The 288358-nt window shown below is 44.1% G+C and overlaps 2 protein-coding genes and 1 long non-coding RNA gene across 3 annotated transcripts; 1 reads left to right on the forward strand and 2 right to left on the reverse strand.

The window, feature by feature from the left end:
• Positions 1 to 4225: 4225 nt before the first annotated feature.
• Positions 4226 to 122547, reverse strand: Creb3l2 (cAMP responsive element binding protein 3 like 2). The gene is made up of 12 exons (XM_085683558.2): positions 122057 to 122547; positions 55694 to 55910; positions 37484 to 37659; positions 35860 to 35947; positions 32776 to 32960; positions 30076 to 30222; positions 29164 to 29222; positions 27976 to 28044; positions 13229 to 13328; positions 12830 to 12956; positions 11411 to 11627; positions 4226 to 9599 (listed from the first exon to the last, which is right to left on the reverse strand). Exons 1-12 carry the CDS (start codon positions 122156 to 122158, stop codon positions 9524 to 9526), a joined length of 1563 nt encoding a protein of 520 aa, XP_085539684.1. The 5' UTR covers positions 122159 to 122547; the 3' UTR covers positions 4226 to 9523.
• A 21589-nt stretch (positions 122548 to 144136) lies between these two features.
• LOC146889505 (uncharacterized) lies at positions 144137 to 153345 on the reverse strand. The gene is made up of 2 exons (XR_014999981.2): positions 153038 to 153345; positions 144137 to 144455 (listed from the first exon to the last, which is right to left on the reverse strand). It is a non-coding gene; the product is annotated as an uncharacterized LOC146889505 (long non-coding RNA).
• A 54829-nt stretch (positions 153346 to 208174) lies between these two features.
• Positions 208175 to 234769, forward strand: Akr1d1 (aldo-keto reductase family 1 member D1). Its single transcript, XM_085683966.2, has 9 exons — positions 208175 to 208361; positions 211577 to 211741; positions 214779 to 214895; positions 221476 to 221553; positions 226144 to 226266; positions 226380 to 226489; positions 227323 to 227488; positions 230674 to 230756; positions 233268 to 234769. The coding sequence occupies exons 1-9, from the start codon at positions 208206 to 208208 to the stop codon at positions 233308 to 233310; spliced, it is 1041 nt and encodes a 346-aa protein (XP_085540092.1). The 5' UTR covers positions 208175 to 208205; the 3' UTR covers positions 233311 to 234769.
• Positions 234770 to 288358: the final 53589 nt, after the last annotated feature.

The raw sequence follows: 288358 nt of genomic DNA on the forward strand, positions 1-288358 counted from the left end.
CACGGAAATTGGTTATTCTAAGTGGGTTTATTTGGAAAAGGAACAAGGGGCTGCTATTTTTCAACAAAAACTTACTAGGATGCTACTATTTTAAAGCTGTGTGTAATATCATCACAAAGATGTTTTAAATTTGATTGTCTGGGCAGATTCTTTCATTGCTTCCAGCACACTCTTCCTAGCTCTTTCTTTCTCTACTTGGTTAGCCATCCATGCTCTCCCTAACTGGCCTGGTGCTCTCTCTCTCTCTCTCTCTCTCTCTCTCTCTCTCTCTCTCTCTCTCTCTCTCTTCAACTTGGGTCCTCATTCAGGCACTGGAATCCAAAGGCATAGTAGTTTCTATGTGACACTGCAAACCCTTCTCTACTGTATTTTCTTAGCTTAGCTGTTGCCTCTATTTGCACTTTAAATTACCTGAAATCTGGCTTAGAAACTGTAGTTCAGCCATCAAGTGAATTTAAATGACTGAACCATGCCCCCCGAAAAGGAACCATTATGGGGATTGAGCATCCATCTTCTGTCCCTGAGATTCCTAACTATACAGATAGCTTTACATTTACAATGTGTCTTCTGGGGGCTTTTTTGGAATCTTCCAGGCCTGTGGAAGTCCTTTTATGCCCATCAGGAACTGAACTTGACATCTGTTTTGTAGAAATACTGAAGGGGGTATTAGTGACTGGTAGCACGGATGCCCAGATACTTCTCAGTTAGGAAACATGAAACATTTCGAAACAGACTTCTCAGAGAACAGCACGGCAGCCGCTCTGGCAGCTCTCGTGGTATTCCTCAATGGGTATTTTTATCCCTCCATCTGAAAACAACAGCCTAAAGGGAGGAGGAGAACACATGGCCTCCTCTTGAGGCCAAAACTCTGCTCTGCTTAAACATTGCCAAGTGATCTACAACAGCTGTGCCCATTGGGGGACAACATCAACTTGGTGCCATCTGCCCATCCCACCAAAGGTGAGCGATGGAACGGAACTGGCTTCCCAAGTGCAGCATGGAACGTTCTACAGGAAGTGACTTAGGTGCTCTACCTTCCTTCTTTTCCTCCATCCGACAAAGGTGGAGGAAAATCACCCACTGCACCTCCTTGTCCACCACCAACCCAGTTTCTTTCCCTTTGTTTTCATTCTCCTGACCGCCACCCCAAAGAAACCATCACTTAGCCCAGAGGCCGTGCATCTAGATGGCAGATGAACTATGGAAGTAACAGACAGGAATGAGCCAGCCTGGGTATGCACCACCTCCTGAGTGTCAGGGTTGTGCCCAGCCCTGCTCATACATGTCAGGCCAAAGCTCTACCGACTGAGGTAGGCCCCAGCCTATACTCCTTCAGTTTTACAAACAAAACTCTACAAGCGTCTAAGTCCAGAGTGATATAGTTCAAAACCCACACATGAGTCTAGAGTCAGTGAAAATCCAGGACTCAAACCTCAAATTGATTGTGTGTCCTTACTTCTCTAAATCCCTGTTTTCTCAACTGTAAAAGGGAGTTGATTATGCATCCTTCATGAAGCTTTTGAAGGAATCAAATAATATAACAGATAATAAGTACACACACACACACACCTCCCCTGAACAACTGGCACTCAATAAGGGCTTTCTTTTCCTTCGAGAGTTAATAGTGACCAGTGTTAGAAACTGCAAACATCTAAATCTCACCTAACATTTCTTCTCACTAGATCCCTGTTTCCCTGGCCCTGTCATTCCCTGTGCAGAAGGGTCTGGTCTGGTTTATCCTGGAGCCTGAACATCAGATTAGGTACTAAAACACCTGCTTTTTTCACCCAGGAACCAGCCAGTCTGTTTCTGTAGGTCTTGCCTTTCCTCTCTGAACCAAAACAACCACCAGTGTGAAATGAAATAACAAAATTATGAATCCCAGCCGCCTGAATCATAGCGGGCCACTGTGGGAACCCCATGGGTCTGGATTCAGCCTCTAGTTTGCTATAGAAATGCCCAAGGAATATGTTCTAACAAACTATAAAATGATTCTAGAGAATATAGTCTTTGGAATATGCTTTTAAAATACAGGTTTTATTTATTTATTTATTTATTTGAATACAGGGAAGCTAACAGATCAGAGGCCAGCAACCACAGAAAAGCAAAGATAGCTTGCTTGCCATGGTTCCTAGATAAGGCCGCGTGGGAAAACATGAGAACCGGCCAGCAAGCACGTAAGGAAGGCTAAAACGTGGGCAAAGCCTTTACCGTGCTTTATATAAGGACAACCAAGGTGAGCAGACTTATGACTTTGAATAACTTCAACAAGGTCTGGGGTGAAGGACGTCTGTAATTGTGAGTACCTAGACCTGTGGTACATGGGCCAGGGGGATAGTGCCCTGAGTGTCAGAACCTTGTAGGAGTCCACAAAGGCGGTAGGTGTGGTGTAGGCTACGACTGGGCTGGTTTGTATACGAAAGGTGTGGTGGTTTGAAAGAAAACAACTCCCATAGGGAGGGGCACTATTAGGAGGTGTGGCTTTCAGAGACCCTAACTAAGATAAAAGGTTTGCACTTAGGGGAGGACTTAGCAAGGGACAGCAGAAGCAGCAACTCCAGAGCCAGCAAGATCCTAGGTGTCAAAGCATCATGAGTACAACAAGTGTAGAGGCCTGGTTAAGACCCAGTGTTCAATGTGATTGTCTTTAGAGCTGAATAATATTAAATGCACACACACACACACATATATGCATATATATATACACACATACATAATGGTAAGGAAGGGTAATAAGAGATGATGAGGGAGAACAGCACACAGGTGAAAGGACACATGAGCCCTAAGAGGATAATATAAACTTAATTATTTTTCCAGCTTCAACCCTGTCATGGCTGTTTCTGTTTTGTGTGGTAGATAAGCATATAAAAATGCAATCAGCAGTCGGTGCAAATGTAAACAGAGGCTTCATAGCTTCAGAAAGGCCTTTCGGGCCATGTAGCTCATTGTACAGAGTGTGGGACCGGGTGAGTGAGTGGCTGCGATAACCTAGCTGTGTAATAGTTTTTTCTAAGTTCAATATAATAAAGTGACTTTTATTTTAAAGTAGGGTTCTCAGTCTGCATTACCATTTTATATGATCTAAAGAAGAAGAAGTAAGCAAACAAACAAAAAGACACATCCCATAATGTTCTTAAGGCAGAATGGTACGTGGGGCAGGGCGCTTTTGTAAGAGGACAGTGTGAGGGAAAGACTTCTCTGTAGGAGCAGAAGGAGGTCAAGATGCTCAAGGGAAAGGAGAAGGGAGATTGCTGTCCACCCAAGCAGGAAGCAGGGTTAGGCACGATGCTAGAAGAATGAAAACAAACTTTTCTTTTCCTTTCTCTCCGTGGTCTTAGGCTCTGTGGCAATCAATTTTCAATGTCAACTATGAGAGGAATTAAAGTCACCTTGGAAACACATCTAGGTGTGTCTGTGTGTGTCTTCAAAATGTGAGCTACCCAGTTTCCTGGGCTTGGATTCCTTCCTGGGCCGAATACAAATGAGAATCGAAGGCGGGCACCAGCATCCATCCCTCGCTGCTACCTGAGTACAGATGCAGGGTAACAGCTGCCTCACCTCATGCCCTGTTGACTGTACCCTCAAACTGGGAGCTAAAATAGCCCTTCCTCCCTTGAAATGCGCTTGTGGGGTACTCCTTCTGGGATTCAGCGGAACCTCTGCTCCCTCCACGTAGAGAAAAACCGACTGGATCTCGAGAGTGCAAGGCAGATCATTCTGCTTGGTGCGCTGACCTTTGCCTGCTATTCCGTCAGCAGTTCCGGAGCACAAGCCTGTGGGCCTCCTCCGCAGCTGCTCCTGTGAAGAAGGCCAGTTCCTTTTTGGCTCAAGTCTACAGCGTCAGTCTCAAGCCTCCAGACTGGCGAGAAGCAAATTCCAACCCATAGATTCTGGAAATGTGGTTAGAGGGGAGCCGTAGGAGACAATGAACACAGCAGTCGGACTGCATGAACCTCGGGAGAAAACTGATTCTCTGCCAATGACTGAAGAAAACAATTACATTTTTCAATATTCCTCCGGTGGAGGCTGAAATTTAGCACCGCAGAATGCAAAAATCACCGGTCTGAGCCTCTTTTTGCAGTTTGGCTGGGTAATCAGGAAAAATTGGCCACACCACACACACACACACACATACACACACACACACACACACACACACATGCATGCATGCACATAAGCAAATGTCTTTTAAATCAGGTTACTAGGATTTAAAGACTGAGCAATATTTGACTAAGAAAAATATTTATTTGCAAGAAATGGAAATACAAATGCATTACAATTTCAATTTTTTTTCAAACTAAGTACAAGTATACTACAAAGCTTCATTTTATTTTTTTAATCTTTTGGTATTTTATTAGCTATGATGAAGGATAAGAAGCCATAAAACAGTGCAAAAGGTCAGGTGACAAACTTGCAATGTGCTTGGATTTAAACAATGCTGATTTCAGTGTTTCAAAAGAGAGCAGAAGTCGGTTGCCAAACTAGGTAAGGAAAGCCGGCTGATGACCACATTACCATCTGGGCTCTACCCTTCCGTGTAGGCAGGGTCACCCACAGGGGTGTCCCAGTGCTGGTGTTTGCCGGAGACCCACAGTGTGCTTTATCTGAAAGGGACGGTCTCCACATTGTGCCCAAAGATCCCATGGTCACCCTGCTGATGAGCAACAGACAGAAGCAGAGAAATGGAGCCTGAATCCCTGGGTTCCCTTCACCCAGATGCAAAGCCTGTGTGCTGTGCTCTCAAAAGACAGGATGAGAAGGGCAGACGCCAGACCTGCAGATGGCCTTTCAGAGACAGGCCGAGAGCTGAGCACTGCACAGCGAGGTCACTGCAGGGGACGGCGTTGTTTCTACCCAGAGAGTCAGGCACAGTCTGTGTGTCCTCAGAAATGACTCCACAAACTACCATGCCTCCTACTGCATCTACTTCTCACAGTGCTGGGTCACCCTTGCTTTCTGTTCCAATCAGGTTGAAAGGCTCCAAGCTTACTGACCAAAATACTCAACACCTCGGTAAATACTCAGGCAATAATATCTCCTTCCTTCTAGAAACCAAGACAAAGGAAGGCAGTTCTGAATTTTATGTTGTCACAAACAACAGTTCATGTTTTTCTCCCTGGTGCATATTGCTGACCTGTTGGCCCAGAGCATTAATCTTCAAATGGCCTAGTGCCTTTGCGTCCAGAAAACGTTCTGTGGCGAGGATTTAGAATACCTTTAATCCTGCCTGGCCATGTTTCTGATGTGATTGCACCTCTATCTACATTTTCCTAATGGTTATGACCCCATTTCTTTTCCCCAGACAGGCAAATCTAATAGTGGTCACTTTTAGGGAACCATCTCTGAGCCTCTGGAGAAAGTGCCCATCCCCAACTTCAATCTAATGCTATATGGTAATACGTGACACTTTCCAGGGATAGGAGATTCCTGCCGTCCTGGGTTCAGATACAAGGCACATTGGAGGCGTAAGTACCTAGGACAGCAGAGAGAGAGAGAGAGAGAGAGAGAGAGAGAGAGAGAGAGAGAGAGAGAGAGAGAGACTTAATGGCTACCAACAAACTGGTTTTCCAAGTCCCTCTTATTCTCCAACCTTTCCTAGGTCTCAGAAAGTCTGCTCTTCCTTAGCAAGACTGCAAAGTCTAAGAAGTGAACAAGTGAATGAGTGAACGAATGAATAAATGAAGCTGAACTCTGCATCTGGCTCCTTCCAGCCCCTACTTCACTGCTCTTTCCACGCCTGCCTTTGGGGGTGGGAGTGTAACTTCTCCAATCACCCGCATGCTAACTGCTTCTGTCGGGAGTGCTCACATAAAGTGGCTCTCGCTAAGACCCCACCACTGATGGCTCCACAGGTCCCAACAGACTGCAAGCGAGTGGTGAGCTCATCCGGGTTTCCCAAACACTTGGCTCAGCGGAAACAAATTAGCAACTAAAAGCATCTTCTCCCATGTCCACGCCTCCACGCTGGCCAGGGTCAGGCAGATGTCTGCTGGGCTCATGTACACATGTCACAAGGCACACATGTCCACAGGAGCGGGCTCAGAGACACTTCGATTCTGTTTTGTTGCTTTCCCTGGGCCTGGGCACATGGGACGGAAGGGACATGAAGTGCTGGAAAGAATGTTAACGAGACATCCGTGGTAAAAATGATGACGTGGGCTCTGTACCAGCATGAAGAGGAACCGGCTCAGTCTTCCTGCCGTACTGGACATAGATTCGTAGCCACTATGGGGCACCCAAGTAGAATTGATGATTGAGGGGGGCTATCTGTTAACCTGGCCCGGGCAGCATGGAAATGATGTGGTCCTAAAGCTGTCTTCCCAGTCCACAAACATTATTGCTATGGACCGAAAGGTTATCTAATTTTGCCTGCACTGAGGTCAGAGCCCACCCCGCCCCCACCTTGTGCCAGGAAGGAGCCACTGAGTTCAGCTGTCAGATTTTTATAGAACGCTCTCTTCCTGGGCGCTACACTCCAGAGTCCTGACACTTCAGAGGCTCTCATCCTCAAGGCCAGTGCTGGCTCCTCTCATTTACAAGATCCATTTCCCAGTGTGAAGTTGGGAGCTGTGAAAAGAGCCGAGGGAGAGGGCAACTGGGTTACTTGGGTTGTAACTTGTTGGGTTGTGACTTGTTCTCTAAATCTTTGTAAGACATCTCCATCACTAAAGTGATCTTAAAGTGTGTGTGTGTGTGTGTGTGTGTGTGTGTGTATGTATGTGTCGAAGGGGGTTGTTTATAGGATAGAAAATACAACCAGCAGACTGATTATTCTGGCTCCTCTAACGGTCTAGCAGTCTCGAGCATTTTCGAAATTTCAATTCAAGGTGTTAAGGTCTGCCACTATTCAAAAGCTTCAGAGATATTCATAAGTTATTGACTGGTGTGTGGAACAGCTCAGCTGGTGGGAAAAAAAAACCCGATATTCGAACCTGAAACGTTGAACACAAAGCATGCACGCATCCATTCATTACTTGCAACCCATTCTGTCTTACGCCACTCTGGGTCCCTTGACTGAGTATCCCAGAGGGATCACTGCTTAGTCCCCTCTACTGCAGAGGGCAGAGAGCAGAGGTTTTCCTCAATAGAGTGGCAGTGTTGGCTGCCGAGGGCTCCTTGAAAGGGCTGTTTGAGCCCTCTGGCTAATGTCCCATATCTCTAGTTACAGATTCTATTCTGGAAGGCCAATTTCCCACAGACAAAGGGCCCTCTGTCTGGAGACAGCGACATCCAAGAGTGGGTAGAGAAGGAAATAAAGTTGTCAGAGAACTAGCCACAACGAGTCATTCCCTTCTCCCTCCTCATCCACAAACGGGGTCTCTACCCTGGATCTCCAGGCACATCGCAAACCAAGGCTCAGCTCGGCAGATGTAGAGACATCAGTCTAAACCCCACTTCTGCCCTTCACTGCAAACTCCCCCTTTTCCACCACACAAATGCTACCTCACTCTGGTTTCTGTCTCCCTTCTTAGGCTCTCACAGGCATGGCATTTTTTATGGTTACTATGTATAAACATCTGGTATTGTAAAGAACAGGATGGGCCAGGCCCAGGAAGAGCAAAGGAAGACAGACTATCAAAAGAAAACAGAAGCAGGGCTCTGGCCATCCTCCTCTCTGTACAGTTCCGGTATCTGAGCATAAGGGACAGTGACAGCCCTGTGGGCAACAGGGCTGCCAGGATCACAGTGGCCTTGAGGGGGGCCTCACACATTACAAGGTGAGCTTAGCCATCTGTCAGCTGGGAAGCTACCATGGGAGGGAGGAACGCACAGAGGGAGGACTCCCTATCATGACCTGAGCAGGCCAAATAGGAAGCTGCTCATGGAGCATGGCAGCAAACACTAATGACAGCAAATCCTGTATGTGACATAGAATGCAAGGGACAGAGTGGACATAATCCCTCTCAAATAGCCTCGAACAGTCACACCGATGACACAGGAAAAAATGAGAGAGAGAGACCAAAACTAAAGGCCCTTCAGCTGTTGCTAAAAATAAAATACAAAGTGTAAGCATATTTCTTACATAAAATCTTTTACAAGCTAGGAGGAAAACACTTTAAAAAAGTCTTCTACCTCATACAATAAAAGAGTAATTTCCATTTCTTATTTGTATGAAAGAGAAAAAGATTTTTTTTAACTACAAATTTTACGATTTAATCATATATATAAAAAAAGGAAAGGAGTTTGAGGGTTCGTCGTATCTCTTTGGGTAAGCTGCAAAGGAGCCAAACCTGACTGTAAAAGGTATGACGGTGGGTGCACAGATGTCCCCAACTCTAGCCCCCCCAAGTTAAGGCAGGTGGACAAATGTCACCAACTCCAGGCCCCTCCCCACCCCGTTAAGGCAGGTGGAGAGAGGGCAGAAGCAAAGGAGGGAGGTGAAGGAGGAGAGCAGGCAGGATGCAGGACAAGCTAGCAAGGTTGTCAGCAATGCCCATTGTCAGGGGCAGGGCTTCCCTTCTCTGTCCCAGGAACACACAGAGAGAAAGCAAAGCGAGTGGCCATGGAACCTGGAGCCTGAACAAGAAGACACCGTTCCATCATTCCCCATGGATTCATCCAGCAGGGGACACATGCTTAAGAGGATTTCCCAGCGGCGATTAGTTTATAGGTTTTCAATTTTAAAAAGAAAGGAAAGGGAGAAGATAAGGCATCAGCTAGAAAGACTGGGGGGGGGGGGGGGTTCCAGGTCCTGGGGACTCTCCTGTTCCAAAGGCCAACAGAAGACTTTGCTTGTTGGAAGGGGTCATGGAATTTCTTTACTACGGTCAGCCGGGAGCCTCAGCAAGCTAATAAATACTATTTACAAATAGGGAGGGGAGGCCAGGGAGACAGAGTAACTATCAAGGGGGATGCAGGCTGTGTGTGTAGTGTGTGTCTGGGGGTATCCTACAAGCAACACAGTGGGCAGGGTGGCCTGGGGGGAAGAGCCTGACGCCTTCAGGAATTGCACTTGCGGCCTGAAAATATGCTGGGAGTCCTGTCTGCCTGTGCAGGCATCCAACGAGGGTTCCAGGGCACAGAATGGAAAGAGAAGACTGGAATGGCACTCAGGCACTCCCAGTGGGGACGGGGTCACACTGGAGTCCTGGTGAGCAAGGGAGGTCAGGAGACGGCGCTTCGCCGCTCCAGGGTGTGCTGGTGGCTATCTGTGGCCAGAGTCTGGGGTCTCAGCGGAACATAAGTCATCCAAGTCGTCTTTGACGGGGTCACACCTCACAGGGAAGGATCATGCAGTATCTTCTCGATACCAGTGGAAGCAAGCCTGCCCCTCCCACCCCTACCTCACCCCTAAAATACTTTCTATGGCGGCAGTAAGAGAAAGGGATGGAGAGGTTGCCAGCTCCTTTCCGTGGAGCCATGGGGTCAGGCAAGAAGAAACTCCTAGGCTGGTCTCCCATTTCAAGCCACAAGCACTAGTCCACATCCTCCTCAAGGTCCAGGGGCGAAGGGGAAGCTTATGGGCGAGACAGTTTGGGGGTGCACAGCTGGAGTCAGGAGGAGAGAAGGCTGGAGGCGGCTCCTAGAAGGTGGCGTTCACTCGCCGCTCGAGTTCCACAACTTGGAGTGTTTCATTCCCTTCCAGTTTGCTGCTGACCCTGCGAAGGCATCGCATGGAGAACCAAGTATTAGTCATGGGATTCTAACAGTCTCAGACTTTATATCACAGTTCAGTCACACCTACGTGGGCTGGCCCTGGCAAAGTCTTTTAAACCCCTAGTGTTATTCTTTGCTCCCCCAAATCTCCCACTGGTCACATGCTCACCTCTACATCCCCAGCTTTACCTGGGCCCAGAGGAGACCCGTGGTTCTTAGATGCTGACTTATTTCAAACTGCCTTCAAAGCTGCTACCTGTTTATTAATGGCCTCAATGCCATAAGTTATAAGGAGAGTGGAGAAGGATAAGGGCTGGCACCTGCTCTAGGATTAAGAATCCAGACAAGGATTCTTTTAATGAATCAACTTAAAATAACCCAAAATATATACCGTGAAATAGATACATGATCGAAGTCACCCAGCATTATGATGGGAGCCCAGGAAGGCTTTATGATTTGAAAGACATTGCGGTAGACTGAGAGAGCTGAATGGGGCTTCTACACACTGAGCCAGGAGAGTAGACTGTTACGGGCCATGCTATCCAACAGCCCAGTCTCCCAGGGCTTCCAGTGCTGGCTCCAGGTTCTCTCCATAATGGGGATAAAGTTGAAGCTGTACATCTTGGAATATTTACAAGGTTCGTTACAATAACACATATGGGCGGTGGTGAGTACTAGTGAGTGTTAAATATGTGCACGTCATGTATACACATCAAAGTACCTATGACTGTGAACGCTACCGCACAGAGTTAGGAAAGAAGTGAAGAATCCGAAGTGAAATCTTTGCTATGGACCCTGGAGCAGCCCTGCTTCTGGGCCACCTAGGAGCGCAGATTTGCTAATGCATCAATTTCAGCACACATCACCCCAGGGTACACACGTGCATCCTGTGCTGACCAGAGCCCCAAGGGCCCCCACGTACAACAACAATACCTTGAGATCGCATCAGCCATTATGTTTTCAAAAGGATCCCCGCCCGCCAGATGTGGGAGAGGAACAATGCGTGCAGAATTGGAGCCACAGATGGATGATTTTCAATGGGGAAGAAATACAGTGTTTCAGCCACACTGCCCTCAATATAAGCACGTAACGTACACAGGTGAGCATCCCCCATCCCAAACTGCTCTAAGTATGAAAACTTTCTTACCTAACATAGATAAATTACATGTGTAGACTTGGGTCTCATGGCCAGGACATTTCATTATGTATATGCAAATACTCCAACACCTGGAAACTATTCTAAGTACCTTGCGGTCCCAAGCATTTCACACAAAGGGCGGTCCCTTTGCAGACACAGCTGATTCCTGTGCCCCGACATGTAAATCGCGGATTATACTGATACCCAGCACAACATTCTCTTCCTCTCTAGTTAGAAGGAAACCATAGAATTGGATCGGAGGTGCATTTGCAGAACAAGCTCTCTGATGTCACCAGGCATTTTTTTTTTTTTTTTTTTTTTTTTTTTTTTTTTTTTTTTTTTTTTTGGAGACAGGATCTCATGTAACCCAGGCAAACTAACCATGAACTCACTAAGAAGTTGAGGCTGGCCTTGAATCACTGACTGAGAGGACTCACGCCTCACACACATCCCCTCCTCCTCTGCTCTGGGGCCAGGACTGCCAGCTCTGGGCAGACGGCCTGGATACTGGATTAGCTCAACCTAGACCTTTTCTCTGCTAACAGCCATCAGCAGATTCTCCCTGGTGCCAATGCCTTAAATGGGTCCCGAGAGCTCCGGGAGAGTATGCGCCCTCCCACTGGGGCTGAATCATACTCCATCAGCAGCCACAAGGTCTGCGCCTACGGGACTCACAGGTGCTGCTGAAGCGCCAACAGCACTGATTTCTCCAGGCTGGTCTCATTGGAGATGATGAAGTGGGGGAGCTCCACCTCTGGCAGGGCCTCCAGCCCCGACGCCCTGAGCAGGGAGGAGCCTCTGTCCCAGCCCCCAAGCTCTCCAGTGGAGGCTGGGCTGGACGACTCCTCCAGGGAAGAATGTTCCTCATAGATTAGCAGGTTCCTGGATCTCACTGGAGAAAGAGCAACAGATATTAGCAGAATAGCAAAGGAGGCCCACACACGTGCCCTTTACTCCAAATGCCCAAGGCCAGTGGCAGATGACAACATGTTCCCATCCTCTGGGATGGAGAGGGCCAGCTGGGTTGGGCTTTCTGGAATGGCTTCAGGTTTCAGAGTTTATGCAGCAAAAATTATACCAATTACACAGGCTGGAAGAACAGCATAAAAGCAAACAACTGCAAAACCACCTGCCCCCCTCACTGCCTTCAAGACAAATGTCTCTCATCCCTACCCATAACTGTCTCAGGGAAAAGAGTTGGTGGGAAACGTGGGTCAAACACTTGGAGTTGTCAAAACCCAGACACACAAGGAAGCATCCCCAGAAAGCAGGTCTTAGACTCTGCAGAGACAGCCCAAAGCCAAGCCTGCAAGGCAGAGGCAGACAATCCCTGTTTCATTATGGGGCCGTCACACAGATGACTCTGTAGCCATTTCCTGGACATAGAAACGGTGTGCCCATTAGCTTCCAAAATTTAGAGCTGCTTCCCTCAGAAAAGAAAAGTTCTCAAACAGCCACTGAAATTATCTTAATGGAATGTCATTTTATCGTGCATCTGGCCGGGATACACCTAACTGCTGAAATGCATAGACTTTCTGAGGATGGCAAAACTGTCCCTTCCTCAAACCCTGTGTCTCCTAACTCTGTGTGTGTTGTTACTAACACAGCTGTGCCACTCTGTGTATATCCCTTCCTTGTTATCCCTCTGTTTTCTAAATATTCAAAAGACATCATTTGTCAAGGGGCGGACAGTATGTGCTGCCAACGTGAACGCCAGAGCCTCCGACGTCTCTGAGTCCTGGGCATGAGACAGACAGATCTTTAATTCTGCTGCAAACTCCTACTGCAGAGGCATGTAATTCTGCGCTCAGGGAGTCAGAGGTTCAAGAGTGATCCTGGGATGTCAGAAAAGTTAAATGTCCTCCTTACTCTCCAGCCTCCCAAGAGTCACATCCCCCCACATCCGAACCCAAAGTTGGGGGGATGTGAGTCAGGCTTTCCTGGTGCTACACAAGGGAGTCCAGTGGCCACTCCCAGAACACCCCACCTGCGAACAGAGACGCTCCACTTTTACACATAGGGCTTTCGTACGAGATTCCTTGCAGAAAGCCGGGAAAGCCAACTGCAGGCAAACAGAACAAGCTGCCGACTTACCCACGGAGGCCGTGTATGGCTCCGACAGGCGATGCTGGCTGGGCAGGGCCATCTTGGTGGCTGAAGGATAGGGCCCATAGCCTTGAAAGAAGCTGCCAAACGCAACAGCGAAGCACAGAACAACAACCTGGAGATGAGGACAGAACGTGGGGAGCTATAGACCCCAGACTGTGGGGAGCAGACCCTCAGGGACAAGCCACCCGGGAGCACCGGGAGAGAGAACACCCCTCTGCCAGGGGACAGAGCATACCCTTAGTCCTGTCCCTGCAACGACACGCAGAGGGGAAGCCTCGGAACAGAATGGATGGTCCCTCTCGCTTCATTCATTCTCGGCATTTCCAAGGTAGGGGAATCTGGACATAGGGGGCTGGCCGGAGGGAGTCCCTCCGAGAAACTCACCATGAGGCAGGTGCCAGTCTGCGTGCCGGCTAACTTGCAGGTCCGAGAGACCTTCCCCATCACCAGAGCCTGAAGCTTCTGAAGCTGCTGAAGGAGAGTCCTGCCGAGGAGACAAATGAAAGCCAGGAAGGGGCATGTGAGATAGCAATAGACCTCCTGCCGAAGTCATGGTGGCTCGGCATCTGCATCTGAGCTGGGTCCAGAGGGGCCACTTCCCTGGGGGAAAGAGACTGCCCGAGGACCACACCTGCCGATGCCGTCACTACAGAGCCCCCTGGAGCTTCAGACACAGCCTCGATGACAGCACCACAGCCTGTCCTGTTCTTTAGCTGCTCTGGGGAAGAGAGGAGCCCCCAAATAACCCCGACAGGCAGAAGCCTGTCTGTCAGTTAATGAGGGAAAAAAAGACACTCTGATTGGATGCTCACCATACTTTAAAGTTTCTGTGGCCCCTCTAAGTCCATATGTTTCAAGTGAACCTGTGATATGATGCTAACAGACAGGGGTCTGGGAGAGGTGATCGGACCCCGATAGTGGACAAGATTAGTACCCATATAAGGGGCTGAAAGCAGATGTCTTCACTTTCACTACATGAGAACACAGCGAGGAGCTACCTTCTTTTTATGCACCAGAAGGCAGCCCTCGTCAGACACCAAATCTGCCAGCACCTTGATCTTGGCTGCCTCGGCCTCCGGAACAGTAAGAAATAAATTAAATAAATTTCTGTTGTTTCTAAGCCACTCCATTTATGGTATGAACGGACCAGGGCCGTGGTGACCGCAAGGAGACTCATTTCAGCAGGAAATGCACTGAGCTCTAAAATCCAAACCACGAGAAGGAAAAACAAACAAACAAACAAACAAAAAACAAAGGCCAGCAGAGAACAATCGAAGGAGTGGCCAGAGGTGGTGGCTGCGACTGGAAATGGCCAGTACAGCGCTGAGAAACACGTATCCAGGGCACACCGCAAACAGAGGGACGGAGAAGGAGAGGGGAGAAAGAGAATGGGGGGACGGGGTTTTTATTCCCCAGACAGGACAGCTGTGACAGCCAGGAGGCGAGTACAGCAATGTAAGCTCCGCATGCAATCAAGATGCAGTCGGAGATCTTCCCTGCAAATCCCAAACCAAGAACAGCAAGATGTAGCGGGGCTCTGGCAGGGGTTAGGGTGTCTCCCAGGAACTCAGTGTGACTATCAAGAAGCCCTGGAGCCCCTTCTCACCCTTATCTCCTCTGCCCAAAGCCAGAGGACACGACCAAGTGGAAAGGTTTTATGAGAAAATGAGGTCTCCTGGGTAGCAAAGATTTTCAGAAAAATGCACACCATAATGTCATGTGTCAGGCAAGAGCACTAGAACTTCCTTGAGGGCTTCTCCCCATCATTCGTGGGCAATCCCCACGAATGGCTTTCCAATGCTGGGAGCACTCGCAGGCTTTTCTCAGGTTTGCGGCCCTGGCCAGGATCAAAGGCTCAAACTCTCTTAGTTTAAACAAATCAAGCACAGGCTGGCTTTAAGGGCGGTTTTGCCTTCTGCAGGATAAGTAGTAGTGGGATGGGTCAATGAATTGGAACAGCCTTCAGCGTACATAGTAGAAGCTTTCTGGACGCAAAAGAAGATTCCCCTGTGGGGCCATCTACCTTTTTTTTTTTCTTTGTGGAATAATCTCAAGATAGTGAAATAGCATCTACTACAGAAGACTATTGTACTTAATCATACTTTTCATTTTGGCTATATAAAGGCATGGCCAGATGTGGTTAGACACGACCCGTGTTCATTTATCAAAGTAGGGTATGTTTTAAAAGCACACTGCATGCTGTCAGAGGCTGGGAAATACCGATTTTATACATCTATTTTAAATTCTACTTTAAAAGATTATCCCCAAGAATTCCCGTGCTGTAGAACTTTTCTTCTGTCATTGAATTTATTCTCTCTTCTACCAAAATGTCCTCAGAACACCTCTGCCCTGCCCCAGAGCACAAAGCCCCACCATAGCATCAAATACTGAGGAATTTACTGCCCGGCCACCAGCTGAGTAGAGCTTCTTCTACAGACGAGATTTTGCAAGCCACAGCATGTGAGGGATAGACTGCTATCTGTAATGCGGGCCCCCAGTTCTAGCAAGTCCTAGAACGTATATACGAGCAAGCCCACAGACAGACAGAGTCACATCTTCCAAGGCATCAATTCCTAAGGTCTTGGCTGCCTGCTAAACTACAGCAGGGACTTCATTGTTTCCAGTGTCGGCTGATACTGGGTGTCTTGACTCTGCCTTGAACACTCTTGAACCAGCACGCAAACTCAGCTGTCCCCTGTACAGGGGTAGGTGTCCTCTCGCCATCCAGCCTTCAGCTCGACAGACCCTTCCCAAGCTGGACCAATGCCATCTAATTTGCTCCAAAGTCCTCTGGTGTTTTGGAAGCAAAACTGTCCGGGCTATTTTTTTTTTTCCCCAACAATCCCTGTTTACCATCAAACATTCTACACTTCTCCGTCTCCACCCACCCCATGGTCCTTGCCCAGCTTCCATATTTTTTAAAATTTTATTAACTGATTAATTAATTCATTTCTTCCCAGCCTGGTCACAGCCCCTCTTCCCTCTCCCCAGGCCCTCCCCTCAACCTCCCTCCTAGTACCCCCATCCACCCCCTCTTACCTCCCCCATCCACTCCCTCTTACCTCTCCCCAGAAAACGGCGGTCCTTCCAGGTACAGGCACATCACCCAGCCATGGTACACCAAGCCACAGCAAGACCAAGCACCTCCCCCCACCAAAGCTGGACTACGCAACCCAGTAGGAAGACTGGTCCCAAAGAGGGATAACAGAGTCAGAGACAGCCCCTGCTCCTCTGTTAGGCGTCCCACAAGAAGACCACAACTGCACCCTATGTTCAGAGGGTCTAGGTCAGTGCCCTGCAAGCTCTCCGGTTGCCAGTTCAGTCTTTCCATATTCATGCTGAGAGAAGAGATTTCCCAGGACAGCAGGAATACCCCTTCCTTCCAGTTTCTAGATGAGATTACTGGGGTTAGTGTCCCCTTCCCTAAGACAAATATTCTCCCGCCAGGTCTTCCCCTGACAAAAGACTTCTAGTAAGGCAGATATACCTAAAGGCCCTTGAAGAATAAATGCCACAGGTTCCAAGCCAGACCTCCACTCCAACCCTCCCAGTTACAGGTGCCAAATGCCGGAAGTTCGGGGATATCACCGAAGCCCAGCTGGAGGAAGCTGACTGGAGGGGCTTCACTTGGCGCCCATCGATGTATCCTTTCCAGACTCAGAGACGATCATACACTGAGTCAGCTGGAAAGGAAACAGTCATTTAATGGGTCCCGATTCCTCACAGTTTATAAGCCAGATCTTTAAGATGAGCAAACACGCAGTTTCAAATACACAGTTTTAGTCTGGCGTCCTGGCAGAATGCGACGGCTTGATGACGTGTGGTTTGCTGCTGCTTTTCCTGCTGGGGTTGGCGAAGGTGAAATGAAATGATGACACGTGTGTGTGCACGTGCACACATGTGTGTATGCACAGCACCCCAGAGGCCCTGCCGGTCGGCCCCCCTGAAGCATCCTGTCACTGAAAATCAGAACAACTCATCCACCTTAAGCCTTCACGGAGGTTCCTGTGAGCCAGCCAAGTTTGGGGAAACATGCAGAATCCTACAAAACCACTATTTTCACCCTAAGAAAGTGAACAGTGCTTGAGTTCTAGGGGCTGAGCATGCTGCAGTGAGGAGCAGCTGCCACAGAGGACTGTAACTAGCGAGCCCCTGGGCCGGCGTGCCAACCCAACCACCTGACGCCACAGCCTGCAGACCTTCCAATATGTACAGCAAGTCCCTTACTCAACAACCTAATGTGACTCACAGTCAAATACTTCTTAATTACATTCTCCTAACATCCAGTCACATTAACGTGACAGTAATGTGACTGGAGCGCTGTTTGCACTGTTAGACATAAAATGTCACTATTACAGACGGCCACACACGGGAGAACCATAACAAAACCCAGGTGAAAAGAAAGGGCTATGGTAACAGTCAGTCCAATGGCAGTGAGGTGTGTACCAGCTAACAGTTACTAATGACACAAATACATGTGTGGGATACATGCTTATATGTGAGTATACGTGTATGTGATTGTGGGCTTTTGTGTACCTGTGTGTACCTGTGTGTATGATGTGTGTACATATATATGTACATGTGAATACATGTGAGTACAGGTGTATATGTATACATATTTGTGTGTACACGTGTATGTGTATACATATGCGTGTATGCATAAGTGTACTTGTGTATAATGTGTATATATGTGCTCACATGAGCATATGTATACATGTGTGCATGCATATGTATACATGAGCATGTGTGTCTATGTGAATACAAGTGTGTATATGCGTATGAATATGTGCGTATATATGTATACCTATTCATATGCTGTGCATGTATGTGTATGCCTATTCATATGCGTAAGTATGTGTGTGCACATTTCTGCATATGGATGTCTGTACCTGTGTGTATATATATATGTGTGTATATATGTACATGTGTATGGTGTATGCATATGTGTTAAATGTGTGTATACGTGTGTGTCCTTATATGTGTATACGTGCATGTACATTTGCATATATGTGTATATGTGTGTGCATGTATATATATGTACATGTGCATGTATGTGTGTATGTGCATGTGCATGTATGAGTGTGATAAAAGCAGAAAGGCGACCAGGAGAGGGGAGAGAGAGTAACGAATACAGGTGACTGGACCACGGAAGGCAGACTGAGAACAGAGGAGAAGAGAACAAACAAGAAGCAGGTACAATGAGAAACATTAGAATGCCATGATGGAACCTTACTTTAACACACTCATAAACAGTACAGGAAAATAACCCCTTGTGGAACTGCTATACGTGTGTTCAAGATAATGCAAGTGATGGATGGGGAGCCCTGCACAGGTTTCAGTGTCGGGAAGTCAAACCCAGGGTTTATTTATTTATTTATTTAGATAAATGGAAGCGATGAGACCTCTTCTGTCAGACGCCAAGTGGGTGCATCGCTCTAGTGCTGCTGAGCGGTGCACGGATGGCAGGACAGGGAGGCTGGCTCTGAACGCGGGGGAGCCCGAGTTTAGACCTCACCATGACAACTCGGAGCCTCTAATCAAGTTACTTAAGCTGTGTGCTTCAGCAGCTAAGCAAAACTAGTTTCTGTAACCACATCAGCTCGCAGGATCACAGAAGAACCACTCTGCCTGGGGAATCTGGTTTGCTGAAGCAATGCATCTCTGAAAAGCACTTGTCTCTTCACGGCTGGCAGAAGAGGCAAGCACCCTTCTCTGGAAAGCCTCAAAATAGAAATAACATTCTGAGGTGATGTGGGGCGTTCTATGACGCCACCAGGACAGATGTCACTGCCTACAGCACTCAAAACTTGGATGACAACAGCCAATCAACCAGCCTGAAGGACTTGATGTAAGAAAGGCAGCTATCAGGCGAAAGAGAAATACTGCTTCAGAATGAGAGTTATGAAAAATGGCTAGAAGACCCCAGCAGTCCTCCAAAGTGCCATACACATTTCCCATACTACTGTATTTTGAATCATCACGAAGTAAGGCCAATTATGGCTTAATGAATTCTTGGGCTTCTGGGATCAAAGTCTTAATTTAGAGGGAGAAACACTTAACATACATTTTTTTTTTTTATCTGGGCCAACAGATTTTCCACAACTTGTTAAATTGGAGTGCCCTATGCTTGGCTGACAATGTAGATTCTTGTCCTATGCTGAAACATAACAATAAACTTAGTGGCTCTCTTCATATATATGCTTGGAAAAGAGCATCAAAGGGAGCTACATCCTTGTCCCAAATAAAGCTTCACCCTGTGTCCTACACAGCCCATCAAAAAAAAAAACATTCGAAGTTCACAAGTACAAGATGCAATCTTGCAGATGCAATGTTGCAATCTCCAGAAATCAACATCAATGATCTGGTTTGTTATCTTTATATTTGGCCTAATTTAGCTTCCCGCTATATCCTTTATTTCCAAGATGGAGAGAGAGAGCAATAGAAAGTGTGAAAGATTACAGGTAGTATAGATAAGCCTTTGAACAGTCGAGAAATTCATTTCCCACTCAAGTTAGAAACCAGGAAAAAGAATAAACTGATGGATCCCAGTCACAGAGTAGAGAGTCAACAATACCCTCTCTGTGGACACACCTTCCATTAAATCTCATATCGTACCTTACTAGAAACACGCTGTGTGTGTGTGTGTGTGTGTGTGTGTGTGTGTGTGTGAGAGAGAGAGAGAGAGAGAGAGAGAGAGAGAGAGAGAACATCTGTATGAGCCACTCTCTAGGTGAATCAGCCTCCTTTAGAAGACAATGAAACATCTTTCTTTCCTTCTTTCTTTCCTTCCTTCCTTCCTTCCTTCCTTCCTTCCTTCCTTCCTTTCTTCCTTCCTTCCTTCCTTCCTTCCATTCCTTCCTTCCTTCCTTCCTTCTTCCATTCCTTTCTTCCTTCCTTCCTTTCCATTCTTATGAGTACATAGAGCAATACTTTCCAGATGCCAAATTATAAACCTTTAGTGAGACATGAGATCAGCCAGGTTATAACTGGTGCATCATTTTAATGAAATGAAATCAAACAGAAAATACGGTATTGAAGAGTACCTGACTAATATTAATGAATAAAAGACGCTCATTAGTTACATACAGCACATATACATATATGTTTTGTGTTATGTCTTCTGTAGTTAATATAAAATGTGAAGTGATTTTCAAAGAAAAAGTCTCAGTGTAACCTAACCAGTGTGCAGGCACACGCGCACGCATGTTCACACACACACACCACACACACACACACACACACACACACACACACGATACCAGTGCAGCAAATCTGGGTCTCAGTGGAATAGACAAGCACTCATGTCCCTTTGGAGCAAAACCCACCACATTCCTCCTAGTGTGTCCCCTAGGGAGTCCCAAGGCCCAAATCCCTACCCTGTTGGGTGGCAGAATGCAATATTAACAATTAGAAATTCCATCAAGGTCTTTCAGAAAGAGCGTGAACTATCTCAATACCTTAAAGAGTGACAGCTACAAAAGACAGCGACAGCTAACACTCTGAAACTTTAATTCCCGCTATTTATATTCTTTGGCTTTCTGACAGTCATTTATGGGACTCTGGCCTAAACAAAAAAGAGAAAGTGGTGTATGGGGGGGGGTAAGTATTGTCTCCTTTATCCGAGTGAATCATTTTTTTTAATTTTATTTTTATTTTATGTGTATGGATATTTTGCTTCTATGTATCTCTGTGCATCACACATGTACAATGCCTGTGGAGGCCAGGAGAGGACTTTGGATCTCCCGAAATTGGAGTTATAGACAGTTGTGAGCCATCATGTGGGTGCTGGGAATCAAACCTGTGTCCTCTGGAAGAGCAGCCGTTGTTCTTAACTACTGAATCACCTCTGCAGCCTTCCTCCTGAGGGACTGACTTCTACTTATAGGGCATTTATTTTAAAGTACCAGAACGCATTTCTGAATTACTACATCAGCTACTGCCCTAGGAACACACAAAAGAGAATTTCAGAATATTTACCAGGTCTGTGTAGTTTCTAAACTCACTACTAAGGCACACTAAAATGCTCTTCTGAACTCTCCAGGGGTTCTATGGCAGAGCTCTCCACACCTCTTTGAAGTCTGTGGTATTTCCATATGAAAAGGAAACACACTGCATACAACAGAGGGCATATACCGGAGATATAAAAACTGAATTAAACCAAGATGAAATTCTAGAGAAACGTAATATGGGTAATTTCTCTGTCCTCTGTGGCTCCTCTGTATATGACAGAGGGTGGGCTCAGCCAATAATCTGACCAAAAGAGATGAGATGAACTCGCACAGCAAAGACACAGTATCGTGTAGGGAAGAATACACAAAGACAGTGCAAACTAACACAGATTTGTAGGCTCAACAGACACGCCAGGAGGGCCAGGACCCAGGTAAAACCCAGCAGACTTAACTGGGAAGAGCTGCAGTGGGAACCCTTACACAGGGTCCAAAGATCAAGGAAAGCACACTAAGAGAGGACATGGTAATAGCAAGGTCAAAGAGTGAAACGGGTCCATTTTTCACAGCCCAATACACACCCCAACTCCTGTGCTCTTAGGAAAGGCTTTTTTCCTCATGCCACTAAAAGCTGGCTCCACTCTGCCTATAAAACACTATCAACACCGGCCCCTTGCAGTTTCCTTTCTACTATGTTTGACTTTGGGATTCGTGGACTCCCCAGATGTCTTCACTCCAACATCTTAAACCTGGACCTGGGCGGAGCCTGCTTCCCTTGGTTTCTCAACCCTGGCTCCACCCCACAGCACAGCACAGCACCGCACCGCACAGCACCGCACAGCACCCCACCGCACCGCACAGCACAGCACAGCACCGCACCGCACCGCACAGCACAGCACCGCACAGCACCCCACCGCACCGCACCGCACCGTACCGCACCGCACAAAGGACAGCAAAGCACCGCACCGCACCGCACAAAGCACCGCACCGCACCGCACCGCACAAAGGACCGCACCGCACTGCACAAAGGACCGCACCGCACCGCACCGCACAAAGGACCGCACCGCACCGCACCGCACCGCACCGCACCGCACCGCACCGCACCGCACCGCACCGCACAGCACAACACTCTCTGGTTTCGTGAAGAGACACCAGAAGTGTAACAGTCGATCTTCAGTATCAACTTGACTAGATTTAGACTTGCTTAGGAGACACACCTCGAGGAATATCCGGAAGTCTTTCCAGAGAGGTTTAACTGGGTTTAAAGTGAGAAGACCCACCCTGAATGTAAGCTGTCCCAGCCCATGAGCTGCAGTCCAAGACCGAAGGAAAAGTAGGAAAGGAGGAAGCCGGCAGAGGGCCACCAGGCACAGTGTGATCAACTGCCTCACCCTCCCACCAAGGCTTCCTGTTAGACTGTTGCCTTGGACCATGAGCCGAAATAAACCCTCCTTTCTCACAAAGTTCCTGTCAGATATTTTGTGACAACCAAGGAAGGGACTGTTTCAGGATGGGGGCAGGTGCCACTCTCTGGGCAAGCCAGGACTGAAAGGTCTATCCGCCCTTTCACATGGGCCCATCCCCCCAGGACTGAAAGGTCTATCTGTCCTTTCACACGGGTCCATTCCCAGGTCTGACTAGTGAAGCCGGTAGCCTAGAGGGATGGAGTAATATCTACCACTGGGCAGAAGAGCAGGCTGATTTTCAACTTGCTAAAGAAACAGGGAGTCCTCAAGCCCGTGGCCTCCCTAGCCTTAGCCACTGGGAGGGCAGTGTCCACCCCTGGCCCTTTTCTGGAAGGGAAGTAATACAAATGTGTCACTGGTCACGCTGCCTGCTATGCTGAACACAGCGAAGGCCTCTGTCTTGGACTCTGGAATCTCAGGTCGTCTATAGTAAGGTCAAGTGAAACCCCAGGCCTGACACTTCAGGAGCATTCTCACTCCCTGCGCCTTCTCCCTACCCCTCACACCTGTCTCAGTTCCCAACAAACACACAACCTTCACAAGGAACTATCTCTGGTACTCCATCAGCCTCGGGGGTCCATGGGTCCCTTTGTCTACCCTTCAGAGAACAGACTTTGAGGCAGAAGTGCATGTAGACCCTGAAAATGAGTTAAGAACATCTGGACAGAAAAATTCCAGGATCCTGGGTACCAACACGGAGTGTGAGCTCTGGGGAAGACCGCTCATCCCATGGAGAAGGTATGGCTCTGGAGAAGAGGAAAGAGGCACCCACTAAAGCAGAGGCTCTCTTGGCCAGGTTTGTCCCATGCTGGGTAGGGGGAGAGGGCAGCAGCAATGCGGCACTGGGAGGCACATCAAGATTAGAGTGACAGCCAAGGGGCTGAATTCCGGTCCCCTTGTTACTTCCCGCTACTTTTATGACTTCAGCCTTACTGTGCCTTACAGTGACGGGCAGGGAAACAAGTTCTCCAAGATGCATTTTAAGACCAAGTTCCTAAGAGTCTAAAACCTGAGGCAGGAAGAGAGGGACTGGGGCCCGCAGCCTTTTAGAGGCAGAACAAAGGAAGTGATGAATGGCACAAACTGAGCCACAAACACCTTCTTGTGATGGCCTGGGTGGGATGTGTGCATCACTTAGGCGAAGGGGCCACAGGGATAAAGAACAGGATGCTCTCGGGAGTGAGACAAGGGTGGGTGGGGCCTTCCTGAGAAACCAGCGGTAAGCTCAGAGAAGCAGAGTCTCCAGCAGCCCCAACTGGCACGGCTAAGTGCGAATGTACTTGCTGACGGAGCTTAGGAGGAAGGGGTCCCCTGGGACACTATCTTGCTTCCCTCTTCGCTTCCTTGATGGCATGCAATTAGTGGACCATCTTACTAAAGGCGGTACGAAGGTACATAAGCACCACGTGTCAGTTCTGGGGAGAGAGGAAACAGGGACACTACCCCCATGCCTGGTTGGCCCCCACCCAGGGTCTTGCGCTCAGAAAAGGGAGTCCTTTGCCCTAGACACCAACATGCCAGGAGTCTCTTGCTGAATTTGGTGCACACAGAGCCCAGATTGGCTCAGAACCCCAGCAGTACTTTTCACCTGGGTATCTCCGCTACGAGAGCCATTCTTTCCCTCTAGTGATGAAAAGTTGATCCCTGTGCCATGTCCCATGAAATGGAGCCGCTCTATGTCTCCCACCCGCTTCCCCATCGACATTTGTCTTCTGTTTCTATTTCTGCCCAAAGGACAGTGAGGGGAGAAGTGTCAACAGTAGCACAAACACAGCTGTGTGTGCATCCAGCCCAGGTCTGTGCTCAGTTCAAACACCGTGTGATGTGATGAGGAGTCCAGAAGCCTCCCCTGCCACCTGCTTCTCTGCAGCTGGGGTCAGGGCCTGGGGCAACAGGGTTTACATCATAGTCGTTAGCAAGGGGAGGCCCTTGCAAGACACAGGAGGAGGGCAGAAGAGAAGAGGTGGGGTGGCAGGCCCCAGCAGAGCCCTGCTTCAGCTCTTTTATATATTTGCCTTTTCAGTCAAAATACATGAAATATGGGTCCCGAATATGATGGCCAGAGGAACTTCTGGGTAATATTGTCTGTAGGAATAGTATAAGGAATAAAATCCTAGTCATCACCATTGCATAAAGGTTGTCTACCAGAAGCTAAATTTGAATCAAGAGGAATGGAAGAGAGTAGACAGGGACTCATGAGAAAGCCACACGGAGGTTCTTGGCAGTCAAGAGGCTAGCAAAGTGTGGGGCTAGCTATCCCGAGAGGCTCCCTGCTTGAGAAGTGAGAGAAGCTAGACGGAAGCAGAAAACTACTATGGCATTGCTGATATGCAGAATGATTCATTAAAAAGCCATACTCAGAAACAAGAATGTGATATTGGCTCAGAGGACCGGGGAGCTGGAGAAGGAGGGGAGGTTCGTCAGAGGCTTTGAGGTGGGACAGGTTCTGTGTACAGAGGGTCACTGCCATTGATGGCATGGTGGCATGGGAGTAAGACTTCTGCTAATTCTTAATGTTGACCTAAAGCATCTGCATGACAGAAAAAGAGAGATAACCACATGTGTGTGTCGGGGGGTATAATCTACTGCACTACGGTAACCATTTTACAATGGACACATATGTTGAATGATGATGCTCAAAAATGTACAGCTTTATCTGTCAGTTACAGCCTGGTAAAGTTAAAGACACAGAAAAACAAGCTAAACCCATTCTCTACTTTGGCCAGTGCCAATGCACTAGCCCTGACTGCAATCAATGACAGCCACTGCCAGGGAAGGGCCAAACACCAATGCCCTGAGCCGGAGGTCCAGATGAGGAACTATAGAAACACGTCCACGGAGAATGAATCCAGTGTATGTTGTTCAATGAAAAAATTTTAACAAAGGAACATGTACGATACAAACGCATACATATAAGTTATCCTAAGAAGTCATGATAGATCCAAATCAAAGAATTTTGAGGTTTAAGTACGTATTCTAGATAAGTATATATTGAATATGTGTGTGTGTGTGTGTGTGTGTGTGTGTGTGTGTGTGTGTGTGTAGGCCAGAGGTGTCAACCTCAGGAGGTGTCCCCCACTTGCTGCACACCAAGTGTTGATTAGGCTGACTGGCCAGTGAGCCCCAGCGAGCACTCTAGTCTTGCCAATGCAAGCATGGAGAATTTAGATCGTCAGTGTTCCTTTAAAAGATAGGTGTGGTAGTGTGCTCTAAATACCCCAGCACTGGTGTTTGGAGCAATGCAGAAGGGAGACAGGCAGATCCTGGGGACTCTCTGGACAGCCAGTCTATAGAAATGGCAAGCTCCAGATTCAGTACGAGAGCCTGTCTTAAAAAACAAGGTGGCAAGTGAGAGACAGAGATAGGGATTTCAATAGCCGGTCACATACATGCACATGCATCGGGCCCCACAACACTATTAAATAAAAATACCCCGCTAGTAACTGAAGAAGAAATGGCTGGCGTCTATAAAGCTGTTTCTAGATACCTTCCTCTAGGTAATTACTAGGAACTGCTGATAACCAGAAAAATGAGTGTTTCCATACCTCCCGAGGAAGATAAGAGGACCCTAGGAGGAATTCATACCTAAACTCGAAACCAAAGCAAATCAGTCCACAGTGAACACAGGACTGTCCAAAGGGCACCACAGGCATGCCAGACTTGTAGAGGCCGTGGGATGACTGGCTGGGCTCTGCACTAAGCAAATACAGACTTGGAAGAGAATCTGCATGTTAAAGATAGGAAGACAAGCAAGGAATGCCTAGCCGATTTGAACCTTTTGATGTGTGGATACCTGATTTAAGTCAACACACAAAAATTTAAAAAATGTTCACGCCCGGATGAGCGGGTGCACACCTGCAATCCCAGCACTTAGAAGGTGAAAAGCATGGATACATTTTTAAATGTTCATGACAATCAAGGAATAAACAAACAAAGCAAAGTGTAGCCAGATGGAGAGTGGGGGAGACCTCCCCTCCCAGGGCAGGAGGTTTGTGGGTCCTTGTTTAGCAGGCTCCTTGGTCCCCACACAGCCCTGTTGAGGCTTTGCTGCCCCCGTGTGACCAACAAGAGGCCTAACAGCCGAGCCTGACAGACACAAACTGCAAGAAAAATGTTGATAGATTTCCTCCTGGGCCTTCCCCAGCTCAGGGCCTAATTTGTTCATACTGGGAAACACACGGAGCAAACATAGCACCAAGCGACAGGCAGGAGACAGAAGGCTAAAGGAATGGCTGAGGTGGAGGATCCAGAGGACCAGAAAAGCCTGGGAAGAAGGTGTCCGGGGGAGATGGAGACTCAGAAGATGGGGGTTAGAGACGAGTAGCAATGAAAACAGAGTTTTACAGTATGAGGAAGTCCCACCAGGTTGGGGGTGATGTCACGGGCCGGTGGGGGGGGGGACTGATCCTGCCTCAGGCAGTCTGAGGACACAGGGGTCAGGTAAAGGGCACCTGACCCCCTCTGCGAGTATCAGATAACCAAGAGGGGGGGATCTAGTGGACTCTCTTTGAGACCAGTTCAACTCCTCAGCCTACTGTTAAAACAAAACAAACAAACAAACAAAAACACAGAGACACAGGACACAAACTTCAGATGCAAAGTCGCTGTTGAAAGCTCAAAGTCATTGCTGAAGAGACTGAGCCAGACCCCTTAGCCTTTGAAATTTTGTTATTAGGCATTAATGCTGAACTAATTAATATTTTCTTAGCTGATTCGTATTTTCTTCACTCCCAGTGAATTTTTCCTGGTTTGTTTATTGAACCTACAGTTATCACTAAGGGTAGCGGTACTCTCTGACCAACAAATGACATTTTCAGAACACAGGTAAGCACCATGCATGCCCAGGAACACATATTCTGAATCAAGCACGACATGCCTTATCCCATCCCAGTTCCTGGTGTGAGCCAGAGTTAAACCCAGTGGAATCTTTCTGTATTGAAATCCACAGAGATAAATTGCTGAGTGGTGCTGGGCAAACCACAGCCTTTCTGTGTCCCAGACCTTGTCTGTGTAACAGGGATAATCTCCTACCATCTCACAAGAATGAGTCAACATCTCCGATGTGCCAAAAAAGTAACTGACATAGAAAATGTCAATAGAATTAAGGACGATAAAGCAACTGAGGGCCACGGCTAATTTTTCAAAATGGGACTGAAATGTAAGTCATTAGATTTTGAAAACAGGCTTCCAAAACCATGAGTCTCTTTTTAAACTAATAAAAGTGATGATCGCTGTGTTTAACTGACACTAAATCCCCGTGCCTCCTTGTCCACCTCTGAAACCAAGTGGCATTTTCAGGAGAATCAGACTTAGGGGCTCCATCCTGCTCCAAGCCCTCCTAACATTTCCTTATTCATTTCTGTTCCCTGGCATTCAGGACTGAACCTAGGGCTCCATGCATTCTAGGGCAAGCATTCTAGGACTGAGCTATACTCACGGCCCATTCTCTCTTCGCTTCCTTATAACTGTCCGTGTTTGATCATCCTCCCTACCAGTCCTTCAAAAGGAAGGAACATGCATGTGATATGTGTACACGTGGATTTGTATATACACCTGTGTGGATGGGAGGAGCCCATGAAGCAGAACGGCTAGGTGGCGCCCAGCTCCTTGAACACCCAAGGCACAGCCCCATTTATAGCAGAACCCCCCTTCCCTCCTGCTCACTGGACATACATAGCCCAGGATAAAGGCCCTTCCACCTTCTTCTGGCCACACTCACCTATTGGTGTTCTCCAGCACCTCCACCTTCTTCCGAAGTTCCAAGTTCTCAGTTGAACAAGACTCCACCCTGAGGGGAGAGAACCAAGACACACAGTCACTCTCCAGAGGGCAACTGCTCAGCCAGGAGCCAGGGTTGAGGTGATTGACATCACAGAGAAAGAGGCAGGGTGGTCACTGAGGAAGAGCTGAGACAGTCTGAGTGGAGAAGAGAATGAGAGTTCAGAGGGACAGCATGGCCGGCCAGGGCTCTCCTCAGGGAGGAGCACGGGCCGGACACAGAACCCCCGTTAGGCAGCTCACTCTGGTTCCTCATCTCTTCCTACAGCTCTCATTCATACTGCACGACAGGAAGGAGAGCCACCAGTGAGCTGCACCCCTGACCACGTCTGCTACAAAGCTTAGAGCTTGTGTGAAAGGCAGGACCAGAACCCAGGACAGTGAAGTGTTGGGAGCCCACGTGCCCAGAGAGGCAGAGAAGAGAGAGCTGCAGAAACAATCTTGGTTATAGATGCCTTTAGAACACAGTAAAATAACGGGACCTAAATCAGGTCACAGACACACCGTTTCCCATAGAAACTTCTAGAACCAGGTAGAAGCTAGCCAGTGTCTTAGTGCACATGCGCAAATGAGAAAGACTCAGTTATGCGCCTGCTAGAACCTCCTCCCTATCTCAAAGTCACACCAACTTCCTAGAGATGGTAGAGATGTGGCTCAATTCACACTTCCCTCCGAGCCCTCGGGGCATACCAGGGCCTTCAAAAGAACAAAGGGTGCCTTTATTTATTTTTACCAATAAAAAAAATAAAAAATATATATAAAAAAAAATGTCTGCCCACGGCATGCATTACAGAGTAGAGGAAATTCCAGAGTGTGATTCGTGTCATCCGAGGCCAACAGGACCTGGGGAAACAACACTGCTCCTGTAGGCTGAAGCTGGGCATCTCTGAGGAGTTTCAGGAATGTCAGTATCTAAGGATTGCTCAAGTAGCCTAGCAACAAGTACTCAAGATCAGGGTCAGAAAGCAGTGATTCACACACCAGAGTTCTAAGCAGGTCCTCCCACATGACCACTAGGGGGCAGGCAACCACTGCTGATGCACTGGGGGATCCTGGGCGCCGACCGGCCCCTCACCCTGCTTGGTGACTATTACCTAAAGAGCCGCAACCAGTCAGGGAGCAGACTTACTTTTTCTCCAAGCTGTCCATGTATTCTTTCTTCTTTCTCCTGCTTTCCTGGGCAGAAATCTGTGAGATAAGGAAGGGGTGGGGGATGAATTTCCATTTTTGTAAGGAAAACAGAGTGGATGGAACCCTGGAGGTCCCCTGGACAACTTAGGCGGCCGGCTCCCCTTTAACATGTGGGCTCTCGTCATGTATCCCCAACTCTGTTTCTGGCCCAAACGGATCCTCCCAAACCCGCCAACAAACGCCTGGGTCACAGACTCATCATTGAAATAGCTCAGAAAAAATGATGTCAGCTCTCTAGACCTCGGCTGGCTCAATTATATATAAAACCAGCCAAGTGGGCTTGGATGTGTATAAACTGTCTGCTGGCCCTGTGTGAGAGTACAGGGGTGTGACTCTGGCTCTCTCTCTGCCTTCCTCTCCTGCTCTTTGCCTGGGTCACAGGCCTGGGCCTCACCAGCCGCCTACAGCCGCGGAGGCAGCAGTTGTGTTCAGAGACCAGGTGGCTACTGAAGTTTGCTTTTATCACAGGCCACTATCAAGGAAAACAAACCTTTAAGTAATCCAGCATAAAGCTACAGTTGTTTATAAACTACGTATAGAGCAACTAGAAAAAAAAAACATTATAGACATCATAAAAATTGGAAGACTCGGATTTTTAAAAAAGACACATAAAGGGAGATGCTTGTATCTTTTCCTGCTTCTGAACAGGCTATCTCACGTGGGGTGAGAGTTCACACCCACGCTGGGCAGAAAGGGCTGGAAAGGATAGGCAGATGGTGTCTATGCTCCTGGCCTGGCTCTGGGAAATCCCACTATAACTTTGGGGTGCAGGTGAGGGACTTTGGGGTGCAGGTGAGGGACTTTGGGGTGCAGGTGAGGGCTCAGTTCTTCCTTGTCAGTCACAGCTCACCTTATTCTTGATTTTCCTCCGGATTTTCTTCAGGGCCTTCTCCTCAGATTTTGTCAGGGGCAGCTTGGTAGGAATAGGGTAGCCCTCAGCAATCAGGGTCCTCTTCTCTTCCTCTGTCAGGACCAGCGGGCCAGATCCCTGCAGCTTCTGCGCAGACAAGGGGGGCAGAGAAGGGTCAGACAGGAGTGGCTGAAAACCGACGTCAACATAGAGCGCGGAGAACCCGTCACAATGGCTCCCTAATGGCGGGTGCTTTGAAGTAAAAGACAAGAGAGAGATGTGCCTTTATGGGAGATTTAGTGAATTGTAGTGAGACAGGGTCTCTTACTGAACCAGAAGTTTGATGTTTTCACCCAGGCTGGCTGGCCAGTGAGCACTTGGTATCAATCTGTCCCAACCCCCAGTGCTGATGTCACAGACACAGGCAGCCTTGCCTGGCTGTTTTTATGTGGGTGCTTGTGATTCAAACTCAAGTCCTCCTGCTTGCAGAGCAAGTGCTCTCATCCCGTGAATCACCTCCCCAGCCTGCCAAGTCGGGGGTTTTAACCCAAGAGCCCTAAAACAAAGGGAAGGCTGAAGAGGCCCCCATCCACTGTTTCCTGGGAAACACCCCATATCGAGTACACACAAAGTAACAGCATAGAATGTGCACCCCATATCCCTGGAGGCTTAGGGGTGATGGAAAACTCCCTTGGAGCTCTCAAGACTTGTATTGTTCTCCTGCTGAAGGGCTAATTTTATAACCGGTTCTTTCCACACCAACCACAGTAGCGCTTTCCCTCAGTTTACAGCTAACAGGCCTGAAGCCCCAGAGATACACCAGCAGGCGTCTTTCATGGAAGTTCAGGCTTCCAGGAGTCCTGCGCTACCCATTAGCCATGAAGATGAGAACCACAACTCCTCGCATTTAGCCCAGGACACAATGACGTGTTTATATTAGTCATACAAGCTGACTCACTGGGGCTTAATCTCCATGCTCCCTGTCACTGAGAGCGGGGGTGGGGGGGTGGGGGGGTGGGGAGGAGACTGAAAACAAACCCCATCTCTGAAGTGGCTCAGGATCAAGACTTAAGGCTAAAGCGACACCCGTGAAATCTGGAGAGCAGTTCAGTGCTAAGCCATGAGGTTGACTGGAGGAGCATTCAACTTCTGGAGAGGGAGAACCCGCGTGAGTTCACGGGAGGAGAGGAGCCTTAGAGTAGGAGATGAGAAAGGCTGCATTCTGGAGAAGTGATGCCTTCTGAGCAAGGGGTGGGGGCACATTCTGAGCAAAGCAAAGGGCAGTGCTCTACTTAGAAAAGTAATGGGAGATGCCTCTGCCCAGGGCAGGTGGGCTCATGGGGCCGGGGCGGCAAAGGGCAAGCTGTTTAATGCAAGCGAATGTTTCAGGGCCCCTTAGGGCACCTAATAGGAAACACTGCCCAGCTGCTAGCAAGAATATGGGGGTAGGGGCCTCCCTCACAGAATGTGCAAAACAGGTAAATCTTGGAAGGAGATGCAGGTGCAGAGGCTGAAAATAATTCCAACAACCTAAAGTCAGGCTCAAGTAGAAAAGGCAAAAGGAGGACGTGCGTTGCGTTCTTTTGTTCTCAGGAAAGGTTGACATGATGTCCAGATCTAACTTAGGGGAGAAATGAATCTCAGACTTTAATACTTCATTTATATTTGTTAGTCATATACATTGTGGGCATGCACGAATTTCTCAAAGAACAAAATATTATCTTTAAAATTTGTTCTTCGTGATGGCATAATTTTTAAAGACCTCACAGAAATCAGATTCCCTCTTCAGACCTCTAAAATGTGAATCCTCTACCCCTCCTTTTACGTGTGTGCGAGATGAATAATGACCTGGGATTTTTGTCCCAGGACCCTGGGTTAAGAGCCCCCAACCCCTCAACACACACAGAGATTAAACTATGTTTCTGAGCTTTTGACATCAAAGAACTTAATCTCAGAAAGAGAGACTTTCTTTTCAAATTTCGCCCAAGAACGCTTATCTGAAAGATGAAAGGCATTCCCTAGTGCACGCTAAGTAAGCATCATCTACACGGATGGCAAGTGTTTATGCTGGCACGTTGAGGGCAAAGAACAGAACAGAAGCCTTAGGCTTCTAGCCCTGGGAAATAAATGAATGTGTAAGAACCAGGCCTGTGCACATAAAAACCAGAATTACTGAGATTTGCACGCAAGTCTTCACGTTCTTTAGGGTTCTTACTACCCCACTTTGGTGCTGCATCTTGGACCAGTTTGTCCTCACCTGGAGGCTTGGTCCCTAGTGTGGTGCTATTGAGAAAAGCGGACATGAAGAATACATGTCAGTGCCTTTTTGCAGGAGTGAGTTGGGTCTCGCAGGCCTGGAGTAGTCACGGCGGGGGTGTGCTGCTACACAGGCTCCCTGTCTCCTACTCCATGTGTCCTGCTCCTCTTCTTTCTGCTTTTCTGCTAAGCATGGAGCATCCTCTCCAGAAGCTAAGCAGATACAGGCACCATGCTCTTGGAATTCACCACCTCCAGGAGTGTGCACCCAAACAAACAAAACCAACAAAATAATCTTTCCTAACTTACTCAGTCTTGGTTATTTTGTTTCAGCAACACAGCATGGACAAAGGCTTCTAATCACTAAACAAACATTTCATTACAATGAGAAAAATCGTACTGAGGGGGTTCCTGGCTCGCCAGAAGGGCCACTCAGATACTTACATGGGGAGCTGTGAGGAGAGGAGATGTGGACAAGGCAGAGGGGCCCCGGGGCATGGCTCTGGCGGGGCTGTGGGCCTGAGACAGGCTGAAGGGATGCAGGCGTGGGTTGGGGCTCAGGCTGCCCTCAGAGTCGCTGCTATGGCTACTGGGTGGAGTTGGTGGTAGGTGCAGTTGATCCACGGGGGCTGAAGACGAAGAGAGCACATTTCATTCATCACAGAAAAGAAAGACAACACGAGACCCAGTTAAACACATGTGTGTCTCCACACCAGAAGATTGGGGTAGGCGCACAGGTGGGCACTCTCTCTAGGCTGACCGGCAAACTGCTTTAAGACATGGTGAGCAGGGAGCCAGGCACAGAATGGGATAACCGGCTGTCCTCTTCTTGTATGAAACGGGAGAGAGGTGAATAGAGAGCCACACTTACCAGTCCTAGCACAGAACTACCCTGGGCAGGCATGTGCGTGAGACACTAACAAAAGAATAACTCCAGGGTGGCCTGGGAGGGTGGGTGCCCCTGACACGGTGTTGAAAAGACTGATCAGTGTGCTCCTTTGTAATTTTATTTTTGCAACAGATTTTGAAGCAGGTACTCATGCACCCCAGTCTGGCCTTGAATTCTGGATAGCTGAAGATGACCTTGAACTTCTGCTCCTCTTGCCCCCCCCCCCACCTCTGGAATGTTGAGATTGACAGTGCTCGGCCGTGCTTGGTTTTACGTGGCACTGGGGGTGGAATCAAAGTCGGCTTCATGCAAGCCCTCTATCGACTGAGCTACGCGCCCAGCCCCACTGTATTCTTTTTTATATGGTTCAACACAGGTTGACGCGCAAATCGAGTTAGTAGTATGTGGTTTGTTTAAAACAATCTTTTAATACACCGCCAACCTGAGAGTGCTCGTGGAATCCTTGGAGAAAGACGGCTTTGTTTCTGGAGGAATGTGCCTGGTGGGGGCTGCAGGCAGGAGGCCAGGCATTTTTCATTCAGAAACCTCGCATCTACCATTAGGCAGAGGAAAAAGAAATGGGGGTACAAGGTACCGTCTCCCCTAAAGTCTTTCTGTCAGGGCATATTATCAGGGCTGAGAACACTGTACAGGGCTCAGGTCAGCATCCCAGGGCAGCTGGGAATGAGCTTCTGGATGGAGAACATCACCGGGGCTCCACCGAGGGCTCCCTCCCACTTTTTGTTCTGAACAGGATTTTTCTGTTCTGCCAGCCACTGCGGCTGAGGGAGTTTACATCCGAGGGTCCCTCACCCCAAGGCCCTCCAGGGGGCCCAGCTTCATGCAGCATCTCTGTATCCAGAGAACGCTTGCATGCCCACTGAGTAGCTCAGGGGTAGGCTGAGTCTGCCCCTTCAGCATGTCGTGCGCCTGGCTAGAAAGTGGGCATGTCATAAGTATCAGTCAAGGTTACCAAGGCGTCCAGGAATATACGACACCACGAATCAGATTAATCTACCAGAGACTCCAGCTGAACTCCCAAGGACGCCAAGAATTCTTCCTCCCCCTGGCCTGGCACAGGCGAAGCTATGCTTTTCTCCTTTCTGAGCAGAGCGCAGTCTACAAAGGAGAGAAGCAGGTTGACAGGAAGAGCCTGCCCATCTGGACACAGGTGTCTCAGGATCAGATTTCTAAACATCATTTGAAGCGCTGCTCCTAAGCTGCAGAAGGAGCTGGGGACAGCAAGCTATTCTGCCAAGAAACTTTGATGTCTGCCAGGATATTCAATTTCTTCATCTGTCTTTATCCAGGATAACGAGGGAGGATTGCCCTTTCTCCCCTGGCGACCCTAGATCCTGCCGCCACGATGGGGCTTGAGTTGTGACACTTCCTGAGCCCCGTGCGACACAACAGAGCGAAAAGAACAAGATCCATTTGGTGGTGGTGAGCAGCCATGAAGATGAAAGAAGCTCCCTGAGAGCAGACACTAAGGCTCAAAGGCATGAATGTGTGCCGCTCAAGGCCAAGAAAACAAAGGTGCAATACAGACGCAGATGGAAAATATTAACTTTTCACTTCTTTATACACAGTGAAGGCAGTCACGGCCAACCCTGATTCAGGGGTCTCCAGTCCAGCCCTGGGTCGAGTCCTGAAGGAAGGAAGGTAAATTATACCCCCGTGCTAGCATACAATGTGCGCTCCTTTGCTCACCGGAGCACACGCGCCTTCTCTGCAATTGTGTATGCAGACTGCTTTGTTGACCATGCAATGAGCTGCACATCTAAACATATGCTGGATGCGTAGCTAAGGAAGGTGCAGCATCAACAGACACAGAATTTTAAAAGGAGTGCGCGCCACGCTCTGTGTAAACGAGGTACTGAGAGCTTCCTGTGCCCCCCTGAGGCAGAGGGTCTATATCCAGGATCCCAGCACAACTATATATGAGAATACAGAGGGGGAAGCCAGAAAAAAAAAATGATGTAAAGAATGAGCACAAAGTAAACAATTCCAAGGCGTGGTTAGGTTCTAAATGAGTGACAGGAAGCCCAAAGAGGTGCACCATCAGGACCACAAACATTACTAAGCAAGAAAAGGGGCGGGCTCATCACAGGTGTGACCCAAAGAGGACAGCTAAACCGTGATGGTGCAGACATGTTACGACTTCATTTGCAAAAGGTTAAAACCTAAGTTTTAGTTGCGCCGTGTCCGCGTGGACGGCTGTGCACCCGTGGGGTGCTGGTGGGTTCACACTAGGAGGTGAAAACACAGTGGGTCTCATCAACCTCACTCTTGCCACGGCAGTCGGAAACGGCTCTAAAAGCCCATCTTGGGGAGCACTGAACCCCACTAATGCTCAGGTGGCTGGGGACAAAGAACAGAAAGAGGAATGACTTTATTATGGAAATGTTTAGCTCTCAAAATGTTTCTTTGAAATCAAGATTCTTAAGAACAGGATTACCCCTTACTCCATACAGTCAGTTACTTCTGTAATCCCGGACTGTACCAGGCTCCCTTCCCTTTAGAATGGGCACCTGGGGTGAGGGAGGAAGGGGTGAGGGAGGAAGGGGTGAGGGAGGAAGGGGTGAGGGAGGAAGGGGTGAGGGAGGAAGGGGTGAGGGAGGAAGGGGTGAGGAGCATACCTTCTTTATGAGAGAAGTTTAAGAACTGATCCACTTCATGAGGCTCCAGCTTAATCTTAGGGATAATTGTCTGGCATGAGGAATCCACCTGGGAAAGGAATTTCAGACATGAGTTTGTAACTTAGTAACAGCCTTTACAGAACAGGGGCTATCGGTCAACTGTGTCTTACTACGGGCCAGCGCAGTAAGGCATGGGCTACATCGTACCTTATTCTCACAGCCAGACCCGGGATCTGATAACTCTAGTTAAAATTCAAGGTTCATCATTACTATTATTATTATTATTATTATTATTATTATTATTATTATTATTATTATTATTATTATTGGCGGCAGTGGCAGCAGAGCCATGATAAAGACATTTATGGTAAAATACTCTGGTAAAACTTCAAAGAGTCACAGGCTTCCAGTTTGTCCAGCCTCCTCAATGACTGAAGACAACATCTAACTAGAAAACACCCACCGGGGAGAGGAGAGAGGGAGCAGAAGGACAGGATCCTGACAGCGAGTTACACACATACTTCAGAACCAACCAAGGCCTGAAGAGGTGGCTCGGCAGTCAAGAGTTGCTTGCTGCTCTTGTAGACCTGGGTTCAGTTCCCAGCACCACCCAGGGGCTCACAACCACCTGTAACTCCAGTTCCAGGGGATCCAGTGCCCTCTTCTGACCTTGTTGATTTCATGTACACATGTGGCACATACATCCACAACACACACACACACACACACACACACACACACACACACACACACAACTGAGTAGCAATCTTCTGGAGCAGAGACTAATACAGGTCTCCGGAGCCCACCCAGGATCTAGAGGGGCACTGAGAGAGGAATCCTGGGGTCACTGCAACCCAGACCTCCTTAACGAGGGAGGCCGTGAAGTGTTTTTGGCTCTCCCAAAACGCTACCTTTTCAGGCCCAGACAGACAGCACATCTTGCTGATAGGAGATGTGACTATATGGAGATTTCTGGAGCCACGAGAACCGATGCTCTGAACTTAGAACCGGAAAATAACCAAGTGTGATTCTGGCCCCGTCATCAGACACTGGAAACGCCTGGGGAAGATGTGGCGTACAGTTAAGTTCTACTTTCCATAGCCGGGGCATCAGCGAGGAGGGAACGCCTGCCTTCCTATGATCTCCATGACACGAGTGAATCAGCAGGTGGGAGAGTCCTGGCTTGGGTAAAAACAACATAGCAGGGCTCCAGAAAAAGAAAGGTCTATGTAGACCCAGCATTCACGGTCACTCTGGCGCTGAATGGTGGGAACTGTACCGTATCTCAACCATTCCTCTGCACCGGAGGGAATGAAGGCGATGCCACACACAGCTTCTCTCCTTCTACTGTGTTTTCAGTTTCATAACAGCAATTAGGTAAAAAATGAAATCCTCTCTGCTACTGATTTTTCTGTACAACACCTTCAAAAGTTGCCACAATCAATGTTGCTGACAATAACATATTCTTGATACAACTCGTCCATACAAACTCGCCTGAATGCATGCATCCATACATGACTATGCACCCTCAAAGTACATGCATCTCCTAGGATAAACACTTTATTGCAGACCAAGATTTCTACCCTCCGATATCTATATTTATAAGGAAGAAAACTGGATATACCCCAGCATTCATATCCAGAGGGGACTCTTCTTTCTCAAAGGGAGTAGAAATGGCCGTGATGGTCAGAGTGACGGAGGGGACAAGTCCTGGGGGTTGCTCCTCTGTGATTGGCTCTGTCTTGATGGTGGCTGAAGGAAAGTCTGCAGACAGGTACCACTTCTCACTCTCCACTTCCTCTGTGGGAAAAGGACAACCACGCGTGAGCTCATCTGGGCACGGGGTGTAAGTGAGACTCGTGACCGCCGGCCACTCCCCAACCACCGTTCTAAGAAAGGACTCCTGAGAAAACAGTAAAGGGATGCAAGCGTGTGAGAGGAGAGCTACAAGGATGAGGAAACAGAGAGCAAGGAAAGAATTCTCTTAGCTGTGTATGCCCAGACATGATAAGCCTGAAGAAATGTTGGAAGGGTTGCATGGAAATACAGAAACCGGCTGTGGCGGTTTGAATAAGAATGTCTCCCACAGGCTCCCGTGTCTGAATACTTGATGTCCAGTCGGTGGAACTGCTTGGGGCTGAGGAGGTGTGGTCTTGCTCAAAGAAGTGTGTCACTGGCGTGGATGCTGACGTTCCAAACGCCCATGCATGCCAATCGCAGGGCGCTCTCTGTCTTCCTGCCTACAGCTCAAGGTGTGAGCTGTCAGCTCTCATCACTTCTTGTCACCATCTAATGCCTGCAGCCAGGACTCCTTGCCATGAGGGACTCGAACCCTCTGGAAACATAAGCCCAAGTAAACCCTTTCTTCTATAGGCTCTTGGCCATGCTGTGTCCCCACCTGATAGGAAAGTAGCAGTGCGCTGGGCATAGCAAGAAGGGGTTGAGCACATAGAGAATTAGATGGGAGGGAAGGCTTTTAACCATGTAACATGTCATACTTTTGGGGTTTCAAACCAAGTGAATATGCTATTTAATAATAAATAAGTATAGTCAAAAGAAAGAAAAAAGAGGCTAATGTTTGGCAAGCAAGGCCTCAGGACAGAGGACTTCTCCACAGGTATTTGTCTCTTTCCTTCTTCCCTTCCTCCCTCCCTCCCTCCTTCCCTCTCCCTCCTTCCCTTCCTCCCGCCCTCCCTTCCTTCCTTTCTCTCCCTCCCACCTTCCCTCCCTTCCTTCCTCCCTTCATTTTTTTCAGTTCCCACTCCCTAGTTTTTGTCCTTTTCTATTTTCTCCATCAACATCTCAACTCTAACTAGGCACCCAGAGCCACTGCACAGACCCTTGGGAAAGTTCTAGGTTTGCTTGGCTGAAATGGATGAAATACTCATCTAGGGAAGAGAACAGGGTCTTGGTGAGGTTTTCATGATGATCACCTGGCCTGGGGAGAGGTAACTGCTAAGTAGCAAGATGGAGCCAGTGGGGCTCCTCAGACCCTGGACACGCTGCTCTGGAGCTTACACTGCACCAAACCGCTTCAGAGCAAATTACTCAGCCCGGCCCTGCAGGAATAGAGGGTGGGGTCGGGAAGGAGAGCCAAGAGTCTGGAAATGTGCAGAGAAAAAGGAAAGGCCAGCAGTTCCCGAAGTCCACAGCCCTCAGCAGACACCAGCTTTCCGAAGAAGGGGCACACACAAACCAGATGTGCTCCTCCGCTCTTTGAAAACAAGCCCCGCCTACTCGGTCACCTAGCAGTTCCCACCATGAACATACACTCAGGAATTCGGCTCCAGTTTTCTTATATAAAAAAAGGAGGGGGGGGGGCCGAGGGGTACATGAACAATCACACAGAGAAGCATGGGAACTTGGCGAAAGCAAAAGCTCACAAAGATAAACTTCAACTCCATAAACTACTTCCTTTGAGCACAGAGAAGGTTAGGTTCCCACTCATAAGGTGGCATTCTGCTTTCAGAGCAAGTTCTATAAGCCGCCGAGTGTCTGGTGTGATGGGGGGATTTCCGCCACAGGGTGTGGGCAACATCCTGGACCAGGAGGGACTGGGAGGGAACAAAGGACCTTTTAACGGCTGCTAGAGGGAGGGGACCGCACTGTACTTGACACTCAGTTCTGTTGGCCAGATGGGCACCCTGCTCAGCTTATAGAAACAACTGAACCACAGGCCGAAAGGAGACTAATGACTCTCCTGCAAGGAGGCTCGGTATGAGAAGACCGTCCATAGCTAGGAAGACAGGAGGAAGGCACGCTCAGGACAAAATGAGGGCGGGAGGGAGAGGTAGAGAGAGGGCATGGACCACTTTCTTCAGTCAGCAGTGAGATGCCGAAGCTGCTACTGGTAGAAATCACACTGACAGCTCAAACTGAACACGGTTTGCCACAAGAGGCTACAAGGAACATAGTAAGAAGCAATGTAGCTCTGGGTATAATAAAACGAAGAGGAAGGGACACTCCTGGGAAAATGTCTCCATGCAATGGCCAGCCAATTGTGAGGTGAGGCCACACATACCCTAATGCTGTGATCAAAATGACTGTGACCCAATTTAATTCTTAATAGACACACCAGGCAAAGTTAAAGGAAGAAAGTACACTTGAACTTGAAGACCAAAAGGAAGATAAAACCGGTTCTTCTATTGGAGCAAAACCGTTGTCAACAGATGCATACAGGAAACAGGAAAGGAATTCTTTCCATGTTCTGCATGCTCAGCACCACGGTCCTATCTAAAGCATCATCACTGCTGCCTTGGGAGCAGAGGCTTCGGAGCCAGCCATGGGACCTGACTGCAGAAGGAAGCATCCTCTCTTAAAGACTATAGGAGTCATCCAAGTGAGAAGACTAAGGCTCTGCTCCCCTGAGCTTAGATGAGGAAAAACAACTGGTGCCACCATTATGCGTCCATTCCAGTATTGCAGTTCAGCCCTCTATCTTGAAGATGCTTTGAGTTAACATGAAGCCCAATCTCAATGGCGTCCTTTCTATAGACTGCAAGTCTCCTCGTTGCCACCTGAGTTCAGACTCAGACCACTGCATTCCTCCCAGCATTCTTTCCAGGAAGGAAACAAGTCAACATCTGGATCAACATTTATATACATGCTCAGTACACTCTTATTTCGAAGGACAAAATGCAGGAAACCAACCAATCCACGAAGAAGGAGAAGATGATGAGGTGGATTATGGTCTATCTATACAATAGGATACTTACACGGACATTGACATAGTTACAAAGCCTTTTCAATAATAAAGGAAAGGTCCATAATACACTATGGAAAACCTTGGTATGATGATATGCTACTGATGAAGAAAGGAGACTGTGGTAGTTTGAAAATGAAAATGGCCCCCATAGACTCAGAGGGAGTGGCATTATTGGAGGTGTGGCCTTGTAGGAGGAAGTGTGTCTCTGGGGGATGGGCTTTGAGGTTTCAGAACCTCACACCAGGCCTAGTGTGGCACTCCTTCATGCTGCTTCTTTGGGTCTGGATGCAGAACTCTTCAGTTATTTCTCCAGCACTGTCGGCCTGTAGGGCACGATGCTTCCCACCACGATGATAATGGACTAAACCTCTGAGCTGGAAGCCAACCCCAATTAAATGTTTTCCTTTAGAAGAGTTTCTATGGTCATGGCGTCTCTTCCCAGCAAGAGAACATTGACTAACACATTAGCAAGAAAGAGACAAAAGAAACATGCCTGAACAGCAAACATAGATAACCATTCAGAATATTGTGGCTTTGTTCTTATTCCTTTAACATTTTTTATAATATTTCTACAAGCCTGTATTTGAAACTATTAATATCATTCCCAGTTGCCACACATGGACATGTGTGGAGCCTTGCCTCCTCTTGCTTTGGGGTGGCGATCCCCGGACAGAAGTGGGAGTGGCCGAGAGGGCCCACTGCTGACTCCAGTTGGCTTAACCACTTTGTATAGTTGCTTTTGTTATTTCCGCGATAAAATATTCAGACAAAAGCAACCTGAGAGGAAGGATCTGGGTGGCTACAGTGAGAGGGAAAACCATTAGGGGTGGGGACAGCATGGTGGTTAGGAGTGTGAGGCAGATGGTCACACCGTATCCATGAAGTAGACAGAGAGAATGTTGGTGCCCAGCTAGCTTTTGGCTTTTTAGGTAGCCTAGGACCCCAACTCAATGGGAGTGGTGCTGTCCACATTGAGGGAAGTAATCTGCATGAATTAACCCAATCAAGGCAATTCCTCACAAGTGTGTCCCATGGCTCCTTTCCTAGGTGAATCTTGGTTTAGTCAAGCTATACTGACATAAGCCAACACACCCTCCAACTGTGTCTTTTGCTATATGAGTTTTCAATACCCTCAATACAGCTTTGCCCTGTAACTTAACTTAGCACGCTAGCTTCTTAATACAGCAGAATCTTGGAATGTTTTAGCGAAGGTCGGGTTTATGTTCTTATGGTTTTTACTATCACATAAGATAGTGCCAGGATGTGCCAGGATAATTGATCTCTTGATCCTAGATGAAGCAGCACAGATTCACAGAACAAAGGCATGCCAAGGGGAGCCGAGCCAAGTCATCGACTCTTGGCTAGCCTTAAGATGAGAGCGAACGCAGCTGGAACCAGCAGTGGCTAAACTGAGCCCATGCCCATCAGTCAATCCCCAGCAGTGGAAATGTACAACCTCGGGTATTACACTGATATTTACTCCAAGTACTGAGATTTAGAGCTGGGAATATAGCAGAGCTGATACAGTGCTTACCTAGGACATACAGAGCACCAAGTGTGATCCCCAGTACCACATAAACACTAGTAATCCCAGTGCTCAAATGCAGGACGCAAAGGCAGGAGGATCCAAAGATAAAAGCTCATCCTTGACTACAGATCAAACTGGAGACCACCCTGGAATAGACTACCCCCACATACACACAGAAATTAAAGTACGGGGTTTGAGATGGCCTCTGAGACAGCATAGCGAGCTAGTACAACATGGCTAGAATTACATCAGAATCTACGGCAATAAGATAACAGCATGGATTTTCAGAATAATCCCTCTAAGTCGTCAACTGGAGATGGTGTCAATAAATATTTGTAGGGGCTGGTGAGATGGCTGAGCAGGTCAGAGCACTTGCCTCACAAGCCTACGACCTGAGTTCGATTCCTACAAGCTACAGAAAGCTGGATGGGGAGAACCAACCCCCAAAAGTTGTCCTCTGGCTTGCACATGCATGACTAAGAAAAATAAATAAGCATTTGTAGACTGGCCAATCAGACCCACCAGATGCACCGTAAAAGGACTGAATTTAGATTAAGGAAGTACAGTCAGTACGAAGTCTGATGAGAGCAGCATTACAGTGCGGTTGAAATTCGAGAAGAGAGCTTTGCATTCCCAACCCTGTTGGCCTAAATTTTATCCCCAATGGAATTGAAGATCAAATTAGAGAAAAGGAAATTGCAAATGCCACCTATAAGGTAGAAGGTAAAGAAAAGAGAGAATTGGAAAAGGAGGGAGCTCTGCAACTTGCCCGGGGCCTTAGTTTTGTAGTTGAATTGTATTGGCAAAAAGACCACTAAGGCTTAGAGTTAGCCGCATCCTCAGTATTTGCATAACTGATTGATTAAACAGAAAGAGAGATAACTAAGTACTTGAAATACTACAGTCTGTAACTTTTCTAAATTCTGCACTTCAGACTTTGAGTGAAAAAAGGTGTTTTTTTTTTTTCTGAATTATACTTACATACCCTTTAAGCTTCATCTGAAATGAAAGACATCCTCCCTAATTTTAGTATGTTCTGGATGATAAACACCCTCTGTAGCATCAGATTTTATTTGCGCAGTTCCCCCTAAAGGTTGATTTCCAAGGCTGCATCTCCTCGGCATCAGCCTTGGCTATTAGCAAAGATGAAGAGGCGCCACTGTCTCACGGTAGGGAACATCGGGTGGCCTTGGAGACCCAAGAAGAGAGTCTGCTCAAAGGTAATGAAATGACAGCATCAGGAGTAGAGCCTCAGTCATTTCCATATGCAGCACCGTAACCCTGCACTAGACTTGTGTTTTATAGACATACGCACAGGCAACACACACACAACCACACACACTACAGAACATGGAATAGGAATAAACAAACATTCCTAAGAGAAATTACTTGGTACAAATAGCATCTATATGATAAAAAAAAAAGCCCTACACGTTTCCATTTATCGTCCAAATAGTATATATAAACTGAAGAAAGTAAGTTACATGTCTCCTCTAAACTTTCATTTTATTTGTTTACTCTTTGAACATGTTGAAAGAAATTGACAAATCTCCCCCCCCACACACACACACATAAAAATCTCCTGTGCCTAGAGAGACGGCTCTGTGGCTAAGAGCACTGGCTGTTCTCCCAGAGGACCTCGGGTCCATGCCCAGCACTCACATGACAGACAGCCCACAACTGTCTGTAGCTCCAATTCCAGGAGGACCTTATGTCCTCTTCTGGCCTCCATGGGTACCAGGTACACAAGTGGTGCCCAGATGTGCATGCAGGCAAAATACCCAGACTAATAAGAAAAAAAAAATAATCTCCTTTGAAAATTCCAAGGCTGAGATCTGGAAGGCAAGATGCTGTGGGGTAAGAATTCTGTGAGACATGTCAAAATAAGGAAAAAAACTATGGCTCACTGCATGGAAGTCAGTGGCCTGTCTGCCCATGATGCCCTAAAATGAATTCCTATATAGAATGGTGTAAAGAGGTGTCCATGGTAGGAAAATCGGCAGCATTGCATTTACTATGGGCTGGGTCTTGTTATGAGTGCTTTGGAGATATTAACTTAGTCCTAAGAGTAACCACAGAGGTTAACACAACTATTGTTCCCGTTTTAAAAACAAGGAAACTGCAAGATTAAGTAACTCGCCCAAAAGTGTGCATACAGCTGGTGTGTGGCAGACCTGGAACTCACATAGAAATGAGTCCCATGGCCTGGGCTCACTCTCACGGGCACACAGTACTTTCCAAAGCAACAGTGGTTGAATATAGTTCTATCCTAGAAGGATTACATTTTAAGAAAAAAAAAATTTGAGCCCTCAAGTAGACATAGGAAAAAAATAAAATACTGATTACTCCTATACTACAGATCACCAGTCCATCTTTCTGATATGAAGAAACATTGTTTAAGACCAACTCATAATAGCTAAAACGTGCTGTGCTTAGTCTTTGGCAGACGCCCAGGCTGTACTGCATGGACCTCTGAGACCAATTAGCTACCTCTGTCACTCTGTGTTCTTTCTGTGCCTGTGTCCATGGAAGTTCTCCCCTCAGCGCCTGCCATTCCTATCGCAGCCACTTGGTAAATTATGTATTTAATTATAGAGCAAGCCACAGAAGAACAATAGCAATAATAGTTGATACTTATTTGGTGCTTGCAAAGTGGCAGGCGCTGTTCTAAGTGTTCAATAAATATTAACTCGATGAAGCCCTCCAGCGACGCGGTGGAAGTAAATATTATATTCTCATTTTAAAGACAGGGATGGGGAGACAAAAGAGCAAAGCAACTCGCTCAAGATCACGTCGTTCATAATCTGGGCAGAGCCCAGACTCAAAGCTAGAGTCATACACAACATAATTCTAGAGATCCACACTGTACCTTGTACTTGAATCTTTCAGATTCACCGTTTCTCCTGCAGGATGCTGTGTTTAGAGCGTGAACCACGTAAATACCCATAGAACAAAGGGCTGATCTGAAAAGACTAATTTAGTACACAGATGTGCACAAAACTCCCACATATATTTAATTTTCCTTCATCAATAATAGAGCTGTTATTCCCGAATATTCCAAGTAGTTTTACTTGACAGATGGCTGTCAACTTCGCTGCTGACTATACTATGCTAACTCCACACTAACTATTCTAGACTGCAGGGGTTAAGCAAAGGGATCACTGCTTTGCTGTCCCGAGGGAATCACTGTTATCTTTCCCCGCTGTGCTCCCTAACTGGCCCCATCCAAACACACGCAGGTTCTTTCCTCATCCCAGCCACGGCAGAGGACCCAGTATGACCACATCATCCTTTCCTGTCCCTCTAGGATGACTCACACTGATGCTCTTGACACCAGCTCAGAGCAAATGTGATTAGCAATTTATCTCATCTCTGGGTCTTTTTTTTTTTCTGGGTCCTACTTCCTGGGAACACGTCAACACCGAGATCCTTCTAAGGCTAGAGAGCAGAAACCCAAGTCACCTGTGACTCACCCGTGACCTTTCCTCGCACACACCACCCTGTGTTAATCCTGCTGCCTATTTCGCTAATCCAAAAAAAAAAAAAAAAACAAAAAACAAAAAACCCCACTTTCTTTGCCATTCACGTCAAACACCTTCTCGTCTCTCTGCAGCTATCTCGCTGTGCACCCCTCCCCTGCTCTGCAGCCTCAGCAACGAGAAGTTATTCTCTCCTAGGACTCTCCAACCAACACCCCACCCCTTGCTCCAACCCTGTTTCCCAATCGTCCCACGGAGCTCGACTCCTGAGTCCTTCTCCTTCCGCAGCCTTCTCATTCTCCCCTTAGGACTTCACGCCAGCACCAGTTCCTCACCTCTAGCTCCCCGAGGACTTGCTCTCATCTGTCACTGTGGAAACAGCCCCGTAAATTTAAAGGATCAATACTGAGCCCACCCAGCTAGCTCTAGCTTTTGCAAACCCTAAGAAACCCCAGGGGATTCATCAGCAGGACAACTGGTCACAAGAGATATCCCTGGTCTGTCTAGACTCTATAGACCTGAAACAGTGTGTGTATATGTCTGTGTTGGAAGGACAGGTATGTGCACATGAATGCAGTGCCCATGTGGGCCAGAAGAGGGGGCCTGGTTCCCTGGAGCTGCAATTTGCAAGTGGTTTTGAGTCACCTGATACAAGTGTTAGGAACCGAGGTCTGAGGTCTGGTCCTCTCCAACAGCAGTACAAGCCCTTAGCCACTGAGTCAGCTCCCTGCTATTAGTCTCTTATGCCAGCCCAAACAAAGTTACCTTGGCACAAATGCATTATATACCCCTTCTGATTAGCCTGCTGATATTTTATAGACTTTTAAACCCTATTCTTACACAAGCTTGGAGGACAGGGGCCACAGTTCTCTCTAAATGGCCGGGTCTAGCGTTACTAAGTTTCTTCTTCAGGAAAAACACTAAAATAACAGAACAAAGCAAATGTGTACCTTGTGCTATAGCTTACAGATTCTTCAACTGAAAGTCACATAACTGAACGTGGAGATGTGACAAATTAGGCAACAGTAAAAAGGCTTCCCAATGCACAACAGACAGAAATTAATTTAAAAAAAATCAAACTTATACTGTAGTGGTTTGAACGAAAGTGGTTTCCATAGGCCCAGAGGGAGTGGCATTATTAGGATGTGTGACCTTGTGGAAGTAGAGGTGGCCTTGTTGGGGGAAGTGTGTCACAGGGAGTGGGCTTTGGGTTTTCAGAAACTGAAGTCAAGCTCACTCTTTCTTCCTACTGCCTTTGGATCTGGCTGTAGAACTCTCAGCTACCTCTCTAGAACCATGCTGTGTGCCTCCATGTCTGCCTGTGTGCCACCATGCTTCCCACCATGACGATACTGGAGTGACCCCTGAACTGTGAGCCAGCCCCAAATGAATGTCTTCCTTTAGAAAAGCTGCCATGGTCATGGTGTCTCCTCACAGCAAGAGAATCCTAACTACGATACACACTATACCAGAGGCTCTTCTTGCAGAGTTCACCCAGTGTTGCCCTGAGCGACTTTACTGCAGCTTTGGCTATGGATACACAATGTGTGCGCCTTGCACTGTGCAGGATGCTAGTTACACCATGGCTCACCAGCGGCTGAAGCCCCAAATTCCTCAGCTCAGCTTCAGGACCACTGGCTGTCCCAGGCTGCAGTGTTCTCGGTGTCCATACAAAGTTTCTCGCTCTTGTAGAGACAGAACAGTTTAAATACAGAAAACAAAGGCCTTTAGTATTTTCCAATGTCACTCTTCGGCATGCAAGCAACAAAACAGCGCATCTTTGGAGTCTAGTGTGTTAGCACACTTGAGTTTAATTGTTAGAGTTTCTGACTTGTTTCATTTTTGAAAAAATTGGTTGGCGGCTGGAGAGACGGCTCAGCAGCAAAAAGCACTGGCGGAGTTCAAGTCCCAGTCACCACGTGGTGGCTCCCAACCATCTGTAGTGAGATCTGACGCCCTTTTCTGACTTAAAGGCACACATGCAGATAGAGCACCCAGAGATCAAATAAATAAATCTCTAAAAGTAATGGTTGGATGAATTTGACTTGGGATTAGGATAGAATTTCCAATAATTTCTGAAAAGGCTTAAGTATGCTTTTGCCATTCTGGAGTCCACATTCATGCAAAACAGCATTCTCAGCACTGATATTTTAAAGTCAAAATATTAATCAACTCTGAAGACACTGAAGACACACTATACCTTTTAGCATTTGGCCAATTATTCTTTATATAATGCTTTACATAAAATATATTTTATATAAAAATAACAAGTATTGCCAATTCTCCTTAATTGAATATTTGCTTTTGTCTTTAATAAACGGTAAAATTATATGTATACTAAAGAACTGTCTTAAAATCCATTTATCATTTATGATGGTAAATGTTTGCTTTGCATGACTATTTTATATACCTACACACCGAGGGTCATGCAAAAATTTCTTGAGCAAAAAGTTGCCCTTGAGAGAGAAAAGTTCAAGAAGGCCACTTATCGAGTGGATCGTGTCTTCCTTCCAGTATGCATGTGCTTTGTACCCAGTCTGGCACTATTGGAAGGTGGTGGAGCTAAAGGAGGTGCAGCGTAGCGGGAGGCTTGGGGTCAGAGGGTGTATGTTCTTCTTGGCCTTCTGGTTCCAAGGCGAGCAGTTTTGTCTCACCATGTACTTCCGCTGTGATGTGTTGCTTCACCACAGACCCCTCAGCTACTAAAGACACAATGGAACCTCCAAAGCTGTCACTGGGAACGGCTCTCCTCACAAGGTGAGTGTGCACCAGGTATCTGCTATAGTAACAGAAACTGTTCTCCTCAGAAGGATAATAAACCCACCAGCCCCATTTGATTACAATGGAACACGACCCCATGACAATGATTACAATGATGATGACCCCCTTGGGGGCCATACAAGGTTTGCTCACCCCAGTTTCATAAGCATAGCCAGGAAGTTTTTCTGGGGAATTTCTTTCAGCCTCTTCATTTTTCTCTTTTTTACACTTTACTCTTTTTTTTGTTGGACAAGAAGCACTCTCAGCAAATGGTCATCAGTCTGCACCCTGAGGAGAGGTGGCTGAACGGGGCAGACACTGCGTCCAATGGCCATGAAGGCCAGCCATATTCCCAGGCTTGGCTTCTGTGGTCGGAGCCCCATGAAATCCTGTAGCTTCGGCATTTCAGAGATGTTTCCAGTTATCTCCAAAATGAATGAGCCCTGTGCTGCAGCAGACCAGGGGTTCTTAACTTTTGTCGTCATGGGATCTTTCAAGAAACTAAAGTTATCAAAGCCCACAGCACAGATCAGTGAGTAAGGGCACTTGCAGTTGAGCCCAGTGGACCTGAGCTGGATCCCCAGAACACATGTAGTGGAAGGGGAGACTCCCACCTCAGCATTCGTGGGACATGCACATGTGCACACCCTTACATGGGAACGCGTGTGCGCGCGCGAGCACACACACACACACACACACACACACACACCATATACACATATACCATATACACACATACAATAAATGTAAAATATAAGCTGAAGAAAGCTATAAAGCCTCTTACCAGGAAAGTTAACAAACATAGACAGCCCAAATGTTGGTGCACATTTTAGGGGTCTAGAGCCCACTGGGTAGGGTACAAGCATCCATTTGCTCTGTATGATTGCCCTGGGACTCAGGGGAGGCGTAAGTGGAAGAAGTAAGGAGGAATGGCCAGGGACGTCAGAAGGGGTATGGCAGGAGGAAGAGAGGGAGATGAAGAAAAAGGAGCCTCTTTCTATACTAAGCCTCTCCTTAGCTCTAGGTCCCAGCATGGCTTTCAAGCTTAGAGGCACTTACAGAAGAGCGGTGTTTGCTCTAAGCAAAACCGGATAAGGAGAGCTGCGTCACTGGCTTTCCCAAGAATGAAATTCTCATTATCCACCACTAGAAGTTAGGGCTCCTACCAGTATTTCAGCTATTGGGTAATAAGAGATAAGAAATACTGGATTCGGTGCCAACGGCTGCCCTTAAACACCACACGTCTGCATGTTTCCTAAAGAGAAATCCTAACTTATCCGGGTGCCCACCTGCTCTGAATGCTTGGATCTGGAGGGGTTGACTCCTCCTTTGGAGGAGGATGGTATGGCTCAAGAAAATAAAATAAAATAATATTATTACTATATACTTGCTCACTCTCAAATCTCAGCGGCCCAGCTGTAGCTAAGACCCAGGGGAGGCGATGCCGGATAAGTCTACCCTCATCTCCATTCACCCATGCCCTCGATGGCAAACACCTCAAACAATTCCTATCCCATACTATCGCCACCTACTTATAAACATGAGAGGAAACACCAGAACTTCCCAAAGGTGAACTGCGGATTGTATGCCCTTTGCAAAATCCTTCTGAATGCCCCCTGCCTCTTTTCAGCAAATAGCGGCATAAACCTATCACGGCACAAAAGCTACAAAGGGAACTGGGTGTCCATTGGGGGAACCGACGGTGTGTTCTTTGGTCTTACTCTAGAAAAGGCCTCCTCAACAGGATTTACTGATTGTTTCTCCCCACATTGGGTGTTAGCTGAGGTGCATGTATGATCCCTTACAAAAGTGGAAGGCCAGTAACACCGCGGAAGGAGGGTTGTCATGTATTTCTTGTGTTTCTTTCTTGTGCTTTGAAAGTCTATAGGTGTTAGTCTTCTGCTGTCACTTTAAGAACTAACCACGCCCACCCCAGCCACTTCTGACCCCACCCCCCGCCGCCATCTTCTCTCTCTCTCTCTCTCTCTCTCTCTCTCTCTCTCTCGTGTGTGTGTGTGTGTGTGTGTGTGTGTGTGTGTGTGTTTCGTGTCGTATGTACGTGTGTCTTTGTTCTCTCTATGTTTGTCTATATCTCCCTTTTTTAAAGTAATAAATGTCTAGCTTTATGTATAGCCTTATGTCCATTTACTCTGCCGTCCACCGCATCCAGTCGCCTGACTCTGCTGCTCGCCCGGGGACCCTGACTCCCCGGCCGCATGGCGCTGCCACTTGTAGCTGCTGCTCCGCGAGCTGTCCGGGACATCCCACCATGGTATTATTTTTAAAAAAGAACAATAATAGGGATGAATGGGTCCCCTAGTTAACTCCCTGCCCCCTTTCTAATTCTATTTGGTTCTTTTGTTTTCTGGGAGTCCCCTAAAGAGATGTCTTCACCAGGACTCAGTCCCAAACTACCAATTCCCCATAATGAAACCCCAGACCCCAAGATGGCCGAAATGTCCAGGAAGAATTCAGAGTCCTCCTTTTAACAAGAATAAATGTCTACATAGATGACTCATAAGCAGGTGTGCTAAGGAAGTCTATCTCCTGACAAGACAGCCCCCAAAGTGAGCAGAAGAATAAACTGGAGACGGAAGTCCAAAAACAGAGAAAAAAAAATCAGCAAGGAAATCTATACACTGAAAAGGAACCACGCAGAAGTGAAAGAATCAATTGGTTAAATAAAAACTACATTAAAAGGTGCCGGCACCAGACAAGCCTACACAGAGGAACGAATTTCAGAGACAGAGGATGGAGTAGAGACAATATGCCCAGACACAGACAAGAGAAGGCAACCGATGAACGGAACAGGAAGGAAACCTGAACCCTGGAAATCTGCTTTGTGTACGAGCTTTTCACCGAGGATCCTGAACCCTGGAAATCTGCTTCCTGTACGAGCTTTTCACCGAGGATCCTGAACCCTGGAAATCTGCTTTGTGTACGAGCTTTTCACTGAGGATCCTGAACCCTGGAAATCTGCTTCCTGTACGAGCTTTTCACCGAGGATCCTGAACCCTGGAAATCTGCTTCCTGTACGAGCTTTTCACCGAGGATCTTTTTTCAAAGCGCTGGCGTGTCCTGGCCTTCTGCTCCTCTCCTCTGCCTGAGGTCCTCGAGCAAGCCCCAGGGGCTGACTCCAGGCAGCGAGCCAAGGCCCAGCTGAAATCCTGCTTCATTCAGGCAGTTCTTCCTGACTCCTGAGTGGGTGTGCGCTCTCTCTCTCTCTCTCTCTCTCTCTCTCTCTCTCTCTCTCTCTCTCTCTCTCTCCCTCTCCTGGAAACTCCTACAGTTTAATTTCCTCTTGGAACGCGACTCAAAAATCTGCCTAATATGGTAGCAGGTACATTATGTTTTCATCAGACCCTGAGCTCCTCCTCACAGGCGGGGTCTACATGTCACTGCTGAGTTTCATAAGTATCTACGTGAGAATCCGGGACACGATATGTGTGCAGCCTACATGTGGAAGGGAAGCAAGGTTAGTCTACCGAATGTCATTAGACCACCTCCAGCTCGGGTTCTGAACAAAAAACCACAGGTGTGAGACACACACCTGGAGCTTCCCCGTCCACTAGTCCTTGTTTGCGTCACCTGTCTAATCTCATTCGAATGTCAGTGCTCTCTCCCGTCCTTGTCCTATTTTTCCATGTCACTGATTGGCACCTATAAGATACAGTACTAAAAAATTGCTATGATATTAATTTGAGGATGAGCCACAAAGCATTAACAACACACCTGCTTCTCTTTGGCACCATGTTTGATCTGCAGATGGAAGCTGCAGTCAGCCAGGAGCTTGCACTGGCGGAATCCTGCCTCTGTCGTACGTGCAGAGGCAACGGGTGGAATGGAGCAATCGCCTCCGTGGTATTACCCCACGGGTCAGAGATGGATGCTCCATCTCTCGTATCGTCTTTAACAACGGGCTAAACAAGTCAATGGTATAAACGTTCATGGAACATCTTCAGAGTACCAAGCATAATGCTAATTGCCAGACACAGAACGGAACGTGCCCTCACACAGCTCAAAATACAGAAGGGACCCAACAATCACATGGTCATTAAAATACATGGATAATTAATAATCTCCGTGCAACTAAAAAGTATTATGTTTACAGTTCATTTCTGTCCCCTAAACAATTATAATCTAGAGCTCATACTCTGGATCTAGCTGATGTATTAAAAACAAGCTAGCAAAAATAAAAAAAAAATCCACTAATAAGTACCTACTCAATGGCATAGGCTGCTAAATTGCGAGATCCTCTTTCACGGGACCAGGAAGATGGCTCCGTGGGTAAGGGAACTTTCAGAGAAGCCTGAGGACCTGAGTCCAATTCCTGGAACAGGCATGGCAGGAAGAGAGAACCAACTCCTGCCAAGTTTCCTCTGACCTCCACACATGCATGGTGTGTGCACACTCATGCTCCCCCAAAAACTAAATTAAAGTTAAAAGGAATCCTCGACAAAGTCTGACTGAGTGTCCTGTCCTCACGCAGACCTCAGTTGTAAATAACAACGGTAACAGAGCTAAGATCTTCCTTGCCTGCAGCCAGACACTGGGAGGCAATGAAATCTATTACTGCACTTAATCCTCAAAAGAAAACATGAAAAGCCCTCCTCACCCTTATTTTACACACAGGGAAGCTGGGCTGGAAAAGTTAAAGGACCTTCCCAGAGCCAGTGGGTGGTGATAAAGAATTTGGAACAGGTGTGAAAAACTTACTCTAGGGTTGGCACATGTATAATGATTTTATAATCGGTTGTGTACTGTACACTTCCAATCCTCCCCTCCTGAAAGATTCTGGGAGAGCAATGGACAAATGTCATTTTCTTTATATTTCTTCAGGGTCTTTAATAAAAACATGAGAACCTCCGGGCAAATGAACGGAAAGAGTGTGTAGCCTAGTAACACCAGGTAAAGGAATCCAGACACTGAAAAACGACTTCACCGTGTGGCTGCCAGCACCCAAGATGGTCTCCAGCACCTCCTGCTAGATGCCTTCTTGTGCAGCTCCCTACCACAGCTGTCCTGTGTGGGCAGCTGAGTCTCTTCCCTGGCTGTGTCAGGAAAGGTAGCTGACAGGTGGGGGAAGCCGGCAGCCCCATGCGGAGACCCATAGGGCAACCAACTTACCCTCAGAGGCTGGTCGACTACTGCAGATAGCTGCTTTTAGGGTAGAGTGTCTAACCCTGGAATGTCTTGGCCAGCATCTGTCTCTAATGTCAGGATAAATTATGAACCAAACCCACAGCAGTATCACTTCAGAGGACTTAAGTGCAGAACTCATGAGGGAATAAATGGCTGTTCTAAGACATTAATTTGTGTGTGTGTGGGGGGTATTTGTTACACAGCATAAATGGCTAATGCAAAAGACACTGAAGGTTAACTCCACAAATGAAGAAGGGAGGAAGATAGAGGCTTCAATGGAATTATGAGGCAAAAATAGGCAAAGCAATGGCAAGAACAGGAGGGAGCCTTGCATGAAGGCAAGCACATCCCCACAAAGGATCTCAACAGTCACTTTGTCCGGCCACTCACCCATTTAAAACATACTAAAGTTAACTCGGGGCTTGCATGAATTTAACCTGAAATCCAGACAACTGACTTCCTTTGAGCTGGCCCGCACACAGTGAGGGCGGGGACACAGCCGCTCCCCGTTACCTAGGCTTCATTTTCCATGGTTTTAGTTACCTATGGCCAATCACAGTCTAATGATATCACATGGGAAATTAAGAGAAATATGCAATCCATAAGTTTCAGGTAACTTCTGCGGCAGTATGTTGTTACGGCAATACACCTTTCGCGGTGAGGCTAAGGGAGAACACGGCACCAGCCACAAAAGAGAGGTACAGATCCTGCATCTGACCTGACGACATTTCTGAAATGAACTGCACAAACTGCAGGATGGGGCAGGCACTTGGAGGAGAACACGATTTGCTTAGACACTACTCAACAGACATTTCTCTGAGCTTTTTAAACATTGCATTATACCCCTAAAGCACCCTTATGTCCTCGAATTACCTCAGTTCTCTGCCTTTCTTTCCGGGAGGCATGACATCTCATCCTGCTGGTGCAAGACAGACTCCAGCAGAGGGCTAAATCCCCATGCTCCTAAACTCCCCACAACAGAGGGAAAAATCAGAGCATTAGGGTGAGGCTCCAGCAGGCTAGAGAGAGCCCACCACCAGCTTCACAGCACCCCTCCCTTTCACCGAGCATGGAACCACACTCTTCCCCATGCTGATGTGTGTGACTCTTCCAAGAAAGAATGCATCCTAGGGAGGAATGGGAATTCTTCACACCCACAACATTCTGTGCCCCTAGAGAAAGGTGTGTTACTGGTACAAGTTAATTATTTTAGGGGCTAGTAATGAATTCCTCCGGAGGGGCCTTCCTTATGCATGTGGGTACAGGCACTGGCCTTTTACCACATGGAAGCATGAGGAAATGCATTAGGTGGGGAGCAATCTGTAAAAGCCTCCTGCCACACACACACACACGGTATGAAAGGAAAGGCAGAAGGGGGCTCAGAGCAAAGCCCAAAGAGGTCATTTTAGTGAGTACATCACACGGTGTCACCCTCCTGCGGAAAAATGTATCATATGCTGGAATGAAAGTAGGAACAAGGTCTTTAGAGTTTACTCGACGTACTTTAAATAGCTGGCTGTCCCTCTAAGAAAATTAAACAGTTCAAGTGTGTGTGTGTGTGCATGTGCGTGTGTGCATACACATGTGTGTATTAATGCAAGCACACGTGGAAAACTGGTAAGGTAGAAAATAGAGCAAATAAAGGCTTATAGAGGAATGATCCAGACATCTCAGCACCTCTGGGGTTAGAAAAGCCAGTCCTCCAACAATGACAAGCAGCACCATGGTTTATGGGAATAGGCATGAAATGGATACCGACAAGAGAGTCCAAGAACATTCACCAAGATCCCATACAGGTAGGGTCAGTGGAACATGCTGGGAAACCAAGAAGATGCCCCCCGCCAGAGGTTTCTCTAGATAAGAAAGGTCATAAAAAATTCCTTTGTCAGGAAAATGGTATGATCCTTTAAAACAATTAGCTAGTGTCCCATACTGCTGGTATCATCAGCTGAGAGGCCAGCTCAGTTGCACACAGGTGCCCTGCTGCCCAAGGCCCAAGTCAAAGAGAGCAAGATGATTCAGTAACATTAAGTTCCCTGAGAAGCAGCCGAGCACGGAGAAGTGTATGGTGGACCTCTCGGCATTTGCAGCCTTGGCACCAGGCAGTGGGTGTGTGGCTCATGCGGATGCTAACAATAACAGAGCCCACACCCCGTCTCCTCAACAAGCTAGAGTCAAAGGGGTAAAGGCCCTCAGTGTTTTGCTGCTCTCAGTTTTTACCGTCATTGAAGTCATCGCTGGCAGCCGCATGGGTGAATGGTGACTGAGCCCGGGGCTCCTCGCTCAGGGAGTAGCTGTGCTCAGCCTGGATGAGAGGCGCTGGTGATGTTGGCGATGGCTCCACCTCCATCGACACGCTCTTCTCTGAGAGGAAGGGGTCGTTCAGGAGCTGACCCAGGACGTTCTGGGAAAACTCATCCAAGAGTTCTGAGAAGTGCTGCAAGAAGCAGAGGAGGAAGAATTCAGGTTTTCTTGCTCTTGATTGGACACTCAACACACACACTTCAGGGCAAAGAGACATGTGGTCACTTGCAAAACTCACTTGTCCGTTTCTGTCCATCAAACCAGGGCAGTGGGGGCTGGAGAGACTGCTCAGTTGGCAAAGTTCTGGCTATGCAAGTACTAGGACCCAAGTCTGATCACCAGTACACACATGAAAAGATGGGCACGGTGCTGTCTGTAATGCCAGTGCTGGGAATCAGAGACAAGTGGACTCCAAAGGCTGCTGGCCACTCAGACCTAATTAAGGAGCCCCAGGCCCCTATATGAGACACTGCCTCACAGACATGGTGAGTAGCCCCTGAGGGCACTACAGTTACCCTCCAGCTGTGCATAGTGTTTTCAACTAATCATAAGCTATCATTCCTTGTCATTCTGTGGGTTGTCTGGGCGAGGAACTGACTTCACTGAGGTGCCATGATACAGTCACACTGAACTGCATGCTTGGCCAGGGGCTGGGCTCAGGCAGCTGGACACCTGGGCCATCGGTCAAGGAAGCTGGGTGGGGCTCCCTGACAGAATAGTAGGAATCTTCCATAAGGAACAAAATGAAGGATGAATGACCTCGGGCCCATACATCATTGTCACACAACATCCTTGTCTCCATGGACTCTCTGGTCAAGACAAATGACAAATCCAGCCCAGGCTCACAGGGCAGCACAATGCAACTCTACTTCCTGGGAGAAAAAAAAAATGGCAAAATTCACTTGCAGACGAGTGTGGAGGGATGGTGTGACTCCCCGAGGGTCACTGTTGGAACGATGAGCCACACTCTGCATGAGCAAACATCTTTAAGTAAGCTATCCTCTACTCCACAGAGTGAGACAGAGGATGGTTATAATCAGGTGCCCAACTCAAAAGTAAATAGAGGCAGTGCTATAGTCTGAATCTAGAACACCCCCCCCCAGCCCAAAGTTTCTATGTCAGTTTTGGTCCTTGCCCATGTTGTCACTGGGAGGTAATAGAACCTTTAAGAGGTGGGGCCAAGCAGGGGGTCGTCAGGTCATGGATGAAATGCCCTTACAGAGGACCCTGGGTTCTCCCTTTTCTCTTTTTCACTTTTCAGCCATGGAAGGAGCAGTCCTGTTCTCAACCGCACATCAAGGTATGCTGGTTTGCCCAGAGCGCCAGCATTGACACGAACCAATTAGACAAAGAGATCAATTATGCGAAGTGACTAGTTACACAAAGGAATCTCCACAGCCTTAGCCAAAGAACCCTTCTCTCTTTGTAAGTTGACTGTACCAGGCAGGCGGTACAGGACAGTCTACTCCTTTCTGTTCTCTCTACTAGACTTTTGTTTCTCTTCCATTTAATCTTTTGAATCATGTTCCATCCTCCAGCTCTAATTCTGTTAACTTCTCAGCCCCTGCCAAGCCATGGACATGCACGAGGAGTCATCTATGTAATATCTAGGGGTCACTCTCTCCCCTGCTCCACTGGCCCACACTGAAGGAGAGGAAGCCCCATTAACCCTCCCTCCATCAGAGGGGTGTAACGATGCTACGAGGATCTGCAGAACAACACTTCTCTCAGCACGGTTGGTATGTTGGACTAGATCATTTCAGTTCTGGTGTGGAGGGGGTGCAGGAGCATGTACAGGTGTAGGAGAGGCCTGGGAAAGGTTTCTCTGCCTTTTGTTGGGAATTTAGTACTTCATTGTTGACATACTGGACTAAGCACATTTTGTGGGGGTGGCTGTGGCGGCAGTAGCAGTGTGTGTGTGTATTTGTGTATACTGTGTGTGTATGTGTGTGTATTTGTGGATACTGTGTGTGCATTTGTGTATATTGTGTGTGTGTGTATATGTGTTGTGAATGTATGTGTGTATGTTGGGGATTGGTCTGTATATTATGGCATGTTTAACAGCATCTTGAACCTATACCCACGAGATGTCAGCAACACTCACTTTCCCCTTGGGTGTGAAACCAACAATGTCTCCCCGAACTGCCAAATGTAAAAAACATCTCCATACTGAAGCTATTCTCACCACCTTTAATTCTACACTCACTCCCGTTTTCAGCAGGAAAATGTTTCCACTCACCGCTCTGCTGCCTCCACCACTTTGCCCTCAGATACTGACAAAGTCTTTAGAGGTTTAGATGTGTCCAGGATGAGGAGAAAATTCACAGATACTGCAGCTACCAAATGTCAAACTTTAGGAAGGTTCGGGTCATGAAATAAATAGGAAGACAAAAAGCAACCCAGGCCTATCTAAGGCATGGCCACTTAGGATAGGGTGTCTTCAACATCTCCATAGTCAGAAATTATCTAGAGGACTGAAGATGGAGATTCTGAATCACATGTACGCATGGGGCCCAAAAGCCTTCCTTTGCAACCAGCTGAACCCAGCGAGGAGCAGGGCAGCTGTAGGGCTAAAATTTGAACCAGATTTCCTGTTATACAGTAAGCTAAGGTCAGTGTATGGTTCCCTAAGCAGCCTACACTTCCGGCCTGATGGACTGACGGACGGTGAATATTACGAGGTGTTGGATGGCGTTCCCTTTGAGAACAAAAATCAAGTAACAGAAGGGAAGTAAATAATGCAAACCATAAGATTCAAAAGCGAGAACTGATCAGAGCCTGCCCATTTCCAAATCACAATTCCATCCTGAGCTACAAGGTCGACGCTGGCTGGACAGGCTGGCTCTGCTAAGCCTCTGGAACACTGTTCCATCAGGAGGCAAGGCGAAGCTGCCTAGGCTGGCCTGCTCTGCTGACACCCTGTTTTCATTCTCTGGAGCAGCACTAATGAGTGTTTTCATGAGCATCCTCCCGATAACCAATAATAAACCCCCAGCTCTGCTTGCCCTCCTCAGGCTCCCCCTACTTTGGATGATACAGTAATTATCATGTTATGAAACAATCTAGCCCTAATGACAGGCAGCCCTGAAAATTTAGTTGTTACACCATAACCTCCCCATCTGGAGAAAAGGAGCTAGCTCCCCAGAAGCAAAGACCAACAGTGCCTAGCCACCCACCTTGGAATTAACAGAGGTAACCACTGAGTGGGTTCAGGGACAAAAGAGATGGCGCCTATATAAGTTCCACCAGATGCCACAACTCAGCCCAGCAAAATGGTGCTGGCCAGGTCTACTTGGCAACTTTGGTCTTGGGGACTTGGCAGACAGGTCAACCTCCCACTGCTGGTGAAGCGCTCAGGCCAGTATCAGCCCATCACTGATACCAGCATTATGGTCTAGTGGCCCAAAATCAGAGAAAAGAGTAAAGCGGGCCTCAAGGAGGAAGACCTTCTGGACCCTTCAGATACTTTAGCAACTAACTCAAGGGTTATATAAGTGCAGTTCAATTGCTTCAGAGATAATAGCACCACATTTTACCACCCTGCCTATCAATCTTGGCTAGTTTACTTTCATAGCCTGCTCCAGACTCAATGATCACAGAAATCTTGTGAAGTTGCCTAGCAACCCACAGTCATCTATCACAAGGCCTCGTACTAGGGTCCTCTTATTTCTAATGGATGGGACTTTTCCCACCTTGCGTCTCCCAGGAAAGAGATATTTGAGTCTCACAATCAAGCTGCGTGGAAAGTTCTTGGAAATAGTTTAGGTGGCATGGCAGGCTTGCCTGGATGCTCTCCTACAAGAGAGACACACCTCTGGATCAATGAGAACACTGTGGACTAGGATAACCAAGTACTTTGTCCAGAGTTGTGCTGCTGATGAGGCATGAAACTGAGGTTGCATGCCAAGCCCAAGTGTTTCCACATTCTGTGCCCTTTCTTCTACAGCATGCTCACTGGAATCTGCCTCTAATGCTAAGCAGACAGACTCACAGACGGTCATTCCATCCACGAATGAGCACAACAGTCTTCCACATGAAAACTGTAAAACACACCAAGAGAGTGTTCAGTGGAGAGGTGCCCAATACGGCCTTCTATCATCCACCAGCAAAGAAGGTGGAGGTATTGTCTGGCCCCTAACATGTATTTCTGCAATAGGGTTCAGAGTCATCTGGGTTAAAACCTACCTCACAACATAATGTGGTTCATCCAACTCAGTGAAGCTTCTTTTAAAGAATTAAGAACAGTGTCAAGAGCAATAATAAAGACTCACTAAGGGAAAATTATTTTTTTCTGGTCAAAAGGATGAAATCTCTGGGCTGGGTGGAGACCTAATCTTCTAGCTTGGCAGGTCAATGGCCAGCCTAGGAGATCAGCCCTAGAAGGCAGTCTCACCTAAGTCATGCTAAAGTGATAGAGTAATGGTCCCTTTAAAGAGATAATGTACTTATTATTCCTTCCCAGAATTCTACCCCTGCCTAGCACGGCATCTTACAGGGCTGCAGTCCTGTGGCTTCTGAGATCATCCCAGTTTCTGATTTATTCAGAAAAGCATACTATTTCCTTCTCTTTGTCCTACCTCTGTTCTAAGCACGCTTCCTCTGGCACTTTGGGTTTCTTCACTTTTTCCCAAAAGCTCTCCTTCCAAACTTATGGTTGTTTGTCTACCGTGTAGCTGGCTGAGCTCCATGCCAGCTGAACTCAAACAGCATGGCTTTTTGTCCTTCTCCAAAGTGGCCACACATGTGACTACAACCTAAAAGTTATTGTAGTGGAGACAGGAGGATGGCTGGGCTTGCTGGCCACCAGCCTAGCTCCAGGTTCAGTGAGAAACCCTGTCTCAAGGGAACAAAGCAGAGAATGATAGAGAGGGACCCCCAATGTCCTCTTGCGGCCTCAATGCATGCACAGGTATGTATACCCTCACACACATGTACATACACCCCATACATACACACCCCCCACACAAACACAACGTAGGTGAACTAATGCTAATAGCTACTCCAAGATCTGAAGGCATGAGGGGCGGGAAGAAGAAATGAGATGGAAAGAAACTGAAGGGATTATAACAAGTTCAAATAACTGGTACACAGACTTCCTACTCTCTTCCTCAAAACACTCACCCCCTGAGGCCACTCATCCAGTATGGCTTTATATACAGCTCTCTGGACAAGGCACTGGGCCAGGTGAGGGGGTAGGCAGGAAGAGGGAAAATAACTAGTCTCAAGTACAGATGGATCTGAAGCACGTCCTGTGGCTCACAATCCTGGGTGCTCACAGCCTACCAAGAAGAGAGCAGACTGGGACTCCGCAGCTGTCAACCCACCGCCTATGTGAAGCTCTGTGTGTGTGTGTGTGTGTGTGTGTGTGTGTGTGTGTGTGTGTGTGTGTGTGTGTGTGGTGTGTTTGCTCTGATTCAAGGACCTACTGAACAAACTCATGCACGCGCTAGACCATCCTGCCTGAGACATACCCACAGCCACAACCACAGTCACACAAACCCTACTTACCCAGGCTTGCCCACCCCTAAAGTCTGTCCCAGATAGAAGGGTATTCCATGCACTAAGGCTAAGCCCTGCCAACAGAGATAATAGTAATCACTCACAAATACTGGCAGGCCATGGTTAGTAACCTATTCGGCTAGGGCACTCTATAATTTTCTAAAATGTTGCATGCAACACGAAATGAGGCTATATAAGCTTTCTACCTTGGAGGAGAAGGGAAAGGGCCCTCTCCTGTTGTGGGCTTGCTTGTTTTTGTTGTTGTTGTGTGGGGTTTTTTGTTTGTTTGTTTCTGTTTTGGCCCCTGTAACCTCTACCCTGGGGGCAGTGAAGCAGCTAAAGCAGGTAAAGGGGTTCAGATAGAGGAACCCCAGGGTCAGCCATCAAAAGCCCCCATCTGTACTCGCGAAGTGTCCTAGTCTCTGGGTCTGTGGTCTCAGAGTTAGGACTGCCTTCGCTGTGGGCCCCTGCCTGAAAAGTCTGCACTTGGACAGAAAAAAAGAAGGCTTTGTGCTTCAAAAATCAGAACTCACAGCTAGGAGCCTTACACACAGCACAGCACAGCACGCCCAAGGACGGAGCCACGGAAGTGGGGAATGTGGCAGGGCAAGCTGACAAAAAAGGATTTGGAGGACACGCCTCAAACTGACTTTAGAAACAGAGGCCTCCCTCCAGCAAAACAGTCCTGTGCTGGGATAGGAGGGGCTGTCTGCAGGCGCTGGAGACCACCACCAGGCTGCTCTCCCTGTCCCCTCCCCCAGAGGCCTTAGACCTGAGGGGTTCTGACTCAGGAATCTGTATACACAACCAGAGGGAAGAAGGCAGCATTGTCAAAGCTACAAGCCAAAAAGCAAGAAAAAAAGGCTGATGAGTCAAATCCAGTTACTGCCCAATTTGTTTCTGGCACTAAACTTTAGGTAATTGCAGATGTTTCTAAATTAAAAGAATAAAAGAGGGCCAAGCCTTGGAGCTCTTTTCATTATTAAAGAGGGTTAGGGGGTGAATGTATTGGGGGGGGGTGTTGATTTTACATTGGTAGATGCCATTTGTTTTATTGAAATCTAACTAGCAGTAACAAAAACTGTCTCAAGTCCTACCCTAAGGCATACACACTGAAGAATGTCCTAGCTAGGTGCGCTTTTCTTTGCAGGTAAAACAATGTAACAGAATTAGTCAAAATCAAATTATAAAGGCACCGGTGGATTCTACCTAGGAGAGCAACTCTGACTCCATAGGTGGGTGCAGTCCACAGTTTATACACAGTTACTCTGCAGGAGAGGGACAGGGACACGCCAGGATTAAAGGACAGTTATCTCCTGTACATGCTACTGTCCTGTTGACATATGTCCGCACACATTTCTCCACACCCCCGGAATGCACAACGCTGAGGGAAGTCCAGTGTGCACTGCTGACTCTCCGGTTAAGAGTGTGTCCGCATTCATCGGCTGTAACACACGGGTCACTCCGACCCAGATGGTGATCCTGCATATAGCTGTCTGGGAAATCTTTAGGCTTTCTTGTTCAGTTTTGCTGCAAACCTCAAAATGCCTTTCAAGGTTTCTTGTCACCACTTGTTTATTAACCGAAATGTAAATTTTTATAGATGCTGTTTGTCTGACGTCGTGCACCGGGAGGAGCAGCTTTTAAACGGCGTGACTTCCCACCATTAAAATGAGATACTATGAACTTTTACCAAATGTAGCCCGACCCCTAATGGCCCACAGCAGGCCTTCTTGAGTTTGTTTTATGGAAAATGCACTGTTTCCTTTGAAAATTGCCTATACTTAGTGTACACACACACACACACACACACACACACACACACGGCATGCATGTACTAGCCCATCGATGGGCACCAGGGCTCCAAGGCTTCCATTCAGCTAGCACAAACAAGTTACATCTGCCTTCTGCTTGCATCACTGGCATCTATAGCTGCAAACGACCCCCAAACATGTAACTGAGTAATTTCTGAACCCCAACTAGCCTGGAAGCCTGACAAAGAGCCTTTTGTCCCACTGCCCGGGGTAACCATCCCCCGTGGATGGTAGCAAGAAGTTACAGCAATGTTTCCCCTCCCTGCTCAATGTGTGGTGCTTTTCAGAGTATAGACTGCTTCTGTGCTTGATGTAACTATCTTCACAAGACTAGCACAGGCCAGAGGGTGGAGACTGGAATCCGCAGGAGCAAGGCAGGATTCCTAGTCTCTCTAGCTTGCTTTCCAACACTGTCGTCCACTGCTACATCTCCACCAGAGAGCTAGTAACTCAGATTCCTAGTTGTTGAAAAGAAATGCTTTTAGAATATATATATTGAGACAGGGTTTCTTTGTGTAGCAGTCCTACCTGTCCTGGAACTTGTAGACACTTGTAGACCAGGCTGGCCTCGAACTCACAGAGATCCGCCTACCTCTGCCTCCCAAGTGCTGGGATTAAAGGCATGCATCACCATCACCTGGCTATGCTTTTAAAATTTTATCTTGGGCCCCATCGGCAGAACCATCTCTGTGGTAACAGAGAAAACCCTTAGGATCCTTCTAGAACAGTGACGGAGGTGGGCTCTTTGGTTTGTTTTGAGCCTGTGAGTCCTTCTCTTCTACTTTAGCAGGCAGCTGAATCTGACGGTCAAATGAACGTCATTCGAAACCATGAAAGATAGAGCTGACCACTCAATGCTAAAGCATGAAGTCTGCATTTCTATTCTCTCCAGTCATAAAGGAGAGATATGGAGACTTGAGGTATGTAGAACAACCGTCTTCATGGCCAGTCCCTCGTTTCCTTTCTCTTCTTCCAAGGCAAAGTTCAGATGAGTCACCTCCACTCTCAGACGGGAGTGCGGACAGCCGAGGGTCCCGTGCCTGGTCTGCCCTACACACCACAGCCTGGAAAACGTGCGTTCTTAACTCTACCACTTAGAAAACAGCCTCCAACACAGCTCAGTCTAAACCCAACTTACCCACAGGTAAGTTTAAATGGATTTAAATTTCTGATTTACCATCTTCTCTTCCTGGTTCCTGTTTGTCCCTTGTTGATAGCCCTCCTTGGACGCTTTACATTTTCATGGAGTAAGCAAATATGGAAGGTGTTTTGCTCGATTTCTTCTAAAAATCTTTCCCCTTCCCCACAAAAGCTTTTAGGTTCCTTCTGTTCCTCAACAAAAAGTAGACCCACCTACCCTCAGCTCCTGTCTTCGGTTGCCAACCTTTGGGCTTTGCCCCAACAGTGCAGGGTGTTCCCTCATATCCTTCAGTAAAGACACTGTTAAGATACTCGTTCCCGGTATCTTGAGTCCACTCTGAATGACGAACATCCGCCATTCCTGAAACACTTGTGAGTGATAACACGGACCCAAAATTAGAGACTACTGACAGCGGCAGAAAAGCTGGAAATCAGTAGTAGCCTCATCGGTCCAACTTGAGAAAACCAGAGGCTGAAAACGGTATATGAATCAGAGTCAAGGGTTGACCAAACACAAGGCTCCATAAACGAGGGAGTGAGAAGGTTCCAAAAGTAGCTCCCTGACCCCCGACAGCCGCTGCCACCTGGAATCTTCAGAACAGGATATATACTTTGCTATTTAATCTCACCTTTAAGGGAAGACCTAATGCCAAAGATGTCAGTTATGATGGGGTAAAGAGGTCATGAAGTTTATACACTTCACAGACTCTGGGTCTTATTTATGAGCCAACTATGTCACAGGGCAGGGGTGTTTCAGACGTACAAGGTACCGTCTTGTTTAACCTCCCAGGGAGTGGCTCACTGCCAGAAGCAGCTCCATCACCCTAGATAAGAGCAACAGGAATCCCACAGGTTCTGGCTCTCAGCCATGTAGTCTCTTGATCCATCAGACTTTATGAGCACGCCCCACCTCTCTGGAATGATAGTGACTACCACACAGCAGGGGACCTTGGCCAAGTGAACCCGTGTTTCACTCACTGGATTCACACACACACTCTCAGGTTCTCCATCTGCAAACCATGGGCCCAATAACCATGGACTGAAACCAAAAATGTTCGGAAACAAAGCAAAACCAAACAACCATGTCTGTAATGTACATTAACAGACTTCCTTTCTTGTCATTATTCTCTAAAGAACACAATGGAAATCTATTTACATAGCCTTATTCTGTAAATTATTTAGAAAATTCAAAGTACATGAAATGATGCGTGTAGGTTTATGCAAATATTAAGCCGCTAGGCAAAAGACTTAAATATCTACAGATTTTGTTAATCATAGAAGAAGGAGGGTGCTCTGGTACCAATTCTCCTTTAGATCCTGAGAGATGGCTGGTTTTGGTTTTTCGAGATAAGGTTTCTCTGTGTAACAGCACTGGCTGTCCTGGAACTCGCTCTGCAGACCAGGCTGACCTCGAAGTCACAGAGATCTGCCTGCCTCTGCCTCCCGCATGCTGGGATTGTGCACCACCACCTCCTGGCAATGGCTGTATTTTTAAGTCAGTTCTATTGTTATTAGCATCTGACCTTAAGCAAATCATTTGTACTTTCTATCTCATCTGAAAATCAGAAATGCAATCTGCCTTTCAGAATTGTAATGACAACACATTCAATACATACATATTTTAGGCAAGACATAGTAAAAGGATATTGGCTGAGGAACCCATATGATCATGAGAGCTATGCCCCAATTTCTAGATAGTAATTTCTTATCTCCATCTTGGCTGGCCAGTGAGCCATGGCAAAAACTTAGAACACAATAGCCCTTGGCTGCCTGTTCCTATATTCAGATCCTTTAATGGACTTATGCCAACTGAAATAACAAGCCCTTCCCCACCTCCAAATGCTACTAGAACACAAAGCTGAGTAGTCTGCTCAGGACAGAATATCCCAAAGCAGTGGAGAGTGACGAGCCTCCTGTAAGTCCTGCTAGCCTGCCTTGCCAGCCTGAGGAGAAGCCGCTAACAGTAGCCACACTACCAGAGATGTAAACACTTCAGGTGAAGCTCTAGGGACTCCCTGCCTCCTCTCAAACATGCAGTGTGATGTTTCTCTCGTCCCTTAGGGGAGCCCCTTTCACGTCATGCGAGCTTAGTGAGGTTTGCTGCTTTATTGTTGTCGTTTTTCATTGCACGCGAAAGCTGGGACACGATACCAAGCACTTCTCTCACCTGTCCATAGAGTATCACTATAAAAATGATCAAGTTCACTAATTAATAATATCATCTTTCTCGTAGTGAACTCACACCAGCATCCTGTTTGCCCATCTTACTTAGCAAGGGTTTCGATGTTTAGATCATTAATTTATTTTTGAAAATAACTTAATTATTTAAAAAAGTTATCATGGGTTCAAACTCACTATGTATTCAAAATGACCTTGGACTCCTGCTCTTCCTGCCTCCGCCTCCCAGGAGCTAGAATTATAGATATGCATGCAGGGGCACGTGCATGTACACACATACACACACACACACACACACACGAATTTATGCAGCGATCGAACCCACCATTTTGTGCACGCTAGGTGTCAAACCACGGCTTTGCACATGCTAGACAAGCACTCTATCAACTAAGCCACACAGCTGGCTGCCAGTTCATCAGTTTATGATGGATATATTTTCTTTTCCCTTTCTGCAAGAGGCCCACACCTCCACTCTTAAATCCTCTCTCTCACTCCCTATGATTGCTTCTCCATAAACCAACTTTGAGCACATCCATGGTATTCTTTGATGCTCTTCTAGCCAGAAATCATAATTTTGTTTGTTTTGTTTTGTTTTTATGAGACAAGGCTTCTCTGTAGTTTTAGACCCTGTCCTAGAACTAACTCTTGTAGACCAGGCTGGCCTCCACCTCACTGAGACCTGCCTGCCTCTGCCTCCCGATTGCTGGGATTAAAGGCGTGCGCCGCCACCACCCTGCTCAGAAATCATAATCTTATGCAAACTTCCTACCCATGGTATAATTTTCCCTTTATTTTTACTTTATGTATGGGTGTTTCACCTTCATGTATGTCTATATATTACATACATATCCATGGTGGCCAGAAGAGGGCCTCAGATTCCCCTGGGACTGAAGTTACAGATGGTCCTGAGTTGCCCTGTGGATGCTGGAAATCAAATCGAGGCCCTCTGGAAGAGCAGTCAGTGCTTCTAACTGCTGAACCATCTTTCCAGCCCGCACCCCAGACTTTTATAAGGAAACTGGCCAGTGCTAAGCGGCATTGCCAAATTCCTGTTTTGGTGAAACTGCTGACCAAAAAGACCCAGATGACTTAAAATAATCATTATTAAGCCTGGAAAATATCCTCACTGGGTCACTGGGAACCCATGACAGAGCCTAGCACAAAAGGAGCGAAAGGAGCGAACCACAGAAGCTTGATAGGTGGGATCATGACCACACCCAGTTTCTTTATTCTGATTCTAAGCAGCAGAGGTCACATTGCTGTCTTTCTAAGAAAGAGCATAAAAGGAACCTTGTGATCTTAGCAGGTTGTTATAAGAACAACCAAACTGAAAATACTCTGTTGAGTCTCTGGGAAACATATGTAAACACCACGTGTTAAAACTTGTTGCCAAACTGCGTACTTAAGGAGTGTGCTCGTGTGTGTGTGTGTGTGTGTGTGTGTTTGTACACACACGCGTGCGTGTGATCGTTGTCGCCAAGGCCTTACCTCTCCCTTCCTACACTGAAGACAACATAGGGCGCTGCTTCTGTGTACTGCTCGTGCCTAAACAATGGTGGAAAACTGCTCACTGTGGCATGATCGGAGAGCTCATAAAACATTCTTCTCCCCCAACGGGCAGCTAGTGGCCTTACGGAGCACATGTGGCTTGGATGGGATCGTGATGCAATGCCTTGGTGGCAATGAGGGAGAAAGTTTCGAAAATACTTAGAGATATTAAATAATATTTTAGAAAGACGAAGCTTTACTAATAAGTTCCGAGAAGTCTGCTCTGTCCTGGAAAGAATGCTTCACTGGGAATCTAAGGCTTTTAGTTTTAGACATATTGTCACTACCTGATTCTATAACCCCAGGTGAATCCTTAAACCTTTCTAGGTTTCTTTTCTCAGATTATAAAATAAAGGGTGGGCCTGGTCTCTCATGACCCCCTGACATTCAGAAGGCAGTCGTGATACGGTTGGCCTCAGTTTCCCCCTACACCTAAGGGAATATATAGCCTGAAAACAAGTCTTAAGCCTGAGTCAGTGTTCCATGCTTTGGCCTTTTCTGGGCCTCTTGGCAAAGAATTTGTTCCCCTGAGGACAGCTGAGCTAACAGCTGGACAGTACTGGCCGATTTCCACCCTTCCCACAGCTGGCCTCAGAGACAAACAACCAGAGAGACATTTATCAACAAAACAAAACCATGACTCAACTTTTACAGGCCAAGGACGGATGAAGACTTAAAAGCCCTGTACTGCTTTTCCCTCATCTACAAATCCAAGATCTCCCTAGCCTTGGCTCTGAATAAATGCCTCGGAGGGAAAAAGAGGGGAGGCGGGACAAATTATTCCAGAGCAATCCTGGCCCATGGTTCCATGCCTTCTACACCATTCTTCAGAAGAAACCCAACTTTCTGGAGTTGCTGGAGGTACTCAATCAGGCCGTGCTGTAAATGACTGTCCATGCATCAGGACTAGCCTATACACACTAGGGCTTCAGGGCACAGGATGCTAGTGGAGTCCCCTTTCCCATCATGGTGACAACCAAACATGTCACCATATAGTCCAAACAGTCGAAAAGGTACACTGTCACAACGGAGACCCTGGGCTAGGGGTGTTGCTCGGTTGGCAGAGCGCTTAGCGAGCACACCTCAAGTCCTGGGCTTAATCTCCAGCATCACATGAAACTGGGTACCACACACTCATAACCCTAGCATCCAGGAGGCTGAGGCAGGAGGATCAAACATTCAGGGTCATCCTTCTCTCCACAGAGACTTTGAGGCAAGCCTAGTGTACATGGGACCAAGTCTCAAAAAAATAAAAAATAAAGAGATGAGCTGATGACTGCATGTCCTGCCCTGCCTGGTGCCCCACTAGAATCCGTGTGCCCCATGCCTCGATGCCCTTATCGCTGGCAACGTCAGGCTTTCCACGAAGCTTTAAAGTCAAGGCACTACCACGATCCTTTGCTCACCGTCGTTTAAACGGATTTCTGCCCCTGTAGCCCATTTGGAAGGAAAAATGAAAGACAAAGCCCAGTTCACTGATTGCATACACAGAGCCTGTGTGTGGAACCAAGGTGCGGCTGGACCACCCCGCCGCTTCGTGACGTCGGCCACGCACGGTCAAATTGGGAGACTGTGGCAGCGTTTATACTCCTAGATTCAACAAAGTGGTTTGTTCATTGGGGCTGCTAACTCACAAAAGAGGCATTTAAAACCGCGGCGAGGAGCCTTGGGAACTGAGCAGGGAAAAGCAAATATACAGCAGGACGTCGGCCTTTGCGAGCAGCAGGCACGCTGCACCAATGAGCTTTGGGCAGTGGATCAACACACAGGACCGCAGCCACCAAGACGGGTCTCCTCAGGGAGTTGATCATCCTGCACCACCACCAAGCTCCTGTGAAACAGAAACGGCCCTGAGAAAACTATTGAAATAACTGAAGGCGTGTCTACATAACGGTTTATGATGCTGCGGCGGAAATCCACTTGCTAACACATTTTAAAAAGCTCTAACATAAATACGCATTGAAAAAACCTGGGATTCCCGTAGTTTCTCAATGATAGTCGAGCAGGCTGCTTACAAAATGCCGGGAAGTAGGGATAAACAGGCAGAGAAATGGAAAAGGAAGGGAGAGTACCTAAAGAGGAAACCAGATACGGCGATTTTCCTGGCCTATGTTTCAAGTCTGTGATAGCAGAGGAAAAAACAAAACAAAACAAAACACCTTTTCCACCTTGAAAATAGACTCCATTTAAAAGAATTAAGTGAAACCTGGTTTAAAAGGTCTCAGGAAACAAAGAACAGCGAGGATACCTGACTAGGCAGTGTCTTCTGTTCAGGGGGCAGATACTGGATATTCCATCCCTGCTAAGTAAGTAAATAAAGAGCCCACTGGGGACCATGGATTTAAAATACAGACAGTCTGCACGGCAGTAATACCCCATGCCACCAAACGTCTCTCTACCACTTCCACTGTTAAGTGGCCAGAAAGCTCCCCCTTCGCTTTCTCTCCCATGAGTAGCAATTAGGACTTGAGACCTCTGAGCTGTTCTGGTGAGAGGACAGGCCTGCAGGGAGCTCCAGTCAGAAGGTCTTCACAAAAAGAGACTCCCAGGCCCTGCAACAGACCCTTTCCTTCACAGGTACTCACCAGGCAGGCTCCATGGGGGGCGCCACCAGGGCTCTGTCTACCAAGGACTCTTCCTCTTGAATTCCTCTCTGTCCTGGACTGCTTCCGTTAAGCTTAGATTTCTGAGTTGTATTTAGTGATGGTTCCTTGCTCTGATGAACTATGGCCACCAGCAACAAACAGCTAAAAGCATAGTTCTGATCCTACCATCCAAATACCCACTCACTGCTGCCAGCAAGGGCACCACACAGAGCCTGGTCACTCACTGGATCTCACTTACTGTGGTGAGCCAGATTCCAAGCTGATCTCAAGTCTCTGCTCCCTGTTCTCTGGGTAGTAAGTCTCTACCCTAGAGTGCAGTCCCTGAGTAAGGGTGGGGTATTAAAAGGAGGCTATGGTATGAGGGTTGTTTTATAGATGTAACTGAGGTTCTGATTTGGTTGACTGAGTTCATTAAATGGGAGACCAGCCTGTCTAGCTGTGTTGGTTAGTTTTATGTCATTGTGACACACAAGTTAAAATTATCTGGAAGGAGAGAGATTCAACTAAGAAAATGCCTTCATAAGATCTGGCTATAGGGTTTTCTCTTAATTAGTGATCGATGGGTGAAGACAGCTCATTGTGGATGGTTCTGTTCCTGGGTTTGATAAGAAAGCAGGTTGAGCCACACTGATCAAGCTAAGCAAGTGGCACCCATCCATGGCCTCTGCATCAGTTCCTCCCTCCAGGTTCCTGCCCTGGTCAAGTTCCTGTCCTGGTGCCCTTCAGGGATGGACCACAGTGTGGAAGTGGAAGCAAGCAACTCCTGTCTTCCTCAGCTTGCTTTGGCCATGGCATTTCATCGCAGCAATGGTAACCCTAACTAGGACACTAGGGCTGTCCTAACCAAGAGGTTCTTTTAAAAATGTCTCCAAGTGAGGAGACTTCCCTCCTGCTGATCTGGAAAAGGCAGGCCAACTACCCAAAATTATACACGAAAACCTCAACCCAGCTTCCACCTGGCTAGAGAACCCAAAAGAGACGCGACAGAAAGGTTGAGGCTCCAGGTGCCACCTGATTACAAGGTGGTAGGAACTGAGAAAGGAAGCAGCTAGCCATGCCCAGACACCTGCCAAGGGAACACAAGAGACAATAATGTGGTATTTCAAACTGTTCTTTCCGTGGCCATTTGGAACGATGTTAAAGACAGAACTGTATTACCCCACCGCTTCCTGTGTCAGATCCCTAAAGCCCAGTGTGTTGATATCTTGGAGATGGGTCCTTCAGAAGGTTTTTAGGTTTAGATGATGTCACAGGGAAGGGTCTTCGTGATGGGACCAGTTCTTTCCTAAAAAGAAGCAGCAGAGACGGTTTGGTTGCTAAAGTACCCACTGCACAGGTGTGCGGATGTGAATTCAGTACCCAGAACCAATGTCACAAAAGTTGGGTGTGCTGGTTCTCTCTCTCTCTCTCTCTCTCTCTCTCTCTCTCTCTCTCTCCTCTCTTTTTCCTTCTCCTCTCCTTTTCCTCCTCCTCTCCTTCTCTTCCTTTTCTTTCCCTTCTACTTCCTTTCTTCTCTCTCCTCCTCCTCTCTTCTTCCCTTCCTTCCTTCTTCAATTTGATTTTCTGAATTTCCTTTATTTACAAGGCGGGGGAAGGATAGGCATGTGGAGGGTTGGCTTCAGGAGCTGGGCCTTTCCTTCCAGCATGTGAGTCCCTACAACCGACCGAACTCTGGTTGCCAAGCTTGGTGACAAGTGTGTTTGCCTGCTGGGTCATCCTTCCGGTCCCTTTTCCTCTCTCTTTGAGAACACGATAAAACTCTACAAGCCAAGATCAAGCCTTCAACCAAATCCAACTATACTGGCTTCCTGCCATGTCTTCCCAGGCTATAAACCTGTGAGAAGTCCCCACTCTAAAGCCAGCCTGGCCACGGGGCTTTATTACATACAGCATCTCAGGCAGACTAATAATATACAGAACAACAGAAAACTCAGAGACCCCCTTCTGGCCTTATGTCTGTCCACTCCTGCACCTCTCCTTGGTTCACCCCTAAAATGGTTATGTGAGAAAAAGTGAATTCTGAACAAGCATGTCAACTAGGGGAGGCTGTGTGCATCATAAACACCCTCTAGCCTGGAGTGAGAGGCCCCGTCTCCCCCTTCTGCACTGGTCTCTTCAACCTAATGTCTGCCTCCCACCTGCTGCTTCCCCGTCTGAGAAGTTTGACCACAGTATAAGTCTGGCTGGAACTTCACCTCTAGCTTCCTTGCTGCTCTGCTCTGGCCCATGTCTGGGGGGGATTGGGGATGTGGGTTTGTTTTCCTAACAATCTAAGACAGCAAGAAAGTGATTTCCTTTGAAAGGAAATGTTCACAAGAAAACGGAAGGAAGAAAGAAAGGAAGGAGGAGAGACTTTTGATACTCACAAAGAAAATATATTTACATAAGATATGTTATACTCTAGACTGGTCACAGCCCAGCTTTACTTCCTCAGGATCCCAGAAGACTCATCCCTACCTCTGCTTTCTCCATCCGCCTGTCTCTACAAGTTGACAGGGCACCAGTCTCCCTCCAACCAGTTTGAGCAGGCTCCCTGACTAGCTCCGTAGCCCCCTAGCCCTTCATCCATGCAACTACCCTCCCAGGTCCTTCTCCTCTGGTCCCTGGCTCCATATAGGAACAAGGTCCCAGTGTGACCTGAACAACGCCTCTCCTACACCTAACTCCAGCTACCGTTCCCGACCATGTTTGCTTTACTCACTGTCTTGAGGCCTCCACCGTGTCTCCCTCTGTTCTCCGTCCACTTTGTCTTAAATTCGGAGAAGATACAAAAGAATGCAGGATGTGTTGGGAAGGCTAGACTGAGTCCTGGATATACAAAGAAACCACCTCACAGCTCGGGGCCTACCAGGACACGAAAACATGCGGGCTTATCCATTACAGAGGCTGGTACTACCTTCTGCCAAAACTCCATTTAGGATCCAATCATTTTCCCCAGCTACAGCCCAAGCTTCAGCTCAATGGTAACCAGAGAAACACTATGCGCATGTGTGTGTCTGTGGGGGGGAACCACACAAAAGCTACTCATTGTGACTCTCTAATTCTATAAGACTACAATAGATGTGAGATAGTTTTTGGTGTCCCCACTTGGCTCTCACTAGCAGATACCTGCTGCAACTACCAGAAGGAAGGAAACGGAATGTCAATTCACCTTAACCGAGACGAGGATTAAACCCTAAGAAGCTCCTCTTGGCTGTGTAAGTGTGCTTGGGGTTTTCAGCTAGGGTTTGCTAGTTTGACTCTTTCTGATGACTGGATACGGAGCCTGAACACTAGTGAACGGCTGAAAAGCAGCCTCAGCGCAATAGCCTGCCACCCCGTCCATTGTTTTAGACTGTAAGATCTGACACGTGTGTTGGATGCACGGCAACACCTTTGCTCTGGGTCCTAAACAAAAGCCACTGGTGGGTATCCGAGGGATGATCAGAATGACCGTGGGACGTTGCGTATGCCCACCTAAGTGTGAGCTACAGCAGGGCACACAAACAGAATGGGAGGTGTGGTGGGATCTTCCCACATCCTGGGAAAGTGACCAAAATAGGTCCATGAAGAAGCCCTTCTCGTCATTGTTGAGAAATAAGTCAGCTCACATCAGGGTCCAGGGGTCCTTATGGCCCCAGGTCATCTACAGGTCAAGCCAACATGAACAAATGCCAGTTTCTCGCCTGGAGATATTAGCTATCAAAGATCAGAGAGAACTAGTCACTTGGACGTAGAGTGATGACCCTGTCGTCTTTGCCATTGTGAGGCTGACCTTAGGACGTACTCTGGTAGTCGGGTTTCACCTGTCAACTTCACATACAAGGCTTTAAAGACTTTCATGGGCAGGACTGGAGCTCAGGAACAAAGCATTTGCCTAGCATGCCCATGAACCTGGGGCCAATCCGAAGGACCATAAATAGATTCTTAAAATAAAATATAAACCTTAGGAAAATGTCCTTTGTGTGTAAGGTGCTGCTCCAAACTCCAAAATTAAGCACATAGTACCATGTAATTGCAAAATTATCATAAAAGGGGGAATCTTTATGTCTCTAGTTTAGTACCCCCAAAGACTTGACTATTGGCCAGGATCCTGTGGTTCCAGTCATTCCCGGTACTGCACTTTTCCGCTGGTGAGAAGGGAATCACACCGAAGGAGTAGCTTTCCACACCTTTCACTGGTCTGTCATAGCTAGCGAGCATCCCCGAGCCCCTTACTTAACAGCTAACACATAAAACCTAGCAACTCCTCCTTCAAGATTACAGGAAAAAAAAAATCTACGGGAATCGTCCTCCACGTTCACTCTGGAACATTTGTGTTTAGAAGAAAGAAAGTAAACAGTGCCATTGGGTTGGGTGTTTACTGATGCAGAAGCCAGTGTACATTGGAGATAGGATGAGGTGTGACTGGGAGTGATCCTCTCTTGGAAGAGCAGCTGGAAGGCAAAGGTCACTGTCTAGCTGATGAGCCACCAATGAAGTAGCTGTCCACAAGCACCTTGCCATGGGGGTACAATGAAATGGCTAGATATATTATTTGAATAGATCTTCAGCCCAGACATATGAGCTAGGTAATTATCCTAGTCAGTTTATCAGTGAGAAAATATAAGCCCAGAGAGTCTCTACAATGGACCCGAAGGCACAGTTAGGACAGGGGTGGGGCCGGAAACTCAAAGTCTACTTCCTTGAGTATAAGAACCACTTTCTTTCCGCTATTCTATCCTTCACAATGAAAGGTCCGCACCCACTGCTAATTCATCCTTCAAGGTGAAGATACAGGTGGAACATAATCATCACAAGCACTCAAATTCTTAAATAGTGGAAAAGAGAACCATGCCTGTCTATGGTGCGTGTCTATGAGATGTGGTTTGCCAGCATGTCTAGTCGTACCAGACAACAGTGGTCATGGGAAGAAAGGATCCAGATTCATCTGTGGCTCTCAGGAGAGTGGGAAAAACACCTTGCCATCATTTTAGGTGAAGTCAGGCAATGCCTCCGGTCGGTTCACAGTTGTGTCCTTTTCTGGGCAGTTGTACACAACAGAAACTCACACATGCTGAAGCTCCTACTGAACGGAAGGCCACCCTTCTGAGACATAGGGGGCTGTTTCTCAGCTACCTCAGCCTCTTTAGCGATCTCTTCCCCAGGTTTTCAAGATTCGGCTCCATCAACTGAACCATGTTTACAGTGAACCATTTCCCATACTGTCAGCCCTACACCAGCAGACAGCAGGACAGTGGGACACTCTTCACTGCCCACAGACTCTGTATCTGTGTCTCATTTGCTTGCAAGTTTACTCGCCCCTCCCAAATCAGTGGCAGTGCATGGTCTCCTGTGAGTCTGTGCAAAGCACGGAAACAGTGGTGGCCATGTGCCGCTCGACTTCAGGCGCCGGGTGCCCGGCTCCATCCTCACTCCGGAAGCAGCGTCCTCGTCAGGGTCTGTTTAGTGTCATGTTTACACATCTTTGCACTTCTGAGGAGGTTGCTGTTTGAAGCGGTGCCAGGCACAGCTGTGACTGAAGCCATGTGTCCCTAAAGCAAGGAGACTATGATGGGCCTTTACGGTAAACATCCTCAGGTCAGACAAGTTCCATTCAAGCAAGATACAGAGCTCTTGGCTATAAGCCAGTGTAAATAAGCCAATAGAATACATTGAGGTGTCTCTAAACAGAAGAACACACAATCAAGATTCCGTAGCAACTGATTGATAAAAATGCTAGCATGAGAGGCTTACGGGAATCTCCACATTTTCCCTTATCTGTTAGCTAATCCAGTGACTTCGTGGAACATAACCACTGCAAGAAGCGATAATGAGAAAAAAAATCAACATGTTCTTATCATCATTTATGTGACTGATACCACGCTAGCCTTTCCCCCACCAAAGGCGATTAAATCCATCTGGGAAATGTGGAAATGTCGTGCATGTCCTTGGAGACTGGATTTTGATTTACCCAACCCCACCGCAATGCACAACCTTCCCCACACCCCAGCTACTGCTACTAAGCTCCCCACCCAGGTCCTCAGATTCTCAGCTGCCCATCTCCAAAGCCAGCTCAGGAAGACAGCACCCATGTCTCCACGGGGGTCACAGGCCCTATTTTATCATCCACATTGGCTTTTGCCATTATCTGAAATCACCATTTATCTATTCTGAACTTTCCTATCGGACTCCCATTTTGTAGCCTGTTTGACAGCGACCCTACCCCACCTCCACGGGAAATTCCACACGTAGGAGGTGCTTAGTAAATATTTGCTGACTTTACCAACACTAAGGTTTCCTGGCATCTCTTTCTCCTTTGACCCCAGGTTCAGCCACAGTCATTTATTTCCCTGCTCAGGAGTTTAAGAATCCCTCAATCATTTAAGAAGGACTTTGAAAAGAGATACCTGTTGGTATCTCGACTGCATCATGATTGGTTTCCCGGGAAGTCGCGGGGCTCAGGGTTAGGGAGTGAGTTTGCCCCTCTAAGTCACAGTAATTGCTTTAAAAGAGGATCAGTTCCCAGTGTTGCTCTGCTGAAAACCTGCTTCTCACTGGACTGATTAATGGCCACACCACATAACACATTCCTGCTTCACAACCAACTTGGGGCACCAGCGTCCTTGCTTCACACACCCCCCAGTCTGGCTGAGCTCCGAGTCACTGACGGGTAAAAAATAATGTTGTCTGGGATTTTCTGTTGGTTTTTGCCAATGTTCTTTAGAAAGAGCCAGCAATTCACAACAGAGTCTCCTTGAAAGGAAGGTAATGTGGGGATACAGAGGAAGGGAGGCTTGGGTTATCCATGACAGTCTTAGAATGTTGACTACAGGCACACTGTGGCATCTCCGTCAATGGTCCAAGTTGCAATTCCATGTGCCTTAAGGACAGGAGGTATATACACTGAGCTATTTCTAACACCAATCTTAATAAGAAAGCACCTATGATTTATATAAATATAAATATATATATATATATATATATATATATATATATATATATAAAGTTTTATCCAAGCCTGTTTTCATGATGGTGTCTAGGTAACTCTTGATGCAGACTGGCTCACAAACAGCCAGCAGTTAGATAAGTGAAGGAGAGATCTAGACGGGTAGTCAAACAAAGAGGACCTTTGCTGAGTGGAAAAACATCATCGAGACTTTCACACCAGCCAGGGATATCACACAGACGTGCGACCTAGCAACCTGTCAGGAGGAGAAGAAAGCAGAGGGGGTTTGTGAGCTGCAGGTTTGAAGAATAAACAGAGCTGTCCTGATGAGTCACACACACACAAACACACACACGCACGCACGCACGCACACACGCACACAAACAACCCCACCTTGCTGGGCTTCTTGGGCTTCTGCTGTTTCCAACCTCCACAGCATAACCAGAGTTCTGCCCTTTGACCCTGAGATACGGGGTGGTATCTTTTATGCTCTCATAGACTCGATAAGCAAGTCGACCATGGAAATTGATCCAAAGCGTTGAATGATTCTAGGAGACAAAGTATAGCATTTGGCACGTCGTGACATTTTGTCTCAATTGTGTGCCATTTGTCGTAAAAAGAAAAGATTACGGTACTAAAGATACAGCTGGCAGGTGACAGAGAGATGCCCTTTCCAGCCTGCAGAGAGTCAACGGTTGCCCAGTAGGAAGGAGTGAAGCTGGCAAGAGCTGCAGGCTTGGGGTCACCTCTCAAGTCCCTGCTCTCCCCGTGAGGTCCTCAGCTGTCAGGAAACTCACAGCGATGGGCAGGATGGGCACAGGAGCAGTCAGAAGCATCACTTGGGCTATCATTTTCCCACAGGAAGCTCGAACTTATGCCCAAATATCTGAGGAACACCCATATTATTAAAATGGATCATCTAGAGCACCTATAGCTCAGCAATAGGGAACTCACATAGCATATGGTAGGCTTTGGACTGAATCTCCAGTACCCCAGGGATATGTGTATGTCTCAAAACAGATTTTTCTTCCTTTGTTTTTTTTTTTTCCTTCTTTTTGCCAAGCTCTCCAAGGTCCTCATGGTTGAAAGTTATTCTTAAAGCAGGGAGAAAAGGAATCTGGAATGTTCCCTGCCTTTTTTGGTCATGAGTGAGGAGAGAGACAGGAGGATAGGGAAGCAGGGTGACCCATTGCCCCAGTTTGTCCCCGACTTTCCTGGTATACCCCACAGTCCCAAACACCCAGAGACAGTTGCTACATACAAAGGAAGAGAGAAAAGGCTGCAGATTGCCTCGGCACAGTTACTTGGCACTCCTAGGTCAGCAGAACACAGATGCAGGAAGCCCCACTCCAGCGGGACGCTGCTCTACAATACAGCTGCACCCCACCCCTCTGCTGGGATACAGGAGGCTAAGCAAGATTCTCCGACTTTCCCCATCCTCCTACCATTTAAATGCACCTTTTTGAGATAAGGTCTCACACGTATTCCAGGCTGGCCTCAAACTTCCTAGGCAACCAAGGGCAACCTTGAACTTCTGCTCTTTCTGCCTCCACGTCTCAAATTCTGGGACAGGGTTGTACCACCACACCCAGTTCTGTACCTAGCACTGGGATCAAACCCAGGGTTCATGTATGCTGGGGAGGCGCCGTAATCGACGTGCATGCCTAGCCCCGTTCTAACATACTTGAAAGATAAATAATCAAAGGCTGTGATCAACCAACATTCCCCTGACCTTTCAGAATCTCACTTTTTCTAAGTGGCTAAACACACAGTCGCTAGACACTGTGTAGAAACTCTTGCTCATTTTCCACCCTTGTGGTATAGAACAAGAAGCCATCAAACAGGCATAGGCAAAGCATATGTTCATAGACATTTGTCACAACCAGCACCAGCACCGACTGGTAGAGGTCATGAGATAAGGGCAGTCTCAATGAGGGTGCTGTGATTAACTCTTTAGTACCACCACCTCACCCACTGCCCCATGAGCCCTGACAGACAAACACAGACCAGTTCAAAACCACCCAGAGCCTTAGAACTATGTATGAAGGCCCTTGGCACTTTCGCTCCCAATTGGGATTAAAAGTCCATGAATTTTAATACTTAAAACATAATTTGAAGTTCCCCGATCAGCTTATCCACAGGAAGTAGCGGCAATGCCTTCCCTTCTGGTTTCTTTGGCCTACATGGCAGAAGCCAGAGGCTGAAAGGAGCGCCACGCTTTGGAAAGCCAGGATGTGACGCTGTGGCCCTGAGGCCTACCACCTTCAGAAGTCACATGGCACATGTGGCTGCCCTGCCAAGCGAAGAGAAAGCCTGCCTGGAGTGCCCAGGCTGAGCAACAACACTATTGGGACCAGGTGGATGAGGTACCTAGAAATAGTCTATCGCAGATTCAGACATGGGTCCCACCTGAACCCAAGAGGGCGGCTATTGCAGCGTGTAGTTCATCTTGAGGATTTTAATCAGTCATAAATAAGGTTGTTTAAAAAACAAACATACACACCAAAGGAAAATAAAGAGAGAAAGGAAGGGAGGGAGGGAAGGAGGGAAGGAGGAAGGAAAGGAGAGAAGGAGGGAGGGAGGGAAGGAGGAAGGAAAGGAGAGAAGGAGGGAGAGAGGGAGGTAGGGGGGAAAGTATTTCGGGGAAAAACTAACAAGTAATTCCGCTCAGTTTTTAGCTATGTGACTCTGCTCTCTTAGCTTTACCTTTAGAGAAAAACTGAAGCATTACAGATAAAACTAGAAACTTCTGAAAGAACCAGTTTCAAGAGGATGACTAACGTCCCCTAGGCTATGTGGAGGGCACGGCCAGATTCCAGCCTCCCTTGCTACATGGATAATTTATCCTCTCACGTGCAGGACCTTCAAGTCCCTTGAAATAATCACCAGCTTGATATTTAAAACACTAGCCAAGCCCCAAGAGTGCGGGACTCGGGTTTTCCTGCCATCTTATACTAACAGGTGCCATGTGGAGGGCGCCAGGACAAAGTGGGGTCCCAAAGGTCTCACAAGGACTTCTAAATGGCTGACCAGATCTGCAGGGACTGAGCTAAGAGATGGTGACTGCAAGGAAATGCAGCCTTAGCATCACACAGTTCCGTGTTCGAACCTCTGCTTTCCTTATAAAAAAGGAAGTGTTCAAGTGAGTGACAACTTCTTGGGCAGCATCTGTCTGTCACTCGCCTGTCAATCCAACGACCAATCTGTGTGTGTGTGTGTGTGTGTGTGTGTGTGTGTGTGTGTGTGTATGTGTGTGCATGTGCGTTTGTGTGCATGTGTGTGTGTGCGCGTGCGCACGCAATTTTAGGTATCAGTCCTTAGGCACTATCAGTCATTTTTGCCAGACTAAGTCTCTCACTGGCCTGAAGCTCACCAAGTAGGCTGGGCCGCTGGTCCCCTGTTTCCAGCTCCCCGGGGCTGAGATGACAGCGCACACCAATGCATAGGCTGGACCTATTTCCAGCTTCCTAGGGCTGAGATAACAAGCACACACCAACACACCTGGTTTTAAAAAAACAACAACCAATGTATGTGGGATCTGGGAAGCAAACTCAGGTCCTCCTGCTTGCAAGAGAAGCACTCTGCCAACTGAGCCGCCTCCCTCCCCCTCCAACTGCCACTTTTACCAAGAGAAGCAGGTGTGTCTTGCTGGGGTGTGTCCTCTGGCTTTGTGAGACGAACTAATTCCCCAAAAAACTTTTTAACTCTGAATGGTAACTGAGTTCTCTCTCTTCGCAAAGCTCTTGCTCTGACCTCAGCCCCCTTCACAGAGCTCTTTCTCTGCATGACTCCCATGCACAGAGAGCGCCATGCTGAACAGCCAGGAAGCCATAGCTAAGCTACACCACACAGAAAGGGCTCCAGAGAACAACAATGTTTAGTTTAGTTTGCATTTCATTGTGCAGACGCTAAATCCTTTGACTTGACATGGAGAACAGTGCTTCCTGTAAAATGTTACTGCCCTAGGACAGGTGAAACCGTCCCCATGTTAGGAGGATGTGTCCACCTTTTGATAGGGGGGAAAAAAGAGACAAAAGCTCTGTCTCATGCAGGGAAGGGTGCAATCTGAGTAACAGTAGCGATAAGAGCAGCGGCTGGACATGGGCAGCATTGCATTTCGTCAAATCCGGGCTTCTCTAAGAGTAGTGAGTGTGTGTGTGTGTGTGTGTGTGTGTGTGTGTGTGTGTGTGTGTGTGTAAGAGAGAGAGACAGACAGATATAAAGACAGACATACAGAAAGAAAGAGAAAGAGAGAGAGAGCTTTTCATCTCCATCCCTCCCGACGTGAAGATTTTTCAGAACGTTTTGTCTCTGCTCCTTCCTGCCCCTCCCCTCTACGCCAGTCTGGCCAGCTGGACAGATAAGGAAGTCATTAAAGCTCCCCACCTTGGGCACATCCTGGAATGGATTGGAAAACCCTGGTATGATTTTCCTCGCTTCTCTTCCTGCAGAACTTCGCCAACCTCCACAGCACAGCTTTTCCCCATTCATGACACTGTGCACCCAACGTGCTCCCCAAATTCGCCAATCCGTCTCCTGCTGTGGTCATCACTTCCGCCCAGGTCCCCTCTTTTCTTGGATGGGAACACTGACCGTGTCACCCCCAGCTTTATGATGGGAAAGCCTTAGGTTACAGTGCTAGCCACAGGGAAGGCAAATAAACCCTTGCTAAATTAATGAATGCTGTGACCCCATTGTTTTCCTTGCTCTTCTGTGCCACATCCTGGCCACCCTCTGCGCTGCCTGGTTTTATAACCCCAGAGTCACCTTTCACGCTATAATCTGCACTCGGGCTTGACATCTTGGTGTGGAGGGGAGGGAGCGGGGAGGGCAGTTTCCAATTTAAACAACTGGACCAGTGCCTTAACTTGCAATGAACCTTTAAGCTCAAGGAAGTGTGGACAATTTTTCTCCATTTTAAGAAACTGAAGACTACTTTGGAAACCCTGATAATTCCTAATCCTTTCATTTCAAATTATCCATTTCACAAGTTTCATCAAACAACACAGGAAACTGGGGGCTTACAACAAGGAGGTGACGTGTATCTCTGCCCCCCTGCCAAGGCATTAGTAGAACAATAAATAAAAACACATCAGATGAGTTCACCATGCTTTACCTTTCTGCTTGCAACCTAAGGTTGAAGAAAGGCTATTTGGTTCTGAGGAGGTAACAGTCACACAATGGGGCCTCTTCCCCGCCAAAGTCTGCATACTTGGTACCCTGAAGTCCTGAGGACCCATTAAACTGAGTCAGTCATTTTCTAGATTTTTCCTAAGTCATCACCTTTCCAAACTTCCATGACCACTAAGGAAACAGACATCGCTGCTTGCTCATGTAGTTCCCTGGAGTGGAGCCTTAAAAAAAGCATTAAGTTTGTGAGCCAGGAGGTAACTGAGAACTCCCTGTAAGCATAGAGGACCAAGGAGATGAGAACTTAATGTTTTGTGATGGTTTTATACTCACTGTCAATATTCACACCAGGGCTAGTGCTCTAGGATCTAGCATCGCCTAAAACAAGGCCTTTGGACCCACCTGTGAGGGTTCTCTACAGGAGTTTAGGTTAGCCTCCAGACACACCTGCTATAGTTCTCTAGATTAGGTTACCTTAGCCTCTGGACATGCCTGTGATGGGTTCTCTAGATTAGGTTAACTGAGGCAGGAAGACCCACCATTACTGTGGGTGGCATCATTCCCCAGGCTGGAGTCCTGCACTGAACGAAAAGCCCAGCATCCACTGTTCTCTGCTTCCTGACTGGACCCGATGTGACCCGCCACCTCCTGCTCCCACCACCGGAAACTCCCAACCGTGACAGACGGTATCCCCAGGAACGGTAAACCTAAATAAATACATCTTTATGTTGACTGTTTTCCCCCAGGGATTCTGTCACAGCAATGAGAAACAGAACCAAACAATGATGTAACAAGAGTTAAACCACTAAAATAAAATACATGTTAAAAAGAACTCCTGTCAAGTGTGAGACTGCGAGACTAAACACTAAGGCCCTGGGATGGTCTGAATGAGAAATGTCCCCCACAGCCTTGGGCATTCAAACATCTTTGGTGAGTAGCTGGTGGTGCTGTTTGGGAAGGTTTAAGAAGTGTAGTCTTGATGGAGGAAGTATGTTACTTGGGGGACAGCTTTGAGAGTCCCAGGCCTTACCCTACTTGCAATTTGCTCCCTCCGTCTCTCTCTTTCCTTGGTGCTTGTGGTTCAAGATGCGGTCCCTCTGTTTCCTGATCCTGTTGCCATGCTGGTCCCACCACTGTGGACTCTAAACCCTCTAGAGCTGTCGACTCAACCAAGCTCTTCCATAAACTGCTTTGGTCATGGTGTTTTATCTCAGCAACAGGACAGTAATGAATGAGGATTTTTCTCCTCCCTCCAAAGAACCAGAAAATTAATTCTTAGCTGCTTCAAGCCAATGCAAAGCCAACCTAGAGGCTTAAGATCATCGGGTGGATAGAGCGAGTTTAAAATCGCCCCCCGCCCCCACTCCGCAATCTGGGAACTCGCTCATCTCCCCAACATCTACTGCCTTGACTGTCACTAGTCTAGGAGAGCCAGCGAGGTCAGGAGGAGTCTGTTGACTCATTCCACATCTTCTGTATCAGAGACACTGAATAAGCCGCCCCTGAGCCAGAGAACCTGGGCAGCCTCCAGAGGGGTCACCCAGCCAACCTCTCTACTCATCCTGGCCACCAGGCAAGTACACACAAGTGCGTCTTGTCAGGATGGCTATCCAGGAAAGGTCAGCGGGGATCAGACCCCCCATCCTCCAGCAGCGATAGCACTTAACAAAGGAGATCCCACTAGGATGGGAGAGACATGAAAGTCGGCAAAGTCTTCTCAGTCTTCCGAATGCCTGTTTAGTTAGTGAGCTTTCAGCTGCTATGGCAAAGGTCTGTGATAAGCAAAGAAGGAGATTTACCTGAGGTCACAGTTTCAAAGGGGTCATTCAGTACCTGGATTCTTGGCCCTGCTGCTTATAAGCCAGTGGCAGGGCAGTACACCACGGGGGAAGCCTGAGGCAGAGAAAACCATTCACTTCACAGCAGCTAGGAAAGTGAGCGTGGCTGGGACCTCAACATCCCCTTCAAGGGCATGCTCCTAATTACCTAACCCCCTTATGCTTCCCAATAATGCACGCCGGCAACTAAGCCCTTACCATGTGAGAAGCATTTAAGATCCAAGCCATGAAATCAAGGCATTAAACAAACAGGGCTAAAATACAGTAGAAGATACTCAGAGGCCTTGAGAAAAACAACTAAAACAACCATAGACTCCAAGGGACTCCAACTGACTGCTCACTAAGTCTGCAAAATCCTTGTTGGAGGAAAGAATTAACCCCCCCCCCCAAAAAAAAGGACTAATATTTTGCAGCTGTTCCCCTGGAGAGGGGGAGTGCCCACCCACTGCTCCCTAAATCTGGGATGACCTTTGGAGTTGCTTGGGTCACGAAAACACGGTGGAAGTATCACTGTCTAGCTTCTGAAACTGAGTCTCCAAAGTCCTTGGCATTTCCAGTCTTTCTCTTAGAAGTCCAAGCTGCCCTGAGAACAAGCCAGGGCTAGTCTACCGGGTGATGAGAGGCCAACCTCTCCCGCTCCCTTCTGTCTCCCAAGCTGATAACTTGAGAGGCCAACCTCTCCCGCTCCCTTCTGTCTCCCAAGCTGATAACTTGATAGCCAGCCAACCCTAGAAACACGGCTGCCTGCTCACCAACAGCGGACTCACACCAGGACCCAGCAGAGCCCAGCAGAAGAACAGTGCACCCGAGTGAGCCCATGCCAAAACACTGGTCCAGAATCTTGGGTTAAGTTACTTATGGTTATTCTAAGCTAGAAAGATGGGTCATGATTTGAGATACAGGAGAAAAAGTGAGAGGAGATAACAGCAAAACCAGCCGTACACTAGCCTCAGATTTTCTCCTCCCTCCAAAGAACCAGGAAATTAATTCTTAGCAACTTCAAGTCAACCCCAGAGACTTAAGATCATCTGACAGATAAAGAGAGCTTAAAATCACTGCGTTCAAGGAACTCATTTATAAATAGAAGAAATGTATGTGAATAGCATTCAATTCTTTAAAGACGGGGAACCAAACCAGTGATTTCTCAAACCCCACCCAGTGGGGTAGTGGAAATCAGTCATAAAGCCCAAATTAAATTATCCTGGGTGAACCATGTCCATTGCTGCCCAGCGGGGAAAGCCAGTGCACTCCCTAGGATGCATAAAGTGAGTTTAGTACTGGTTTCTAGGCAGAGCAGAAAACACTGTGATAAAATACACCCCTCAATAACTTCTGGCTTTCACGCTCTTCCCTTGGTTCCTCAGCACTCCACTCCCCCACGTTCCCTTCCCCTGCCTTTTATAGGGGTTCATACTTGACATTCCCATTATAGCCCTCAAACAAAATGCCAGTAAAAGCATTTTATTAGGTACTTTTAACATCTAGTTTAAAAAAAAAAAACGCAGTGCGAATTTACTGCAAATTCTCACAACTACCTCATTAGGTAAATACGATCAGACCCATTTTGTACCGCAGTAAACCGAGACTTGGGTTAGCATGCGGTTGGAATGTGTGGGAGCGAGAATTTAAACCGCCAGATGTCTGATTACACGGTTAATGAATTTTACATTGTGTAATACTGCCCCTAAGGAATAATGAGAGTTGAGTTTATAAGATTGCTCATGAAGATGCAAGCTTAAGACACAGTGACCGCAAATAAATACAAAGCTAGATATGCACGTGTGCACGCATGTACACACAGATAGTTCAGCGTGGATAGAGAAAATGAGAGAAGCGACTGTGCCACCTGCAGCGTGCCCAGCTCTCACACACAGTTCCTGATGACAGCAGCTACCCTCCCTGACCATTTCCATACCTGGCAACTCTCTGCCCTTCTGTAAGGGGGTTGCTGCTCCCAGGAGAACTGAAGCTTTTCGATTGCTTTAAAAGGTGTGATTTGTATGAGCACGCACACACGTGTAGGTCAGTTCTCTCCTTCCTCCTTGTTTCTAACGCAGGGTCTCCTTTGTTTCGCTACTGCATACTCTAGGCTAGCAAGCCTGATTCTGATTCCCTTATCTCTGCCTGCCATCTTGCTGCCAGTGTGCTGGAATTACAGATGCATTCCTAAGTCAGGCCGCCAGGCTTGACCAGCAGGCGCTGACCTATCTTGTCTCTCCTTGACCATTTAAAATTAACCTTGCAATATATAGGTCAAGCCAGATGGGAGCTCAAGTGATCCTCCTGCCTCAGCCTCAAAAGGTAGGACCTATGACCATGCATACCAAACCTAGATGAAGCTTTGGGGGAACTGTTGGTTTGTACACCGTGGTGGATACAGAACCCCAGGCTTCAAGCATTCTAGGTAAGCATTTAACCATTTGGCTGAATGCTCAGCCTCATGATGCCTCTTCTCTTGCCTACTGGCTCCCCACCAGCCTCTAGACCTTGGCCATGACCCACGCGTTTCTACACTCTGTTTCTGGACATTCTCATGCTCCTTCTTTTGTCTTTCCTGGCAGGCAGAAACAATCCTAGCAACCGAGATCAGGGCCCCCTAATCCACCACTGCTCAGTGTCTTACAGCTGACCCTTAACCTTTGCGAGTCATAGGACTCCTAGAAAGCACCCCATCCCCTGTGACCGAATTAACGCCAAAACCCATCAACCCTAGCCCTCCATTTCCCTTCCCGCCACCCCACCTAACATCAAGCCCAAAGCCAGGCACTGCCAGCGGGAGGCCCACCCACCACGAGGGACCTAAGAGATTTGCAGTCGAACAACCTAGCACAAAACTTCGTTCTGTTGCCCTCAAAGCATCACGGAACTTCCTCTGGTAGCCAGGGCCCCGCCTTCAACACTGTTCCAGTCACACATTTGAAAAGGGTTATGAGGGACCAAACCGCCACCCTCACTTAGAACTAACAGCTGCTCTCCAGGCCCTGCTACCTCTTTCCCCTTCTGGAGCTTCCCTTGCTCGTTCTGCTCCAAGGGCATGAGGTCTCTTCAACTCCCCACCCCACACCCACCACACACTCATATATTTATATATCTTAAGAACTTCTTTTTCCAGCCATTGCCTTGGCCACGTCTTTACCATCTTCGATATCTAAGAGGCCTTCCTACCTCTTCCAACTCATGTAAATACATGCCACCACCAAGCCCACCTCCTCCCACCATGCCCTGCTTTGCCATCAAATGAGCCTCTTCCTAAGAAGTTACGTATGTCTGTGTTTGTTTATATCTCTCACTACATGTCAGCAGCCTGGCCAGACCTTCATCCATGTGAATAACTATTGTGAGCCCAGGACACAAACCACAGCACGAATCCGGTCCTCTCCAATTATCTATTCCAGAACTGAACCCCTCCATCACTCCTGGCACACTGACTTTCTCTCTGGTGCCAGCCAACCAGGTTTTGTAACTAGTGAAGTGACGTGAGACATGGAGTCTAGCGGGACATTCTGGCAGCTCTCTCAGCTTTCTGGGTCCCCTAGATTTTCATGAAGAGGCCTCTCTCTTCCTTTCTGTACCCCACTCATTCCAGTACCCTGGTATGTTCCTTGCTGATCCCCAAGCACCTCTGGTTTTCCATGTTGACAAAACCCCACTCCTGCAGCACTAAGCCGGACTCTGCCCTCTCTGGATGAACTCCACCAAACCCCTGCAAACCTTAGCCCCGCTCCCGGGCTATTCACAAAGACCAGTTTAACAATCAGCTCTGTGTGTTTTCCAGTAACTTTTCATCCGTCAGAACTGCACCCACCCTTACAGTTTCCAGGCCCCTCCTCTTTGCCTTGCTGCTCCTTGTACGAACTTCTGACAGCCCAAGTTCCTCTCACAGCTGTCCTCAAACAAGCACCAGTCCCTCTGCCTTCAGGGGCACACTCTGGACTCTAAGATTATTGGAAAATTTTCCAGACTAATCTTTGGTGTCACGACCACCCCTGCCCCTGCCACCTCCTTTGTTTTTGTTCTGATTTTTTTTTCTCTCATATCGAACCAAATTTAAATTTTCTCCTAACTTCATCCTTCATGAACCATATTGACACTAGAATATCTGGATGTGAAATTCATCCAAGGTCCCCACTGGTCCTCCTGAAACCCTTCTTCTTACATTATACACAGTGGGAGCCTGTGACTAGACATTGCTTGATTTATTTTACTAAGTGGTGTGTGTGTGTCTGTCTGTCTGTGTCTGTGTGCGCACATGTGTGGTTAGTCAGAGAACAACCTCAGGAGTTGCTATCAGAGCCACACACCTTATTTTATGAAACACGATCTCTCATTGGCCTCGAACTTGCAGAGTAGGCTGGAATGAAATGGCCAAGAAGCCCCAGAGAGACACCTGTGTCCACCTTCTCAAGCACCGGGTTGACAAATGATATCACTGTGCCTGACTATTTTTTTAAATGTGGATTCTAGGGAATCAGTCTCAGATACATGAAGGCCAGTCCCTTGGTATATTTTTGAGATAATAAAATAGAAACACTTATACCTTTCATTACCCTTTCTTTTTAAACTATTTTTCCTCAGTGGTTAGGGCAGGATTTGGCACGTATGTTCAAAGACAAGGAGAGAAATAAGAATGAACAAGTGATGACATCAGAAGATGACTTCGTCACAAGCTGGTTTCTGGAGAAACACAGCCCCTGGAGCATCACCATGCTAAAGAGAGCCTCACCTTACCCAGCAGCCCCCAGCACAGTCCAGACCAGCCATGTGTCCTGGTGGGGAAATATTCCCCCATGTGTTAACCCTTTCACGCCCTTGGTGCAGAGAATGAAGTACCAAGGCTTGCCAAATGCGAGGATTGTAAGCCACTTCGAAAACCCAGGTTATTCACAAAAAGGCTGGCTTTGTGCCGAGCCACCACCTCATCCCACAGTACCCACCCGACGCCATCCCTGCCCCTAGCAACCCCACACCGAGGGTCAGGAGAGAAGCTGATGTCATAGGAAGGGAAACCCAACACTGAATTTCCAGGAAACACTGCTTACAAAGTCATTGCATTCTCCTCGTTTCTTCCGGTTACAGGGACCTGAAAACCAGCAGTGAACAGAATCCACGTCTGTTACAGAGATTAACCTGCTATGGAAGTGAGTTAGATAAAGAAAGGACTCATACTGGCCCTCTGAAAGCAACCACCCCTAATCTAGGTATCAAAGGGCAAGACAGTGGGCCCACCCCCAACCCCAGCACCACCCCTTCCTCTCAGATAACTGACCTTTTTCCAATGAGCAAATTCAGTCTGCCTTCCTGCTGTCATTCAGACACACAGCACACCCACACCTACACACAAATATACTTACAATCACTGTCAGATAAGAAAACAAAAACTAAAAAAAAAAAAATTAAACAGGACAGAAACTTACGAAACGTTACTAATTTAGACCTTCAATTTCTCCCATAGAATAATTAAATCAAAGCAATGGCAAAGCCATTTTCTTGAGGCTTGGAAACCCCAACTGAGATACTGGATACCACTAGCATTAAAATGTTAAGAGAGTCCATGGGTGATTGGGTCAATGCTACTAGATCTTCTGGAATATTTCCTTGTATCACCTTTCAAAGAACCCTGGTGTCAGGAAGCACTGATGACGCCTCCCAGAGGTGGCATGGGCCACACGCATGACCAAGGAGTAAGCAAAGAAGCCCTCAGTGCCAAAGTAAACATTGCCACCATCTGCTACACTTTGGCACAAACCATAAGCGCTCATCTAAATTGAATTGACCATGGGGGTGCCATTCAGTATTTCACTGTACTTACAGTGGTTTGACGTCTAGAGACAATCAAAACAAAATGCTGTTACTTGTGAGGGCAGAGTCAATAAGGAGATAGATATCCACAGATTCCATCTAATCTGACGCAGGAAATCTTAACCACTGGAGTGCATCAGAATCACCTGGAGCACTCACTAAAACGTGAACACCCCTCGGGTTTCTAATTTACTAGGTCTGTGGAGATTCTGCCATTCCAACAAGTTCTCATTACTGCCTAGGGTCTGGGGAGCACACAGGAAGAACCACTGGTCACCAAAGAGAGAACCCTGATGTTCGCCAACAGGATGAGGGACTCAGGAGAGCAGGGACTGGGAGGGGAGTTACAGGCGACCCTGGCCAAAGGAAAGAGGTACGTGCGTGTGTACACAGCCATGAGATCCTCCCAGAAAGATTAGAAATGGCTGCATCTTATAGTATCTCCTAACAGATAATGCTATATAATCCACTCATTGTATGGTATTTGGATTATATGACCTGCTTAAACACTTCTTTAGCACTATGTTCTGATAAGCTTAGGTGATAATAAGGTGCTCTTGCAGAAAGCAGGTAAAAAAACAAAAGCAAATTCTGCCCACAAAGAAATCTGGAAATGCTAGCCGTTCTGGGCCCTGATACCAATCCTATGTTGACTTTAGCCATGGGTCAGTGTGAAGAGGGAAAGTCTGGAACAATGGCCTCTATTGAAGAGAGGTGAGAGAAAGCTCAACTTTGAGGCTATAAAAAGTTCTATTTGGAGGCTTTACAGAGAATAAGCAATAACATTTTGCCTCAGGCTCATGTCTGGAATAAGGAGTAGTATCAACAGGAATGTATATGAGGCAAAAAGGAATACCCCATCTAGTATGGGAGCTCTCATGAAATCCTCAAGGATGTTTAGTTAGACCTATAGTTCTATAGCTTGCTACTGCCCCGCATCAAGGTAATGTCCCTATTAAATAGAGGTTCCCAAGTGTGGGGAGATAGGCCACGGAAGGAGAGGATAATCGAGCCCTCAAAACTTGTATGTTGAAACTCCAGCCTGCAATGCGAAACAGAGGTCTTGGGAGGCACCTGTGTTTATGTCAGGTCACAAAGCCCAGGGTCCTCGTGATGGATTAGTGCTCTCAAGAGAAGAAACCAGAAAGCAGATGCAGCTTGCTCTCCCTACCCTCTTTCACTTCCCCCTCCCCCTCCCTCTGCCCGTCCTGTTATGGCACGGCAGGAAGAAGTAGCAGGCAAGCCAGAAGGTGGCTCCCACTAGAACCACACCATACTGGCACGCCGACCTTGGACCTTGAGTCTCCAGAACTATTGTTTCAATCGCCTCATCGATGGGGCTTTGCTCCCGCAGCCTACACCGACAGAGGCAGATGCAGATGATTTTAGACCAGCACAGGAGTCTGACTCTGAGTTCATAATAGAGGTGTCATCGACATCTAGAGCCGAAAGTCTAGCATGAGGCCAAGGACGCAGGAAGAGACGCCCCCTCTGAAGTCTAACCGTGGCTATCCTGTCACCAACAGTTCTAAAAAGGAAATCAATGCTGGGCTTTGTTTGAGAGCCAGCCTCCTCCCTCAGCAGCTCCCTGCCTCCCCGGTTCACCCCCCAGTGTGAACCGCAAACAAGAGATGCTCACGAAGAGCTTCATAGCTGGTCACCGTTGCCATTCGCTCTAACCCAATGGGACAGCTGGTTCTGAGTCTTAGGTTGTATTCTTGTTGCCAAGACCCATACTTTCTGACAGGAGTTTTGCTTCCATATCTGCTTCTGAGATCAGCACCCACCTTTCAAATTTCCATTCTATCTGGTAGAGCCCGCACTAAACTCCACCTCAGAAACCAGTCTCACTTTGGTCACCAGCATGAACTGCCAGCCATTCACCTGGGACTTCCCTGGTCCAAACACTGGCCGGTACATCATGTGAGTACCTAATGGTCACCAAGTACTGAGCCTCATCTGAGTGCCAGGAACTTAGCTTTGGGATGTACTGTTTCTAATCTTTAACACAGCACTGCAAGATCGATAGACAACTCTTCTCCTTGTTGGAGAGGAGAGGAGCACTTAGGGTTAAACAACTTTCCCAAGATCCTACAAGGGAGCCACTCAGGAAAGACTTGCTAGCCTGATTATGTTTGTGCGACTTTCAAAAGCCCACACTTTTCCCAACACACCACAGTACCGCTTCTACTCTGTCTTGGCAGATACGTGAGTGAAAAGAGGGGAAGAGAGAGAGCCAAGGGAAAGGAAGGAAAATGAGAAAGGAGAAAGGAAAAACAGGCAGAGAAAACAGAAGACAAGAGAAGAAGAAAGAAGATGTGGCACCCAGTGAAATAATAAGTGTCAAGCAAGGCCACTGTGTGGTCGGAAGGGGCAGAGGACAATACTCTGGAAGCCCAGCAGGACCTGGAGTCTTCCAAGGAGTCAAGGAAAATGGCCCCTGGCTGAAGATGAAGATACCCATAACATCACGTAGGTAAATTTGATCTATGTATTGAGTAAAACCAGGAACACCTATAAAAAACATTCTGGGGACAACTGGAGCAATTTGAACGTGGACATAAAAGGTAACAGAGTAAAAATTTTTGAGCAGTATGACTTTGAGATTGAGATTATTCAAGGAAATGTCTTGGATCTTCAAAGACACTCGCTAAGCATTCTGGGATGATGTCATTATGTCTCAATGAGATTTCAAAGAGTCATTAAGCAAATAAATAAATAAATAAATAAGCAAACAAACAAAACACTGAATAAGTGCCCAACTCCACAACCCCAATTATACATCTGTAACATAATCCCTATACCTAAGGCTCAGGGAAAAATCACAAAAAAAGTAGGCAAAAAAGATTCTAAGAACCAGAAGAACAAGAAGTCTGCTGCCAGCTAGTGTCCTCAAACCGTGACAGAGAAGCTGCACCAATGAACTCTCAACAATATGGCTGCCTAAACAAGACCACCGAATGACAACAGTTGACACGCCAACATGGATGGGGAAGTTCCACAAGGTACCACCCCTAGATGAAGAGCTACAGACAGGTGGTAGCTGGTAAGAGAAGAACCATCCATCAGGAATGAGATCCCACATAGGTCAACCAATCCCACATCGTCAGCCCTGGACAAAAGTACATCCAAGAAATTATAAACACACTCAGTAGACTTTTTACACATGTGTAGCTTATATAACAACAATAAAGAAAGAAGACAATGTCATGAGTTTAGAAGGGTGGACATGGGAGGAATTGGAGATACAAGACAGGGACGGGAATGATATAGGTGTGTTTGAAAATATGAAGTTCTCAAAAAATATTTAATTAATAAAACAGAAAATAAAACCCTATACACATACATGGAAAGTAACACAGAGATAAGCTAACGTGATAAATATTACCAACGGGAGAATTTAATTGAAAAATAAGCATCTTTGTTGCAGCGGGGTTTTGTTTGTTTGCTTCTTTGTTTTCTAAAATTTATATTACTTTTATTTGTTTATGCGGGGGCTAGGGGCAATGTGTGCCATGACGGTGTGGAGACTGGAGGACAAGTTGAAGCAGTCAGCTCTCTCCTCCCACCGTGTGCATCCCAGGCTCAAACTCAAGTTGTTAGGCTTGGCACCAAGAGTCTTTTCCTCCTGGCTCTGTCGCACCGTTTATATGACTTCCCTTTGGTTTCAACTTTCTCAGACTGAAAACTTAAAGAGGGACGGATAGATGACTTAGTGATTACGAGCACTGGCTGCTCTTTTGGAGGAGCTGGGCTTAGTGTCCAGTACCCACATAGTGGCTCACAACTGTCTGCAAGTCCAGTTTGTAGACTGCCATGTGGGTGCCCGGAGCTGGACCTGGTCACTCACTCCTCCCAACAGCGGGGCCATCTCTCCTTCTTCTCTGGCACACCTCTAACATGAGAGCGGGGTGCTGCGTCTCGACCAAAGCTCTGTGCGAATTCTTACAGACTTGGTCTTCTGCTTTACACTCTGAACAAAGCCCTTGTAAAAAAAGAAACCATAAGAGGAGGAAGAAAAAATAAGAGTGCTTCTACAGGTAAGTGGGGAGCCTCTGGAATGAGGGGGATGGCCTAGGGTGAGGCCTAGAGAGCAGGCTTCAGCCCCCTCTCTCTCTGAGTCAGGGCCCTGGCTGGCTGGGAGTGCAGTCCAGACAGAGCACATTCCACAGGGCTGCAGGGTGGGCAAGGGGCCAGTGGGGCCGTTAAACACCACTTGTCTGTAGCCAACAGCATGTGCCTTGTTCTGAGAACAGCTTTCTCCTTCAGCCATACCGCCAGCTTACGGGAGCTCCCTGAACACCACACAGATACACACTTAGCTCCAGTCACTTTAGAACTGTGTGCCCCACTGTGAGATTCTGGGAATACCCACACCTCTAAAAGATGGCAGGCCTCCAACCTCAGCATCATCTGAGTCCCGAAATAAAGTTAGTGGGATCTCTGTGCCCTAAACACAAACTGGAAAGAAAATAATCAAATCTAGACAGAGTTTAGCACTGCTTGCTTATTCTAAGAGTTTGAGTTATGTCAAAAATTGGAGGGCATAGAAGGTGCTATGTGGGATTTAGGGGCTTGTGGGAGGGCAGCCAAGCAGAGCTCATTTCGCGTGACAATGCGCTAGTGTGCGCAGAACTCATGTCTCTCAGCACGGGTCCTGGGTTGCCTTCCCTGTGGCAAACTGCCTTGCCTGAACCCTGGGCTTCTCAGATCGTCTCAGCAAAGCCACCGAGTCAGGCGGTTCTCAGTTTCTGAACTCATTAGTTAGAAACAAAGACATTGGATTTCAAAGGGCAAAATACGGGAAACAGCCGAACATTGTAAGTGGGTATTAATTAAGAAACTACAAGCTTACTTACAAAGGATGGGCACTGCCACTAAAAAGGAAGGACAGGTATTGAAATAGGAAGGCTTCTATTGCTGAACACAAGGATTGCAGCCCAACAGATAGGAGACTATAGATCACAGCCCTGTCAAGACTTTCATAGTGAGCGGTGGGTGATGGTCTATCGGAATAAGTAGCGGCTGGGGAACATGGATAATGGTTTTTTGAGGGATGCGGGGCTTTGCTTTTTAGTTTCCATGGCGAGGTGATACTTTTATTTTATAATAACAATAATGACTGATTTTTTTCTAGCTAAGAAATTGGGAAAAGCATGAATGTAGGATAAGGAGATTTCTTATTTGGAATTCCATGCACATCTGAGCGCAGGAACTAAACACTAAAGTCTCTGTAATATCCATGGGCAAATCCTTGTGCTTTCCTGCCAGCAGGTACCCAGATGGACACCCTGGCAGCAGAGTCTTCCTGCTGGACTTGGGGAACATTCCCAATCCAGTGCAAACAGGAAGAAGGTTCATTCTCTCATTCTCTTACCCTCCCTTCCTCCTCCTCCCTCCCTCTTTCCCTCTGCTCCTCTCTTTCTCTCTCCCTCCCTTCAGAAACTTAAAACAGTGAAGCAGGTATGAAATCCAAAAGTGGCTTCCACCCCTTCAGCTAATTCTGGTCTGAGTGCCACAGACAGACCATTTTCTCATAGCTTTGCCTCAGCCAGAAGACTTGGGTCCACCAAAGAATCCATGAGCTCAAAGTGACTACGGCTTAAAAGTAGTGAACTGTGAGGAACTAGTTTAATACTGAAGCAAGGCACACAGTTTTCTGGACGACCCAGGGGTACCAAGTCTCTTTGAACAACACAACGGAAAGCCAAAGAGCCCTTGGGGAGCTGGAGGAACCAGCGTCACCATAAGTCAGTCTACTGTACTCTTCTGAAGGAGCAAGCAGCCAACAGCGATAGGAGATGCCCCCACATGGAGAACACGCAGGCCTGGCTACACAGGTAAGCGATGTTTCCCAGACTTACTCAGAACATCTGAGATGCAAGTGCCAAGGGCCACACAGGAAAACATGGGAGTGTGGTGAGAGGGGGGCCTTAGCCAGCCCTACAGTACAACCTTAAATCTCTCGCCTTACAAACCCTCATGCATTGTGGCACCAACTCTCAATACTGGGCATGCAACCAAGGACTCCCCTTCTAAGTGGACATTTCAACTCCCCCCAAAGTTTACTATGCAAGTTTTCATCTGATGTCTAGCGATCTAAGAACATCTCATGAAATCGCACTGCGCATTCTGAGGAGTAATTCCTTAAGCCAACGACTATGCATCTCGAACTCTGATGAGAGCATCATTTATGCAAGAAATCTTTCTGAGACCTGGGCACAGGAGTGGGCAACGGCAATGAAAAGGGAAGAGATCCCTGCTCTATTGGAGCTCACATTAACAACAGACAAGATGTCGATCAAATAAGAGTGAGCCAGAGAGACAGCATGCTAGAGCCTCTCTCTTCTTAGACCAGAGCAGCGAGTTCTTGGCTCATGCCTTGAGCTAGACCAGAAGGATGTGAACTGACAAAGGAAAAGGTCAAGGTGTCCAGATAGAGGAACCAGGTGCAAAGGCCCCAGTGCCATAAGGAATAAATATATTTAAAGAGTTTTAAGGGAGGAGAGTAGGAAGGGGCTGGAGAGATGATTGCTCAGCAAGCTAAGAGCACTTGCTGCTCTTAACAGAGGAACTAGGTTGGCTTCTGAACACCCACATGGCAGCTCATGACCACCTATAACTCCAGTTCCAGGGGCTCCAACGCCCTCTTCAGGCCTCTGCAGGCACTGCATGCATATAGTGCACGTACACACAAGCAGGCAAACATTCGTGCACATGAAATACACTTTTTTTTAAACAAATACACTTTTTAAAACTTTTTTTGTTTTAAGCAAAACAAAAAAGAAAGACGCTCATATCTGAGAACAGAGATAACTAAGGTCAAGCCACAGAGAATGCTCTAGGCCTCACTGGGTGTCACGTGTTTATCCTAACAGCCACGTAAATGTCATTGTGGGGTTAGAAGGACGAGAGTGACACAAGCAGAGCTACCATCTGAAAGACTTCTCATAAACCCCAGGGGCACAGGAAGTAGAGAAGACAGAGCACATTCCAAGGGAGCTGCTCACAGGCTACCCCACTAGAGAACTGGGCTCACCTTGTCCTACCAGGGCAGCCAAGGAAAAGACGAAGTACATGGAGGAGCTAGCAGTCAGGAAAGAAGGCTGCAGATGTGTGAGAACAGCTGGATTTAAGGGAATGATGATGTCAAGGGCACGTGACCTCACTGTTCATTCAGGTGGGAGATGGGTCTGGGGCAAAGCCACAGATTTAGGCCTGGAGGGGCGTGGTTGAGGAGCCTGTGGGCAGCCTAGTGCAGGGACCCAATGATCACCTTGCAGAGAGACCCCGGCTAAGGAGTTAATGAGGTATCCATCGTCTATAGGCAGATGATAACCAGAGCAACAAAAGTGACAGTGAGAAGAGTCATGTCACCATGACGACATCCAGCCTGTCTAGAAGGCGGTATGAATTAAAGGAGATAACGGTAACGGTTGAGTTTTATAAACAGTAAAGATTTAAAAAAAAAAAAAAATCAAGAGGAACTAGCAGGGACGCTTCCTCTGTGTTTCTAGACAGAGATGTTGATAAGGCTGCAGGCCAGACTCCCCAAGGCCATTCACTGCACCAGCTCAGCAAGAGTTTAACTTAGAACAGATCTCCAAAACGCTGAGGGAACAGTCTGAGCTCCCTCTGGGCTCTGAGGAGGCTCCAGGAAGGGGGCTGAACGTTCTGCAGCAACAGCAGCAGCAGGGGAGTCCTTTTCCAGAACCCACAAGTGAACCCCATACTTAGGCCTCCGCCAACAGGCTGACTGCAGCTCCTGGGCCCCCACTGACACACTGTAACCTCACATCTGCTACACTCTGGCCTGTCTCCATCTCTTAAAGGGCCTTTGTCACTTGTTCCCCCAGCCTCCTGGGCGAGACAGAGGGCCCTTTGCTTCTGCTCCCTCTAAAAGCAGAAGTCAGGGGAGTCGGAGAGCTGAAAGGAGAGGGTTGGGGTGGCGTGGGTGGGGGATGGGGGATGAAGAGCTGACAAGAGGGAAGGGCATGGGATACCGCTCTCCGTAGGGTACAGCTCCTTCTATAGACCCCCCAACACTCATTCGAAGGAGCAGGAAGAAGGCCATCGAGTGTTACGTAAGACCAGCTTGGAGACCCATCTGCTGGAATTAAAAGTGGCTTCGCTCTCAGAACAGCACCCCAGAGTCCTCTGCGCAGCTGTATAAACGGAGGGCAGTTCACCGAGAGACACCGCGTGGGAGGCTGGGCCAAACAGCCCTCTGTGGTTCCCCTCGCTCAGCGTTCTACTCCCACATGTGAGAACCAGATGTTTCCCAGACATTAGCTCTGTTGAAGGAGTCAGCCTCTTCCAAAGCACCCATTCTCTCACCGAGAATATGAGGACCCATGATGCTCAGAGCTCGGATTGAGCAAGTTTTGGCTTCCACGGGGATAAGGGACCAACCAAGAGTCTCCTCTTACTCACCTCCTCTCTAGGGCTTTCTTGGGTTCCTTCTCCACCCCCATCCCCACAGCAGCCAGGCCTGCTGCTCTAGTACTCCTCAATACGGCTAGTGAAGTCTCTCTCCACCTATCTCAGCTCTCAGCAGGCATCGGCCCCAGATTCCAAGCCCTAAATATCTCATAGCCGGAGTCACCGTTTCATACTTTAGCTCGGGGTCGTCCTCCTGAAAGGCGTACTCTGTTTCCCCCACCACTCTCCCGGGGAAAATGTGAATCCCAGAGAAGCTGAAAAATTTTGTAACAGCTGTATGCCTACTGCCTAAGGCAGTGGTCCTCAGTCTGTGGGTCGAGACCTGTTCACAGGGGTCTCATATCAGATATTGCGCATACCAGATATTTACATTATGATTCATAAATAACAGTAGCAAAATGACAGTTATGAAGAAGCAAGAAAACCAGTTTTATGGCTGGGGGTCACCACAGCATGAGGAACTGTATTAAAAGGTCACAGCATTAGGAAGGTTGAGAACCACTAGCCTACGGGCTAGCAATAACATTTCCGTGTTCTTACCAATCACAAATCTCTATATTCTACGGGAGCCAAGCAGCCGACAGCCTGCAGCCCCGGGCTTCACCACCACAAACAAAGCAGCAAAGGATGCTCAGCTAAGAGTTACAGGGAAACATTTCCCTTTATTCCAGAGATTCAGGTCTACAGACATCCCCTAAGTGTCTACGCCAGGACATGGTCACTGCCTTAGTACCTCACTCCCTCCTTGATAATCCCCCCATTACCTCTCACCCACAGAGGAAGACTGCATGGAAGTGGGGAGGCAGAGCTGCTCAAAATGTTGACAAGGGGGAAGCTGCTTAGGTTTACTAGTCTCCAAGAAGATCCTAACCCAAAATGCTCTGACGTGACGGGAGCTGCCAGTTCCTCTCAGAGACCCTGAACACACAAAGGAAAGGTGACTCTGACAACAGTGGTTGCAGACACACTAGTGAGGTAGGTAATAGCCACGGGGGCTCAGAAAGGATGAGGAGCTATGACTTGGGGGAAGAACGTGACATAACCCATTGGGCATCTGACTGAATCACTGGAAGCAATTTCAGGACGGTCTGGACAATTTCATGTTGAATGAAGGATAGATTATGATTGGCAGACAGGTAGAGATATAGAGAGATAAGAGGAACGTTGGTAGATGATAGAAGAGAGAGGAAAAACAGGAAGGAAGGCAGATAGATAGGACAGACAGACAGACAGATAGGGTAGATAGGGGGAGAGAGACAGATCAGATAGATACGCACATAGATAAATCAACAGGATGGATGGATAGATAGACAAGCAGACAGATAATCATATATAATAACACGCATGTTTTGGTTTGTTTACAGACACATGGAGAAGCAGTTTCCAGGAATGCCTTATAATTTGGACTTAACACCACCTGACAATTGTGGAGGTCCACTTCTCCTCCTCCTCAGAAGTAATCTCAATTCGTCTTCGTACCAACTTTGTGAAATGAAAACCGCTATTATCACTGCCCGTTACAAATGAGACAAATGAGGCCAAAATAAATAAAATTACCTGAAACCACTAAACTCAGCAAACCCAACATTGACATTTTCAATTTCCCTAACTTCAAAACAGTTTACAGAAAGTCTAATGTCAGGCAGAACAGAATGATCACCATAAGAGGACGGCATGACAGACCAATGTGGGCGGGCAAAGCATTTAGTGCAAAGGAAATAAGATGTCCTGGTGTCGTTTCCGGTTCCAGTCTTAGGAGTCTTGCAGTGAGTTGCACGGGTGACTCTTTTTATGAAACACGGCGAGACTGCCGACTGTGGCTGCCGAGCGCTCTGCCCAGGTCGGTTTATGCAGGTAAAACATGTGCCCCATTTCTGCAACTTTTCTGATGCCTCCAACTTACCCCTGGACAGCCTCCAAGACGTCCACTGTATGGCCTTCTCTCGCATTGGTTGGCGAACTATTGAAAGGGACATCTTTTAGGAAACAAAAATCTTTTACACCCCCCAAACCTATGCTTTATTTCAGCTCCCCTGGCATCTCAGGGTTTAAGCATGGTATGGGGAACCATGGAAGCTGAGGGGCTGCCGCTCCTGTGAACTGATCCTAAGCGTGCCTTCCTTCTGAGCTCCTGAGCCACCTTCCCTGTGCCTGCTAGGTTCATGAGGGTTGTCTGCAGGAGGCAGTGAGGGAGGAGGGCCTGACCTGTCACCTGTGCACCTATCATAGCTCTCGGACGGACGCCTTGTCTGTTTTCTCTTGTAAAATTGTGTAGCTTGAGTTCCCTGCTTCCACCTCCCGAGGTCGGTCCACGGCGAACTCTGCCAGGCAGGCTGAGCCACACACACAGCCAGGTGGGGCCATCAGTTCAAACTATCAGAGAGCACAAGCTGAACACAGACCTCCTGCCTGTCTGATTTCAACACAACACTGACCAGATCCGTGCCTCGGCGCATGCTGGGGCTTTCGAGTGGACAGATGTATGGAGTACTGGTCAAGAGGTGCAGGGGGAATCCCAATACAAATGACGAGCTGACCCCGAAGGAGGCATTCTGGGGGCGAGGGGCTCAGTTTGCTGAGCTCCCTCAGTTTCATCTGGCCTCGGGATCTGACGCACTGAAGAATGCCGAGGGTCCAGGCAAAGTCATGCCAAGTGGTCAGACTTTCAGAGGCTCAGCCAACAGTTCCCAAATTTGACAAGCACAGACTCACAGATAAGTGTTTCTCTCATCAGCAAAGAAACTTCTCTTTGTAACAGAAGGATACCATTACAGAAAAAAAACCCACAACTGACCAAAATGCAGAGAACAAGAGATAATGGGGCATCCAGCCCTAACTGATCCATCTACAACACAACTCCTGCACCTGACACTCAGAGAACATGGCAGAAGAGTGGGCAAAAAGATGGCAAAACCCAGAGAAACAAGACGTCAGTTGTGAGACTCCTTCAGTTAAAGAAAAAGAGACCGGAGACTATGAACTTGAGAAAGAGAGAACAGGACAGGTTTAGGGAGGAAAACAAAAGGGGGAATGATATAGTAATACTTTGATCTCAAAAAAATACTATATCCAAGTATCAAAACACAGCGACCAAAATATGGGCAAACTTTGATAAAAATTAATCTGCCTACCTGTATCCCCAGAGTGCACAGTATCTAACTAGCTATGGTATTCGTGTATATTTAATTGCAGCAAATCAATGTGTTTTTTCCTGTTCCAATGTGCTTATTTAGACATTACTTTAGTAATAATTCACATGTGTGGCGGGATTATTAACATTCACAGGTGTGATGTGGAGCCGTTCTGCTCCTCAGACTCGGATTCTGGAAGAGGATCTGGGATCCTGTGTGATGGATGAACTCTCCAAATCCACCGACGTTAATGTCACTCTGTCTTCTAAGCTCCAAGGTCATTGTGACCTGCCTCCAAGAGTGAGCACCATTGCTGTAGACGGTGAGGTAGTCAGAGCACAATTCCATGGTTCCAAAAGGGTTGGATTCAGCCAAGGAGGTGACCAGAGGCCCAATTAAAAAGGTGCCACACAGCAGGGAATCCCCGTAGGCCAAGATAAGTGCAGCTGGATAAAGGGAGAGGGAAGATGGCTGGTGCCCAGGGCTTGCTCCAAGCTTACAGACCTTTATAAAGAGCAGCTGAGTTTCACGTGTCTCCATCCTACAAGTTCAGCTCCAAAAATACCCAGCAGAGATCTCTTAACTTGGGCTGAAAAACTGTTGGGGCTACAGACCCAGTACTTCACCTGAACAGAATGAGGGACAGGGATGGCCAACCACCCATCCTATTCCTCATCCATCTCTAACTCTAAGAGCACTTAGCTCCCCATACATCCAGAGCAAAGGCCATGCAGTTTCCGCACACCAGGGAGAAATCCACCCCAGCAGGTAAAAATACACGCCTTGTGGGTGATACCCTCCAAAACACTGCGGACACCGAGTCCCTCCAGTGAAACAGAAGACTCTAAGAGCAGAAAAACCCCAAGTTCAGGGCTACTAGAAACAGAAGCAAAGAGAGCGTCCAGAGAGGAAGGGAAAGGCAGGTCCAAGAGCAAAACGCACAAAAGAAAAGAGAGATAAAGGAAAAAGCAATGGCCATATGGGAAAAGCAGGTGGGGATGGTGGCAAATGCTCCAGCACACTTCAGGGACCGTGGAGTGTGCTGGGAGCAGTGGTGACTCAGTCCTCAGTCAGGCTCAGAGTCTCTAAACCTACGCGCTTCCAATACGCTCTTGTTTGCCAGGTTTTGAAAGGTTTTTAAGCGACTTGAAGGCAAGCTAACAATTCGAGGTCAAATAAAATTCAAAACGGGTGTAGAAAAGAACTGGCAATGTCAAGAACAAGAACGGGGTTAAACACAAGTGCGAGACTGGAAAATACTCCAGCCTGCACCATGATCGACTCAGAAAAGTCCACCGATGTCCCAAATCAGTGAGTCTGGAATAGCCAGCTAGCCAGGGTAAGTGTACCGGACTAGAGGGGGGAGCAACAGCTGAGCTCAGGGAAGCATGGGTGAGCATGCACCAGAGCCCACCACTGATGGCCAGAAAGGACACTTTCAACATGAGTCTCTTTGAGTCAGAATCCTGAGACAAGGGTGAGATACCTTTAATCAAAATTGTGATGTAACATGGCTGCTTCTTTTACTTTTTTTTTAAAAAAAACATTCTCTCCAAAAAAAGCAAAGTTTTGAGTACAGATGTTCAGTGCATGGCATAGCTTACTGATGTGTGCCTCTCTGGCCCTTGGGTCATAAGCTCTATCCTGTCAATAGCCAGGGTCTAACGGGCACCTAGTGATAGGAAGCAGGGCTTCTGGAAGAAGCTCTGTAGGACAGAGCAGTCACACAGCAGGGCCCGACATGTGTACAGGACACTGGCGGTAGACTCACTGTGCAGTTTAGGAGAGCATTTCACGTTGCTTGGCTCAAACCCACTTTATTCAGAGTTTCACAAGAGATGTCAGTACACAGTACACAGCCAATATCCTAGCAAGTATTTCCAGAGGGTCCCAGTACAATCTGAGCCTCATACCAATTTGAGAGCCCCTGCGTTGTAGTCTCCTGGGTACTCTTAACACCCCTGAGCACTAGAGGCTCAGGCTGCTCTTACAGAGAAAACACACCAGGCTTCCGGCTGTTCAAGGCACTGTTTCCAACCAACAAAGCTGCTTACTCTCAAAAGTGTACACCATACCATATAGGGGAGCTTCACAAACCCCTGTTCCAAGTCAACCCACCCCCCACCCCACCACACCACACACAGCCAACATCTCTGCCTGGATTCCCGGACTTCAAGGCCTTTCTTCCTTCTCCCATTGACCTCCTCAGTGTCTCTCCCACCCAACTATGACCGTAGGTTGTCCTAGCTTGCACTTTTCAAGGGCAGGCCTGAGTCTTACAACGGCTTTTGTGATCATTCCAGAAGGCCGGATTCCAGGCCCTGCCCTCAGAGGCGGCCCCTTAATTATTGTTGGCTAGCTGCTTTTCCTGAGAAAGCATAATCAGGTCTTTTGATTCCTACACACACACACTGCCTGTTCCCTGCTACCCACCTCTCCAGGGGAAGAGAACCTCACAGTCCACACATGTTCCAGCCAGTTAAGAGATAAGGACATAAGTACCCGCCCAGAAGTGTCAAAAGTACCACTGAGGGTCCACCCACCCAGCCACCCACCCACCTTCAGAGGCAAGAGAAGAAAATGAAGTAGTTCCATTATCTGTGGGGTGAAGGGGCTGTGACTGGCTCACAGCTTAGCTCCAGAGAATTGAATACACAAGCATGGTCAAACACCACTCTGATGCAACAGACACTGGCCATGAGATGTCCACCTTTCCCTTCATACTATCCCCCTCCACACACACAAACAAAACAAAAATGGATTTTGTTCCAGGCATGAAGGTACTCGGCTATGAGAAAAGCCTCCTAGCCACTCTTTTGGGTAGAGGTGGCTGGCCAAGGAAAGGTGAATGGGATTCTGCTGAAGGTCTTGGGGGAGCCCTTGGCTCCTGCATGCAGGGCTTCCTGCTTGATGCTTGCACTTCCTTCCACCAGGAGGTTAAGGATGGGCTGACAGCGAAGCAGATGAATTTGTAGTCATAAAAACAAACGTCTCTGGGCTAAAGACAGAAGAATAAACGTATAGGAAAATTCCAGGCCCCATGAACATTGGTCAAAGGAATAAGTAGGTTCTTCACCTGTCTAAGTCTCTGGGCTTTCGAGACAATCACCAGTTGATTGCGATTACAGTTTTAATTGCAACTGGTGTGTTTTTCGTTTTATTTTTCTAAAAGCAAATTGGCTGAAGCGAGTTTCTCAAAAGAGCAAGGAAAGTCTCTCTACCAGGCTACTTCTCTTTCAGTTGGCAAAGACCAAAGGACAAACTTTTCCACAAAAAGTGTCTACATTTCATGAAAGGCCAGAGACATCAGAACGCCTGCAAACATTGTAAAAATGTTTTGCTGTAATGGAGCTCTACAAAGAACAACTGTTGAGTTACCGGTTAAAAGGTGTCAGCCAGCACAGCGAAGGGCTTGCTCTTGCCTAGTCAACCCCATGATCGGCAGTGATGTTTTAGAGAAAATAACAACCGTAACTTCCTGGGTGGGTGGGTGGGGGGGGTGGATGGAAATTTAAACACAGACTTCTAGAAGCTTCTTCCCAAAGCTCTGTTGACCTGACCAAAGTCATACGACACTGGGGAAAGGGTCCATCCGCATGGCGGAGTCCCTGTGAATTTCTGTTGGATAATGGGGGCTGGCAGGTCCAGACGAAAGGAAAGACAGATGCCACCTTGGGGTTCAGATCTCAGGAGGCTCTCTGAGGAAGAGGGTAACTCAACTTCCATGGATATGTATTTATTATTTTTGACAGGAAGTAACCCTGGCAGACCTCAAAGTGTGGTGACTCACTTATCCGCACTTTCCGAGCGTTCAGAGTACACACACATACTACCACTCCTGGCTGTTTTTATGAACTTCTTCAGAAAGCCCAAGACGGAATGCCGTCCAGGCCAAAGGGACTCCATGTAGTTACCGCGTCCTCACTCATGCCTTTCTCAAGGGCAGGGGAGGCTGGGGGGAGGGGGAGTAGTGTCACAAAATGGAGCTGCTGTGAGCTTTGCGAAGCCACGGGTTGTAGCCCTACCTGGGCCACTCGATGACAGGTGCATGGTTCCCTCCCCCGTTCTCCTCATGCTAACAGATTTCTGACTCGACCACAACTGGCGAGAAGCTATTTATATAAGAAAAACACGAAGTGGGTCACCTCAACGTCCAGCAGTGGGCGGCTGGATGCAGAGGCTGGCAGGTATGTGGAATGGCCCGGTCCCTTCTTTTCCCCTCTTGTAACTGCAAAAACAGAAACACCTGCCTCAACCCTCCCCCACCAAAACTCACAGAGAGAATTTCAGTTCCTGGGGAGCAGGTGCCCAAGAAATTAAAGTGTGAATTCAGCCATGCAAATCACCAAAGGGCCTGGGGCCCAAGAGGATTCGGGAGGGAGCCAAACAAACTCCCAGCATCTATGTTCCCTCAAAGTCTGCTCACAACTGAGCCGCAATACACACGCCCTGTTCTGTTTATTGCTCTTTTCCCGGAAGTTCATAATTCAACAAATTTTGATTCCTATGTCTGTCTGAAATCACTGAAATAGGAAACTAGAAAAAAGACACTTGGTCCCTCCTGAGAAGTAAGCAGGTCAGTAGAATGTGCAGCAACACACATTTACTCCAGGTCATCCTTTCTCTCCCATGGCCTCATGAAATAGCCTCAGAAAGACATTCAGGGGCTGTTATACGGCCAGAACCACACTCATTCCAACATCTCCCCATCACTCATCAACCATTTCACTGGACAGCGTCTCCAACGCTGGTCCAAAGCTGGGGACCCCCACAGTGGCTAAACATATGGAGCTATGCATTCATGGTATTTATTTGATTGAAGGAAGTACCTGGCCACCATAATTCTCAGGGATTCCCAACAAGTGTGGCACGGGACACCCCAGCTCCAGTCACGTGGCTGGGAATGCGGAACCAGCAGTAGAAGTTGGAGCCCACACCACATGAGGTGGAACGGCCCTTCTGTGACTAGATTCATCCCAGACTGCAGGGAGTCTATGGATACCATAATTTTCTCTGTGTGTCACGACAGCAGAGCTTAAGCGCCCTCAATAGGCTGCTGATGACAATCAGGGCTATGCAGATGTATAAAAGCCAAAAGCCCACTTCCATTCCCTCCCCCAGGGGCCAAGCCATCCGCAAAAAAAAAAAAAAAAAAAAAAAAAGAAAATCCCACCTCTCTTGGTCCACCTGACCTTCCGGCTGGTCCAGTTTCTTCCCATAAATCAAAGGCAACACCAAAGAACCTCATGTCCCTCATCAAAAGATTTGCTACTGGCAGCTACATGTCCTGCCTGTCATTCTTTCTCACCACACAAGAACAATGTGCACCTCAAGATTGCCAAGGTCACTGAGTGTGTTTATATAGCCCATGACGCCCTGAACCCAAAGGACGGGAGACCCGTTTCCATCTGGGTTTCACCCGGTCTCACCCCCTAGGCGCTGCAACCCCCCTCACCCTCACCCAGCCTTCCAGAGACTCCCAAATGTGGGTCACAGCCAGCAGCAAGAATCCTGGAAAGAAAACTCGCAAACCCAGAACAGAACTAGAAAAACAACTTCAAGTGGCACCTCCCAGGTGAATGTATGGACAGGCCGGCAGCTAAAAGTCAGAGTAGCAAAGACTGGCTTGGGGAGTCTTTAGTTTTATGTAAATATGTAAATAGACTAGAATTTCATATATTCTCTGATAGATTCCAACCCTGTTTGCAAAGGATGGTGACTTAAGTCACCTGGAATGGAGACGGGGAGTCAGAGACTCTTAACTTTTCAAGTGCTCTCTACTGAAATCCACTGATCTGCACGTGGGTGTTTGAGCAAGCCCTTGTCAACATAAAGGAAAAGCAGCATGCGTATGCCAACAGGCCCAAGGCTCTCATAGGCCAATCCAGATGCCTGCTGGTTGTATGGGAGAAATCATGACGACTGATCTTGAGACGCAAAGTTCAAGTGAAGCACTGCCCCGTGCAGCCCCAGCTGATGAAGCCAAGACCTGCAGTGTGACAGTAAGGTAACCCAGGGATGGAGATGTGTAAGCCCAGGCAAGGGTCCCGAAAGGAAAAGGTTCCTGCCCCTCTGCTCAGTTTTGCTATGGACCTGAAACTGCTTTTTAAAAAAGAAAATAGTTAGGGGCCGGAGAGATGGCTCAGAGATTAAGAGCAATTGCTGCTCATGCAGAGGACCTGGATTAGGTTCCCAGCACCCACATGGCAGCTCACAGTTGTCCGTAGCTCCAGTTCCAGGGCATCCAACACCCTCTTCTGGTTTCCTCGGGCACCAGGCACAAATGTGGCATATATTCATACACAGGCAAAGCACCCTACACATACAATCAAATAAATTTTTAAGATAAGGTCACTTTTTTTTTTTTAAGAAAACGTTTCTTTACAGATCTTTCAAGTTTGAAAGACATTTTCTTATTGAAAGAATGTGAAATGGCTGAGGGTGAAGCCCTGTTGGCAGAGTATGCCCTGAGCATGCACATCCCCTAGGTTGGAAAGCCAGCAATATATGAAACGGGCGGGGGGGGGGGGGCACATCCCTGTTATCTGAGATCAGAAACTCAAGGTCATCCTTGGCTATAGGAGAATGTGAAGTCAAGGCTGGAAAGACAACCTAGTGGTTAAGGGCACTTGCTCTTCATGTGACCAGAGTTCTCTTCCCAGTATCCATGTCGAGCAGTGTACAGTGGTGTACAAGTGCCTATGGCTCCAGCTCCAGAGGACCTGGCATTCTCTTCTGGCCACTTCTGGGATACGCATGCACCTGCATATTCTCACACAGACTCAGACACACATGGAACATACAGGTTCCTGTGTATTCTCACATAGAAACACATGTACACATGGAACACACATGCGCCTGTGTATTCTCACACAGAGACACATACACAGATGGAATACACATGCATCTGTGTATTCTCACACAGAGATATACACACATGGAACACACATGCACTTGTGTATTCACACACAGAGACACATGCACCTGTGTATTCTCACACAGACACATACACACATGAAACACACATGTACCTGTGTATTCTCACACAGAGACACATACACATGGAACACACATGCACTTGTGTATTCCCACACAGAGACACATGTTTTTAAAATAAACAACAAAAAAGTGTTCTCAAGACCAGCCTGAACTAGATGAGACCTAGTCACAAAAATAAAATAAACAAAATTTAAGACCCAAAGGCCTCAAGTTAGTTCTCTGTGTCCTAGTTGGGCCTCAGAAACTCTCCCTCCCCCCAGCCACACACACAGGACGGTAGGGTGAATCTCAGTTCCCTGGGGGAGCCCTTCTAGAAGTATTGGGCTGTTCAGAAATAAAAATTCTCTCCACAGCCAGACCTCTCTTCAGACCCTGTGTGTCTGACCCTAACTCCTCATGTCCCTGGGAAGCCGAAGACATGAAAAGAACATCCCTGAACTCAATCAGGCTGAGAGTGAGGGCAGAATCGGGCAGGGGTCGGCAGGGGAGCAGGCATGTGTTCCGCCACGGCCCTCTGTGGCGACAGTGGGATTGCTCATTTTCTTTGAAGCGGTGGTTATTTATTTTAGTTCTTCCTACAGGATAACCATACTACAAAGCCATCTGTCCTCACCTGCCCTGTTATTTCATACAAAACTGGAGCCCATTTGTTTGGGGAAGCTTTTTCCCCCTCTCTATTCTTTTTATCTCTCTCTCTCTCCTTCCTTCCTTCATTTCTCTTTTTTTTATTTTTCTTACTGAAACAGAATCTCATCCATCTGTGATGGAGGAGGGTCATCTGTCTATGTGTTACTTTCATTGGTTAATAAAGAAACCAATGTGGTTGGCATTTGCTTTGAAGTCCTGGTCCTCCTGTCTACCTCCCAAATGCCGGGATTCACAGGTTTAGGCTGCCACACCTGGCTTTCTGTCGATTTCTCTGGAGTGTGAATATTGTTGATGACTCTGTGATACTCTCATCTGAGACATGAGTGGGTATGCGGAGTGCTTTTTCAGGGAAAGAATCAGAAGGAAAGAAGGGAAATGGAATCTTTATGGCCATGTGGCAAACTCCAGCACTTTTATAAAGTTGTGGCCATCCATCGTTTTGTGGACCACAAACCCTGGGATCTACATACTGTGCAAGGGCAAACACACACACACACACACACACACACACACACACACACACACACACACACCACTGTGCTGACTGGAAAGGACATCCAGGGACAAACAGACTCATTGTGGACTGAATGAAAGTAGGACCACAGAGGCACCAAGGATGCTGCTGGTTTTGAAAACTAGCATTAACCCTTTTATAAAACAGAGCAAGCGGTACTGTGTACACACCTGCATTAGCTCCCCCTCCTTCCTGCAGTCTGCGCTCTTTCCAGACAGCTCTTCCCAGATGGAGTCCCACGTGCTGCACAAGGGTTCTGCCACCAGAGAAGACCTGTGGCTGCAGAGACACTGATACAGCCCTGGACAAACCAGCAAATCCATCCCCAGAGGGCACACACAGCCTTCCTCACCCTGACCACTGCCAGCATCTTGCCCCTCTTTGGGATCCTGCGAAGGAAGTCTGCTTGCTTTCTGCCCTCTCTCTGCCAGGTCTCTCTGAGTTCTGTGCATATTCCTGTGCCATGCTGTGCTCCCGTATCCTCCACTCCATTCTCCATCTATTCTTCCACTGCCCCTCACCCAGGGCCTGTCTGAACTACTGTATATGGACCCCTGACTTTACTGCAAAGCACCAGACTCCCAGCACCCCAGTTTAAGTCTCCACTTGGAACCCCTCTCCAGAACTCCAGATCCAATTTTCCAAATGCTTTTTCAGACATCGCTCCTGAATATCCCACAAATACGTCTGTCACCAAGTCTAAAAATGAGCACATTATCTTCCCAGCAAACTTATTTGCTCTCCAAACATTTCCATTCTAGGTCAATGGCAACTTAGTCAGCCAACGCAGGGGATAGGAAGTCTCCCATACCCAACTCTTCCTTCCCCACAGTCACCAAGTCTCCAGATTCTCGTACATACATTGCTTCTCCCTGTGGTTTCAGGCCTCATGATGTCCTGCTCAAGGACGAACACATCAGCCAGCAGATCATTCTGCCTCTATCAACCTTTATCTTTTAACCCCTTTCTAAGCTTCCTTCCTCAAATCCATTTCTACTTCCGCCCTTGCCTCCCATCTTCCCGTCTACAGAAAGAATGTGCAAACCCTTCACCATCTTGGGCTAGCTCCCAACACTTCCCACAGAGCCCCTTTTCTCAAACTACATTTGAAAGCACTTGGGGGTGTGTGTGGGGAGGTGACGGTGCCTATCTGCAATCCTAGTTCCTGGGAAGCAGAGACGGAATGATCTTGAGTTCGCAGCCCCTTTCGGAAACAAACTAATTAGGATTCTCAGATCCAATGCTAGCCCTTTATAACTTTCTACATTGTGTACTCCGATGGCTGGAGAGCTTCAGCGCCCACTGTGGATACTGCATTCTCGGTCACCCCTTTCATTTGTCCTTCCATTCCCCATGCTGTAAAAGTGAGCCTGAGCACAGCTCTACTGCAAAACACATTCCAGTGACAAGTCTTTAACGGCTTGTCACTCAATGACCTCCTTGCCTTCCTTCCTTCCTTCCCACTCTACTGGGAGAGCTACGAGGTCAAGGACAGATGTCAGCCTACCTACCTGCAGGCTTTGAAAAGCAGTTCAGAAGGCAAGAAACAGGGAGAGAGAAGGAAAGAGAGAGAAAGAAGAGAGACACAGAAACAAAGACACAGAGAGAGAGAGACAGACAGACAGACACGGAGATCTTGAGACTGGAGGAAGAACCAGCTGAGAGTGTTATTTCCCCAGGATGTGTGGGCAGGAAGCTAGGAAGGCTCTGATGATGGAACCCTTGCAAGGCTCTGACTGGCTGCCTCGGATTGTCTGCTAACAGGACTGCCCAGCGAGGGAGGCAGTGCCACCACAAATCCCATTTCCTCCGCTTGTCTAAAAACATTGCCCTATCAGTTTGCATCCCGCTAGCTTGCTCTCTCTCAGCCAAAAGGAATTTCCCTTTACACAAAAACTATTCAGACATTTCCAAGACATGAAATGCTACAAACCAGGATTTTCCACTCAGACAACTTGGAAACTGTGGCTCGCTTCTCCCCAGACACTTTTTATTTGCCAAGGAGTCTGAAAGCCTTTTTCTCTTTAATATAAAAAAAAAAAGTCTCCTACCTCCCTGTTTTTTTTCCACTTTTGATTTTTGTCTAGGTTTCACTAAAGCCCAACTTTTAAACCAGAAAGCAGATTTCCCTATTAAACAATATAATTTATCCAGGTGGGGTGGCATTCGTATGTAATGCCAGAACTCAGCAAGATGGAGCAGCAGGATCATGACCCTAAGACCAGCCTAGACTGCAGAGAGACTCTATTTAAAAACAGAAACAAATGCACACAACTATACTCATCAATTAGGTTGTCCAAATGAAATAGTCAATCAATTGAACATTATTATTGTTGTTATTTTATTAGCCCATTTAACTGAAATTTGCTAGTTTTTTTAAATGTATTATTGTTAGTATGCAGAGTAATGGGTTTCATTATGACATGAGGTCGCCTGCTTTTGTTTTTAGATAGGAGACTTTTAGCCTAGAGTAGCGACTCACACCGGTAAATCTAATATTCCTGGCAATGGAGGCAGGAAGATTTCTGGTATTGGCTACACATTAAGTTTGGGACCAACCCAAACCACTATTTTAAAAAGACACATACACAAAAAGAAGAGTAGTAGGTGTCCAAGACATAAGAGGGATTTCGGCTCATTTAATACCAACACGGACTTCTGATTGGGTAAACTGCACAGGGTGTGAAGCAAACTGCTTACGATGACTTCCCACATCAAAATGCTTTAGTCATGAGCTGAGAGCAGCTGACGAAGAATGGCCACGGAGATTTGGGCAGTTCAGAAGAACCCATCCGAACTCCCCAACGACAACAATAATGAAAGTTCTAGCCAGAAAGCTGGTGACACACGTCTTTAATCCCGGCACTTGGAGGCAGAGGCAGATGGATCTCAGTGAGTTCGAGGCCAGCCTGGTCTACAAGGCAAGTTCTAGGACAGCTAGGACTGTTAAACAGAGAAACCCTGCTTGGAAAACAAACAAACAAACAAAATCAAAGTTCTTTTAAAATGCTAGTTAAGTTTAAATAAATTACATCAGAGGAAACCAACCCCGAAGCAGGCTATTTAATATGAACTGATTACAGCCGGCCCTAAGAACAGCCGTGAGACCCACAGGGGTACAAATGACGTCACCTAAGGTCCAATTTTTGCACTGACCTTCCAAATGGTCAAATAACTCTACAGATCACCACCACATCAAGTCCACAAAGGATTTCCCTAGCCAAAGTGTACGAAGAAACCCAGACAAAACACAGGCTGTGTCTGGCTGGTGACATTGAACCGAGAAGCAGCTGTCTCAGGAATGACCCATGAGAATACTGCACGGGTTGACACTTTGGGACGGCTACGTCACCAAACATCCCCGCGATAACGAGGGCACCTGATAACAGGGATCGAAGTAACCCCAGCTCTTCTTAGTCAGAAGAACACATTGTGAAGATTCAAGGGTTACACAGCCTAAGCTGACCTGGGGCTAAGGTGGAGCCAGAAGAATCTGGGGTCATACTCCAAAGATCTCCATCTCTCCATCAACAACCAACAGACTTAAAGAATCGACTACACTAGGAAGTGGGGAGTATACAGAAAGAGAAGCCAAGGACCCAATGGCCATGTTTAAGATAGGGTCAAGAAGCCAGCGACAGAGAGAAAGCGAAGTCCCTCAACCCATCCCCTCAGTGTTGTGGAAACTCACTCAAGTAAAGGCCACTTACAGCCAGGTACGATAGCACACGCCCGTGTTCCCAGTGCTTAAGAAACTGATGCCAAAAGACACAAGTGTGAGGCCAGCCTGAGCTACAGAGTGAGTCAAAGCCAGCCTGGGCTACAAAGCAAGACTCCATCTCAAAGAAAAAAGGAGTTACGAGGTAAAGCCTATGGTCAAGATTGCCAAATATTTCCAGAAGGCCCGGCAGGTAAACACAGAGAAAAGAAGGCTGAACGTGAAGTTAAGGGGAGGCTGTAGAAGCCCACAGTGACGGGAACCAGGAGCGCACAGGGTGAAACTGGAGAAACAGGGACTGAAGCTGATAACTACTTGTGTGAGAAAAAAAGAAAAAGGAAAAGAAAAACCTGACCATAACCAAGACTGACAGAAACATGAGCAAGAAGGAGCAGCTGGCGAGCATGTGTCGAAGGCAGAAACCTGTGTTTATAGCTGAAGATGGAAGCTGGCAAGAGAATTCAGATACACAAGAGAGAATAATTATAAGCCCCCTCTGCTTCCCAAATGACATCAGACTCTCACGGTCGGGACAGCTCATCCTCAAACAGAAGACATCTGACACAGAGGGCAGAGTAAAAATAAATGCATCTATCAGAAGCAAAGAAACAAATCCAACTAACACACCCAAGGTCACCCCAGAGAACCAGTGGCCTAAATCAAAGACCCACCCATGCGACAAAACAGGCCCCACTCCCAACCCCAGTGAAAGCCAGGGCTCTTGGACAACTGTCCCACCCTCATTGTCCATTGTCTTCTCGAAACAAAGAGAAAGATACCAAGTGTCCTGGCTAATTTAATGTCAACTTGATGCAAGCTAGAGTTACCTAAAAGGTAGGAACCTCAAAAAAAAAAAAAAAAACCCTCCATAAAATCTAGCTATAGGGCATTTTCTTAATTAGTGATCAATGGGATTGGGCCCAGGCCATTGTGGGTGGTGCCATCACTGGGCTGATGGTCCTGGGTTCTATAAGAAGGCAGGCTGAGCAAGCTATGAGGAGCAAGCGAGTAAGAAGCAACCCTCCATGGCCTCTGCATCAGTGCCTCCCTCCAGGTTCCTGCCCTGTTTGGGTTCTTGTCCTGACTTCATTTAGTGATGAACAGTGATGTGGAAGTGTAAGCCAAAGAAATCCTCTCTCACCATATTGCTTTGGTCATGGTATTTCACCACAGCAACAGAAGCCCTAAGGCACTAGGCCGCCTCCACAGAGACCTTATCAAACTAAATGTGCATCTCTTTAAAAAAAAAAAAGCCTTCAGATTTAAAATATATATACACATATATTGTTATATCATTATATATTAACAGAAAAGACCAGAATCACCCAGCTTATCCATTTTCCAGGATGGCTGTGTGTCAAGGGATTCTCATAGATTGCTTAGCGTTTCACACCTAACCTCAGCAAAGACAAGAGCATGGAAAAACCAAAGGCACATCTGGCCTCAAGAAGCCTGTCTTCCAGAGGGGGGCAAATTACTATATGACTCCACGTCTCAGGTTCCTCGCATAAAACCCACTCTGTACCCCACGGCTAAAGCATACAGTTCCTTCAGGGAAAAACCAGGTCACCTGGAACTTTGACTGGAAGAGTTAGCGAACATCCAGTGAGCAGGGGGGAATTGGCTCAAGGCTAATGATGACAGGTCTCATCATTTCCTTTCAATTCTTCTAGCAGGAAACATGCATCCCCGTGCAGTGCTGATGCCCTATGGCCACAGGCTCAGCCACAGCAAATAGCCAGCAAGGCCTTAGGGCCATGCCCCAGTCAGCTGCAAGGCCAGGCTATGGCAGGGAGTTCAAGCAACAGACAGATGCACGATGCCTCCTCCATATTTGAATGGCCAACACGCAAGTGGGAAAACAGCTTTGAAAACGGCTTTCACCCTGCTGGGGACCTGGACTGGAACAAGTCATTCTTGCCTTGCATGGTGAGCAAGGTTCCTGGCCCCACTAGCTGCCTCGAGCCCTGGTATTTGGCTCAGACGCTGAGAGTCTGGATAACGTAGCTAATTCTGCACGTCTCAGCCAATGAGCCAGGACACTCCCTCCCTGCACCTCTGACCCCACCCCCATGAACAGGCACTGTATGTATTTCGTATGTATTTCCCTGTCACACTGGAGTTCCTTTCTTGGACACTGGTAGCACACCTAAACAATCCTTAGACTTTGCAAATGGCATAGACTCTAGGATTGTTCTTTTGTTCTCACGACTAATAATTGCCAATTTAAAACCATTTTTATAGGTGCTAGCCCACCTTAGAGAGGCAGCAGGCACACCTTTGTTTGTTAATCAAACATAACTTTTGAAAGACTACTATACCAACAATCACACCTAAGTCTCTAGTATTTCTTTCAGTCCTAAATGACTAATCTAGATTCATCCTTGCAAGCCTACATTCTTTCCTAGCTGTTGGGTTAGATAATACTCGCATGACCCAATCCTTGACAATAAATTAAGACAGCTGCCAAGCTATTAAAATTTTTTTAAGGGCTGCAGAGATGGTTCAGCAGTTAACAGCACTGGCTGCTCTTGCAGAGGACCAGGGTTTGCTTCCCAGCGTTCACATTCAATGGTTCACAAACACCAGCAACTCCTGCTTTAGAGGATTCAATCCCCTCAACCAATGAGGACCCAGATTCCCCATCAGGATTTTGCCAGGGGGCAACAACAGGAGATGATCTGAGTGAGAACATCTGGCCAAAGGCTTCGCTGCCCATTAGAACCATCCCAGACTCTGGGCATGCTGGCAGGAAGGTCAAACCCCTCAGCCTATGAGATGGGCCAACTCCCTAGCAGACAACGTCAGCCAAATGAGAAAACCAGATGCTTCCCAAGGGATACCCTCAGGTTCCCTTAACTCCCTCCCTACCACCAGCTGGGACCAGTCATTTTACTTCAGAAACTGACCAGACGGAAGATCTCAGTAGTGGAACCCCCAACTCATTCTACATCTGTGCAACCCATTTAAGCCAAGCAGAACCTGTGGCCATCTCTGTGAAGATTACTTCCTATCTACTCATTTTTAACTGGACAGAAACAATGCAAAAGCTGACAGAAGCCTTTATTCGCCAGATGGTATAGAAGAGGGGAAGTGACCAAGATGGCAAAGTTTGTTCTGCGCAACCCATGACCAGCCTTCAACCTGGGAATCCCATTCTGTCACGTGTCCCTGCTGGCTGGTGTCTTCACACGGAATCTTCTACAACATATGTGATAAGCTTTAATGCAGTCAGTACAGATATCTCCTTTTGGGAAAATTACCTCTAGTCCAGATTGGGATGAATCTACTTTAGTTTCTTTTCAGAGTCCAGTTTAATTGCCCAGGTGTCTTAAACTGCATTTTTCCCCCCTTTTCTGGTTTTTTTAATAAAGTCTCATGTAGCCCAGGCTGACACGGAACTTGCTAAGTAGTAGTTCATGTTGACCATGAACTTGTGATCCTTTTGAGTCAGCGTCAGATGCTGGGATTATAGTCATTACTAGGACATCCGGCTCCAAGTCTTCATTTTCTAAGTATATCCAGAATGTAAAAATCCAAACAGTGGAGGCTGGCGGAGGTTAACGTACTTCCTGTGCAAGCCTGGCATCTGAGTTCAAAGCTTAGAACTCACAGTGGAAGGAGACAACCAATCCCTGAAAGTTGTTCTTTGACCTCCACACAAGCACACTGGCACATTCGTGCCTGTCATACACACACACACACACACACACACACACACACACACATACACACACACATTAGTACACACATGCCTAAGACATACACACACACACCTATAGACTAGCACACAAGTGCCTAATATACACACATGTACACACAGACATATACATATGCATATACACTGGTACACACAAGCCTAACACACACACATGCACTCCAGTACACATGTGCCTAACACATACACACATGCAGACACATGCACATACACACAAATAATAATTACAACAAATAAAATATTTAAGTTGAACAGTGCCAAATGGTATAGTATGTAGCTAAAACCCCCTTCCTTCTCCTGACTCCAGAACTCCAAATCCTTTCACCAGAAACAATTTTCCATTTTTAAATCATATCCCCAGACACAGACTGTGCACAGATGCATTAAAATTTGAATAGACTCTCACGGGTTCATATAACATTAGAACAGTCCAACATCCAGGCATGCCTGTAAAAACAGGTTTTGCAGACGGGTCTCCAACCCCAGGACAAGTCATCAGTCCTGTTGAGCCGTCACTCTACACACCTTCAGTCCTGACCAGTCTGGAAGCAGACTATAGGCTGAACTAGAATTCCATCTGTCACCTTAATCACACCTTTTTCTCTTCAGTGCTGGCGACAGACCTCCCGAGTCACACCTCCAGCTCAGAAGGCTTTAGACAAGCCTTAGGAGGAAGCCCAAAGCTCTCCTCACTCAGAACCTGCTGGGCAAGCCCACAGCCAGCCTATCCACGGGTTTCAGTATTCAGGTGACTTTAAACCTGTCTGCCCTAGGCCTGGAGGCTTCAGGACAGAGAAGTCTTCAAGGCTAGCTAACCAAGGCAAGCAGTGTCCTTCCTGTTCACAAGGCACATCAGAGAAAGAGAAATCCCAGCCTCGGGCAACTTGGACATTTTCTCCTTTTGAAGCCGAGGATGTGAGAGGTTTGCTAAGACAGAGCCGGGGTGACCACACATGTTCACTAAGTCCCGATTTAAAACAAACCTGATCGCAGGAGACACGGCCAGCCCCAGTTAGACGTGGGCTGCTTTGGGACTCAGCAGTTTCAGTCACCCTGTCATTCTCTCCAACCTTCTAATCAGATGCCTTTCTTTAAGTCAGGAGTTTTGAACCTATAGAATAACGGGCTTTGGAGCCAGGCAGATCTGGATCTGCATCCAGGCTACATTACTAATTAGCTGTAGGGCTCAAACCCCACGACGTGCTCCAAGGCACCAAGCCTTAGTTTTCTTATATATAAAATAAACCTAATTATGTGTGTGTGTGGCGGGGGTGGGTGATGGGCTCAAACAGCAAGATGGCTCAGCAGACCTGAGGACCTTATTTTAATAACTGGAACCATGGTGAAAAATTAACAAAGAAAGGCTTTCTCGCTGGGTCACGACAGAGGGAAAACAGCATCATTTGAGTAACGCATTAAATGTAACGTCTCTTCATGGGACTCCAACATAATTTGAGGGAGCCCTTGCAAAACAAAATTATAGGGCTCCAATTCAAAGATGACTAAGATTTTTAAGATGGTGACAGTGGGGCTGGAGAGAAAGCTCAGCCCAGAATGTGCTTGCCTTGCAAGTCCAAGGACTGGAGTTCCATCCCGAGAACCATTGTTAACAGAAAACAAACAGGCCTGCTGTCTCAGACTTGTGATCCCCGCACTGGGGAGGAAGAGAAGCATAGATCCTGGGGCTCACTGCCCATTCGGCCTAGCCTAGGGGACACGTTCCAGGCCGGTGAGAGACCCTGTCTCAAACAACAAAGGAGGCGGAGGGTGCCTGAGGAATAACACCCAAGACTGTACTCTGGCTTCTACAGGCACAGTGTATACACACGCACACACTCACGCACGCGCATACATATACACATATACACACATGCATGCACGCACACACACGCACATGCATGCATACACACGCGGTCAAAAGATGGTGAAAGGAGACCATCCAACCAAGAGTAAGGCCTGGAAGACTGCACAGGGGCACACGTATAGCATAGGCCCCACTCTTTGAGGCACACACTGTAGCTATCATCAGGTCTTGCTTCGTGCTTTTCACAAAGATGACCTTTCATCTTCTCCCCCCTCCCGTACGCCCGCCCCCGTGTTCTCCTCTCAATACACTCAGCTTCAAAAAGTTCACTGGATCCATTCAAACCTGTGCCCCAGCATCTTGGAGGCAGCCTGAATCACAAGTTAAGCTAAGCCACGGCAGACGATGATGTTACAGACAGTCCATGTCCGAGGTTCCCCGCCTTCTGACAGCTGGCCTGCGCCCAGGCTTCTCCTCCTGCAGAGATAACACTCATCTCCTGCGAACCCCTGCGTGGAGGCTCTACTCACCACTTCCAGCCCATCCTCTGGCCTTCCTCTACCTGAGGGCTCTCTCCTGGAGACATCGGCCTGCTTTTACTTCTTCCATTGCACTGAAGATGGTGAGCACTCTGTATCGCTTACTTCTCTTCAGGCTCACCGCGTGCTGTTTATTTTTCCCAACACATTTGCAAACACATGCAGAAAAAAACTGCAGACGGCTCAGAGCCATGTGCTGTGCCTATATTTGTTCAGTATGCATGCCGGGTGCTTAGAATAGTGTTGGCACATGGAGATTATTCAATAAATAGGAAGGGAACGAACATCTTTGAATGAAAACGTAATAAAAAACAGACTGTCGCGTCATCCACACGGGGAATCGGCCCCTCCGCCATCATGGACAATCTGCACTAACAGCTCGGCATAGCAGAGACATCTGAGTTCAAGAGGTAACCGAGAAAGGTTCCTGCTTTCAAGTCATTCCCAAACCTGCCCTACTTCAGAGGAATTTCACCGCTAATTCATATACACATACTAAGGACTTGCAGCGATTATGAATGACATTTTGTATGTGTGAGCAGTTCACAAGGGAGACACTTGTCTGAAAACCATAGCAGTTATTGAAAAGCAGAGGACTGTCAGAAAAAGGACCCCACATCACTGCCGTGTCACAACGACACAGGAAACCCGAGTTGTTACTATCAGAAGGAATGCAAGGTCTCAAGCTCTGAAACTGTAAAGACGGTAGCTGGAGCCAAGCCAAGCTTTTGTCCTCCAGTTCCTGCCAGTCCCAGGTAGGGACTCATCTCAAAGCCCAGGGTATCTAAAGCCCAGCCTGGCTTCTCTCAGCATCCAGCACTGTGGCTGTCTGCATGCTTGATCCCACCCACTGAAAGGCGGCCTGTAGCTGTGACCTTGCAGCCGCTGGCTGGGGGAGACGTTTTTCACACCGAGAGCTGATGCTGAAAATAAGCTTTCTCTCCCTCATGGTCATGCTGTGCTCATGTCTGGGGAAACAGCTGGAGTCCCCAAAGTTAGGAAACAGCTATGGGGCAGCACATTCAGGCTCTTTTCCCCAGCACATGAAGCTCCTCTGGGCTCCCAACCCAAAGGCTTCTTCGGGACAGACAGTGGGCAAAGGCCAAGATGATCAGGATCACACTCAACATCTGGCTTCTGCCCCAGAGTGAACTACTGCTCCCTCTCAACCCTGCACATGGCTTCTTTTTTTAACCAACCCTTCTCAGCCACCACAAACGCTTTGGTGGGAAGCAGCAGGGAGGCCCCATCCCTTTTCCCAAAATACAGTCAGTCAGCAGCAAAGGCCAAAGAGGTGGAGCCTGAAGGCTGTTTCTGCAAAAGTTTCAAATATCCTGGTACTGACCCCATTAACAGCACCAAGACAGAAAAGCAGCCAAGCCTGTCCTTACCTAGTGTCTCTGTCTGTCTCTCTGTCTCTCTCTCTGTTTCTGTCTCTCTCTCTCTATGTCTCTCTGTCTCTGTCTCTCTCTCATTACAAACTTCCAGAGATCTCAAACAAAGCAGTATACAGGCCCTGGCTACCAGAAACAGGATTCCCTTTTGCAAATTTAATGCCAAAAGGTTGGAAGTGACGTCTTTAAATGAGCCATGCTCTGTGACAGTTGAGTCTCCCAAGAGGTCTCTGCGGGAAGGAACTGGTGAGCTGTCCCACCTCTCCCCTCTCCCCAAAGCCTCTCTGAAATGTGCAGAGGCCTCAGATTTTCCGGACTTCTCAGAGATCTTGCCCCTGAAAAGGGAGGAAGCAGATCTTCGCAGCTGTGTAGTTGAAGCAGCTAAGGAAGGCCTCTGTCCCGTGTAGAGAACGAAGGTTTTTCAACAAGCACATACATTTGAAAGATATAAATAAAGAAGTGAAGGAACAGGAAAGGGGAGAGAAGGTAAACAGATGGTAAGAAAATACTACATTATCTTGTTCAATTATTTTTTTTTAACAAACCTTACCACACACACACACACACACACACACACACACATCAATGTAACTGGGTGGAGGCATTATTCTCAAAACACATCCCCTTCCCAGCATTGCTGTGCCGTTAGCAATAGGAAATATGCTATCGATGGAGAAATAGTATAAACGGCTTTGGAATACAAAGGGGCGGAAGAAAGTTTAAAGGGCTCAGCTGTGCACTTTTCTGTACTCATAGAGGAAAACTCCCATCCCCAGACCTCTTGTTATGGCCATGCAACTTCCCGGACGCTGCCTCCCAGTTCCCAGGTCTCCAGCTGGTGACAACAACCGCCTTTCTCCTCAATCCACCCCCCCCGCCCCGCCCCGCCCCTGGCCTGGCCGCGGGTCCTCACCGTGTGGTACATGAGGGCCTCGGTCTCTCCAGGCTCTGACAGCTCGCTCAGCTTGCGGTCCCATTGCAGGACGCTCTGCTCCCCGCTTTCCAGCACCTCCATGGCGGTGGGAGCCCCGCGGGGCTGGGGATGCTGAGGCAGGAGGGGACCGCTCAGAGCCGCCACGGGCCGGCGAGACGCCTCTCTCCGTGAGTGCTCGAGTGTGCGCGCGTGGAACTTATGCACTGGCGCAAGAACCCGGGAGAGCCCCGCCGAGAGCTCCGCGACCCGTGTCCTCGGAGATCTGTGAATCCCCGGGGAGGACAAGCCTGCTGGGCTCGGGCCGAAGGTGCAGGGGTTAAATCGGGCTGTGCATCCAAAAGGAAGGCAAGAAGGCAGCTCTCATCCCAAGAAAGTCCTCGCGCGACAAGCCCACTCCCCACTACTGCTTCAGACAAACTTTGAGACTCCCCCGGGCTCTAGAGTTCGGCTCCTGGACCCAGAGGCGACCCCACCTCCTTCCAGACTGGTGACCAATCGGACGCCCGTCTTGCTAAGTGTACCGTATCAAAAGTCTCTCTCTTGGCCATGTCCCACCCCCGGAGGCAGAGTCGCGGGAAGTCTCCGCCCAGACCTCGGAATGTGGGCGGAGAGCTTCTTTGACGTCACTGGGGAACTCCTCCTGCCCGAGCGTCGCGGCGGACCAATGGGATGCTTGGCTCTGGGAATGATCGACTGGAACATCGATCAATGAGAGAGGGGGACCTGGAGAAGACAACCAATTAAATAACGACAAGAATACATTTTTATAAGAGAGGGCGTGTGCGCCTACTGTCCTCCCTAAGAGTCTCCACTTCAGTGAGGTTTGTTTCCCGGCATAATTTCCTTAGAGAAACATAGCAAACTGGAGCGCTGCCCACATTTCAAACTAGCTTAGGTTGCCTGAGTCTGTCTGGGTTTTTAAAGAATGCACTACATATATACGAAAATGCGCACGTGACTCTTGCAGATGAATCCGAATAATAACATTTCTAGCTCATGCATTGCTTGCTTTTTACCTGGTTTTGTGCATTTTATTAAACGGTCATCTAACCAGTGACACACTTTTCCAAGTCCTAAATCAGTTTATGATTCATAGGGGTTTGTTGTAATTTTGTTCTGTTTTTGAGGCAGGGTTGCATGTAGCCAAGATTGTCCTCAACCTCACTGTGTAGCTGAGGCTGGCCTTGAACTCCTGATCTTCCTGCCTCACCTCGGGAGAGTTGGGTGGATTGCAGGATTATGGCACTAGTGTCTGGTTCAGGGATCTTTTTTTATTCCCAATAGAAATGTTAGGCCAAAGAGAGACCGACACAGAGACGGACAGGATGAGCAGGTGGATCCTATTTCAGACACGTCAGGGCTTGCCACATGAATGAAGTGGGGCTTAGGGGGAAGGAGTTGTTTTGATGGCTGGAAGATGCACCCCTGGTGGGAAAGAGTATTGAATCCGACCCCATTAGAGAAGAAATAGTGACCTGTTGTGTACAATTTTTGTACACAACATAATTGTTCTTCTTCCCTTTACATGTTTCCGTTTATGGAAACGGCCCTTCGTTGGCTGGAGTTTAGCTATCTTCCATTAACAGAAAATCTTAGAGCTGGACAGTCGTGGATCAGAATAGCTTTGTCCTCTTGAAAGCATGGTTTTGCTGTGTGAGAATAGTTAAAAAGCCTCAGAACTATACATTGTCTTTAAGTAACATTTTGTTTTCATGTAAATGAATCTATTTGTCTAGCCTAGGATCTTTTGAGACTACTTCACTATTTAAATACATACCTTTCTTATATAATATTTTTAGCTTTCCCACAAGCCCTTAGTTTTTCTTTTCTAACCTGCTAACCTCCTTCATGACAGCTCTTCTTTCTTATTGTAAATTTGTAAATCACCCTTTCAGCTTTTAAAGCCCCATTTCTTTCTTTCTTTTTTTATTTTTCAAGACAGGGTTTCTCTATCTAAGAGCTCTGACTGTCCCGAAACTTGCTCTGGACACCAGACTGGTATTGAACTTGTAGATTCACCTGCCTCTGCCTCCCAAGTGCTGGAACTAAAGGTGTGCGCCACCACTGCCCTGCAGCCCTATTTCTTTTTAACATAATATTCATTATGAGCCAGTGAAGTAAGCATTGTGCCTTCTTCTTAACATAAGGGTACAAACATGTTTGTGCCCCCACGTAACTACATTTGACAAAATCTGATCCAAGTAATGTCCCCGTGGTAGGCATTTCCACAGGGGCCTCCAAGTGCCATCACTTTTGGGTAGATTCCTCCTTTCCAGTGTGGGCAAAAAGGAGAAGCCAATAAAAAAAAAAAAAAAAAGAGTCTGCCTCTATCCTCTTGTTCTCTCTCTTAATAGATCGCTCCACAGAAAGACAGCCACCATGTTATAGTCTACCCTGTGGAGAGACCAGTATATCCACGAAACAGAGGGAACGTGTTCAGTTACCAGCCAAGGAACTAAGGCCCCTCAAACATTTGAATCTGCTGTTGGCCACGGAAGAGGTGGACCTTCAGGTGGCTACAGCTTGTGAGGGACCCTGAGTCACAGATTGCAGCTGAGCCACACAGGTTCCTGACCCACATGAGGCTTTAGGCCACTAAGTTTTCCTTTGTAAAGTAGGTAGCACGATCGTCCATCCATACCCTGAGGCCTGAGTAGGTTTAGTTGATCCTGATGTTGCCAGCAGGATCCATGGATGTCTTCGACTTCCTCTCTTTCACGCTTGGCTCTCCCGGTAACTGCACTCAAGACTTCTTTAGTACATTTTCCTGTTTCCTGTCTTGAATACTAAAGTCACACACCACCACCCCCATTTTGAGGATTTGGTAGTGTAGCTGTTTTTCCACTTTCTTGATGTTCTGTGATGTGTTGATGAAGTCCCTGCGTGTAGTGGGTCCCTTCTGGCAGACTCTACCTCTATAGGGCAAGAGAGCCCAAGGTCATTGGCGGAGGGATACCTCCACTACAACTGCACTCGTAGACGGAGCCAATACCCACTCTAACTGAACTTGTTCTCCTCTCTACTATCAGTTGATAAATGACATGCGGGTGCCTAGAAGTCATGCCTTCTTCAAACCAAATCCAGACATATGGTGAGCCAGCAAGATACGTTTCTGACTTCCCCTGATACTCTTTGTCTCCCTGTGCCAACCTCCTGACAAACTTGCTCTCTGTGGCGTCTTCCCTTTCATCTTGGTCATTGTCATTTCTGGAATCGACACTTGGCAACTTCCCACATCATGAAAACAGAATCCACCTATATTGACCTGGTCCCATTCATTGACACACTCTGTGTTGGGGACTGCGGACCACCAGACCCTGAATTTCCTGCAAACAACTTGTTTTCCTCTGCTCTGGGCAGCCTGCAGCTCTGAGCACGAGACCCGGATGGCAGGGGAGAGGGTTCTGATGCGTCTGCAGCTGAAAGATCCTGGGAGCTGGGGTGGGGCCAGAGCCCTATATAAGCTGCCCCTGAGCACAATAAAGGGGGCATTCTTGGCATTCTTGTATCAAGGATGACCCGTGTCTCTGTCTTTCTGTCTGTTTGTCTGTCTGTCCCTGTCTATGTGTGTGTGTTTTTAAACCTTCAGCCTACTTCCCGTAGCGCATAGTGAGGAGAGCGTGGAACGGAACTGGTGTAGTTTTACAACTTTATCTTTGATTAATCAACAAATATTAATCCATTGAATCTTGGATATGATTTTCATATCCAAGATTTTAGTCTTCCAAATGGATTGGTTAAATGTCTGGAAAATCCCAGACAGCGTTTTGTGCCTATCTATCTAAGTATAAAACTCTCCTATTGAAATAAATAGGGTCGTTCAGTCACCTGTTTTGCTAGACTAATACTTAGGGAGGAATAAAGATCATATTCAGTCTGAGCATGAAGACGTGAAACCCCTGAGGGAGAGGATGCATTCCAGCGTGGTGTTTTTCAAGCCTTCCCGAGGTTATAACTGACCTCTGGTCTGAAGACTCAGCCGAAGAGACTGAGTGAATGAAGGTCAGAAAGGCATTCGTTCTCCTTCGTTCTTCTTCAGAACATTTATTTATTCATTGTGCATGTCTGTGGGGTGAGAGGCTACGCACATGCCACGGGGAGCATGTAGAGTTCAGAGGATAATATGCGTCCTGGGGATTCCATTCACGGTACCGGGCTTGGTGGTCGGTGCTTTTTCCCACTGAATCTGCTCTTTGGCCCCTCGGCTGTATTTGTTTTTACATAGTTCAGTCTTAGATCGTGGTGACCTGGAGCCGGCTCAGTGTCCAGCGCCCTACCTTTGTTACGGAGGGAACAAAAATGCACCCCAGTCGGTGTGAAAATGCCGTGCAGAGAACTGCACAGCCCAACCTGGCTTTCTGAGAACGTCTTGTTCCTTCTGGGCCCAGTTTCTCCTAGTTTAGCCAAGCCTGTTTCCTCTCAACACTGTTTTCATGAGTTCTGGCCGAGGACTTGCTTTGCACCGCGGTACCCCTGCTTTCTGTCATCTTTTGAGAATCTCCCTTCTGAGTTAACGCCATTCTTTGGAAGGGGAGTAAATCCTGACTAGCTTTACTCAATTCACCCTCCTCTCATTCTTCCTGGTTTATCATCTTGTTCTAGGTTGTCTTGTTGACAGTCTTGCTAAGTTGCCCACACTAGTTCAGAACCCTTAGACTCAGACGATCCCACTGCCTCAGCCTTCTGAGGATCTGGGTCTATGGGCTCATGCCATATGGTGGCATCTGACAATAGAACACGCTTCCCAGCCTTGAAGAATCCCTATGATCGTGATCACATAATCACAAGTGATCCCCTCCTCCACTTTTTAATTGTTATTCTTTTGTGCACACAGAGTACAGTGGGGACATGGTGTCTGGGAGAAACTACAGCCTCTCCCTAAGAAATCTGAGATACTGGCATAAACCCACACAAGAGCAGAAGGGGAAGATGGAAAGGAGGACTTGGTGCTGGGATAGAGTTGAACATGAGGCTCATGCTTAAGGCTACGGTGGTTTTCTTAAAGAACCAGAAACCATGTCTGTGGGTAGTAAAAAGATTTTAGAAGGAAAAACAAAAAGATGTGCTTAACTTGGAACTCGTATGGTAATGCTGTTAGGGAGCAGGTAGGTGGGAATAAGAACCTGTATTGTTAAAAGGTTAGTTGGGTCTCTCCCTCCAGTTCCTCGGGAAGGGATAAGGAGAGCTGCTGCTCACCTCCAAAGTATGCCTGTGAGCGGGAGAGAGCCAAAGGCATGCCTGCCTCGGCCTTGGTGGAGACGGCTGGTGGGCGCAGAGTAGCAGAGGGTTCTTGGGTGCAGCCACTCAGAGAAGAAAGTCCCTGTTTCTCAGTGGACTGTGGCAGTCCTGAACGCAGGATGCCCTTTAAGAATCTAGCGGAGGGGCTGGAGAGATGGCTCAGAGGTTAAGAGCATGGCCTGCTCTTCCAAAGGTCCTGAGTTCAATTCCCAGCAACCACATGGTGGCTCACAATCACCTGTAATGAGGTCTGGTGCCCTCTTCTGGCCTGCAGGCACATATACATGCAGACAGAATATTGTATACATAATAAATAAATATTTAAAAAAAAAAAAAAAAAAAAAAAAAAAAAAAGAATCTAGCGGAGATCTGTACAGTGACCTCTGCCCACCAGGACCACAGAGACAGACTGGGAGAAAGGAAGAGGGTGAGAAAAGGAAGGGGTGACGGTCCCGGGGCAAGACGCGCTCAGTATATACTATATAGTTATAAGAAAAAATTAATTTAAAAAGAAGGGCTGGGGGAACAGTTCAGTGCCTAAAGTGCTTGCTATACAATCACGGGGACAGGATTCCGGATCCCCAGCCCCCACCCCAGGCAGCCTTGGCCATCCATTTGTAGTCCCAGGACCAGGGGGGCCAATGAGATTCCCAAGGCAGCTTGGCTAGCTGGACTAGCCTAATGAATTAGCTCCAGGTTCGACAAGAGAGGCTGACTCAGGAAATACAGTGGAGAATGATCAAGGTGAATGCCGAATGTTCCTCTCTGATCTCCATACACGCACAGTCCACACGCCTGAACCCCCATGTGACCACACTCATACAAACATACAGACACACAGATGGGTACACACACCGCATACCCAAAGAGAAGAAAGATAGAGTCACATATGCAAATGTGGTGCATACGTATGTACATATAGGAACACACGTGCATTTTCTCTGCACAGCTTACATAAATGAGACTAAATGGCTACCTGTTGTGGGATATTTTGATCACACGCTGACACTCCTGATATTGCCAAAAAAGTTTACTTCGAATCAGAGGGCAGAGCTAGCTACGAGCTGACCAAAATTAGTCATAGAGGTGTTGGAGGACCAAGGACATATATAGAGAGGAAGTATATATACATATATACACAGGAAGTGGTGGAATGGGGTTAGAAAGATTCTCAGTCTTTTTGGATGGAGGGAGGAGAGAAAGGAGGTCACTGATCACTCCTCTATGGCTTTACTCATCAATCAGGTTCTTAGCCCAATATCTGACTCCTGAGTTTTTACTGATAAGCAATAATTATATAAATGTCTCAGCTACCCATGTTGCTGTCAATCACCTTACCCCACCCTATCCCGGGTACACAGTGTTAACAGCCTGGAATTCACCTTCCCGATCTTTCTTGATGAAGTACAATTTACATCCCTGTTGAGAAGCATCTCCTCCACTTCCAAGTTTTCCTTCCAGAAACACCTGTTAAGCAAACGTGGGATGATGGTTTTCTCTTCTGAACTGTCTGCGGAGTGCAGGGCAGTTTCGGTTTAAGTGGCTATGTTTGACACGTTGGGGTACCTGGTGTTCAGAAAATGGAGCTTGCCTATTGAGGGTAGGATCCAGACTGGAATGAGGCATCTGAGCTGATGCACAGGGCCAGGGAAAAGGTAGCTGACTTCAGGGGTGTGCTGTGTTGTGCGCTGCTTTCCCTGGGGACAGTGTAGGTCTCATTCAAAGGACACTGATTACCATGGCACAAGGAACAGAGGCTCCTTGAAGGAATAAAGCACGAGTCATTTCTAAGCAAATGCACGATTTTAGCCGATTTTAGTCCCCTCTGCAACACTGCCACCTTGTGGCGGCAGAAGAGCAGTGCAGCTAGCTAACCCAAATGATAGCTTTGAAATCAAGTCTCTGTTGACTTAACCGCCAACTCCCAGGGAAAGACAACAGAATTTTTCCACCTCAGGCTGTCTTCCAGTTGGTACTCCCCCGTGGGCCATAGCTGTTCTGACGTCCATAGGTTAGATTCGCCAGTTTGTTTGTTTTTTTAACATAACATGAATGGAATTCCTACTGAGTGTTATGTTATATCCATGATATGTGTCCAACACGGAATGAACCACTAGTGTGTGTGTGTAAGATTATCAATACATATAACCAACAAAAGTCATGATTGGTGTTCTTGTTTAGAATCTCATATTTAATAATTTTCATATCGTGGCCTTGCACTAAGCACAACCTGGCTCTTAGTACTCCTCGTGGGGATCATTTTAAACAACAAAAGGCATGAAAGTATTAGAAATGTGGCATTAAATAAATTATGAAAGTAACACATGTCTAGCATGAGAGCCAGGGCAAGAAGATAGATAGCATGTGACTTCTGGCACCTCATTGGAACTGGGTGCAACAGGTGGTTACAACTTTGTGCCCATCCATGCGTGTCCTCGAATCACAGAAGCATCACGGAAGTCAGCTTTACAATCACAAACACATTTAAACACGTGGGTGGAATCTGCGAAGAACAATGACCGTATTCATCCTTTGTTCTTTTCCATTGCTGAGAGGGATCCGGTTCCCTGTATGTATCATTGTTTGTAGGTAGCACTAGGGTTGCTTCACGTTTCCAGCTTCTATACTGATTAAGCTTCCTGCAAGCCTTTTTGTGGTTAGAATGAACACATCTCTAGGATAGGTGGCTGAGGTGTGGAATTGTTATTGCGTGTTCAGCTTTCTTAGAAACATGGACTCCCGACGGGCTGGGGCTTTTAAACCCCTCTCAGCACTCACAGGAGGTTCGCGTGTTCTCCCGCTCCATGAGCACCTGCTATAGGCAGTTGTTCACGTGTTTGATCTGATGAATGTACCACTGGTCTTAATTTGTATTCACCTCATGAGTAACAGTGTTGCACACCTTCCTGTAGATTTGATGACCACTTGGATGCATTCTCTCTCTCCTCTCTCTCTCTCTCTCTCTCTCTCTCTCTCTCTCTCTCTTGAGTATGTGTGTATACGTGGTGTGTGCATGTGGTGCACATGTGTATGGGTGCACTGACCTGTGCCTGCACACATGAAGGCCAGAAGTGAACACTGTCTTCTACTGCTCACCACTTGATATTTTGAGGCAGGGGTTTGCTGTGAACCCAGGGCTCACTGTTTCGGACTGGCTGGACAGCAAACCCATAGGATCCTCCTTCTCTGCCCCCAGGAGCTGGGGTTTCAGTTGTATGCCACTACACCCAGTTTTTAAACAGCTGTTGGGTATTTAACCATCTGTATCATCTCTCCAGCCTCTTGATATATATATATATATATATATATATATATATATATATATAGATATAGATATAGATATAGATATAGATATTTGAAGTATGCTTCCAATTCCTTTGTTTGTTTCGTTGGTTAATTGGTGTTTTATGAGATGCAGTTTCTCTGTATAATAACCTCTATTTCTTTTGTTTTTACTTTTTGGCTTTTTGAGTATCCCGGCCTACAGGATATGAACAGTGGTCCCCAATAAACCCAGGGGAAAGGAATGGAGGGTGCAAGAGATACGAGAAATGACGGCAAGACAATATTTCTGATCAAACCACCATTTATTATTTCCTCAGAAACTGTTACATAGCAAATGGACAAGGGGGAGGAGAGATGTGTCAGGTCTACTGGATTTCAGGCCTGGAGACATCCCTAGCTGATAAATAAATACTGGGGGTCTGTGATCATTGACTAACAAAAGAAAATGCTAATATTCTCTAAAAGCCTGGTGCCTGCAGGTCTCACTAGGCTAATGTCCTAGGTCTGGAATTTGCCTGCAAAAGTGAATATCTTACTTGTGAACTTAAGATGGCTGTAAACAAAATACAGATCTCAAAATACAGGTTTTTGCTTCTCGCAAGACAGGTTCTCTATGTATCTTTGGCTGTCCTGGAATTCACTCTGTAGACCAGGCTGTTTTTGAACTCACAGAGAGTTGCCTGTCTCTGCCTCCCAGGCATTGGAATTAAAGGTGTGTGCTACCAAACCCAACTACTCTCTTTCTTTTTTATTTTAAGGACTTTAACCTTTAGTCTGCATATATTTTTAACACACTGTAAACCATTTAGAGGTTTTCTTCGACTTTGAATCATCTTTTACTGTATCTCTCTCTCTTTTTTTGACTATGTGAGTCTTTAATTTGCTAAGCAATATGGGTAGGATGAAAGTCATGGCTTTGACGGCTAGATCTAGTCCATTCCTTAGCTTTCCAGTCTCATGGCAGAGCCATTTTTATTGCCACAACTCTATGGCATTTCAAGGTCCCCACCAGCAAGAGAGCTGCAGCAGTATGCTCAAAAACCACACTCAAATGATCTGTAGTTGGATTGCCTGCCTGAAAGAGAGTTTGCCCTGGCAGGACAGCCCAGAAAGCCAGCATTTTAAAACTGCACAGCTTTTTTCCTGCTACAGCTGAAAACCGAAAAACATGCGTTCAGCTTTTAATCAACACTATTTAAGTGTTCATAGCAGGACCTCTTTAAAGAGCTGCAAGGTTTTGCAGCTAAAGCTGAGTCAGGAAGCCTCTCTTAAATGAGAGTGCTTGCTTCTAGCAGAGCAGATCCAAGAAATTGCTGCTACCAAGAAGTCATGCTTTACTCTATTCTTTTCTGTCTAGAATTACTTCTCAAGCTCTCTCAGGTTTTATGTGAATGCAGTTGTTCACATGGGCACCATTCTATAACAGGCCCACATGTTAAAAATGGCATCCAATGTGGGACAACAGTCCTGTCCAGGCACTGAAGAAGCAGGATGTGACCTGCCCCACTGAAAAGGTACTGAGCCATGAGGCTAACATATACTAGAATAATGGGCTAATATAAGTTATAAGAACTAATACAAAGCCTGAGCTAATGGGCCAATAAGTTTATCATTAATATAGACTCTCTGTGTGATTTTCTTTGGGACCTAAATGGCTGTGGGAGCTAGACAGGACAGAAACCCCCACAAGCAGGCCCTCATGTTACACAGAAGTATCACAGAGTGGATGTCTCATTGTTGTACAATTTTTGTGCTATCTGTTAAATAAATTTAGTTTTGATTTTAAAAAGATCAAAGTGAATATATAGAGTAGGAGAAAATATCAATATGTCAGGCAAATAACACTTATTCATACTATAACATATTCCTTACAGCTCAGGAAGATAAAGTCAGCCTAATTAAATGGCCACCTTGGCACTTTATAAAAGGCTACCAGTTTAATAACTACAAGAAAAAATGGTAAATATTGGTCGATAAGGGAATGAACAATAATTCTCTAGTGGTCTGTGTAAAATGCTTAAAAGCAGGAAGATCGGACATACAAATCTTAGGTGGAGGTGTGAAGCAGCTGGGATGCACACCTTTGTGGGTAGAAAAGTCACACCATCCCGTTGGAAAGAGTTCCTCAGGCAGTTTCAACATTTCCATTTTAAATTAAGACTGTTGATCACTTTGGGCTGATTTTTGTTCAAGGTGAAAGATATAGATCTAATGAAATCCTTCTTTGGGCAGATGCCCAGTTTTGCCAGCACCATTCATTGAATAAGCTATTCTTTTTTTCCCATGTTTTTGCGACCTTTAAAAGTAGTAGGTAGCCATAGCTTTGTCACTTTATTTCCAGGTCCTTTGCTCTATTCCATTTGTCATGTGTGTGTGTGTGTGTGTGTGTGTGTGTGTGTGTACGTGCGCGCACACGTGCGCTAGCACTAGGCTGTCTTTGTCACTATAGCTCTGTAGTATAATTTGAGATCAGGTACTGTGATAGCTCCAATTGTGTTCTTATTCCTTAGAACTGCTCTTCACCAGTGATTGCAGGCTGGCTAGCCCTCCTCCCACACCCTTGAGAGACGTGTGTTAGGTACTATTGTGCTTTCATGTATTCTTGCTTCTAATACAGCTAATTATACAGACTTAATTGTAAGTAAAGATGCTATCTAACAAGAGCACTTCAGAACCCCTATAGACAGGTAGCTAAACATGAGATAACCACCCATACTCCAGCTGCATTTTGTGGCTGGGCTAGAGCTAACCTCTCTACTATAGGAACATTACAATCTGATTGTGTAAATACAAGAACAAAGAGAGCCTAGTGTAATTAACAGTACTTGAGACTCCTGTAAGATAAGAGGTTGTTAGCACTGACTAACAGCTAGGTGACAGTCAAGTGACAATCAAGGACAGGGCTAGCATCAAAATAGACAGAGGGAGGCTTCAACTCCCCTGTCTGGGGTGAGCAGTGTATGAACATTGCTGACCACCTCTCTCCCTGATTGGGCCAAAATGTCCTGGACACAGCAAATGGACATTCTATTGGCTCAGGCCATGAAAGCCTAGAGAATTAGCCAATCTCAGGCGCGATGACCTTCCACTTTGTCCAGTGTCTATTATTGCTCAATAAAACTCCAAGGCAAAGGAAACTCAACAGCTTTCCTCTCCTAGAAACCTTTCCATTCATGAGAATTTCTGTTTTCTGTGATGCCTCAAATTTCTTCACTTTTTTTCAGTTTTCTGTCATAATTCTTAATAAAGCCTGCTTCGGCCTTGCCTACGTCCACATGAATCCTTGTCACTAATCTTCACTGGCAACACACTTGCAGACAACACACTTGGATCCACTGGCCCATAGTGATTTTTTTTAATGTCCATGAGTCTCTGCCATCCTAGGTCCTTGGTTCATATACAGCTGGGTGGGCTGAAAGATCTTCTCACTCTAATAAACAAACGAACAGAAAAATACCCCCTGTATTATTACTACTAAAATAAAGCAAAATGAGTGAAGAAACTGACTCATTTATAGCCCCCTCATTGAAATTTTGAAACACATGATCGGAATCTCATCCAAAGACATACAGAGTTCTGGAAATGAACAAACCAAACACACACACACACACACACACACACACACACACACACACTGTTGAGATTCCAATGCACAAACAGTTTTTCTCTCCACTTTTAGATCTCCAGTTTCTCATAGCGATGTGTACTTTTCAGTATAATGTCCTTGGATGTCATGCATTCCTAAATATTTTTATTTGGGGGAAAGTTGTACCCTAACAATTAATTTTCTAATTATTTGACTTTTTAATATACTAACTTTATATCCTATAACTTTTTCAAATTTACATATTAGTTTTTATAATTATTTTACAGACTTTCTGGGATTTTCTAAATAAGCAATTCATACCATTTCTAATCAGGAACAACTGAACACCTTTTGAAACTTGTATATTTTTTATTTATTTGTTTATGTGTTTATTTATTTTAGTCGTATTATATTACCCAGCTTTGTGATAGTTAATATGATTGTCAATGTGGTAGGATCTAGAATCATTGAGGGCACAGACCTCTGGTCATGACTGTAAGGAGGTGTCTATATTGGGTTAAGTGAGATGGTGTGGGGGGTTACAATTCCAAAGGCTGGGATCCTGGACAGAATAAAAAGGAGATAACAGACTGAGAGCACCAGTATCCATCAACCTTGGCTTCCTGACTGTAGATGCAGTGTGGCAGCTGCCTCCAGCTCTCGATACCATGCCTTCTCTGTCATGATGGACTACATCAATTCTTAAACTGCCAGCCATGCAGAAGGAGCAGCGGGCTGCTTCCTGCCGCCCGCCTGGCTAGCTTTACTGGAAATAATTACATGGAAACTGTATTCATTTAAATACTGCCTGGCCCATTATCTTTAGCCTCTTATTGACTAACTCTCACATCTTGATTAACCCATTTCTAATAATCTGTGTAGCACCACGAGGTGGTGGCCTACTGGGGAAGATTCAGCATGTCTGACCTGGCGGCTGGTTCCATGGCGTCTGCCTCACTTCCCTTCTTCCCAGCATTCTGTTAGTTTTACTCCACCTATCTAATTCCTGCCCTATCAAAAAGCCAAGGCAGTTTCTTTATTAACCAATGAAAGTAACATATAGACAGATGACCCTCCTACATCACAGCCAGAATAAACCCTTCCTTAAGGTGCTTCTTGCCAGGTGTTTGGTCATAACAGCGAGAGAGGGACCAGGAGTTGCGATATAGTGTTGAGAGAAGCAATGAAAATGTTTATTATTACTATGTGCCTGGTCATAGAGGAAAATAATTTCATCTTTGCCAATAAGTGTGAGGTTAGACAAGGTGCTTATAGGTGTCCCTTATCATTCATAGTCTTACTTTGTGGATCCCTTCTTAAAAATTACAGATGAATGTTGAATTCTGGAAAGTCCTGATCCTGTATCTATTGGAGCCGTCATCTAATTAACATGGTGAATCTTGCCAATTAACATTCAGGTGTTAAATGGACTTTGCATCTGGAAATGAACTTTTCGATTTTAAATTTAATTTTCCAATATTTCACAAACATCTATATTTGTGACTGAGAGTTTATACACTTTCTCAGTAATGTATTGCTCAAGTATATTTTGTGTTGGATTATAAGAAAACATTTTGAACAACCATGCCATCTCTGTTTTCTGAAAATGTTCATGTATTCCTTTTGAATGATGGATTACACCAGGAAAAACATCTGCATTTGGTTTGAGACAGTTCACAATAAGTTTATATGTGTTGTCTTCTATACCTCAAGGAACATATTTATAATAGCACCTTAGTCATGTCATAACACACATTGTCATTCCTTGTGGACAATGTTACTTAAACAATGGAAAAAATTGTTTCTCACATTTATGGATCAAGGTGCCCATATCAAGGCTCTCTAAGATCTTAGCTCCCTAAGATAAATACTATGAAATGTTGGACTTCTCTTATGAATAAGAATAATTTTTTCTCTATTAGAATTATATGTTTTTGTTGTTTTATAATAATTTATAATGTTTATGTTTTAACTAATTCTTTGAAATTTCTAAATGATGCATTTTAATCATGGTCGTCCCCTCCCCTCAGCCTCTCCCAAGTCCTCTCCTTCCTACGCATCCAGTTTCATGTACTCTCATGAATGCTTGCACTCTCTCTAACTTAAATTTTTTTTACCTACTTACTTTTTGAGACAGAATCTTTCTCTGTAGTCTACAGTTCTAGGGTAGCCGGAAACTCACTTTGTAGATCAGGCTGGCCTCAAACACACAGCGCTCTGCCTCCCTCTGCCTCCTAAGTGCTTGTCTTAAACACATGTGCCGCTATACCCTGCTATAAATTCATTTTTATACAAAAGTTTCCTCTTTCTTTAACATAGATCAGTGGTACCTCACTGCTGTCTGTGAAAGTTAACACTATTTCCAAACATCCAGTTAATATTCAAACTCCTGTGATTGTCCCCAACTCTGTTTCAAAATAAAAATAACTCAAGATTTGTGTATCATATTTATCAGTTATGTGTTTTTAAAACCAGAATACACAACCTGTGATTTATCTTTTGATGGTCTTTCTGTAGAGCCTAGGCTAGTTGCCTTATAAAATCATGCGTGTGTGTGTGTGTGTGTGTGTGTGTGTGCGCGCGTGCACAAAATATCCAAGGAAAAGCAACTTAAGGAGAGAGGGTGTACTGGTTGGCTTACATGTTAAGTTGCTTCAACCTAGAATCACTTAAGGAAGAATTCTCAACTGAGGGATGTAGGCCCATATTGCTATATGGTATGGCAGCCAGGCTCTAAAGCCATAGTCAGGTATCTGAAGCAGCCACGTACCCTTCCAGACAGGCTGTCGCTACCCTAACAAAAAAGCTCAGGATATGCTGCTCCTTGCTTTGTAATTATGTTGATCGCCTGAGAAGAGGTGTCAAATCCAAGCTAGTGACAGAGTTGTGGACGTGACAAAATGGGTATTGAAAGGTGTGGTCAAAGAGGTAGACGGAACCAGAGACATTCACCTGGTTACCTAGGAAACAGAATGCTAGTGCATTTACCCCTCAGTTTACGTTTTGGCTGTTTTGAAAATAAACGAGGAATTCTTCAGGATGCGAACTCAGGATTTCATGAGGGATCTCTGAGAACCTCCCTCCCAACAAAGCCATGTGAGTTGTATCTTTATTCCTGCGCCTCCACACCGGTCAAGAGAGATAGTTTATGTTGGGGTCTGGTCCAGAGAAATGATTTATGGTCCAGGCTAGGGTCAGACCCTGACAAAAGGATTATCTAGACTAGTTTGGTCCTTCCATTGGCTTAGAACCTGATACCCAGAGGACTGAGTACTGACTAGGGAAGAAGGAAGGCAAAGCAAACACATAGGCTGCATGGATGCTTCGATCCTCTTTGCTCTTGACTGTGGTCACACTATGACTGCCTGCTCCCAGCTCCTGCTTTACCCTCTCAGTAGTGGACCTGGAGTGCAAGCTTAATAAACCTTTACCCTCAGAGCTGCTCAGAGTGTTTGTCTCAGCAGAGCAGAAGGGTTTGCTTTGACGTCAGTTTCAGAGGTTTCCTCAGGCTGTGGTTACTTGAATCTCAGCTCTGGACGAGATCACTACTCAGATACCATGATTTTTTAGGTCCTCTCAGTATACAGAATTTATGTATAGTTTACCCTCCACTCCTGTGAGTTCCACATCCGTGGACTCAACCAACCTCAGATTGAAAATCTTTTGAAAGGTCTCAGCTACCAACTCCCACAGTCATTTCCTGGCAACCACAGGCAGCAGCAGCCAGGGAAGAAAGTGATCCTCAGACCTTCACTCTCCCTGTCTATTCCAACTCCAAGCCCCACGTCTCATCCCCAGCCCTCCAACAGAACACCTGCTGCAGCCTCTCCTCCCTCTCTACTCCCAGTCACAAGGGACTAGGCATACCCCCAATCTGTCCAATTCCAGGTGCACAATAAAATTTAAGGTGTGACTACCTAGAGACTCTTTTACAAAGTACCTGTGATCATGAGGATGGACTCTCCAGCTAGAAGGCATAGAATCTAGACAAATAGCATGGAGATCAACAGGCCATGAAGTACCTGTGACATCTCACCTCAGGATGGTAATGGTCCAGGATGGAAGAGTCTGGGATAATCTTTCTGGGGAATTTGGGTGAGGTCTGCCTCTATACAAAGGGTAACTGAGGCCTGCCTCACTAGATAGCAAAAAGGTCACCAGGTAATTAGTAACCTCCACTCTCAACTTTCTGGATGGAAGGCAGGTATTTGATTTTTTATCTCTTTCCAGTGAGGAGGCACCCCTGTATGATTAACATTCCTGGTTCTCTCAGTGCTTCTTCCTGAGTACAAGGACCTCTGTGCCCTCAACAGTTCAAGAAGGGAGGGGAGGTAAGAGGAGGGAAACTGTAATCAAATATATTATATGAAAAAGGATTACTTTTAATTTAAAAATAGAAAGGAAGAAAATCTTTTGAAAAATGGAAATTACCTCTGTACCAAACATCTACAGCCATTTTTCCTTGCGATAACTTCTTTTTAAATATACTTCTGTTTGATTTATTGACATTATTGTGTGTGTTAGGGCATGCATGTGCCAAAACACATGTGTGGCAATAGGGGGCGACTTTGAGGAGTTGGGTCTCTCCTTCCACTGTGGATTGCAACAATCAAACTCAGATGTTCAGGCAAACAGAATTTTCACAGCTAGTTCCTGCCAAGTCATCCTGGCCCATCGTTGCCACCCCTTTTTAAATGATACAGCGTTAGTAACTACTTTCATGGTATTACATTGTATTATACAGAATTGTATTAAAATAATAATCTAGAGATGAGTTAAAGTCTACAGCAGGATAGATGTAGGTTCTATGCAAATGTTACATCATTTCATACAAAGAGGTTGAGCATCTAAGGGTTTTGATATCTATGAGGGTCATAGAGCCTATTTCCCACAAATGCAAAGACTGACTATCACATATACATGCATGTATACGTACATACATATAGACAGACAGACATAATTTACCATTTTATTTTATTTTTACTATTTAGTTATCTGTTCGAGTTTTTTTGTTTATTTGTTTTGTTTTGGGTTTTTTGCTTCCTTTTTGTTTGCTTCTTTTTGTTGAGACAGGGTCTCACTGTGTAGCCAAGGTCATGTATTTTTCAGTTGAGTTTATAATGATATGGTTAATTCCAATGCAGAGTGATACAGCATTGCTCAGTAGCTCATTATCACTTTAAGCCTTGGTGTTAAACACCTCTTCTCCCTTTAATACCCTGCCACATCCATGGCTGTCACGCCAGTGTAGCAGAAATGCTGACTGGACGGACTGTTGCCGTAGGATTGGAGCTTGTGCTCCACGGAGTTGTGTCTCAGGCTGTCCCTTGACAATCAGCTGTGGTCATGATGCCACCTGAGTCACCATCTGCACTGACTCAACCTCGCTGCCCTTGGCGCCGATATGTCTGTCTTTTCCTTGTCTTTCTATTCTTTGTGATTCTTGCATCTTACCAACAGATCAGACTATTCCAGAAAGTTGCGGATACAAACAAGACTGCTGAGGACATTTTGAGCTCTGCCCCACCATTCATTAAAGCCTTTAAGGAAGTAGCCAGTTCTGGGAACTGGGGATCATTGTTAGGATAATTCCTTGATGATGTGGAACAAAAGGAGTTACTCTTATTAGGAGAAACCTTAGAAGCCTTCTGCAGGAAAACAGTTGCAACAGTCCCCACTAGGCATTTGCCTGGGGAAAATGTGCAGTTGCAAACAGGAGGCCTATGAAACCTTTCTTGTGGGCAGAAAGGACCTAGGCTGATAACAACATCTGAGCCTGAGAATCAAGAAAGGAGGAGAGTTGAGGTCAATGGTGTGAGACGAGTTTCAGAGAAGTTTGAGTTCATGTCTTTGAAATTTCCTAGCAGAAAATTTTCCCAGGAAGATAGTGGCCTTCCCCTCTCCCACCCAGGATATTCTGAGCACAAGGTCACTTAGCTCAGCCCAGCCAGCCACCTGGTACAGGCTGATAAAGATGGCCTAACTCAAGAACAGTGGCCTCCCTAAAAACAAGAAAAAAAAGCTTATTTAACAAAATATGAGGGTGCAAAAGTCCTTGTACCCATGCCAAAGCATCTTCAAAGATTCTCTTTGTAAACTGTTTTATGCTGTTCTTTTCTATTTTATGATCTGATGATGTATGCCTTTGCCAAGTTCTTTGATTGTAAAAGAATATAAACCTTGCACTAATTAAAGTAAAGCTGCAGCAGCATATTCAACTACATTGAATGTGTCTGTCTGTCATTTCCTCGCCGATTCCTGAATTCTCCTGAGCCTTCGCCCTGCTTCTCCCATGGTCTGAGTGGCTCCCCTGAGCCGGTCCGTGGCAATACCCCTATACTTGCTGTTAAAAAGCCTAATGGAACCTATCTCCCAGTTCAAGACCTCTGGCTCATTAACTCCTCGATGGTCCCTCTTCATCCTGTAGTGCCCAACCCTTACACACTTCTTTCCACTATTCCTCCAGGAACCTCCCACTTCTCAGTTCTAGATCTCAAGGGTGATTTTTTTCTCTATTTCTCTCAACTTTCAATCTCAAAATATCTTTGCCTTCACCTGGACTGACCCTGACACTCACCTCTCCAAACAGCTCACCTGGACTGTCCTTCCCCAGGGATTCGGGGACAGCCCATACCTATTTGATCAGGCCTTAGCTTCTGACCTGCTCTCACTGTCTCTCCTTCTAAGTCTAAACTCATACGGTATGTAGATGATATGTTACTTTGCAGTCCCTCCTTGGAGATCAGCAAAACGGATACCTCCACTCTTAAATTTCCTGTCCAAAAAGGGGCTATAGAATCTCACCTGCTAAAGCCCAACTGTCTTTCTCTCAGGTCATTTACTTGGGATGAACTATTACCCCAACCCAAAAAGCTATAACCCTAGACATAAAAAAACCCAAAAACTAATTCAGTCCCTTGCAATTCCTTCCACAAAAGAAGAGGTTTTATTGCTCCTAGCAATAACTGGCTTCCTGCGTTCCTGGATCCTTTTTCTCTCCTCACTCACCCATTATACAAGGCAGCTCTCAGCTCCCTGCATGAGCCCCTTCTCCATCCCATTACTAAACCCTTCCAGAGACTGCAACAAGCCCTTATCCAGACCCCAGCTCTCAATCACCCACACCTAACTCATCCTTTCTCCCTCTATATAACAGAGAAGGAGGGATATGCTCTTGGGGTCCTAGGACATCATCTGGGACCTTTCTTTGCACCTGTAGCATGCCTGTAAAAGAAGATAGACTTCACCACTCAGGGCTGGGCACTCTGCACATGTGCTTTAGTGGTCACTGAGATTCTGCTAGTGAGTCAAAGAAACAAACCTTTGGGTCACCCACCTCTGTCTTCTTCCATCACAATCTCTCCCATCTCTTAACTTACAAAGGCTTACAAAACCTGACCCCTTTTCTGAGTTCTTTCCCTCCAGGTGGCACTAGTAGAAGATGCCACACTCACTTTCCAATGCTGCCCACCCCTTAATATCACAAATCTCCTACCTCAACCTAACATTAATTATTCCCCATCTCATTCCTACATAGAGACCTTAGAAGATCTACTGCCCCACACCTCATATATACAGGAGGGCAAGCTGTCCTAGGCCACTTAAACATGGTACACAGATGGTAGCTCCTTTTTATGTGAAGGGACTCATAGAGCAGGCTATGCCATAGTGTCAGATACTGGGGTAGTGGAGGCACAGGCACTCCCTGCTCACACTACTAATCAGCAGGCTGAGTTAATAGCCCTTACCCGTGTCTTCCAGTTAGCAAAGGGACAGTCTTTAAATGTTTACACAGACTCCAAATATGCCTTTCATATCCTCCTGTCCCTCGCAGCTATCTGGAAGGAGTGTGGGTTTCTTATGACAAAAGGAGGATCCATAACTAACTCAGGTTACATTAAAGACTTATTAAAAGCCTCCCATCTCCCCCAAAGCTATAGGAATTATTCACTGTCAGTCTCACCACACTGACAGTTCCATTATTTCCAAGGGAAATAACTGGGCTGACCAAGCAGCTAGAACGGCAACATTCTAGAGCCCAAACCTACCTCAATCATCTCAGGGGGTTCATACAGTATAGCGCACATTCTCACAGACATTCCTGACACCCAGCAAATTCTGTCCTACCTACATCAGCTTTTTCATCCTAATAACAAAGCTCTGTTTCATTTTGTCAAGGCTCACCTCCAACTCACCCCTGAAGACTTAGAGTTCTTGAAAGCTATCACTCACTGCCCTTTGTAAAAATCTGTCAAAAGTCAGATCCCAAGACCAAATAGCGTAGCTTCCCTTTGCCCACTGACCATGTCAGGGGCTCCCTTCCAGGAACTGACTGGCACCTTAATTTTATTCATATGCCCACAGTCACATGAGTTAAATATCTCCTAGTTTTGGTGGACATCATGTCTGGGTGGATTGAAGCATTTCCCACCACTAACAAGAGAGCCCAGTTTCCGATGGAATTCCGATGGAATCCTAACCTCTCTTCAGTCGGATAATGCCCAGAGTTTACTTCCCAGAATTCTCAAACTTTGTCTAAGGTTCTTAACATCCCCTTACATTTTCATATTCCATACCACCCTCAGCCTTCAGGGAAGGTAGAATGAACTAACTGTTCCTTAAAAAATGTTCTTGTTAAGATGTCTCAGGAACTTCACCTCCAGTGGGTAAAACTTTTGCCTCTTGCCCTTCTTAGGCTTCAGGCTCTCCCCCAAAGCCCCATTTTTGTCTCGCCTTTTGAACTCATGTATGGGAGGCCAGTTTTAATCCCCGACCTCTCACCTGAAACCTCTCCCCTTCCTGATCACCTGCTTACTCCGCTGTTATCCCATCTTTGCTCCCTATTATGGGATTTTACTGACTACTCATTACTTCAACCATGTGCTAATTCATCCCCGCTGCCAATTAAAATAGGGGATCAGGTACTATTCTCTCCCCCAGACCAACACCCCTCACCCTTTTCCCCTAAATGACAGGGCCCCTTTAAAGTAAGTCTTGTAACTCCCACAGCTGCCAAGCACAAGGGACTCTCTCATTGGATCCACCTGTCTCACCTTAAACCTTTCACTCTTCCAGCTCAAGATACCCTCTCATATACGGTAACTCAAACAGGGCCCTGCTCCCTTAAGTTCCAGAGGGCACCAAGATCAGCCATTCTTTCTCTAGTTCTGGAAAAATAAAAGTTTCATCACCACACTCAACCCTCCTTGTAGGGCGCCAAGGCGCCACAACCCTGCCGTCATTTCCTGCCTCTCAAGCAGCTTCAGCCCCACCCTGAGGCGCTTGGTGCGCCTTCCCAAATGGCGTGATCCAGCCGCCAATCGTGAGCTGACTCATAAGATCAGGAGCGGCCAGAGCCATTCAGACATAGACAAGTCTCAGGCTTTGTTCTGCATGGCTTATAAGCCGTGCGCGCCAGGGTCCTTAGCCATCAACCTCGAGTTGTGCTCTCCCAATAAAGAATGTTCTAAGAAGAATCCTGTTGTGGTCGTCTCTTCTGCTGGCAGACGTGCCACACCTCCTGTGCCAAAAACTCCATATACTCTCCCTCTTCCTCTTTCTCCTATCTGTTTTTACCAACTTCTCCACATCTCCAATGTCATGCTTAAATTTCCTGTTAACCTCTCAACTATTACTACAGGGACCATCATTAAACATAGAGCCAGAGGTACAAGGACTGTGAAAAGCCCAGGTGGTAAGAAACAATAATGAGTTTGGGGACATTCACAGCCCCAAACTCCAAAAACTCACAAAACAGACTTTACCATAACAGGTTTATCACTGACTGCAGCAGTGTCTCCTGGATGTTAAGGTAATACCAAGATGCTAAAGAGAACAAGTGCCTTAGATTTGCTTCAGGTAAAACATTAAGGGGTCTAATAATTCCCCTTGGCAATATTTCTTCCTTCTTTTCCTCCCTCCTCCCCACTGTCTTCCATTCCAACACTATATCATCATAATCATAAACTTTTAATATGTCTAAAATATATTTCTTTTCAAACTTTTTTTCATAAGCTCCAGGGAGCCAATTGGACCTATCTAAACGAACCAGACTCCCCCAGAAAAAGTATCATTTAATTCTTTCCTTATCATTCCTGGTCTTGGGAACCCCTGGGAAATTCCCTCCCCCACCCCCCAAAACCCTTTATCTTCCATCTTGGGACTCTCCTCCCTTAATCACTGGAATCTAAAATTTTTTTCCAGATTTAATTTTCTGCCTTTCCAACATCTTGCAAGGGCCAAGCTGCCAGCCAGCCAGTTCCACAGAGCCTGAAAAATAAAACACAAAAGTCATCAGCCACCCCAGGACGTGGTCAAGCATCTCAACTCTCAAACACCACAAAATCAGCAGGAAGCAGTCATGAGAGATGACACCCCATTTCCACCCATTAAATACCACAAACTCCCCAAACTTTTTTTTAATAATAAACAAAAGGGTGGAATGTAATTATTTCAGTCACATAAAGCTGATACTTCTGGGTTGTAAGGTTCATGCAGGTTCAGACAAGTCCTCAGGCAGAAGTGCCTAATGGCCTCTGGGGATGTTAAAGGGCCCTGTGTGACCCACATATGACTCAGCTAAGCCCTTGCGTGCATGGGTGATCCCTGTCATTTGCATATGATATAGCCACATCAACCCCCATGTGCATGTGCTAGGCAGCTTTTAAAAGCTGGATGCGCCATCTTCCTCTCTCTTTGCACACTGACTTCCGAGGTCTGTGCACGCCCCCTCTAATAAACTCCTAAGTGGGTTTGTTGTGTGTTTCGTATCACCTCACTCGCGCCAGGTAATTTCAGGCCCTCCCTTGGCTCTGCCCATGATAACCCAGAGAATGAACCGTCTCAACAGAGATCTCAGTCTGTGTCAACCAGTGTCTGCCATCGCTCTGTAAAACTTCTAAACGATGGAAGCTGAACAGATTTTTTTCCTGTCTTGGAAACTCTACCACTCTTGGGAGTTTCTTCTATTTTCCTTGAGTTCTCACTTTTCTTTAATTTTTCACTTTTCTGGGATAACTCTTAATAAAGTCTGTTTCTGCTTTGCCTGAACCCATAAACATTTCTTTCATATCATGAAGCAACAAACTGAACCCAGCATCTCAGATCAATTTTTTATGACCTTGGGTGTCTGTAATTCTAGGTCCCTGAGTTACACACACTGGCCCTGTGCCCTGTTACTTTAAGAATCCTGCATCATTACCAAACTAAGAAACGTTGCAGGGCATTCACCAGAAGACTGCTCGGATATGGGTTTAAACCAATAGGAAGTCTTTACCATTGGCCAGCAACTACACTGGGTGTTTGATATCCCAACATAGCATGGGGCCTCCTTTAGGGTTTGCTTTTAAGCACAAAAACCATGTCCTGGGTTGACACACTTCAGTTAACAAGAACAGTTAGCAGAAGTGGAACTACAGAAGCCAAAAAATGAGGTTAGTACATTTAGAGGCTTTGATAGATTAGGCCTTTGTTTTAGTTTTGGCAGTTCAGTGGGTTTTCTACGAACTGAGTTTTACATCCTGAATGGTATACTTCCACCATGGGAGTCAGTTGTGCTAATGTTCGGGGCCCTGCTTCAAAACTGAGCTGATGGGAGGAGGGACTGATTTGTCTGTAGCTCTCGCTGACTTGTAGAGTGTTTAATCTGTATCTTACCTAAAGATACTCAGAAGAAAGTTTGAAGGTCACTTGGAAAACTATTTTGTCTCTGAGATTATGTGACTGTGTGAGGCGGGGAAACGGTTTACAAAGAGGAGAGTCTTTCGTTCCAGACTTTTCTTTGACCTTGATTCCTGACATGGAGCTCCAGAAACCGATACATTTCCAAGTGCCGGGAGCATCTAACACAAGTTCCTAAGTCCCTGGGATTTCCTGAGTGACGGGCCGGCAGCACACTTCCTTCCAGTGAGGTCACTCTCAGTGGGTGGTGATTGACATTGGGTGAATGTCAATCATCAGAAAACCCAAGTGTGTGAAGTTCGGTGTTTTGTGCTGGGTGTGGTGCCGCAAACCCATAAACCCAGCTCTCAGGACGGCGAGTCTGGAGGGTCAGCAGTTTGATGCCAACCTGGGATTCTAGTTCCATGCTGGTCTGGGCTAAGAGACCCTTTCAAAGAAAGCAGGAAGGAAGAAGGGAGAGGTGATGGAGGGAGGGAAGAAAAGAAGAAAGGGAAGGAATGAATTTAATTAGTTTTAATTAATTAAAATCAAAAGATTTGAAGTTTGGACCATTCACCCTCACCTGCCACAGTTTAGAGAGGGGCTAAGCAGTTGGTACCTACAGGATTCCTCTGCAAAATCTCTAGACAATAAAACTCTGAGAGCCTCAACATGTGTCCGTGAACACATCTACAGGTGAGAGATGACCACAGCCACTTCCGCGCATACAGGCACTCCCATGCTTAGGACTCTTCGAGACCCTGCTTCCTGTGTGTCTTTTCACCCAGCTGTTCCGTTACCTCATTTGTAACAAACCCGTACATGTGTTTACCCAAGTCGTTTGAGCCACTCCATCAAATGACAGCAACCAAGGGCGGTCTAAGCCGTAGCCAATCCACACAGAAGTTGTGCGGAAGGCGAAGTCACACCCGTTGTAAGCGGCATCTGAAGTGGTGGCAGCCTCATGCCCATAAACCCTGGGACTGTGGGATCTGGGCACAGCTTAGGCAACGTCAGGTTGAATTGAATTATAGGACTCCTCATAGCTCCTCACAGTGAAATGTGGAATTGCTTGGTGAGGAAAAAAATTACCCTCTGGTGTCAGAGTCAGTGATCCGTGCCAGGGAAGGTGCGGGGAGCTGAGCATGCGCAGGGAGGCCGTCCATCTCCAGCTAGACATAAGGCTATGTTAGTTTTTCCGGTGTTCTCCATTGCAGGGATCCTATTTTTGTTTTCTTTTCTGATCCAATTTTTTTTTTTGAATATGTACTTTTAAGGTGAAAAGAATGGGAAAATACAGACATCTGTTGGCACACCTGAACCGTCCTCTACGGCGTTCCTTTCCATTGCCAGCCACTAGAGGGAGCTGATTCTATTAGTTTCTACCTTGTCCCTCTGGTGCTTTTTCTTGATTTGCATCTTACAGTCAATGGAATACAGCCTAGCCACACCACAATATCCACGGGGACGGGTTCCTGTAACCCTTACCGATATCAAAATCCACGCGTGTTCAAGTCCCTTATATAAAACGATGCAGTGTCTGGTATATAACTGACACCTATCCACCTTATACTTGAAATTATTTTTAGATTGCTCCAACAATCAACCAGAACAGGGAGAATGTTCTTGTTCATTTGTTCTTTTTCTTCATGTGTACACAACACACTTGTGTGTGCATACTTGTGAGTGTGCTAATACACACTTGTGCAGAGACCAGGACAGGCTAGCAAGAGCCTGCCTTTATCATTTTCACCTTATTGCCTCGAGACCAAGCCTCTGCTGAACCCCAAGCTCGCCGGGACAGCTGGACTGACTAGCCAGCAAGCTCTCAGAACCCATCTGTCTCTTTCCCCCATTGTTGCGGTTACCGGCATGTGCAGCCATGCCCAGCTTAGCTATGGGCCCTGCGGATTCATGCTTACAAAGCAAACGCTCTTACCCACTGAGTTATCTCTGGAGGCCCTGTAAATAAATTTTATTGTACATTTTTAGGAGAATGATGAGAAGAATAGAAGTATGTTTGTGTTCTATACACGTATAGCCAACGGAGGCCTAAGTACTCGTTTATCATTGGCTGACTACACAGACATGGCACCCACAGTTATAAAGCACTAAGTCTGTACCTCAGCAAGATAGAGTTTAGATATATCTGCCCTCCATAGGAAGGACATCTTGCTGTGCATTCTTTTCTATGCTGCGTTCTCTCATTTTACATGGGTGAAACTTGTGCACATGATTCTGTAAAGCTGTTGTTCACTCATTTTTCTCTTGGTGTACTATTCCATTGTGTGGATATACCACAGATCGATCACCTAACTTTCTGTCCCTGTATTCTGCGATTTGTGGGGTCTTCTTTCTCATATTTATTAGGTGTTTCTGAGACTACTCTTGTTATGTTTTTTTAATACCCACGTATGGTGAGGGAGAATTGTCTGTATTCTGTCAATCATGTATTTTAATAAAACGCTGATTGGCCAGGCAGGAAGTATAGGCGGGTCAGCCAGACAGGAAGTAGAGGTGGAGCAAAGAGACTGGGAGTATTCTAGGAAGCTCTCTCTGTCAGTTCTGCCCAGACCACCGGAGAGGAAAGATGTAAGCTGCCCCGCTGGAAAAGGTACTGAGCCATGTGCTAACGTAGATAAGGATAATGGGGTAACATAAGTTATAAGAGCTAATAAGTAGCCTGATCTAATGGGCCAATCAGTTTATAACCAAATGTAGACTCTGTTATTTCTTTGGGACTTGCCGGTTGTGGGGTACCGGGTGGGACAGAAACCCCAACAAGCCGGCCCTCATGTTACACACGTAAGAATTTAACTTACTCAGCCACGGAACTGATTGGAAGAAAAGAGTATACTGATCCACGACCGTAAAAAATCTGGGGGGAAATTCCAGTTTCTGGCCCAGCATGTAAAGAACTTAAATGGAATTGCTCGCATCACCAAGAAAATAAAAGCAGAGTAAAGTTAAGATCAGTATCTTTTAGGTGTGCTGGGGAATTGTGGTTCCTGTACTGGAGAAAGGGTTGGATAGACAGAACCACGAACTGATGGAGGAACAGCAGCAGCTGGAATCCTGGTGCAGGCAGACAGCCTGGTACTGATGCAGGAGGGGAGACTAGCCTTTATGGCAATACCGCTCCCTTCCCCCTCCCTTCTCCGCCTCTCACCTCTTTTCCTCCCCTCCCTTCCTCTCCCCTTCTCTCACAAGCCTGATAAGCCCCACAACAAGGGCAGACAAGCAAGAGAAAAGCATTTTCTTTGATCAAAGGCTTCCATGCAGCGAGACCAAGGAGACACGTTCACTGCTCTCCTTAGACCGGGTGACGGTGCAAAGCCATGCAGAGATGAGGCTGGGCATGAGGGGAGTGATGGGCTTCAACAGGCTGCTGCGGGGGAAACTCAGTAAGGCATTCTTTCATCCCGGCCCTAGGACAAGGGAACAACGAAGGTCTTGGACCTGCTATATATACATCGCTGCTCATACAGAAGAGACCAAGTCAGGATAGCGTGGTTTTCTAAGTCAGTCACTGCTGGTTTCTATGACTCACTTTGTCATATCCAGGCCACAAAAACATACTTAAAATATCCTAAAATGGGACTAGACAGATGTCTCCATGGATAATTGCACTGGCTGCTCTTATGTTAAGACGAGGTGCTGGCGCACACCTTTAATCCCAGCAGCACTCTGAAGGCAGAGGCAGGTGGATCTCTGACTTCGAGCCCAGCCTGGTCTACAGAGTGAGTTCCAGGACAGCCTGTCTCAAAAAACAAAAACAACAAAGACTAGGTTCATTTCCCAGCACCACATGGTTGGTGGGTCACATCCACCTGTATGTAACTATAGTTCCTAGATAGCTGACTCTCTCTCTTCTGGGCTTGTGGGCATCAGGCATGTATATGGTATACATACAAACATACATGCTTACATATAAACAAACACTCATACACATAAATAAAAATAAGTAAAACTTTTTTTTTTTTGATGCAGGGTCTCATACTCTTTAGCACTGACTGGCACGGAGCTCAAAGCGTACGTCAGGTGGCCTCAAACTTATAGAGATCCACCTGCCTGTGTGTCCCTAGTGCTGGGATTAAAGGCCTAGGCCACTACACCCAGTGCAAATCTTTTTTAAATTCTTAAATAAATAAAAATTATACAAAGTTCATAAACGGCAATGGGACTAAACCAGAAAACAATGAGAGAAAACTGGAAAACTCCCCAAAATACCTGAAAATAAACACAGGTCAATGAAGTCACAAGAGAGCTGACTATCAACACCAAAACTTGCGTGATAAAAATGGGCAGGGTAACACATGACTGTAGTCTTACATTCAGTAGGCTGAGCCAAAGCTACATACCAACTTCATGGCCAAGGCCAGTCAAGGCTACATACCAAGACCTTGTCTAAATAAATAAATAAATAAATAAATAAATAAATGTGACAGTGTAGTGGTGTTCACTTAGATAGAGGTAGGAGGATCAAGAGTTCAAGGACAGTCTCAGCTACACAAAACAATTCAAGGTTAGTCTGAACTACGTGAGACCCTGTTTCAAGGGGAAAAACAGTTTTCAAAAGTGAGAGATACAGTAAAAACAGAATTTTCAAAGAAATTTTTAACATTAAAACGTATACAAAAAAATTAAGAAAGACACAAACTCAATAATTTAAGATTTGACTTTAAGAAATGAGAAACCAGGGCTGGGGAGATGACTCAGTTGGTAGAGTGTGAACAAAGAACATACCACCACATTATTATGTGTGAGTGAGTGTGCACATGATGGGGGGACAGAGCACACATGTGGGGATCAGAAGACAACTTTGGGGGGGCTACTTCTCCTTTTCCATCTTTCCGTAGGTTCTGGAATCTAGCACAGATCATCAAACTGAAGCAGCAAGTGTCTTTTCCTGCTGGGTCATCTCAAAAGCCTTCTTTCACATTTTTCCTTTCTTTCTTTTATTTTTAAGGACTACTACTATGCAGGACTGAACATGGGGCTCAGCTGGTAAAGGCTATCTCACAACCAAGGCAAGAATCCTACTATATAGCCCAGGTTAGTCTTGAAATTGGTTTTTATGCCTCAGTTTTTAGGATGTTGGGACTGTAGGCATGTACTAACATGCCCAGTTCCACACCAGTAATGAGCAAGACAATTTACTTTAGCACCTAAAATACATGATTTTATATATATATATATATATATATATATATATATATATATATATAATCATGTATTTTATATATATATATAAAAATATATATATATACACACATATGACCTATAAAACTTTGAAATAAAGATCCAGTTGGGGATGTTTTCCATGTACACAGGTGAAAGCTGCACTAACGTCAACACATACATGAAGTCCAATTTCAATTATGAATTTAGTGCAATCCTAATCAAACGTTCATTAAGTTAATTTTGAAAATCAACAAAGGAATTCTAAGGTTTATATGGAAAGGAAAAGAAAGGAAGAAGAAGAAAACAAATAGCCAACACCCACTTGAAGAAGAGTAGGAAAGAAAGATGACAGACACTACCCAGTTTCAGGACTTGCTGTGGGGAGGGACAGCTCATGAAAGAGTGGGTCCATTGGCCAGCACAACAGAGCTAAGCCCCAGAAACAGAAACAGACCCACACAGAACCAACTCAGCCTTGACAAAGAAGTTGAGGCGATTCCGTGTATAAACAGTCATTTTTTTCTAGCATTTATTTATCTTTGTTTTATGTGTATTTATTTTAGGAATGTTTTGTCTGTGTGCATGAATGTGCTCAGAACGGAACCCAGACCTCCACAAGAGCCTAGAGCGCTCTCAGCCTCTCAGTCGGCTTTCCAGCCCAGAGCTAATCTTTCAGCAAATTGTGCTGAAACGGAAAAGCACAACAGCAACAACCTCAACAAGCCTGAGTGGTCAAGTGAAGAAAACTGAAAAGAAGAAACACAGAAGCAAGGAGGATCTAATGTAGACCTGACCCCTTTTATCCCATCTGGGACTGGAAACCTACACAGTTACCCAGGGCTGGTGAAGTCGTGACCTTGGAGGAAAGCCACAACCCTGACTTTACTAAGCCAGCGTAACCCCTAAGCACATTCTAAATGTGTGTCCTTACACACATAGGAAAGTATAGCCCTCACCCTTACTAAGGAAACTTCTCTTCGCAACAGCCAGAGAGCATTACAGAAAATCACAACCAATCGAAATGCAGAGTTGTGGAGCCCAGACCCAGTGGATACATATAAAGAACAGCTCCCTACATTGGAGGCCGAGGAAATGCTGTGGTGTGGAGAAGGAAAGACGATACGAGACAGAGAGTTGGGGGTTTTCTGTGAGACTGTGTCACCCAGTGATAGCAGAAACTACAGCCATGAAGTCTCGCCAGCTGACTGGCCAGACATGAACTGAGCAAGGATGGCCCCATAGACATCCCAGGTGGATGGGGTAGGACTGTGAGGCCTCAGCCCCACACAAAGAACTGCAAACAGCTAAGGAATGCTGAGGGAGGAAGAAACCATCTTCCTCAGAAAAGAGCACACCAATTGGTTAGTCAATACTAAATGGTCATGTCTGAAAATATACATACGATGAACTTACACAGGTTATATATAGGAATATATATACATATATGCATGTAACAGCAATCAATGAAGAAAGAGGGCATGGATTTGAAAGAGCAAGGGAAGGCATATGAGAAGGTTTGAAAGAAGGAAAAGGAAAGGAGGGATGATAAAACTGTAATCTCAAAAAACAAAACAACTTAAAGTAATTTATAATGGGTTATGGACCTAAAAAATTCAAAACCCACATTAAACGTCTAGATTTTAATGTAGCAGTCAAGTTGTATGACCTTAGATTTGACAGTAAATATTTGTAGCACATAAAAAGATTAGTTCATTTAAAAAATAGTTGCAGAGCCTTATTTAAATTTAAAACTCTGCTCTAATAAAGATGTTGTTAAAAGGACGGGAGGAGAGTACAAATTAGGAGAAAATATTGACAAAACCTATTGTTAAGGAGTTGGTGGTCAGCTTACAAAGAGCTCTTCGACAGTCAAAACACAGGAGGAAGAGAAATCAGTACGACACAGAGGCCTCTGCTCCAGCCTCCCGGCCGCATTAGCCTCAAAGCCAACGACAAATGGCAATACGTGTCCACCAGCTGAGGACGGACAATGAGAACTTGATACGTACGCGCAACAGAATACTATTCATCCGTAAAGCTGGAGGACGTCCTCTCATTGGCAAAGGTGTAGCTGGAGCTGGAGATCCTGCTGCTACGGGAGATAAACCAGACGTGAAAAGATAAGCACTATGTGCTCTCATTTCTAGGCAGGATTTTTTTTTTCCAACGCTCTCGTAGACGTTGAAGATAAGATAAAGACTCCCAGAAGTTGGAGAGCGAGCATGCAGGGGAGAGACGAGAAAGTGTTCATCAGCGGGCACGAAATTCCAGTCAGATGCAAGCGCTGGTGTGCTTCCGCGCAGCCCTGCGACTACAGATAACGATTACGCACTGTGTACGTCAAGGAGCTAAAAAAAAGTGTCTGGATGTCTTTGCTACAAACAAATAATAAGCGTTTGAGAACACAGATGTCTTAACCCTATGGGAACACTGCATGAGGTTCACGTGCATCAAAGCATCATGTGACACACCACTGATACAGAGTTTTATGTTTTATTTAATAGTAACTTTATGATGAAGAAGTAAGTGTGTGGATAGACGGCATTAGCAATGGTTCTCAATGTTCAGAACCACGTGAGAGAAACCAATCTGGAAAGCCTCCATGGGGCACAATTTCAACTGTGGCTCTGTGGTGTTTGGGGTTTGGGCTTTGGTTTGGGATTGAGGTGGGGATAGATACAAGAGAAGGTGGGAGTGTGGGGGGAGGGAAGACTCCACCTTCCCAAGTATTAGAGCAGTGGTCCTCAACCTTCTGATGTTGCAACCCGTTAATACAGTTCCTCATGTTGTAGTTACTCCCAACCATAAAATGATTCTGTTGCTACTTTGCAGTGGGATTTCTTTTGTATTTTAATAAATAAAGCTTGCCTAAAGATCAGTGAGTAAGAGGTCAGCTTTACAGACCAGGCAGAGCGACACACACCTTTAATCCCAGTGGCCACATTAGTTTGCCATAAGAACCAGGTGGTGCATGCCTTTAATCCCAGTGATGCATGCCTCTAATCTGAGCCCTAGAGAGGACTGTAAAACGGGAGGAGACAAATCTCACTCTCAGTCTCATTCTGAGATTCCTGGAGGCAGGACTGCATTTTGGACTGAGGTAGAGGACCAAGTGGCTGGCTGTTTTGCTTTTCTGACCTTCAGGTTGAACCCCAATTTCTGTTTCTGAGTTTTTATTAATCATACTTCACTACTTCATAACTGTAATTTTGCTATTGTTATGAATCATAATGTAATTATCTGATAAGCAGGATATCTGATACATGACCCCTGTGGGTCATGGCCCACAGGCTGAGAATCACTGTATTAGACCCATAGATGGTAAATAGAAAACCTTCATATCTCTGGGCTTATTTTTTTCACCATTACTAACTTTTTTTTAATATTGATTTTACTAAGCTATACATTTTTCTCTGCTCCCTTCCCTGCCTCTCCCCTCCCCTTCAACCCTCTCCCATGGCTCCCATGCTTCCAATTTATTCAGGAGATCTTGCTTTTACTATTTCCCATGTAGATTTGATCCATGTATGTCTCTCTTAGGGTCCCCATTGTAGTCTGGGTTCTCTAAGATTGTGATTTGTAGTCTGGTTTTCTTTGCTTTATGTTTAAAAACCACTTAAGGGTGAGTACATGAGATAATTGTCCTTCTGGGTCTGGGTTACCTCACTTAGTATGTTTTCTAGCTCCATCCATTTGTCTGCAAATTTCAAGATGTCATTATTTCTTTCTGCCGTGTAGTACTCCATTGTGTAAATGCACCACATTTTCCTTATCCATTCTTCAGTTGAGGGGCATTTAGGTTGTTTCCAGGTTCTGGCTATGACAAACAATGCTGCTATGAACATAGTTGAGCACATGTCCTTGTGGCACAATTGATCATCTTTTGGATATATTCCCAAAAGTGGTATTGCTGGTGGGAGTGCAAGCTGGTACAGCCTCTTTGGCTATCTGCATGGCGATTTCTCAGAAGACTGGGAAACAACCTTCCTCCGTGCTTATGTTTAAAGAATTATTTGCTTTTCTAATTTGTGAGTCAGATTTCCTATACTTTACGAGTTTGCTACTGTGAACAGAATACACTTTTCCTTGGAACACTGAGGAGACAGCAGTGAGAGGGTCAGCCTACTCTTAGAAACCTGGATGTTTTTAAGTAAAGAAAGGATCAAGAGGCATGTCACCAAGACATCTGTGGTCTTTAATTTGCCACTATGGGTTCTGCCCCCTTACATACCTTTCAAGAGATCATTTTCAGAGCTGGAGAGTTGTCTCAGCTGTTAGAGTGCTTGACCTGGGTTTGATCCCCAGAATCTGTATGGACACTCACAACCATCTGTAACTGCGGTCCCAGGAGAAGCCAAGGCCTTGTTTTGACCTCTGAGGACACCAGGCAGGCATCTGGTACACACAACATACGTGCAAGCAAAAGCACTCATATACATAGAAATATAAAATGAAAATTTTAATTATTGGTCTCTGTGTGGGTGGCAAGTCACATGCCCACAACACGTGTGTTGAGGGCGGGAGAGAGTTTTCAGGAGCTGGTTCTCTCCTTCTACCCTGTTGTGAGGCGAAGCCTCTCACCACATCAGCCATGTTACCTACTCCAGGGTAAGTTGCCCAAGAGCTTCCAGGCAGTTCTCCTGTCTTCCAGGGGTTGGTGGGCCCCAGATGCTCACTGCACACCAGCATTGTTCCCGGGGACTGAACTCCGGCTGTCAGGCTTGCCTAGCAAGCACTGTTATGCTGAGCCATCTTCCTCGCCCCTCTCGGGCATCGTTCAATAGGAAAGGCCACAAGCTGTGGTCACGGTAAAGAAATAGCCCTTCCAAACTGGTCTTGTTCCACTTTCTAGTTATACGTTGGGAATAGTTGGTACATGGGAAAAACTCTTCTGAATTTTTCACAAAAGCAAATTCCCAAGGCTAAAGAAACTTCACGGGAACCAGAGCACTTCATATGACATTGACAGCATGCCACCAGAAGGACAACGCGAGAAGTAGCTGGCCCTGGGGATTTCCCAGTAGTAATGCTCAGGAAAGGACTACATGACAGCAACCGTTGACTCTCATGCTCTCAGAAACAGAGCAGCGTGGTGAGGGAGAAGGGTGTAAGACTTGGGAGCTAAATAGACGGCATTTATTGTCTTTCCAGCGTGGATGCATTGACTGATAGAAGAAGAACCTCAGCTGTCTAAAGTAAACCAAAAGCAGAGTCGTCCTTTCTTTACCTCCCTCTCTCTGCTCTATGGTGGTACGTCTGTCACTATTGCATGAGGTAGGACCATAATGCTTTTGTAGCTTTTGAGATTGTCGGTTCTTTTCTGCCCTTTTCACTCACAGCCCTTCTTAACACCTTCTAGAACTTTCCATCATTTTGGAGACCATTTTAAAGGCACTGGAAAGTTTCATTCCCTGGAAATACTGGTCTGAGTTAGTGATTTTATGTTCAAATCACTTCAAAATGTCTGATGAGATACTTTTAAATTGTCTTAAGTCATAAAGAACTGACTTAGCCAGTCAGATTCACTGACAGGGGTCCAAAGGATGGAAGGAGGAAGACAAGCATGCCTTAGTCCCTATGCTTCAAGACAAGAAAGCCTTGGTCCCTATGCTTCAAGACAAGCACGCCTTGGTTCCTACGCTTCAAGACAAGAAAGCCTTACTTCCTATGCTTCAAGACAAGCATGCCTCAGTCCCTATGCTTCAAGACAAGCACGCCTTGGTCCCTACGCTTCAAGACAAGAAAGCCTTGCTCCGTATGCTTCAAGACAAGCATGCTTTTGCCCCTATGCTTCTTTCTGATTGACAGGAATTATGCTGAACTAAGCAAGGACTTAGTCACCTAGAGCTGGCTTTGTACTTCCTATGGCAGCATTTTTCAGAATGGCAGCACATACATGCTAAATGAATTAGTAGACACTGAACGGACTCTTTTAAAATCAAAAACATTCAGAATGACAACTGGGACATTAAAACCATGGTATTCAGTTAATAACACAGGACTTTTGCAAAGTGTATCCCAATTCTAGAGTTCGTGACTTCGTTATTGTTTTGTTTTGTTTTAAACTATTTAAGACTCTGAGGGTGCAGAATTGTCCAGATCACAAGCCTTCCTCAGAGAGCTCTCTATCCGAGAGAGAGGCATTTACAGAAATATACACAACTGGTCAGATAGAATGATGTATCTTTTTCTTGTACAATATTAGTAGAATTTATAGGAGAAAAGTTTAGAAGGATCATTGTCTATTAAAACACAGCAAGGAGCCAGCATGCTGGAGGCTGATTCTAAGTACTCAGGGACTGCTGGGAGTTCTCAGGCTAGTCTCGGATAAGCAGAAAAACCCTATCTGAAAACAAACAAAACTAGTTAAGTAGAAAAACAAACAGGGTGTGATGGGCACGTCTGGGATCTCAGTTTTTGGAAGGTGAGGCAGGGAGATTACCGTAAATTTGAGACCAGTCAGTCAAGTGATGTTTGAGGCTAAACTGGACTACATACCAAGGTCTTGGCTTAAAGCAAAAACCAAACCCGTTAAAGCAGCGACTTTGCTGTTGGATCACTGAAGTATGTGTGAAATTGGGTTGAGGAGATGACTTAGTGGTTAAGAACCTGTTGCTCATGAAGAAGACCCAGTTCCAGGGTATCCGACACCCTCTTCTGACCTCCTCAGACACCAGTCACACCCACTGTATACATACGCATAAGCCTGCCAAACATGCAAAAGTAAACACATACATTAAAAATAAATCTTTCAAAAATATGTGTATGAAGTTAAAATAGCATAAAAATAAAGAGAATGGCAGGGTTCGAATTAAACTCCTGGAGAGAGTATTTTGTGCACATGTTTTTAAACAACTTTTCAGATATAGAACTTATATCCAATAAAATGCTCATATTGGGAGGACAATTTGATCATTTTTTGTCTAATGTGCACAGTCACATAACTCTTAGCCAACACTTCGCTGGGAGCCATCTTTCCAAAGATTTCTTTGTGTCTCTTCTCAAAGAATTCCAAGTATCTCCTCCAGACCCCAGACAATCACTGACCAATTCTCGCTATAGAAAGGATTTTGTTCCCCTGCAGTTTTAAGGAAGAGACTCTGTTATTTATGTACCCTTGTGTATGTCATTTTTACTGAGAACAGGATTTTAAGATTCCTCTACATCGTCATATATATCAAGAGTTTGCTCCCTTTTCTTAAGCTCAATATTTTCTCCTGTTTTATCCATTTATCTGCCATCAGACTTCTGTACTGTCTCCAACTTGGGACTCATAAAGAATCTGTCATGAGCCTTGGTGTTCAAGTCTTTGTGTGTGTGTGTGTGTGTGTGTGTGTGTGTGTGTGTGTGTGTGTGTGTCTGTGTCTTCACATTTTCATGAGGAGAGGGATCACAGGAAAAAATTAAGAAAACAGACAAGGTTTAAAATATTTATTTACTTTTATTGTATTGCTTATATGCTTATGTATATGTATGTACACCAAGTATGTGCCTGTTGCCACAGAGACCAGAAAAGACTCCAGTGTCCATGAAACTGGACTTATAGGCAATTGCAAGTCCCTTGATGTGGATGCCGAGAACCAACCCAAGGTCCTCTGCAAGAGCAGAGAATGCTATTAAACACAGGAACATCTCTCCAGGTCAAAAAAAAAAATTTAAAAAGACAATCAGCAACACATTCCAGGAAGCCTTTTCTCTCTGAATTATCAGTATTAGCAAGCTCACCTGATGATAGTCACTGATATTAATCAGAAAGTTCTGTTGTTTCCTTGTATACATCTTCACAGGGAGTTCCAAATGACCAAACAACTGAAGGCTTTGGGCACAGCCAGTTGGATGTGCACAGTGGCCAACACCAGATAGATGGCCTGAAGACATCCTCCCATTGGGTACATTGGGGATAATGGTGAGTCTTATGTGAATAGAGAACCAGCCTGAAGTCAAGATCAACACTGATTCATGGGCAGTGCCTAGATAACTGGTTAGGGAGGACACTACTAAGAGTATGACACTCCATCTCTGCCCATGTAAATGCCACTCAGACAACAGAAATGTGTAGTCATTGCTTAGTGGAAAACCAGATTAGCACGACAAGCGTTCTTTGGCATCTTCCCAGTCACTGAGTTCTTGCTCAATGGCTCAAGAAGCAAACCCAGAAGAAATCAAGTACAACAGCGCATTGGTCTAGCACCATTCCTCAGAATCCCATGAGACAACAGCAGACATGACCTACAATCACGCTGGGTCACAGTCGTTTCATTGGTCTTAGACTATTATATGATCCCCTTCCTATCCCATGGGGGACAGTGGGTATGTCCTCAACGAATGAGCTGCAGTGGCACATCTGACTGACCTTGCTCACAGTTCTGCCAGTACATGCATATTTGCAGTGTCTTTTGCATTGCAAAACACAGCCTGCTCTTAGCCAAATACCATATTTACTGGCAACGGAAATACAGTGAGAAGGCTAGTGCCCACCCAAGTTATGTTCTCAACACCAAGCAGTGGCATCTGCCTTAGTAAAATTCTGGAATGAACTTTGGAAGCTATGGATTCAGAGACATAGCCTTGGTCAGATGGCTCTGTCTGGATTTAGGGCAGTGATGTATTGTTATTGCTGCTTTTTTGTTTTTTGTTCTTGTAAATATGAATGATTTAGGAGGACCCCTAATTATGCTTTTGCAGATGGATATCAATAATAGCTCCCTGTGCTGGGGATTGAATCCAGGACTTCACCCATGCTACATAAGCAGTCTACCTACCAATCAAGCTACACCCCAGCCCCTTCTTTAGTTTCTTTGAATCAGAATTTAAAAGGATGTGTTCCACTGCTCTTTCCATTTCTAAGATTCAGTAATTGGGAATATGAGCCCACCCTCTCTTTATCTCTCTCTCTTTCTCTCTCTCTCTCTCTCTCTCTCTCTCTCTCTCTCTCTCTCTCTCACACACACACACACACACACACACACACACACGCAAACACATACACACGCAAGCACACACAGACTTCCATTTCCTATTGTTTCCTTGGGATTTTGATTTTAGCATAATCAAGATTTTCTTCTATATGCACACGTCCCTTTTTAATTTGTTTTTATTTTGAGCTCCCTGATCATTTGGTAATTTGTCCAAATCTAGCGTTTTCTTTTCACGACATCGCTATGCAATTGCTCCATCATGGCTCCTTAAGCAGCCCGTCTTTTCCTCAGCCCCGTGTGCTCTGGCATCTGTTGGCATCTCCTGCTCCTCCGTTGGCATCTGTCTGCCCCGTATGAACTCTGCGACTTTCAGAGGTTTCACGTGGTCGTGTTTATTTGCCTTACTCTTTCAGGCTGGCATTCTTGTTTCTCCATTTCAAGCATTTTCCTAGTTTGTTGTTGCTGTTGTTATTGTTTCTAAGGTGTACTCCTAGACTCTAAGAGCTAGAGACTGGGAAGATGGCTCAGCAGTAGGAGTGCTTATCACTCTTGCAGAGGACCAAGTTTGGTTCCCAGGATCCATATTTCGTAAACACTTGTAACTCCATCTCCAGGGGGTCCGACATGTTCTTCTGGCCTCTAGGGACCCCTGAATACACCTAGTATAAAGTCACACAGACACACACATGTACAATTTAAAATAAAAGTGTGTGAGATTCTGTCTCCTAGAGATGACAGGGAAGTTATATCTGCGATGCCTCAACAGGATGCCTGTCTGAACAAGACCTGAGTGAGTACGACATCAACAGACATGCTAACATGGAAGAGGGAAAGCTCACAAGGATCACCTATAGACAAAGAACTCCAGACAGCTAAGAAATGCAAGAGGAAGAATTAGTCTTTCCTAGGGATCACTCTCTAACTGGTTATTTAATACCAAGTGGTCAGGACATATACACAACACTAAAGAGATTCATCAGGTTTATTTATTTATGCATATTTACATATTTATGCATATATATATGCAACAGTAATGAAGAAAAACAGGCCATGATTTTGAGAGGAAATGAAGAGCATGGGAAGGGTTGGAGGGAAAAAGGCAGAGAGAGGAAATTATGTAATTATGTGTAAGTCGCATTATAAATAATCAAATTCTTTAATATGCTCAAAATTATGCTCACAGCCATGCTAAATACTAATGTAATTAATGATAAAAATAAGTCTACTTAGCTCTTTGTATAAATTTTCAAGTTTAAGTCTAAGCTTTTTCTTTTTTTAAGCCTAACTTTTTGGAACCCATTCCCTATAGTGGAATACCACGCTTAGCCTTGATGAGGGCCGGAAGGAGGTTGGGGGGTGTCAATGACACTTGTTCTGTCTCTACTTGATATGCCAGACTTTGTTGACTCCCCATGGGAGGCCTCACCCTCTCTGAGGAGTGAATGGGGGGTGGTGAGGGAGGTGGAGGGAGGGAGGTGCAGAGGAAGAGGGGGGAGCTTTGGCTGGTATGTAAAATGAATAGAAAGCAAAGCAAAACAAAAACAAAAGAGTTATGGCTAAAGTAATTAGAAATAAAAGGTTTCTATTCAGATATACTCTTAAGAGCTCTGAAAATATGCCATTTAAAATGTTTAAGCTTCCATAGTGGACAATACTGCTCCCATGCCTCACTTGTTGCCAGAGGTTTGCACAAACTGTGGACACATTTGGGTTGGTCACCCGACATGAACTACTCATTCTCCTAAGTTGCTCCTCTACAGAAAACAAATCTCAGACTGGTTCTGGTAACCAAAGACCTAGGCTGCACTGTATGACAGCTAAAGCTTAAATGTTGTGCTGTATGGCAGCTGGGGAGACCACCAGAGCCTGGGGGTAACCTGTCTAGGTAATGGGTCTCTGTCATTTTAATTGATATATAGATCATTTAGATTCTATTTTCAGCTATATTTTGTCCTTTTCAGATCTCTGAGAATTTTGAGTAACTGTCGTTTTAAGAGCAAGGAGCACCCAGTTTCTTTTGCAAGGCTTCAGTGGCCCCCTCAGTTCTCTTTCTATGTAAAAATCAGGTCACAAGCCTCACTTCCCTAAAGCTACTACTAGGTCTAAAACAGTTTGGTTTGCTATGATTCCAATAATAGATAGATGATGGATAGATAGATAGATGATAGAAAGATAGATAGATAGATAGATAGAAAGATAGATAAATGATAGATAGATGATAGATAGATAAATGATAGATGATAGATGATAGATAGATAGATAGATAGATAGATAGATAGATAGATAGATAGATAGATGATAGATTTATCAAAGAGTTTTCAAAGTAATGTTTTACTATTCTTTTATCACAAATAACTTTCTTTGGAATAACTGCTTCAGTAATCAACCACCTAAGTCCCCTGGTAAACAACTGCATAAAAAATTGTGTAAAGCTTATGTAAGCTCTAAATATAGAAAAGCAAAAGCTGTAAGGCGCTAGAAAACTGTTTTAAGGTCTAAAAACAACGTAACTGAAGGTATGTAAATAAAAGCTAGTGGTCTGAGGACATGGAGGCTTGGGTGGTGAGGGTCTGGAAAGGTGTTTTGAGCCATGTGGATATAATTTATGAGGGTGTAAAAAAGATGACTCAATATATATTAAAATGTGGTATATAAAAAGTGGTTCAGATTTCTTTCCCTTACTATGCTATTGTTATATTAAAACTTCAATGGCTCAGAGTCCTAATATTAATCAATAAAGTTCTGATAAGTTATTAATCTAGCTCTGAAAACACTATTATTACATAGTCACAAGCTCGAGATATTAAATTTCCTTTTGGTTGTTTTTTACATAGAGAGCTAAAAATGTTTCTCGTTGTACTAAGACATTTGTCTAATCCATATACACCCAATCTTCCCGAAAAAAATGCCAATGCTTTTAAACGAAAATTATTTTTAAGTTCACAATCTTATGATGACTCAAAGGCATGGGTCTACTACCTTTTCTACAATATGAGTTTCAGTACAGACTACAAACAATAATAATTCTAACTTGTTAACATACCTGAAACTTTTGCTTCTAAAATAAATAAACAAGTGAATAAATAAATAAATGGTTCTTATAAGCTTTAGGAGATTGACTTGCATTCTGCTCTCACAGGCCAAATAGGACTCCAGGTAAGTACTGGCAGCAATCAACAGAACTGTTTCCCCATCTGCCTGTTCTTGCAGGAATGAGTGGGATTTCTTCCTCTTTCTCTGATTTTGGGACACCCCTTACCCATCTCCCATGGCTGTGAACCTGGAAATTCTGAAGTACACCTAAGAAAAAAATTTCCCCCGAAAGGTCCTTAACTTTATTTCCTGTCCTTGATATACATCTGTTCCAGCAGATTTCCAATCAGTTAAAGGCTAAAGACTGCTCCAACTGTGCTTCCAAGTTGCTAGCCTCAAATGGTCTTACAGAATCTGGAGAGTGAATAAAGCAACCTGCTCCTCCCGGACTTGGTCAACACTCCAACCTTTTGGGAACCCAACATTGCCTCAATGTCAGCAGGAAGTAGACATAGACAGTTACATCACCCCTTGTCACTCATTCAATAAACAGGCTGGGATGCTAAGTACAAATCTGGGACATGGCTGAGGATCCTGTGATTGATTCAGGTGGTGAAGGAAGACGCGCCGCCCTCCCTATTTTTGGCTGACTTCTCTGCTCTTAGAACAGGTACTGCTATCTTTATTACCAATACGTGCTGCATTGCTCAGGAACAATTCTGGACTTAGGTCCCAGAGCCACCTCTGCTTCCCCTGCAACTTGGAATTTTGAGGAAGCGAGAAGAATGGTGTTAATGATGCTAAGCTCATGGCGGGAGACAGAGGTGCTTTTGTTCATCAGAAGATTTCTGGTCTCCTAAACTATACAGGAATTGAAAGTGCCTTGCCTGTCTACTTCTTGGCTGATAGCACTCTTGAGTTTGGATGTGTTTCCCTCTCTTGTGGGACATTGGGGGCTGATTCCTCTTAGAGGAACTAAAGATGATAAAGGGATTCATGGTTTTTCTCTTTTGTCTAAGGAGCTGATGAAACCCTCCCAACTCAATTGGCTACTTCTAAAGAGAGACCACCCCAAGGGGTTCTTGATCGCTTGCCTCTGGGCAAATACAACCATCATGGGAGTCTGTTGGTCCTGTTTAGGGGTACCCAAGTTGGTTTCCTTATGTTTTTGTTTTTGTTTTCTGAAGAAGGTATTATTTATTCCCTTAAGGACATCCATGATAAAATTAATGGCTGGTCTATTTCTAGTTCTGCTCTGATTATGCACTATATCTGACTGCCAATAAACAAGAATTTCTTCCATAGAATAAAAAATTTTTAGTAGCAAGACAACCTGTTGCTCATTGCTTTTCACCGGGATGGGCTGTCCCTACACTTTTGGCCAAAGCTTTACCTCATCCTGATCTTCAAAGACATTTGACCAAGTTATTTGTCACCAACTCTACTTTTATCAAAATGCCTCTGCAATCCTCCACAGTTGTAAGTGGTCTTCAGGTTTGTCCCTGTTACTGCTTCTTTTGCTGTCCTGAGAGGTGGAGATTTGGGGTCTTTACATATTATGAGATCGAATTCTACTTACAATAGTTCCTGCATTAATAGTGTTATTACTAGCTGTGTTGATCATTCTCTTACTTCAGGTAACTTCCTGAGGGTTAAACAACCTCCTTTTTTTGTTGCCTGTAAACTTATCGTTGCCTTGGTTTGAGGATCCTAGTCTTTATGCCTTGGAGACTGTTTCCCAAGCTCTTTCATGTCCGAAGTGATTTGTTGCAGCTTTGATTTGGGGTATTACTGAACTAATATCTATTGTAACTTCTATGGCAGTGTCTGCCACTGCTTGGCACAGCGAGCACATACAGTTGATCATGTCAGTCATTTATCCAATGGTATTTCACTGGCACTAGTTACACAGGTATAGATAAAGGGATAGTGGATAGGGTTAATGTTTTAGAAGACACTATATTATACATGGGTACTCAAATTCGGAAAAGTCAGACTCATGGTCTCCTGCCATGCAACATATAAATGGATTTGTGTTACTCCCTTGCCATATAATGGCACTGATTGTGCTTGGAAGCAGATTCAGGCACATATTAAGGGAATTTGGAATAGTTCTGATTTAGATATTAATATTCATGATTTAAATTATCAGATTTCTTCTATTTCACATGCTCACTTACAAATGTCTCCTCCAGAAGAGATTGCTGCCTCCTTCCTTTCTTTGAGCTAGTCTTATGTTTCTGCTGAGGATTTTAGGTCTTTTATTGTTAATCTGGCATTACAGATTATTTTTGATCATGGTTATTCTTTTTCCAATCATCATCAAATATTTGAGTTTTGCATGCTGTGACTCATGACCTCTTTCCACTTTATTATTTTAAAAAATAAAAAAGAGGGAGATGTTAGGAGCCATGCAGCCTAGTCTCGGATCAACATATCCATATATGGGTTTCCTTGGGGCAGGGTATCCATGGAAACGGAGTCTCACTTGACAAGGACCAGTAGTCCAAAGGACAACACAGGAATTTGTGAAATCCATGCAGCTTGCAGGCTCTTTTCTCCCTCGTTATACTGGTGATTCTTCAGCAGGATTTTAGTTTGACGTTGTCACTCACGCATGCAACAGCCGTAATTTTCCCTGGAAATTCTGTTCTTTCCTGAATACTTCCCCCGAAGATTTAACAGGAAGCTAATGCTTCTCAAATTTCTTATCTGGATTTACTAACTACAGCTCCTAATCCTGGGAACTTTTCTGACTCAATAGAGACAGGTACATGTGTGGAAACAGCACATGGAGCAGTAACCATGTCTCACAGTTCTGGAAAGTAGAGTAGGGTTTGCATGCACCAAAAATGGAAAAAGTCTCAGGAGTACACATAGTGCCAACTGTAGAGAGTAGTGCAAGTTCCCTGGACACCAAGCATATAGGATCAGTGATAGAATCTAGTATGATCCAATGGGGAAAATGCAATGCAGAATATGGGATGATAGATCCATCTTTACCATACACAGGAGCTTATATTGGTGGAAGAAGAATGGTATAGCGAGAAGGGGAAAGAGTGCCTTATCAAAGTCTGCCTTTCACAGAGAGATCGAGACATGGGACCCTCTTGTAGAAAAGGGAACGGTGTAAAAGCATATCTTGCAGACATGAAGGAACTGTTTGGGTTTGAATATTGTTGCTGTTAAAGCATTGTACCCATGTCTATTACTTTTTAACTTTGTGACTGCAGGTAGCTGCCAGCTGGCATCAGTGTTGCAAAAACAGGACGTGTCTGGCTCAATATTTAGTTAAGCCCGGAAAAATGATAAACTCTATGTCTAGAATAAGGTTAGGTAAGGGGTGGAAAAGTGTATTTGGGGAAGCATAAAGGGGAACAGTTGGGGGCTTTTATAAAGATTATGATGCATTTTTTAAAAAAGTCAAGAATAGGAACCAATAATAAAGTTGTTCATGTAAGCCTTGTAGAAAAATACCTGAAAATACAAATAAAGATGGCTTGAGCTTTCTGGGGCCACTCGAGTGCGATCCATTTGGTGGTCAGAATTTTTCCTTGTGGCCAACACCCCTCCCTGTCTCAGGACCTGAACCGGAGCCCGAGGCTGGACCCTGGCCGATTTTCATGATCTGAGTTAGTCTGGACCTAAGGCTCTCTCTGTCACTTCCACTGCTACTAAATCCTGTTCCTCAGGCTGACTTATCCTACTCATGACTGCTGCGGGGTTCATGGAGGATTTTGCATTCCCAATAATACTTAATATGTCTCCTAGTCTCTCCCTCTCCCTCCCCGATCCCTCTCCCATGAGAACATCTAGAGAGATCCAGAAGCTCTATTTCCTCTGTTGTCTTTCATTTTCTAGTCTTCTTTCCATAGATTTGAAAACACACAGTGAAGGGAGCACTTTCAGAGCTCATGGATGTCTTGTTACAGAGTTGCCTGAACTTCATTCCCTTGAAACACATTTGCCTTTTCCCCAGCATCTTATTTACCCTGCCACCTTATTGCAGAGCATGACCTCACTTCGCAAATAGCGGTTCAAAGTCAATGTTTCTAATGCAGTGAAAACGTGATTCATACAATATCACAAATGCTAGGGGTTTGTTTAACCTACTGATTAATAAGGGGGAAGTAAGGGCTGAGGCTCCAGCTCCGAGGAATTGATCCAGGAGAGAGCAGGTGAGCTTTAGAGTGAAGGTTCTCATTGCAAGTGTGCATGATTCAGAACTTAGGGTACTGATTGCTCATGATCACACAGAATTATAATGGAGTCCTTAGCTCTCTGCTCTGGGTCCTTCCTTGCCTCACAAACTCAAAGGATGAACTATGGGAGTAAGAATGAGGTTTAAAGGAGCTTGTGTCGTAGAGGGAACGCTTAAAGAATGATTGAAGGTGGGCAGTGGTGGCGCACGTCTTTAATCCCAGCACTTGGAAGGCAGAAACAGCTGGATCTCTGTGAGTTCGAGGCCAGCCTGGTGTACAAGAGGTAGTTCAGGACAGCCAGGGCTGTTACACAGAGAAACCCCATCTCAAAAAAAAAAAAAAGATTTAAAGATTGCAGAAAGAAAGCAGAAGCTATGAGCAGAAGGCAGGCAAAGCCCCGAAAGGTCCCAAGAGAGGGAAGACATGTTAAACTGTTTATCTAGGGGCTCTTCTAGGATTTATGGTTGAAACTAGACAATACTGAGGTGATATTTTTATAGAGACTGGTTAATTTTCTGAGAAGATTACAGATCAAATCAATGTAAGGTTCACCGCTTCTGGCAGGTCCTCTGGCCCAGCCAGGGACATGATAAGATATGTTCACACACAGCTTTTTAGTTATGTTGAACTTGTGCCATGGCCTGCTCTAAGTAGCTCTATGTTGTCTAAAACAGTGGCTTTTCAGGCTGTGCCTTGTCCTAGGAGACTCCATTTTACCAGTAGCTTTTGAGTCCACTCTGAGGAAGAAAGATAACAGCCTCTGGGTGAACCCAGCGACTGTACTACCCATGCAGCATGGGCTGATAATTGACTTATTCCTAGGGAGATAAAGGGAGCCACCCTATAAGTTTATTGGGGGGAGACAATATGCACACGGGTATATTAAAATCATATCAGAGAAACTTATCGGACACCCCAGATGGAAGAAACACCTCCTTTGCCTGGGCCCCATACAGAGATAGACACCGGGAAGCTATGACTTCACACCTACTTAGCATCTGATACCTGGTATGTGTGTCCAGGACCGAGGGCTCCCAGCTTATCTTGGTCAGCCATGCTTGACACAGCCTACCCAGCCCTCTACAATCCCACCTGTTCTCCCATCTGGACCTGGACCTGACCTGTTTCCTGTTCTGGACCCAACCTGGCCTTTTCATCTTGAATGCTGCAGCCTTGTCCTCAAGGCCCTAGTCTGGTGAGTTACCTTATCTCCACAGGCCTTTTCTCAAGCTCAGTCTGAAGCCTCTTGAGCTCTGCTACACCTACTTTCACGTAGACCCATTCTCTCACCTTAAATAGATGAGACGCACCATGCGCTGTCTGCCATGCCTGTTGAAATTTAGTAAATACGATTGGAATGGAAGAACTTGCTCTGCCTCAGCCAAGCCACCCAGGTAGGTGTATTTTATGACCAGTTGCTGTCATTAAACCCACTAAGCCTTGTGAATTGGTTAGTTTTCAGTAAGTTCTGGCCTTCGGGAAAGGTACAGGTACATCTGCCTACGTTCCCAGCAGAAGGAACTCAGGAAAATTAGGGGAGAGGTCAGATGTTGAGACCCCTGCTCTTCTCTGACAGCTGTTGGCCTTGGCCATCTGCTAGCTAATTGCCCTGGCTGATGCTGCTACTGCAGACCTGGAAGGTGTCTTGCTGGATGCTAATCATACTGTGCCCAGTGTAGTTTTATTATGGAGATACCTACCATCACATAGCTGCTGCTGTTCTCTGTCTTTCACTCTGTGTCTATAGGGCAGTCTGGGGTGATCTGTCCACTGAACTGGGTGGAGGACTTTTAGAAGTGTCTTTATTTACTAGCTAGTGTCTTCCAGTTGAATGAATCAGAAGTCAGAATATATAAAAAGAGTACAGTGCTTTGCCTATGTTCTTCAGGGTTGGGATTCAAAGGAGCCAGCCATGCTGCCAACACTGGCTCCACGCTCTGCCCTTTCTCTTTCCTAGTCAGCTAGTATGGTTAGCCCACACCCAGGTGCATGCTCTTTTATTTTTTATTCTAAATGTTTCTCACCTCTTCTTTTAACCCTAACATCCCTTTTGACCCTCACCTCTATCTTTATCGTAGCATTAGAGCACTGGGTTCAATAACAAACAAATGGAAGAAGCGAGGTAGCAGATTTTAGAGTATTTTAAAGAGGTTTACAAAAATCTAAAGATACATCAAAGAAGGCTTTCTCAAAATCTTGGAAAGAAAAAAAAATAACAGATTTTCAAAGTAGTTAGTGCCCCACTGGCAGTACAATTACACTTTGGAGATTATCTTTTCTGCCAGACAAGATCTACAAGTTAGTATGTAAACTCGGTGAGTAATTTTCACCAAATAGTGAGAGGCAATAACAAACTAAATAACCCTTGGACGTGCTTCTGAAACAGAGGCCCTGAGTCCCACCGTGTGTTACTTCATTTCCAGATCTTAGAGAATCCCCAGAACGCTTTGCCGCAACTGTCGGTCTACGTTGCTGCGCCATTTGCACAAATATCGTTGCTCCCATGGCATGGACTTCCTTTCCGCTCTCACTACGCCCAGAAGGATTGTTTGAGTGGGTTGTTTTGTTTATGTCACATCCAAAGCAGAAATACATTTTGGCTCATCCAAACTGCCTGTCTTCCCTCCATGTGCTTTACAAGTCTCTGGTTTCTTTCTAGTTTTGTTTTACTGTGATATGATTTGCTGAGAAACTCAGCTTCACACAGATGCAATTTGATCAGCCACCACAACTGTCTGTGTGTGTGTGTGTATATATATACATATATATAAATATATATGTATATATATATATATATTTTAGATGTATCCACCATTTTTTGGTGTGTGTGCATTGATTAGCACAGTCAATTTAATTAACGTATCTAGTGTCCTGCGTAGTTTTATATTGTTTTTTGGTATGGCCAGAGCACTCAAGGCCTGCTTTTCTTTTGGTACTAATAACCATGACTCTGCATGTTCGGTTATTCATCCTGCATACGTGAAACATGGTTTCTCTGACTGACATCATTGTGTCTTCCCCATCCTTCATACCTGGCCACAGCATTTTATTGTCTGTTTAACTCTTCATAGTCTACAGCTGAGGTCATTGAGGATTTTCCTTTTTGTGCCTGGATCATTTCACTGAGTATGTCTTCCGGGTTTATCTACATCATCATGATGACAAGATTTCCTTCCTTTTAAGGGCTAAAGAATATTCTATGCCTATGCTATGTTATCTTTAACCTTTAGCAGGCATTCGGTTAGATTGGTTCTGTGTCTTAGCTGCTGTGGATAATGCTGCAGTGAACATGGAAGTGCACATGTTTTCTTTGAGATGCAGGATTTACTTCCTTTGTGTTGACGACCCGAAGCGAGACTCAAACACAGGTAGTCCTATTGTAATGCTTTTATTATTTATTTTATTTTTGAGATGTATTATTATACTTTCCCCTTCCCTCTTCTCCCTTCAAACCTTCCCTCAGACCCCTCCTTGCTGTCTTTCAAATTCATGGCTTCTTCTTTCATTATTGTCACATGCATATATGTCCCTAAGTATGACCTGCTCGGTCTGTATAATGTTACTGGTATGTGTGTTTTCAGGGCTGATCATTTGGTGCTGGGTGGCCAGTTGGTGAGAAGATTATTCCTCCTTCTCTGAGTATTCCTTAAATGCCAGTAGAGTGTAGGGTTGTGACCTCATAGTCTTTCTCTGTTTGTTTTAGCAAGTCTATTTTTGTGCCTTTGTTAAGCCATCATGCTAGTGAGACTATGGGTGTGGCTTCTGACATTATTATGAGACACAATCTCACAGCAAATTCCTGACCTCTCTGCCTTTTACAATCTTTCTGCTCCCTCTTCCACAATGTTTTCTGAGCCTTCGATGTGGGCGTTGTTTGGTAGATGTGTCCACTAGGGCCAGGCTCCACAACTCTGCATTTTGATTGGTTGTGGTTTTTTGTAATGGCTTCCATCTGTTGCAAAGAGAAGTTTTCTTATTTTTTCAGCAATGTTCGTACTATTTTCTGCAATTGCCATATTAATTTTCATTTCCAGCAACTAAGTACAAGGAAACCTACACCATCATCTCCAGCACATGCTGTCTTTTGTTGTTCGCATGGATGTTGGTTTTTGTAATGCTAGGATCAATATGAAAACCTCATTCATTCTGGCAAATATTTTAACATGGAACTATACTGTTATCTTCAGTCTAACAGCCATTCTAATTGGTGCGAGCTGATATTAATTTGGGTCTAGATTTACCTCTTCTTGACCATTAATGATGTCAGGCATTTTGAGTATTCCTGTTGGTCAGTGTATTCAGGTTCTTTTTCTATGTCCATGGGTGGGGGCTCAAAGCAGGGCTCTCTATATAATAGCTCTGACTGTCCTGGAACTCATTATGCAGACCAGGCTGGTCTTGGGATCACAAAGATCTACCTGCATTAGCCTCCCTGATGCTGGGATTAAACATGTGCAATATCATGCCTGGCCTTTTGTCCATTTTTTAATTATGTATTTTTAAAAATAGAATATCTTTTATTGTTTCTGAGAATTTCATACATGTTAAAAACATGTCTTGACCATATACAGTCCAGCTCCTTTCCTTTCCCTCCCAGTAGGCACCCTTAACATGTTCGCTTCCCCTCTTCATGTCTCCTCCTGTTGTTGTTGAGACCCACTGAGTCAGATAACTGTTACCTGTTGAAATGCAGTTGATCTTATGCAGGTCATCAAAGATGTAGTAATTTCATGGGTGCAATAGCAATATTGTATCCCAAAGGACTGCATTTCAGGGACTACATTTCACAACAGTCCTTGCTATTTTCCAGTTCTGTTCCCCGAGCCTTCATGGACAAGTGTTGCTCTAGATGTCCCATTGAGGCTGAGCACCCAGTGCTCTTATTCCCAGTACTCTGATTAATTATGAATCTCCACATTAGCAGCGGATCACTCCAGCGAGAAACTTCTCAGGCCAAGCATGACAGCCACATAAACCCAACATATAGACACACATTTGATTATTTTCATATTGTTGAGGTATTGTTTACACGCATTCTCAGTCTTGTTACGGGTTGTTCGTTCATGTTGTTGCTTATTCCCCTGTAGTACAAAAGCCTTATAGCCTAATGCAATCCCATGTGTCCATTGTTGTTGTTACTGCCGATTTCGAATGCGATATTTAAAAAAAATCCTTGCCTAGACCAATATCAAAAAACTTTCTCCATATACTTTTGTCTGGATTTAAGAACTTCAAGTTCTACATCCACCCTTACTCCTTTTTGAATTGATATTTTCATATTACACAATAGTTGGATTTCATTCTTTAACATGCCAACATCTGGGTCTCCCAGTATCATGTCTTGAAGAGACCGTGTTTTCTCCATTGTATATTCTGTGCAATAGAGGGTCAGTCAGTCAGTGAGAAACACACAGATCTGTTTCTTTCTGGTCCTGATCTTCTGCTTCACTGGTTTATATGTCTTTTTTTAATGTCAATGTCGTGCTGATTTTCTCCCATGGCTTTGTGGTCTATTTTGAGATCAGGTAACATGATTCCTTTATCTTTGTGCTTGTTGCTCAAGACTTCTTCAGGTCTTTGGGGTCTTTTGAGATTTCATTTAATTCCTATTTCTAGAAAAAAGAGCTATTGTAATTTTGATAAGGTTTACACTATATCTATTCATCACTGTAGGTAATATGGGCTTTGAATAAGAGCGACTCTCCAAATACTTGGAAACAAAAATATATTCCCATTTTCTGTGCTTTTTACAATTTTTCATATATGTTTCATAATTTAAAAATATTTTTTACAATATAACTACCAATTTTCTTAATTAAGAAATGTTTATTGTTAGTATGCCAAAAAACACAACTAGCATTGGCTTGCTGCTCTGTTCCCAGCAATATTAGTTCTCTGTAGTCTTTAGAGTCTTCCGCAAGATCACTTTGTCTACAAAGGGACAATTTTACTTCTCCTTTTCAATTCAGAGCTATGATGTTTATTTCTCATGTCTAATTTTAGCTCTAGTGAGGGCCTCTAGGACTGTGTTAAAAGGGAGTAGTGAGAGCATGCATGTCCCGTTTGCTTTGCGACAAAGCATCCCTGGCAACATTTCTACATTTTGCATCCTTTTCCTCCTACATCCTCTTAAAAATATTCCTTCAGTTTCTATAATGGTGGGGGGAGTAGAGCCTTGAAATGTGTCAGCCATAGCCAAGTACTCCCCATCTAGGATTTTCTTTGACAATCTGTCAGATCGTCATTTTACTCTTGGCAGGAGCCACTTTAGACAGCAATGTTTGGGTCCTTGTGCATAAATCGGCTTGGGCTTTTCTAATTTTCAGGAAGACGCTGACATCCTACATAAAACGGTTATCCTTTGGATCAGCTGACATCGTGAGATAGTATGATTAGCAGCCTCTATAGTAATCACATGAACAGAATAAGTGCAAGAGAAATTTTCTAAAGACAATGTAACAGTTCCCTCCAGAAAACAGCAGGAATGCCAAACAAGTGAAATAAGACAATAAGTTCTGTTATAGAGCGCATTATGTGATAAGTCACTATAACACAGGCAAACAACTTTTACTATTGTCTCTTAGGCTTTGGTGTAGAGACATTGCTTATAGTAAAAGAGGTTAGTGAGCAGCAAAATGATCAGCCGACAAGTGAGTGGTGTCAGGAAGTTTGCGGACTTATCTAAATGTTCCCAGGGGTCTTGATGTATCCCATCCATACAGGAGCATCTCAAGTAGTGTCAGGAAGTTTGCGGACTTATCTAAATGTTCCCAGGGGTCTTGATGTATCCCATTCACACAGGAGCATCTCGAGTAGTGTCAGGAAGTCTGCGGACTTACCTAAATATTCTCAGGGGTCTTGATGTACCCCCATCTACACAGGGGCATCTCAGCCTTGAGGCATGGCTTCTTTCTCTAGACCATGGTAGGCTCATAGTGAGATCAATTTCAGAGCATTTCATGATTACTAGGATTTGTCTTAGGAGAGGCATTTCTCTGCCCCTATAGCACCATTAGAGAACAGGAGACTTAGAACTAGGAGGGTAGCTCAGTTCATAAAAGCACTTGCCTGGCATGTGCAAAACTCTGGGTCTGTATATACTGGGCATCCCTGGCACTCAGATGTTGGGTGTGGTGGGCACACCTGCTATCCCAGCTCTCTGCAGGTAGAGTTGGGATGGTCAGGAGTTCAAGGTCATCCTCAGCTATATAGGGAGCTTGAGGCAAACCTGGACTAGAGGTCTTATCTTAAAATAACAGCAGCAACAACAATAATAATAAATGCTCATAGGTGATAGGGCACAATTGTTTCTTCATAGTGAAGACTATTTCCCAAATAATGATCAATCAGCAAAAAGAGGATGGTATGATAACCCTGCATACAAAAAGAGTCTCAAAAAATTGTGCATATTATGTTTTTCAGGAAAAGAAATGTTTTTCATTTCTCCCCCAAATTAAATTCTTCCCTATAGTGAAATACAGTCACTTTATTCTGAATGTGCTAATATGTAATAAGATGCTTGCATTTCAGAGATGCATGGTTTATATTTAACGAAGTCACATTGGTGTCTATTGACCACTACAATTTTTCTCAAAACTCCCAGATTGTTCAGTAATTCCATTTTTGTTTGTTTGCTTTGGTTTTTATTTTCATGCAGACTTTAAAACTAGTCTTTATTTATTTTTAGTTATATTTTTATTGTGTGTGTATGCGTTCTTGCATGTGTATTCACATGTGTACATACCACAGCATACATGTGGAAGTCAGAGCCTAACAGGTGGAAGTTAGCTTTCTTTTTCACTTTGTGTGTCCTGAGTATCAAACTTAGTTCCTCGTGCTCGGCCGCACACACCTTTACCTCTTGGGGTTTAGTGTGTTTTAATCTGTAGAGTTTTCCATCTGCAGTCTTTTGATAGAGCTACTGTTATTAAAGAACACCAGAAATATTATTAAAAGAAGTATTTTTAAATGTGTGTGTGTGTGTGTGTGTTTGCACTGTGTGTGTACGCGTGTGTGTGTTTGCACAAGTGCACGCAAGTTTGCTAGTGGTTGACCTCAAATGACTTCCTCAAGTACTCTCCACCTTACCTGAGAGAGAGTCTCCTCGGTCCTGGGGCTCCCTGCTGGCCAGTGAGCTTTAGGGACGTTCCTGATTCTGCCTCCTCAGTGCTGGGATTACCACCATGTACTGTTGTGCCTGACTTTTCTTAAATGGGTTCTGGGGTACAAACGTGGGTCCTCATGCTTGTAGAGAAAGCACTTTACCAGCTGAGAAATCTCTCCAGCTCCAGCAAAGCTGAGGAATTAGTCTGCTTGTGCATGTAGTGCTCTTGCCCTGGCCTCACTCTGGCCACTAAGATCTATATTCTCCACTGAATGAATTCAGACACTGAATGAATTCAGACTGTGTGGTGAAGAAGGCTGGCAAGGTCATGGCAGAACAACACGGGATACTATCAAGGTGTGAGTGGACAATGGCCAAAGGGGTCATTGTAGAGGATTATGGGGGAGTGTGTCAGAGGGATCACTGAAGTAGAAAACAGTCCAGGTCAGAGAGGACATAACGGGACCGTTGTGCTGGTCTGCATGCTTAGGCAGGCATCAGATTATTTTCCAAAGTCTCAGGATATATTTCTTTCCCAAGGCTATTTTTTTTTTCCTTCCAGGTTGATTGACAAGCATTTTATGCCCAGATGATTGACTGGTCCACTGGGGTTTAACTTTATCCCTTATCAGAAAGTACCTTGCTGGATAGTAATCGTCCTGGGAGTTCAGAAAGTCATGCCTCTTCCCAACACCAGAGATACAATTCATATCCCAATCTTTTAACCACAAATCATACAACATAGAAAAGTCAAAAGAAAGAAAGAAACTCTGAACATGCTGTGCCCGGAGAGCTCTGAGCATCATTTCACCTACATACAGCAGCAGAAATAAGTAAGTCACCTACTTCCTAGAATCAGCAGGATGTTGCCATTCATTGGCTTCAACACCAATGTGCCAGCGTTTACCATGCAGCCATGGCAAAACAATGTATGTAACGTAAGTGTGATTTCCAAAATTCAGTCAAAACATTTAGTGAAAGTTAGTATTAGTGTTAATATTCACTTTTAAATATATGACAATTTTATCCAGCTGTGGTGGTTTGAAAGAAAATGGCCCCCAAAGGGAATGGCACTATTAGGAGGTGTGGCCTTGTTAGAGGAAGTGTGTCACTGTGTGGGCAAGCTTTGAGGTCTCTTTTTCTCAAGCTCCCTTCAGTGTGACAGTCAGTTGATTTGCTGTTGCCTGCAAGATGTAGCACTCTCAGTTCCAGTATCATGTCTCCATGCTTCTCTTCGCGGTCATAATGGACTGAACTTCTGGAAGTGTAAGCGAGCCACTCCCAACTAAATATTTTCTTTATAAGAGTCGCAGAGGCCATGGTGTCTTTTCACAGCAATAAAAATCCTAAGAGATTAAGCAGCTCTATTTTCCAATGATACTTTCACCCAACTTGATATTTAAGATGAATTTTTGAAGAATTAGAAATCCAATTAATCTTAATAGCTTTTGGATTAAAATGTCATAACTCCATTTACTAGAAACCCAAAATCTCAATAATAAATTTGATTACTCACTGCGATTAATCATATTTTTAAAGTACCCCCAAAAAGACAGTATGTGCATATTTCCATATGAGAAGAGAACTCAAATGAGACACAGAGCGAACGCAGAAAACAGGCAGATATACTACATAATAAATGAGGCACTCTGAAGGGTGAGAGCATTGGATCCAGGAGGTGGAGGGATCGTGCAAAGATGGGGACAGACCACCAAAGTCTAATAAACCAGAAGCAACCTTATTCCAGAATCCAGGAAAAAAATAATAATAAATTAAAATTAAAAAATCTCCATGGGGTACAAAAAGTTCATCAGCTAGTTGAGTCCACAGCCAGAGGTGGATTTTGTTAGGCTGTTGCAAAGGCTGGTTTCTGAACCCACTTTTTTTTATAGTAGGGGCACCAAGCATTAGGTCTGAACAAAGGAAGTTTTACAATCTCAAGGAAAAACTCAGGTACAGATTGCCTTACTTTACAATCTCCATTAACAGTTTCTCAGTTAAACTAGTGTTTGTACTTATGATTGTCTTCCTTGGTACTCCCAGGAAGCATTAACTGAAGCCCTGTGCTCTCCTGGTGCGGGAGAATTATCTGTATTCTGTCAATCATATTTTAATAAAACGCTGATTGGCCAGGCAGGCAGTATAGGTGGGAAAGCCAGACAGGAAGTAGAGGTGGAGCAAAGAGACTGGGAGTATTCTGAAAGCAGAAGCTCCCTCTGCCACTCCTGCGCAGATCACCGAAGAGGCAGCATGTAACTTGCCAGCTGAAAAAGGTACCAAGCCATATGGCTAATGTAGATAAGGATAATGGGGTAATATGTGTCATGAGAACTAATAAGTAGCCTGACCTAATGGGCCAATCAGCTTTATAACTTATAGGGATCTCTGTGTGATTGATTTTCTTTGGGGTATGCCGGTTGTGGGGTGTCAGGTGAGACAGATACCCCAACAAGCCAGCCCCCTCATGTTACATATGGCGCCCAACGTATTGGACTATGGGTATTTTCCTTTGTTTAAAAAAAAAAAGAGGGAAATGGTGTGGGAGAATTGCTTGTATTCTGTCAATCATATTTTAATAAAACACTAATTGGCCAGGCAGGCAGTATAGGCGGGAAAGCCAGACAGGAAGTAGGGGTGGAGCAAAGAGACTGGGAGTATTCTGGAAGCAGAAGCTCCCTCGGCCACTCCTGCGCAGACCACCAAAGAGGCAGCATGTAACTTGCCCAGCTGAGAAAGGTACAGAGCCATGTGGCTAATGTAGATAAGGATAATGGGGTAACATAAGTTATAAGAGTTAACAAGAAGCCTGACCTAATGGGCCAATCAGTTTATAATCTTTTTTTTAAGTAAATTTTATTAAATTATAAAAATTTCCATTTCCGCCCCTCTTCCCAACACCCTCCCACTCCCCCCACTCCCTCTCCTCCTCCCTCTTCGTCCCTTAGGGCAGTCAGGGTTTCCTGCCCTGTGGGAAGTTCAAGTTCCTCCCCCCTCCCTCCAGGTCCAGGAAGGTGAGTGTCCAAACAGACTTGATCCCCAAAATCCAGTATATGCAGAGGAAACAGGTCCCAGTATCATAGTCAATGGCTTTTCAGAAAGACTTCAGGCCAATCAGTTTATAATCTTATGGAGTCCTGTGTGTGATTTTCCTTGGGAGTTGCTGACTGTGGGGTACTGGGTGGGACAGAATCCCAACAAGCTGGCCCCTCATGTTACACTCTCCCCTTTGATGCTGCCAGTTTCACATAGCAGGGATGATGCGTAACCCAGAAGTCATATATCTATTGCCTAAACGTTGACTCAGCTCACATCTGTAGGCTAGTTCTCAGTTTGCAGAGAGATGTTTTGACCTTGTAAATAGAGCTATGGGTTGTAAAACTGAGTAACCCACTGTTAATAGTCAATCCTTAAGCTACTGAGAAAGCTGCTGACAGTCTGTTCTCATTCTCCTAGGCTTACAGCTTTATATTTCTTTATTTCTACATTCCTATGTCTGGAATCTACATTTTATATTCTTATTCTTGGACCCTTCAAGAGTAGGGAATGACTAATGGGGCCATTGTGTAGGTAAATGCACAGGGCGAGAGTAGACCCCGGCCAGAGGGATGGTTGTGAAGAAGAAACACTCATAGGGGAGAAAGGACACAGCCAAAAGGACTGTTGGGCTGGCCTCCATGTTTAGGCAGGCTTAATAATGTTTTCCAAAATCTCTGGGACAGACACCTTTCCTGGGAGGCATTTTTATGCCCAGATGATTGACGGGTTCATTGGGGTTAATCTTAATTTCTTATCAAAAAGTCTCTTACCAGATAGCAATCTTAAAATCGTCCGAGCTGTTCAAAAAGTCATGTTTTCACCCAGGGTCAGAGAAATAACTCAGATTTTAATCTTTGGATCACAAGTCATGTAACAATGCTGACTGCAAAAGGAGTAAAGAAATAAAAAAATAAAAATAAATGTATAAAAAGAACCATTCCTTATCAAGAGGAAATAGCATTTCTTTAATGGGCCTCAACAAAGTCATGCTATGTGCACCTGCCTCCCTTTTTGTGTTTGTAACTACCCTTTCAGGTGATGAGGGGGGACAGTTGTTATACTTCCCTCTTCCTTCAAATCAATGTGTTGCTAGAGATGGAGGATATAGGACCAGAAGCAGACTGTGATGTGGAAGTCCATCCTCACTGAACTTCCAGCTTACGGATGTCTCACTAGATACCTATCCACAATAACTCAAAATTCATTTTAGTTATCACTATATGGAACATTTAGCTATCAAATGTTCTATATATTTCCCACCCTGTTTTTTTTTCTGCTACTGTGTCATTTTGTTTAAAGGTTATTTCACATACTAAATGGTCCTAACCTCTTCCATCTCAAGCTTTGGCCAGGTGGCCCTATTCTCATCACCGGATTCTGCGGGAGCTCCTTCCGCTCCTTCAGCCAATCGCCACTGAGTTACCAGTCCATTGGGGCGTGGTCTCTCTCTCTCTTTAAAAAAAGCTGCGGCTGTCCTCCACTCCCTCTCTGGCTTCCAGCTCTGCTTCCGGCTCCTAGACTCCTTTCCTGTTCATGCAGAGGGGCTGTTGTCTGGGACGGTAATCTGTAAGTTTTTTCCCCTTTGAATAAATAACCATTCTATTAATCATAATTCCAAACTGGTGTGGGATTGTCTGTGACTTATGCCTTCATCTGGCGCCCCACGTTTGGTTGTAGAACCTCCCTTCCCCCCCACTCAACTGCTTGCTGCCAGCTCAGCTAGTCACGAGCCCTCCCTCAGCTGCGGCCTGTGCCCTGTGTGTGGAGCCAGCAGTTCAATTAAACCCCACGCCTCCCAAGCTCCACAGGCTTGGGACAATCTCTGCCTGCCTGGTTTGCTCTTTTCTGAGTTGTTTTTAAATTCCCCTTGTAAGTGTGGCACTTTAGTGGCGTGAATCAGAACGACTCGGTCACATGGAGGCATATGTGGCTTCCGGGTTACTCTTTTCTACCCCTCGATTCTGGGTTTCTGGTTCCGTGTATGGAATTGATTTAATTACATTTTCTTTGTTGAGCAACTTATATTTCCTAGTTTTTAACAAATACTAAGGCAGACACTGAAACAGGACCCATTTCCATCACCTTTGCAGTGGTTCTAGTCGCGACTTGGCAACAGCGCTGCCTACTAGACAAGAGGTAATATGGCAGTTTTTGTTTCCAATGCCAATTTTACTGTTTTCTTTATTAATACAATGGTTTATGTCATGCAAGGTTTATATGACTATGGGGATACATTAATTTACTTGTTACTAGGTTTCAGTTTTCTTTTCAATATTTTATCATTAAGAAAGATATGATTTTTACGGACTAATAATGAACAACTAGTTGAAAGGATTAAAATTATTGAAAATCAGGGGTTATCTGAACAAGTGGATACTATGATAGACAAAATTGACTCCATATCCAAGGGTACTAGGAAGTTACCCGAAAGGGTTCAGACTGTTGAATTTGACGTTCAGACGTTACCACAAAGTTTTGATAAGGTAACAGATAGACTGTACTTCCAGAATGGGAACCAAAAAACTGATACCTTTGTGAAATTCCTAGAAACACGGGTAGGTCAGGAAATTCAAGATTTAAGGGAGACAATGATAAAAAGATTATAAATGATTGAAGAAATTATTGGAGCTGGTGAACAGAGTAAAAAGGCACAAGGACAGGATACAATGCCACCACCAGCTGTTAGAACTGGCTTACCCAGGGTTCTAACAACATACCCTGTAATTTATTCTGACAAAGGGTCAACTTCTAAAGGCTCAAAGGGAGTTAAAGAAGCTAGATGGACACCAATAGCAATGAATGATTTAAAAGAAATTAAGCAAGCTGTTGTTGATTATGGCTTGCACTCTGCATTTGTTAAGGAAATGATAAGGACTTGGGCTTCTAATGTCAGAGCTACCCACCATGATTTCTTTCAGCTAGTGTCTGCAGTTTTAGATGATGGACCTTCCTTGATGTTTGGAATTTATTTCAGAGAAGAATCCAAACATATGGAACAACAAGGAAGAGTAAAAGGTGTGGAGGTTTCCCAAGATCAAATTCTTGGTGTAGGAGCATATGCTGATCCACAGGTCCAAGCTCTTTATGACAAAGAAGTGCTGTCCTTATGTCACAAAGCAACCTTGAATGCTTTGAATAGAATACAAGATCCAGCAAAAAGGGTCGAATCATATACCAGGGTTAGGCAGGGACAGAGAGAACCCTTTACTGACTTTGTGCAAAGATTAATTAAGGCTCTGGACATAGGGGTAACAGACCCAGAAGCTAGACAAATACTTCTTGAATCTCAAGCTTTTGAAAATGCAAATACCGAATGTAAAAAGATAATTGGGCCTTTAAGATCTAGATCAGCACCTATGGAAGAATGGATATAGCATACAATGAATGTTGAGATGTTTAGCTATAATGATGAATCCTGGGTAGGAGAAGTGATTTCCAAAGCTATGAGGAGACATCAAACTACCAGGTGTTTTAATTGTGGTAAATTAGGACATCTGAAAAGGGATTGCAGGCAAAGAAATTCTAGGAATAATATCTCTTCTGGGAATGACAAAAGTAGGAGACCTCAGCCTTCAGGTATATGTAGGAGATGCGGTAAAGGCCAATATTGGTCCAACGAATGCAGGTCAACAACAGACAGACAAGGCAACTTAATACCATTGGGAAATTCCTTGAGGGGCCTCTCACAGGCCCCCAAGCCAAAAGTGGCCCAGTCATTTCCAGTTACAGTGGAAAATGTGTTTCACCAAGAAAATTGAAAACTCCAATGTCTGCTGTAAAAAGTAATACTGGTCTAAATGATGAATTACATGTGGAGAATGAGTCAAAAAAATTCAGTAGGACAGAGTAAACGTATATTTTGGCAAACTCCTATTAACGATCAAAGACCAAAGCTAAGAGTCTGTATAAATGGCATTTTTATTGAAGGCTTATTAGACACAGGTACGGATGTAAGTATCATTACTCCAGAATCTTGGCATCCGAATTGGCCTCTTTAAGAGGTAGATGTTCAGTTCCTGGGAATTGGAACCCTATCTCGTGTAAAACAAAGCACAAGATGGGTGGAATGCATAGGGCCTGAAGGGCAAATAGGAAGACTAAGGCCATATATAGCCAATATTGCAATAAATTTATGGGACCGTGAACTGCTATAGCAGTGGAATACCCAGATTAACATTCCTGTAGTTCCAGGAACTCACAATTCTGGGAAGAATATAATGAGGTATTATGGAAAAATGTCACCAGTCATTCAAGCTGCACAAGAACATACAGCCAGTAGCAAACCTTTAGAGGTACCAACAGCCCTACCTTTAAATGACTAACTGAGAAGCCAATATGGATCAAGCAGTGGCCTCTAGCTGAAGATAAATTACAGGCTTTGGAACAGCTGGTACAAGAGCAACTAGATGCTAACCATATTGAAGAATCAACCAGCCCTTGGAATTCTCCTTTGTTTGTTGTAAAAAAGAAATCTGGTAAATGGAAAATGGTGACAGATCTAAGAGCTGTCAACAAGGTAATTCAACCTATGGGTCCGCTACAATCTGGAATTCCTTTGCCTTCTCTATTACCAAGAGGATGGCCTCTTATAGTTATTGATTTGAAAGATTGTTTTTTCACTATACCTTTGCAAGAAAAGGATAGAGAAAAATTTGCCTTCACAGTACCTACTTATAATAATTCTCAGCCTACTAGGAGATATCAATGGACTGTCCTTCCACAGGGGATGCTCAATAGTCCCACATTGTGTCAATATTTTGTTAATAAGCCATTGGAAATAATTCGTAAGCAATTTTCCAAGTCCATAATTTATAATTACATGGATGACATTTTATTATCTGATTCAAATAAACATACTTTGGAAAGTATGTTTGAAGAAGTAAAGAAAGTCTTGCCTAGGTGGGGATTACAAATTGCCCCTGAAAAGATTCAAAAAGGAGATTCTATTAATTACCTAGGTTACAGAATAGGGTTAGAGAAAATTCGACCGCAAAAGGCACAAATTAGGAGAGACCGGTTACAGACTCTTAATGACTTCCAAAGATTGTTAGGAGACATTTCCAGTCTATGACCAGCTGTTGGGATAACACCTGATCTAATAGTTCATTTAAACAAAACCTTAGATGGTGATAAAGATTTGAATAGTCCCAGAAAATTGACAGTTGAAGCAGAAAAGGAACTGACAATGATTGAGGAAAAATTACAGGAGGCACATGTGGATAGGGTGAACCCGAATCTTAGTTTCATCCTAGTCATACTGCCTTCCAGAATTTCTCCTACAGGGATTTTAATACAGAGGGGAGATATTTTAGAGTGGATATTTATACCTCATAAACCAAGTAAAAAATTTAAAACTTATGTAGAAAAGGTCTCTGAATTAATTATAAAAGGTAAACTGAGACTTTGTCAACTAGCAGGTATAGACCCAGCAGAAATTATAGTGCCTTTTACTACTGAGGAAATAAGAAAGTTATGGGAAGATAATGAACCATGGCAAAGAGCTTGTGCTAATTTTTTTGGGAGAAATTAATAGCAGCTATCCCAAAAGTGATAGACTTAACCTCATAAAGAGAACTTCTTGTCTTCCTAGAATTGTACGTGATGCTCCAATAACTGGAGCCCGGACATTTTATACCGATGCAAATAAATCAGGGAAATCAGGTTATAAATCGGAAGAATTGAGTAAGGTGGAACAAAGCCCTTATAATTCTGTCCAGAAGGCAGAATTATATGCCATTCTTATGGTGCTAAGGGATTTTAAAGAACCTCTTAATATAGTTACAGATTTACAATATGCAGAAAGAGTTATCTTGCATATTGAAACTGCTGAATTCATACCAGATGACAGAGAGTTGACTTCATTGTTTATCCAGGTACAGGTCATAATTAGGAATAGTCTTTTTCCAATGTACATAACACACATCCGGTCCCATACCGGTCTGCCTGGCCCTCTAGCACATGGTAATGCTGAAATTGACCAATTATTGATTGGAAGCCTTCTGCAGGCCTCAGAATTTTATAAAAAACATCACATCAATAGTAAAGGCTTAAAGAAAGAGTTTTCCATTACATGGCAACAAGCTAAGGACATTATAAAGAGATGTCCTACTTGTTCTTTCTATAATCAAATACCGTTGCCTGCAGAGAGTAACCCAAAGGGTACTCAAAGGAATGAATTCTGGCAGATGGATGTGTTCCATTTTATGGAATTTGGTAAATTAAAATATGTACACCACACCATAGACATGTATTCAGGTTTTCAATGGGCAACTGCCCTGAGCTTGGAAAAGGCTGATTCGGTAATCACACATTTATTGGAAGTTATGGCCATCATGGGTATACCTGCACAAATAAAGACAGACAATAGTCCAGCATATGTATCTAAGAAAATGAAACGCTTCTTTGCTTATTATAATATAAAACACGTAACAGGTATACAAAATAATCCTACAGGTCAGGCAGTTATAGAAAGATCAAATCGTACTATAAAGGATATGCTAAACAAACAGAAAGGGACAAAAGATACCCCCAGAAATAGATTGCATAATGCTTTATTAACCTTGAATTTTCTTAATGCTAATGAGAAAGGAACAACAGCAGCAGAGAGGCATTGGATAATGGAAAAAACTTCTTAACTAAACCAACCTGTTTATTTCAAAGACGTGCTGACCTCTCAATGGAAGCCAGGAGATGTGCTACGTTGGGGAAGGGGTTTTGCTCTTGTTTTCACAGGAGAAGAAAAATTGTGGATACCATCAAAATTAATAAAGGTTTGATTTGAAGAGGAGAAACCTCTTGGACAGGAGAAATGACAGCTCGTCTACAATGATGATATTCATACAGTTGGTAAGAAAAACATATAGAATGGGGGCAGGGTTCTGTTCTTATCTCCACAGGAAAACACTGATCTTTGAAAAAGTCAAGGGACCCTGGATATTTGAATACTGACAGATGGAAAATAATGGCCCAATAGAGACTATCAAGAAAACTGAATAGGTTCTGTAAGTAAAATATACTAAATCATATTTCTAAATTTATAGAGCTGGTTTTGGAGTTGGACTCTGGCTCAGTCCCTCTCTAATTCCAAGCCTGTTGTTTAAAGAAAAACCCAGAGTTTCTGGAGTTTCTGTCTCATATCAAGAGCCATGATATGGGACAGAAAGAAATATGAGTTTAGAAAACATCCTTACTTTTCTTCATATCTATCATACCTTTCATTAAATATATGTATGTCTGTATATGTCTATATGATTACTGTTTAAGTTTTCCACAATGAACAATGAGTTTTTCCTGCAGTGACATTTGAAGTTTTCAGGAAGAAGATGGGGCCCATAACAACAACTCCACCTGGTTGAGATGACGTCATGATACTGATAGTGCTACTACAAGACCTGTTTTGGGTACCAGCTGCACAAGACGGTTCCAACGTGGTTAGCTGAAATGGTGCTCATCTTGTACAACATTCTGGCCAGACCTCCACAAAATACTCAGAGACTATTTGCAAATTTAAAAGACATTGATCTTGAAATTTAACCATCATTTTACTTTCACAGGATCCCCCAGAAAGAACGTCGCCCACATGACAGCTGGAAGTAATTCTAGAGAACGACATCCCCTCTCCCAGTAAAGTTTGTCCTTGGGTTTAGGGACATCATTTAGGGGTTGGTTATAATTAGTATACAGTTGAGGGTTGGGGAGGAATTTTATAAGCACAGGAATCTTAAAAAAAATAGAGGGATAATTGGATTATGGGATAATAGATTTGTACTTGTGAGTTATTGTTTTTAGACAAACATATTGGTATCGATTCTTTTATATTAATACAAAGTTAAATTATGTTGACTATTTTATGCATGCATGCTTCTACCTCTGTTTAAAACATTTTTGTGTATTGATATATATATATATATATAGTATTGATATATGTATATTTACCATATTGCATTGTACACTTCTACCTCTGATTAAGATACTTATAATATATTGTTTATGTATTGATATATATATTTACCATATTCCAATGTATACTTGCACATTGTTTATATTTGGAGGTCACATTGTCCTCATTTATTGCACAGTTGTTTATTATCTCAGTCTTTAAGTTAGTTAGATATTGAGAATTATATAGATCAATAGTCATCTAAGTTTGTCATTTATAATTAGACTAAGCAGTTTCTTTAGATACATAGAGATTATATTAAGTATAGATAGATAATCTACAACCTCTTCAAAGAGCTGTAGAAAATGACCTTTAATCTAATTCAGAGTTCTGTGGTAGGGAGACACAATCGCTCCTGGCAACACCGATTTACTTCCGAGGGACTGTTGAGCACCAAAGACACTCCACCTGGAGCCTTTCTTCTTGGCAGAACTGGCCTTTGGGTAAAGAAATGCTCATACCTCAACTACTGAGAGAGTTACAGAATATCTGTAAATGGATAATACAGGACTGTCATATCCTGCCAAGACAGGGTAAGATAGTTTAGAAGTTTCTTGCCTTTGAAAATGGTATGTCAGTTATGTCAGGCCTTAGCCAAAGTTGGTTGCTTCAACGCTGCAAACGTGACTTTGGGTGTTTGCCCAGGTAGCCAGTTGTCTCTGTGATTTGTTACATGTTCTGGAAGTTGTTTGATTGCACTTCCTAATTACTCAGGTAACCTTATTTCCCTTCTCAGATCTTCGATGGGATTGAAGATTATATAAATGTAGTTACTTTCCTTTCATGACTTGGCCAAGTTATTTGTTATACAAGACTTAAGCTAGTTAGAATAGGATATTTGTATTTATTGTATATAATTTCATAGGTTTGTACTTATTGTATATAATTTCATAGTAGGCTTAGAACTCTCTTACTTAAACAAAAGGGGGAGATGCTGCGGGAGCTCCTTTCGCTCCTTCAGCCAATCGCCACTGAGTTTCCAACCCATTGGGGCATGGTCTCTCTCTTTAAAAAAAGCAGCGGCTGTCCTCCACTCCTTCTCTGGCTTCCGGCTCCGCTTCTGGCTCCTAGACTCCTTTCCTGATCGTGCAAAGGGGCTGTTGTCTGGAACGGTAATCTGTAAATTTTTTCCCCTTTGAATAAATAACCATTCTATTAATCATAATTCCAAATTGGTGTGGGATTGTCTGTGACTTACGTCTTCAGGGTTCTTCCCACCCAGATCCTTCTATGCTCTATCAATGCGTCCTACCCATGTTTTCTCTGAACTGTCACTCAGAGTTGCAAGTAGCCCATGACATAGAAGGTATGAACATAACTTAACTCCCCACAATTTTCAATGCTTCAGAAAGTTTCATTCCAAAATAAGTAACATGATGAAAATTTTTTTTTTATGAGAACTGCTACCATTTCATACATTGACTGTGAAATTATAAAGATCTCTTGTTAGGAGTATGCTCTGTTAGAAATGGATACAGACAAATTTGTGTTTTTACACAATGTCAGAATTTGATTAATAATAATAAATCCAGAGCGATGCTAGTTTTACTTTGCTGCAATTTGCCAAGGAGCCCTGATTTCTCCGGCTCTTGACGAACACAGCTTTTTTTTATTCCAATCTTAACTAATAATATTAACTCGCTTAACTAACAATCTTAACTAATAATAATATTGCTACAAAATTATGCTTCCCCCAGTGAGAAATCACCCCACACATGTAGGAAAATAAGGAGACTGCCCTTTACAGAAAAAGTTTTAATGCCCAAGGAGGACATGGCCTTGAATGGAATATTTACTAACTTATGTACACCTTAGCCATATGTGTCTTTTATATGCTGTCATCCTTAAACCTCATTCAGGTTCCACCTCCAGGTGACACTTTAAATGACTCATTCAGAGACTGCAAGTCTGGCTTCTTAGGCAGATGGAAGAATATACAACAAAGATATGGCCAGAATTATTTTTGAGTACACCAGTGTTGTTGTTGATTTTTTTCCCCCAAACAGTTGCTACCCATGGTCATCTTGTCCACCTGGAAAAATTATGGTTTCCTCTAGGAAAGAACTAGGAGTTTTATGGCAGGTGGGAACTTAACAGGGGCTGTGACCCGGTGCAACCTTGTAGGCTGCCTGTGAGAGATATCTCTTTGATATGGGGATGTTCCTAATGTCTCATTGTAAGCCAGAAGTGTCTCTTTATTTATGGGAATGGAGCCTAATGGTTGGTTAACCCTGGTGATGCAGCATTAACATCCTAGCACCCTAAAATTTGTTTATCTGGATAATATAGTACAACCAGGTTAGTATAAACCTGGTTAGTAAATTACTAATCTTTGTGACACTTGTGGGGCAGGTAGAGCTCCCTTAGATGAATTCTACTTTGCATTACTTGACTTAATGCCTTCTAAGTATCTATCAGTAAATTCTTTCTGATTTTACTGATAAAATCAGTAAAATTTACCAACACCAATTCTACCTCTTGCTTTGAATTTCTTTACACTGAGCTCACACCATTATGCATCACACAGGAAATACAACTATGTATGTATATACGTGGAATGGCCTTAGATGGGTTAAAGAGGCTGCTGCAGCAAAGAGCTCTAGAGGCCTTGCTGTAGACAGAGTCAGAAAGCTGATAAGGAAAAGAGAAGATCTTCTCAGCAGTTAAGTAATTAACCCTACTGGAATGGCCACCACAGAGTCAAGCCTGGAGGTCAGATTGAGATATTCAGGTGAGGTGCAAGACTGTGAAGGCCATAGAGGCAATAGGCAAACTGGGTCTAGATGGATGTATAGATGGATGTAAGCAGACAGGTAGCAATTTGAGGAGGCCATGCCATCAGCAGTGACTGAGATAAATTGACAGCCGCAGGACAATCAGGAGGTCTCTGCCTATGGCATATCAATCAGTACCTTGTTATCCATACCAGGAGGTTAGATGGCAAGTTAATGGGTGTTGTAAGAGGTGAGCGAGCTGCTTTTTGTCCCACCCGGCTGCCCAGCTAGCTTTACCCAAAATAATTACATGGAAACTGTATTCATTTAAACACTGCCTGGCCCATTAGTTCTAACCTCTTATTGACTAATTCTCACACATTAGTTTAACCCATTTCCATTAATGTATATTGCCATTTGACTGTGGCTTACCGACATGAGTCTAACCAGCGTCCATCTCAGAGAGGAGAGCCATGGCGTCTACCTGACTCTGCTTCTTTCTCCCAGCATTCTGTTCTGTCTACTCCACCTATCTAAGTTGCTGTTCTATCAGAAGGCCTAGGAAATTTCTTTATTTGACCAATGAAAGTAACACATAGACAGAAGACCCTCCTACACCAAGTGGGAATGGTTGCTGTGGAAACATTAGGTATCCTGATCTTTGTAGGGTCCAGGTCAGGGTTTTTCACATTTCCTTATCTGGTTCTGGGTTTCCTGATGTGACTTTAATAGGCCCATGTGCTCACAGAGACCCAATTCTCTTTGATAAATGTATGGGGTGGTACCCTTCTAGCTTTACAGAACAAGTTATTTATCAGTCTGTGCCTCATGAGTGGTGCTGGACAGATGATGTTTACAAATCCAGCAGGGTGCAGAGTCATCCTGCCTCAGTGTTTGCTTTTGGAATGGAGTCAAAACTGCTTTGAAAATGGAGTCTCTCTAGACAAGGCATGGCCTCAAACATCCAGTTTTACACAGTGTAGAGTGACTTAGGGGAAGGCACAACTTTTTCTCAGCATCTCTGATTGGCATTTTCTGTTGGCATCCAGGCATACCTGGCTCGCCCCTTGGAGACCTGGCAGAGAGCATCGCCCCTATATGCATGACCACTATGCAGGCAGTACCTTCACCTGTGTGGTCTCTGTGCACATGCGTAGTGTCACTCCCTTTAAAAGGCAGAACCCTGCCTGCTTTCTCTTTCTTCTTCTCTTTCTACTCCCTCACCCTCCCCACAAGGCCACTCACTCTATGTTCCCTTTCTCTCTCCCCTCTCTTCATCCCTGCCCAATAAAAACTCTTTACATGAGCTCTGGCATCTGCACTCTCTCTCTCCTCTCTCCATTTTTAATTTATAATATTGATGCCATGCAAGTTGTTAGGTTCTCCTGACAGTGTGAGATGCTCTGGGACCCTGAAACCTCCAACAGTATCACTTTTTGAACAGAAGGATCACTGGTTGCTCCATCCAATACAGCCATGATAAGTAAGCTACTACTTCACCTCTGGTCATAACTCACAAGTGAGGCCTCATTTCTCATCTCTCAGACCCAAGCATCCCTCGGGCCTAGTACCTCAGTCCCGTTCTTTGAATGACGACTCACAGGGCAGCTTGTGCCCTTCTCATCTCCTGGACCCAGGTGTCCTTTCCTTTGTCCCTTGACCCCTGCTCTGTGTTTGATGAATCACTGAGAAGCTTGTGTCTTATTTCTCTATTTCACTCATGGATCTGTGCCTTTCACCATAAATTCATAGGCCTTTGTAGTCAGATCTAACCCAGATACCCCTTTGCTATCGACCCAAATGGCCACTTGCTGGCTCCCCACATCCCAGTATTTCACAGGACCTTTCCAGCTACTACCAGCAATGCAGTAGATGCACCCTGCTTTCAAGCTTTCTCTTATCTTTTTTTTTTTTAATCTTTTTTTTCTCTTATCTTTATCTTTTACTGCTGTGGGATAAATGCTCTTGTGCCCTGTATAGATTTGTTACTTGTATTGGTTTAATAAAATGCTGATTGGCCAGTAGCCAGGCAGGAAGTATAGGTGGGGCAACCAGACTAAGAGAATTCTGGAAAGAGGAAAGGCAGGAATGCAGTCGCCACCCAGACACAGAAGAAACAAGATGAAAATGCCTTACTGAGAAAAGGTACCAAGCCACATGGCTAAACATAGATAAGAATTATGGGACTGGGTGGGACAGAAACTTCTGTCTACACCTTACCCGGGATTCTTGGACTATGCACTTCCGTTCCTCCCCCTTTTCTGTCTGCTGTCTGTCCTGTTTGATGTCCTCTCCCAGTAGCCTGGGAGCCCTATGACTTGGGCTGTGGCCCACTGGATGCTTCCCTTTTGTTCCCAAGGGTAGTGATGTTTTGATCAACAAATTGATCAAAAGTAGTTACATATTTTGTTGCCCTGATCCTCAAACGGTTTTAGAGATTTGAGAATATGGCACTTGGCAGCACCCCAATTTTCTCCAAAACAGATGTATGGACACAGAAGAACTTACTCTCCACACAGAACTTACTTCAAAAGTGGCAACCCCAGTCACCTACCAAAAAAAATGCCTTTCACCTCAACTACTGCCAAGACCCTCATCAGACCATGGACAAAACAGGACACTGGGGAGTCAGCTGCCTCAGCAGTCTCGAGAACTAGACACCCTCATTCTCTTAACCCACCACCCCTAACTCGTCACCTTTTTACAATAAACAAATGGAGGAATGTTGGCATTCAGGCATACCTGGTCTGCCCCATGGGGACTTGATAGAGTGTACCACCGCTGTGTGCATGCCCAGTATGCAGACAGTACCTTAGCCCCTGCTGTGTGGTTTCCATGCACACGTGCTGTGTTCCTCCCTTCACCCCCCCCATAAAAATTCTCCACTCAAGCTCTGACATCTGTACCCCTCCTTTCTCTCTCCTACCAACTATTTTTAAAGTGTGACTTTTATGGATCGGCTGAGTAAATAAAGCTTTCCCATGTCTCTCCTTGTCCTGTCCTACTCCATGGAGTATAGCAAAGGCAAAGAGGAGGTGCCAGCTAACTGTCTTCTTACATACGGTGTTCTTCCGCTGAACACAAACTGTCTTACAGATCATCGACCCCAGATGTAATCTCTCCACGACTCTGAAAGAACACGAGAAAACCAAAGCCTGTCCTCATACTGTTCCAGGAGCATTAAAGTCTCATTCAGGGAAGCTGACACCTCCCAGCCGAAAGAATGGAGTCTCCCTCTGAGTGGAGACTTGCCGTGGTTTCCTTAAGAGCTAATCCCTTGAAGCAGGTCAATCACCTGGTCAAGGGACTACCCCTAAGAGAGGTGGTTTCACCTAAGCCGTGCCAAAAATCTGGGAGGGACAGTTGACATTTTAACAAAATGTTACTGTGTCTGGAAAGAAACATGAGCAGAAGCAGCTTGAGAAAGGGAAGGGTTTATTTGGCTTATGGGTCATAGCCCATCATCAAGGGAAGCCAGGGCAGGACCTCAAGGCAGGAACCTGGAAGCAGGGATTGAAGAAGCCATTCAGGAGCTGTTTATTGACTCAGATCCTCTGCTTGTGTTCAGCCTGGTTTCTTAGACAACCCAGGGCTACCTCCCCAGGGGCAGCACTGCCCGCAGTGGTTTGGGCCCTCCTAGTCAATCATTAGTCAAGACAATGCCCCACAGACCAATCTGATGGAGGATCTCTTTTCCCAGATGTGTCAAGCTGGCAACTAAGAGTAGTTAACACATGAAATAATGTACCTTTACTTCCCAGAACCCCACCCTGCCAGTGCAGTTGTTACAGAACCACCACAGGGCTCTGCCCAACTTTCTGTAAAGCATAACTTTTCTTTATTTTTTATTTTTATTTCTCTCTCTTTCAGATACTGGCTCCATGCCTAAGTCAAAAGGCATGGTTTTTCTCTTCCTTCTCTCCACCTTTCTCCTCCTGATAATTGTCGAGGTTTATAGCTTGCTTGCTGTGTGTGTGTGTGTGTGTGTGTGTGTGTGTGTGTGTGTTAATTCTAGTGAAAGTGTCTTCAAGATTTCTTCTCAGTCCATTCTTAAATTCTTTTTTTTTAAAGGGACTAAGAACTCTAAAAAGGGACACTGATTTCCCAGGTCACATAGGGTAATCCAGGTGGGGCTTCCAAATTTTCTGGTAACAGTGCTTGAACAGAAATAAAAACTAAGACACTGTGCATACACATGCTCTCTCTCTCTCTCTCTCTCTCTCTCTCTCTCTCTCTCTCTCTCTGTCTCTCTCTCTCTCTCTCTCACACACACACACACACACACCACACTCACACACTCAAACACTCTCTCACACACCATGCCCTCCACCAGGTGCTCATCTGTAACTACATCTTTTCCAATAGTAGTCCAAGGTCATCTCCATTCTTCTTGCTTTGTAGATAAAATTTTTGACACTAAGTCTCCAAATTGCACTCTCATTTGGACAGAGTTCAGTCTTGAGTGAAGTGTCAACTCTGGAAGTCTCCCAACAACAACTCTCACATATGTCCACCATCTACCTCAGACGCTTGTGAGTTTCTCAGGCTGTGGGGTTCTCCTTGCTGCCTCTAGCGTCATAACCACAACTTCACAGGGTCTGGTGATTTGCCTTTTATTTTTAGGATCAGAATTGAACCTAAGACCTTGCACATGCTCGGCAAGTGCTCTACTTCTAAGCAATATTCCCAGACTTTTCTTTTTCTCCTTTGCTTTTTATTCTGAGACAGACTGTCCTTGAACTAATTTTATCAGTCAGGCTAGTCTTAAACTTCCAATGCCCCTGCCTCAACTACCCAAGCAGATAGGATTATAGGACTGTGCTAGCCTTGTTTACTAAGTGTGTGATGATAGCCAATGATGTAACTATGGACAAAGGTAGATAACTTACCCAAATACAATCAAGACTCACCCTGCCAGAAATGGAGATCATTAACCTGCAAAAGAAGGAGGTGCCTGTGATCTTCTGTAGAGAATCTGCTAAATGCCATTCTGTGTAACATGGCACTACAGATTTTGAACTAAAATTTCTTTTAGAAACTTTTGAGTTATTATTTTTCTTTTAGAGCCTCTAATTATTTGATTGAAGTTTCTGCTGGATTTTATTTGGATTTTTAATAATAAATCATAATGTACATACTTCTTGTAAGGAGATTTAAAGACCAGGACATGAATACAAGCTCACAGTAAAATTCTGGTGAGACTATTTGGTGCAAGTCCCTTCATCTGTCAATTATGTGAAAAGTGGCTCCATCATAGCTTTCTGTGACATTGGTCTGCTTGAACTTTTAGTGCTTGCTGGCAACAGATGACATCTAGTCTTTTAAAATTTCCTTGTGGTTTTCTGGCTGTTATCCATAACTGAAGGACCATTCTTAGAATTTTTTAATACCAATAAGGCTATTCATTTGAGATATTTCTAAGAACTAAAGGGAAGAAAAATAACCCAAATTGTTCAATGTCCATGGCTCTGTTTTTAAAAATTAGTATTGCGGCAAGCCATGGTAGTGCACACCTTTAATCTCAGCACCTGGAAGACAGAGGCAGGCAGCTCTCTGAGTTCAAGTCCAACCTGGTCTACAGAACAGGTGGTAGAAGAGACTGGGTTGTCTTGAACAACCTCCCCCAAACTATTATTACACTGATCCACAAAAGAGTTATTGGCAACCATGCTGATTAAACCCATTAAAACTTCTAAGTCCTTCTTATTGATGGCCAGACCAAGAGCAGCCTGTGCCTCTGAAAACTCTCTTGGTGCCCGAATTCAGGGATACAGAACTTTTAATGTCAAAATCCACAAAAGATACATCAAAGTTAGATGAGAATCAGAATAACCTCAAAATTTCTGGCAGAACATAGTAATTATTTTACATATAAATTGTTTATAAACAGTTTAAGTTATAAACTGCTAACTACTTTGGCTAGTGCATCCAGTCAATGATCAAGGTCATGGAAACCTCAAATGTGTTGAGGCAGATGTGACTTGACCGTTGGGTGTTGGGTAGTAGAAGGTTAAGTCACCACAGGGTGGCATTATTTTAGCCACTTCATTGTAAGTTTTCCATATGTCATCTACTCTGGCCACTCCCCTAAAATATCTTTTTAATAATAATAAGTAGATATGAGAGTATAGGGAGGGATAAAAACTTGGGAGGAGGAAGAAACCAGTGAAGGAAGAGAGCGAAGACAAGAAAATGTAATAGGAGGGATACATATGATCAGAAGACATTATACATGTGTATTCAATGTCATAACAACACCCATGATTTTGTACACTCGGTATATTAATTAAAAAGAAAGAGACTAAGTACTTCCTTCTTGAATGTTCTTAAGAGCGTGGCATACAATTAACCTTACCATAACAGCTGATGAGAGTCCTTGTTGCAATTCCCTTAACTTGTCATTAATACAAAAGATTACTCCAGTGTAATATCAATTATATTGTAAAGTGTCGTATGTTGTTTGAGCTCACTAAGAACTAAGAAGCTGGCTTTAAAAGCAGGGTTTTTACCTCCACCATTTTAGACCTAAGCATGTTTGTGATGAGTATCCTCCAAAGCCCCTTGTCTGGGGGTAGGGTGACACTCCTCCCATCTCTCTTACAAGAAGAAAGAAACAGACCAATGGTGAAAACATCATGCCCTTGGGCATAGCTAGAAGCTACATGGTTTCCAACAGATAGTCCTACTGTTCATATCATGGCATAAAAGTACCTGTACTGGGAAAGAGAAGCCAGAAGTTCAGACATGGGAAAAAAAGCCTTGGAGAGAAAACTCAAAAACTGTAGCCACCCCCTACCATGATATTTTAGTTTGTTCAAGACTGAAGTTAAATTTACAAGACATAAATTTCAAAACTCCATAAGTTGATTAAATAAGCACAAGATGGTAAAACCATCAAAGGACATTTAATTAATTGGAATTGTAAAAACAGACATCTTTTCTTTAAAAAGCTTTATAATATTATTTGTGTGTGTGCATGTATAGGTGTGAGTGTCCATAGAGGCCAGAAGAGGGTATTAGATGCTTGCAGCTAGAATTATGAGCCTCCCATCATGGGTGTTAGAAAAGGAACCTGGATCTTCTAGGGGAGCAGCAAGTACTCTTAATGCTGAGCCATCTCTCCAGACCCCAGACATCTTTTTAAATATTTACTATTATGAAAATTTCAAAGTGCTACAACTCCTAAATGCTTAATATGCTACATAAAACTGTGGTTTCCTGAAGCTTGAATAAATATCAAATTGAAGCCCGGCATGGTGGTCTATGTTTTCCAACAATTGGAATTCAGAGGCAGGTGGATCTCAGTGAGTTCAAGACCAGCCTCATCTACGTAGTGAGTTCCAGGTCAGGGCTACATAGAGAGAGCTTGTCTCAAGAAGAAGGATGAGGGAGAAGAAGAGAAGGAAGAGGAGTAAGAGTCTATACTGATTGTTGTCTGGTGGTATACTGTTGCTGGCCTGGAAGTGTCCTAGCAGCGAAGCAAACCACAAAGAGGTGAGGGTGAAAACTCAGTTCAGAGTGACTTCATCAACCTGGATCAGACTTGAGGAGTCTAATAGCAGGCGACTTATTCCCAACAATCTTTTCCCCCTGAAACAGGGTTTCTCTGTGTGTTCTTGGCTGTCCTGGAACTTGCTCTGTAGACCAGGCTGGCCTCGAGCTTAGAGATCCACCTGCCTCTGCCTTCTGAGTACTGGGATTAAAGGCGTGTGCCACCACTGCCCAGCTATTATTCCCAACAAATTAAAACATGTATAATTTGAAGAAAAAAAAAACATTCCTAGTGTACAGGGATCCCTGGTGGAGAAGAAAGCACAATTATATCAAAATGAGACTCAGGATACATGTCATGTCTTCCAAGAAGGTGGGTTCTAGAGGTAGGCTACCTGTATTCACTTAAGGGCCTAGGGGAGGCTCTGGCCTGTTCTCCATTATCAGACAGTGTAGAGACCATTTGGGCTATTAGCCCCTTCTGGGCCTGGTTGTGGGAACTTGGGAAGCTCTGGCTACACAGATAATGTAAGGGTCATTTGGACTGTTTGGCATCTCTAGTCCCATTGCGGAAGCTTGGGGAGCCCCTGACTCTAAAGGTCATTCAGATGACTAGTCATCTCCAATTCTGTTTGTAGTAGCCTGATATGGCCTGGCCCAATAGATAACACAGATCACCAGGCTGTTAACCACCTCCAATTCCCAGCTTTCTGGATGGAAAAGCAGGTATTTTCTCTTTCAAGGGGACACCTCAGAATGATTAACATTCCTGATTTATGTGGATGTCTGTGGGTGCAAGGACCATCATGCTTGTCTTCCCAACATCTCCCCCTTTTATTTAAAGAAAGAGCAGTGACTCTAACAGAGGCCGAGGCTAAATGCATTGTATAGCTACTCTGATTAATATAGGCACATATAAAAGGATTCTAAGACTATCACAGAGGACTGAAGAAAGGGGAACGCCATCATAAGCAGGATAACCATTCAGAGGTCACTTGAGAGATTTTTGTCTAGCTCTTTATGTAAATCATTAATTCAACCATCAATAGTACGGGGAAAATACCGTCGCCCATCTCAGGTATGTCCCTTATTGCCCCTGATAAAAAGCATTTGGATTCTGCATAGACAATCTGAAAATTCACAGAAACGTAACAGTACCATTTTGGGGTCAGTCCTTATTGTTTCCCCAAAGGTCCATCTTGATGAGTTAAAGTTCTGATGTCTGCCCAAGTTAACAGCTTACTGTCATTAGCCTTCAAATGTTTCATTTGTCCGGTGGTCTCTGGATGTCTTCATCAGACGTATCAGATCAGGAGCTGCCGGGAGCCATCCCTGGCGGTGGACAGGTTTCAGCACAGGATGTAAGGAGTTGGTGAGGGAGGGAGCCAGGCCATCATGGTCGGGAGAATCCTGCAGCCTGACTGACTGGCAGCCAGAGTGCTTCTTTATTTATATAGAATTTAATGAGCAGGGATACATTCATGTTATTCCAAAATATAGATCATATCATTTTTTGTTTTAGACACGTGTTTCACTTTCTTTTGCTCATCTTTTAGTCATTATTCATAAACTATGACAGAACAGAGTTATCATTTTCAATCATTTTCCCTCAAGTTTGGCATCATTGATAAACAGAGTTATCTTTTAAAATCATTTTACTTATTAATCCTATAACCCAATTTTTAAGAATCTATAGGCCTATGACGGCCTGTTCTCAGGCTAGTTGCTTTTGTGGTTACAAGGACATTAGACTAAGACAGTCTCCAAGCTTGTCCAGGCATTATTCCCTGTCTCAAGCATTGTGTTCTTAACTCTTAATGGTCAGAGGGTTCAAGAATGGTCCTCAGGCCAAAGCTGCTGCAGTTGTTATTCAAATTCTGGCATAGTACAATATTCACATTTTATATCTTTGTAGAATTTATCTATATGTCTAGTTCTGTTGTTCCTTGGTCACATGACACCACAGTGGCTAAGAAAGGAAGATCCTCACATCTCTTTCTTTTATCATCCTTCTACATCATTCTTTGCCTATCACTATAAGGCTCTGTGTAGGGCAGAGACAACTTCAGAGAATCTAACTTTGTTACCGTATATGTCACATAACAGCCTGCGTGTACTGTGGGAAGAGGCTTGTAATCTAAACTGCAGCCAACTCCTCTAGCCCACCAAATCTTTGTTCACCGTTTTGAGTTTACTTTGTTTTGATTATCTAGTTCCTGTGTTGGTGTAGGAGGTCCTTCTGTATTTGCGTTGCTTTCAATGATTGAATAAAGAAACTGCCTTGGCCTTTTGATAGGCCAGCCCTTAGGTGGGCAGAGTAAACAGAACAGAATACTGGGAAGAAGGGAAGTGTAGCAGATGCCATGAATCTCTGGCCTGAGATAGAAGTAGGTTAGAATCTTTCTGGTAAGCAACAGTTACGTGGTGATACACAGATTTAATAGAAATGGGTTAATCAAGATGTGAGAGTTAGCCAATAAGAGGCTAGAGCTAATGGGCCAGGCATTAATTTAATTAATACAATTTCTGTGTTGTTATTTTGGGGTTAAGCTAGCTGGGCAGCGGGTCATAGCCAGCTCTCCTCATACAACACTGTGTAAGCACAGGGACAGGTGTTTCAAGAATATCTCATAGCCTCATAAAGAGACTTCTGGCTTCTTTATGTGTGTCACAGCCTCCAGGTTGTAAGGACAACCTTCAAGTAGATAAGGATATCTCCCTAAAGCAGGGGCAATAGTATGTTCAGGGCTGGCCTGGGGAAGCTTAAAAGCAGCATTCCTGGGAGAAGGCATAAATGATTCATAAGAAATTTCCTTCATTCCAGTATCCCCAAATTATACAACTAGTAAAGTGTCACAAGTATGCAACAGATAGAGATGAAAACCAAAGGTGGCAGCCATCATGTGGCTCAGCCTCGCTGGATCTTGACAAACAACTGAGCTGACTGTATGATGTTTGCCACTCATATATGGCTGTGCAAAGGAGCCATCTAGGACTTTGTTCACTTTCTGGAAAGACAGAAGCATAGCCCTGTCCCTGTGTTAATATTGGGTCTTTTTCACTGATAAATTTCTAGATTGTTTCATATAACATATTCTTTAGGTTTTATCTCAATTAGGGAAAAATGTTTTGGGGCATCAGAAAATGCATTAGCTTTTAAAGTGAATTTGTTTGTTTGTTTGTGGAGACAAGTTTCTCTGTGTAGCCTTGGCTGTCCTGGAACTCACTTTGTAGACCAGGCTGGCCTCAAACTCACAGAGATCCACCTGCCTCTGCCTCCCGAGCGCTGGGATTAAAGGTATGTGCCACTACTGCCTGGCCAAAAAAAGAAAAAAAAAAACACCTTTTATCTTTTTAAATTTAAAAATAGTATAGCTAAATAGTATGTGAGGATTTAGATGGGTATAAATACCTCCTTTTATTTATTTGATTTTTAATTTGCAATTAAGTATTTGACGGTGTCATTCCACAAAAGCTTGACTCTGTGGATAATACAGAATTTTAGTGATATGGTTAATCTTAAAACTCCTCAGCTCCAGTGGCAGCAGGGGCTGTCTCTGACTCTGTCGCCGGCTCTTGGGACCTATTCCTCCTACTGGATTGCCTCATCCAACCTTGATAGAAGAGGAGATGCCTAGTCTCACTGCAACTTGATATACCATGGCTGACTGATATCCGTGGGAGGTCCTTCTGTATCTGAAGAGAAACAGAGGAGGGGAGGGGGATGGAGGGAAGTTAGGGTGAGGAACTGTGAGAAGAGAATGGAGGGGAAACTTTGGTTAGCATGTAAAAACAAAAATTCTTCAGATCATTTGCTAACAAAATCAGGACCATTGTTACTATTAGCTGTAATGGGTCCTTAAAACGAAATGTACAAAAAGCTATTGTCAAAGTTAAATTTTAGATATGATACAATATGTCCCTGGAGCTTTCAGGGCCCCATGCCATGTCTGAGGCTGTGCTCCACAGGTGACTAGCTAAAGACAGGCACTGTGTAAGCCTGTAGTGTACTCTGGGCACAGATCTCTACCTGACAACAGAGAAGGCCCCAGACACAGGTAGCTGGAGCTTCATATGACTAGCTGATATCCATTCAGTACTAATTATGTACTAGAAGGCTGCAGAATAATGTCTTCATAGTGTGTAAAATAATGTCTTTAATAGAGGAGAGGTTCTCACGAACAGCTTCTATCTCCCTTGCCAGAGTTTGATTTTTTTTTTATAAGACTAAGGGAAAGGATAAAACAAACAAAACCCCAGAACCTATTAAATTAATAGTGACCTTTTTTTGGTTTTTTGAGACAGGGTTTCTCTGTAGCTTTGGATCCTGTTCTGGAACTAGCTCTTGTAGACCAGGCTGGTCTCGAACTCACAGAGATCTGCCTACCTCTGCCTTCCGAGTGCTGGGAGCCATGTGTCAAGCCTTCTAACTTCAGACTCCCAAGTGCGAGAGTTCCCAGGTTTAATAAAAGGAATCCAACCCAACTCCCAAGAACTTCAGATTTAAATATGTATTTCGATCAGAAGAAATTGAAATATACTATGAAGCAAACAGAAGACCCCAGATGCATGGCTTATCTCTATATCACTGTCCATCACATCTCGAATCTGTGGACTCTCCTCCTCTACCTGAGCACAAAAGGCCTCTTGATTATTTACCTGTGCTAGCAAATGACCTGTAACCTGTACGTACCTTTGACTAGTCTTTATTTACAATATGGGGCTGAGCGAACCTAATGTTTGATCTCTGAAATGGCCTGGGGCATGGTATTGACCCTCAACTGAAGTTAAACAATGTTATTTAACCGTTGGCCCGTGAGCTGTTTATTGGTAGCATGTACAAATCATCTATCAGGACCATGTGATAGTAATAACTACATTTATAATTTGCCCAGACTTTGGCGGGAACTTGGAGGAACTAAGGCCGGTCATACACTAAAATATGCCAGCCCATTCTAAGAATTCAGGGCAAGTTTTGGGCTTCTTGGTACCAAGATATTTATACATGTCAGCCAGTGGTGGTTCAGCAACCTGAAGGAGAAGTGGGAGAGGAGAGCTTCAGATGGTGGGAGGGGAGAAAGCCTGCTCCTGAGATTGCTAGAGCCTACCAATGCATCCCCGCCTCTACTTTACTCTTTACCTGGAATAGGATGGTCCCATGGGTTCCAACTGAGTCCTGCAAATCTTTTTACTAATCAAATTCTTAAAATAATTGGTAATTTATACCTCACACTAAACTGAAGTCAGGAAGTTGTGATACACTGAACCACACTGACTCTTGGCACACATGTCAAGTTACTCCTGAAGACAGTTGTCCCCAACTGCACTTGCCAGTTATATGACATTAAAAAAATTGTAGGTATAATCAATATTTTCTAGTAAGCTTTTATTTCATAAGTTTATTTTTAGGATGGATCCAAACTTTTTCTCATCAGGCTGTTATCAAAGAACTTTGAAGGTTTTGTATCCAAACCTTCTTTACTCTTTTTCAATCCTCGGGGAAGATAAGATGCAATAATAACAAGGGAATTGAGAGACTCTAGAAATCCCATATTGTATCCTCCATTACCCTTTATGATCTGGCTCTCTCTAATCCCCCTATCTGTAAAAACATGCCTCGCCTCAAAAGACGCCCCCATTCTAAGCCCAGACCCTACCAGGCTATTAACAAGTGCTATCGACAAAGTACTGGTGGCCATGTCATCAAACAGGCACAAGTGGGTCTTCTCAAGTAGATACCAAAGCAACCTTTCAACTCCCTGAAACCTGGAGACTTTGTCTTCCGAGAACAAGAACAAAGGACAATTCGCCTTGAGTGTTGATGGGTTGGACCTTGCCAGACACTGTGGATGAATGGCTGACGGGATAGCAAAGCTCCAAGATTTTGCTTTTGAGAAAAAGTTTCCCTGTTCAGACCAAGCTGAGCTTAAACTCTTTGCGAGTCCCCTTTTCCAAGCTCCCCGTTGATGGGATTATAGGTGTGCACCAACAGTTGAAGACACTGGGTCACTTTTCAGTGGCAGCTCTGATAGCTCAAACCTGGTGTACGTAGCACTAGGCATAGAGTTCCCCTACTGATATAAGAAAATACTAGCATCAAAAGGGGATACTTCATCAAAACCACAAGATGAAAAGACCCTAATTCTCTCCTTCTTTGGGGACAGATACTCTATGTAAACACAGAGTTACCAAAACTGCATCAACTGCTTTCTCTCCAATCACAGTACCTACTTCTGCATCTTCAAATTCCCAGGGTAAAAAAATTATCAAAATACCCAAGTACTGTCTTGTCCTCACACTAAGAGGGCACAAGGTATGCAAAACAGACCTGTATCTGTGAGTTACCCTCAACATCACTCAGATTCCCTGTTTACAAAAAGCTCTTCCATCTCCTTCAGGCTTCCTCAAGGAATGTGATTTGCCTGACTTCCAGAAGTTTCTAGAACAAAACTCATTGGTTCCATGTATGTTCTCTGGTTTGGCTTGGTTTGGTTTGGTTGGGGGCGGGTATTTGTTTTTGTTCTTGGTTTCTGTTTTGTTGTTTTTGTTTTTGCTTTTCCAAAACAGGGCTTCTCCCTGTAGCCCCAGATGTCCTGGAATTCGTTCCAGTAGATCAGGCTGACCTTGAACGCAGACTTCCTCCTGAGTGCTGGGATTAAAGGTGTGCACCACCACTCTCTGGCTCCCTGTCTGTTCTTTTTCTTTTTTTAATATTTATTTTATTATTATTATTATTATTATTATTATTATTATTATTATTATTATTCACCTACTACTCTAGACGGATCTATGGTGGACAGTGGAAGCCTGTGTGCCATTCTGCTGGCCGTCGGGGGAAGGGAGGGGCGGTGCTGACAGACGATACAGAACTACTTGCGCTGGGCCGGGAATTGAACTCAGGTCCTCGGGCAGAGTGGTTGGGCGCTCTACCCCCGAGCCATCTCTCCAGCTAGAAGATTTATTTATTTATTTATTTATTTATTTTGTGTGCACTGGTATTTTGTCTGCATGTATACCTGTGTGAGGAGGTCAGAGTTACAGGCAATTGTGAGCTGCCATGTGGGTTCTGGGAATTAAACTCACGTCCTTTGGAAGAGCAGTCAGTGCTCCTAATGCCTGAGCCATCTCTCCACCCCCTCCCTGTATGTTCTTCATGGGTGTTGGTTGATAGCATTTACAAATTACTGACTAAATGGGATCTGAATGCCAACTGTAAGACCTGACATAGGCCACAGAGATGGCTCAGCAGGTAAAAGCACTTGTGCAAATGTGATGACCCGAGTTCAAGTCCCAGAACCCACATGAAAAGTGGAAGGAGAGAACTGACTCCTCAAAGTTGTCCTCTGACCTCTACATGTACACACACACACACAGATTTCAGGGATGACCACATTGCCTCTTTCCAGCTGGCATGCTTGCCACCCATTCTCAAATTCTTTGGCTTTGCATACTCCAGTGCATCTTCCTCCCTCTGGCTCTGTTTTCTCATGTTCTAAGGACAGCAGTCATTGGATCAAAACCCACCCTAACCCAATATGAACTGATCTTAGCTAATCATATCTGTAAAGACCCTCTTTCCAAAGAGGTCATGTTCTGTAGTTTGGAATAGACACCAATGAGCCAGAACATTCCATAATATAAAATTGTTTTGAAAATTAAATTAGAAAGGACATGTAAAGTACATAGTAAGTAAACTGAAAAATAAACCTCTTTGATATTATTATTTCAGTTGTGAATTTGGAGCTGCTGAGAAAGTATAATTCATAAGCAATTCTCTTATTGAATGTATGTATGTTGCAAAAAGGAGTGGCGGGCTGCGTTCCTGCTGCCCGGCTCCCTGCCGACTGGCTAGCTTATGCCCAAAATAATTACAGAAATTGTATTCATTTAAACACTGCCTGTCCCATTAGTTCTAGCCTCTTATTGACTAATTCTCACATCTTGATTAACCCATTTCTAATAATCTGTGTAGCACCACGAGATGGTGGTTTACTGGGAAAGATTCAGCATGTCTGACCTGGCGGCTGGCTCCATGGCATCTGCCTGACTCTGCTTCTTTCTCCCAGCATCTGTCTACTCTGCCTATCTAAGCTGCTGTTCTATCAAAAGCCAATGCAGTTTCTTTATTAACCAATGAAAATAACACTTAGACAGATGACCTTCCTACATCATTTCCCCTTTTTCTGTTTAAACAAAAAAGAAAGACTTTCACTTTAACACAGTAAAATTACATATAACAAAACAGTTATTAAGCAAGAATTATAGTTACAATATTTATATCTACTTTATCTTTCATCATAACTAAGGAAAACTATAACTATCTATTTATTCTTTAACTCCATCAAAGACTCCAGAAGGATATAATACTACCAAAGTAAACAAGAAATGTTTAGAACTCTAGAAATGACAGAGACATCTCGCTGCCTGGACAGTCACCCAAAGTTTTTTTGTACCATTGGGACATCCATCTTCAGGAGGGTCTTCTATTTATCTGTTGCTTTCATTGGTTAATTAATAAAGAAAACTGCTTGGCCTGATAGGTCAGAACATAGGTAGGTGGGGAAGACAGAACAAAATTGTGGGAGAAAGAAAGCAGAGGCAAGAGACGCCATGAAGCTCCAGCCCAAGATGGACATAGGTTAGAATCTTCCCAGTAAGCCACCACCTCGTGGTGCTACACACATTAATATAAATGGGTTAATCAAGATGTGAGAGTTAGCCAGTAAGAAGCTAGAGCTAATGGACAGGCAGTGTTTAAATGAATACAATTTGCGTGTTGTTATTTCGGGTATAAACTAGCCAGTCAGGAGCCAGGCGGCAGGAAAGCGGCCCGCTGCTCCTTTTACCTACATACGTAGTGTTTATTTTAGGTAATTAAATCAGTGAATGGCGTCTGGACACCAGGATATATTTGTTAAGTACTCCGAGTGATTCTTCCATGTAGTTAGGGTTAAAAGTTAACTTCCAGTTAACAGGCCTCCCAGTGCTGTGCTGGAGAAGCACTCTCATTAAGTAAGTCTATGTGTGACTGTTCACCCATGAACATACAAATGGAGGAGAGGCCAAATAAGACTGCTTAGCTGCCGTGGTAGGAGTCTGTTAAGGAAAGCCGTAGCCGGCCAGCTTGAGAGAGTGGCTATGTGGGTTGGAACCAGAAAGGCCCTAGAGCCACAGTTGTCTAAACTCTTGGTGTCACAACATGTGCCAGACACGGAGCTACAAGACTGAGTTTGTGCCTTGCTGGGTATGAGTGCTTCTTTGGTCTCTTTTTGATTGGCCTGTTTCTTTCTTGGGGATGTGTGGTAGTTTGAATGAAAATGGCTTAAATTTTCTTTAACAGGCAGTGGCACTGTGGGAAGGTGTGACTTTATTGGAGTAGCTATGGCCTTGTTGGAGAAAGTGTGTTACTGCGGAGGTGGGTTTTAAACTCTAGTATTTGTTCAAGCTTTGCTTAGTGTGATACTCAGTCTACTTCCTGTTGCTTACATATCAACATGTAGCCTCTACCTCTCCAACACCACATCTGCCTGCACACTGCCATATCCTACCATGATGATAAAAGACTGAACCTCTGAACTGTAAGCAGGTCACTCCACTTTAAATGTTCTTTGTAGTGAGGAGTTGCGGGCAGGCCTGCTTTTCATCCTGCCCAGCTCCCGCACGGCTAGCTTAGCCCCAGAAATAATAACACATAAGTTGTATTCATTTAAATACTGCCTGGCCCTTTATCTCTAGAGAGTTAGTTACTGACTAACTCTCATATCTTGATATTAACCCATTTCTAATAATCTCGTGGTAGCACCACTAGGTAGTGGCTTACCGGAAAAGATTCAGCATGTCTGACCTGGTGGCTGGCTCCATGGCGTCTGCCCCATTGCCCTCTTCCCAGCATTCTATTCTGTTTACTCCGCCTACCTAATTTTCTGTCCTATCAAAGGGTCAAGGCAGTCTCTTTATTGACCAATGAAAATAACACAATAGACAGATAACCCTCCTCCATCAGTTCTTATAAGAGCTTCCACGGTCATGGTGTCTCTTCGTGGCAACGGAAACCCCAACTAAGACAAAAGTTGGTACCAGGGACTGGGGTATTGCTATGATAGCTGTATCATGTTTTTGTTTGGCAGAATCTGGACTTTGGTACTTTGGGTTTGGAAAACAGTGGAATGCTTTAAGCACTGCTTAATGGACCATACTGATCGGAGCATGGAAGACGGTGATGCTGAGTGTGATTTGATGGATGGGTGGGGAGTGCTACCTCAAAAGGTTTCAGAGAATTTTAGTGTGTGGCTTAGAGATAGTTCTTGGGATATTTTGGTGAAGAATGTTGCCCTTGTCCCAAAAGTCTGCTGAAGTGAAAGTGAAGAACTTTGGATTAAACCCATTGGCAGAGGAAATTCCAAAACAACCTAATATAGACTCTGTCATGTGGTTATTAGTGGTAACTCTGATGAATACTTATAATGAAAAGGAGCAAACTAAGAAAATAAAAATGCAAAAATGTACAGATTGAGAAAAGGGACACCAGGAAATGGAATAGAGCTAAATCCTGTGTTCAAGGAGATAAACATATTTAGAATAAAGGGAACAGTGACCTCGGAGCAAGAGCTTACCCAGCTAAATATCCAACTTGTGAAAAGGAATGAAAGAAAAGCTTAGAGCCAGATGTGATGGTACATGCCTTTAATCCCAGCACTGGGAAGTCAGAGGCTGATAGATCTCAAACTTTGAGGCCAGCCTGGTCTACAGAGCAAGTTTCAGACTAGCCAAGCTTAGGCAGTGAAGAAAGCCATGGAAAACAGAAAGCTGGTGAATATGTAATTAGACAAGATATAATTAAGTCATGTTCCAGCCCTAGCAAGAAGTAGAACATGGCAGCTTCAGTGCTGGTTTTGGCTTTAGAGTCAAGGACAGAAGAAAGGGGTTATGGAATTTCTCTCCACGCCTAAGGAAAGCCACTGAGGTCAGGCGTGTGTCAGGGGCACCCCTGAATGGAGGCCTAGAGGGGCCATCGCCTGAAGCTGTGGAGCTGAAGCCTGGTGGAGACATCAAGATGTTGCAGATGCCTCAGCCATGGGGTACCTGCCCAGGAGAGCTGCTAACAGAGGATGGAACTGGTCCAAGAGAAAGAAGTGTGCTGCAGTCAACAAAGCTGAAAGGAGTTGGAGATCTGAAGAGCGTTTTGACATCAGACATGGAGATACAGAGTTTGGATTTTTTTGGTCTTGCTTTGGTCCAATATTTCCTTACTTTGCTTCCCTTTTGGTATATCCTGTGCCATCATTTGTGGGAAGTATGTGATCTGCTTTTTAGTTTTGTTTTTTCAGGGGACTACAGATAAGAGACTGCATGAACCTCAGAAGAGACTTTGGACTTTGAACTTTTAAATAAGTTTGAGACTGTGATAGACTATGGGGACTTTTGAAGTTGGGCTAAAAGCATTTTTGTCTTAGGATATGTTTCTAAGCCTTTGGGAGCCAGGGAGTAGAATAGCTTCCTGACAGACGCTAGATAGATATGTTTTCTTTTCAGAACACTAAGCATAGCCCATCAACATGTTTACTATCTCAAGCCCCTGATGAAGTTCAAAGAAACAGCACTGCTTCCAATCTCCAGAGAAGCCTTGAGGGAGGGGTGGGGGTATTGGGAAATCTATTTATTTTTCTTCTTTCCCTGCCGAGCTCCTCCTCCTAGTACTCAGTTCTTTTATGCAATAGGTCCTAGGATATATTTTCAAATAATGTGTCTCTGTCCTGTTCAGAATTGCTACCAGAAACTCGAAGCTTCCACTCCTTTCTCCACAATGAACCTCAGTGCTACAAACCATCGAATACCTCTAAGTGATGGGAACAGTATTCCTGTCATTGGCCTTGGTACCTACTCAGATCCTAGACCGGTATGTACATACTTACATGTGTGTGTGTGTGTGTTTGTGTGTGTGTGTGTAGTGTGGGGGTGTGTGTGTGGGGTGTGTGTATGTATATTTGTGGTGTACGTGTGGTATGGGTTGTGTGGGGGGATTGTGTGTATGTGTGGTGTGGGGTGTGTGTATATGGTGTGTGTATGTATGGTGTAGGTTGTGTGTATGGTGTGTGTATGTATATGTGTGGTGTGGGTTTTGTGTGTGTGTGGTGTCTGTGTATGGTGTGTGTGTGTGTGGTGTGTGTATATGTGTGGTATGGGGTGTGTGTATGTGTGTGTATGCGTGGTGTGTGTATGGTATGGGGTGTGTGTGTGTGTGTGTGTGTGCATGTATGTATAATAATAAAAGCAAGATCCAATGATTACTATCAGTGACTACTGTTTACCTGAGTGGACTTTAAATCAAAAGTTGAACTCTATCAATTTGTGGCTTAACATTGTTCAATTACAGAAATCGATTTGTTTTTCTTTTTTTTCTTGAAAGTCAGCAGAAGGCTAACTGGAGTGAAATGAGGGGTATGGAATTTGTGAGTGTATGATTTATAAACTCCTTTTAATTTTTATCCAAAACTTTGTTGAGCAATCAAGCAAGTGTCTAAGGACTACCTGCCATGCAGGCGTCACCAAGCTCTTTGAACTGCAACACAGTGTCATCAGCCACAGAGTTCATGCTTTAAAGGACTGAAAATAACGTTTGCGAGTTTGTGTAGAGATGCATTCACAGTCGCTCTCATCCCAGATGTGGCCTGCAGGCCGCCAGCCAGGGTCACCCATATGCACGAGTCTACAGAAACTTCTAGTGTGAAGAAAATTGTCTTGCTCTGTGGGCATTTAAACTCCAAGAGAAAACATAGACTCCTTACCAACTGCAGAAGCAGCAAAGGTAGAGCCTGATCCAATAGCTGAAGACTCAGAAAGGAGAAGAATCAAAATCACTGCCCAGAAAAGGATCTAATAGAATAATCCTTCCCTCATTGAGGTTTGGGGCTGACATTGCTTATCTGAGTCACTTTGATCACGTGGTAATGCAGACTGCCAAGGTGATGTTCATGATGGAGCCAAACTGGCCACTTCATGGCGACTGGGAAGCAGACACAAAGTGACGGTGTCAGAGAAGCAGCACTGGGGTCTTTCTGAAGCCCATGTGAGCTCATGTCACCCTCGCGTGCCCTGTCAATCACAAATTCCACATTCCTTACCCTGCACTCCAAGCCTTTGTACGTTAGCTGATTCGTCACTTAGCCAACCAGCTATTACCATTCTCCCTACGAGCAAAGCATGATCCCAGACTGAGGAGATGGCCAGACGGGTAAGGGCCTGCTTCACAGACATGATTTCTGATCCCTGGCACCCACATAAAAAGCCAAGCATGGTGGTATGTGTCCCTCACCCCAGTGCTGTTGGAACAAGACAGGCAGATTCCCAACGCCTCACTGGCTAGCCAATCTAGACAAAACGTAGAACTCAAATTCAACGAAAGACCTTGTCTCCAAACCAAACCAAACTATTAAAAATAGTAGAAGAGTATGAGGCTAGCGAATTTGGCTCAGTGGGTAAAGGGATTTGCTGTCAAGCCTGATAACGTGAGTTCAAATCCTGGGACCAATATGGTGGAAGGAGAGAGCTGAATCCCACAGGTTGTCCTCTGTCTTCCGCAATTGCACCACAGAGTATACCTGAAATTGATCCCTGGCCTTCATACACTCATCCACAGGTGAGTGTACTTGCATACACACACACACACACACACACACACACACACACACACACACACACATATACATATATATCACATTCATACACATACAGACCAAAAACAAGAAATATGATCTGAGTTTCATAGTAACTTTCTCATCTCAATACCTTTGAATACACTACCCTCTCTTTCTCTATCTGCACCGCCCTGTCTTTGGACTTGCTCATTTGTCTCCTACTGAACTAGTGTGTATGTGTGAGTGGATGTGCACAGGTGTGTCACTGCACACACGTGTTTAACTGTGTGTGGAGGCCAGGGACTGACATTGGGTGCCTTTTTCAACTGCTCTCCACCATATTTTTTGAGACAGTGTCTCCCACTGAACCTAGAGCTCACCAGCTGCTACGTTGGTAGACCAGTGAGTTTCAAAGATCTATGTGCCCGTCTCTTTTATTCAACCCAGCAATAGGGATACAGACTCACCCCATTACGCATGGCTTTTACGTGAAGGATAGGCATCCAAGCTCAGGCCCTCATGCTAGCATGGCATACTGTTTATCAGTTGAGCCGTCTCCCAGCCACCTCTACAAATGTTTAAGGCTCAAGTCAAAGGAGATCAAAGGATCCCTCTTCCTTCTTATTACATGACTTACACATGTGTTCACACCAGCCCCTTGTTCTCCACTCTATAGCACTTATCACAAGTGCTATAACACCCTGCAATCTTTCTCACCTGCCTGAGACATTCATTAGAAAAGACCATTGCTTGTTCAACTCTAGCGTCTCCTGATAATGTCTAGTATATGGTGCACAGTCAAATAGCACTTACTAATCTAATGAAAACATTTGTGGGAGGGTATGGAAATATGAATAGTTTATTTATGCATATGAGGACTTTATTTGCATGTATGTCTGCATGACAGAACAGGGCCTCAGCGCCTGTTATGGTTGCTAGCCACCAAGTGGTTGCTGGGAATTGAACTCAGGACTTCTGATAAATAGAGTTTAAAAAATAATAGCTAAAAGTGCTCCAGACACTTAACTATGTGCCAGGAGCTCTGACCATGCTTCATACTACATGCACTTTCTAATGTAATCCTCACATTACAAAGTCAATGCCAGTTAGGCCCTCTGACCAATAGAAAACATAGGGAGATTGAACACATTGCCCCAGTTGAAGGCTGCCGAGTCCCTGAACTGAGATGGGAGCCCACATCGTTTTATGTCCAGACCTCAGACTCTGCACACTGTTTTAGTGATACCGATCAAATCATGTTTCTGAAGCTACAATGTGAAGGGCCATCTGGAGTGGATAGATGGAGTGCTGAAGGAGGCAGTCCTCTACAGTTTTATTTTAGCTCCGTGATCTTCCAGTCACGACAGTACAGAACTGTTATGTGGGCTATAACACAATGTATTATGGGATGTCCTTTTTAACAAGAACTTAAAATCCATTTCTCTTTTCCCTCCACTTCTCCTCTTTATCACATAAGGTTCCTAGGGAGACCTATAAGGCGGTGAAAATGGCCATTGATGAGGGGTACCGACACCTTGATGGGGCCTTCATCTACCACAATGAACATGAAGTTGGTGAGGCCATCCGAGAAAAGATAGCAGAAGGAAAAGTAACGAGGGAAGAGATTTTCTACTGTGGAAAGGTGAGTCATTTCTTTCTATGTAGATATGGTGAACATGGCATAGGGTTGGGGGGATGCAGCTCAGTAGAATAGCCCCTCCTCTAGCATGCACAGAACCTAGACATTATCTCAAATATTGGAACACAATAAAAGAAAGAAGAAGAGGAGGAAAAGAAGTGGGGAAAGGGGGAGGAGAAAATGGGCAAGTTATCCTTTGAAATCCTTTAATTTGCTGAAAAACATACCTGTGTATGCATGCACATCAGTTAAGCCTAAGAAAGCATGCATGCTGAAATATAACCATAAGTGAACAGAAAGACCATGTGTAACTGGGTTCATGGAAAGGCTGGTCACTTTGTGTAGCACGAGTTCTAATAGGCTTTAATAATAAAAGCTCAGAGTCAGATATTGGAGAAAATGCTGAGAGATCAGAGTCAAAGGAACCAAAGCACAACCACCTTACCTCTCAACTTCTCATCTGAAAAAGAGACTGAATTCCTGTTTCCTCCTGCCTTATCACTTCCTTTCTCTGCCCAGCCATATCACCCACTTCCTGTCTGTCTGCACAGACCTCCAGACCTCTATGGTTAGCTATTGGCTAACTCCACCCTCTGATCTTTAGGCAAACTTTATTTGTACAAATAAGATAGGACCACAGCCTTGGTCCGTTATGATCTGTTTCCACTGCAGCTCAGTCAACACCCAAGGGCAGTGTGTGGTGGAGGGTGAATGCACACTCTTGGTTTTTGTTGCGGTTTGGATAAGAATGACCCCCTAGGCTCCTACGCTTGCATGTTTATTCCCCAGTTGGTAAACTTTTTGGAAGGATTAGGAGGTGTAGCCTTGTTGAAGAAGGGGTGTACTTGTTGAAGGGGATGTGCCACTAGGGGTGAGCTTTGAGGTTTCAAAAGCCCAAGCTAAGTCTAGTAGTCTGTATGCTTACTGCCTGTAGATCATGTAAAGCTCTCAGCTTCTGCTCCAGTGTCTTGTCTGCCTACATGCCATGATGATGAAACTGTAAGCCAGCCTCCAACCAAATGCTTTCTCTTATAAGAGTTGTCTTGGTCATGGTGTCTCTTCTCAGCAATAGAATAGTGACAAAAACAACTGCCCGGGTCAGAAAGCATTCGCTACTGCAACATAATGCAAGAGAATATACAGAACAATGAGCTGCTTGGCCCAGCTGTGAAGTTTTAGCAATTCCAGACCTTGGTTTCCTTCTTTAGGGTGGGAATAATAAAGCCAAGCATTTCATAAACTTATGAATTAGCATTTACAAAGCACTTAAATGGTACCTAGCCAAAAACTAACATTTTACATCTTTGTTGAACAAAAGAATGTTAAAAGGTTAAATAGTTTCATCTATTCAAGAAGCTGAGGCAGGAGGATGATAGCTCAATGCCTGCCTGGACTGCAGGTAGAGTTCAAAGACAGCCTAAATAACTTAATGAAGCATGATTAATAAAGCTCAGAGAGGGAAAATGGGCTTAAACCTGAAGGGCAGAAAAGCAAAGCAGTCAGCCACTGGCTCTTAACTCTACCTCAGTACGAAATGGTCATCCTGCCTCGAAGAATCTCAGAATGAGACTGAAACTGAGAGCTGTCTTCTCCCGTTTTATAATCCTCTCTAGTTCTAGAATTAAAGGTGTGCATCATTACTGCCTGGTTTCTATGGCAAGCTAGTGTGGCTGCTGGGATTAAAGGTGTGTGTTATTTCTGACTGGTCTATAAGGCTGGCCAGTGTGGCTGTTTTACTTTTCTGATCCTCAGGCACTACAACTTAACAAGCCTTCATATCCATAATTAAAAAGGAATTAGGCTCTAGCTCAGTGGTAGAGTATTTACCTAGCGTGCATGAGGCCCTGGGTTCAATCCCCAACATCACAGAAAGAAAAGGAAAAGTGAATTAAAATGGAAAACGGGATTTCACTTGGATGGGATGGTGATGCCAGTGGACCCTGCAGTAGTAACAGAAGCATTTTTCTACTATTCTCTCTCCCCTTTACTTTTTTCTATCCTATGCTCCCTCCCCACCATCACTAGGGTTTGAACCCAGGGCCTTGTACATGCAAGGCGGTCACCGACTCACCAAGCTACACTCCTCACCTTGTAAGTGGTGTGTGTATGTGTCTATGTATATGTGGGTGTATGTGCATGTGTGTGTGGTGTGTGTATGCGCATGCCAGAAGCCAACTTCAGCGGTCATTCCCCAACAGTCACCCATCTTGTTTTTTGAGATAGGGTCTTACTGAGACCTGGGGACCACTGATGAGGTGAGGCTGGCTTCCAGCAAGCCACAGAATCTACTTACCTCTGCCTCTCCAGCGCTGTGATTATGCATAGCCTTTGTGCATGTGCCGCCAAGACTAGCTTGAATTCGGGTCCTCATACTTGTATGTCAAGCCCTATACTCACTGAACTACCTCACCAGCCCATTCTCCTGACCCTCCCCCTGACCAACTAACTCTTCTTTAACCTTGAGTTTGGGACAAAGTCTTGCCAAATTGTCTAGTCTGGTCTAGAACTCACTCTGTACCCTTTTGCCACAGCCTCCCAAGTAGCTGACATTACAAGTGTGTACCATTATGTCTGTTTTTTTTTCTCTTTGCTTTCAAGACAAGAATGAAACTGGGAGCCTAACTTGCCAATTTTATTTCCTGTCACAGATAGGGTTTTAAAAAGTCAATCCTCTCCCCCACCCTTCCACAGAAAAGCCTTGGAGCAAAATTTAGGCTCCCAGAAAACGTACTAACATATATGGTCACCGCTCTGTGTCTCTGTGTTTTCCTCTCTGGCGTGAAAACCTGACCTTCTGCATCCAGCATCTAACACTTTGGGTGTGGAGTGAAGCCTTAGCAAGAACTGGCAGGATTGCCCTGGGGTGTGAGACCGCGTGGGACTGAAGACCAGAGGATTGTCGCAGGGGTGTCAAAAGTCTCATCAGCTCTGCCTGTGTTCGGATGTGAGAGGAGCAGATGACACGTATGTGAAGGATTCGCTATGAGAAGGTGGACGTATGTAGATATTATCTCATTGTCCTCCTTAATTTTCTTTCCAGCTGTGGGCTACAGATCACACCCCAGAAATGGTCCGCCCGGCCCTGGAAAGGACGCTAAAGACCCTCAAGCTGGACTACGTGGACCTTTATATCATTGAGATACCCATGGCCTTTAAGGTAAGCTCGGGTACCGACCTCCAGCTTCGAGCGCTATTCCTTATTGCTCTTTCTTCAGGAGCACAGAATGCTACCGCATTTGCGACCGTAGATGGGAGGATGCCCGTCTTGCCTGACACAACCCCAAGAAATAATGCTAACAGGTTTGGGCCCAAGTTTCTTAACTGCCAGAGACCCTCACCAGCTGGGTTCGGGTCCTAAAGAGGAGGTGTGCAGCTAGCCAAGGGTGGTGGTGTTGGGGCAGGGGTGGGGGACACAAGTGGCATACTCTGACGGTGACTCAGGATGACTGCGTTTGTAGAAATAAAGCTTTACCTTTTATTCTCAATAGTTTAGCCACAGGCAAGACTGAAAACAGGCTCAATGATTCAGGGAGAAATCATTAACAGCCACTGACTTCGTTACGGCATTCTTTCTGAGACAGACCTAATAAGTTTAGCAAGCATCTAAATGCCATAGTTCTCAAAGGTGCGGTAAATCCACCAAGCGCCCTCTTACACCAGTGGAAGAGCCATAGGTTCCTCCTGCCAGAGATGAGGAAAACGACTCCCTTTAGCAAGCAGGAACTGTCCTCAAGCTCCCGAGGGAACAAAGGCCCTCATCCAAATGCCTGACTTTGGGAAAGGACTTCTGGGGACCAGACACTCAACTACAATTTAAGAGCAATTTTCATTCCTCAAGGGACATACCACATAAAGACTGAGCTGTTCCCTAATGTGTCCCTTTGTGATTTAGTCTTACTATATGGGTCTGCTCCCCTCAGAAGCTCCCCAAAAGGGAAGGTCCCGATGGCTCACTCTTTTCCCATTTTACAGCACCATTCTGATTTCCCTACACTTACTAACTAACCTCTTGCTGTCAATGGCCTCAGACTCTGGATCTGGACTATGGACCTTTAATTCTTAAGGTCAGGTGTATCCAATCAATAAATCTCTAACTTTCCTGTTCCTGGTGTAATCAGGAGGGCACCATGGAATTCCTATGTGCACAGTCATTGTGCTACATGGGTCCATGGTGGGAGGGTTGTTTTGTTTTGTTTTTTTTCAAAAAACTATTTTGTTTAAAGAGGCTGACATTTTACACATTTTCATCCTTCAAAGCCCACACAAAATCTCCCAGAGGAAAAGGCAGAAGGGAACTCCCATAAGACATGGTGAGAATCAGTAAAATTAAAGTAATAAGGTCCTGGAGAACTGTGGTCTGCAATGTAGAAGTACCGGAACCCTGTCAAGCAGCAGTGGTCACCATGTGGTCCGCACCACTTAACTCAGTGCAGTTTCTATTATACATGTTTTTTATTTTACATAATATTTTTAATGATTTTTTTAAAAAATTATTTTACACACCAACCACAGATTTCTTTCCCCCTGCTCCCCTCTCACCACCCCCATACACTCCTCCTCTGGCTCTATTCAGATAAGACCTACCATGAGAATCAACAAAGCATAGCACAACAAGTTGAGACAGGACCAAACTCTCCCTCTCTGTATCACGGCTGAACAAGGCATCTCACTGTAGCCAACTCATTCACCAGGGACAGACCCCAGCCCTGCTGCCAGGAGCCCCAAAACAGACCAAGCCACACAGCCATCACCCAGATGCAGAGGGCCCAGGTCAGAACTGTGGTAGTTTTCCATCAGAATAATGTTGTGCTCTACACTTTGCTTTAATCAGTACCTAGAAATATCCATTGTATAACCCTATGGCCATAAAAATGTATTCACACATCACAAGCAAAATATTATATACAATAAAAAAATTCTTACCTCCTGTCCCCTCCAACAAGAGAAAACCTAAAGAGGGGTCAGATTTGTGAAGCCAAACACAAGACTATCAAGATGTCATTTATTCCTCTAGTTCAAGTATAGTTCTTTCTGCAACTTTCTTCACCTGTAAGCTCACTGTTTATTTAACACACCAACTGTTAATCTCACCACCATAGTTTAAAGCAAATTTGAAGCAAGCTGTATTTAAATACTGGCCAGGTAGATGGGGTCTGGCCAGGTCCATACCCAGGTTCCTGGGAAATGTCCCAGAACCACAATTTGCAGTGGCTTAAGAAGAAAAACCCACAATTCATTGCATTTGCCATCAGGTCCAATCAGGGGCAAGCGTACATCCTGCCAAACCTCCAGCCTGTGAGCCTCTGGTTTACGCGTGATCAAGCACGTTGGTGCAGAGGGGTCAAACAAACTTGGCGCGCTCAATTTGCACAAGCCTGCTATAGGCACAAATGCAGCTGGGAAACTTCAAGATGCTGCGTTTTATGCCCCAGGGACAATAAGCCAAGCTGAGCTAAAACCTCAAAGGACACTCTGGTTTCAGAAGAACTGCACAAGATCATGGTCCAAGTTATTCCAGAATGTTCCTCCTGATCTCAGGCTGCTGCAGTCTCTCTACATTTTGCAATTATTCTTGAGAACTCCGAATGGGAAGGAGGGACTCGCTGAGTCAGCCACTGCCATTTAGTGATGCCCTCTACCAATTTAACTTCCCGCTGTTTCTTAATCTCCCTGTCTTGGGCGGCACTGACTTTGCGAATGCCACAAGGCTCGTCTTTGACCTTCTGCCATCTTCCATTGTATCCAAAAGCAGAAAACTCAGCTTTAGCAAAAGCTCATTTTGGTGTTCGTCTTAAACGCCTAACCGCGAATGAATGCATTTATCTTTTTGAGAGCACTCCACAGAGGGTTGTTTAAAAGGCCAACAAAGCCACTGCTGTCCCAGTAATTCTCCCAAGTCTCAAGTCACAACAATAGGTAAAGTGGTTTTTTTACCAAAGAACGCCTTATAAAGCAAGATGCTAGAAGGAAGAATTTAGGAACAAATTGAAGAATAAAATGAGTATTGTGCAGTGGCTTCATCCCCTTCTCCAAATGTTTTGTGTGGTTATGACAATATCTAAGATTGAGTGGTTAAAGTGAACAAAAGTTTGCTGTCTCTGAAAAATGGAGGCTGAGAAGCCCAAGGTGAAATCGCTGTGTATGTACCTGCTGCCAGGCCTGATCCCTTGGATCCACAGGGTAGAAGGGAAGAGTAAATTCCCACACTGTCCTCTGATCTTCACAGAAATGCCATGGATTAGGTACACACACACACACACACACACACATACAAGCACACAATTTTTTAATTAAAAAATGTAATTAATCAAGTTGGTGGTGATACACATCTTTAATCCTAGTACTCCAGAAAGAGACAGGCAGATCTTTGAGTTCAAGGCCAACCTGGTCTGCAGAAGGAGTTTCAGAACAAACAGGACTACACAGAGAAATCCTATTTCAAAACAACAACAACAACAAGTCATTTTAAGATAAAAAAAAAACAGAGCCACTGGCAGGCTGGTGGGGGCTGGAGTCTTACTTGTGCCGAGGACCTAGCAGTTGTTTTAGCCAGCTTTTCCATCTTTCTTTTTTAGTGTATTAAATTCTTTTGTTTAGAGGATTTCATATATGAGTACACTATAGTTGCATTATTTTTACCTCTAACTCCACCCATATCCCCAATCTATGCATTCTAAATTCAAGATCTCATCATTCATATGTGTGTGTGCAGACAATGTGTGTGTGTGTGTGTGTATACATTTGTATACAAATACATTTCTCTGTGTGTGCAGGCAATATATATATATATATTCATTCATGTGTACATACATTTCTGTGTGTGTGTGTGTGTGTGTGTGTGTGTGTGTGTGTAAAACCTACTGAGTCTAATTATTACTGCCCTTACTTGCATGAGTTTTGGGATGACCACTTAGAATTGTGAGCTCATCACTAAACAAACAAACAAACAAACAAAAAGCTGGTTCTCCTCCCTCAGTTGCCATTGTCTTCCAATAGCTCTTTATCTACTGGTAGGGACTTGGGAATCTTCCTCCATCCATGTCAGAGTGTTGACTGGTCTGGTCTTGGCAGATCTTCTACAGAGAATTATACTTTTCTTAGCTACCAGAGCTCATGGTGAACATACCTCCACCATGTTAGAAAGCCAAGTGGGGTGGAGTCAACAGTCAAAGCCACAGCATTGGTCCTAGCCATACGTACTTAACATTTTAAAATCTCTTCTGGCCAAAAAATAAATACAACTATATAATACAGCTAGATTTAGACAAAAATAAAACTCTAAACAGGCCATTGTGTGTTTTTAAAAAGTATCTGTAGGCTTGAGAGAGAAAGAGAGGAGAAGGGATAGAGACAGTCATAGATTAAAAAATGATTTAAATAAGATGAGGTCTTTAAAAAATAAAGCAACAAAAATTATAATAAGCCACATAAAATGGAAAATACACAGAGTCTGGATTATGTACACTATTGTGTTTTCTTTGAATTTTTATTGTTAATGAACTAACTGCAGAGAGGCATTTGGATTGTGGGGTCTGCTAAGATAAACCAACATAAAGGTAGCTTGATTTCAAAATTTGAGTCTAAGGATGTGTTTCTTTGGAAAAGATATTTTGCTTTTGCTTCCACAGAAGGTGAGAAGCTGTGGATTCCTTCCAGGCTATTATCATTTGATCTAGCAAGACCCCCTGAGAGACCTCAATGTGAGTGATGGCCCAGGTGATCCAACATCCAGAACATCAAGGCAACTGGCTGAAACTATGTAGCCTTACTGACTACTACAGACAAGATTTAACCATAATTCTAAATTTTCTCAGGATCTCCATAAGATTACTAGTACCTCCAATCCGCAGAAAGTAGTACAGAAAACTACACCCAAATTCCCAAAATATTTTTATAAATATTTGTTTTCATTTAAAGGGGTTAGTTATAAATGACTAATGGTCATATTCAATCTCTTTCTAAAGATAAAAGGGGGATACAATATAGAAATGGTGAAAAATGTAGATTATTAAATCTATTTTAATCCAAAAAACAACTGTTAATTTCAAAATACTTTATATTGGTATGGATTTTGACTTACTGATACAAATTTAAGGTCAATTTTATTATACATATTTCTACTCTTGTTTAAGGTATTACATTTTTGCAGCTCATTTAAAATGGAATGTATAGTTAAAAATACAAATATAAATAGATGATAGAATATTTTCTTTAATTTTGTCGAACACAAATAGACTAAATATTATTACTGTAATTCTTGCTTGATAACTGTTTTTGTTATATGTGATTTTACTATGTTAAAGTTAAAACCTTCCTTTTTAATTAGACAAAAAAGGGGGAGATGATGCCATTCTCTATGCTGTTAATATGTCTTATTACCATTGGTTAATAAAGAAACTGACTTGGCCAATAGCCAGGCAGAATGGAGCCAAGCAGGAAATCCAAACAGAAAGACAGGGAGAAAAGAGACAGAGTCAGGGAGACACCAGCAGCTGCCAGGGAACCAAGATGTAAGGTAACAACCATGAGTTTTTTGGTAAAATTCAGAATAGAAATGAATTAATTTAAGATGTAAGAGCTAGATAATAATAAACCTGAGTTAATAGGCCAAACAATTTGTAATTATTATTAAGCCTCAGAATGGTTATTTGGAAACAGGTGGGCAAGAGAGAAACCTCCAGTTACATTTCTCCTCTCTCTTCATCCTGATTGGGTTTTCTTCAGAGATTAAGAACCTTGTTACCTTAAACTTCAGATAGAATAGATTGTCAGAACACTGACACTGAACCTCCTCAGGCTCAACAACCATTCTTTCCTCAATAGCACACATGGTTACTGTCAAAGATTGGGAAATTATTCTATCTTCGGAAGTAATGTGCCAAGTGCATTGGACAAATGAGACTACCTAGGGAGCCCCAAAAAGAGAGACTGTATTAGCTACATTATACTAATTATATGCCAAGGGCAAGAGGTCCTTGCACACACCAGTAAGCACTGGAGAATCTAGGAAAGGCTCTGAATGCAGACTCATCTCTTCAGGGAAGGAGATGCTTACCTGTCTTCCTCCTGGCATGCTGGGGAAGGATGTCATCTACAGCCTGGTGATCCTTTGCTATCCATAGAGCTGAACTTCACCTGTATCCCCAGAATTTATGTTTTATTTATCCCAGACCTTTCCCCCCTAAATATTGAGCATTGCTTCTGAATCAACAGAATTCATCTTTATAGAAGAAGTCAGACGTTTTTCGTAAAGAGTTTCAGTGTAAACATTTCTTAAGTTTATTGCAACTTTGAACTGAGTTAATTGTCACCAGGAAATTTTTTTCTAAAATTGTTCTGTGATTAAATATGGCTGGTGTCAGACTCCAAGAAATTTGTCTTAGCACTGGCCAAGGTTGAACTGAGTTTCATTCTTACCTCACCTGGATCATTTCCCTGCTTGCTGTAGCACTCTCATGAACCCCCCACAATTATAAAATATCATATTCTGTGACTGAATAGCTATATATCATGTTATTAATAAGATATCATAATGCATACTATGTATATAATTTTCTGCAAATATACATATGTTCTATATGATATCACAACATTATATAGACATATAACATTTCTTAGTAAAGTATATAAATTGGTAAGCTTGATTTGCAGGACCACAGTATATTGGCATGCTGACAACCTCTTAAATTATCTTTTTTTAATTTTTAGATATTAATAAATATTTTTGCATTTTACAGCCGGGAAAGGAGTTTTATCCTAAAGATGAAAACGGTCAATGGTTATACCACAAAACAGATCTGTGTGCCACTTGGGAGGTGAGTTCATGTGGGCATCTGTTGTAAAAGGCCTACATTTTTACTTAAGATTTCTATCAGTGCTGCACAAGCCCAGATAGCTAAAGGCTTTACATTCGATAATAAGACAGAATTTCTAGCCACATGCTGATATAAACCTCCACCTGTAGGTGCCCTGTGTGTGTGTGGTGTGTGTGGTATGTGGTGTGTGTGTGTTCTAGGACACATATGCCATGGAGGTCAAGGCATATTTTCTGGGACCATATGTGTCCTAGAGAATGTAGGCCTGGCAACAAGTGCCTTCATCCACTGAGCCATGCCAGCCACCGTTAGTGGAGAAAAGTTCTAAATTTTTCTTCTTGAATACAGTAATTTCCAGAAATGGAAAAAGAAATACAGAGACTGTGTTCTACTAAAATAGCACTTTAAAGCAAAATGGTATAGCGCACTAGCTTAAAACCGACTTTTAAAAATTAATGTGATATCTAAAATAAATGAACTCAAAATAGCCCATTTCCATTTCTGGACCAGCTACTGGCTCTTTCCCTGGGAGTCCAGGAGTGAAGAAATAGAGGAACATAAGAAAATTATTGTGAACGCATATAGGGAAGGAATGCACTGTGGGGATGGGTTAGTGCAGAAGTGCTGAAGCAAGCATTTCCTCCACCAGCACCTCACCCTCCCCCACCAGCACCTCACCTGCCCCCACCAGCACCTCACCCGCCCCCACCTGCCAAGAGAGAGAGGATGAGTAAAGATCTTGTCTACTTCCCCTAAGGGTCTAAACCACACAGCTATCTAGAGGGTTTTTGATACCTGGAGCCTATATCCAAATGGCCAAATACTGACTTTATTGTGATGAGCTTGGGCGTCTGGCACTCCTTCCTAAGAGACTGCCAGGGGAAAGAAATGAGTTCCTTACCCAAAAGTAGCAAGATGATTGCATCAGAAGAAAACTTACCTCAGTGATAAATCCCAAGATAAACGGAACAGAGAACCAAGAAGCTTTGTGTCAAAAGACATTAAAAAGAAAAATCAGCTACATGAATATCATGGAAGCAAACAAGTAAAAACACTAACAAGGAAACATTTTAAAACACACTAAGAAAAATGAGAATATATGATAAAAAAAACAGCCAATAATTAGAAAGAGTATAAAATTTAAGTATCAGCATGAGGAAATCCCCTAGTATGAAAAAGGGGGGGGGGACAGAAAAATACTTCAATATGAAAGGAAAGGTTAAGCAATAGAAAGAATAAAATTGAAATTCCTGGCTAAGAGGAAGTAGATAAAATGGCAGTATTTGAAGATTAAAAAAAACCTGAGTATCAGGTCATAGTGTACAAAAGAGGAAGAAAGAAGCCTGTGCCTGCATGGTGCTGGGAATGGGTTTGGGTTCTCAAGAAAGCGGCCACATAATCTGAGATATTCAGCAATGCAGAAAATTTTCCTTCTGCAGAGGGGTGTGCTGGTGTTAAGCCAAGGAAGCAGTCATACCAGCTTCATCCCCAACCCAAAGGGTCCTGTACCTCATCTGATGGACTTGGTCAGGCCCAGCCTCACACTTTTTTAAAATTTATTTATTATGTATATAGTGTTCTGGGCACCAGATCTCATTATAGATGGGTGTGAACCATCGTGTGGTTGCTGGGAATTGAACTCAGGACCTCCAGAACAGCAGTCAGTTCTCTTAGCCTCTGAGCCATCTCTCCAGCCCCCTTCAGCCTCACACTTTTATGGTATTTGCTGATTTAAATCTTAGGAAACAATTGATAAGCAGAATGCAACCTTACCCAGAATGTAACCTTGAACACATATTTTGATTTCAGGAAAATGCTGACCTGGGAAGAGAGTTTTGCTAAATGATATTTTTACGGTTGTCTTTAAAAATAGTGTTTCCCGTGTCTTACTTAACCCTCTAATAAAAAAGGCAATACATTTCTTTCATATTTCCCACAATGGTTATAATGAGATTTCAGAATATCAAGAAAAATACTTAGATAGAAAAAAATTAAACCTTTCAGAATATAGTAAATACAGCAGTAAAAAGAAAAACTAGAATAATAAAAAGTAATCAGTTGAAAAGAAGGCAGGAAAAAAAGGGAAATAAACAGATGAAAAGAAAAAGTAAATGCCCATCTGGAAATCTTAGTGATATCAATAATCATAGTATATGTGTAGTGTAAGCTCCTCAATGAAAAGATAGAGTTTGCCAAATGCAAAAATTCAAGCCCCATTACATAGTGTATATGTGTATGTGTGTGTACATATACATATGTAGATAGATAGATGTGTATATAAAACCCAATTTTCAGTAAAAAGACAGAAGTATGTCAATATACAAAAACCGTAGGAAAAAAATATATCAAGTTAACTTTAATCCAAAGAAATTTGGGTGGCTATTTCAACTTCTAAAAATAAGTTTAGGCATGATGCCTACAGTTGAACAACATAAAAGAGGAAAAGGGCCATCCATGTTTATGATTAAAGATTTCAAAGCCTCTTACTAATTAAGACAACAACTACACATAAAATCTGTAGAATTTATGAGATTCGTGCACAAACTTTGACATAACTTACACTCACAGAACACTCTACCAAAATACAGCAGAGAAACAGGAGAGATGGCTCAGTGATTAAGAGCACTTGTTCCTCTTGCTGAGGACCCAGGTTTGGACACCAGCACCCACATGGCTCCTAACGACTGTCTATAACTCCTGTTCTAGAAGGTCTGATGTTCTCTTCTGGCCTCTGTGGCACTGCACACATGCAATACTCAAACATATATATATATATATATATATATATATGTATGTATGTATATATATATACATATATATATATACACTCATCAATTAAAATGAGTAAGTATTGTGAAATATTATTTTAACTGAACAAAGATCAGATACATTTGTTTCTGCTACAGAATCCTGCTTTAACTGTGTAAACAATGTGTTACATTTGTTTATGTTGCATTTGCTTAATTTTGTAAAGATATGTTGCTGTATGTTGCAGCTTCACCTTGCCTGCCTAAGGAATCTGATTGGTCTAATAAAAAGCTGAATGACCAATCCTAGACCGGAGAAAGATAGGCGGAGCTGAGAGAGGGGGGGGAGGGATGGAGGGAGAGGGAGAGAGAGTGGGAGAGAGAGAAAGAGAGAATAAGTAGGAGAAGAAATCTAGACTTGCGTGAAAAGAAGATAAGAAGGAGAAGAGAACATGGGAGAAGGAGCAGGACATACCAGGGCAAAAAACCAGGCAGCCTCCAGCCAGAAAACATGAGAAGCAATGAAAGTAAGACATACAGAAGGAAAGAAATTTAAAAGCCCCAAGGCAAAGGGTAGATAAAGAGAAACAGGTTAACAAGTTAAAAGAGATAGCCAGAAACAAGCCTAAATTAAGCCAAACATTTATAACTAACAATAAGTCTCCATGTCATGGTTTAGGTTGGTGCCCCCCCCTCTGGTAGCCTGGTACAAATAAGTCTTTTTTTAAAAAAGGAACACAAAACATACACAAAACAGAACACCACCTTTCTAGACCCAGTGGAAAATGACACAATGATCAGTTTTCTCATCCACAAAGCATTTCTGTGTTGTTAAGTATCCCAGTTATGCAAACTGTGTGATCTTATTAAGCTGGGATGAAAGCTGAAACCAAGAACAAAAAGATGCCTGAGAAAACATCAAATATTTAGGAACAGAGAAACCCACATAAATAATTCATAAGCCAAAAAGGAAATAAACCAACTATATGCAATCCATATACTAGCCTCGTGCAATTAGAAATTGGATCTTTGAAAAGGTGATATTAAATATTTATACAGAAATTTGATAAAAACATCCATAAACTTTCAACATTAAAAACTATAGTGTAAAACTAAAAGAAATCAAAGATCTAAATGAGTGGAGAAATATAACACATCTCCTTAATAGTCAATGTATTTTGATGTTAACTCTCTCCAAATTCATCTACAGACTCAGTACAATCCTTGTGAAAAACACTCACTGAAATAAAAAAAAAACTATCGCAAAATTTATATGGAAATACAAATATTTATAATGCCCCAAAGAACTTAGAATAAAGAAAGGGAGTAGACATGATGAGGAAGCTGAACATATATTTGTGCATATATAAAGTTGATCCATAAAATGTGATGTCCAAGTTGGAATAGGAGGGTACGGCACCTTGATGCGGGAGGGATTGCCTTGCCAAGGGTGTGCTGAAACTAGCTCACACCAGCTTGCAAACTCTGACTTTGCAAATCTCTTTCTAGTTCCAGGATCAGGGATGTCACTCAACTAGCTTGAACACAACCTGGTGGTAAAGTGACACCACAGGAATTGACACCTGCCATAAATTGGGTTGTTATGGTTTTCCCTGTCCTGTGTAGCCAGATGTAAAGCATCTATTGGCATTCCACTGAAGATGTTTAGAAATGTGTAGGGTAAATATTTCACTAGCATGTGCATATATTAGAATTTGTCAAAATGCACTGTCTTTTGCTTGAGTGTTTATATGTATCTCTTTGAGAGTGGTGGTTGTGCACTGTGTACATTCCTTCTCCCTTCCTGAGAGCACCATTGTTGACTTTTGCCATTACCCTACAGGCCTTGGAAGCTTGCAAGGATGCTGGCTTGGTGAAATCCCTTGGGGTATCTAATTTTAACCGCAGGCAGCTGGAGCTCATCTTGAACAAGCCAGGTCTGAAGTACAAGCCAGTCACCAACCAGGTACAGCAAATCAGCTTTCACTGTGTGGGGAGAGGCACCTGATAGAATTTTTAATAACTACATTTGATTATAGGCTTTAATTTTGTTCTCTCCTCTATAATGGAACCACACAGGTGGAGTGCCACCCCTATTTCACCCAACCAAAACTCTTGAAATTTTGCCGGCAGCATGACATTGTTATTGTCGCATATAGCCCTTTGGGGACCTGCCGGAATCCGATGTGGTAAGCAATGCTATATTCTCTTCAAGGAGTCTTTCCTTCTATGTGGATAGGACACACAACCAGAGGAAATTAGCTAATCAGAAGGACTCTGGTTGTGGGATCGTCAAGAAATGGCCTTTTTCAAGGCAAGATTATAAAAACTCATGATCCCTTCCTCACTGAAAGGTTACCCGTTGACCGTATTAAATGTATGGCGTTTCCAGTTGCTGCCTGATCTGTAAGAAACTCAGTAAATGGTGAAGTGTCGTTAGACAGAGTTTCTGTGACTGTGTTCTGAAAATGTGTAAGTTGTTGAATTCAGTACACAGTGGCAAGGCCTTTGAGGGAATCCAAGGAGCTTTAGGAAAATGTCTACCCTGATAGCAAGAGTTGAGCTACTTTCTTCTACTTCAGCCTTTTTGCCTTTCCCTCTGTGTCTGCTTCAGACCAAGCTTCCTGTAAAACTCTTGATCCCACATCCACACATATGAAGAAAGAGAGCTTGGTGTGTGTGTGTGCACACGCACATATATGTATGTGTATATGTATATATATATATATATATATATACATATGAAGAAAGAGAGCTTGGTGTGCGTGTGCACACACACATGTATGTATATATATACATACATATATATGTATATGTATGTATGTACATTATTTGTCCTCTGCATCAGAACACCTGCCTTTCCTGATCTTCTCATGCTAAACGCCACTCTTCATTCCATAATTCCTTACACCAAGAGAAATTCACTACGGGTGACTTGAGTGTCCTGGCGGTGACCAAGTGACTGGGGACAACAGTAGGGTGACTGACGAACTCTAGCCTCATATCTGTTTTGTTTTCCAAGGGTGAATGTATCATCTCCATCCTTGTTAAACGACGAGCTCTTAAACTCACTGGGGAAAAAGTACAATAAGACAGCAGCTCAAATTGCGTTACGTTTCAACATCCAGCGAGGGGTGGTTGTCATTCCCAAAAGCTTTAATTTCAAAAGGATGAAAGAAAACTTTCAGGTAAGAGAATGACCTTTGGAAATGTGGGAAGGTGGCAGTGTGTGCTCTCGCTCCTGGAGAATGTTCTAGAAAGTGTGATGACCTACATCTAGTAGCTTCTTCAAGTCATCTGTCTCACCTTTCCCCCTTCTGGGTGTCCATCACATCAAACACCTCTCTGTCTGCCTAACTCCTATCAACACACAGACTTCTGATGTTGGAAACTTGAAGCCAATGTAGACTCATTTTCTCTGGCCATTTCCAGTGCTCTCTTTCTGTTTTCCATCAGCCTCTTAAAAGGGAAATCTGCTCTCAGCTCACTGCCCCTATTACCTTAGACCCATTAAAACTGGGATTATCCCCGGTAGATGTATGAGGCAGCTTTTCTCGGGGTCACGGGGGACTTCTGCGTGAGTAACTCCGGTACTTCGTTCTCGGTCCTCGTGGGGTGAGAGATTTCAGACCCATTTCTTCCCATTGGCATTCTCTCCTTCTGGGAACATTTACTCTGATGGGAATCTCTATGACATGCAGGCTTCAAGAACAATGGCAAGGGTTTGATTTGTCGGTTTCTGTTTTTGATAGGGTTACATGCAGTCCCTGCTGACCTCAAACCTCTATCTACCTAAGGATGGTTTTGAACTCCTGATCCTTTCGCTTTCACCTTATAAGTTCTGAGATTATAGACATGGTTACCTGGCAGTTAAGAATTTAATTTCATAGTATGATGTCTCCGTTCACATAAGATAATTTGTGCCATGAAATTAAAAAGAAAAAAGACCACATTGAACAAGGAAAATTGTTAGAAACAACATAGGAAGGGAGAATTTGGAACTTTCTCTTGAAGTTAAAAACCGAAGTTTATAAAAATACATGGACTTATTTGATCCGCAGCAAAATGTAAGTTCCAGTTGCCTACATGCACCAAATCCTAGAAGAAATGGAATCAGTGCTGGCTTTTAAAGAGATATTTGACAAATTTATGTCACATACAGCACAGAATCCTATATTTCATAGGGACTTTTATTGAATGATCTTAAAGAGAATAAATTTCATCTGAAGGGGAATTTTAATCTTGGCTGTTCTTTCCATATGTGTGGGGGGGTGGGGGGGTGCATGTGTATATACGTGTGTGTGTGTGTGTGTGTGTGTGTGTGTGTGTGTGTGTGTGTGCCATTATAGAATTTTAAACTAGTCCTTGTCCTTATTTGGGAAATGTTGTGCCCACAATTAAAATAAATCTTCAGATCTTCTCTCATTATTGATGTCATGAAATCTGTGTCCTTACAAGGCCTGCTTCCATCTGTTACTAGGATTCATGGTAGAGCTATGGAGTAGAGATTGGCCTGTTGTGAGCAGGAAAAAAATCTATGGAAAGACTCCTTTTGAGCTAATAGTTTGTTGGGACTGGGTTTTTGTAATTCAACTTTTAAGTTTTTCATTCTATTTATATGTATCAGGTTTTTTCTATATGTATGTATGTATGCATGTATGTATGTATTGCACTATGTACATGCCTGGTGCCTGCAGAGGCCAGAAGAGGCTGTCATATCCCCTAGAATTGGAATTATGGGTGGTTGTGAGCAACCATGTGGGAACTGGGACTAGAACCTGGATCCTCTGCAAGAGCAACAAGTGCTCAAAAAAAAAAAACACTGAATAATCTCTCCAACCCCCTGGAACTCAATCTTTTAATTCCTTCTATTATTTTATGAACTTCAGTATTTGGATAATAAATAATCAAAGAAAGGAATTCTCTGAAAAGAATACGTGGAATTGTTCTATGAAGGAGCAATTAAGTAAGTGTACTTAATATATTCTGTAAAAAGTAGATGAATAAGCATGAGGTAACCATAGAACAGATCACAAGGACCAGTAATGTATAATGAAGGTAGTTATGTTACGTTTATAGGCTGCATTTTATCCTAACATGTTTAGTACCTGGAAAAAGAACTGATGTTGGGTGGTGAGTGAAGACGAACCTCCCCCTTTTCATTCCATATATGTCTATTATCTTACAGTATCTATTTACAGAGCATAGATTTACATACAATTAAAACTTACAGGTTGTAAGCAGATTAAATATTAAAAATTGAAGTGAAAATAAAATATTAAATGCTAATATAGAATGAGTATAAGATGAGAATATAAGCAAAGTATGCATCTAGGAAAAAATGCCAGGCAGTGGTGGTGCACATCTTTAGTCCCAGCACTTGAGAGGCATAGGCAGGTGGAACTCTAGTTTATGGTTCAAGGCCAGTTCAAGGTCTACAGGGTGAGTTCCAGGATAGTCAAGAAAGAAACTGTCTCAAAAAACTAAAACTAAAAAAAAAAAAAAAGAAAAGAAAGGAAAAAAAAAAGCCAAGTGAATTTCTGAGGACAGCCAGGGCTTCATTGAGAAATCCTGTCTTAACCAAAATAAAGAAATAAAGAAATAAATAATGACTGACAACCTAAGTCCAGTCCCCAGAGGCCACATGGTGGAAGGAGAGAACCAATTTCTGCAAGTTATCTTCTGACCTCCACATGTGAACCATGACACATGCATACCGACATATATACATACACACACTAAATAAGTGTGAGAAAAAAGGAAATGATTGTGACAGAAACTGAAAAGAACTGATTAAAATGATGAGAGAAGCTGAAATAATGGAGGACCCCATGATCCCCACACTCAGGAGGCTGAAGCAGAAGGATTGTGAGGTAGAGGCCAGCCTGAGAGACCTAGCAAGCCCCTAACCAGCTTGAACTGCAAAGCAAGATACAGTCTCAAAAAAATTATTATTATTATTATTATTATTAAAAGGTAAGCTAATTTAAATACTAGGAAATACTTTTTCTGTTTGTGAGATGGCAATAGTCTAGAATAAAAAACATTCAATAGTTTATGTGAAAAAAAATCAGAATTCTTCACACATGGAACAATAGGTGTTTTAAACGCATACTGTTCAGTCAGTCTTAGTGATCCCAAGCAGAGCGGCCTCCAAGACAACGATCAGAGCAGAAGGCCAAGCCGTCCCACCATCCTCCGCTCTGCTGCACCGCATGTGCGCATGTACAGGAGTTCAGCTCTCGACGGTTTCAGAGGCGCTGGTCCTCCTACAGAGAGCCCCACCTGAGGGGCACCCTTGCTGTTTTCACTCCCTGGTTCCAAACTTGATTCATCTTCACAAGTGTCCTGTCTTCTCTTTCTGCTGTTTCAGATCTTTGACTTTTCTCTCACTGAAGAAGAAATGAAGGACATTGAAGCCTTGAATAAAAATGTCCGCTTTGTGGAGCTGCTCATGTAAGTGTCCTGGGACTGCTGCTCAGGTAGTGCTTGTCACGCGATTACCCATAAGGCTCCTGTGCATCCTCGCCCTTGTCACGCGATTACCCATAAGGCTCCTGTGCATCCTCGCCCTTGTCACGCGATTACCCATAAGGCTCCTGTGCATCCTCGCCCTTGTCACGCGATTACCCATAAGGTTCCTGTGCATCCTCGCCCTTGTCACGCGATTACCCATAAGGTTCCTGTGCATCCTCGCCCTTGTCACGCGATTACCCATAAGGCTCCTGTGCATCCTCGCCCATGCCCACAGATCACTAGGGTGAGGGATAAGCAGCGTGTTCTGAATAGTAGACATACCTGGATTTAGGTAAGGCATGACGTGGAGACAAGGAGAATTAACCCTTCATGCTACACCTGCTACAGCCACAACACAAATTCTGAAAGAACATTGTTTACTTTTAACAAAAAATCAAAGCTATACCCAAATTGGAGAAAATTTATTTTTAAAAACTTCTGGGAACAGGCCCATTAATATAATGTAGAAGGAATATCAGGTTGTGAGCCCAAACCTAGAGTTTTAGTCAAATACTCTCTTGACTGTAAGATTTAGGACTTTGGGGTTGGAAAGATGGGTTAATGGTTAAGAACACTTACTGCCCTTCTGAGAACCTGGGTTCAGTTCTCAGCACCCTTAGCAGGCAGCTCACAATCACCAATAACTTCAGTTCCAAGAGATCCAAATCCCTCTCCTGACCTGCAAAGGTACCTACATGCATATGGTACACATAAACTTACACACACACATACACATAAATAAAACTAAGTGAATAAGCTGAGTGTGATGGTACATACCTTAAATCTCAGCCCTCGGGAGGCAGAAGCAGGGGGATCTCTGTGAGTTCAAGGCTAGCTGGGACTACCTAATGAATTTCAGGCCAGTCAGGGCTACATACTGAAGACCCTGTCTTCAAAAATAAATGCATAAATAAATAGGGGCTGGAGAGATGGCTCAGTGGCTAAGAGTACTGGTTGCTCTTCCAGAGGACCTGGGCTCAATTCCCAGCATCCACGCAGTGGCTTATAATCATCTGTGACTCCATTTCTCAGGATTCTGATACCCTCTTCTGGCTTCACCAGGAACTAGGCATGCACATGGTACATAGGCATAGATGAAGCAAAAACACCCATACACATAAAAAATTATAAAATAAGTCTTTTAAAAATGACTTAGCTATCTAAGCTATGCCTATTAGCTACCTTATCTATGAGATTTTTGCACACCATGTAGCAATGTTGTCAAGCTCAGCCAAGACACCAAAGTAACCCTCTGTTACCTAAACATTGTAGGTCTTTTAAACTAAAGCTGGTGTGGCTTACACAGATAGTCAAATGTGTATATGTATGCACACATTTTTTTTTTGGTTCCTCATCACTTCCCATTACTCCTTCTGATTTCTCAAATCATATTGGCTGTCACTTTCTTTATTTGGTCTTCTCCTTAGCACCCATTAAGATAATGCATAGAGTTGGAATACAATTGATCTCACTACTTATCATAAGTCAGAAAGTATTCTGGATGGCCTGGTATTGATTTTTTGAATGACTGTGATAAAACAACTCCTTAATGTGAATTTCCAAGGGAGAACACTGCTTAGTATATAAAGATACCACCCAGCTTCAAAACACAATAAGAAAACACAAATGCACATAACAGTTTGCTGGAAACTAAGCTATAAGTTAATCAATAACTCTTGAAGAAATGTTAGTCTACTTAAAGATATCATTAAGTTCAGAAGAGATAATAAATAATATGGGCTGAATATTCTTTTACTAACAACATTGTTTGATTCACATTTGAAATAGTTAATACCAGTTTCAGCAATACTATGGGGGAATATGACTCATTTTGGCAGAGAAACAGAAAATCAACAAAGTGGTACAAGATTAAGCTCCATTAACTTTTTGAAAAATGTGTCTTTGAGAGGTCCTTGGCTATGATTTTTCCCTGATGATATTTTGTTGAACTCTGATATTGAAGAGCCCTGTTTGTTTTATATTTTTATGGTAATTGCAGAGAGCTAAATCTTGGCTATGTTCCATGACAGAAATACACATACTCCTGACTGTTATAGGCATTCTCGCCTTTGTTATTGAAGAGGTAGGGTCATCATCATCATCATCATCATCATGTTCATTATTACAAACAGTATGAGATATGTCCATCATCATCATTATTACAAATACTAAGACTTAGAATTTAAGTGCAGTTAGGCAGGCAAGACTCCCATCTTGCTTTGTTCTGGTGAAATAATGTGGCTGCAACTAACCTTTCCTGGCCTACTGGGTGCATATTCACATCATGGTAAGGTGTTGCCTTAAGGGGAGATGAGAAGGAAACACAGGGAACAAAAGGTAAATGACAAGAAACAGAAGGGGGAAGAGAATGACCCTCTCAAAGAATGTTGACAACCCAGCTGTGTCACCATTAGAGTAAATTGTCTTCCTCTTGGGGGATTGTCTTGGCAGGTGGAAGAACCATCCTGAATACCCATTTTATGATGAATACTGAACAAGGACAGTTCTTCAAAAGAGTTTTTCCCCCCTCATTCAGGATCCTGAGCTGGGTAATCCTCTCCAAATATGGAAATAAATGGGGTCTTGCTATCTTCAGATGAAGTTGAGTAAAACATGCCATGCTTAACTTTTGTGTAGTATGAACTCAAATAGGCTGTGATGAAGAAGAAAAAAAAGATTTAAATCTGTCTAAATAGTTCTTTGAAAATGCTTTTCTAATATTTCTAGATCAATGTATTCTAGGTTTTTGATGGAAAACATTAAACTTTACTTCAAAAGTGGCATATAAGAACAAATTCTGACTCAAGAATATGAAACTATCATAGGAAGTCTGTATTGCTTAGCCTTTAGCAGGACAACAAAGAAGTTTGTATCTGGCATGCTTCCAGGTGCTGACCATGACGTTGACCTACTGAAGGTTTTGGTCATTGGTTTCAAGATGACACACCCAAGACAGAAATCCACACGCAAATAATGATTAATGTACCTTGAGTAGAGAGAAAACTAGAAGTCTAGAAAAGTCTTAAAGAAAAAACATATAGCAAGTTGGGCAAGGGCTGTTGGACTCTACTGGAATGCTTACCTGGCATGTTGGAGACTCTGGTGAGGGTGGAAGTGGGCATGATCAACAAAGCCATAATGGTTCTTTTTCTCATTTGTTTCCACCTAGTATGCCCATTCAGCTTTTACTATGCTTGAAGGATAGAAAGTACTGGTTCTTTCTTAAATTCTTTCTAGTTCACGGTTGTAGGGAGTTGAGACTAGGTTTCATGTAGTCCAGGCTGCCCACAGACATGCTGTGCATCCAATACTGGACTTTAATTATGAACCCCTGGTCTCTATTACATTTTTAAGGGCCTGAGCCACCACATGACTGGGAAGTCATACTGTACTCTACTATAAATCATTCTTGCCCACACTCATCAAGAAAACCATCATGTAAAGTGGCTAGAAACAACCAACGTATACAAATCAAGCTTTTTATGTCATAAAATGGCCTAAAGATGGTGATTTTAAATGAATGAATTTTTAAAGAAGGATTTAAGAAATACTAGAAGATATGGTCTTTAAAAATTGCCTATACAAGGGCTTAAGAATATATTGGGGTAGCTCTCTGAATTTTGATAAAGTTGAAAGTTCTAAAAGAACATGCATAATTTTATTATATGTAAATTTTTGAGAAGAAATTAAATAATTACAACTATACAAATTTTTAATTTAACTAGAAAAATATAGTATATTTGTTTATATTAGATCACTTTCAATGGGTGATAGAATTCTTCAAATATCATATTCTTCCAATAACAATGGTCCAAAGAGAAACATTTTTGACAAATTATTAGTTAAAATGTGGTTACATGAATCACTTTTCTCAATGTCAATGTCAACAATGATGTTCTGTGGAAAATATTTTATTTACCAGAACTAATAAAGTATGATGATTTGCCCTATTACATGATCTCTGTTCTGTTTCTAAGGTTTTGAAGGAAGCATCTTCATCAAAGTAAATCGAAAAGGGCCTGTGATTGAGTTTTTACTGTGTCTAAGTGGCTAATCAGACCAAGACTCCTGGATCTCAAAGCTTGGGTGGATTTCTCTGGTTGTTAGTATTGTAGATAAATTGTCATACATAATTGCATGAGGCAATTAAGCAATATCTATGAAAGTCTACTGGAAGAAAACAATAGAAACCTGTGCCTGATTTCCCACACAGTCTCTGGCCTGTGCTTCTTGCACTTTGGCTAATTGTAACCTATATATCCTGGCATTGTCATTAGCTATAGCCATGAGTATGACTGCATTCTTAAATTCTGTACCTTACTGTAATTAATAGTTATGGAATCTGAGCATAGACTCAGGGGTCCCTTACCACAAATAGTTAGCATACTAGCTGGGTGTGATCGCCCAGACCTGTAATTCCAGCATTTGGGAACCTGAGGCAGAAAGACTGCAGTGAGTTTGAGGATAGCTTGTGTTGCAAAGTAAGACTCCATCTCAAAAAATAGAATCACACAAACTGCATATACACATGCACACACACACACATGCATAAGCATACATACACACAAGGATGCATGCTCACTCATATTCATATAGCCAACAAGGATGCAAAAGTTTCCCTGGGGAGCCAGGTAACCTGTGAGGAAACCTGCTGCATGCTGCTCTCTTGGCACCTATCACTCCTTTCCAAATACTGGATGACTTTGTTTAACATCTCAGAGTGAAGCCATCCTCTTGTGCTCTTGTTGAGCTGGGGTAGGAACACGGCAATACTTTCAGGGTCACCATAGGCACTTACTTGCTCTATAAGCAGAGGCACTAAAGTGTCCTCACTGGCAACAGGCAAACAAATTCACAGAAAAAAGGCCTTAGAAAAACTGAGTAATGCTGGAACACTCACCAGTTCTGTCTCTGTGTTAAACCATATACAAGTTCTTCACATGAGGGTACAGCATACTGGGATACATCCATACATCTCGAGAGCAGAGTACATGGAGTCCATGAATTTGCCCATGCGGTTCAGGAATACTTTTCACATTTATACATACCGACATGTCTTAGTTAGGGGTTCTACTGCTGTGGAAAGGACAACAGGATGACGGCAACTCTTAGAAAGAAAACATTTAATCAGGTGGTTTACATATTCAGAGATTCATCATAATGGGATGTGGCGGCCTATAAGATCAGGAGCTGAGAGTTAATACATATTGGCTTGCAGGGAATAGGAAGTGGTCTGTCTCACTGGATATGGCTTGGACATGTATGAGACCTCAAATCTTGTCTCTACAGTGATACATTTTCTCCAACAAGACCACACCTACTCCAACAAGGCCAGACCTCCTAAAAGTGCCACTCTCTTTAGGGGCCATTTTCTTTCATACTGTTAGATTCCACTCCCTGGTCCCCAAAGGCTTGTAGCCGTATCATAATGAAAAAACAAACGCATTCAGTCCAACTTCAAAACTCCTGCTAGTCTCATTTAATAATCTCAAACTTATTTAAAAGTCTAAAATTCAAAGTCTCTTCTGAGACTCTTAACTGTAATCCCCTGTAAAGTCAAAATCAAAAAGCAGATTGTGTACTTCCAACACACAATGGCACAGGATATACATTACCATTCCAAAACACAGGGAACGGAGGATAATGAGGAAACCCTGGGCCAAAGCAAAACTGAAAACCAGCTGGCAAACTCCAAACTCTGCATCTCCATGTCTTACATCAAAGTGCTCTTCAGATCTCCAGCTCCTTTCAGCTTTGTTGACAGCAACACACTGTTTTCTCTTGGGCTGGTACCACTCCCTGTTAGCAGCTCTCCTTGCCAGGTTTCCCACAGCTCTGGCATCTGCAGCATCTTGGGGTCTCCAAAAAATCTAAGCTTCAACTTCACAGCTTCACACAATGGCCTCTCTAGGCCTTCATTCAGAGATACCTGTAGTGGTCTGCTCTGTCCCTTTAAGAGACAAGTCATGCCCACTCCCTCCCCCATCTGCTGAGGCAAGCTGATCCTAGCTTCCAACCTGTGTCCTTCTTTTCTGTATCCTTCTCAAAAATGCAGTTTGTCTCTCCCCTCTCCCCACTTCTCCCCTTCCTCCTTCTGTTTCTCTCTTCCTTCTCTCCCTCTCTCTCTCTCTCCCTCTTACTCTGTATGTGTCTGTGTATGTGTGTGTGTGTGTGTGTGCTCTTCACCCCTTCTCCCCTTACCCCTCCATAACCCACTAAATAAATATCCAACCTCACTCTGCATGGCGTGCCTATCCATGTCTCTGTCTCTCGCCTGCACCGTGGCTTCTTGTCCAGGACCAGTCACCTCTGGAGACCTGCAGCATCGTCCCCTGGCATGCCCATCCATCTATCTCTCCTCGTGGGACTGGCTGCCTAGTCAAGGTTTCTCACCCACCATGCAGCTCCTTGCCTGGGACTCCATGGCCCACTGCAGCCACTCGGGGAACTGCGCCATCCCTGCCTGGAATTGGCTGCTCTTGGAACCCTCTGCCTGCTGCCTGCTGCCACTTCAGTAACCTGCGGCATGGTCTTGGGACCCACTGCCCGCTGCTGCCTGCTGCCTACTGCCACTGTGTTGTGGTCTTGGGACCCGCTGCCTGCTGCCTGCCACTGTCTGCTACCACTTAGGGACCTGCAGCAATTATGCTGCTGCACCCCTCAGGGAACCTGCAGCAGTTTTACTTAAACCATTACAATATCCCTGACACATGCCTAACTTAGTAGCTTTCCTTAGTTGAGGAAGCAGATTCCATAGCCCCTTTCTTCAGACCTGTTTCCTTACAAGACCACACTTACTCCAACAAGGCTGCACCTCCTAATAGTGCCATTCCCTTTGGGGCTGATTTTCTTTCAAACCATTACACCCCGTAGGACCTTGAGATCAAGAGATGAACATATTTAAGGCTCAGCTAGTAAAGTGCTTGTCATGTAAGCATGAGGACTGGAATTTAATTACTATTACCACAGCACTAGGAACCTGCAGAACAAATCCTGCTAATGGGGAAGCAAAACCAAGCGGATGCCTAGGACTGGTGGCCAGCCACTAATCTAGCTGAATTATTAAGTTCCAGATTCAGTGAGAGACCCTGCCTCAAAAATGAGGTGGAGGACTGGGGAATAGGAATGGCACTTCACAATGACCTCTGACCTCTGCAATACCCACATACATGAATACAAATGCAAACATGTACATACAAACACACATATTCACAAAAAATAAACAAGTAAAGTAATAATAATAAATGTAAAAACATGTTAGGGATGTTTGCCTCAGAATTTTATCTCTGTGTATTGAGAGTCTGTATATTTCATTTTTCATCAAAGACCAATTTTGCAAATTCATGTTTTTCTCACAATATAGTGCTGTTTTATGGTAAAGGAAAGTGTATTTGCTCACTTATCCAACACATATGTTTTGTGTGCTTGGCTGGCTCCTTGGGCTGCCTCACTGAACACAACAAAGATCTGACTTCCGTACTTCCATTCTTACTCCTTAATGGCTGCTATTTTTCCTACACCATAGCCTTTTTTCTTCCTATTTTTATTCTTACAGTTTACTATCAATTGATTTGTGGTTAATCAAGTTCTTTGTTCCTTTTTGTTTTCTTTCTGGGTTTCACCTAGAATAAATTTACAAAGAAAAGAAAAAATATAACCTGTTCTTTGTTTCCATTCATTCATATTTAATTTTCTTATTCTCATATTTTTTCTGTTTCTCTTTGCTTATCAACAGTATCCTCACTTCTTAGGTTAAATACCCCTCTGAACAATGTTTTTATTTTCTTTTTCTTGCTTAGTGATATAGACACGGAACATAGTGAATTTTTTCTAAGTACTGTTGTGGTTAAGATTTTACAAATACATTATTTAGTTTTATTTCTAGACATTTCCTTAACTGCTATTGTAATTAACTCTTTGATTAATAAATGTTTAGTGATGGCTAGGGAGGTGACTCACAGGCTGAGAGCACTGACTGCTCTTCCAAATGACCTGAATTCAGTTCCCAGCACCCACATCAGATAGCTCACGACTACCTGTAACTCCCATTCCTGTAGATCCAATGCCCTCTTCCAGCTTCCTCAGGCATAAGTACACATGTGGCATAAACTTACACAGACATATACACACATACACATTATAAAAATAAATAAAATCGTAATATTTAATAGTTATTTGCAAGCTATTTTATTTAGTTTCCAATATGAAAGCTTTATCTCCCTGAGTTCATAGTCATGCTGAGTTCAGATAACAACATGGATTAGTCTTCTTAATGTGAGATCGGGACAATTTGAAGTATGTCCTAAAGTCTTGAGCTGGATATAGTGGACGTATTGTCATGTGTTGTCAGTTTTTACCTCTGAGACTGGAGAAGCCACACTGAGTGATTTGATTCCTTTACTACCCTGTTTTTAACTAGCAGCAGTTGTGTCCCAGCCTCCTGCAGAAGACATTTGGCAGTGTCTGTGACTGCTGGTCACAACTGGGGCTGGGGGCACACACAAATGGAATGAGCACCTAGGGGACAGAGACCAAAGTATTGCTAAATACCTTCTAGTTGTCAGGCAGTTCTTTTTTTTTTTTTTTTAAATATCTATTCATTTATTATGTATACAATATCCTGCAGGCCAGAAGAGGGCACCAGATCTCATTACAGATGGTTGTGAGCCACCATGTGGTTGCCGGGAATTGAACTCAGGACCTCTGGAAGAGCAGACAATGCTCTTAACCACTGAGCCATCTCTCCAGCCCCAGGCAGTTCTTATAACAAAAACTTATCCAGCCCCAAATGCCAGCCAGGCAGAGGCTGCGACGCTTTGCTAACACAAGCTCTTCATAGATGTTAAAATGCACTCATTCCCATGCCATGATTTCAACTAATTGTATGTAAGTGAACATCAGTCCACTGAGGCTCATTGCCACAGTGCTTAATGTAAACATCCCATCTGCTGGAAAAGAATAATATCAGTATAACACAAAGGAACACACAAAGTGAAAGTAAGACAATTTCTTTTTGCAAGAAAAAAGTGTGTTACGACCTAAACCTGGCTATTGAGTAGCACACTCAACCTATATGATCTTTTTTTTTTAAAATCACTGATGTAGGTGACTTTATCTCACGCCTTTGATGGGAGCACAATTTCACATCTGAGAAGATTGGTTAATCAGTTCACAGGGGATAGATAGGGGAAGTTCAGTAAAAAAAAGAGCCCTTGTCTTACTATCCAAATTTGACCAGAGAGAGAGAGAGAGAGAGAGAGAGAGAGAGAGAGAGAGAGAGAGAGAAAAGAAAACTAACATCCCTTATTGTTCATCCCTGTCTCTTCATGCCTTTTATCTTTTCTCGGGTTATTAAGCTAATGGTGGGTGTGGTGGTTTGAATAGGTAGGGCCCCCATAGACTTCTGTGTTTGAGTGCTGGCCCTTAGGGAGTGGCGCTGCTCCAAGGCACAGCTTCATTGTAGTGGGTGTGGCCTTGTTGGAGGAAGTGGGTGGGTCTTGAGGTCTCATATATGCTGAAGCCATGCCCATTGTGATAGACAGTTGCTTCTGCTGTCTGCAGATCGAGATGTAGAACTCTCAGCTCCTTCTCCGGCACCATGTCCACCGACATGCTACCATGAAGACAGTGGACTAAACCTCTGAAACTGTAAGCCAGCCCCACCCAATTAAATGTTTTTCTTTATAAGGGTTGCTATGGTCGTGGTGTCTCTTCACAGCAGTAGACACTCTTAACTACGACAATGGGTTTCGCACATTAGTATTTGAGTTTAGAGCAGATGGATAAATAAATCCCAATAAAAATGGTAAACACAAGAAGAAAAAATTATAAAGTGTTTCCTTAGCACATTAAGAGCAAATTACTGTGGTGAATAGCAGGATGCTACCAAAAGATTGGGACAGAGAGTACATTGAGATGAAGATCTACTCCCCTCACCCCCACACACAGATTCCTTGAAATAACTATGCAAATTAAAAAGGTCAAATCTATGTCGCTTCTTGAATTAAAAAAAAAGGCGGGGCTGCCATTAGGAACTTCAAGGACTAAAAGATGGAACTGAATTGGCAAAGAAATGAAAGAAAACTGTAATCTGAAATGCACACAGGAATCACTGCTACAAATACAAGGGCACGATTCGACATGCTCCAGCCTTAAAGTCAACTATAAGCACTGCTAGGGAGCTGGGGTGTAGGGTTGGTTGGTTGCCTTGCATGTGTAAAGCCCCAGGTTGGATCTCAGAACGGCATAGGACAAGACATGTTAGCATTCAGGCACCTGTATTGGCCTGATCTTGGGGTTCTGACAGGACGCTTCTTCAGCTGCAGCCACTGAAGGCACCTGCCATGCACATTCACTACATTCCCTTTAAAAAGGGCCCTGCCCGCCTCCCATCTCTCTCTCTCTCTCTCTCTCTCTCTCTCTCTCTCTCTCTCTCTCTCTCTCTCTTTCCCTTGTCTTCCGCTGTTCCTGTATCCAGAGGCTCGTCTCCCCTCTTCTCTCCCTCCTCTTTCCTATTCACCCCCCCCCCATTTAAAAACAAATCCCTCTCTACCTGAGCTCTGTTGCATGGTGTCTTTCTCTCTCCCACCACTTTTCTAAAATTATAACAGTGATCATACACAACTGGAATCTGAGCACTTGAGAGGTAGAGGCAGGAGGATTGGGAAGGTCATACTTAGCTATAAACCGAGTATAAACTGAGTTTTAAATTGGTCAGTGCTACACAAGACAATGTCCTAAAAGAAAAAAAAAGAAAAAAAAATGGGAAGGCGTTGTTGAAGAATAATTTATTAAAGAGCTGCATTCAAAACCATTTGTTTTGCCAATATTATTTCTTCACACACACACACACACACACACACACACACACACACACACACACAGGGAGAGAGAGCTCTGAGGGATACTAGTATTCATTTGTTTTGTTCTGCAGGGCAAAAATTCCTCCCTTCTAATCAATGAGAATACTGTATCTGGGAGCTGAAGAGATGACTCAGTGGTTAAGAGCACTGGTTGCTCTTCCAGAGGATTGGGTTCAATTTCCAACATCCGCATGGCAGCTCACAACTGACTGTAACTTCTTTTTCAGAAGATCTGACACCCTCACACAGACATATATGCAGACCAAGCACCAATATACCTAAAAAAACAAGTAAGAGAATAGAATATCTGGAGAAGATAAAGTACTAAATCTGTTAGACAAACAAAACACTGGGGTAAATTTAAAGAATCACTAGATAGGGTTTGGAGAGACGGCTCACGGGTTAAGAGCACTGGCTGCTCTTCCAAAGGTCCCGAGTTCAATTCTCAGCAGCCACATGGTGATTCACAATCATTTATAATGAGATCTGGTGCCCTTTTCTGGCATGCAGACAGAATACTGTGCACACAATAAATAAACCTTAAAAAAAAGAACCACAGGACAGAAGGAGAAAAACAACAACAAAGGGAAGCTGATTGCAGTGTTCCCTACAAGCATGCAATTACGGAGGGAAAGAAAGGCAGGCAATGATCATAGTCAGAAACAAGGAGATCTATCACTAAAGGGGTCTGTGGAGCTACGAAAGGACCTTTATGACTTTGTCCTTTATGACTTTGTCGGGCATAAGCACTATTATCCTTCTAACACTGGCCTGAGGAAAGCAAAGAAACCAGTGACAGAACAAACAAACACAGGGAAGGGTTTATGTTATAATCCTAACAAGATGACTCTTGGTGTAAATTAAAATGTTTTAATACTCAGGAATCAGAGATTGTTGTCTTTTCCATGATTTTATCAATAAAACACCAATGTTGCTTTAACTATTCCGTCACAATTCCACAGCAAATTCGCAAGTCCTTGTCTCTAACAAGAAGTAAGAAAGAGAGCTAGAAAGACAGCACAGAAGAACTCTGATACCCAACATAGTCCTGAGCCAAAGGAATAGTGCTGGGGAGCAGAGAGGTCCTGGGTTGGGTTCTAAAGTGCTTGCTGTGCAAGAATGAGGACCTGAGTTCAGATCCCCATCCCCCATGTAAAAATTCCAGTACTGGAGAGGTGGAAGAGGCCAATCTCTGGAGCTCACGGGCCAGTCTGCCGACCTGAACCTGTGAACTCCATGTGTAGAGACTTTTCTTAGAAAATAAAGTAGAGAGCAACTAGGGAGGATGCAGTTGGACACTAAAAAGAAATCCTACACTAGCTCAGAACTGAGTATAATAAAGGGTTATTTATTTGGGGGTAGGTATGCTCAAAGATTACAGTCCTCTGCTCAAACCAGGAAGAGCAACCGAATCCAGCATCCAGAAGAGAGAGAGGAAGCATGTGCTTTACATCAGCATTTACAGTATAAGAGACCACACCCAAGTGGGCAGGCAACTTAAAGGCTACTGACTGAAGGATTTCCTACAGCACCTCTCCCTTTTGTTTAAATAAGAGAGTTCTAAGCTTAATACAAAGTTATATACAATAAGAACAAATATTAAGTATAAAAATTAGAATTACAACCAGCATAAACAGTATCAAGCAAGAAACATGGGATAAATGTTTCAATAATTATCCTATCCTAAGGAGTCTAAATCTTGTATTATAAATAACTTGATTAAGTCATGAGAAAAAAGTAACCACGACTATCTAGTCTTCAACCCCATCAAAGACCTGAGAAGGGAAATAATATTACCTGAGTGAGCAGTAAGTACAATCAAAGAACTTCCAAAATGTGCAACAAATGACAGAGACAACTGGCTACCTGGGCAATCATCCAAAGTCTTATTTGTAACATTAGAGCAAACAACTTTAGCTAAGGCCTAGAGTAACTGACAGACCATTTTCAGAGGCAAGAAATTTTTCAAAACTGTCTTACTCTGTCTTGGCAAGATTTGACAGTCTTTTTTCTTGTATCCTGCTTGTCCTGTCTGGACACCATGCATTTTGTCAGTGGTTAAGGCATAGACAATTTCTTGCCCAAAGGCCAGTTTTGCCAAGAAGAAAACAAGCTCCAAGTGGAGTGTGTTTGGTGCTCAACATTCTCTCAGGAATAGATCGATTGCCAGGAGCAATTGTGTCTCACATCAACAGAACCCTAAGTTATTTAAATGTCATATTCTATAGCTCTTTGAAGTGGTTGAAGATTCCCTATCTATGCATAAAACAATCTCTATCTAAAGAATCTGATTAGTCTAACTATAAGTATGACAAAAATTGGATGACTATTGACCTATAATTCTTAATACCTGTATAGCTTAAAGACTAAGACTTCATATTAGAATATTAGACAATCTTTAAGCAACTGTGCAACAAATAAGAACAATAAAACAATGTATAATTATCTCGATCGGAGGTTGAAATGTGTAGTGCAATATAATAAATATATCCTAAAATTGCATCAATATGCAAAATGTCTTAAGCAGAGGTAGAAGCATGCATGCATACAATATGATAAAATAACTTTGCCTAGGTGTACAAATATTGTAAAAACATATTCAATATAATTTGAATTTGTATCAATATACAAGAATCTATACCAATGTAAATTGCCTACAAATAATAGCTCACAAGTATTCACTCTATTACTTACTATTATTATTAGTGTAAGTTCACACTAATATATCCCATCCAATTTCCCTCTTTTTTTAAAAAGAGATCCCTGAGCTTACATAATTTCCACTCCAACCCCCAATGTTATGCCAATTATAATGAACCCCTAGTTGATGTAACTAACCCTGAGGACAAACTTTGTTGGGATAGGGGATGTCATCGTCTTCTAGAATTACTTTCAGCTCTCATAGGAGTGATGTTCTTTCTACGGGATCCTGTGAAAGTAAAAATGATGGTTAAGTTTCAAGATTACTGTCTTGTATAATTGCAAATTGTCTGTGAGTATTTGGTAGAGTTTTTCTGAGGTTCCTATTTGGTGTTCTGGCCAGAACATTGTAAAAAGGTGCACCATTTCAGCTAACAATGTTGGAACCATCTTGAACAGCTGGTACCCAAAACCAGTCTTGTAGTAGTGCTAGCAGCATCATGACATTATATCAACCAGGTGAAATCATTGATGTGGGGCCCTTTATTTCTTGTAGGAGGCTACAGGTCTGCTCAGCTCTGAAATAATTATACAGAAAATATATTATTTAAATCACTGCTTGGCCCATTAGCTCTAACTTCTTATTGGCTAACTCTTACATCTTAATTTAACCCATTTCCATTAATCTGTGCATCACCATGAGGTTGTAGCCTACCAGCAAAGTTTTAGCACATCTGTCTCCAGCAGCAGCTCCATGGCTTCTCTATGACTCCTCCCTTCTTTCTCCCAGCATTCAGTTTAGTTTTCCCCACCTATCTCTGTTCTACCCTATCAAGCCAAGCCAGTTTCTTTATTCATTAACCAACAAAACCAACACATATAGAGAAGGACTTCCTACATCACATCTTCTTCCTGGAAACTTCAAAGATTACTACAGGAAAATTCATTGTTCATTGTGGAAAACTTAAACATTATTTATACAGACATATATTTAATAAAAGGTATGACAGAGACAAAAATAAATACAAAGAAAAGTAAAATTTTTTTCTAAATTCTTTCTTCTTTCTGTCCCATACCAGATGGATCCTGACATGAGACAGAAACTCTGAATTTTTCTTTTAACAACATGCTTGGATTTAGAGAAGGACAGAGCCATTGTCCAACTCTAAAGCCAGCTTTGATTTTTAAGTGAGTCATGACTATTATTCTAGTTTATGTTCAGAGATTCTTACCCTCAGATGACCTATCCTTATAAGTCATAATTTTCTTTGCTTTGTGGATTATCTGGATAATTATCTTTCACTCTTTAGGCATCTAGATAGCCAGGGTCTCTTGACTTTTTGAAGATGAGTACTTTCCTGCAAAGACAAAAACAGAACCCTGCCCCAACCCTTATGAGGTTTCCTTACCACCTATGTGTTTGTCACCTCTGTGGATCAGCGTCATTTCTCTTTCTCAAGAGATTTCTCTTTTTCAAACCAAGTCTTTATTAATTTTGTTAGTGTCCATAACTTTTATTCTCCTGTGAAAACAAGAGAGAAACCCTTCTCCTAATGTAGCATGTCTCCTGTTTTCCATTGTGAGGTCAACACATCCTTGAAATACATCAGCTGATTTAATTCAGATGTTTTTTTCTACTATCCAATGTCTCTCTTCTGCTGTTGTCCTTTTCTCATTAGTGTTAAGAAAATCAAGGTTAATGAAGTATTATGCAATCTATTTCTGGGGATATTTTCCATCTCTTTTCTGTTTGTTTAACATATCCTTTATAGTTCGATTTGATCTTTCTATAACTGGCTGACCTGTAGGATTGTTTGGTATACTTGTCATATGCTTTATATTATAATAAGCAAAATACTGTTTCATTTTCTTAGAAACATATGCTGGACCATTATCTGTCTTTATTTGTGCAGGTATATTCATGATGGCCTACAGGAAGATACCTGATGTCAAAGTCTGGCCTACATACATGTACAAACACATACATGTGCACATGTGCCTATATATTCACACACACATGTGCATGCACACACACACACACACACTCAAAATGAATAGTATTGGAAGTATCACCATACCTTGTGGGAGCCCACAGTGACTCTATTCCATCTTAACTTAAGGTCAGAGAGTTCAAGTTTGTTCTTGAACCTCAAGGCCAGTTAACAGAATGTTTGGCCAAAGGTGTGGTCCTAAATGTCTTGTTCCTCAAGGCCAAATAATAGGATGCTGGGTAAAAGGCATGGTTACTAGATGCTTTGAGAATTAAGGAGGTGGTTACACTTATTTTTTTTCTTGAACCATCATAATGAAGTCTTTTGCCCTCCCTTTTTCCCTTTGGGTATAAAAGGGATATGAGAAATAAATTCAAGGCCACTGCAGTATTCACTGAGAGCCCTCCCGATTCTATCTTCTGTCTTTTGTCTCTTTCTTTCTTAATCCTCACTCCCCTATTTAGATATTGTTCAACAAGTTGGCTGGTCCCAGCAATACCTGACTTCAAATTATACTACAAAGCCATAGTAACAAATCAGCATGCATTAATGCAAAAATGGATGCATAGATTGATCAAACAGAACAGAGGACCCAGATATGAGCTATAGCCAAGTAATATTCCACAAAGATGTCAAAAATATACATCAGAGAAAAGACAACCTCTTCAACAAATTATGCTGGGAAAATTGGGTATCCACATGTACAAGAATGAAACTAGATCCCTTTCTCTGCCTCTGTAAAAAAGCCAATGCCAGATGAATCAAAGACCTTAACGTTAAGTTGAGACTTTGAAACCGCCAGGGGGAATAATGAAAAACAGTTCAAGATAGAGACCCTGGAGAAGGCTTTGGGAGTAAGATCCAGTGGCTTAGGAAACAACATCAACAAGTGACAGATGGGACCTCATGGAACTGGAAAGCTTTGGCACAGTAAAGGAGCCAGGCAATCAATCAAGTGGAGAGACAGTCACTGCGAGGTAGAAAAATCTTTCTAAGCCACCAATCTGACAATAGTAATAGCTAGAAAAAGAACTGAGTGAATGGGCTCATGAAATGAACAGGCAGTTTTCAAAAGACAAATGACCAAGAAACACTGGAAACTATGTTTAACCTCACTAGCAATCAGAGAAATGCAAATCCTAAATGCATTTAAATCCCTTCCTACCCCTACCTCCCCAAAGGCAGTCATTAACAAAACAAGAATGAATGTATGTGAACTAGCCTAGACATTATGAAAATCAGGATGGACAGGCTTTATATCCCAAGAAATAAATACAGTAAAACTCCAGGATCTTGGCATGTGCCAATAGTCCCAGCAACTTGGAAGGCTGAATCAGGAGCCTCTTTTATTTGAACCCAGAAATCTAAGCCTAGGCAACATTGCAAGATATGATCTGTAGGTGGAATTTTCCTTTCCCACAGCAACCACTCTCAAATAATCACTCAGAGCTTAATATTAATTACAAATGCTCAGCCAATCACCTATTAGCTAGCTCTTACACTTGAAGTTAACCCATATTCTTTATTTAATCTCTGCCATGTGGCAGTACCTTTATTAGCATGGCACATGCATCTCCTGATCCCTCTCCATCTGACTGGTGACTCCTGACTCTGCCCTTCTCCTTCCCCACCTTCTTAATTTGGCTTTCCCACCTAGCTTTATTCTGTTCAGCTATTGACCAGTCAACTTCTTTATTAAACCAATTCCGGAGGCAAATCTTCACAGTGTACAAAAGGATTATTCCATAGGAATGATCTTTAAAAAATATTTTATATTTAAAATATTTCATATTATTTTTTTCAATTATTTATACCCATATGCATATGTGTCTGTGTGAGGATGGGAGGGTGTGCTTGATTCCAGATGCCTGAAGAAGCCAGAAGAGAAAGTGGGATACCCCGGAGCTCAAGTTACAAATAGTTGTAGGCCGCCCAGTGTGGGTTCTTGTAACCAAACTTGGGTCCTCTGGAAGAGCAGTACATGTTCTGAACCACTGTGACATTTCTCTAGCCACACTTTAAAAAGATATTTGTACTGATTTCTTTGTTTTCCCCAACGTAATAGTTTTATTGACCATCTGGGAATTTAATACAATGCACCCCATCAGACTTGATTCCCATTCCTTCCAGGTCCACCCTCCACCTTTATTGCCTCCCTGCCCTCCAATTTTTTTTAAATATACCAAAAACAATTTGTGTTGCCCATATACTCAATGGCGCATGATCAAACTCCCAATTCCAGCCCCTTAAAGATGACTGAGTTTTTTCCAACCACCCTATTCCAACCCTGCCAGAAGCCATCAACTGTAAAGAGCTACACCTCAGCATCTTTATCACAATTTTAAAAGACTCTTCAATGACTTCCTGTCTAGACTATTACTTCTTTTGGTGGTGGTGGTGGAAGGGGGCATTTGGGGGAAGTGTGTTAGAGAAACTTTCAATGTCTCTCATTCTTAATTATGAGTCTGGGGTCATCAATACCATGACAACAGAAGCTTCTTTGCCCATAACAGTCAGCAACAGCAGGGGTCATGGACTTCCACACGGTTTCTAGGGGCTGCATGGACTATGGACATCAGCATGGCCTCTGGTAGCAGCAATACCATGGACATCCACATCTAACATGGCCCTCTGCAGCAATAAGGATCACAGACACTAACATGGTGCTAGTGGCACGCACAGACCATGAACATCTACACGGACTTCAGCGGCAGCATGAAAGGTAGACATGCACGACCTCAGGCAGCAGCAAAGACCATAGGCATCCACATGGTCTCTGGTGGTGGTGAGGACCACAGACATCCACAGGGCCCTCAGCAGCAGCTTGGACACTGGAAATCCATACAGTGTCGGTGTGCAGCAACAATGAAGATCATAGACAATCCCACAGCTGTAATTGTTCACTTGATTCTGTAAATAACCAATTATAGTTTTAATTGTTATAAGGGGAAACTCATGCCACAAGAATGGAAAGTCAGAGTTCTGTTGTGTCCAGCGGGAATCACCCAGAGAGAAAGAGAGAGAGTGAGTGAGAGAGAGAGAGAGAGAGAGAGAGAGAGAGAGAGAGAGAGAGAGCTGGTATCTGGTCTGTCCCAGTTTTCATCCTGGGCTCCAGGTAGCCATGCCTTAACTAGATTCCACTTCTTAAAGGTGATTGGTTAAAAGAACTTTCCCCATCACATCCCTTTTTTGTCTAAACAAGATCGATCCAAATCCAATACAACTATATACAGTAGGAACAGATACCAAATATAAAATTACAAACAATATAAGCAATATTAAGCAAGTAACACATAACAAAAGTTTTACTAAACATTCTATTTCAAGGAGTCTAAATCCTGCATCAGAATTAAGCTTGGCTAAATCATGAGAAAGGTAGCTACGACTATCTAATCTTCAACCCCATCAAAGATCTGAGAAGGGAAACAATTTTACTTGAGTAAGAAGGAAGTACAATGAAGCAAATTCCAAAATGTGCAACAAATGAAGAGACAACTGGCTACCTGGGCAATCACCCAAAGTCTCATTTGCAATGGTGAAGCAACCAACTTTGTCTAAGGCCTAAAATGACTGACAGACCATTTTCAGAGTCAAGAAAAATTTTCAAAACTGTCTTACCCTGTCTTGGCAGGATTTGACAGTCCTGTTTTATCCTTTTACGAATACTATATATCTTCGCCAGTGGTTGAGGCATGGGCATTTCTTTGCCTAAAGGCCAGTTCTGCCAAGAAGAAAACAAATTCCAAGTTGAGTGTCTTCGGTGCTCAACATTCTCTCAGGAAAAGATAGGTGCTGCCAGGAGCAATTATGTCTCACTTCAACAGAACTCCAAGTTATTTAAATGACATTGTCTATAGTTCTTTGAAGTGGTTGAAAATTATCTATCTATACATAATACAATCTCTATCTAAAGAACATGATTAGTCTAACTGTAAGTATGACAAACATAGATGATTATTGATGTATAATTCTTGATATCTATCTAACTTAAAGACTAAGATAATAAACAACTGTGCAATAAATGAGGACAATGCCCTCCAAATGTAAACAAAGTATAAATATCTTGATCAGAGGTAGTATGTACACTGCAATATTGTAAATACATATTAATATATAAAAATTGTTTAAACAGAGGTAGAAGCATGCATGCATAAAATATTCAATATTGTTTAATTTTGTATCAATATACAAGAATCTATATCAATGTAATTGTCTATAAATATTAGCTCACAAACCAATCTATTATCCCATCATCCAATTTCCTCCCCCTTTTTACAAAAAGATCTCCGAGCTTATAAAATTTCTCCCCAACCCTCAAATGTATACCTATTATAATCAACCCCTAAATGATGTCCCTAACCCTGAGAACAAACTTTACTGGGAGAGGGAATGCCATCCTCTAGAATTACTTCCAGCTATCATGGGGGTGACATTCTTTCAATGGGATCCTGTGAAAGTAAAATGATGGTTAAGTTTCAAGATTAATGTCTGGTAAGATTGCAAACAGTCTCTGAATATTTTCTGGAGGTCTGGCCAGATGGTTGTAAAAGTGTAGCATGAGGGCTTGTTTGTTGGGTTTTCTGTCTGCCCAGGTCCCACAGCCATTTAGCCCCAAAGAAAATCACACAGAGAGTCTACATTAGGTTATAAACTGATTGGCCCATTAGCTCAGGCTTCTTGTTAACTCTTGTAACTTATATTAACCCATTGTTATTAGCTATGTTAGCCACATGGCTCAGTACCTTTTTCAGCAGGGCAGGTCACATCTTCCTTCTTTGGTGATCTGGGCAGGAATGGTGGAGGGAGCTTCTTTTTTCCCAGAATACTCCTGTTCTCTTTGCTCCACCTCTACTTCCTATCTCGTTTTCCCACCTATACTTCCTGCCTGGCCAACCAGCATTTATTTAAAACACGATTGACAGAATACAGACAATTATCCCGCACCATAAAAGATGTGTACCATTTCACCTAACCAAGTTGGAACCATCTTGTGCAATTGTTACCCAAAATATGTCTTGAAGTAGTGCTATCAGTATCATGACATCATATCAATCAGGTGGAGTTGTTGTGGAGCCCCATCTTCTTCCTGGAAACTTCAAAGATTACTGCAGAAAAATTCATTGTCCATTGTGGAAAACTTAAGCATTATTTATGTGGACATATATAGACATATATATTCAATGAAGGGTGTGATAAAGACAGAAATAGACATGAAGAAAAGTAAAGATTTTTTAAAATTCTTTTTTCTTTCTGTTCCATATCATGACTCCTAACATGAGACAGAAAATCTGGGCTTTTCTCTTAACAACAGGCTTAGAATTAGAGAGGTACTGAGCCAGTGACCAAATCCAAAACAAGCTCTATATATTTATAAATATAAATATACATACACATATATATATAAATGTATAGTCTCAATATTTATGCTTATGGAACATATTTGGTTTTCTTGATAATCCTTATTGGGTAGTTATTGTTCCAACTGACAGTAGTCAAACATCCAGGGTCCCTTGATTTCTTTGAAGATGAGTGTTTTCATGCAAAGATAAGAACAGAACACTGTCCCCATCCTATATGCTTTTCTTATCACCTGTATGATTATCATCATTGTGGATAAGCTGTCATTTCTCCTTTCCAAGAGGTTTCTTCTCTTCAAACCAAACCTTTATTAATTTTGATGGTATCCACAATTTTTCCTCTCCTGTGGAAACTAAAGCAAAAACCCTTCCCCAACACAGCACATCTCTTGGCTTCCATTGCAAGGTCAGCACATCCTTGAAATAAACCGGTTGACTTAATTCAGCAGACTTTTCCATTATCCATTGTCTTTCTGCTGGTGTTGTCCCTTTCTCATTAGCGTTAATAAAATTCAAGGTTAATGAAGCATTCCGTAGTCTATTTCTGGGGGCATTTTCCAACCTTTTCTGTTTGTTTAACATGTCCTTTATAGTTCAATTTGAACTTTCTATAACTGTTTTACCTGTAGGATTGTGTGGTATATCTGTAACATGCTTAATATTATAATAGGCAAAAAACTGTTTCATTTTCCTGGAGACATAAGCTGAGCCATTATCTGTCTTTATTTGTGCAGGTATACCCATGATGGCCATAACTTCTAACAGATATGTGATTACTAAATCAGACTTTTCAGAGCTTAAAGCAGTTGCCCACTGAAAACCTAAAAAAGTGTCAATGGTGTGGTGTGCATATTTTAATTTGCCAAATTCTGCAAAGTGGAACACATCCATCTGGCAGATCTCATTCCTTTGAGTACCCTTTGGGTTAGTCCCTGCAAGTAGTTGTGTTTGGTTATATAAAGAACAAGTAGGGCATCTCTTTACAATCTCCTTAGCTTGTTGCCATGTAATAGAAAACTTTTTCTTTAAACCTTTGCTATTGACATGATGTTTTTATGAAATTCAGAGGCCTGCAACACACTTCTAATCAATAATTGATCAATTTCTGCATTACCTTGTGCTAAAGGACCTGGCAGACTCATATGGGATCAGATGTTTGTTATGTAACATAGGATAAAACCTATTGTTGATCATGTCTTATACCTGGATAAACAATTAAGTCGATTCTGTATCATCTGGTATAAATTCAGCGGTTTCAATATACAAGATAACTCTTTCTGCATACTGTGAGTCAGTAACTATATTAAGAGGTTCTTTAAAATTCCTTAGCACCATAAAAATGGCAAATAATTCCACCTCTGGACAGAATTATAAGGTCTTTGTTCCACCTTACTCAATCTGTCTGATTTGTAACCTGCCTTCTCTGATTTATTAGCATCAGTATAAAATGTACAGGATCCAGTTATTGGAGCATCACGTACAATTCAAGGAAGAATCCAAGAAGTTCTCTTTATAAGGCTAAGACTATCGTTTTTGGGATAGTTGTTATTAATTTCTCCCAAAAAGTTAGCATAAGCTTTTTGCCATGGTTCATTGTCTTCCCATAACTTTTTTATTTCATCAGTAGTGAAAGGCACTATAAATTTTGCTGGATCTATACCTGCTAGTTAACAAAGTCTCAATTTACCTTTTATAACTAATTCAGAGACCTTTTCCACATAAGTTTTTAATTTTTTACTTGGTTTATGTGGTAAAAAGATCCATTCTAAAATAATATCATCCCTCTGCATTAAAATTCCTGTAGGAGAAATCCTGAAAGGCAATATGACTAGAATACAACTAAGATTTGGATTCACCCTATCCACATGTGCCTCCTGTAATTTTTCCTCAACTATTTATTGTCAGTTCCTTTTCTATTTTAGTTGTTAATTCTCTGGGACTATTCAAAACTATCACCATATAACATTTTGTTTAAATGAATTATTAGATCAGCTGTTATCCCAACAGCCAGTCATAGACTGGAAATGTCTCCTAACAATCTTTGAAAGTCATCAAGAGTTCGTAACTGGTCTTTCCTAATTTCTGCCTTTTGTGTCCTAATTTTTTGTAAACCTATTTTATAACCTAGATAATTGACAGCATCTCCTCTCTGTATTTTTTTTCAGGATCAATCTTCAATCCCCATTTAGATAAAACTATCTTTACTTCTTCAAGCATTTTTCTAAAGTATCTATGTTTGAATCAGATGCAAAATGTCATCCATGTAATGGTAAATTATAGACTTAGGAAGTTACTTACATATTATTTTCAATGATTGACTTACAAAGTATTGACACAGGGTGGGTCTATTGAGAATTTCCTGTTGGAGGACAGTCCTCTGGTATCTCCTAGTAGGCTGAGAATTATTATAAGTAGACTCTGTGAAGGGAAACTTTTCTCTATCTTTTTCTTGTAATGGTATAGTGAAGAAACAATCTTTCAGATCAATAACTATAAAAGGCCATCCTTTTGGTAACAGAGAGGGCTTAGGAATTCTAGATTGCAGAGGGCCCATAGGTTGAATAACCTTGCTGATAGCTCTAGGATCTGTAACCATTCTCCATTTTCCAGATTTTTTTTAACAACGAATACAGGAGAATTCCAAGAGCTGGTAGATTCTTCTATATGTCTAGGATCTAATTACTCTTATACCAGCTGTTCTAAAACCTGTAACTTTTCCTCAGCTAGGGGCCATTGTTTAACCCATATTGGTTTCTCAGTCAACCATTTTAAAGGCATAGCTGTTGGTACCTCTGAAGGGTTATCAATTGCTTTGTGTTCTTGTACAGCCTGAATGGCCGGTGTTCATCATCTGTAATATCTTCTAATATTTTCGTCAGAAACATAAGCTTTAGGGGCGTCAGGAATGTTAATCTGAGTATTCCATTGCTGTAATAGGTCATGACCCCACAAATTCACTGCAATACTGGCTATATATGGCCTTAGTTTTCCTATTTGCCCTTCTGGCCCTATGCATTCAACCTATCTCGTGCTTTGTCTTTCCTGAGATAGGGTTCCAAGGAATTGAACATCTACCTCCCGAAGAGGCCAATTCAGATGCCAAGATTCTGCACTTCTGTCTAATAAGCCTTCAATAAAAATGCCACTTATACACACTCTGGTTTCTGAAGCACCATAAATACTAGAGTATTTGATATTCTCTTGTTGCCCAGAGTCAGAGTGATCTTTTGGCTGGTCAGGGTATCTAGGAGCAGGATCTCTAGAGCTCCAGGCTTCCACATACCTCTCTGCCCTCAGTGAGTTCTGCTGGCTCACTGGGTATGACCACCTTGCCTGCAGCTCACTGACAGAGCTCTGGCCCCCATTGTCCTCTCCCAGTAGGGCAATCAAGAAACATGAGCTGGAGCAATGGCAACACCATGCTATAGGTCGGGTCCACTGGCCAAGCTTCCCTGGGAAGCAAGGACCCATACTATGATCTGCTTTGTGGTCCCTTGGGTGCTGGCGGCTACCATCTTGAATCGATCTTCAAATAATTCTTTAAAGGTTCTGGTAGTAGAAATGGATGTGTGAGGGCCCATTTACCAGAGATGTGGCCATTCTCTCTGATGCTCTTCTCTGAGTTTCTTGGGGCAGGGTAGCACTCTGGTGCTGGCTTGGGTTCCAGCTGTGGTGGCAATGGCCAAGGTTCCTCCTTGACAGCTACAGGGGTAACAACAAGGACAGGATGTGGCATTGACTAAGTGCCATTTGCTCTCATCAATCCACCAAGCCCCGTATGGCTGGCATGGCCAAAGTGGATCATCAACTGTGGCTTGGTGTGGTGTACCCGGAGTTATCCTGTTAAAGAGAGACTTGATTCCAATTCTGCCTCTAGCGCATCACAAGAGTTGTGCACACCATGGCCATCTTAGTGACAATTTTTTGTTTTGTTTTTCAAGACAGGGTTTCTCTGTGTAGCCCAGGCTATCCTGGAACTCATTCTGTAGACGAGGTTGACTTCAAACTCACAGGGACCTGGCTGTGTCTGTTTCTCAAGTGCTGGGATTAAAGGTGTGTGCCACCACCGCCTGGTTCCTCATAATGATTTAAAAGCTAAAAAAAAAAAGTACTGAAAATTTACTTCAGTAATGTTTAGATGCATGACCTAGAGTAAATATAAGCAAATAAGATACTTGGAGAAAATTTATATGCAATATACAAGTATATGCATATGAATATACTATACACTTATGTACATATAAGTCTATACATGTTTATACATGTATAATTTGTATGTGTGTGCATATATATATTTATAACCTTTATATATAATTAAGCAGGCTCTGTGGGCTAGATGCAAGAGATTAAATTTTATTGCTGAACAGCATCAGTAATGTTTAATTTTTCAGTACTAGGGATTATACCCAGGCTTCATGTGCTAGTCTACCACATATCTATAGCCCAAGTCCTTGTTTTGAGATGGGCTCTCACTAAGCTTCTCATGCTGGCTTTGAGTTCACCTTTGCCTCAGCCTCCCCACATGCTATAATTACAGATTTGTGGTGTAGGAGGTCCATCTGTATTTGTGCTGCTTTCATTGGTTATTAAAGAAACTGCCTTGGCCTAGTTGATAGAGAGGAACTCAGGTAGGCTGGGAAGACAAAACAGAATTCTGGGAGGAAGAAGTCAGTGTGAGAGACGCCATGAATTTCCAGGCTGAGATGAACGTAGGTTAGAATCTTGCCGGTAAGCCACAGTCACATGGTGATACACAGGTTTAATAGAAGTGGGTTAATCAAGATATGAGAGTTAGTCTATAAGAGGCTAGAGCTAATGGGCCAGGCAGTAATTTAATTAATACAATTTCTGTGTGATTATTTCGGGTGTAAGTTAGCGGGGCAGCCGGGACAAACAAGGGGCCCTGCTCCTCACTACAGATGTGTACCACCACATTCAACTATAATCAAAGTAGCTTAAATAAGATGAATGCAAATAAATGCATGCCAATAACCAACACTGCATCAACTATAAGAACTCATCTCTCTGTATGACAGGATAGGACCACAAAAGGAAAAGCAAGCTAAAACCATGCATGGTAACCATAGCAACAATAAGCAAAAGTGTGAGTAACTGTGAGGCTAACATTTTGTTAAAACACTGAAAAATATGCTACTTTGACTATAAATATATACAGAAATAACAAAAACAAAATGAATATTTACTTAGTGCCCTATAATTAAAATTTTTAGAAATACTGAAATGATTTTGTTTCTTTATATATTAAAAAAAAGTATCAAGAGTGGTATCAACAGTTTTGCTTCTGTTGTTAAGTCACTCATACTTCAGAGCAAGTATCCTTGAGAAATATCACACTCTGAGTCTGAAGCAGGCAGTCACATCTTGTCCTCTGTGCCTGCAGGAGGATGCAATGTCTCTAAGTGTGTTAATGGGAAACTTTCCGCTTGCATGCATGTGTGAGCACATGTGAGTGCGCGCAGGTGTGTGTGTGTGTGTGTGTGTTGTGTGTAGTACATGCAGTACACACAACACACACACCACATCCCCATCCTTTTCTTCACAGGTACCTTTCCTTTTCATAACCATCAATTCACCTTCATCAAATGCCTCAGGCCGTGTCTCTTGAGTGGCAGTTTTTCTGGCATTCCTGCCAACGCTGCTTTCTGCTATAACTCCGCTGATATTTGATTCCTGTGTTTTTCCAAGCATTCTCATTGCATTTGTTTTCTTGACCAACTCCCTTTTTCAGTTGTCCTAAAGCCACACCTCAGGATCCTCCATGGTTGTTGAGGGCAGGGGCTTTAGGGCTACATTTGCCTTCTTTGGTTAGGGCAGGGCCTGCCAGGCTTCAAAAGACTTTGTGAGTTAGAAATCTGTAGGATGACAGACATCCTTGTCTGGACAGTCAGGCATCAACTCCAATTCTTTTTTGTCCACTGTCTGGAGATCTTCAGGAGATTAGAGGAAAGGCAGTTTTGCCCAGTGGTTAGTGCTTTCACTTGTAGCAAATTATGGATGGGTGTTGTTTTGTGCCCATCTGTCTTCTCTTCTGTGGAGGAAATGCAGTGGTGCTGTTAAGAGCCAACCTGTCTCTCTGTTACAAAAAGCCTTTTAATAATTAAACACTTAAATGCCATATTCCCCAGATCTCTGAGCATTTGAGGGCCGTTTATTGGGAATATATAAATTATGACTACAGTAGAGGATCTGCCTGGAGAGCTGGGTCCAAGCTTGACTGTACTGGGTTTTAACTTAGTGGGACAGATTTATACTTGTGAAGGATAAAGAAGAAAAGATTGCAATAGAAGCTTAGTGGTAGAACTGACAACAGTGAAGAACAGCTTACAGGAAAGGCTGTAGGCTAGGTTTTGTTAGTCTGAAATAGATCTTTATAACCTAAAATTTTTTGTCATTATATAGAATGTATTTTAAATCAGAGTTGAATCACATATACAGTATGATATAACAAGTTTAACCATATATTTATTATTATTTAAACGTATATACCCATTTAGAATATTTGAGACTTATTCTTAGTCTGGAAATAGATAAAATGAACAAAGCTCATTAGGATGGTTTAACAATTTTTTTTAAACAGTAAGTACATCCACATATACACACAGCTGAATTTAAGTTACACATAAATGAGAAGTGAGCTAGAGAAAGCTGACTTTTTTTATCTCTGACTGACACTTTGTAACAAGCAGGCAGGGCATTTAAAGGGAGAGAAAGAAAAAAAAAAGAAAGAAAGCGGAGAATTAAAGTCAGAGGTTTTTAGCAGGTGGAAGAGAACAGATCAGCTGAGGTTGGCAGGTTCCCATCAAGCCAGGAGAGCAGGCAGGCAGTGGTGGCAGTAGCCCATAGTCAAAATGGAGGTTAGATCATCTGACCTGCCATTAGTTAAGATGGTGGTAGACATATGGTCACCCATAGCAAAGATGGTGCTGAGATCATCTGACCTGCTGTCTTTGCCCTTAGTCAAGATGGTGGCAGTCATGTGATAACAAAGCATGGAGAAACCACGGGGATTTTAAACAGATAGAAATAACAAGGGAGACCTACAGGACGCATAAAACATACATTTAGAACAGAATCACTTCTGTGTGGCCACACATTATTCACACATTCCTACATACATAATATGACAGGAAAATTCCTCACCATTACCAGCATGGAGGCGGTAGCAGGTGCAGGCATCGAAGGCAGCAGAGATGGCATTGGAACAGCTGTTGCTCGGATGACAAGCCTTGCCAGCTCCTGCAGGACCCACAGTGGCAACAGTGGCAGAGACAGGGCTCCATGAATGGATAGGACAGGTAGACAGATTCCTCCACAGATAGGCTTAGCTGTGGTGGAAGGCGGCCCTGGAGGAGGGAAGAGTGAGTGGCTAGACAGAAGACGCCAGTGGAGCAGAGTTTAGCACGGTTGATGTTATTCCTTTTGATCTCTGGTCCCTTTAAGGGACAAGCCACACCCACTCCCAGCGACTTCTGACCTCTCGTCTCCATCTTGACCTTTTTCTGGTCTCTCTCTTGGCGTGTGCACATGTGTCTCCTCTATGTCTCTCTGTCTCTCTCTATATCCATTAAGTAATAAATGTTCAGCTTTATGTCTATTTACTATGTCTTGTAAGCCTTTTATCCACCGCCTGCTCTCCCAGCCGCATGGCAGGAGCAGCCTGCCTGGGACATGCTCCTGCCTGCTCTGTGAGCTCCCCACCTGTTCACATGGCCCCTGGGGATCTTACAGGGACCCACAGCTGTCTCTGCCGGACTAGTGGCTGCTCTGTGAGCCTGCCGAGGTCACGCCAGCAATTTTTTAAGGAATATTAGTTGATACATAGAAATGTTTCATCTGCTTCTTCGCTGACAGAAATTAGAACGCTCCTGCAGAATATCGGGATCTAAGTACCATTAGGCGGCCACCTTAGGTTATTATCTAAGGGGCACTGAGGCCATTTCCCAGAGCTGAGGTAAAGAGGGAGAAAATGAATGAGACCCAGTGGCTAACTTGTCAAGCATTCTTGAGACACAGCAAGGGTTGAATGATTGGTTCAAACCACCCTGAGGCTCATCAGCATAGGGAATGGGGACCGGGGCCAAGGAGTCTGAGGGACAACAGTCCAAGAAATGAGATCTCATTCTTCAGTAGTGGTGAATTGCCAAAGGTGAATGCTGTGAAAGTTGATCTGAAGAAGGGAACCTTACCATTTGTAGCTGGTGTGATGTGCTGTGATGCAGTTGACAGGGAGTTTGGAAAGTAGTTCTGGCATTTGACAAAATTCAACACCCATTTATGATAAAGGTGTTGGAGAGACTGGGGATACAAGGATCATACCTAAATATAATAAAAGCAATATACAGCAAGCCGACAGCTAACATCAAACTGAATGGAGAGAAACTCAAAGCCTTTCCACTAAAATGAGGAATGTGACAAGGCTGGCCACTCTCTCCATACATCTTCAATATAGTGCTTGAAGTTCTAGCAATAGCAATAAGACAACATAAGGAGATCAAGGGGATTCGTATTGGAAAGGATGAATTAAACTTTCGTTATTTGCTGACGATATGATAGTATACATAAGTGACCCCAAAAACTCTACCAAAGAACTCCTACAGCTGATAAACACCTTTAGTAACGTGGCAGGATACAAGATCAACTCCAAAAAATCAGTGGCCCTCCTATACACAAAGGATAAAGAAGCAGAGAGGGAAATCAGAGAAACATCACCTTTCATGATAGCCACAAATAGCATAAAATATCTTGGGGTTATTCTAACCAAGGAAGTGAAAGACCTATTTGACAAGAACTTTAAGTCTTTGAAGAAAGAAATTGAGGAGGATACCAGAAAATGGAAAGACCTCCCCTGCTCTTGGATTGGGAGAATCAACATAGTAAAAATGGCAATTTTACCAAAAGCAATCTATAGATTCAATGCAATCCCCATCAAAATCCCATCAAACTTCTTCACAGACCTTGAGAGAACAATAATCAAGTTTATATGGCAAAACAAAAAACCCAGGATAGCCAAAACAATCTTATACAATAAAAGAACTTCTGGAGGCATTACCATCCCTGACTTCAAACTCTATTACAGAGCTACAGTATTGAAAACAGCTTGGTATTGGCATAAGAACAGAGAAGTCGACCTATGGAATCGAATAGAAGACCCAGATATTAACCCACAAACCTATGAACACCTAATTTTCGACAAGGGAGCTAAAGGTATACAATGGAAGAAGGAAAGCATCTTTAACAAATGGTGCTGGCATAACTGGACGTCAACCTGTAAAAGAAGGAAAGTAGATCCATATCTATCACCATGCACAAAACTCAAGTCCAAATGGATTAAAGACATCAACATTAATCCGTCCACTTTGAACCTGATAGAAGAGAAAGTGGGAAGTAGTCTACAAGATATAGGCACAGGAGGCCTCTTCCTAAGTAGGACCCCAGTAGCACAGACAATAAGAGAAACAATGAAAAAATGGGATCTACTGAAACTGAGAAGCTTCTGTAAAGCAAAGGATACTGTCAGTAAGACAAAAAGGCTGCCTTCTGACTGGGAGAAGATCTTCACCAACCCCTCATCAGACAAAGAACTCAAGATCAAAGATCAAAGATCTCCAAAATATACAAAGAACTCAAGAAACTAGACACTAAAACTCTAATTAACCCAATTAAAAAATGGGGTACTGAACTGAACAGAGAATTCACAACAGATGAACTTCGAATGGCCAGAAGACACTTAAGGTCATGCTCAACCTCCTTAGCGATCAGGGAAATGCAAATCAAAACCACTTTGAGATACCATCTTACACCTGTCAGAATAGCTAAAGTCAAAAACACCAACGATAGCCTATGCTGGAGAGGATGTGGGGTGAGGGGAACACTCATCCATTGTTGGTGGGAATGCAAACTTGTGCAGCCACTGTGGAAATCAGTGTGGCGGTTCCTCAGGAAACTGGGAGTCAACCTCCCTCAGGACCCAGCAATTCCACTCTTGGGAATATACCCTAGAGATTCCCTAACATACTACAAAAGCATTTGTTCTACTATGTTCATAGCAGCACTATTTGTAATAGCCAGAACCTGGAAACAGCCTAGGTGCCCCTCAATAGAAGAATGGTTAAAAAAGGTGTGGAACATATACACATTAGAGTTTTACTCAGCGGTAAAAAACAATGACATCTTGAATTTTGCATGCAAATGGATGGAAATAGAAAACGCTTTACTGAGTGAGGTAAGTCAGACCCAAAAAGAGGAACACGGTATGTATTCACTCATAAGTGGATTCTAACCATAATTAAAGGTCTTTGAGCCTATTATTCGTGATCCTAGAGAAGCTAAATAAGAAGACGAACCTGATGAAGATTATTTAGCTATCCGCCAGGAGGTAGGAAATAGACAAGAGTCCCAGGTAACCTCGGGTGCATGGGGTGGGGTGGGAGGGTTGTTGGAAGGGGAGAGGGTTAGAGAGAAGGGAGTAGGGGAGGAATGGGGAAAACTCGGTGGACTGGGATGGGGGGGAGGGAGGAAGGATGAATATGGGATCAGGGAAGAATATATTTCAACTAAGGGAGTCATTTTAGGGTTTACAGGAGACTTGATTATATATGGGATCACAGGTCCAAGGAGAGAGCCCCAGATTGTTCTTTGGACAGAGGAGAGGGTGCCTGAACCGGCCTTGGCCCATAGCCATACTGATGAATATTTTACTTATCACCATAGGTCCTTCATCTGGCGAAGGATGGTGACACAGACGGAGACCCACATTGGAGCACTGAACTGAGCCCCCCAAGGTCCAAATGAGGAGCAGAAGGACGAAGAAAATGAAAAAGGAAATAAGGACTGCAAGGGATCCTATCACCCACTGATACAAGGGGATGGATCTAATGAGAGTTTACCAAAGCCAGTTGGACTGGGACTGAACGAGGACGTGATCTAACTAGATTCTCGGAATTTGGCCGGATTCTCTGAATGTGGCTGGCCCGAAGTCTTTCTGAAAAGCCATTGACTATGACACTGGGACTTGTTTTCTCTGCATATACTGGATTTTGGGGATCTAATCTGTTTGGATACTCACCTTCCTGGACCTGGAGGGAGGAAAGAGGAACTTGAACTTCCCACAGGGCAGGAAACCCTGACTGCCCTAAGGGACGAAGAGGGAGGAGGAAAGGGAGTTGGGGGAGTGGGAGGGTGTTGGGAAGAGGGGCAGAAATGGAAACTTTTATAATTTAATAAAATTACTTTAAAAAAAAAAGAAAGTAGTTCTGGTCCAGGATCCCTGCATGCCTCAACCTGTTCACCCACAGGCAGGAGGAAACCTGGCCAAGTCATGCACCAATGCTATGATTTATGGTGTGAGTGGCCCTGTGGATCCCATGGTGGGTAAAGGACCATGGTAGGTAAGGGACAAACAGATACACCGTGAAGAGAGAACTTCGGTATGGAGAGTTTATTTAGTGGATATTGGAAGGGTATAGGGTTGGGGGGATATGGAGGGGAAGAGAGAGAAAGAGAGCTAAATAGAGGGACAGACAGAGAGGGAAGAAGAAGGGGGAGGAAAGAGGCAGAGAGCTGCCTCTTCTGAAGAAGAGCAGACAGAGAGAGAAAAGTGGATGTTGTGGGGAGGCCACTTGTTGGTTCCTAGCTAATCAACCTCAAAATAATTACACAGAAACTATATTATTTAAAACACTACTTGGCCCATTAGTTCTTGCTTCTTATTCCTTAACTCTTACATCTTAATTTAACCCATCTCCATTAATCTGTGCATCACCATGAGGTTGTGGCCTACCAGCAAAGTTTCAGCATGTCTGTCTTCTTCAGAGGTTCCATGGCTTCTCTCTGACTCCATCTTCTTTCTCCCAGCATTCAGTTTAGTTTTCCCTGCCTACCTCTATTCTTTTGCCTTTCAGGCCAAGCCAGTTTTCTTTATAAATTAACCAATCATATTCACAGCATACAAAGGGGAGTCCCACATCAAAGGGAAAGAGCAGAGACCAGAGGGAGATTGGGAGTAGGCAGAGCTTGTCTCTTAAAGGAATATGGTACCCAGGTGACAGGGCAGGCCAAAATAATTATAACAATGAGTCCACTGACATGAAATATCTAGAAGAAACAAATTGATAGAAAGACAGCAGATTAATGTCAGGCAAAATCTGGGAGACTCAGGGAAATAAGGGTTGGCCACCAATGGGGGTGAGATATCTTTAGAGAGTGATTAGAATGTCCCAAAACCTACTGTGATGATGGTTGCTTAACTCTTCATAGCTCAGAGCTGCTGGACTTCACTTTGCTAAAGCAGTATGTATATATTTTATGAGTTATATCTTAACAAAGCAGATATCAAACAAATCTGACTGTCCTTGGAAGGGAAAGTATGTGTCAAGACCATAGGAAGCTGTTAAATGCTCAGGAAAAAAGAAAATTATAAATTATGAGAAATCACAATGAAACATACAGTCATTAACATTTCATTACAATTTTTATCTGAAGGAGGCAGAGGTAGGAGGATCACAAGTTCAAGGTCAGCTTGGACTACATAATGAGTTCAAGGTTACCCTGGGCAGCATAGTGAGACCCTATCTCAAAATAACACAGAAGTCACCTTAGAGAATAAATTATAGCATTAAGACTTAAAACATGGGAAATGTTTGTAACATAGTATTAAGTAGAATAAAAATTAAAGGCAAAATTGTACCTACACCAAAAGAGTCCAAGTCTCCCTCAATTGAAATGTAATACTATTATCTTTGTTCCCCTACTGTTGGCCTGCAATTCCTGAGTAATGGACAGTGTCTCACTTCCCAAATGTGATCTCTAGAAGTTGGCAGCTATCCTACACAGATTGGAACTCCCCCAGACATAGATTACTCACACAAAGATAGAAAAACCAAAAATCTAGGAAGGGTCATTATTTCACCTTGCTCAAAATAATAGGATACAGAAGAGGAAGAAATTAGCTACCAATATTCACGCTTTGAGTGGAAGTCTCTCTTTTGATAAAGTATAATCATTCATAATTAGGTAGTGCACAGTGAAATGAATATATATGTAATTTGGGAAAAATTGAATGAAACCAATTAACATAGCCATCACCTTACGTTCTTCCTCATTCCTCCTGTGCAATTGCAATTGTGGGAACTTTGACCAGCATCTCCCTCTGTCCCTCCCATCCACCTACCCGCTCCAGCCTCTGGTAGCCACTGTCTCCTGAACTGGAAGGTTTTCATCAAAACAAAACAGAGTGGGGGTGGTAACAAGGACAGTGGTTGAAAGCAAGGAAAAAGGTCTGTAAAGGATACTGCAGGTGTTACCAGCACTGCCCGTGAGTGGATCACTGGAACACCCAAACCTTTGCAAAATTACACAAGTGTAATTTTAATGATTTTATGTACGCAAATCACTAGAGAGAAAATTACTCCGTTTAAAGGATGTAAATGCAAATTTTCTTTTGGGATCTTTTTTAATTTCAGGCTAGAAGTAGTCTATTCTAACAAGACTGGGTGGAACTTCGAGCATGAGTGGCTGAGAAATGCCAGAATTGACGTGGGACCTGTTTGGCCAAGTCCAGCTGACAAAAAGAGAAAGAATATTTGCTATGGTTTGAATATGAAATATCCTCACAAGCTCACTAGTTGAATGCTCAGTCCCTAGAAGGTGGCACTATCAGGTAAGCTAGGGAAACTTTGAGGGTGGGGCCTAGCTGGAGGAAGTGGGTGGAACCTAGCTGGAGGAAGTTGTTCACTGTGTGTTCACTGTAGGTGTTGTGCTTTTGAAGGTTGTACTTGGGCCCCAGCAATATTTCTCTCCCACTCCCTTCTCTCACTCTCCCTCTTTTTCTCGCTCTTCCTTTCTCCCTCCCCACCCTATCTCTCCTTCCTGTCCGTGACTTAAGAACCGGATGTTTGTCCATACTATAAGCTCCTGCAAACATACAGAGTCTAAAGTTGTGAGCAGAAATAAATCTTTCAGACTTTAAGGCACTTGGTTCCTGTGACCATGAGACCGGCCAAAATATGCTTGAACTTGAAGTCTTTTGACAGATAGACCTGGGTTGCATTGTCTTCAAAGTTCATCAGTAGCAACTGTGAGCTACGTGATTCATTTTTCTCTGATTCAATCAATACTGGCAGTAATGGTAAAGCTCTCTGAATTGACTTGTCTGCTTAGAGATTGTAGCTGAGCCAAGAACTCTCAGCTTCCTGCTCCCATCACCAGCCTGGTGCCATCACTTGCTGTCGTGATGGACTCTCATCCCTCTGGAACCGAAAGCCAAAATAAACTCTATCTTCCACACAATTTGGGTTATGGTGGTCACAGCAACAGGAAAACTCACACACGAGGGAGGGGAAGCTGCAAACTGGAGATACCAGTGCATGCATATGACTTTTACATCATCAGACACTGAGAAATTCCACGTAGAGTGGCCATCAGCTGGGGACCGTCTGGTTTTGGCTGGGGTTCTGACACTATCAAATCTACTGATTTGGACTTCTTAGCAACAGATTGCTAAATTTTGCAAAAGAAAAATTACACCTGAAATCTCAAATATAGGAGAAATAAGAGCAATTTTCAATTGTTTCCCTTCCCATTTTACTTATCAACAGGCATTTCGTACATTAAAATGCATGAACTTACTCAAGTCAGTTACTTAAAACAATGGGGTAGTTTTGATGAACAACAGATTTTTTTTAAAAAGTAAAGCCCAATGTGATATGACACTCCTGTATCACCTGAGTAGGCTAAGGCCAAGGCAGGGGAATCACTTGACTCAACAGTTTGAAACAAGCTTGAACAACATACTAAGACTCCATCTCAAATTAATTGGTTATTAACTAATTAAGAATATACATAATTAGGGGGCTGAAGAGATGGCTCTGTGCTTTAACAACTCTTGCTGCTCCGTGACAGCTCCATATCAGGATTACCACAAGACAGCCCAGGAGCATTTGTTAACTCCAGTTCTGGGAAACTGATGCCCTCTTCTGCAGGCACTGTATGCCTGTGTTTCACTTAGATACATGCAGACACATAAGATAAAAGCAATGGTGATAATCAGAAGGAGAAAGGGAAGAAGGATGAGACAGACCTAACCATCTCAAAGACAACCTGATATTCTTTATGTGCACACTGTGAAACATTCTGAAACAACAGCAATAATTACAGGGAGGTCTTTTGTTCTGCTTCTTCAACTCATAGTTCCTTCAGTACTGAATCCCCAGGCATACTTAATCCTCACTGCTATCCTTCCCATCAGCATGAAAATCCTCACAAAGTCCCACACGTCCCATCAGGACTGACATTGCAGCGTTGCTATCCTACAGCACCACCACATACATATGCAGATACCGCTACGCAATGATGACCAACACCTGCAAGTGTTTCCAACGCGTCTCAAGATGCGTGGCTGTTTTCTGCCTTCCATTTTAAAGATCGTGTCAAGTATAGTTACATTTAAGGATAGTCATATTTCTAGATGTTATCTGAACATAAATAAAACATACAAATATTAAAATAGTCATATTGGGACTGGAGAGATGGCACAGTGCTTAAAATCAGTTCTTCTTCTTTCAGAGGACCAAAGTTTGGTTCCCAACACACACATTCCAGCTCAAACCATCTGTAATTCCAGTCTAGAGGGTCTGATGTCATCTTCTAGCGTCACGGGCACCAGGCATGCACATGGTACACAGGCATGCATGCAGGGAAGACATTCATACAAATAAAATAAAAATTAAGCATTTTCAGTGTCTTCTTATATTTTAAAACATGTCACATGGATGCTGCTTGCTTGCTTTATAGCATTTTGAGAAGGTTAAGAAGACTAGAAGTGTTGCTCAATGGAGGGTGCATGGCAACACTAGAGGGGTGTGGAGGAGGAAGAAAGGAAGAGAAGAGTTGGTTGTGAAAACTGATACACATCTGTTCTCTATAAGAAAGAAAGAAAGAAAGAAAGAAGAAAGAAAGAAAGAAAGAAAGAAAGAAAGAAAGAAAGAAAGGAAGAAATTTACCAGCATCTTAAGTTGTTGCTGCTGCTGTACCCTATGAACTATATGATTAGGAATAGCAAATTTACTCTGAAAAGAAGGTAGTTTGTTTTTCTTATTTTTAAATTATATATAATATATAACATATATTATATATTATATAAATATAAATATATTTATATATAATTTTTAGTGCTAGGGATTGAACTCAGAGCCTCCCATATGCCAGGAAGAGGCTCTGCCACCAAGGCTGACCTTGGAAAATAAATATCCATATGGTAATTTTCCATGAGTTAATTAGATCAGAAAGGGCTGGTGGGGTGGGGGTGGGGAAGAAGGGAGAAAAAGAGAAAGGGGGAAGGGAGGGAAGACACGCATACAGGGAAAGAGAAAGAGCAGACAGTTGTCATGTCTTTCCTCAGCGGAACCCTTAGCTTGATTCGTAATGCTGGATGACCCCCTAGTTTTCCTAGCGGCAGGTCTAACAATAGAGCACCTGCGAGCCTCAGCGGTTCTAAAGCTGAAGAGCCACAGCCATGGTCCTAGGGCCAATCTAGGCCACTCCAGAGTTGCGTTTTCAGGCTGAGAACACCAGGTGGCATATGATGGCTGAATCAGAGCTTTGGTAACTATGGCAACCAGCTACCATTCCAGCTCTGCAGCTGCCATCTTTTATCCAAAGGAGTGCTTTGTTCACACTGGGGGTTTGCTTTGAAATGGCCGTACAGTGTGCTTCTCATCCTCCATACCGTCAGGATCCCTTCTTCCGGGAGGGAGATTCGGGTGTCGGAGGGAGAGAAATGCCCTGGGTCAGTTGCATCAACTTGATATCTTGTGTATTATTCATACTGTGTGCATAAAGTCCTCCGAACACTGATACTCGAGAGGGCATCTTTTTTCCATCATCTTTTTCCCACAGCTGATTTTCTCTAGGGAAAAGAAGCTTTCCTGGGGAGGGGTGGGGATACCTGGTAGGATGTGTGAATCTTCTCTTCACCAGAGTGAAGAAAAACGTGAAAATGTGAATGTCTGGCTCAGCACTTGAGATGGTTGGCAATTCAATGATATTGAACACTGCCTGTGGGGATTCTGTTGGAAGCGTCATGGATCTATAGACCAAAGATGGCTGTTCACACCAGCCTTCCAAATAATACATAACATTTAACATAGGCAGCCTTTTCTTGCAGCATATTCTTTGGTGTCTGCCATGTGAATAATAAACCAAATATTTATCAATCAGAAACCAGCCTTTTCTTTTCATGCTAGTCAAAAGCTCTGAGATTTTTTTATGTTAGTTGCCGGCCAATGCCCGTGGTGGCTGGCTGTATATCACAAGTCTGGCTGCCAAAGGCACTCTCTGCTATTAAGAAGATGGAAGTGAACTCTCTCCAAACTCTCCCTTAAGTTCCAGACAGGCTTTGGATTTGAACTGAGACTCGACTCCTGAGTCAGTGTTTCTTCATTGTCTGTTAGCTGGGCCATATTGTAAGTCAGAGCGTTGCTTGGATGAAAGATCCTGCTTAGAGATTGAAAATGATAAATTAAAAAAACCCAACAGCTATAGTTTGGTGTCCCCTGCAAAGCTCAGACTTCATCACATATGGGTAGTCCAACAATTATCATAAGGAGGAAGGGAGACTACCTGCTCAGAAAATGACCTGAAGAGAAACAACATCCTATTAGCGGCTGTATGGAAATGAGTGGATTTCTCCTCCTTCCACTCTAGTCAGAATTTTTTACTGTCAGAAACATGGATGTACAAAAACACTGTAGCATGTGTTTTATTTCTATGATGGCGATATCATTGTTTTCCACGTGTCGCATTACAGATGTGAGCCCTTGAGCATCTTGTTTCAAGTCATGAGCTCCCTGATCTAAACTATTTTAATTCACTTTGATTGCTGAACTATTTTGTGAAATCCTTGCAGAAAGAAAGAGTAGAAAGAAAATCCTTTTTCAAAATCTGTAAATAAGAGACTCCTATGAAAATAGCTTTTATCTGGGATCTTCCAGGGATGCAAACATTATTTAAGTGATGTCACATTTAATATGATATAAAACTCAACTTCCCGTTATTTAATGAAAAAGATATTAATAGGAGGAACATTGTATATGTGATATACATGTATGTACACTCACTCTCAAAGCCGATTATAAAGTCTCTAGTTTTGTTGCAACACATAATTCCCAACCCCAGCCCCAGCTCCTTCACTTTGCTTTCATCTTCTGCTTAAAAAGAAAAGGAGGAAGAAGATGAAGGAAAGGAGAAATTGAATTTGGAAAAGCTGAACCAAGGTGTAAATCATTCCAAGGAGCTATTATCAGTTGCATTATAGAAGATGCATGTGTGGTAATATGAGAACATGCTCAGATCATGTAACCATGTGCCAGCTGTTATACCAAGCACAGAGATGGACATGTAACCACATGTGAGCTGTTATACTGAGTGTGGCCATGGAGATGTAATCATGTGTGAGCTGTTATACTAAGTGCGGCCATGGACATGTAACCATGTGTGAGCTGTTATATGGAGTGCTGTTGAAGGAAGTGGTGTCCCTTGTTCCATCCCACCTGGCTAGCTTACACCTGAAATAATCACACAGAAATTATATTAATTAAATCACTGCCTGGCCCACTATATCTAGCCTCTTATTGGCTAACTCTCACATCCTGGTTAACCCATTTCTATTAAATCTGTGTATCACCACGTGATTGTGGCTTACCAGCAAGATTCTAACCTACATCCATCTCAGGTAGGAGATTCATGGAGTATGCCACACTACCCTTCTTCCCAGCATTCAGTTCAGTCTACTCCACCTATCTAAGTTCTGCCCTATCAAAAGGCCAAGGCAGTTTATTTATTAAATCAATGAAAGCAACACATAGACAGAAGGACCTCCTACACCATTTCCCCTTTTCTGTTTAAACAAAAAAAGTAAGGCTTTTACTTTAACATAGTAAAATTACATATAACAAAACAGTTATCAAGTAAGAATTACAGTTACAATATTTAGATCTATTTTATCTTTAATCGCAACAATAGAAAATTATAACTATCTATCTATTCTTCAACTCCATCAAAGACTCCAGAAGGATATAATATTACCTAAGTAAACAGGAAGTACATTGTAAGCAGCTTCCTGGTGTGTGTGTGTGTGTGTGTGTGTGTGTGTGTGTGCAATCCAGTATTACAAACAGATTCTTCCCCAGACCACTTCTGTAACTCTTTGATCCAATTCAATCTCTTCAATTGTATTCATTCATTAAACCATATATATTAAAACATATACAAATACTGTAGGACCCAGCTATGACAAGCTTGAATAGAGGCCTGAGTCTCAGTAGTTTACCGTGAGGCAATACCTGGTTCAGATAAGACCACAAACTGAGACTACCCAGGCACCATCCAGGATCAGACCATCCAAAGGAAATTGCTAATGTTCCAACCATTGTAGATAGGATCACCTGCCAGCACACACCCATAGTTTTCCACCAGGACACCCCTATATATGCATCAGCCAATCAGGAGTCCTAAACTTTAGAAGCCCATCACCCAACGCCCTGTTAATGTAACTTTTCTGGGTTTTGCCTTTAAATAATGCCCTCTAGAAGGGCAGGGTACCTCTTCTTGTCACTGTTGCACCTGTTGCTTTGACAAGGTCCCTGGCAGCTTGTATTGTGCACACAATAAACCTTGCTTTTGCATTTTGGTGAGTTGTCTTCCATGGTGGTCTTTTGGGGTCCCCACAACTGAGCACAACAATATGTTTACTGTATGTTGTGTAACATGAAAGTTAATATTAGACATTAACTTTGGGAATAAAACATATTACATTTGCCACAACCACATTACTAATGTAGATGGATTGTATCACAAATTCCTGTCATTGAACCTTTGAATCAATTGATTATTCAATAAATTCTGGCATGAAAAGACATGAACATGTTTGTCTATGTTTCTGACAAGGTGTACTTAAAAGCATTTCCAAATATAGTTCTTCAAATGTCAACTAACTGTTTCTAAGCAAAGAATAATGATAATTAAAACACTACCTATAGTGAAGCATTTTATCTGAATGTAAAGACAGACAATCCAATCCACAGATACCTTCATTTGCTCATGGCAATTTCTCAGGGTTATTATTTTCTATTCTCTATTCTGACATATGGAATACTACTGCTTCCATCATCGCTGAGGAGAAGGCTCCTCATCTGACTTTAAGAAAGACTGAGTGTCAGCAAAGAATAATCTCAATGTTGCACAAAAAAACACATGAATGACAGACGAGGAAGTAACTCAGCAAGGCGATTTCTTTTGGCAAAAAGAGTGCACCACAACCCGAACTGGACTAACAAGCAGCACAAATGGCCTCTCTCTTGTCTTTCATTCCCAATGAAAGGGGACTATTGGCCATTCTTCACTGGCCGAGGTTCAACCTTGCAGTCTGCTTCTGATTGGCTAATTTGGAAAGCAGCATAAAGTAAAGGAAGGAGGAAAGGGATGGATGGACCACTCTGCTGGGTGAGGCAGGGCATCGAGCTCCAGGGAGTCAGCAGGGCTTTTGCATAAATGAAAGCTTTACCAGGTGGAAGAGATAAAAATTTTTGAACTCCTTTGCATGAACATTTTCACCAGAGAGATTTATGGAATACTGGTCCTTAGCAGGCTAGTCACCTTTGTTTGGAGTGGGGTCTCCCAACAGTAAATAAAGGTCAGGGGACACCACTAGAGAATCCCAAGCTATCTATGTTTAATTTGCACCTAATAAATAACAAAAACCCCTCTTCTTTAAAGGAGGGAGGTTTTCGGGAAAGGATGCTTCTCAAGTTTAATTTATCACAATCTCCTAAAGGAAAGCCTTCCTCCTGCTGCTAATCCTCCCACAAGGAAAAAAAAAACACTCTTCAGTTTCCTGCACTCAACACTCCACAAAGTTTTGTCTGGATTCTATTCTTATCTTAATCAAGAACAAAGGTCTTTACAATACTACCAGGCTTTGTCCTCTAGTGCAAGTTTAGAAACTGCTGAGCTCTCTTGCCTCTGGGCAAGTCTGTCCACTGCACCTCACAAAGGAAGAAGAAACAAAAAGCAGAGGAAAGAATGTCTAGCCCTGAGCTTGCTTTCACATCTGTATGATCTGCCTAGAAATCTCCAAGCAGGAGAAGATAAATAAGCCCTGGTCTATTCTTCCTTTGTTGGAGGAACTCAGATTTAATTCTCAAGGAGATTTTCTTCAAGGATTAGACTTGGGGAGGCCTTTTTTCTTTGTGTGGATGATTTGAAGAATCATTTGCATCTATAAAGGGAACTCAGAAATACTGAATGGTGGCCACTTATGCAAAAGAAACTGTAGGAAAGTTTGTAAATACCACCCTTTATTCACTCTAAGGGAATGGAAAGCAAAAGCAGAATTTTCGGGGCTCTGTTCATCCCAACACTGTCTCTAAATAGCTCTCTCTGCAAATGGGTTTTACATCACCGGTTTTTAAACTGCCATCCCTCTCATCTTGAAAACAAAACAAAACAAAAAAATTCTTATAGTCCCGTGTGTGTGTGTGTGTGTGTGTGTGTGTGTGTGTGTGCAATCCAGTATTACAAACAGAATTAACCCAGTATTGCAAACAAGCCAAGAAAAGCAATAAATCTAAACTGAAAACCTCCCAGCCTCTTCCATCAACAGATTTCCTTCATAAATCAAAGTATGCTCAAAATACACATGTAATTTGTTCTCAGTCTCCTTTATTAAACCAAAGAAGACTTTCCTAAGAGAAAGAATAGAACAAAATGCATAGCAACTGAACTGACATGGATAAAATAAAGAGATAATAAAGATGAAAGGAAAACAGGTATAAATTACAACAAATGAAACAGAAGCAAGATCAAAGTTATAATAGCATATGTGTGTATACATATGATTTACACGTCATGGGCTAGGAGGGATCCTTTTACTGTGGAGGATGAGGCTGTGAACAGCGAGCAATGCTCATGCATACCTTGGGAGTAGTGTTAAACTCCGCACATAAAGGCTGCAGGGATTCTACAGCCCTGAATAAGACAGCAGCTTTCCTTTGACAGATTCAAGAGCTTCTCTGAGCCCCTTCATCTACCACCCGGCCTCAACACCCCCTCTACTTGAAGACTCTCCTGAGCCCTCGAGCACAATCATCAAACACATTATAAAAGAACAGCTTTGGGCCTCAACAAAAGCCTGCTAAGGATAGAGCTCTGAGGAATTCAGACAGGATTAGCTTTGTTTCTTATCAGATAAACAATCATGATAGTCATGATGTGCATGCAGGTATTTAATAAGAGGCTTGATAAAATTCTAACTGCTGTGCTGTCCATCCTCTCCATGTAATGGAGAGCCCTCTAGTGATCTCTATTTTTAGGTTATTTTTTAAAGATTTATTTACTTTTATTTTCTGTGTATGTGCGCTTTGACTGCACATGTGCATGTGTACTACTGAAAGACCTGGATAAATCCAGATCCTCCTAGCAGGAAAATAGAGCCAAAAATCTAGCAGGAAGAGAAGAATCAGAAATCTAGGATTAGCCAGTTTCAGGGTTTCAGGAACTAGTTGAAGATAAAGGTAGATTGTAATCTTGAGAGTAATCTTGAGAAACAGGGAGATTTCCCCCTAGTAATTATCACCCCCTAGTAATTATCATTGGTATTTTTAGAAAAGGAACGAGCTGATTATGACTTTGAGAATGATCTTGAGAGGCAGGGAGTTGCCCCCTTGTAATCATCACTGGAATTTTCAGAATTTTCTGTGACACCCTCCCTGCCCCCCTTTCGGATTACTGGGCTGTATGGTTTCTTCCCTTAAAAACCCCTTCTCCCAGCTACTCGGGGTCGAACTCTTCCCCTGCGTGGGTTATGAGTCTCGGCCCCAGTGCACTGTTCCCGTCTTGTCGTCTTGTCATTAAACCTCGTGTGACTACAGCAAGGACGGTCTCTCGTGAGTTACTGGGGGGATCGCGTTATCCCAAGGCTTGAGCGGGAGTCTTCCAATATCGGGGGTCTTTCACTGCACGCATGCCTGGTGCCCAAGTAAGAGAGAAGAAGGTGTCAGATGCCCTGAAATGAAGCTATGGCTGATTGTGAACCAACATGTGGGTGCTAGGAATCGAACTGAGTCCCCTGGAAGAGCAGCCAGTGCTCTTAACTGCTGAGTCATGTCTCCAACCCTAATTGTTTTTGGAAAGAAGTAGGTGGGACAAGTAAGGCTTCCAATTGCATGCAGATGTTTTCACGAATCATCCAAAAACTGCATGGAAAATTAAACCAAATAACATGAGTCATGTAGAAGCTGCACCATTGACCAAAGTTGCTCCATATTGTATAAGCCAATAGATTGACTCCATTTTGAATGCAAATACAGAGGCAGGATTACCCTGAAACTCAGTAGGCACATAAACACCTGGAATGTACAGATTGAAGTAGCTCATTTTTTTTAATGTAGAAAGGGCATGACTCAATAAATCTCTCATAATATAGGGACTATGGAAGCACATGGAAATATTAAAAATTATACCAGGAAAACTAGCTCCAAGAAATAACTTATAAGACATATCAGACTAAAGAAAAGGTGCAGTTCCCTCACCAGGATCCCCAAAGAGGAGTGTAGCTAACACTGTGATGGCCCCAGCCCCACCAGCCTACCGTCTGACCAAGTGGTGTGTGTCTAAGGACTGACGGGCAGAGAATTTCCAACTGTCCAGAAGGAGCAGCACCACTTGGTTCCCACTGGTCTGCCCCACGCTATCGTCTCGCCAGCAAGAACCACGCGGGACACTAGGATTCTTCTGCAGAAATAGCTTTAATGCGTCCTGAGAGAGAGAGCATCAGCTAACATGGCCGGAGACCCCTAAATGAGGGAACCCCTCCTTTATATAGGAAACAGTCCTTGCTTCGGACGTGTCACCCTTGGATTGGCCTGCTGCCCGTTAGCCCAGGTGAAGCCTCGGGAGTAGGCAGGGACAGCAGTGGAAAGTTACCGAGCCAGCGCCATCTTGTAATGGAGCATGTGGATGCGGCCCTTCACATCTCCCCCTTTTTTTACTTCTTTGCAGAAAGGCAACTCCCTCAGAAGGTAAAGATAGAGGTCGCACTTCCCAAAGTGGAAACATTAAAATGGGCTTACACAGAATCTGTCCCTAGGTTCATGACATCTGGAACTTATCCGGCCTGTCCTCTGCCATTTTTCTGGGAAAGGGAATATGTGGCAGGAAACCCTTATGCAGGGCAACATATCTCTCAGAGAGGGCCATTCTCTGTGCGATGCTCTTTAGCTCGACAACCTTCAGGGCTAGTTAAGCCAAACATTCCATCCTGTGCCATGGACCACTGTCCTAGGGGTGCAGGAGCTGGTTGGCATAAACCTTACTGTTTCAACATAGATAACCACACATAAGTAGAGGCTCCCTGTTCCAGGGCAGCCAGCGCTGGTGCGATAACCACTTTGTCCCTACGACTTTGGGATTTGAGTCAGCAGACCATCCAGAGGGGAAACACTATTCCACAGCATAGGGCTGCTCCAAAACATTTCCACCCCCACCCATTCTTTGAAGTAGGGGATGAAGGACATGACCCAGGACTGGAATCCTTCGACCAAGCTTATAAATCATCTCTAGGAAGGTAGGGGAGCCCCAGAGTCTTATTGGTTGTAAAAAACCGAGGAAACACCGCCATTCTATGGCTGACTGGTGTCGGCTTCGGGAAGGCTGAGAGTATCCCCCATTGGTGTTCCATCATAACCGCTGTCATCCATCCGCAAAATGGCAGGAGGAACAGCAGCCAAATCCTCAGGCGAGTCCGCGTGTTGTGGATCACTCTTCACCATTCGGGTCAGTCTCTCTGGCACCCAGAATGGGCTTTCTTGATCCTCTCTGAACATGTAGACCCGCAGTTCTGAATCCTTCCTGAATCCAAGGTGAATCCAAGAGGTCCCCGTTGGTGCGAGTGGTGGTCAGGATTTTTTCTCGGGTTTCGGCACCAAATGCCCCACGCTATCGTCTCGCCAGCAAGAACCACGCAGGACACTAGGATTCTTCTGCAGAAATAGCTTTAATGCGTCCTGAGAGAGAGGGCATCAGCTAACATGGCCGGGGACCCCTAAATGAGGGAATCCCTCCTTTATATAGGAAACAGTCCTTGCTTCGGACATGTCACCCTTGGATTGGCCTGCTGCCCGTTAGCCCAGGTGAAGCCTCAGGAGTAGGCGGGGACAACAATGGAAAGTTACCGAGCACATGTGTGTTCACCTGGCGGTAAAACCGGATGCCAGCGCCATCTTGTAATGGAGAATGTGGATGTGGCCCTTCACACTGGTCATTCCACCTATTTGAATTGCCAGCCATCCACCTGCCTGTTCACCTGGACTCAGTCTTTTTCTCTGCCTCTACAGCTTCCATAATGCCACCCTTTGCTTTTACAGTTCGACTTGACCCTGAGGCTCAGCTCAACTCTGAGTTGGCAGCCTGATTCTACAGCAGTAGGAGTCTCCAGCAAATCTCCAGTCCGCCTTGATTTGTTTTTTTGTTCTTTTCCCACAGAAACTGTTTAGGCATCCCTGTCAGGTTCTCATTCTGCCTCTGTCAGGCTCTTTGAAAATCGTTGAATTCACAGCATCTTTAATCCTTCTAGAGCCATTCTATAGTGTGTGTGTGTGTGTGTGTGTGTGTGTGTGTGTGAGAGAGAGAGAGAGAGAGAGAGAGAGAGAGAGAGAGAGAGAGAGAGGTGAGAGCAATGATCCACTATTGAGAGTGAAATGAAAGAACCTTTAGACCCTCAGTGCCTACCAAAGAAAACAGTGCCACTAATGCTGCCAACAGAACAAACACACTTTGTGAATTTATTGTCATGCAATAGATTCTGACATCATGGGAAGACACAAAAGTGTTCTTCTATGTTTCTCACATAGCACACACATGACAGGCAGAAAGATGCCATCCGTTTCCTGTCATCATAAGGGCCATAGCTAACACTTCTACAGCAAAAGATACATTAACAGGAGAAAAATATAATGGCTTTATTTCATCAAAGCAGCACAAGAGACCTTAGAGACAAAGGCACAAAAATCCATGGGGAAAAGGTTCAGTGAATACATACATTTGATCAGGATAAATAAATGTGAAGAAATGGAATTGAATGGAGAGGATGCCATCAGTTGGTACCAGACTAAGACCTTGGGCAAGACCTGTTCAAACACTTCGAGTTTCTCTGTGGAGCTTTCCCTTCTCTGAGGTACAAGGCAGAACCCTCCCTCGGGGTCTTATGACCTACATTCCACAACCTAAGTCAGAGAACTTTTTTTATAGCTGCCTCTTATACAGGGAGGTGGGAAAGGGTAGAGCAGTGGTTCTCAACCTGTGGGTCAGGACTCCTTTGGGGAATCACATATTAGATATCCTGTGTATCAGATATTTATGTCATGATTCATAATAGTAGCAAAATTACAGTTATGAAGTGTCAATGAAACAACTTTATGGTTGGGGGTCACCACAACATGAGGAACTGTAATAAACGGTCAGAGAATTAGGAACATTGAGAAACACTGGGTTAGAGTAATTGTTATGATTCAGCCTCAGTATAGCTGACGCTTCCAGGTTCTAGGGCCACACGTGTGCAGACAAGCCCTCAGGCAGAAGTGCCTAATGGCCCTGGGGGGATCTTAAAGGACCCTGAGTGACCCATGTGCAGCATGGTTGCATCACCTATGTAGGATGCCCTTGGATACATGTGTGAGCTCTGTCATCTACGTATGATGTAGCCATGTCATTCCCCTGTGCGCATGCACTAGGCAGCCCTTAAAAGCTGGACACGCTATCTTCAGTTCTCTCTCTCTCTCTCTCTCTCTCTCTCTCTCTGCGCACACTGACCTCACCAGGCCTGTCCACTCCCCCATAAACCTCTAAGCAGGTTTGTTGTATGTTCTGTATTTCCTTATCACTTGCACCAGGTAATTTTATTGGTGCCCTGAGGACTTAGGAGGCTCTCCCACCCCTCTCCCAGAGTCGGAATCTAGAACCGGGTATTTTTTTTCCACAACAACCACATGTTCCGTCTGCCTGAGTACGACCTCTACACACACCACCAGCTTCAATTGGTGAGTTTCCCCATTCTGGTCAGCTTAACCATTTCTTCAAACCCGAAGAACTGACCATTGAGCATGCAACAATCTTCTGGTGTTCTGAGAAATGGGGGAAACAGCCCCCAACTACAGCCTTTATGGCTACAGTTGAGCCCTTTGCTGACATTCATCTCTGGATTGCTTCCCTTAGCTAAAATCATGATTGGACAGCCCAGGGTTAGCCCACCCACCTCTGAATTTTTTCTTTTCTTTCAGACCACTTGTCATTGGTCCCCACCGTGAGAGACCACTTGGAGCAGGCTCTAAGCCTTTCTGGCTTCTGAGTTGCCTGGACCAGAGCCAATCAGGCTTCAATACCCGACCTGTGGATAGACAACACTCTTCTACAAGCCCTGTGGTGTTTGCTGCCATTTCACACCCCGCCTATAGAGGGGAGATGTCCCCCTATAAGCCTTGTGGTGTCGCCATTCTATCGGGTTTTCGGTTTCAGCTATTGGTAGCAAGTCATCCAAGCCCATCAATCTGGCCTCCCCCCTGGGATGCCTTTTAGAGGCCCTGAAACCCCAGGCCTTAATTCCTTACTTACAGATTCCCACACTTGTCCATATTTGTTCAAAAAATGGCCTCATTACAATTTAAACAATTTAAAGTGGCCGCCTAATGGCACCTTTGGTCCCGATATTCTATGGGAACTTTCTAACTACTGTCAGTGCACAGGCAAATGGCAGGAGTTTTCTTATAGCCAAGTCTTTTACTATCTAAGCTCTAAGTCCCAGTCTTATAATCTCACCTTTCATGACATCTATACAATCCTATCTAATAACCTACTTCCTGAAGAGCTGAGGTGGGTTTGGGAGCAGGCCAGACCACATGCAGATGAGGTTCATCAAACACATGCAACACACCTCCTGGGGGCAGAGGCAGTACCCAAGTAGGAAGCACATGGGGATTATAACACCCCAGGAAGAATTTCAGCTAGGGACTGGCTTTTGTCTTGCCTCTTGGCAGGTCTTTGTAAGGCTGCCCTCAAGTCAGTAAACTACATTAAGCTCTCAGCGGTCATTCAAGATATGAAGGAAAATCCTTCTGCTTTTTTGGAATGCCTCACAAAAGCCCTGTTACAATATACTAACTTAGATACAGAAACCACGGAAGGCAGACAGTTATTCACGACTCATTTTTTCTCAATGCTACCCTGACATTAAGGCTAAACTTAGACATTTGGAGAAAGGCCACTTGACCCCACAGGCAGAAGTTTTAGAGTTGGTTTTTAAGGTGTACCATGCAAAGAATGACAAAGCCCACAATCATCACTGTCACGTGCTAGCCCACGATCCTCCAACCGGCCGAGGTGACAGACTGCCCAATCCGTGCTGTCCATTGTGCTCCTTTGCTGTCCATTCTGCTCGCCAGGCCCATGTTTCAAATGTGGTATAACTTGTCACTGGGCCCGAGCATGCCCTAATCCTCATCTTGGTCCCATGAGACCTTGCCCAAGATGCCATAGGGAAGGACATTGGGCAGTCGATTGTCCTCATGCACATTGTGGTATGGAGATATCAAACCCTGAAAATTCCCAAGTTGACTTTTTAGATCTGGCCATGGACGAGCAAGGGTGCCCAGGCTCCTCTGACCTGACCACAACCATCATCTGTAACAGGAAGCTGCAGGTAAACATGATGGTATCAGGATGACTCACCTCCTTTCTCTTGGACACTGGAGCTACATACTCAGTACTAAGGGAATTCTGGGGCCTACCTCTCCTTCTAGTTTCCCCATTGTCAGGATAGGGGGACAGCCTTATCTACCTCAGCAGCCCCCACCACTTAACTGTGTTTTAGAGGTATTTCTCTCACTCATTCATTTTTAGTCATGCCAACCTGCCCGGTACCTCTTATGGGAAGATATATATATATCAAAAGTAGAAGCTTCCATTTCATTTGTTCCTTCTATTCACCTTACCCCAGACTCGCTAACATCTCCCCTCCTCCTCCTTCTAGTTTCCCAACCCACCAGATCCAATGTGACTTTTCCTCTACCAGCCTCTCAGGTGGACCCCCAAGTCTGGGACACCCAAAACCCCTCTGTTGCTAAACACCATTCTCCCATCATTGTTCAATTACAAGATCATACTAACTACATTATCCAAGCTCAGTACCTTCTCTCTCTTCAGAGCCTTAGGGGACTTAAACTTATTATCTCTGACCTTTTAAGAAACAAGTTACTTCACCCCACCTCTCCTCCCTTTAACACCCTATACTTGCTGTTAAAAAACTTAATGGGACCGCCTGGTTAAAGACCTCTGACTCATTAACTCCACAGTGGTCCATCTTCATCCTGTAGTGCCTAATCCTTACACACTTCTTTCCACTAACCCTCTAGGAACCTCCCACTCTCAGTTCTAGACCTCAAGGATGCTTTTCTCTCTATTCCTCTCACCTCTCAATCTCAAAATACCTTTGCCTTCACCTGGACTGACCCTGACACTCAACTCTCCACACCTGGACCAGGGATTCTGGGACAGTCCACACTTATTTGGTCAGACTTTAGCTTCTGATCTACTCTCACTGTGTCTCCCTAAGTCTAAACTCATGCAATATGTAAATGATATTTTACTTTGCAGTCCATCTTTGGACATCAGCAAAACTGATACCTCTTCTCTTTTAAATTTCCTATCCAAAAAGGGCTATAGAATCTTACCTTCTAAGACCCAACTGTCTACTCCTCAGTTAAGTTGTTTACTTGGGATGAACTATCATCCCAACCCAAAAAGCTATAACCCTAAATAGGAAAAAGCTAATTCAGTCCCTTACAGTTCCTTCTACAAAAGAAGAAGTTTTATTGTTCCTAGGAATAGTTGGCTTCATGCATTCCTGGATCCCCTCTTTTTCTCTACTTACCCACCCCTTATACGAGGCAGTTCTCAGCTCTCTGCACGAGCCCCTTCTCCATCCCATTACTAAACCCTTCCAGAGACTCCAGCAAGCCCTTATCTAGGCTCTAGCTCTTCATCTCCCAGATTTAACTCATCCCTTCTCCCTCTATGTAACAGAGGAGGGATAAGCACTTGGAGTCCTAGAACATCAGCTGGGACCTTCCTTTGTACCTGTAGCGTACCTGTCAAAGAAGCTGGACTTCACCACTCAGGGCTGGGCATCCTGTATATGCACTCTAGTGGCCGCTGAGCTTCTTATTTGTGAGACAAAGAAGCTAACCTTTGGGTCGCCCACCACTGTCTTCTCCCACCACAATCTGTCCCATCTCTTAACTTACAAAGGCTTACAAACCTTACCCCTTCTTGAATTCTTTCCATCCAGGTGGCATGAGTAGAAGATGCCACACTCACTTTCCAATCCTGCCCACCCCTTAATATCTCAAATCTCCTACCTCAAACTAACATTAATTATTCCCCATATCATTCCTGCACAGAGACCTTAGAGGATCTACTGCCCTACCCCTCATATACACAGGAGGGCAAACTGTCCCAGGCCACTTATCATGGTACACAGATGGCAGCTCCTTCTTATGTGATGGGACCCACAGAGCAGGCTATACCATAGTGTTAGATACTAGAGTGGTGGAGGCACAGACACTTCCGGCCCATACCACGAATCAGCAGGTTAAATTAATAATCCTCACCCATGCCTTCCAGTTATCAAAGGAACAATCTTTAAATGTTTACACAGACTCCAAATATGACTTTCATATCCTCCTGTCCCACACAGCTATCTGGAAGGAGCGTGGGATTCTTACAATGAAAGGAGGATCCATAACTAACTCAGGTTACAGTATGGACTTGTTAAAAACCTCCCATCTCCCCAAGGTTATAGTAATTATTCACTGTTGGTCTCATCAGACTAACAGTTCCATTATTTCCAAGGAAAATAACCAGGCTGACCAAGCAGCTAGAACAGCAACATTCCAGAGCCCAAACCTACCTCAATCATCTCAGGGGGTTCATACAGTACAGCCCACATTCTCACAGACATCCCCTGACACCCAGCAAATTCTGTCCTACCTACATCAACTCTTTCATCCTAATAGCAAAGCTTAGTTTCATTTTGTCAAGGCTCGCCTCCAACCCACCCCTGAGGACTTAGAGTTCTTAAAAGCTATCACTGTCTCTTGTAAAAATCTGTCAAAAGTCAGATCCCAAGACCAAATATTGTAGCTCCCTTTTCCCATCCACCAGGCTAGGGGCTCATTTCCAGGAACTGACTGGCAGCTTAATTTTATTCATATGCCCACAGTCAGATGAGTTAAATATCTCCTGGTTTTGGTGGACACCATGTCTGGGTGAACTGAAGCATTTTCCACCACCAACAAGAGAGCCTAGACAGTTTCCAACGTTCTTCTCCAAGAAATTATCCCCTGGTTTGGAATCCCAACCTCTCTTCAGTCAGATAAAGGCCCAGAGTTTAACCTCCCAGATCTCTCAAACTTTATCTAAGGTTCTTCACATTCTCTGGCATTTTCATATCATACCATCCTCAGTCTTCAGGGAAGGTAGAATGAACTAACCTTCCCTTTAAAAATGTTCTTGTTAAGAAGTCACAGGAGCTTCACCTTGGGGTAAAACTTTTGCCTCTGGCCCTTCTTAGGCTTAGGGCTCTCCCCCAAAGCCCCCTTTCCATCTCGTCCTTTGAATTCATGTATGGGTGGCCAGTTTTAACTCCTGGCCTCTCACCTGAAACCTCTCCCCTTCCTGATCACCTGCTTACTCCGCTGTTATCCCATCTTTGCTCCCTATTATGGGATTTTATGGACTATTCATTACCTCAACCATGTGCTAATTCTTGCCCACTGTCAATTAAAATAAGGGATCAGGCACTGTTCTCCTACCCAGACCAATTCCCCTCATCCCTTTCATCTAAATGGCAGGGCCCCTTTAAAGTACGTCTTGTAACTCACACAGCTGCCAAGATTGAGGGACTCTCTCACTGGATTCACTTGTCTCACCGAAAACCTTTTATTCTTCCAGCTAAAGATACACGCTTGTATACAGTAACTCAAACAAGGCCCTGCTCCCTTAAGTTCCAGAAGATAGCAAGATCAGCCACTTTTTCTCCAGGTAAAGAAAAATAAAAGTTTCATCACCGCACTCAACCCTCCTATGTCAAAAACTCTATATACTCTCCCTCTTCCTCTTTCTCCTATCTGCTTGACCAACTTCTCTAGATCTCAAATGTCATGCCTACATTTCCAGTTAATCACTCAGCTGTTATTACAGGGACCATCATTAAACAGAGCCAGAGTGGCGTAGGAGGGTCTTCTTTCTATGTGTTACTTTCATTGGTTAAATAAAGAGACTGCCTTGGCCTTTTGACAGGGCAGAAAATTAGGTGGGCAAAGTAGACAGAACAGGATGCTGGGAAGAAGGCAGGAAGAGAGAGCCACCAGGTCAGACATGCTAAATCTTTCCCGGTAAGCCATGACCCCATGGTGATACACAGATTACTGGATACAGGTTAAAGCAAGATGTGAGAGTTAGCCAATAAGAGGCTAGAGCTTATGGGCCAGGGAGTGTTTAAATGAATACAGTTTCTGTGTAATTATTTCGGGTATAAGCTAGCCAGGCAGCCTGGAGCTGGGCAGGATGAAAAGCAGCCTGCCCACCAACACCAGAGGTACAAGGACTGTCAAAAGCCCATGTGATAAGAAACAATAATGAGTTTGGGGACATTCACAGCCCCAAACTCCAAAAACTCACAAAACAGACTTTACCATAACAGGTTTATCACTGACTGCAGCAGTGTCTCCTGGATGTTAAGGTAATACCATGATGCTAAAGAGAACAAGTGCCTTAGGATTTGCTTCATGTAAAACATGAAGGGGTCTAATAATTCCCCTTTCCAATAATTCCCCCATTTTTTCCTCCCTCCTCCCCACTGTCTTCCATTCCAACACTATATCATTGTAATCATAAGCTTTTAATACGTCTAAAATGTATTTCTTTTCACACATTTTTTTTCATAAGCTCTAGGGAGCCAATTGGACCTATCTAAGTGGACTAGACTTGTCTAGAATAAGTATCATTTTATTCTTCCTTTATCATTCCTGGTCTCAGAAACCACTGGGAAATTCTCTTCTCTGCCCCCCACAAAACCCCTCTTTATCTTCCATCTTGGAACTCTCCTCCCTTAATCACCGGGATCTAACATTTTTTCCAGATATAATTTTCTGCCTTTCCAGCATCTTGTGAGGTCCATGCTGCCATCCAGACAGCCAGTTCCACAAAGCCCGGAAAAAACACAAAAGTAATCAGCCACCCCAGGATGTGGTCAAGCACCTCAACTCTCTGACACCGCAAAATCAGCAAAACATAGTCTCGAGAGACCTGATAACACCCACAATATAAGCAGGAAGCAGTCACAAGAGATCTTATGAGGTCCCATTTCCACCCACTAAAGACCCCAAAAATCCCCAAATTTTTACAATAAACAAAAGGATGGAATGTTATGATTCAGCCACAGCAGGGCTGACACCTCCAGGTTCTAGGGCTATGCATGTGCAGACAAGCCCTCAGGCAAAAGTGCCTAATGGCCCCAGGGGATCTTAAAGGACCCTGCATGGTCCACATGCAGCATGGTTGCATCACCTACATCTGTTGCAACTGCCTGAGCCCTTGTGTGCATGCATGGAGTTCCATCATCTACATATGACGTAACCACATCATCCCCCTGCGGGCATGCACTAGGCAGTCCTTAAAAGCTGGACACACCATCTTTAGCTCTCTCTCTTCCTGCACACCAATCTCACCAGGTCTGTACACCCCTCCCCAATAAACTCCTAAGTGGGTTTGTTGTGTGCTCTGTGTTTCCTTCTCACTTGCGCCAGGTAATTTCAATAATCCTTACTTTTAAATTTTGAGACAGGGTCTCCCTATGTACCTCAAGTTCACCTCCAATTAATGATTCTTCTCAGTCTCCCCATTGCTAAGACTGCAGGCATGAGTCACAATGCCCATGTTAGAATAATATCTCCTGGCTATATGGCTTCATGTGTGGGGAGGGAGTATTGTTTTTACGATCTGCTGTAGAGAAGAAAAATTCTGATTTTCATAACGTGCCTAGTAAGAGAAAGGAGGACCCATAAAGTCAGAGAGAGGCCCGGTGAGGGAGGTCTTACATCGTCATTTTGTTCAAAGTATTGAGCATGACTAAGTGACACTGTTTGATCTATTACTTTTGAAGTCCAACCACAATAAATCCAAAAGGCCAAAGGAATAAAACATAAAAGACAAAAGGTACCAATCAAAACGTAGGAGCCAGAGTGAACACAGAATCAGCAATGGGCATGCTAGACCAGAGGACACTGTTAAGATAATTAAATATGATAGCAATAGATGGGATGGTTCTAATGGCCTGGGTCCATTTGGAGGTAAGACAAAACCTAACTCAAATACTCTGTTTGCAAATGATTAGCTAAATGAAAAACAGCTTAACCTTAGCCAGTCAGAAACTGCCAACTAACCTCTAACTAGAGACCTTCAACTGAAATGATCCAGAGAAGGTTACTGCCCCACTGTAACCAAATATTTCCTTTGCCTCTGTTCCACATTTACCTAATACTGACGTAAAACAAAACTCTGCTTTGAGGAAATAAGTAGTTTACTCTAAGCCAAATGTCACAGGTCACAGTCTGGAAACAAGGAGTCAAGTTACTTTGAATGACATGTTCCACCACTTCAATGGTTTACGAACGTTTATTATCACGGAAAGGGAAGACATGGATCAGTATGTTTACAAAATGCACATTGTTGGTGGGCTGCAGCAAGGTGCGAAGTCCTGTATAAGCTTGGGGTCATAACAGTACTACATTCTTAGTTCAATACTGTTGGAGGCACATAATTCTAGGGATATTAAGTCAGTTAGAGAGGTGGGTAGCAAATGGCTTTAAAAGGAACTAAAGACAGAACGAGATCACTTCGGCTCTTGATTCACAATATTCCATAGCTCTGAAAGTGTGACGATCTAGTTCACCAGGATCAGTCAGTCTGCAGGTTCTTAACTGTCACTGTGTGACTCAGAATCTTTGGTTCACATTTTGCAAAGCCTAACCCTTGTACTTTTCCAGTATCTACTATCCAATTTATGAATTGCATCTTGCTTTAATAAATTCATCAAAACTTAAATATGCATTAGTTTATCATTTCACAGTTCTGAAATTAGAGGGCTTAAAAGAAGTTCAGCAGAGACTATGGAAGCATGAAAGTGAGATAAGATGGAAAAGAGGAAATTGAGAAGGCCTGGAAAGGGATAGTTTCCCTCACCCTGGGATCTACTTGGTCTCTCTTATTACTGGAAAGTTAAGAAACTTCAACACAACTGATAAAACCAAAATTGCCTAAATACAACTCAAAAAAATGCTAAAAACAACAAATGGCCTATGTTTACTTAAAGCCAGAATGTGAACTTGAATTTTACTGTAGAGCCATTTCTCTCTCAGCTCAAAGTCTAGGCAGTTCAGCTCATAAAATTACCTTACAATTTCATCTGCAGGGTCCTGGAAAGGTGGCTAGGTGGTTAGAAGTGCATCTGCTGCTCTTCTAGAGGACCCGAGTTCGGTTCCTAGCACCCATGCCAGAGAGTTCATAACTGTTTGGAACCTTAGTACCAGGATATCTGAGTCCCTTTTCTGGCCTCCTCAGCCCTGCATACATGTGGCATATACTCACACCAAAACACACTCATACTCATATAAATAAATAAATCTTCAATATTGTCAATTTCAACAAGAAATTCTTTAAGACAGGGAAAATAAGCTATTTATTTTAACTTAACTTTTAAATATCAGTTAAATTTTTAGTTTTGTTTAATCTTTAAAATTTTATTTTTTATGTTCACACATGTGTATGATGTGTGAGGTGTATATGTGTAGATACAAATATGCATATGACATAACATGTGTGACAGTTAGAGGACATCCCTCAGGAACTAACTCTCTTCTTCTGTGGGATCTGGGGATGAAGCTCAGTTCATGAGACTTGGTGGGCGAGCACTTTAGAACAGTGAGTAGAAAATTACTGAATTTTCAAACCTTGCTGTACATTTGTCTTTTAAGGAAAACAATTCTGAATGCTATAGGCCCACACAAATGATGTTTATAAAGATGCTGTGGTGGTTTAAAAGGGAGTGGAATGATTAGGAGGTGTTGCCTGTTGGAGTCCGTGTGACCTTGTTGGAGCTTTGAGGTCTCTTTGGTTCAAGCTTCCCACAGTGTGACACTCAGACCACTTCCTGTTGCCTTCAAGATGTAGGACTCTCAGTTATAGCTACAGAACCATGTCTGCCTGCACTCTGTCATATCCTACCATGATGATAATGGACTGAAACTCTGAAGTGTATGCAAGTCACCCCAATTAGATGTTTTCCTTTATGAGAGTTGCCATGGTCATGGTGTCTCTTCACAGCAATAGAAACACTAACTAAGACAGACACTTACAAGTAACTCTCTCCAAAAGTCTACACTTATATCTTAAAATTATGTGTTATTCTCTTCCTGTGTGACTCTGCCAAAATACTTCACAAACTCATGAATTTTGCTTTACACTGCCTGTCTTAGATCTCTATTGCTGTGAAAAGTCACCATGACCACAAG

Source organism: Myodes glareolus, chromosome 25 (genome assembly GCF_982192425.1).
Source record: "Myodes glareolus chromosome 25, mMyoGla1.1, whole genome shotgun sequence".
NCBI classification, from domain to species: Eukaryota; Metazoa; Chordata; class Mammalia; order Rodentia; family Cricetidae; genus Myodes; species Myodes glareolus.

What these genes read in the sequence shown, in the direction of transcription:
- Creb3l2 (XM_085683558.2), bottom strand. Translation starts at nt 122,158, where the DNA reads ATGGAGGTGCTGGAAAGCGGGGAGCAGAGCGTCCTGCAATGGGACCGC. An exon ending in CAGCGATGACTTCAATGACG is followed by an intron (nt 37,660 to 55,693) that starts GTAAAAACTGAG and finishes CTTTTCCCACAG; the next exon opens with AGGAAGTGGAGAGTGAGAAG. An exon ending in GGAGGAAAATCAAGAATAAG is followed by an intron (nt 29,223 to 30,075) that starts GTGAGCTGTGAC and finishes CTTATCTCACAG; the next exon opens with ATTTCTGCCCAGGAAAGCAG.
- Akr1d1 (XM_085683966.2), top strand. Translation starts at nt 208,206, where the DNA reads ATGTGTCTCTGTCCTGTTCAGAATTGCTACCAGAAACTCGAAGCTTCC. An exon ending in ATCTGTGTGCCACTTGGGAG is followed by an intron (nt 221,554 to 226,143) that starts GTGAGTTCATGT and finishes ATTACCCTACAG; the next exon opens with GCCTTGGAAGCTTGCAAGGA. An exon ending in ACAAGCCAGTCACCAACCAG is followed by an intron (nt 226,267 to 226,379) that starts GTACAGCAAATC and finishes GGAACCACACAG; the next exon opens with GTGGAGTGCCACCCCTATTT.